This window comes from Nipponia nippon, unplaced genomic scaffold, assembly GCF_047370975.1.
Source record: "Nipponia nippon isolate SJK-2023a ecotype South Korea unplaced genomic scaffold, ASM4737097v1 scaffold_1, whole genome shotgun sequence".
In the NCBI taxonomy this organism is placed as follows: domain Eukaryota; kingdom Metazoa; phylum Chordata; class Aves; order Pelecaniformes; family Threskiornithidae; genus Nipponia; species Nipponia nippon.
The window spans coordinates 120,273,339-120,492,950 of NW_028262290.1; the positions used below are offsets into that span (position 1 = coordinate 120,273,339).

At 39.5% G+C, this 219,612-nt stretch overlaps 3 protein-coding genes and 1 long non-coding RNA gene across 16 annotated transcripts; 1 reads left to right on the plus strand and 3 right to left on the minus strand.

The window, feature by feature from the left end:
- Positions 1-1,428: 1,428 nt before the first annotated feature.
- Positions 1,429-70,343, minus strand: ATP2C1 (ATPase secretory pathway Ca2+ transporting 1). Of its 13 annotated transcripts, none has more exons than XM_087769982.1 (28): positions 52,779-52,916; positions 51,614-51,764; positions 35,768-35,878; positions 34,725-34,841; positions 33,060-33,149; positions 30,178-30,213; positions 29,204-29,265; positions 28,722-28,830; positions 25,640-25,795; positions 24,913-24,981; positions 23,041-23,116; positions 22,454-22,520; positions 21,231-21,355; positions 19,868-19,965; positions 18,268-18,363; positions 18,072-18,161; positions 16,500-16,604; positions 14,668-14,824; positions 13,064-13,234; positions 12,031-12,128; positions 10,329-10,379; positions 9,347-9,513; positions 7,477-7,545; positions 5,702-5,818; positions 4,878-5,025; positions 4,159-4,254; positions 3,168-3,309; positions 1,429-2,269 (listed from the first exon to the last, which is right to left on the minus strand). In XM_087769982.1, the coding sequence occupies exons 2-28, from the start codon at positions 51,617-51,619 to the stop codon at positions 2,133-2,135; spliced, it is 2,766 nt and encodes a 921-aa protein (XP_087626108.1). In that variant the 5' UTR covers positions 51,620-51,764; positions 52,779-52,916; the 3' UTR covers positions 1,429-2,132. The 13 variants fall into 13 exon arrangements, with proteins under 13 accessions (XP_087626108.1, XP_087626088.1, XP_087626122.1 ...); XM_087769962.1 differs by lacking the exon at positions 52,779-52,916 and adding an exon at positions 52,347-52,430; XM_087769996.1 differs by lacking the exon at positions 52,779-52,916 and adding an exon at positions 52,220-52,422 and having other exon boundaries at positions 51,614-51,688.
- Positions 70,344-83,899: 13,556 nt separating this feature from the next.
- On the minus strand, positions 83,900-101,621 carry LOC148057592 (uncharacterized). The gene is made up of 6 exons (XR_015699240.1): positions 101,528-101,621; positions 100,963-101,145; positions 99,489-99,641; positions 99,200-99,235; positions 87,014-87,194; positions 83,900-83,938 (listed from the first exon to the last, which is right to left on the minus strand). It is a non-coding gene; the product is annotated as an uncharacterized LOC148057592 (long non-coding RNA).
- A 2,065-nt stretch (positions 101,622-103,686) lies between these two features.
- Positions 103,687-131,549, plus strand: PIK3R4 (phosphoinositide-3-kinase regulatory subunit 4). The gene is made up of 20 exons (XM_087770068.1): positions 103,687-103,799; positions 104,031-104,813; positions 106,117-106,250; positions 106,418-107,000; positions 109,310-109,444; positions 111,363-111,584; positions 114,021-114,194; positions 115,359-115,504; positions 117,251-117,454; positions 118,309-118,510; positions 120,070-120,269; positions 121,250-121,460; positions 123,448-123,613; positions 124,302-124,466; positions 126,192-126,403; positions 126,688-126,819; positions 128,178-128,278; positions 129,344-129,432; positions 129,868-129,976; positions 130,921-131,549. The coding sequence occupies exons 2-20, from the start codon at positions 104,084-104,086 to the stop codon at positions 131,089-131,091; spliced, it is 4,086 nt and encodes a 1,361-aa protein (XP_087626194.1). The 5' UTR covers positions 103,687-103,799; positions 104,031-104,083; the 3' UTR covers positions 131,092-131,549.
- A 16,058-nt stretch (positions 131,550-147,607) lies between these two features.
- COL6A6 (collagen type VI alpha 6 chain) lies at positions 147,608-204,676 on the minus strand. Its single transcript, XM_087750124.1, is given in 36 exon segments — positions 147,608-149,944; positions 151,499-151,571; positions 152,942-153,613; positions 155,424-155,517; positions 159,721-160,214; positions 162,850-162,886; positions 162,987-163,022; positions 164,082-164,144; positions 165,051-165,113; positions 167,507-167,542; positions 168,906-168,956; positions 169,881-169,943; positions 171,525-171,587; positions 176,201-176,263; positions 176,412-176,474; positions 177,188-177,223; positions 177,603-177,656; positions 178,619-178,684; positions 179,078-179,140; positions 180,558-180,611; positions 180,698-180,742; positions 181,108-181,134; positions 181,239-181,310; positions 182,216-182,269; positions 184,999-185,091; positions 185,328-185,473; positions 187,720-187,798; positions 187,911-188,257; positions 190,000-190,566; positions 191,388-191,960; positions 194,148-194,711; positions 195,968-196,528; positions 197,527-198,141; positions 198,484-198,558; positions 198,561-199,043; positions 204,613-204,676. Coding segments are annotated over 36 exon segments (6,516 nt in total). The 3' UTR covers positions 147,608-149,937.
- Between the last annotated feature and the right edge of the window lie 14,936 nt (positions 204,677-219,612).

A 219,612-nucleotide genomic window follows, 5' to 3' on the forward strand; every position in this document is an offset into this window, starting at 1 on the left:
GTTGCTGTACTTTCTCAAAACCTAAGTTCATTCAAGAGATTCTTCATCAGCATGCATTGTCAATTTTTACTACCTGTCTTCACTGAAGAATACTAAGGATTTTATTAATAGAAGTATTCTGAAATTGTATTGAAATACTGAACACACTACAACAATACTGACCAGCTACAGCCCCACTTGCCAAAGATGGTAATAGTTCAACCAGAAGGACCACTGACAAATCTGTTCAACTTCCAAAAGGCAGAACTACTGGAAATAAGAAACTTGCTTGAAGAAGAGAGCATGTCTTCAAGAAGTCATCTTGTTCAGGCCCTACCATCTCAGTGGTTCACATAACATCCTGCAGGAAGAGATGAGGGCTGCATGCTGCAGTCTTTGCCTTTACACAATGACATCTCCAGGACATTGGCAGTCCAGGTACTACGTGCATATTGAGCAGGCCCAGGGTCAGCCAGAGCAATGGATGAATTGCACGTGTAAAGCAGACTCAATGGTGCACTCATGTCCCACCTGCAGCCCCACTTCCTGACTAAGTCTGGGAGTCTCCAGAAGGAAAAAAGAAGAGAACAACTAAAATTACCTCTTAGCAGAGAAATTCATACAGCGCTTTCCAAAATGCCTTGAACTCCCCAGATTCTGAGCATGGCATGTGGAGCAAGCCACAAGGGAAGTGCAGAAATATCCCAGTGCCTGTTTACAACAATTCCTCATTAACCGACAGGACGACCACCGCGACAGCATGGCCCAGAGCCAACGCCAATGCTACACTTTCAGGGTAGAGTGAAAAGATGTGTATCCACGTGCTTTCAAGCAAAAGAGACACCGTTATGCCTCCCACTCCCCCTAGAGATCTTAGACATCCTCTTTTCAAGATTCCCTAGGTGATTGTTCCTTGCATTTCCTCAAGGGATGATGAATCCTACTCTGATGAGAAGACACTGATGACAACAGCTGCAAGTCTATTTTGAGGAAGAACACTGTTTCCAATGAGTGAATATTCAGAGTATTCAGACATTATCATATATTAAAAATACTTTTAGCAGATCAATACACGGATCTATTATAATGCTTTTCTAGCCACAAAAAGTAATTCTGTAGGTTAAAATTCTAAGTTACACTACCAGTAAAAAGTTTATTTTTATGATCAGGGTGGAAGAAGGAAGAGGAAAGAAAACCAAGCTTCTTTGAAAGAGGGGTGTGGTTTTTTGCCATTAGAGTGAGTATTAGTGCATTCATTTTCTAATTCAACACACTACAAATCATTTCAGTAACAGTACTGTCTTGTAATCACTCAAGTGATCTAACAGTCATAAGCTAAACTAAATATGGAACAAGGCATGAAACAAAGCTTATATCTAAATTATATCAAAACAAGCATACTAATCTGGTGTAAATGCCGGTTTCTTTTAAAACAAAGAGACAACACACTTAAGAAAAGCAAACATTTACTTCAAATTGCAGTATAGGCTTTTCAATCACAGAAAAAGAAGAGAAAAACAGTGATCCAACAGCGGTCACATCCTGTGCAAAAAAAAAAAAACAAACCAAAAAAAACCTCGGGATACAAAAAACCTGTAGCACAAGGTACTTGAGCCGCTTACACATTGCAGGATAAAGTAAATAAATACAGCAGCTAGAATATGGCACTCTTGTGACAGACTCTAAACCCAGTGGAATGCCTCCGAAATATTTTTTTATCCTTGTATTAGTAGCAAAGTCCCACCACCATAAAAGTAAAATAGTACAATGTTTTAAATAAAAACAAACTAAAATATTTATATCTAAGAGAAGGATTTTACACAGTTATATCTTTTTAAGTGCAGAAAATGGGACTTGGGCTTAGATCTTTCTTTAAATTAACCCCCCCCACACACAAAATCCCATTCAATCTCAAAAGTAAATTTATGTTTGAGGAAAAATGTTACCAAAGTTGCATAATTTCATTTGTTACTTCCACAGCTGGAAGTTAAATTCTAAACAGTCTTGAAACATGAATGTTCATCATTAGACAGTGAAACAAAGGACTTGTCAAAAGCCCTCAGGATTCCTTTATCCTCCAAATATTGTTTTGCTTTCTCTTACATCTTTAGACAGCAATCCCTAAGTTTGCAAACAAAAGAATGCAATATGCATCATACATCAAGAAAAGACGAAGTTGACGAAGAAGAACTTCCACGTTTCTGGATCTTTTCCTTGCTTCTTTCAAACTTCTTTATGATCTCAGTCACTATGCACACAGAGGAAGTGAGTCCCAGAAGAAACAGTAAATCTGGAAAGAGATAATTAGCCTTTTTTAAATGTGCTATTTAGGGCTGAGGGCAGACTTACGCAAGAACAAGACTTAACAAGACTTTAAAATTGTCTCCCAGTCACTGGGTAAGTTCAGGAGAAATGAAGCAAGAATCAATTTTTGCAGGACCAGAAGGTTAACATGCATAGTTTATGCACAAGTCATAAGTACAGGCATGATATTTCAAACTTTTAAAGTATTTCAGGCATGATATTTCAAACTTTTAAAGTATTTCATAGCCCTATTTTTAACAATGCCTATGAAAACAAAAACCACTAAGCAACATAATTAACTTCATACTGAAAAAATAATTAGTATAATCAGAAATGTCACTACAATAAAAAGAATTATGTAAAAACATGTATTTCATGACAATCATTTATCTTGAACTCCAGAGAACCGCAGAAGTAATAAATGTAAGTCTTAATGAGGCCAACAGCATTATGTACCTATAGCTTCTTAAAGTCCTTATGCCTATTTATCCTACGACAATGCAGTTGATTTAATAAAGGATCAAGATTTCTAAAGAAAGTGTTTATAGAGAGAAAACTTGCTAAATAGCAAGATGAACAGTGCTTAAAAAACTTCAGTAAACTCTATGCTTCATTTTTGCCTGCATCAAAATTTATGTTAAGTAATCTAATATACATAAGCACCTAAGAAATTTAAGAATGCACTGATCAGTTGTGTACCATATGTATTTAAATAATAGTTCCCAAACAAAACATCGAAAAGGATTTAAAAAAAAAAAAAAAAAAAAAGGTCAGCAGGCTTTGTATTCTGCAAACAACCAGAAAGTGCTCTTACAGAACCATCAGCTAAAGCATTTACAAATTAATCCTTAATGTATGATTTTGAAAAGGGAACTGTTCCTTACCCAGGACACTCAGGCTCTCTGTTTGGAAAACCTTCTGAAGTGGAGGAAAGTAAATGACCAATAACTGCCCCATTATAGATCCAAGGACGGCATAGCAGAACATTTTGTTACTGCAAAGTCCAATCTCAAACACAGATTTTGCCTGTAAAATAAATAACACATCACACTGTACATGTGATCTTAATTATCTAGACAAGAAAGTAATTCGTAACTACAATTTCTTTTCATCCAGACGTTTAGAAAAAAATGTAAAAAATTATTGTTGACCTTTTACATAATCCAGAACAAGTTCTTGAACAGGCTAATTGCATTTTCTCTCTGGTAAACAGAGTACAAATCTTGTCTTCATAGTCAACGACTTGTATATTAAGCTCACTTTTCCGCAAGTACAGTGCATTAGAAGGTGCCCTCTACACTAGAAGGAAGTGTTTGTGGACCCTGACAATTCACATCAGAAAACAGACTGCAAATTAGAGTAAATGTAGTAATGTATACTAGCAATGTACTTCTCTCCAACTAGCACAAAATTTCAGACTTGTTTCCTTAAAACAAAAACATAGACAGAAAGTTTAAGAAGTTTTTCTTGGATTATGGGTTTAGGGTTACAAAATAAAGAAGTGAAGGTCTTCAAGAAATTTCAGGTTCTGGCAAGGACACTGAACTGACAGAATTTTCAGGGGAAAAAAAAAAAAAACAGCGAAGTGTACACAGCAATAAAAAGGACCATCACACTTCAGCTTTTAATAAAAATTTCCTTGCACCGGTCAGGACAGAAGCATTACTACCAGCTCTACATCACGTAAACAAATGAAGGAAGCTAATACTTCTCTGTAATTTAAGAAATCCTACCTAGTGAAACTCTGAAGCTTATTAGCAGATGTGAAGTAAATCTGCAGGAAAACCTTTGAAACAAACACAGCAAGATCCTTCCTCAAAGAAAATTCTGCTTATTGTGTAAATACTGTGTAAATGGACAATATGAATCACTTACCTGAGATCTAGAACTCAAAGCATTGAACATATCAAAAAATACAAAACAGGTGAAAGTCATGGTTGTATCTCGAGGCGTTATTACATTGTCTCTTAACTGCCAACAAAAGAAAATGAAATGGCTTTAGCATGCTTTAAACCCTCCACAACTAAACAAAGTTATTGCAATAATTCAAGCTCTACTAGCTAATAAATGAAAGCAAAAGCAACTTGTTTGCCCCAAGCTGATTTAGTAAATCATACAGCAAAAATTATGCACCTGTAACTTAGGACAATTTGTAATTCCAAGCTGTGATTAAATGAAGCCTCTTGACAAACATTTATGCAAGCACATGGAATACCAAGAATTCTATGATGCACTACCAAAAGTTCAAACAACATTTTTGTCTACTGGGAAAAGAAAGTCAAATGGCTGTTTCGTAATAGTCTGGCTAGAAGATTTGTACAATTACTTTCTATGGGCCAAGGCTTCCCAAGTAGATTTGGGACCTGGAAAAGCCTGTGTTAAAATAGAGCTTGAGGAATAAAACTGTATTCCTCATTTCAACAACTACTTTGAAAATCTTCCTCTCTAATCTGCTAGCTGAATAGATTATTAAATAAGCATGGACAAAACTTGCAACTAAGTTCATACAAATTCTTAATTCCAACTGCTGGTATAAAACAAGACTTCTTTTAAATTAGTTTGTTACTGCTTTAAGTTTTTTACTTTTGTCATACCTCTCTCCAGAAGACAAACAGTGTTCCACACACGATAATTATTGATGAAACCAGTATTTTAACAATCAGGTTTTTGGTCAGAATGCTGTCCTTCAAATTTCTTGGAGGCTTCTGAATAACATCTTTATCCACAGGCTCCACCCCAAGACTTATAATTAAAAGAACATCTTAGATTTTTCTCATCATAAAAATAATTCACTGCTGCTAACTTCAGGACTAGATTTTCTGAGTTGAAAGAAAGATTTTAATCTTCTCTCTACAGCCTAAGAATCATCTCACTCAAATAAGCACATGGTATTTTCACTTTCAGAAAACTGAGAGTTATATGTATTAGTAACAGGCAATATTCTAACACTGCAGTTTAAGAGTCCATAAATACAAGATATCAGACAGTATTAAAATTACTAGATGTTAATTTTAAAGGAGGCTGCAATATTAATTATTTCTGTTACCGTGATCAACCCAGCTAAGGAATTTACTGGTAGTTCCTTTCCACCTCTCCCTCCACCACCTATCTGCAGTGAAGAGGGTCAGAAGAAGAACCCAGAGGGAAGCCAGGATCCTGCATGCAAGTTTCATGGGTATATCCATGGATCTTTAGGTATCCACGTTGCCCCCATAATTATTGTTAGATACCAAAGCAAACCAAAAGGAATGAACATAGAACTATATGGCAAACACTGTAATTCAAAGAAAAGGTTTGTTCTTTCAGAAACATTTTACTGAAGTTTAACACTTCACAGAGTTTCCTTTATGGGTAACCATTTTCCTTGCTGAAATAAAAGGACTACAGACCTCTAACGGAATTTAAAGTAATTACTTACCTTTGAGCTGGAGGTCCATCCATAATAATATTGATCCATAATATCTGCATGGCATTGAGAGGATTAGGAAAGTTCATTAATGTAGCCAACGAGATTAAAGTCAATGCTGCTATACTCCTGTTGAAAGAATTCATTTTTATAACTGTCAGCATGGAACATTTCTGAAGATCCACTGATAACTGCTTTGTAATCAACACTTAACTGTTTAAGAGTACATACAGATTTTGACAATGTGAATCATGACTGACATAAGCCTAACGTTAAAGGTAGAGCATGAATTCATTTAGAATACTCATCTTGACACAGTCCGTATTTAAAACAGCATTGTTTTAGCAATAAAAAGACGGCAAGTTTGCGTCTTAAAAACCTCCCAAACTTCAAGATAACGTTTCAGTCATCACTCACCTTTACCTAATTGATTTTTTACTGGGGAATTGGGTCCTATACTTTTATTGTGCCAGAAGTGGAACTTCTAAACGTGGTTTTGAAAAACAAACTGCTTTTACACTTTTGATGTAAACACAACTGCTCTGCGTACCTGTCACTAGTTTGACTAATCCGTCAAGGCAAGGTACTATCCAAGCTCCCTAAAAATACCTACACCACCCCTCATTATTAGCATGATGAGAAGGCTAAGCAAAAGACTGAAACAGATTAACTGGTTGCAAGCTTGGCATTAGAAACCTCTCTAAGCAAGTATGCACTAATTGCTTTCAGTGCAAGATTAAGTGGTTTCATAACCAACGAGAAGAGAGCAAGGCTTATAATAATTCCGAATTTAGCACTCTACTGAACCCTATTATGCTCTCCCTGCAAAGAGGTGGGGGGGGGGGGGGGGGCGGGGAAAGGGTAACTCATTCATCAAAAACCTGAGGCTACCATCATTCCCAAGGCTAACAGGCAAGCACTTTCCTAGAATAGCTATGCTTAGTTATTTTTCAGAAGCAGATTTCTAGTCTTCTACTAATGCAGGACACTAGTCAAGACCGAAAGTATATGACACTTCCTACGATTTTTACGCAAGTTTTAAGAGGTTCGTGTTTTCTGGGTTTTGTTGTGTTGGGGGTTTTTGGTGGGTATTTTTTTTTGCCTTTTGGGGTTTTTGGGGGGTATTTGGCATTTGTGGGTTTTTTTTGCAATTTCTGCAACTTTATTCAGCCACTCTCAAATGCCACGAAGGCTTCAAAAATGTACATGAACAACATGGCGAAGAGGAAAACCATGCTCCTGAATCCAGATTCAAGAAGATAAACTCACAAAATTTTTGAAACTAAGGCTTAATGAACTCTTGTCTTATGTACACATGATACAGTCAGCACAGGGATCCCTATATGCAAGAAAAGGAAGTCAGCTTCACAGAGCTAACTCATTCCACAAACCAGTGTATGGATTACAGAGAAACTAACCTCCCGTTTCCCTCCATTTGATATACATGTTCTGGTTAAGGAGGGAATGACTACTAACTTCTCCTTTAAACAAGGACCCAAAGGTAGCTATGCTGTTTCTCTCCATCCTCTCAGTTATCGACTTTTCACATCTTAACAGGAAGAACTGTGACAAAGTTAGATGTCTGTTTATTGCACTGTTTTCTGGTTCTTTAAAAATGAAACAAGCCACCAAATACAAAATACTGAAAGTTCAAAACCATAGCATATCAGCATCCTATGTGAAATGTACAATGTTTACATGAATTTATGCAGCATCTGCTTCATGGTGCTTTAATTCAATCACAATGTAGTTAGAACCTTCTAATATTGTCAGCTTTTCAAACTTACGTGCTCAGCTGAAATCTAACAAAATTTTTTATGTTATTATAAATTCCTTTACCCTCTTCAATTGCAGACCTGCAATTAAAAACAAATATAACATCACTAGACAAATGAGACTACTGCCAAAAAAGCTTGAAACAAACCAAAACCACTATGACTTTAAGCAGCAATGCAAATGTCAAGAAACAAATGGAGCTGAGGTTCTTACAACTCTGGCAGTCATTGTTTTTCAACTTGACTATGAGATTAATCACAACAGTTATTTTTCCAGCTGCTTAACTTTCATAATGAAATGTCAATATTAAAATCCCCTCCTTGTTCAAGATTCACCATCATCCTTGATGAGACCTTCCAATTCAAGTTAGATAATTAAAAAAAAAATAATCCCAAAACCAAAACACACGCACTTTTACAAAACCACAGAAATGTAGCATGACTTTAGAAGACCAAGTATTCTTACTGCACCAGAATGAAATACGTATACACCATCTTCTCAACCTCTAGCACGTCACAGCTTGCCTATCACATTAACGCAATTACAGCGGTGTTTTCTAATGCCTAAATCAAGTCTACTCTGCTGCAAATAAAACCGATTTCTTTCTTCTATTCCCCCAGTAGCCAAGAACAACAATTAATCAGCATTCTTTTTGTAATTTTTAAGAAAAAAGGATTAAAGGGATTGGGGGAAGGATGTAAAACTATGGAAAGCTCACACATTTTTTTTTCCCCTTAGCGTTCACCACTCTTTTCACTCTCCTATCGAGAACTTTCCTGATGAAGTGAGCAAAACTGGGTAAAGCATTCCAGCAAAAGCCTCATCAAGCCCAAGTAAAGTTAAGCACTTACCACAGATGTCCTTCTTATGTACTCTTCTGAGTATTTTAAAATTATTCCCTCCTCTCTTTTGTTTTTGCACAACAGCACATTGCTGTTGGCTGAATTAGTAGGGAAACCTTTTAACTCTCATATCATCCTCTGACATACTGCCACCTAGGTAGATTGTCTTATATTGTACTTTACATTTCACTTCTTCCCAAGGGTTAAGCATCATACTTTCAGACAAACTGAAGTGTTCTGAGATTGAGGCATAATTTCAAAATGAAGGCTATCTCACTAGACAGCAGTCCAGCTCTGCCAACAACCACTACCTTCAAAAGTCAGATTAAATTCAAAATAAGGTAAGTTTAGCTATGCTTTCTTTGCAGTACACCAAAGAAGAAAATGAACAAGTAACAAATAGCTGGTTACCAGAAGTTGGTAACTTACTTTCTCCTGTGGTACTTAAATAACTTATATTCCTTTCCTTTTTTGAAATACCACATTTAAAGCGTTGAAATTTTACACATAGCACTGTGTAAAATTTTTAAATTGAGAGGAATGCTCTTCCTCATTTTTACATAAGATTTATGCTTCTGAAATAAGAAATTAAATGAAGATAAATCCTATTGACAGCTAACTGACTCAGAATTTCACCTGTTATGTTTCCAAATATACTACTACCATAATTCTACCTGGAGAAGCAGAAATACAGGTTCGTTTTTATAGTACATACATGCATAACGCCCTTTGTTACTTACATCTGACCTATGTACAATACCAAAGTAGCAAAAGTCTAAATATGTAAATACATTCTTATGTTATTATTAACACACATAAAAAGACAGAAATGCTTAGTTGCCCCTTGTACTACTATCTTCCCAACTCTTTTAAAAGAGTATAATACAGGTAACCACCATAAAGATGATTCTCCTGTCTTAGCTGAGAACTCGTCAACAGCTGCTACACTTACAAGTTCAGGGAATTTCTTTTGTTTTTAACCCAGGCAACATCTCATTAAAACCATATAGCACAAGGTATGTACATAAATGCCACCTACATTATTGTCTGAAAATCATCATCCACGAGGATCATATCTGCTGCCTCTTTACAAACATCTGTTCCAGTTTGTCCCATTGCTACACCAATATCTGCAGCCTTCAGAGCAACAGCGTCATTCACTCCATCTCCTGTCATAGCTACGACTGCACCATTATTTTGCAGGGACTAAAGAAAAGAAAGGGAAAAGAGCTTAAATCAGGGATTGAAATATCCCGTCCTATAAAATTATACCAGATACAAGGTTGGTGTTATCACCCTGCCCCAACACCCCCCCCCCCCAATTTCTTCTAATTCCACTGTAAAATCCTAAAAAGAAAAATGCAGCTGTCTGTATTTTAATGTATTTTTATACAAGATTTTAGGTTAAACTTCAGTTCATATATTCAGACAGCCTAAATTTTAAAGCTAGGGTATATAAAATCTGCCTTTAAGAGAAAGTAAAAAACTCTAGAGAAAGAAAGATACTTTATTTACATTTTAAGATTATCACCCTCTTATAATTCTCAATATATTCCAACTGTCTCAATGTTTTACTTCCTTTTACTTATTGTTGCTGTTCTGATTATTCCAGTTGTTACATTGAGTATGTCCCTCTTTGCTGCCTTCTTTTGTTAACTTCTGAATGGAGGCATTACCTCAGACACGGCTTGATATTCATGCCCTTTTATCCTGTTCTGAGAAGTATCAGAAATACGGCTCTTCCAATTTCCTAGTCAATTCAACTGCAACGTGACACACAATCTCAATCAACCCCCAGCTCCCTACATAGAAGAAAGCATGATGTTGCCTACCAGCAGCTGCCTATCCCTTGTGGGCACTATGCATTTTCCTAGGTAATATTTTCAAATATACTTCACTTCCAAACCAAATGCATTTCTGGTTTCATCTTGACACACTGTAGCACTTTATAATTTAAGTAAAAGCATCACAAATGGTACCCATAGCAACAGTCCAGCATTCGAGCCTCTAGTAAGACATACCTTTATAATTTTCAATTTATGTCGGGGACTGGCTCTGTAAAATACTGCAACCTGTTAAAAGCACAATGAAGATGTAGTGAAAATTTGAGAAATGTAAAGAATTGCACTGGATTCTATAAAATGAGAGGGTAAAAAATATTATCTAAGGCCAACTGTACTCTTGTTAGCTATAAAGTTGAAGCACCAGTGAGCTGTGTTTTTAATAGAGTGAAACCATTAATTCTAGCGAAGATGCAAAGTATGTTCTGGTAAACAAAGTTGGTGCTACTTATTTCAAGATAGAATGTGCTATTTAAAAACCCTCTGAAGTTCGGAAGCAACTGAGTTATAATGGCTTGCTAATAGCCTTTCTGACTAAATTCATGCAGGCGATTGCCATGCTGACTCTATAAATAATGTCCTTTTCCCTTGTCAGCAGTAGCTACTCAGGACATTTCAATTTTACTAGGTTTGTGTAGCATATTAGTAACAGATGGAAGTTTTAAAGCTTATTAATAAAGATTCCAGCTAGGAAGGAATTATTATTTTTCAGCATTTTTTTGCCTCTGGTCGTCTCTGTGAATTGAAATTTGAGCACGTGGAATTTAGTTTTCCATAAACTCCACACTGTTAGCATTCACATCTATTTTTCCTTCTTAAGAAGCTGGATAAGAAGTTCTCAACAGCCACTTTAGACTGTACACAGATATCAATCTTATTGGTTGATTTTAATTAATTCCTAATAAGATTTTAAATAAACACCTAGAAAACTAATTGGGTCTCAGGTCAAACATGCACAAAGTAAATTTGTAACTATTTCAGTTATTTAAGGTGGATAGCACTTAAGAACAAGTATTACCAAATAAACCAAAAATTACTATTTGCCACACAATTCTTTTTTTCTAAGTTTGTTTTTGTGAGTCACCAAGGAAAGACACAAAGCTGACATGCACATTTCTTGATTGTAAATATTGGCTTTTGGCTTGCTTACATCAGACTCAAGCATGCTGCAGTCTAATTTTGCAGTCTTTTGCAAACAGAGCAGCATTTTGATGCATAAATTTTGCAACATAGCCAAGCCTGAACCTCAATTGCATTTGATTATGCCTTCACATTTACAACTTTGACATTGGCTAATACATTTAGTTATTTAATAACTAAAAAGTATTAAGCAGTAACTTAATAAGTAGACCGTTTCAAAATTCTCAACCGGTGACCTCAGATCGATTAAAAATCATTAAACATACAGACAGCTCCGCTTATGAATTACAGAAGGATGGACTGTCTGAATGCACAAACTGTAAGGTTATATACATGACCTGAGCTACTCAAATAAATAAAATGGTCTTACAAATACAAAAAGGTGATGATGCTCACTGAAAGTGAGAGGTGGCAAAATCAAAGTTCCAATATAGGCATTGAAAGGTAAAAAACAAATTGAATCGTTAAAAGAGACAAAAGTAATCAACTCACTAAAAAGACAACCGTCCCAAGTTGAAAGAAAAATTTTCATACGGTCATACATCAAACCGAAAGATACTTGTTTGATCTGGGACAGCTTCTGTATTTCTGTACTAAAAGCCTCTGGTAATTTGCTGTATCACCTACATGTTATTTGTATCTCAGAAATTACATTTTAGCTTTCCACAGGAAAAAAAAGGCATTTCTCAATATAAAAATATATCCTTTACTGCTTTTCAGTAAGTAGTATATAAAACCAAACCTTTGGTGTTATTTGAGAAAGCTGCTGAATATCCAAATCGTCTATTTCTTCTCCAGAGATTGCCTGTGAATTTTTGGAATACAATCCTAGTCGACTAGCTGGAGGTAAATAATAAAAAAGGTATTATAATAATTTACCCTTTTAAAACATTAAGTACTCAGTTTTATTATTTTTTAAACTTATTTTCTGCAGCATTTCAGATTTGAAACTCTTCAGATCTGAAGTCGAGTAACAAACACATGCTACAAAGTTTATTCTAATCAGATGTTTATTTCTTTAGACTTTTTAGGTCTAAAGGTCTGTACCTCATTGTGTCAGGTGCCATATAAACACAAAAGCTTAGTCCTCTCTAAAGAATTCACAGTTCAAAAATAACAAGACAGACAATGAAAAATGACATGGGGGAGACAAGGAAAAAAGCTCTCTGAGAAAGTACTGCTAGTTTTATGTGCACATTCAACTTTTTCTTCACCATTCTGTATGTAAAAAATTCAATATCTGGCTAAAGAACCTGTACTTTAATGTATTATATTGTAAAATACAAAGTTCAGTAATTTGTTTAAATATTTATTAATAGTACTCAAACTGCAAATTTAGTTATATGGACAGAACTGTATTGGCTAGTATTAAAGAGCCATATCGATCCTAAATACTCATTGTCACCAGCTATTTTAGTTTCCTCCCTGTTGCTATAAGACAGGCATCCAAAGCTGAGGATAGTGAGAGTGGTGTTGGGGGTATAAGAATCAGAAATCAAGCATATCTTATAATAAAATACAGTAAGAAAATACATAGTCTCAAACAGCAAAAGTCACACATTAACCAAATTCGAAAAACTACAGTTTAAGCTAAAACCAAAGTATCACTTCAGGCTAGGGTTGTTGGGTTTTTTTTTCCCTAATTCCACTGTGCCATATCCAACATACAGAAGTCACAAGTGTTAAAGACTTAATACCCACACTTCATAACAATTAGCTAGGCATTGCCGAAAGAGAAGACAAGTGAAAAATGAAAGGAAGTGGACTATTCATACCAATGGCCACTGCAGTCTCCTGTGAATCTCCAGTAATCATTTTTATTGCAACTCCTGATGTGATAAGTGTAGTGACAGCTTCTTTTACACCAGTCCGTGGAGGATCGATTATTCCCACAAGCCCCAAAAAAGTCAGTTGTCCTAACTCAGGACCAGAAGCTAAAGCTAGAACTTTTAGAAGACAAAAAAATAAGATTTGAAATTAACATTTACATCAGCATTTAAAACAAGTGCTAATACTTTTTTGTGAAAATGAAAACTAATGGCATACAACTATATGTCTGCACATTGACCAAAGGCCTCAGTGCTGAAAACATTTTGAGTAGCTTCATTCATCTGAGTATTCCACTTGAAATTAACTTATCCCAAGATGATGTTCAGAAATGAGACCTAACTGAACTAGTAGGCCAGCATAAAGCAAAGGGCGGGAACTGCAATTTTTTTTTTTTTTTTTTAAGCCACGGTAGCAGTGTCTTATCTTGAGTATTCCGAATAGCCTACTTATGTATATTCCTGTCTTCCAAAGAGTAGTCTTTTTACCAAATATATGTATTCCACATTTTAAAGATAACTTTCCTATTGTTCTCAGATTAAAGTGTTTATACTTTCACTGTGTGGAAAGAGAATGGCATCTAGCTCTGTGCTTTCTCTGTACATGCATCATCTTTTATACAAGAGGATGAAAGGGAGGATCAGTTAATGTATTTTTATTTTCTGCTTTTTTTTTTTTCTTTTAGAGAGGCAAATTTTATTGAGTACATGCTGAATATTTTCTGGAATGTCTTTTACAGTAGAAATCGTAATTCAAATATATTTAAATGACATTAGAGTTGTAAGAGAAAAGCAAATTTACTTTTTTCAAAACACTACCCTGGATGTTTTTTGTTTGACAGTGGTCTGAAGCAGACAAAGAATGACTGTCTAAACAAAACAAGCACAAAGGGATGCTACTCCTGGCAAATCCTCTCAGTTTCTAGTAATTTGGATCTTGGGAATTTCCTGAGCCACACAGTACCCATACCTTCACACTGAAAAGCTGTGGATGGACTTAGCAGTCTAGAGGTCTCCTTACAGAGGCCAAAGAAAGCCAGCCATGTACAATGCTTGCCCACAATCACCTCCTATCAATCATCTTGTGAAAAATACTTTCAGATGTATTTAAAAAAAAATCTACACACCTTGTTAAAATAAAACGTAACCCTAATGGCATCTTCTGACCTGCAGTCAGTTGTGCTAGTCTAACTCACAAAGGTGCCAGGACCCAAGGTAACAGAAAAATAAACACATTCACATTTAAAAAAATGCACAAATTCTATAATGAGATATAGAAGCTATTAGGTATCAATGTACTGTTCAGTTATGGTCAAATGCAAGCAATGTCAGGAACCAGCAGTGCCTTTTCTCCCCCTTTGCAATTTAATCATGTTATTATACAGGCCTTAGGCAACAGCACCTGTTTTTCCACTCCTCCGTTTTGAAGAAAAACTAAACAACCCAGTGGCACTTACTGAACAAAAAAAGTCTCAGTGCTTCTTTTTTTTTTATAAGAAGTGCCATTTACAAAAAAAAAATATGGTTATTTTGAGACACTGAAACTGTCTTACCCCTAAGTCCTGCAGAGCCCATAGATGTCTTCTCTTGCTGGTATTGCTCTCGCTGTTGCTGAACAAGAGGTAGCGTCTGCCCCTTACAGTTATATGATGTACAGTACCTAATGACTTGTTCATAAGCACCTTTCATAAAACAAACTTCAGGTTTGTCCTAAAAGGAAAAATAATTGTTGTGTGCACATGTGTATGTATATATAAGTATATACACACGCAAGTACATGCACATGTAAGAATGGCATGTCTTTACTTCTCTAAAGAGTCTTCAGAACATAACGCAAATCAAAGTTACATTTCTAAACCTAAAAATCTGTTCTTTTTAGTATTTCTATACAGTGTGTGTTCAAGAGTGGTAATGTCAAAAGAGCTAAGCTAATAATCAATATCTCATTTCAGTAGACATCATACACATCAGACACTCTGGGTCACAGTTTATAGACTAAAAGAGGCCATGCAAAGGACAGAAATGAAACCTACACAGAACATTAGACCTGAAAAACCTTTGGCTCATCATCTGACCAGCTGTGCAGGTCATTAAACATCACCTGCACCCTTGTACCATGCCTAACAACTCTAATATTTTCCAGATAGCTAGCTAGCCTTGATGATAGCAAGGGACGAGAATCCACCACCTACCTTGAACGCAACTCCAATGCTAAATCAACTGATCCTTTCCCTTTTCCCCTTTTCCATTAAGCATTGCTGCCTCAGCTCAATTTCCAATCACTGATTCTCATCTTTTCTTCCCTGTTGGGCTAAAAAGCTCTCTTTTAATGTATCTGTTTTCTCCCTCTGAAGGTATTTTATGCACAGTAGTCAAGTTACCTCAATCTTTCTGATAGGCTTAACTGATAGAGCTCTAAGTTTCTAATCCCACTGCATTTTCTTAGCCTTCAAGTAATTTATGCTCCCTTTAAAAACTGTTACCCATTTTTCAACAATCTTCTAAAAATGCTGATAGCAAAACACAGACACAGTAAATCCTGACATGGATGAAAATCATATAGCAATTCTTGCTCACTACTCTCTATACAGACAAGGGTAACACAACCATATTATCCGTACAGAGAAAAACAGTCAAATGCTTTGTTTCCAAAGCAAAGATTTTACTGTGATACTTGAACACTGTCAGCAAGTACTAGGAAGTTTTCCATAAATCCAAGATAAGGTCTGTTGTTGCACATATTATGTAGAAGGTTCCAGTTATCAGACTGGCAGTGACCATGTCAACATTTGTAACAAAAACATTCAGATTGGTCTAAACAAAATATGAATGCAAATATGTATGTGAAAGCACCAGAAGATAGAAAAAGAGGTTAAAGAATGGTTTGTATTGATAATCCAGGACACTGCTGACATCAATAAAATCTGTCAACACTGGGGAACGCGCTGTCTGCATCAAAACTAGAAAACCTGTGTTTTCAAACACAAGAAATTTTACTATTGAACATCAATGCATCTTCTGGCTCCTAATTCATTATGTAACTACGTAGCACTGAAACAGCAGAAGACTGGCAGAACTGCTTTACGTGTTTGAGGAGGTAGGAGAAGGAAGAAAAAAAAACAGCCAGGTATACATTCAAAGTCTCAGATATCAAAATACTTAAAATAATTTCCCAGTATGCCTCTTATGGAAAGAATTTCTTGTGATTCTTAATCTCCACTTCAGAGCTTGAAACTAAAACTGTGTCTATTATCAAACCATATTCCCAGGACTGTGCACTACTTCCAGCCTGCCATAACTTCTGAAGTGAAAAATGAGGCTATTAAACAAGGTAGACAACCATTCTACAGAGCCAGTGCACAAGGAAACAGTGATTGAAGTTCACCTGCTGTGTTCTGTGAACACATTTAACAGCCATCCATTTTTGTTCTGAGCTGAAGGGATATTCAGCCTTCCTTATGTAGTCTTCCTGGACTCCATCTAAACCCATCTGTATAAAACAGAAGTGCCACCACAATGTCAGGACCTTTTCTTTTCAAACAGCTATGCAATTTGTTGACTTGTTGGGACATCTTAGTTAACAATCATTATTTAGTTAAAAACCAGTTTCATCTCCAAAGTTGCTTTTGAGCACACTGTTACAAGTTTAGAAAAACGTCTGACAAACTAGCACTGAAAGAACCGAGAAGCTTCTCTCAGGCTTCAACGTAAGTCAGACCATTTACCACTATATACTATCTTTGATCCAAGGATCTTGAAATACTTCGTAGATTACGACCATCCAAGAACACAAGTCTTGCAATGGCTAGCAATGCAGCTTTTGGTTTGACAAAATACATTTATTACCCCAATGCATATTTTTTTATCATCTTCTATGTAATTTCTCTGTTAGGAGGGCATACAAAATTGTAACACAAGACTGTGGCAAAGTCTGGAGAAGGCAAGTCACTGATTTTAAGTTTGAATAACCCAACCTGAAATGACTTCTTTTTTCCGTGAACAGAATCATCCAAACATTTAATCTGAAACTAACCATGAAGACTCCAGACAAAATGCATTTCATTTCAAATGCTGTTCTCCCCACCCTTGATGCAACTCACAGCATTCCATGCTCTACTCTTAACCAAGTCCAAGAGAAAGTGCCAATTAAAGAAGATGCAGAAACAGCAGCCTGCCATAAGCTATTCTTAGTACTTACAGAGCTTCACAACTCCTTCACTACTTCCCTTTCCAGCAACAGAAGTGAAAGACTCCTGTTCTTCTCAGTTTCTATGGGCTCTTGCCAAAATAACATCACTCCGGTCCTTTCCAGTCAAAGACTGGGGACTTGGAATGAGTCTCAGCAAGAAGACAGATACATCTCAGGCCTCAGTTACACAGGGAGAGAAAGACTGTAAAGCATTCATCTTTCAATGTTTTTAAGTTTATTTACCATTACAGGAAAAAAAAAAAAAATCAAGTGCTAAGATGCCTCGCCACATTTCTCAGTAGCTGTAATGGGTGTGTCACAGCATTATAAAAAAATCCAAAACATTTAATCACAATGTCCACAATTTGAACTACCTGTGCCCCGCACTTAAAGGGCACTATAAATGCTGCAGTCACCAATACATCAGTTATCACCTTACTGCTTCTGATGAGAACTGGGAAAGAAACAGCACAATCAATATTCAACAGGCAAATTAGCTTGTGGCAGGTAAAAAGACAGTACTAAATGCAAAAAGATGAAAATAAATATTTTACTACAGTTCTAAACAATTCTCTCATCTTTCAGAATACCCAAAGATTTCCAACAGATAAGAAACATAGGAGATGAGCAGTTGCAATACAAATCTAGGAGCCCCAAATGAGAAGAAAATGAGGAAAAAAAAAAAACACACAAAAACAACAAAACCACAACTTATTTCTACACACTTCCCACCTGTCATGAATCCAAAAAGCACCATCAAGTACGCACCTTCATAGCAAGCGCGATTAAAGCCCCTTCTGTTGGCTTCCCCATTAATGTGTTGTTTCTAATCAAAGCATCATTGCACACACAACCGGCCTAAAAGATGAGGAAGGAAAGGGGAGAAAACAGAACACAAAGTAAATGCCATATGAAGTTCTTGTGCTACATCATCAATTAAAACCTCTCTGTGCCAAGATCTTACCTCAACAATTTTGCTAATGGATGGGTTGTTATAACCATGAATAACTTCACCATCGAGCATCACTTCTCCAAACCTATTATAACCTACTCCAGTAACCTGCAAGACAGCCAAAGGCAGTATGCAATGTCATGTTCACCACGTTCATAAACTGTTTTAATCTCAGCTTTTAACTATGAACTACAGAAAATCTTAAAAAGGCCATTCAATAATGCCTCATTTTACTTAATGTGAATGGATTCTCCTACTCAGCTTCTAATGTAGGAGGTACTAGATTAAGGAATAAAAACTCTGATGGCAAGTGAGTTCAGTGAAATATATTAGAGACTAATTTTTAAAAAAGGTAGCAATTTTATTCCTTAGCATAAATAAATGCAATGCATGTTGTTTCCTTACAGTATTAGGCATGCTTTCTTTTTTCTTCTTTCTTTTGCTTTCTAATTTTTTCCTCCTATTTGTCTTTATCCTGGTTAATAATGCATACCCCCTGCAGGGGAATGGAAGTACAGAGCAGAGTCCTACTTTCATCCAGTAAGAAGAAAGAAAGAAAAAAATCATAGTTGAACAGCCTCTCAGCTGAGACCTCAGAGAAGTGTTAAAAATAGTAAAATTGTATTTTTAGTGCATAAAAACCAGGCATCCCACTATGATCCTAAAAAAAGTCTTCAGCATTAACAGCCAATATATTTTACAGCCATTTCAAGTTCTCTTTCAATTAGGAAAAAGGAGCTGATTTGACCCAGATGTAAACAAATTGTGTTAGTAGTAAAGAAAAAGCAATTACAGTATTCCTACAGAATTCTAAGAGTAGAAAAATAAATACCAGGACATACAAGTAAACGTAGGTAAATAACAGGAAAGAATAAGAAAAAATGCTAGTATTTATGCTTACAAAAGTCAATGACAAGACCCTCTGTTAACTGTAATGTGGAAGAAAAACCCTGATCAAAAAGAGTTCGAGAATTTAAGAACTTGTTTAAAACACTCCCATGAAACCACATCTAGTTCCACACCTTGCTGCTTTTCCATTCCTGCTGCTTTTGCTTCTCTTTTGTGCATTTACTTCAGTCTTTGCAGCAACTCCCCAATCTCAACCACCACTGTTTCATGTCTTGCTCCTACTTCCAACTCCAACCATCACGAACAAGCACGAATAACATAATCAGTATGAAGGGTTCATAGAATAAATTGTCTTTTAGCCAAAAGCTGGATATCCCTGTTTTTAAGTGTAACATGCAAATTTTATTTTTATGCACCTGCAACTTTCTGTACTGAAGAAAAACATAATCTCTCAACTGGTCTTTGTACTGTATCTCAGCATCTGTCTTTTATCGGGACCTACAGCCATCAAGAGATTTAAGAACTTAACATACTATACAAAAAATTCTTCTGTAAGCAGAGAAGGCTTGGATAACACAGCTCAAAAGTTGCAATATTAGATGAACTGAACAGAATTAGCTGGAAGTTGAGGAACAGGAGTTTGGTGCAACAAATTTACACTTTCTTAACTGATGCTTTACCTGCGGTATACTCAAGCATGTTTCAGCTGATACACACAACAAAGTAAAAAGGAAAATTAAAGTCTAACAGTCTCACTACGTACCTCAGCACGCTGCCCGTCTGAAGTAAAAATATGAGTAACAGTCATTTCATTCTTTGTCAGAGTTCCAGTTTTGTCTGAACAAATTACGTTGCAACAACCTGAAATAACCAGTTAACATTTATAAAACAATGCTTGTTCAGAACAATGTAACTAACAAGCAAAAGTATTCAAGACAAGCCAATTTCTAGAAATACTGCAGCTGTCCTTGTGAAAAAACAAAATGTGATTTAACAAAGACAGCCAATTTTGAACTACTAATGAATAGCCGTACCGGGTTTTTCACAAGTTTGTCCAATAAATAAAAAAAACTAATTAAAATCCCAAATTCACAACTCATCTGCAATGCTTCCGTTCACTACCTTTCCTTCATTGTATTCCACTGTATCTCAAACTACATTACTGAAATCTCAATTGTTACTCCTGGTGAGGAGGAAAGCTACGAGCCTGCTTTACAGCAGTCATTCTTCTTTATCAAAAAGTGCAACATCTGCCTAACACTAGCCACAACACTTTTGTCACACAAGTGTGACCTACTACTAAACCTGCAAATTTTAATAAGATCGAAAAGATTACAGAAACATGAAATTTGTATATGCCTTTTTAGCTCAGGAAAAGAGTATTTTGAAAGAGCATTGCAGTGTCTCGACATTTTTGGACATGACAGCAGGAATTACAAAAGCAACAAAAAACCTTGCAACACTCTGCTAGAGGCATTGGAAAAAATATTTCCAATCTTCAAATGCAAAAAGAAATTCAAATGCAGCAGAATTATTTAACTTAGTATTTTTATTTCTTTTCTATGTCCTGTGCTTTACATGTTTCATGACGGAAACAGTGTACAGAATGTTTTTAAGCTTTAATGTTTTTAAATGATTTTAAGTTTTAATATGAGCAGCATAACATCCTGAAGGTGCACTATGATTACAAAGCTGTTTCTAATATTCAAATTTGGATTTGTTTCCAACAGTCAATATCATTCCTAAATTTACACCAAAAATCTAGTTTAAAAAACATTTTACAGGTCTTATTTAACAAGAAAATCTTACGGCAAACAAGTATAAAGAGTACTCCACACATTCAACCACTCACACAGTCTAGAGTATTGCTAGTGTAGCATACTATTAAATGACAGACTGCTTATTTCAGTTAAATATATAAAAAAAAGTAGTTAGAGGGCCCACAAAAACATATACCTGAATTCTAACTGTGTAAAATGCATTCAATTTAGAAATGTTTTAAAGATACCACCACATTGCTAGCAAAATAAGAATACCTGCTTTATTTTAACCATTAGTCATCAATAGTTGTGTTGATTTCCTAACATTTGTATCAAAATACTATCTCTAAGTTAGTCTAGTCATACCTAAAGTTTCAACAATAGGCAGTTTTTTTACAATAGCCCGTTTCTTCACCATTCTCATCACACCAAGGGCCAGTGTCACTGTTACCACAATTGGGAGTCCTTCAGGGATTGCAGCTACAGCCAAACTGTAATGAAAGTAAATATACAAATCTTGTCTTAGAACGTCATACATGAATACGCAGTAATGATGCATTTACACTTCAGAACATCCTATTGGTTCACTGACGTTAAAAGTGAAAGGAAACAGCTGCCATGTGATTCTAGTTGCATACCATTCATTATAAGAGACACACTGAAGACTGTAACAAAATGCAATAACTTAGACATTTCTACTCATTACTTATGAAAAAGTAAGACGACAAGTTGGGGGGAGGGAGAAATCAATGTACATCTGTTTTGCCTACACAAAACACTAACCAGGACTGTGTGAAGCAGCCCAGATTGTGAAGAGTAAGTGCAGTCAGCACTAAACAGAACTGGGAAATGCCACCACTTCAAGGGACCACTGATCCACAACTGTTACTTCCAGGTCAGGATGTGGCAGCAAGCTAAGTGCCGGAATGGAACAGAAGGTCGTTTGAGGAAAAACAAACCAAACCAAAACAAAACCAAACCACCAAAACCAAACCAAAAAACCCCTTATAACAGTGTAAACAAGATCACAATAACTCAAAAGATGCAGGTCCTGCTGCTTTTTTCCCCACCCCCGCCTCCCCAAAAGGGTAAATCTCCAGAGTCTGATTCTGTCATTTAAAGAAACACTTCTGCCTTATGCACTGTCCACATAATTAGCAACACAGCAATTTTTCTAAGAGTGCATAGTTAGATCATCTAAATTCAGTGTTATTCTCAGCACACAACACCCTGGAATTAAGTTTCCATAATATGCTAGAAAATGAGCTAATGAACTATGTGACACAAGGCTCGTAGTAACTTAGTCTTACCTGATGCCACTTATAAAATTACATTTTCTTTATTTACTCAGTGACAGAAATTCAGACTGTATAACTCTATCGTCTGTTTGCAGATGTTCTACAAGACACTCAGAAATCACCATACAAATGCACAGTTTAAGAGACTGACAAGAACATACTGTATCATTGAGTATGAATTTTCTTTTTTTACAGCACAAACTCTATTTTCATTTTGAATTACTTATGTGAACTTAAAAGCAGAGTCTGTGTGTAATGCACAGTCTACACTATTTAAAACAAAAATCTTACCTCACACCAATTGTGAACATATCAAGTATATGCTTTCCTTGCAACCAGCCAACCAGCATAATAACTCCTATAAAGAAAATAGTCGTCAGGATAAATATAAAACCAACATGTACGTAGCCTCATGGGGAAAAGAAAAAGAACTCAAATAGCCAAAACCAAGCTTATCATTGTGCTGCCTATAAAAATCTATTACTTCTTTCACTGTCAAAGCGTGATTCCATTAGTATGGCAAAGGTGAAGAAAGCTTCTGCCAGTCAAGTTGCCTAATCACACCGGCAGTGAGGTACTCACTTATGCACACCTTGAATCAGAATACAAGACATTGCAATTCAAAAGGAAGCATCTAGAGGACAAAAACTAAGTCAGAAAAGTATGTTTGCAGGAAGAAGCAAGTAAACACCCTTATGATGAAAGTTATGTTGCATTAGTAATCTTCAGATGATTAGTGGCATGAACTCAACATTACCAATACAATGAAGAGTCAAAATATTTAAAAAGAGGGAGATAAAGCCCTTCTGTTTCCCCAAGCCTACATGTTAGTTTCAGTTACATAATAATTTGTAATTCGTTTACATAAATTCTCTTACCTATTATACCAAAGGAATACAAGGAAAGCTGTTTTCCCAAGAGATCCATGCTCTTCTGCAGAGGTGTCTTTGGAGCCTTGATGAACAGTAAACAAGCAGCAGTTAAGCACAGGTTAAAAAGCATGAACTGTAGCACATATCACTTCAGATACGCAAATTTCAAGACACTGTCAGTGAGCAAGATGCAGTTATACCCTATGTTTCCGTATGTTTACTTTGTTAAAACTGACTACTCTGTTCCATTCTTGGGTAGAATTCAAGAAGATTCAAGAACACTTCAATGAAATGAAAAATTTATTAGAAATATTATTCCAGAGCTTTGTGATGTCCACAGCATATCTAATAGAAAAGGTTGTATCAGAGATTTTATTTTTTTAAAAAAAAAAAAGAAGAAAAAAATCATGCTGACTAAAAGCCACTGCACTTCTTCCAAGACCAAAAAGTTCTTAATAAGAATAAAACTGACTTTTCAAGACAGAGGCATTAGAGCCCTGGAAGGCCAGTTATATCAAGACAAATTTGTTAATCATCTGCAGAAAATTCAGTTTAGCCAAATAGAAAACTATGGAAATATTTAGACAATCTAGTACCAAAAAAGGTATAGAAAGGAGGAGGGGACACGAAGCAAAAATTTTAATTTAAAAAAAAAAAAAAAAGTGGATTTTTACATTGGATGCCAGTAAATTTGGGGTTTTTAATAGTAAAATACGGTGGACTGCAGTATAGAAAGCATGGCAAAAAAGGAAGATCGGGTCATTGTAAAATCAACTTGGTTCAACAAGTTATGAAAAAAGTGTGTAGATTCCATATGAGAAAGCTGGTATCATGTTTGATTCACTCTTACCTTCAAAATTTACTTTTAAAATGGGATTACTGTAATATAAACATCAAAAATAGCCCTACAATACTCTGGTATTTCAGAATGTTGTTGGTGTAGAATGCTCACATAGGGGGTTTTTTGTTTTGTTTTGTTTTTTTCATTAATACTTACACTTGTTACAATACAAACTAAGTACTATTGAACAAATTATCGTATTTTCCTCACATGTGTATTAAAGTGGATTCCACTTTGGTGACTGGACAGCAGTATTCCCTTAAAAGGTATAGTAAGGCACTGCAGCTAAAAACATGAGGTTGGTGATGCACTCCTGGCTGATGCATTTAATACCCTTACTTGCTCTGTTTTGGCAGATTTCAGAAATGTATATATCTGGAAAAAAAGTGCTGCCTATACTATGCCTGATCATGTCCTCACAGCTGGAGACAGACTGTCTCCTTATGATCCTACATTGGTCAGGCAGCCAGAGAAGAAGCTAGAAGGCCCTAGATACACAAAGCACTCAAGAGTCTGAATTCCCATGGGAATCAGTGTACTGCAATAAGAAAAATCACTGTGGGACTTTGGTATACGAGAGTCAAAGGGATTTATAAAAGGCTAAGATGGAGATCATGAAGCAGCAGGAGACACGTGCATAACCGAGAAGTACGCTGCTAATCAAGGCAAAACATAGTCCTGTCAATGCAGCACACAAATCTGTCATACAAATCCCTTTTGCCCAAACGTAGTTCCACTTGATAAAAAAAAAAAAATACACTTCCACAAATTGCAACGAGATTTGTTCCACTGAACAGGTTCAGAATATTATTTTCACAGTTAACATTTTTAGGTCAGCTATGGATATTTTGTTGCACTGAATTCAATTACTACTTTCACGTTCAAGAGCTAAGATTTGTTTCACTAGAGGAAAGAAAAATATTAAAAGCGATGTAATTAAGTTTAACTAAGGTTCCTATAGAATAAATTCAAAGTTTTAATGAATGAAATATATACTTACAAAATATACGTCTTTGCTTCTAAATATTCACTCTTACCTCTTCTGCTTGCATCATTTTGAAAACCTCCCCAAATTCAGAGTTTTCTCCTGTTCCAATAACTATCCCCTAAAAAAACAAAAATAAAGCCAATTCAGATCTGAAGTTTAATTTTAATGTTAGTGATTGCTCTTGACAGCTTCGACTCAAATAGTGGGCAAATGCCATTTAGCCTGCTACGATTCTATTAGCTTTGTTTATAAAATTAATTCTTGGCACAAGTAGGAAATATTTTTGCTAAAAAACATTTTGCCCCTGTGAAACAAACTGCTATTCTGTGCACTGCTAAAGTATTCAGTAACTACCAGTAACAAAACTCAAATAGGGTAACATCTATGTAACACTAGCCAAAACTGTATTTTCAGTTACAGATTTTTCGAATGCGTGGATGTAGTTCTAGAAGCAAAATACCACATCCTAGACAGAAGAGTTTCACATCGTCTGCTACCTATAAATTTGAGCTCTCCTGGCCCTAGATTAGTTTTCTTTTTAAACCGGTGTTCAAAAAAGCACCAATCAGAAAAGCTCTGCAGGGGATTACATTAAAGTCTTCTGTATTTCCAGTAAAAATTTCTATTTCTATTCCATTTCTATTGTTTCAGAAAACTCAAAATATATGTAGTCTTTAAAGTACATTTCTCAATTGATAGGTGAACTTTAAAAATAAGAGCTGCCTTCAAATAGCTGAAACACTGAAAATATTCTTCCCTATCAACGATGATTTTACCTTCGCTTTTCCACATCTGACCAATGTCCCCATGAAAGCAATATTGCTCCTAGAAGTAAGGTCTCCATTGGTTGCTGCTGGCTGAGGAGCTGTAGATTTAGAGCAAGGAGCCGTCTCACCCGTGAGACTGGATTCATCAATAGAAAGGTCCACAGCCTTTGAAAACAAAAAGCATGGACTAGGTAAAAAGCATGACAATCTTTTGTAAGTAGTTGGAAGCTTTATTAGACATTTCCCAATTTTCACCATTAAAAATACATCCAATTTATTCATATGGTAAGAAGCCATGTCAATATCAACCATATTTTAAGGATCAACAAAGCAACAAGCACTCCTACAGAGTATTGCAGCAATGCAACAAGCTCTCACTTTGAAGAGTCAAAGTTTACTCATAAATTTATGTTCATGATTGGTTTTCTATAAAACAGTCAAGAGGTTGCAACTGTGATGCATTCTGTCACCAAACACAATAATTAACTGGGAATGCAAGTGCACATACATATTATCCTCTCAACTCCTCCTCCTCTGTCCACTTCCTCCTATCATGGTCCATTAAGAACTCACTAACAAAAAGCATATTTCACAGTGTTTTTTGTTCAGAAAGTCTCTATAGGGAAAATGCTATTCAGGCAACAGTCAAGGAGACTAGAGGAACAGAAGATGCCCTCTTTTGCTTTAGGTTTTACTTTTGTGGGTTTTTTTGGTAGCATGTGGAGGCAGGTAGAGAAGGAAAAGGTAAAAATGAATTATTCTGAATTAATCAGCTGACAGATAAAGAAAATAAGATTTGTGTTTTATAAATATAATCCAAACCAAAAAAAATGACTTATCAAAATATAAATTGAAATGTCTTTCCTCAACTGACATCAATTCTTACATATTAATCTACTGACTTAAGTCTCAAACAGAGTCAAAGCACGAGTCATTAAATTTAAGTAAAATAATTTTGCAATATTAAAAAGTATAAAACCACTATTGGTGACCATACCACTAAATTTCAAGATAACCTTCTCAAGAAAAACAGTATTAAAGAATGCATAATAAAACTCAACTGCCAAAACTCTTTGAAAGGATATCACTTACAAAGAGTAAATAACAATCAGTTACATTGCACGTGGTACCACCACACTATAGCAGATCGCTCCAGGGTTCAAGTTAGGGTTTTTCTGGCATTTTGTTTTGGGTTTTTTTAAGTGGCACGGTAACTGTGATGCTCTCCAGTGCTAGCTGGACAACAAAATGAACACAGGCTACTAGATCAAAAATAATTTAGTCAATGTTAAAAGAGGATAGTACCTTTACTAAAGTGCTTTCTGATCAGTCAAATCCCTCTAATTCCTGCTATTCTCTCAAATAGTTACCAGTGCAGTACCCATTTTTAAAAGATGGATGCTGTATCAATAAAGGAAAAGGGACACTTGTCAAAAACTGCAATGAATCTTTCAATCAAAGCCATGAAGAATTAACTCCAGAAAGTTCTATAGTGATTTTGTATTTGTGATGTGTTCCTCAGACTCCAGGCTGAAACAGGATGAAGATGCCACTTTGCTACTACTGTTCAGATTTAGCCATGAGCTCTGAAACATTTATCATCACTACCAAAAGGAATTGTGTTCAAAGCCTACACTGTTAGAGGTACGTTAGTTCTTGATGTAATATTCTGGCTTTAGAGAAAGTACCATAAAACTTGATGGACTGCTCATTAACATACAGAAAACTAGGGCCAGAAAAGGTCTTCAAATACGTTTCAGAAAACGAGATTGCCCCCATAAGATTAGATCAGCGAAGAAACTTCTTCTCATGTATATGAAAGGCTTCAGAAAGTCAACGGTGCCTAATTACCATTTCTACAATTTTCTAGGACAGCATCCATCAGAATATGCTGAAGAGATCTAGTTCTTTATCCGAAAAGATGATCTCCATTTAATTTGTTTTAAAATCCGCCACCCCATAACAATGCCCAGTAGAGACAAGATGAAAACAAGATTACATGGTCTTATTTTCAAATGATCTGCAAGAGTAGTTGAGATAAAGATAGCACAAATTTTCACCTGGTGTAGGGCTACAGACAGCTGAGAAACTTCTAATTCCCTTTGTAAGAGGACATAGCATGCTATAAGCTTATGAGCAAGAAAGATGCAGAGATCATACAATTGCTGAGGGAAGGAAAAAGTGTTTGCAGTCACAAAAAACAAACCCACTCAAGTACTAACTACACTACAGGGGCTAACAACAGATGATCCAGACAAATTTCTCAAGAGCACCACAAATTTGTCTCAGAAACTAGCTCGTTCAGGCTTTGACTATAAAATGAACACTGATTAATCCAGTATCAACCATGGATATACTGGATATACAGCTCACCATATCCAGAAATTACTTTAACATGATAGATAGCCCAGATATCAGGCAACATGAGGATGCCCAATCTGACAGAAAAATACCATGACACTATTGAGCCAAAACAATCAAAAGCAAGATGAATATATATACACCCCAATTCATTTTTAGAGAATCTGTAAGTACCATTATTGTGCTATTGCTTCAACTCAAGCACTTCCAGCAGTGCTAATACCATGAATCAAATATTTAGTAACCTAGAAGATATAATGACACACACTGATAAAAGTGTCAGAGAGAAAATATTACCCTGGCACAATTTCACCATTTCGTTTTAATATTCCATTATCAGAGAACACTGAACCTATACCCTAAAGCTTAATGCAAATAAAGACTTGAAATCACCTGCACCAGCTGCCAAAATATCTTATAATTCAGATTGAAAACAATGATTTTACAACTTGTTTCTGAGAAAAGTACTCAACTAAAATTTTCAAGAATGCACTACTACATAAAATCAGAAAATTCTTTCCTTGTAGGTCCTGTAATCAGAAACTACATATATTGTTAAGAATGCACAATTACATTTCGGAACTGAATTATTTCAAAATTTCTCTATATATAGTTGTGAATTCCAAACAATAACACTTATTGCACTTCAGTGTTCAGTGGCTATCTTGTCTTCCCCTCTGTTCCACAAAAAAAAAAGTTATTAAATATTAAAGCAATATCAGGTATATACCTCAAATAATCGTAGATCAGCTGGGACTCTGTCTCCAACTGACAGGCAGACTGTATCACCTGGGACTAAATCTCTTGCAAGTGTATGTTCCACTCTACCTTCTCGTACACTGTAGGTAAGAACATGAAGAGCATAAGAACATCTTTTCTGGCATTTTGTCAAATAAAAGCATTCATACTGTTGACTATACATTGCAGTGTTACTGGTTTCAGCAAAATACTGTTTCTATTTTGCTGCTTGTTTCTTAGAAGTTACACATCAGTCATATCATTTGAAGCGATCAGAGGGGCAACAACGTGGAGTAATTTTTTAGGCCCATACAACAGTCTTTAAAATGAGCAAAAACAAAGCACATTCTGTATCAGCATAACAGCTTTGTATAAAAGGCAGTAAGTTCAGTAAAACCTTTTTTTTTTTTTACTCATTTCAGATTGGATTTAATATGACTTAATTTAGAACCCAAAGGACAAACAACTCCATACCAATGGCATTCTGGAGGCACAAGTTTACTAAGCTCTTCAAGAGATTTTTCTGATCTGTACTCCTGCAGAGACAATAAAAAAAAAAGCAGATAATATTTTTAAAACAGGCAAAAGTTAAACAACAATAAGATATATCTACATGTACTGAAATTTATCTTATTAGTAAAGTTGTATTAAAGTAATATTCTAAACAATTAGATAAAAGATGCCCTTCAACAATTCTATATTACATACTTTAAAAAGCAAATATGGTCCAAACATTGAAAAATTTACAGATTTAAGAATTTGTCTACATGCATTTCTTCTGAAAGAATAGCAGGGGTCCTTTGCATTTTCCTTCAGCATCTCCAGGGCTTTGTAATACTTGCAGTAATACTTCTAAACTCAGGAATCAGACACGTGATTAAGTTCTACAGTTTAACAAGTTAGTATCAAAAATGCTGTGTTCATGCTCTTAGCCCCCAGAGAACTGAAGTACCACAACTCATCTCTAACTCAATAAACAGATTTACAGACTTAAGGTAAACAAAGATATAGAGGACAAACACAAAGCAATTTTGGTTTAGGCACACACTGAGTAAAGCCGGGTATTTAGAGAATGAAAATTTTTTTATAACTTAGAAAATTACTTAAAGATAACTATTATTTTTTGTAATATTTCTGTACAAAATTGAAGCCAGAGATACATTTTCAAAATCTATTTTAATGAAGTTAAATATTTAAAAGTTCTTCAACACTGTTTATTCTGAGTGCTTCTTTATAAGTACTGTTTTATGGCTGAGTATAATACCCATATAGATGCATAAATCTCAAAGCAGGACAAATCACACACTTTAGAAAAGGCAAAAGCCTTGGATGAAAGCACAGAGGTCTTAACCATTCACAGCACAATGCATCAAGACAACTACTTCAGTCTTATAAATAGAAGAGTTTACATAAAAGCAATAATCTTATTTGGACAACAGCTGTCTTACCTGAACGAAGGCAACTGTAACAACAATGAGTATTGCCTGCAAGAAAACAAAAGCGAGTAAGATAGAAGAATTCCATATGGCCATGAAACTAAGTGATGATATTTGGTTTTGCTCAGCCATAGTTGTTACTACATATTAACAACATGATTTGGCAACAAACTTTCTCATGCTCAAAATCACTCAGTATCCCTTGGATCTGTTATAAAAGTGATGCCATTATCTATTTACATCTACTCTAGTAATGACCAAGAACAAAATAACCCGATTTTACTAAAAATAAGATTAATAACTAGACAGTGATTTTGAAGAAAAACTTCCTCTGCTCCATGTTTCTGAAGAGTGAGCAAAAGACAGCAGTGGACAGAGATCCATGACACAAATAGAAAAACTGGTCTGAATGAAGTATGAATGGTGTTCTCTGTGAACAGAACAAAGCTTGAAGGAATGACGTGTTAACTGCTACAGAGCATCACAGACATAGTTTCATTCAAATAACCAGATAACAAAAAGACTAAAAACAAACTGAAGACTAGAGATAAGGTAGCAAGCTGAAGAACAGGTCTGGAGCCATAAAATACCCCAGCAAGGAGAATAAGAGGAGGATGAGACTCAAGAACCCTGCCCAAGACTCCCAAGGAGTGAGACAGGACACCAAGTACACCCCAAACAGACAAGATCCCAGAGATCGCAAACAAAAAAAGCTAAAAAAATTGCTCATTAGGAATAACCCAAGATAAGTACTAAGGCCTCAATAGCAAGCCCTCATAGTCCGCCATATGACACGCAATTCTAGTCACAACACTTCACCATAAACATCACGGGGCTGGTAAGCATGTGATGTGAAAGTGAGTGAATGAATGAAATCTATTACAGGAAGTAACAAAGATCAATTTTGTGCCAAATAAATATCATCTTCCCCTTTGATACACTCTCAGATTGAGTTTTGCTACAATAACTAAATTTGTTAGTCAAATTGAGTTGTTACACTTTCTTACAGAACCATAAAACAACATTCATTAATTAAGCCTTTAAAGTACATACTGTAACTACTAGAAAATAGCCAAGATATTCCCCTTCTGTAAGAGAAAAACTTTCTTGAAGAACTCTTAACTAAATCAAGGATAAATCCAGTAAATCTGCCTTATTTGTGATACTAACATTAGCCTCACCAACTGAACCATATATATATATATATATATACACCATCTTTCCACGGACTATTTCCACCACAGCTACACGTTTCTTTTGGAGGCAGTATTATCTTCTACAGTTCTTGCTACCTGACACAGCTTTGCATTCCTAGCCTCATGTCAGTGTGTCAGCTTGTTTCTACGTGTAATGGCTTGCATGAAGAAGCCAGTATCTTCCAAATGGGAAAAGGTATGTAATTTTTAAATTTTTTTTTTTAATCTTCATCAGTTCCGAGTCCAGATCAAAAGGCTTTACATTAGTATCAGCAGAGCTAAAAAGATGGCAACAGCTGCTCAAGCCAGCATTGCCACCAAAAGAAATATGTCATTGATATATAAAGATAAAGCAGCAAATTAGTTTTGTTGCTAAGGCTCCGAGCACAAATATGCAGTCACAGAAAAATTGCACTATCATCTGAAAATGAAGCAAAACGAATATTCACTAGGTGAAAAAGTAGGCATTAACAACAAGACTAAATGGTAGGTTACTTATACAAAAAACACAACTGATGAACTTTAACTCAACCACACTTTTTCTCCATATTTTAAGACACCTCTACCAGTGTCCCCTAGGCTGTTAAAGATACCTTCCCAGGCTGTAGCACAGAATGCAGAAATTAGTACTCCCTTACACTAACTGCCCTGTTCTTTTCTCATGGCCTTGCTCAAGAGGGTTAAGAAATAGACTTGAGGGCGCTAACCAAAGAAAAAAAACATGAAATAATTCAACTTTCAGCCACAACAATTAAATACATTTCCTAATACAATAATTTACCTAACCTCAACTTACGAACACAACAGACCATTCCAAACTACCACTATACTCAAATTCAGAATTGCATGGTTTTTCTTAAAGAAGCCATGTAGTTTGTCTTCCAAGGAAAACTATTCCTTCTACAGAATTAGAGGGGTTAGGAGCAAACCTCCAGTTACCTTGAGTTAATTACAAAAGTAAAACTTAACATAGAGAGTGCAGAGGTCAGACAAGACAAAAAACAGCTAGAACTTGCCTCTGATCATACAGAAATCCCAATTTTCCATTATCACCTATCACCCCAAAAAGGTCAAAGGGATTATAATTTTCTCCTCTGTGTCAGTTGCAATGACAAATGTTTAGCAGTACTGTATTTGGTCACTAGTTTAGCAGTATTGTATTTGGTCACTAGTTTAGCACCCTATTTAACTGCAAACTTCTACAGAAATCCATTATTTCAGCTTCTATCTTCTGCTATTTCTAGAAAGTTCAGGTTACATTTCTTTTTTGTGTTTTAAAAGACTACATCTTTCAAGTAAATTCACAGAAGGCTTATGCTGGTTACAATTTGAAATTAAAGCATAATTTAAGATAAAAATTACATAGAAGACATCAAATATTGCTCCTCTGAACAAATGCCTAAAGACAGGCATTTCAACCAATTAAAAAATAAAGATGCATAATTATTCGTTGATGTATTTTGCTATGTACTACTGCTATCAGTCAATGGAGAAAAAAAAAAAAACAACAACAAAAAAACCACACACACCACAAAATCCAGTCACAAACTCAAGAGATTTTATGAGAGCATACAGATCAAACTCATTAATTAGAATCAAGTGATCCCATCCCACACTGGCATTCATGTGATGTTGAAAGTACACGTGGTCACACATTCTGAAGTACTCTCAAAGAAGACAAAAATCTTAGTTCCTTACCACAGTGATACTGACAGCATCATCAAACTGATGCATTAAAACACTGATGACTGCAGATGCCAGGAGAAGCATAATAAGGGGATTTTTAAACTGAAATGAAACAGAACAGTAATTCAGCAATACTCTTGACAGAAAGACCATTTTATCTATCCCTCAAAGCACATCTGATCTATTTTTGAAACATATTATTCTATAATTAAAATATTTCTGACCTACCAGTGCAAACAAAATCTGACTCTCTACAGTTCAGATCTTACTTGAGGTTTTGGGGTTTTTTTAAATATCAAAAGACCTTGAATGAAGTGTATTCAATACATAACAGGCGAAAACTTTTTCTTACATTTCTTGATTCACATTTTTAAGACAAAAAGAATAATCTCCTGTATTTGTTTAAACACACAAAAAGAAGCCTGAAATATATTTAAAATGTCTTTGAGGTAACAGGCTGATCCTATTCCCAGCAACTGATCACTATCAAGGCAACAATATATTTCCTAATATCAATTTATTGATTTCTTGTTTTACAAGATGCAAGTTTTCCTTTCAGATCATACGCTGTCTTCAGATTTCTAAGGCTTAAATAATAAAGGATCTTACTTCTACATGACAGCTGGTCACTAAAATGTTCATTTTTTTGAGAAATGTTACAAAAAAGAACATTCCTACAATTAAAGTGAAGAACATTCTAAAAGCACACATGATAAGCTCGTTCAAAGCAAATATCTTAATAAATCCTACCTAAAATAGACCCGGTTAACATGCTTTAGAAGCATTCTGATGCATCTGAATAATTTGACACTACACATGGGAAAAAGCATTAATGCCAGAGGACAGCTAGCATGTGATGATGTTTCCACTGCTATCATCAACAGAGCGCTGAGTATCTTTGTAGTCACTCCCAAGTAAAACAGTTTATCTAGAATTAACCGTCTATTACTTCAGGGTTTACTCTAGAACTTAACTGCACTGCTGCTCAGACAAGGTGCAGGAAACATTGACCAAAATGTTTAACGTTACAAATTCATTAGAAAAATCTTCGGTGTGAAAAGTTGCTGTAAATAGCTTGCGTAGCCGGCTGGTGGGGGAGGGTAGGAGGAAGTAGGGACACTTCAAGAAGCCGCACAGGCTCACATATATACATAATAAATCACACTGATAGGAAAAAATTCACGCTTGACTTCTGCCAGTTCTGCTTAACACCAGAATCAAGGCTGGCCCCACCCTCACCCTCAGTTCAAAGGCAGCGGTTTTCCTTTTTAAGATTTCCTTTGTCTATCAAGTTATTCATACTCCATGCTCCATTTAAATGTTTACCGGTCATACGCATTTGTGTCCGACCTTAGTGCGATTCATGCTCAAGTCTTTGCCTATAGGGAACTTTGTTCTGCTTCTCCAGCCCTCAGGCTAGTTATGAATGGTACCCTTTGGCTAGTCATGAACACACATTCAAGAACAAATCATGTAATTAGAACACTGGCATGTACCTAAATAAAAGCTTTTTCAATAGGTAAATTAGATATAAATTATAGAAGTTGCAATTTCCTATTCTTCTACAGTTTCCCCACTTTTATAAGAATACGTTCATGCACACAAAAGCTATGTAACAAAGAGCAAAACTGCTGACAAGTACTAAAACCAAAAAGCAGAAAGGACAAAAATCTTAACCTGAGAAATATATTTTTTCCACAGTGGTTCATCTTCACTAATATCAAATTCATTCCATCCATGGAATGCCCGTCTATGACAAACTTCACAGTTTTTTAAGCCATTCTGAAGATTAGCCTATAGAAATATACAAAGAATAACACAGCAATTACACTGATAAGCTAGACTTCAAAATAAATTCCAACACCAAAATATATAGCCTTATATTATAAAAATTTGGCCAAGATCAGAAAGACAAGCTTGGTACTAATATTTGTATGACAATAAAAGCTAACTAACCACTATTTTAAAACTCAATTTGGCAGTACTTAAAGAGTACTTCAACAAAAAATTCACAGAAGAACTACAGAAGCAGATGCTGTTTCACATCTCTAAATGATTGTTGATCTTCCCCGCAGAAAACTCTTCAGCAAGCCAAACTGTGGGCATAGTTCAGACTCTTGAGGATTATTTCAGTTCAGTTACTCAGCCAAATGACACAGCAATAGCTTCAAAGTCTTGAGTTGTCAGTGACCAACATTTTCTGTGGTGTACTCCTCAGGCAGTCAAGCATACAGAAAATGAAAAAAAGACCATCTATCACAAAAATTAACCTAGATTCAGTGGTTCATAAATCTGTCAATGGGTAGCTTTCTCAATCCTGTTCCTCCACTTGAAATGGAGGCTACAAAATAAATTAAGGACATTAGGGATTCCTTAGAGAAATGGAAGCAATAGCTATGAAAAACAGAACAGTATTTTACAGGAAGATTGAGTCTAGGAGTTTTATTAACAGAAAGCAATCTTCAAAGCATACAGAAATCTGATCATTTTCAAGTTGAATCTTATCCCCCCTCCAATAACCCGATTTTTTTTTTAATGTTAGAGATCAGAGCATTTCAAGTAACAATTTAAAGATCAACATGCTTTTAGAAGTAGACAATAGTTAATATCAAATTGCATGATAATGCACAGACTTTCAATGACAAGATCTGTCCTTAAGAAATATCAAACTTATTGTTTGGAAACATCAGTGCGTTCTTAAGAGATGCAAAATCACCTACTTGCAGAATGCTTGCAACTTCATCAACTGGCAATTCACTTGCTTTTTTTGAAGACAGTACAGGAATCATTGTCTCATTGTCACCATCAGGGATTTTTTGAAGACGTGCAACCTGAGAAACAAAACGGAAGCCTGAAGTAAAGGGGAGCATTAACATTTCACTTCAAACAACATATACCAGAGCAATGCCATATTAATACCACTAAAAGGTAGTTTTTGATAACCATTTGCACTTTAAAAAGAAAAAAAAATCTACAATTCAGCTTATTTTCATGCAGTACCATCTGGAATAATAAAAGAAAACACTGGGCATGCAACTGAGAAGATTAATTTCTGTAACAATGTGTTAAGTGATGACAAAGATTCTAACAGTTAAATATATTCATAATCCTTTAGCTCACTATCATCAATACCTGGTGAGAAAGTAATCACTCCAGATAAATTTCACTCCCTGCCCCTACTTTCTACTCATTAATGAAGGTGGTCTAAGCAGGCCTATTTACATTTTCTTGTGCACAAAGAAAGAAGAAACAACATTAAGAAAACCTCAAGCAAGAGCACAGATGCAAGTGAAGTCATAAAACTTGACTACAGTACAAATGCTTCAAGTCAATGCTATAAAAAGTAATGTTTTCCTGTAATTTTAGGAAGCTAAAATTTTGTGATCTGCAGAACAGAGCAAGAGCAACATTGATCGCGCAGCTCAGCACTGCTTTGATATTTAATGAAGCTTTAGCATTTCCAAATTCTTGCTTATTAAATGAGAAGCTGGAGTGATACTCTTTCTTCCTCCTCACTATCTTACTGCACCCACACAATTAATATGTCATCCATCTTGCCACACACATATCCCCCCACCATTAACTGGAAGACACCTGACATGCAAACATGCTTACCACAGAAATGGTTTTCCCATTATACCTCCACAGAATTTGAATAGGTAGTTTTATGCTTTTATACAAGACAATAAGTATTTTTTAGTCTCCTCTATGCATGCTGAGACTTAAAATATAAGATAAAGTACTTCAAGATGACAATACATTAAAAGATTACAACATTTTTATGCCCTAAAAAAAGGTATGACAATCTTCATTTTCTATACTGCATGCTGTTTGCCATCATGCTGGTTTTGGCTGGGAGAGAGTTAATTTTCTTCATAGTAGCTAGTACAGGGCTACGTTTTGGAGTTGTGCTGAAAACAGTGTCAATAATACAGAGACGTTTTCGCTACTGCTGAGCAGTGCTTACACAGAGTCAAGGCCTTTTCTGCTTCTCACCCCACCAGCGAGGAGGCTGGGGGTGCACAAGAAGCTGGGAGGGGACACAGCTGGGACAGCTGACCCCAGCTGACCAAAGGGATATTCCATACCATATGATGTCATGCTCAGTGTATAAAGCTGGGGGAAGAAGAAGGAAGGGGGAGACGTTTGGAGTGATGGCGTTTGTCTTTCGAAGTAACCGTTACGCGTGATAGAGCCCTGCTTTCCTGGAGATGGCTGAACACCTGCCTGCCGATGGGAAGTAGTGAATGAATTCCTTGCTTTGCTTTGCTTGCGCACGCGGCTTTTGCCTTACCTATGAAACTGCCTTTATCTCAACCCATGAGTTTTCTCACTTTTACTCTTCTGATTCTCTCCCCCATCCCACCGGGGGGGAGCGAGCGACTGGCTGTGTGGTGCTTAGTTGCCGGTTGGGGTTAAACCACAACAGCCATGTATTCAAATACAATAGCTGAGATAAACCAACTCAATATTTGTTCTTCTAGCTGCTTACCTAAACGGACTCAACGACTTCATCCCAGGGACCCAAGGGAACAGTGAACAAAGGTGAAAGTGCTACAGTTGGAACTCACATGCTTTCGCTTTCAAGAGAAACCCTTGGAAACTCTCTACGCCTGCCATGTAGTTCCTAGTGAAACAGTAAATCAACAAGACTTGCTCCTTCACTGTAATTATAAGAAAGCAGGTCTAGAGACAGAGTTGAGAAACAGGGTGATACGGGGCATGGGTTTGAGCTCTTGGGTGGGGGGGGGTGGCAGACGAAAGAACTGTACCTTAACAATGTGCTTACTGGCCTCAAAAGAGGGGGAACCCCCTGGACCCCACTCAGCTTGCTGTAGCCTGAAGCCAGTGGGACTGAGCAGCTGGGCTGCTGGAGTGCAGCTCAGCTACACTCTGCCACACCTCCACTCCAGTTGCCGTATTTCATTCCACTGAAAGAGCTTTGGTTTGTTCTTTACTATCCTTTTAATGATGCATTTATGCCAAGACCAGAATTGCAAAGTCTGTGGCCAAATTTTTAGAGTATTACAAAACATGTGACTTAAATACACTTTAGCATTTGTTAGGTACTTATTGAAACCTTAAGTATATACACTGATGTAAGTCTTCTTTAAAAATGATGGCGAATACACATTATTATACACTATATACATTTACAAAAATTATCCAGCAAGTTATCATTTCTAAATACCTTTACATGTTTCAAATTGGACAAGAAATTGAGTCAAAAAATATTTCATCCGTGGTTCAACAAAGTAACAGTTTTTTCTCTCTCAACATATGTATATTTAAAATATTTAGAAGAACTATTACTTTCAACACCAGAAGAAAAACAAAATCATGAGTATAATTACATTCCTAACAAGGGGTCTTTTTACAAAACCACAAGCCCTTACACCAACAAGGCTACACTACTCTGGACCGGAGGGACAAACATTTGCTCCACAGTTTAAGGCTTGTCGCAGAACACAGCATCATAAGACTCCCTCTACAAAACAAAATGATTATTAAAGCAACTTAAGCTGACCACAATAGCAGCAGAATGGCAGGTATTTCAGTTAGGAAGAATACATTGTGATTCTAAGCCTTACAAAATACTCTTTGGTATATACAAGTTAATTTCCCTAAAACTTCATCATGGGAAGTGATGCATCATCATATCCACTCAGTCTTCCATGCAGACAGACAGCCTTTGGTTAAGTGTACCACCACTTTTACCAGCATCCATGAAGCACTTGATGCTCACAAGAGTCAGTCCCTAGGAAGGAATATTTCATTCAAATTCACCTATTCTGCAATTAAGAACACACCCAGTTACAGCTGCTGTTAAGCCTACACATACAAACCAGTACTAAGTTAAATCACTTCAATTCTCAGGAAATTGCCATTGGAGATGATGACTTTTCATACTTGAAATGGTTATATTTAATTTTCTTTGGTTTTTAACCTGACTTCTGTTTCAGTTTTCTTAGACCATACACTTTTCTAAACCAAACGTTCACGCAGAATTTTGCCACAATCTCCCCTCTTTGATAAAACACCCTACCAAATTACTAACTCATGTTCTTTTCTTTAACGTTTCCCATCGTAAGTACCAGCTTTTGATTTTTATTGAAAATAGATACCACATTCATGGTATTAGCTACCAAACACCAGTTTAGGGCTGAAAACTGTTAAGCCTAAGTGCTGTTTCAAAACAAACCCACAAATATACGACTTTGACCAAGATGACTCCACATTCTCAACAAAAATGCTGAGCAACCAAGCTTTCCCAGTAAGAGCAGGCAGAAATGAACTGACAGCCATTATAGATTTCAGTGCTGAGAAAAATCTTTTTCCCTATACCAACAAGGCTGCTAAAGACAAATAACAATTCCAAAAAAGGATACATAACTGATCATTTCCCTAATATTATCAGTGAGGGCTTCAGAAAGTAAAATAACCTTAAAAAGCTTGTTATTAGAAGTTAAATATCCTTAAACAGAAATGTTAAAGCACTCTCAGGGATCAGGCTTTTCCAAATAAATCTTCATTAGCGCAGAAGAATTGTGCTAAAAAGTCTATTTCGACAACCTTTTTGTGACAGACACAAGAAGGCATTGATTTTGAATGTGTTTCATTCATATAATCTTCCACTTTTACAAAGAATACTGTACTGTATGCAGTGAAAAAAAAACCTACAGAGAAAATCTGGTATAGGATTAGAGAAATAAAGGCTCAGAAGGTCCTTCTGCAGCCAGCTCCTTTCTCTAGAGCGAAATTACATATGGTAAGACAATTCTGGATGGATCTTCATTTAATTTCTCAAAAACTTCTACAATCTGTGCAGGTTAAACTACACTTGTAGTTCAGAAAAGAACAGTTTCAAATATCTAACACTTTGCCAACAATTAAATTCAATTGCTTAGCCAATAAGAAACTGATCACTGTTCCCTTCATTGCTACCTTCCAAAATATAAAGTGGGTTACACTAACAGATTTAGATCCAAAAAAATAGTTGGAAAAAGTGCTTACTATCTCCTGGAACACAATAACTAGATTCAAGCAAATAATTTTGCCTTTACTATGCATTACTTCCACAAAGCAAGGGAAAGATTACTTATTCAATACTGTGAGCAGTGCTTTACAGTCCATTGCACTGCCGCCCAGATCTGCACGCTGGCAATCTGGGCTTGTGCAACACCTTTCAGCGTATCCAACAGAAGCCACCCCCAAAACCACAGTTTTCTATATTAAAGGAGTCAACTCACATATAGTAAGATGTCTTCCCATCCTATGCTGCAACTCATTTTCAAGCATCTATCAGCTGATACCTTAAAACACTTCAGTACTTCGTTGCAGGCCAAGTTTTTATATGGATAATTGGGCTAAGAAACGATACTGGCCTATGCTGCAGTATCAGATAGGCAGCATATACATGACCACTGAAGCTTTTGGAGCTATGACTGCAACTTTGCATTCCCCACTTGCAGCTAACTCTACCAAGGAACAAAGAAGCAGGATGCTAACTAACAAAAATAAATAGCTGCCTCAGGAAGGACTTTTCTTGGACCACTTCCAATGTACACACCACCATTTCTAGACCAAGAAACATGCATCAATCACATGACCACGGAACTGCAACCAAAGTATGTTTATCAAAATTAATACAAATTAGTCTGGAAGGCTTACACTACCATAAATTCAGACTTCCCTTCTGTTTTCTCTAAAGAAAAATCTAGTCAACAGTAATGTGTTACTGTTTCTTCTTCCTCATACACTACAAAATTCTGCCTACCCTTGTTCGATTGTGACCAATATCAAGTACCAACAACCTACCTCTATCATTCTGTTTCTCAGCTTAGCAGCAACAGTCCATTATCAATCAGCAGGGCTCACTGACATTGAGATACTTTTACAATTTTTTTTAAGGGGAAATTTTAGCTCTCCTTCCTTCCTCAGAGAATGCAATGGCAGGACCTACATTCACTGAGAGCAGTCTAAAAATTTAGAACATTCTCATACCAAAATCTATTTTTAGACAAGCTTGTGATCAAAACATTTTAGCTAATTAGCTAATATAAAGTCCTGTAAATATTACATGCAGTTACTGAACTGACCTATGAGCGCAAAATACAAAGGTGGTGTAAAAAAAAAACTACCGCGGTGGGGGGGGGGGGGGGGAGAGGTTTGAAAAACAATGACATTAATATTGAGGTAGTTAAAGAGAAATGCTGATTCTTTCTTTGAGAAGTTCCTTCAGAAACCCAAGGGAAAAGAATGCATCTGGGTTTGGGTACTCTACTTTCAGAAAAAACTGTTAACCCTACCAACAAGAAGACTCACTGACAAACTGCAGGCTAGTAGAGCCAGTTCTTGGGAAACACTGCAGCACAACTGGAAATGTAAAAAGATGACTGGAAGCGTTGACTCTACATGCTTTCCAATATTTGCCTCTTAACCATACCTATCACTTTCTTCTGAGTCTTCCCCTCCATCTGAACAGCTGATTTGGTCAGTCTGAATCTACCTCACCAGTCCCTGTAAAACCAAATCCCTTTCAAGCCAACTCAAGTACTACAAAGGCCTTTTGACTTGTTTGTAGTGATCAGTCTGTAAGACTATTATTGTACGAGCAGTTAGTGACCCACATCCAGGTAGATGCCTCTGTATCGCGGATACCGTGCGACTGCTACCGAATCACACTGTGTCTAATCAATAGTAAAATTAATGAATGTACATGTAATCGATGTGTAATTAATCAATGTGCATTTAATCTTAAGTATATGTACTGTACATTGTCTTTTCCACTTGAAATATCAAATGCACCTGCTCAGGAACTGCAGCTTTATTAATGAAATAAGGATATTAGAGCATGTTGTCCAAGGGACACTTCAAAGCCCACATTCCAGACCCAAATGCTATCTGTGATTGATGAACCTGTACTGTGAGCAAAACCCCATAAGAGTACTTGCAAACTCAGAGTGGACAAGATCTACAGTGTGTCATGCCCTGACCAGAAATCCATCCAAAGCCCTATCATCTCAGGGTTCCCAACATCAGAAAGGACATACGATTTTATACCTTGCTGTCACCTTTTCTGAGTTATTAATAGTGATCTGCCTTGCAAGTGTTTGTGCCTTTCTTATTGGGATTCCGAAAGAATCAACACTTCCTTACCCACCACAAGAATTAGCTTCCATTTTTTAATCTATCTTCCCCGCACTGTAAAGAATTATAGTCTTCAACAACCTAATAAAAAGGTGTTTCACTGAATACAACACAGATTGAAACTTACAAGCTTCTCGCTTCCTGAATTTTCTGTATGATCAAACTATATGTGATGTATACTAAAAGGTTTAGAAAGCTCAGATCCTACTAAGCATGTTCTTCTCCAGTTCTGTACAATTCGGAGCTGGGATGGCAGGTGTGGAGGGGTAGATCAACTACTGTAGACATCATTGCACACAGTAACAAAATGCCGAGCACTTACCTCTTCTGCACTGTCTGGCATCCTGAAAGTACACAGGGTTAGAGATCAACTAGATGTCAACAGGCATAGAGGCCTGAGTCTCTGTGTGTGTGCACGTGGACTCTGGAAACAGTTCCTGCTAGGCTAAGATTCTTGGCTGTGAAAGATATCTTTAAGGAAAATAGCCAGAAGGAAGTAATCCTCTTTTCTGTCAGTTCTGTCAGATATGAAGCATTAGGCACGCTCAATAGCTACAGTAAGTCCTAGACCAACTGCACACCCAGAAGCAAACCCTGGATACACAGCAGGATTCCAGAAGTGGAGGCAGGGCAGAGAAGAGCACACAAAGAACCCTCAGACCATTCTGGAACAAGCGATACCCAACCTGGTTGTGACTTTGATCCAACTTCCTCCATGAAATTCTGCCAGGTCTTAACAGGAATTAAATCTCCAAAGAAATTCACCAGTTATGCTAACAAAAGAAGCAGGTAGAAGTAGCTGAGTGTGGTGGATACAGATTTAATAAAATAAATAAAAATCAGTGCAACCAAGTTCACAAACTATAAGTGCAGACAAGCTACAAACTTACCTTGATTAAGTAAATTCCATTATTTAATGGCTTTTGAACTTATTTTTTAATGATGTGCAGAAAATTGGAAGTTATATTCAGGAAGGCTTCATCTATACAGACTGCACTGACAGAGTTGTTTGTACCTCATATGTGATTAAATCACCAAGACCAATTACTTCCTGTATTCTCAACTAGCAATTTCTCTAATGAGTCTCAAAACCCTGTAAATTTAGATATGAAAAATACTCAAATACCGTGACTGACCAATAAACGCTTATAACAGAAGGCTCAGAGGAGGCGGGCAAGGGCAATGCACCCATGAAGCTCAGGAAATAATGTAGGGTGTGACTAACCACAACTGTTGCAGAGAGGCTAACTTTACCTCAACACGATGGGGACCAGAGGGTGGCCTTTGCTTTGGATAAACAATTACGTCAGTTGAATGGATCAACTAGTGGTGTAAATGCTTCTCCCCTCTCCTGTTTCATCAAAAGAATGTGAATATCTGCGTTAGCCCGACCAGCATGGGGGGGGATATGTATGTGGCTCAGCCCAACACTTGCACTGAACAACCAACAATATTTCAAAGACAGCAACAGGCTTGAACTAGTTTCAACCCGCATATTCCTTCCCGGTGACCAGGGATGCCCAGCATCATGACGGTGAGCATATTATAGAGACTGGTAATGGGAATCACATTGGTATTGCAACTGAACTGTGTATTGCAATTTCTGTATTTTGCTAAGTGTAGCTTACAAAATATACTTAAAATATAGTACAAATGCATCATTCTGCTAAATCAGAAATCCCACATAACACCAAATACCTTCAAATACACCCACTTGATATTACATATTACACCCTCCACACATGGATTATCCAAAAGAACCTGCTCGGAGAGTATTATACTCTGACAAATACCTTTATGGGAAATAATGCTGCTTTCTTAGATCAACAAGTACAGTGCCAACACTCATTCAACACAAACATCCACGACCAATTTGCAAGAAGAGTATTTTACTTGCCACTGCAAAGAGCTGTCCCTTCCCACCCCCAAAAAGTTGAAGTCTGCAGACTAATGAGCCACTTGTTTTCTACCAGGCACTGTTTGCTCAGGAGAAGAAATACTTTTTTGAAAGCTTTGAAGTTACTGTCTACTGTCTTCATTTGAATGGACTCCTTTGGAAAAGTGTGATGATTTTTCATTTCTGGGGAAACAGCTGCAGCAGCCCTGTATTCTAATATTCAAAGAAATTTGCTCCTATTCAACGGTATTTTAGTTTAACCATTTTACCAGGAGTCCCCACATCAAAGGAAGCGCACACAGAAAAGTTCTGTCTCTAAAAAAGCCAGAAGGAAAGAAAAACACTAATTTCCATTAATGAGTTCTCCTTGCAGAGTAATTTCTATCCTGGGAGGTCACATAGTTTCAGCCCCTTGCTATTGTGCGTTATTTCCTAAGACTTTACAGAAAAGGGGCGACAGCCAACCTGGCAGAGACACCATCCATTAGCCAAAGAAATATAAATACCCAAATTATGAGAACAACCTGCTAAGCTGCCCCGTGAGCCTGAAAACAACTGCCTTGTATTTGAGTACTATTTCAGCAGTGCTTAAGACTTTCACTATGGCCAACCACCAGCCATAATGCAGAACCGTACTCCTTGGTACACAACACTTCTGTATTTCTGACCAACTAAGAAAGAGAAATCTGAATACTGGCACCAACCATCTTGAATCTCAAGGTTTGCCCAATCTTAAAAGTTGTAAAATATTTAAGAAAGAGACCTATCCCCAACCCCATCTACTTCAGGCAATGTAATAAAGTCTACAATACTCCATTTAACATCCAACTTACTAACTCTACAGTAGTCTATAAAACTCAAGAACTATTTTCAAATACTAAAAATACTTAAGTACTAAAAATATCTTCTCAAAACCACTTCTCTGGGAAACACGTCTCCACAACCTGAAACGCGTCTTACTCTTTCAGGATGTTTCACCATGTCTTCTTTAATTTAAAAAAATAGAAAGGAAAGTAGGACATCTAGTTCAACTGAGGCCACCAGCACAAAGTAAAGCTGAGCAATTTTCTGTAATCGTAGTATATTCCATGTGGTTATCTTGCAAGCCTTGTGAATGACAACTGCCCATTTTCTAGCTAGAGAAAATACTGCACAAAAATAATGATACCTTAACCTGACTGCAGTGCTGTAGACTGTAGGAGTAATCGCAACAAAAATTCAGACTAAACCCCCAACACCATGTCTGTCCAAACCACTTTATTTTCCTTTAGCCCATTTATGTAGCATACAGTTGAAACTTAAGAACACCAAACATTCAAACTTTGTATTCAATCGCTACAAAAGATTTACCATTTAGAGCATTTCTGCATACTCTGGAGGATGTACTATGATGAATTTAAAGCCTGGTTGCTGAAAGCCTTGAGGTAGCATCAGAGTTACCAAGAATGCATTGACAAACACACCAGACCAATCTGTATTTTATTGGCCAAAATATTCAGCTTTGATTCTTCCTGTTCAAAAAAACTCCTTGAACACTGGAAAAGTCTACTTGAACGTTTCATACATTTTTCATTACTTATTAATCAGAAGAACAAAAAGATACAGAATCCTAAGCACACACTAAAATGATCAAATCAATGCTAATGCCTTGATGAAAGCAAAGTTTATGTATAATAGCACTGGGTCAGTTCAGAAACTCATCACCCAAGGAAGAGAGCACCAATGGCCAGATCTCACTTGACTCCAAATAGCATACGCCCCTGCTTAAATCCTGATTCATATGAAGCCTTTTAGAAGTTGAAGGCCAAAAGACTTTAGGTCTAAATATCCGTCATGTATCTTGCCAGGGAGTTGCTAACTTTCTAGAAGAGAACACTTAAGCTTAGAAATAAGATCATATGGCTCGTCTCCAATAGTCTACTTCCATCTCATAACACTTTGAAGTGCTGAGATTCTCAAAATGAAGCAACCACTAATAAAGAATTTTACCACCCTGTGATATACTACTAATGTGTCCACGACATGTGCAGACTTCAGTTGCCATATAATTGTATTAAGCAAACACACCAATAGAAATATTTGCTCAGTATTTATTTGTCTAAAATAATGAATGAAGCTCCAAGACCCAATCATTGATTATATCCTTGACAGCTATGCAGTTACGTCACAACGTGACAAAATAAAATTCTAATTAAAAAAATCCTGAACTTACTGTTTGTAACAGTTCTCAGGACCAAGCTAGCGTCAGTGCCAATTTAAATGCAAACATAACTCACTGCATAATTATTCTACTTATGGTAATAAGCTTTCTTATAATTAGTATCAGGAAAGCAGCAACATTGTATTCACCACGCTTTTTTTTGTGAATTATGTATGCAGAAAAAAGTGCTGCAGAAAATTTATGACTTAAAAATATTTTAAAAGCCTTTGTAAAAGATTCTGTAGCCTGCATCTGCTAACCCATTATCCATTTTATCCCTTCTAATTGTTTAGAGTAGAACGCTTAAAAAATAAATAACTAGAAGCAGATGCTTGTCCCGAATTCATACCTTGATTATTTTATTTTCCTTCTCTTCTCTACATTGTAACTTTATCATTCCTTCTAGCTTCTACAAACCACATTGTAAATGCCAATTTTATCACCCAGTGTCAATTAGGTATCACCTGAACTCTTTCACCAATTCAAATGCAGGTCTCGCAACTAAAATCTAGTTATTAACTTATGCAAAAACTCATGCAAAATTCCACCATGACCTATGGGTGAATTTATATTGAACTGAAGCTATGACTACCTAAGGAAGTGAGTCAAGCTAATGGTCTGCTTATGCTAAAAGGAAGAGGTCCCACTGCTTTGTCCCTCACTGTTCTTGACATTAACTAGATACTTCATGAGCCCATTCAACTTACTAATTCAACAGAAAGCTGTCCAACAGGGGGTAAGGGGAAAGAAGGGCTGGGCTAACCTTCTGCCAAGCTAGCAAGCCAGACAAACTCAACGACCATGACAGCCTGCACAACACATAGCAGGAACACAGCTAAGAGCAGGATCTTCTTTCAGTAGTAATGAGACCATTTTGTTCAGTCCTATAGAAGAACATCCGAAGATCACCGCACACTTGTCAAACTCTTCACCGAAAAAGCAAATGAAAATGTTTGTTTCCTCTTTTGTTAAATTAACTACCCTGAGAATTGGCTGCATTTTCCTTACATCACTGTTTTTCCTGACTCACTAAGAAAAGATGCCATAGAGTCCCCCATGTAAAGGAGTTACAAAGCTAGCAAAATAATAAACGTACATTCTGCAATGCCTGAACTCAAGCAGATTCCATCTTAAACCACTTCTAGATTATTATAGATTAACATTTCTGATTTATCTGCATGGGAAAAAAAGGGGGAAGGAAAGACTAAAACTATCTAATGCTCCATCAACCAGTCAACAACAGATTAAAAGATGACACTGACTGTTCAATTAAAAAGGAAATCTATGTTTCTAATGCAAGACAAATGCTATGTTAACTTAGCAGTCAAGTTACCAAAGCATTATTAAAAGATAGGAAGGTATCTACTAGAACTGGTCTTTTCAAAAAAAGTAAAAAAAAAAAAAAAAAAAAAAATCTCTTCTCACCTGATCCTCCAAGTTAAACAGAAAAGATGTGACTTTTTTTGCCAACAGAAGTGTAAAGTATGGGGTTCTACTTTTCTGCAAGCTGCAGGTGGTAAGAAACAGTAATCAATGAATACTAAAATTCTTGTTTCACCTATTAGTTTATTAAGAAATCATCTACATGTCAGAAGGAATGTGAACTGCTGTGATAACACCACGTCCATTTCAGAATTTCTAACATTTTCCATCACAAATTTCATTCTTATTATTTTGGATATTACTTTCATGAAACAATTGATTATGCCACTCTGGAAGAATTTAAATTGTTTTCAAGTCACTGCTGCAGCAGGCATCCCTTCCCCCTCTGTTTTCAGTTGCAGGTACACACACTCCACCCCTTCATCAGTACTTACAGCTGCCTAATCCATGATGAGCTAGTCCAGGGTCCTAACTCACTGCCCCCCAAACCCATTCACTGATCTTCAATCTGTTAGTTCGGCAACTAAGTCCATTTTCACCATTTAAGAAAAACACCCATGAAACTCATTAGGAAATTAAACTGCACTTCAAGCACATGACAAGCAAAAACAATTCATTTGTCATCTCAGGATTATGTGAAGAACTAAAGCATCTTTTTCAAAGAAAAAAAAATTTTTTGAGTTATATCTCACTATTCATCCAATTATCAAAATTATCCTGAAATTACTACTGACAGACTATAGACTGAAATTAACAGTCATCTTTGAAGATTAGCTGCACTTAACCAGGACTCAAAACAATGAAGATTAAGGAGGATTTCAGAATCACCACATGATGTTCTTATTACTTACAGTAAGTCTGGTCTGAGTTTTTCTACCAACCTTCTACATGATTTTGGGAAAGTCTTTTTTGTTTACAGGTGGGAAAAACATTACTCTGACTTCTTCTGTTACGACACTTAACGATGTGAGAACAAATGTTATAGAAGGCCTTGGTAACAAAACAGTACTCATATTTAACAACTTGTATTTGTAATCATAGCCTGACCTCAGAGCACACAAGCTTAAAGTTGATGTAAGCTAAACTGTATTCTTTATTTTTCTACTAAAAGGCAGTCTTCTACAAGACAATCTTCAGTAGAACAAAGAACCTGTCACAATCTAAAAGATGGTGATAAAAGAAAGAAAAAAAAAATTTAGACTACAATTATAGGAAATTACTCAAAACGTCCCAAAGGCATCAATGGAGAGATCCAAAAATTACAAAGCCTAGTTTGCCCTCAGAGTTATGTTTTGTCTAAACAGCTGCAAGTTCTCTAGACTGCCTACAGTTTAAGAAAAAGTTCCGCTTATGGAAAGAAGTCGCAAAATTCCATCTTTCCAAACAGAAATACAAACATCATTCCTCTAAGCCACAGTTCTATTGAACTAAGCAGAAGTCTTTCTATGATGGGAATTTGCCTCTTCCCCATTACCATGAGATGCATGAATTTTGTGGAAGTTTAGTCATCCCAACACAAGAGACAGGAACCACAGAGCCTTGGGACAAAACATTAACTAGCTTTGAGTAAACATAAAATACTGCTTATGACAACTGAATTAACACAGGAAAACATCAGTTTTCCAAACCATCTTATCACTTCCCAATCTTGAATTTGAATATTCATCCAAATACGGGGGGGGGGGGGGGGGGGGGAATCTGCCATCTCTTACTCAATATCCAAACTAGAGACCTTTCAAACACAAACTTGGAAACCAAAAAAATAAAAAAGCTTAAAGGTATTCTAACGGTAATCTTTGTTCTACAAGATTACAAAGATTCTTCAACTGTCTCCAGGAGAAAATACATTAAGGATCCTGTCAAGAGTGCTGAAAAGTTCCAATATGAAAGCTCCCAGTGTCTAGCTGTCTCAAAATGTCCAATGGATAGAAAAAGAAGAGCTCAGAAATACCAAAAACACCAAAACGGACAGTAGACAGTTGCAAATATATGTGCCTGTCTGGAGACAGAATTAGGGGGAGGAAGAATAGAAAGAATGGAGAGGAAGTAATTCAAAGGTTAAGAGAACCAACTCAGTCTTTTATACTGAAGTTTAGCTTTCCTCCTACCCCCAGAAGCCTATTCCATTTTGAAAGCCCTCAACAAACCATAGCATTTATTTCTGCCTTTGAAATACACATCTGTTAATCTTTTATTTTTTCCCCCTAGATAAAGCTTTTTTTTTTAAAGTTAATTCTGTCATACAAATATTACTGATTTTTAAACACAATTTATGTATTCCATAAGAAACTTAAGTGCCATCTTTGTGCTACCAGCATTCAGAAGAATTAGAATAGGCCATACTACCATACACAACTTGATTATAAACTACATCTATGATACACTATTTATTTGTTAATAGAACTAAAAGGCATTAAAAGTCTTCCTGCCATTTTGGTTTTGGCACACAAATGTCAGACAGCTACTTCCCCACCCCCCCCCCCCAGCGTATTTCTATTCAGTGGCATTATACCTGCTTTGCTTCCCCTGCCCCCAGTGCTGCCCCATTCAAAAATCTTTTATTTGCCACAGTGACTGAAATGCAAAGGCACTGACACTACTTCTGTCAGCTACCTAGCCTCCCAAAACAAAGATCAATCTTCTAGAGACGCTCCCCCACACTCCAAAATTCCTTCTACCTGACAAATTCCATGCTCTTTATTACAAATATTCAGTTGGAAGACATGATCAATAGAATTAAGAAAATTCTAACATTATTTTGAAGTTAGAAAAGAATTTTGAAATGTCAGATTATAATAGCCTACATAGTTTTCAACATAGGTTGGACTTCACAATTACGACAACTTTCCAGTCATGGAAGACAACCGTATTTCAAAACACAACAATATCCAACCATAGAAAATAATTTAATTGGTCTACACCACAAACTCAATCTAGTTCTTCATTCAAGTCAAACTATTAAGAAACCACCTCTCTTTTCAGAATGGGCTGGGAGGAAAAGGAGCTCAGATGTCCCACATAACAACCTATAGCAAAGGAAATCCAGTAGCCACCTAAAAAAAAAAAAATCCATCTAATACCTTCAAAGAATATTGATGACATAAGGGGGGTGGGTGGGGGAAAACAACAGTTCTTTTCTTAAATATATAATAATAAAAATAATACATTTCAGAGATTTTCAACACCCAGAGTCAAATAGGAAAAAAATCAGTGAAGCTCACAGTGAGTATCACCAATGCAAAGGGGCTTTCAAGGTTCCCAGAGCATAAACTGAAGCCCAACATGGAAAAACTGAAATAACTCCCTGGATTAAGTTATTTCCAAACTAGACAAGAAGGAGAAACCATAATAGAGCAACTTCTATTTGCACACAGAGTTTACAAATTTATACTAAATCTTTCAAGTGGTAGAACTCAAAACTTCAGTGCCACTTTTTAATTAAATACCGTCCAAGAGAGCAAAATTAAGTAATTTTTAAGAACACAGAATACGCACAAAAATATTTCAACCAAAATGCAACTAATGCTTTGCAATTTCACCCTGAAAGATAAAATTTAACAAAAGCATATAATCTAAGCAAATACCAAGCAACTAATGCTCAGAAGCCCCTATCTAAATAAAACAAGAGATTTCTATTCCAAACACATGGAGCACTAAAACACTCAACAGAAGCTTTGAGTATCTGTCAAGAGAGAATAAAATCTGTCTGATTAGTTCAACAAGCAGCAGTACAAATAAAGAAAAACGATGGTCCTACAATTCTTAGAACTACAAAATACAGATCAAAATTCCTACCACAAGATTAACACACGAGAGCAACCCTGCAAACCCCTGGAATGGTAAAACATACACACGCACCAGTAGGAGTTGTCACCAAATTGCATGCAAAAATCCTCTTAGCTCCAATGAAGTCAGTGACTCTGATGAGACCTTTACCTTCATTTTCCATCGAAATTGTACTTGAGTCAATAGTTACAAAAGTCTTTAGCAACAGCGGCACTGGAGCGGGAGCTGAAAGGTGAAGAGAGAGATGCCCCAAGATCCCACGCAATCACACTGCTCCCTCTGCCCCCACCTGCAGCAACATCTGCAAGAGAAACCAGCGCTAGAAGAGGAAAAATAATATAAAAAATAATAAAACACACAGCCGAACCCTATAGGTCTCCACCGCCTTCCACTCACGCCAGCGCGGAGCGGACACAGGCACAGAGGGGGCCCGCAGAGCTGTCAGAGGCCACCGAGGATCAGGATTAGTTGCCCAGCAGCTACAGCAACAGAGAGCAGCGCCGCCGCTTCCCCCCCGCCACCAGCGCCGCCAACAGCCGCGTCCCGCCCGGGGAGGGGCTCCGCACGAAATGAACGCCCCGCACCTAAAAATAAACCCTCACCCCAACTAACCCGCCGCCGCCGCCCTGCCCGCGCCCCGTCTCCTCAGCGCCAGGCGGAAGGGGAGCTGGCCGAGGGGAGGAAAGCGGCGGCTCCCTGAAGCGCGGCGACCCCCGCCCCGGCTCCCCCTTAGCCGCCCCGGCCCCGCCCGCTCACCCTGTAGCGCAGGCCGCCGCGGGAAGTAGGGGGGCGGTGGTGCTGTGGGGGGGGGGGGGGGAAGAGAGGCGCAAGCGGCAGCTCCCTCACCGCCGCCTCCTCCCTGCCGCCTCCCCGCGCCTCTCACCTCCGCGGCTCGGGGCAGCAGCAGCAGCGGCGGCAGCACGGCCGCATCCCCGCTCCGCTCACTTCCGCGGGCGGCGGACGGGGCGGGGCGCAACAGCGGAAGGGCGGGCGAACCCCCCCCCCCCTCACGGGCGCCTGCGCCCCGAGAAGGGGGCGCCCGCTGCCGGCTGACAGCGGAGGGAGGGCGGCAGCCCGCCGGGGCGGCGGTTGTGTCCTGCCGCCGGGCGCTGACCCGCCACAGCGCAGGGCGGGAGGGCGCCGGCGCGGCCGTTGTGTCCTGCCGCCGGGCGCTGCCCGCCACAGCGCGGCGAGCCACGGAAATAAAAGCGTTTAAACGCCCCGGCCACTGCTGGGAGCTCTGGAGGTGCCCCCGGCGCCCGCCTCCGCGGCGAGGTCTCCTCACCTCCCTGCCCGCGCAGAAAAAGGACGTTACCATGAGGAAGATGGAGCCGTGAGCAGCGTTAAGCGGCCTGAAGAGCGACCGGCGCGGGCAGCCGGGGAGCTGGCCCGGGCTCTGCGTGAGGGCCCGCCGTTGCCGAGCGGAGGAGCCCGGGCCGTGCCCTCGGCCCCGCCCGCCTCTGTGCCAGGACTTGGGCGCCAAGCCCGGCCCTCCGGGCCCGGGCCCTGGGCTGGTCCTGGGAGAAAACAATCCCGTAACACCCCCTCGCTTCAGTTTTTCCTAGCCACCCTCCATGCTATGTGCCTCCAAAGCAGTGCTTGCACGAAAGCAAGCATCACACACATGGAGTACCTGCTGGTTTTAGGGGTACAGTATACCCAGGCTAGACTGGTAGGCAGTTAGTTTCAAATCACCAGACAAATTATCATGTTCTTTCAAATGTTAAGGGGAATGGGGGGGGAAGACTCAATACAAAATCTTAAAACACTTGGGGTGACTACTTTTAAAACCTGGTTTTAGCTACCAATTGTGTAACCACCAACCCTTATTGCTAATTAAGCACTGTGGAAAAAATGAAATGCGTCACCAATTCAACTATGCTTACCTAGACGCCAAAGGGATATTATTTGACACTACGGTTCCAATGCTGAGCTCCAAGGCTGGGGAAGTTTTTAAATAAAAGTCATTTCCACTGAGATAATAAATTTTATATTTAAGGTATGATGCGCAGCACTAGTAAGAACAAAATGCCTTTTGACTTTCAAGGTCAAAATCTAATCGAGACACGCTAATTGTAGGCTTTACACCCCGTCTCTAAAGGAGCATGACAACATGGTCGGAGAAATACAATTGCATTGACATCTCATGATTAACGACCTGTCACCTCGGCTTTGTTTTTCTTAAGCAGCAGCAGAAGCCAAAATCAGTCTTTGTCAGTTCATAAGAAGCATTTAAACACAACTAAATTTTAAACATTTTAATTAAATCTCCAAGCCCATAATAGCATGCCTCTTGAATTCCTCAGCTAAACAAAGTGAAGTTAAAGAACATACTTTCCTCTTTTGAGGCTCTTGAAGATAAATTTGTTTGAGTGCTAAAACAATATAAATTTGTCAATATATTGTGAGGTAAAGAAGAGTTACAAGTGCTGATTTAAAGTATGGGCCCTAGATATTTGCATTCGGGAAAATAAGATGACAACAAGCAGGTTAATTGTTTGAGAATACCTAATGCATAATTTCAGATCCATGTAGTTGCCATGTTACTTGAATATCTCTGTGGTTACTCCATGAAGTATCCCACTACAAGTTGGTAGCACTGTCATTGTAGCAGTGACTCTTCTCCAAGATACTGCTTCTGTTAACTTGTTTGTAAGGCAAGCGAAGAACCATGTTGAGCTACTTGTGACACTGGTTATGATGCCTCAATTTCAACACAAAACCGATGCTCAGTGACTCGTTAGGAAAAATGTTTAATTACTTTGTTAAAACAGGTGGCTCTCTATAAGATGTTACCATTAAATATGAAAAACTTACGTAAATATTTTCATGAAGGAAAAATCCCAAAGCCTGTAGGTCTGGATACTGTTTACATCCACAACATATTTGGACTACTGTACACTATGCCAGGAGAAGTTTTGGGGAGAAGATGGGAAGGGAATTCGTGAACGTTACTGAGTTTGTTCGCAACTGGAGCTATTGAGATCTAAACATCAGTGGCAAAGTCTGCCTACTAAGAAACATTCTTTGTTCGTGTGTCTTAAAAAAGGAGAAGAAAGTCAAAAGCAAGCCCTACTGTATTGTGAGAACTAAAAAAAGCTTCATCTCCGGGGCTTAATCTCTTTCACGTTCACATACATCTGCCAATCATACATGCCCGTGATGCTGCCAGGCAACTGGGAAGCGCCTCTTCTGCATTGTACCGGGACTATATCCGTCCTTGAAAGTTATATTACTGTTTCCGCCATACTTCTACACCTACAAACAGTGGCTGTTTAACAAACAATGCTCAAAAGTGTTTTATCTCCATCTGCTGCTGGATATTGTTTCTGAAAAAAATCCTGACCTTAATATGAGCTTGATACAGAAGAGTATTAGGACAGCCCTGATATCTTCAGGAAGCCTCATGAAAGTACATGGCAAAGGCATTATTTGGCAAACCAGAGCAACATTATGAAAATGTGATTGTGGAGATAGTCTGGAGTTAAAAAAGGGCTTTGCTTACAGTAACCAGTTGTACTCACAAATTACAATAAATTTGTTTTACCTTTTTTAATCTTGCAAAAGAAATTTGGAATAAAATGCTCATCTGAATATCCAATGAGTAAATGTGTCTAGCCACAACTGAATAATTCCAGTGAAAATACATATACAAATTAGAAGAACAATTACAAAGTCAAATATGAAGGGCCAATCTCCAAACTTCACAGTTAGCATTTTTTTTTTTTTTTTTAAATAATACTTGAAAGGATACGCAATACTGATAGGCTTTGGGGGAAAAAAAGACTGAACGTCCTAGTGGTTGTTAGATCACTATTTTTCTCTTTCTAGTTCGCAGACCTGAAAATACTTCCTAAAAAGAAGTGACCCTGCTGATAAGAGGCTTGCGTTTAGGAGAGCAGAGTTTCATGAGCGTTCAGTGTCAACTTAAGCAGCCCCCAGCCCCAGGCGTTCTCCTTCCCTCGCTGTGTTGCCAGGTTTACATGCCACAGCGCACCGCTTAAGTGTTCTGTAGTGCCAAAAAAAGAGGTCCTGTCATCCTGTCACCACTCCCCACCCCATTCCCTCCCCATCCTTTTCCCCACAGAATTCTCCTAATTTACCTCCTGTTGATGCCCAAGTCAGACTGTTCCTTCTGCAGGTGGCCTTCAGCAGCAGGGAACCACTAGATTATCTCAGAACCACAACCTCAGACTGACCAACACCTAAGTTTATGTGGTAACTGATTCGCATCCAGAATAACCCACCAGAACGCTAAATACAGACTTCTCAGACTGAATCAGAAGTGGTTATTCTGGCACAGCCAAGAGGGCAGAACAGGTATGGGGAGCATAAATAGGTACTGCAGCTTTCAGTACTTTCTGTGCTCCCCTAAGCCTTCAGCGCTGAAAACTACTGGTTTGATAAAATGGTTTGGTTGGTTGGGTTTTGTTTGTTTGTTTTTAATAGTCAGCTGTAAAAAAAACATCCTTAGCTTCTATATAAATCTAAAAGCAACCCAAAAGGTTGCTTTTAGTTGCCTTTCTACATCTGCAGAAGAATTAAGAGCCTCTGGAAGGCTTAGAAAAATTAAAAGGTAATAAATGTGACATTACAGATAGTACCATCGATCAGATGGAAAGAAAGGAGAATCCGGTCTGATGGCATTACGCAGATAGGCCTTAACCTGCAGCAAGTTTATATGCAAGCTTAACTTCAAGTTTGGTTTAGTCTTCAGGATAACAATCAGTCCAACTTCATCTCAACTACTCCCTTGTGCTACAGCACTACCAGAAGTAGTAAAAAAAAACCAAAACAAAATACACACACCAAACCACACAAAGATACCTATAACTGCATTGTTCACAGACTGGAAATCTATTATACAGATTTCTGTTGAAGTCACTTTTCAGACCATAAGAGCACTTATACTTGTTGCTCTAAAGTGAGCTTCCAGATCCTTTTAAAGGATCGTGTTAAAGATACATTTGCTTAAATTCTGTCACTGTTGAGTAACGCTAATGAAATCTACTACAAATTCTGTTAATTTCATGAGAAGTTTATTTACAAAATATAATAAGAGAAACATTTTTCTGAATCATAACTTCAATAGTATTTTAATATGGACAGAGCTTTCTGTAGCACTTCAGTTTGGGGCAGAACAGGTTAATATGCGATCTTCTGTCAAAACGGGCTTCTCAACTATTTGCTTACTTTGTTTTAGGTATAATTCAAACCACCCTCAATAGATTGAGCACAAATTAGCTTTTCTGGAAGAAAAAATTACTTTCTGTTAAGATGGACTTTCGTTTGATTTAATTTCATTATTTGTTGTCTTTCATCTTGATGTCAAAAATTCACCAGTGCTTTTACAGTCCTCTACAGTGTACTCGTATGACTGGAGTCAGGAAAGGGGAGGGATGATACTGGAGCTTCTCGTTTATGCACTTTAGATGGCACGTATCATTTGTAAAGCCTGTATTGCATATTTCCTCCCCACATCCTTTCCATCCATGCTGTTCAACTGATAGCTGATAGAAGAAATCACCTCATCTCTGATTAGAATTCTCCAGAGGAAAATCCATGGTAATTCTGCATAAAGTTTGAATGGTTTTATATATGTGTGTGTATACATACATACACATACACACACACACACAAAATCAGTTCACCAAGTTTAAAAGAAGGTAAATGATACAGTTTTCTCAGAGGAAACAAGTACTCATTTCATTTTATAAATCTGAGCATGTTAAGATGTAAGAAACATAGCTACATTTTCAAATTACCTTAGCTCAGCCCTGTCCTGACACCATGCAATTATGCAAATTAAGGAACTCTGGTTTATGGCAGTCTTAAATTAGATTTCACTGATTTTTAAAACACCATTAAATTTAACCCTCTCATCCCATCCCTAAATAGCATCCCTAATAATGTTCTACGTTAGAGAGGGCATGCAGCACCACAGCAGTTTAAGTTGACATAAAATCAGGCTTTTGTGATTCTCCTTTTGCTGATGCTCAGTTCTGCGCTTCCTCTGTGCTGGCCCTGGCACTGTCATCTCTTGGCGACCCAACTCAGGGGGACTAATCCAGCCAAGAAGAAAGCCTACCTCAAAAAAGGCATTACTGCTGAACTCCCAGAACCGGTGCAGGAAGGCAGTGTGGGGCAGCGGCAGGACTATGGGAGCTCCAACCTTAAATCAGCTTGACCTGTTGTGAACATACACTCTCACAGGGTTCAAGAAAATCTGGTTTAATCTGTCCTTCAGGGAAAGACTAGATGAATTCCTTTTCTGACCATAGCACTTAACTGTTGTCTCAAAGCTGTATTTCATCTTCTATGCTTTTCTTCTCGATACCTTCCATCTCTCCCACACAGTCCATGCTCACCTGCCATTCTCTTCCTTCAGCTGCATGATTTTGAAAGAGGTAAAAAAATACTAATTGCATATTTTCCATAGAGGTTTCCCCTCCCTTCATTTAGGGTGTACAGAGCTCTTCAGCTGTTTCTGTTTTACCCTCAGTGATAAAGTTGACTACTCCAGTAAAAGCTTCACTACTAAAGTGGAAGCTCTCAGAAGTGCCTCTACCCTATCTACTGAGGCTTCACATTTCCAGAGACGATCCTACTCATTTTGTGAAGTAAAGAGCTAGTTTCCCCGTTGCCTGTAAAAGACAGCCAAGAGACAAATCCAGGGAGATTGTGGTCTATAATTGGAATATGCTGTGAAGCAAGTTACTATTGGAAGCCTTTGCTGAGGCAGGCAACATGCCTTCTTAGGCTGTCTTCTACCAAAGGCACCACTCCTCTGCACCATCAGCTGCAGCTACGGTCTTGTTATGGCCTGAGTATAGCAGAAGGCGGAAAACTGCTTCTAGTAAAGGCTTACGTCTTGATGAAGGATTGCTGCAATTCGTTAAATGGGAAAGAAGAGCACCCCATTTACTTTTAAAATACTTTAGTTACATGATAGTAAGATGTCTGTGGTGGAGAATAAAGACATTTCAACAATGAAACTGTAAACAGTGAGAAAAACCACCAGTAGTGAAGTACTTTAGTTTGAACTGATTCAGGGCTAATGTGCCAAGAATTTCAGGAATGCTGTATATATTACAGACAAGTAATCTTGCCAAGTCTCTTGGCACTGGTGGGGGTAAAATGGGGTGAAGGTAATACTCAGTAAGGAGCTGGCAGTTAGTAAACAGATGTTTACGTAGTTATAAGACTTCAACTCCTGGCAAGGATAAGATAATTTGTTTGATAAAACACTTAGGCATAATGTGTTGGACTGTGTAATTTTATTCAGACTCAGAGCCAAAAATTTTATCAAGTAAAAGCATGCGGTAGCTTTTCAGGTTGGGAGAAATTCATTATACACTTTTGTTTTACAGGAGAGCTCACATTCCGCTTTCCTTTTTATTTTCAGAACTACTACTATAGGTGTGTAAATGGAAGTCAAGTATTCAGAGGATTTTTCCCTCCCTTATGTCTTAACAAAGGTGGTCTGAGGTCACATTTTTAAAGCTGGTAGAGGTTACTGATAAAAGCAATTAATGTAGTATGCTTCTATTGCAACTACGTGCTCTAGAGTAAAAGACCCCTAACCTTAAGGTAACCCCACGTGGTGAGTTGAAAGACTAAATCTGTATTCAGATGCATTTTTAATCGACCCCAACAATGAGGCTGCAAGGGGAGGACTAAAAACTGTACACACAGGTTATGTAACACTTAGAAACTTAGTGAAGTACACTTAGTCAAAATACCCAAATTTAACAAGGTTGTTCTGACCTGGTTCCCTAGCCAGCTACACAAGCTTGTGCTAGGACAAAACAGAGGTGGGAGCAAATGCTCAGAAGTGTTCCCATACCACTGCTGATGAATATCAAACTTCAGCACAAGGGAATTAAAAAAAACAAACAGCCATTTCAGGGCAGCACAAAAAGGCTCCTGTCTGCCTTGGAAATAGGTGCTAGAATATTTTCCAGCAACTTCACCATCTTTAGCCTAACTCTTACATTAAATAATAGATCGCATACTCAAGTCCATACATCACCAAGGGTTGGATACACCCCCAACTGAAATTGGCAGGAGTGGATGTGGGAGGGACAAACCCCATGGCTATATCATATGAATTGGGAGGGTATATTCCACCAGCCTGTTGCAATGGGAGCATTAAAAAAGCCCTGAGGTGCCCCTCTCTTACCCTTCCAGTAAATCAGTGACTAACGTCAGCTGCATTCGGTGCATCTGCAACAAGCCAAGAAGCGCCAGAGGGGGATTTAATTTAAAAAGAGTTGAAACTGGTACCGTATGCCCTCCTCCCCACCATCTGGCTCGTGGGGACATTCTGTACAAATTCAGCATGCCAACTGCCTATTCAGAAGAAAAAAAAAGAAGTTTCTCTTTTAGTAAAAATATTAGGCAGTTCCCATTCCATCTTTAAGGGCCTCCAACGTAATCCACATCCATTGAGGAGTTCTGAGGATACAACCCTATTTATAGACTACAGAAACTGGTAGTGACAGATCAGTGAAAAGCTTGTTTCCTATTTGAAGTTCAGCTTAGAGTAAATTATAACTCTAAAGATTCTAGCTACTATTTGAAAACTGCCCAGAATCTGTTTATATCTAACCAGAAACGTGATTTCTATCGTACATCTTACATATTTCATATATTTAAGGTCAGAAGATTAGAATATTATAAAAGATGATAAGATGTATTGAGATATTATTGTTATGACATCATATTTATCATTTCACAAATATACCTTGCATTGTATATTTCTACGATTCCTATCATATCCATGATTTACTTAATCATAAATCTATATGTTTAGTTTATCTATCATTAGGTTATATCTAATCATATATCTATCCAGCCATATATCTATGGCTTATTTAATATGCCGAACTAGAAAGATATCATGCTGTAAACATTTCTGATTCATCACTCATTGACCTGTGGAAAATCATCCATCCAGGGGGGGAAAAAAACCAAAACAAACCAAAACTATCATTGGAAGCCTCTGACATTGTAGGAGCAACATGGATTACTTAGAAGTTACTTATGTGTGTATGCAGTAGGAACCAAAATCTTGATTTTGCTACTCTTGAAGTTGCAGAACAGGACTCCTAGAGAACTTTCTTCAGTGGATATAAATTCCAGTAAACCAGGTGCTTTTAAGAATTTCTCTTTTATATCTCCCATAATTTTCACTCCAAATTGTTTTCCCTTTTTGAGAAGTTGATCTTTAGTTGTTTACAGCCTCACATCTTCAACGTGGGTACACAGTCTGAAGCTGGTTTTCCGCTTTCTGGGACAGATTACAAAGGATTTTAAATAGGCTAACCTTAGCGTTTCGGGTTTTCCTGTTGATAAAGTCTGCTATATCCTAAGCCATAGTCTCACTGGAATATCTGAAGAGAGCGCTAGGTTTGAAGAAATTAAGCTTCGCAGCAATTAAGCTATTACATCCTATGGAGTCTAATCAAGATCCTACTTCTAGGGTCGAAGCGTAAAGAATGCAAAACTCTAACAGACAAACTGAAAATCACTGAGAAAAAAAAATGAGGACCATTTTTAGATTTGCCCAAACCTTTACAATCACATTTTCTTGTGCAGTTTGTGACAAACTGAAAACCATCATTTTCCCCTCCCCCAAGTCCTAGGCCACTTGTAGACATTTTGGAGAAAAAAAACAAGTGACTTCATACATTTCTGCAGCCCTTCACGCAATGGCTTCCGATACCAACAGGAACTTTTTAGCAAATATTTTCTAATGAGTTCCAGGTTTACTGCAGGTATACAAGCTTCACAAGCACTTATCTTTAAGCAGTACTCTGTTAAGTTTACATGATTTCGAACCAGCCTAGTCGTTTGTGACAGTAATTCCATTCAACCTTTTAAAATAGCTGTGGCATGACATCCTGTCCTTCCGTGTGAAATTAGCCCTGCTCAAACACGGTGCTTCTTGGAGCACTGTAATTGAAGGAGCAGCTACGTGAAATTTGTTCAGGTTTAAAAGTTTCTAACAGCAATGCCAGCACTTCTGAGCCCTACATATAGGAAGGTTGCAAGTTGGTTTTTTTTTATGTTAGCCCTCATTGAAAATACCACACATTACTATGAAAGACAACCACTATTAAGAGATTGGTATCACTAATTCAGTCCTTAGGACAAAGGAAGGAACCTGAGGCTGTGGTAGCCTATGACAAACTTCCTGCAGATGCAAAGCAAATACCATAAAGAAAGAGGCATGGCATGGCTTGAACATCAGAGAAAGGCTACAACCAAAAGCCCGATTCCTGTAATACTGCTGTGTTAATAGCATTTGCAGTTCCTGGGCTTTAATATCATATTCTTTGATATCACATGCTGGTTCCTGGAACCGTGCAATAATATCAAAGATGTTTGCTATGCTGAAAAAAGTTTCTAATCCTTTCTGTCGCACAGAAAAGCTTGAAAGCATGAACCTCAAAACTTGAGTAGAAAGTCCAAATGAAATTTCTCTGAAAGGAAATCAGAATTTGAAAGGCTAAGTCATTTTTGTAGTTGTTGCGACTGACAGTCCTGGAATTTCTAGCATTCAGAAGCATTTTCAAATAGCCTTTTCTAATGCCTCTTGAGCATTTTTCTGCTCTAATTCATTTAAAAATATCATAAAAAAATAGGGCTGTTATATTTCTGTCTAATCTCCTGGGGAGAAATGTGAATATATATACATGTGTTACTGAGTGCACATGAGCCCAGTACCTCTTAATTGTAACACATGTTCAGTACATCTGATGGTGTGATAAGCTAGTTTGACAGGGCACAGCTGAAGAAATTCAATTAAGAAAACAGGAATCACAAGCATCTGTTTTGTTTAACTGTCCCAGACCTTTAAATGCTACTTAAATTTTGGTGGGTTTCTTGTCTTTCAGTGGCATTAGAAACGCTAACATGAAGGCCCCGTAAATTAAATCTAATCCATCTGTATCTGGCAGACTTACTCACAGTTTTATAAGGGAGGAAACAGTAGGATAGGACAGAGAGAATTTTTTAATTAAAAATAATGTTTCATTTGTACACAAATAAAGCTACAGTAATGGAATATATCTTAGTTTTGAACTCTTCTCTTGGCCTTCAGTCCTTGACATACTTGTGCTTGCATACACTGCTCTACCAGTTATTCAAATAATGCTGTAAAAGTTCAGCATAGTCTCTCTTTAATCTTTAAGCTTTCTACTGCACTGCCTATTCTGTTAAGGTTTTTCATTTTATTAGATTTCGGAGTAGCAGCCAGCCCGCTCCACTCCTTCTCCCTCCCCAAGCAACAGTTGTCATCAGCAGCCATTCAGTCATGACACTGGCCTAAGTGAAGAACCTGACCGTATCTGATTGACGTGGCATCAGTGTCACTAACAGTGCCTAAATGAAAAATAATATTTCAGGAAATGTAATATAATCCTATTTTAAATGTCAACAATGTAAAAATTCTTCAGCAGACCATCTCATAAACTTAGACTCCAAAAAAATCAATAATCATTGGCCATTTAGATTAATAAGTTTTCAGCTTCTTAAAATAAGAATCTGAATAGCATAAACCATTAGTCAAGAGCTGCCACAGTCCATAAGCAGCTAGATAAGTTCTTCAAGATGCTAAGGGACCACAGCTCCTCTTTGCTTTTGTCAAAAAGGCAGAAGGTCAACACCTTGTTTAGCGTAGTGCTTCCTCCAAGTGGTTTGTATTAGTTGCTGTTTTCTTATGACAATACCAAAACCTGCTCATCTTAAAATGTGTGTATATAGATAGACATAGTGTGTACTTGAAAAATTGACCAGTCGTGTCTGACAAAGCAGTAGAGATGCAGCTTATATTTCAACCATAAGATGGTAATTCAAAGATGCTTATCTGAAGGGGCAAAACATCCAAGCTTCAATACCGATGATCATAATTCAAGAAGAAAATCTACTTGAGGGGGAAAAAAGAAGAATCTGCACATCCCTGGAAAACTTCATACAATCCGTACATACAGGAATTTCTGTGTGACAACAGTAGAAAGACTAGCATAAAGCCAAACCAGAGCAAACATGGACTACTTCTGGTGCAGTCTCTCAATTATTGATCCCAATGAGCTTAGAAGAAGCTAATGTGACAAAGAGGATACCTGAGCTACCCAACTCTATTAGAAGAGAGAGTTTTCCAAATGAATTTGTGAACTGCAAGGAACTGTTAGGACACAAGAATCATTTTGACATGATAGTGTTAAGCATAAAATATTAAACAACATAACACCCATCAGCCCCAGAGAATCACAAAGTATTTCAGATTCGGGACATGCCACCCCAGGGATATGCAGCAATCAGTTGGCGGGTTTTATGCTTCAGAACAATGAAGAACAGAAGTTAGGGAAAATGGTTCATTAAAGAAATGAGTCAAGCCTCTGTTTAACCACAAAAATCATAGCACCTTAGTCATTCAAAGCAAGCAGCACTTTTAACGCGTCATCTCAAATTTAACATATGCATAGTTTTTACATACCAAAAAGTATACCACTATTATTAAACTTAACTTCACATGTCTAAAGCCATTATAATGAAGTTTTCATTAATAGCTATATAGATTTCTTAGTTGTCTTAGTAGAGAAGTACTATGTAATTTGTAATATCTGCATATTTCATAGAGCGCTTATACTGGAAACTTGAGGCAGCTACACCAAATGTATCTCTAGATACAGAAATCTTTAGAAAAGCAAAACAAAGCCAGACTACAGGTGCCCCCTCTTTTTTTTTTTTTTTTTAACACAATAGTAGCACTTGGACTACCACAGCCATAATACAAGCATTGTCACTGTTACAACACTGGCAATAATAGATCTCATCTCTCCTATACACACTAAGGGACAGCATCATTTCCAGCTAGAGATTAACTTGCGTGTGATGGGAGGTACTGTTAACCTCAGAGCAGAGATCAAGTGCCAGCTATTTCGGCAAAAGCTGCTAGATCTTTTATGGGTGATGTGTCCCGTTCAGACCCTTTAGCTGCATCCTCAGTATCTCATCTCCAGGCTGAGTAAGATGTCTGAAATCATTCCCACTTGGAAGAGCTGATTCTTGCAAAAGTCTTAGATTGTCACTTGAGGACATGAAATGTGTCCTTTAAAATGCCTGTAGTCCTATAATTTCAGGAACTGCGTGTCAAAGATATGTCAGATTCAGTGATACTAATGTTGCTCGGCCTATAACGACTACATTTACAGACAAAGTTCAACAGTGCCATTTTGAGTCAACTAATGTAGATTTTAAAGCTATGAGGAATTATTTCTGTAATCCAGGCTGACTGTGTATATAACAGAGAACTTCTGTCTGTAAACTGTGCACAAAGACTATAACCTCTATTTCATCTATATAAAATCTTTTATAAGCACATTTAACCAAAATTTCAGAGTATGGGATGACAACAGATAAATTATTCCAAAGGTTAAATAGTGATTGAAGGGTGTACCTTATTTCCTATTTGCATGCATCCTGCAAGCTTTTTCTTCCTTGATTAAAGACCTATCCTTTGTGAGCGCTGTCTTCTTCAGTTACTTTTCAAGGCCAGGTTGGATGGGGCTTTGAGCAACCTGGTCTAGTGGAAGGTGTCTCTGCCCATGGCGGGGGGGTGGAAACAGATCATCTTTAAGGTCCCTTCCAACCCAAACCATTCTAGGATTCTGTGAGATAAGACTTTGTTAAACTGGGCAGAGTTGCCATTTTTGAGGAAAACAAGGTAAGGCAAAAGAACAACGCACAACAAGTGAATATCTAGTAAGCTCCGTTACGAGAACATCCTCACAAGAGGAACTGTACTCTCTTCCTACTCAGACCTTAGAGCGACTTACAAATCCTGTCCAGTCACAGTTAGCATAGTGATTTGAAGGAAAGACAGCTTGGTGCAACTCAGCTTAGATGCTATTATCCAACTCTAATCAAATTAATTTAGAAAGCAGTGATTGAACTGTGAACTCAAGAAAGAAAAGTATGTTTTCATTGCAGGGAATAGCCCTCCCATGACAGTTAGGGGAATATCCTGTCTGGTCTTCAGCAGTCTGGTGTCCTCTGGTTGACTGGCTTGTTAACTGACTAAGCTGCAGCAGGGAATCAACCACTACCAGGTATCCGAGTCAAGGATTTTCTCAGATATGTTCTCCAGGGTAGGGTTTGGGTTTAATACCCGAGAGGTGACAACACCGACTGGAGCTTTTCCAGTGTATGAAGTACTCATGATTTTTCTCCCCTGCATGATCTCTTTGATGAAATGCTGCTCTTAAAGGCAGATTTAACAGGATGCCTCCCCTCTTACCAGTCGTATTTTCATTAAGCGTGTGGGCGTTTCACATCTTTGAGTTCCACAGTTACTGGGGGAGACGGACAGATACAGCTCACTTCCTTCAGAAAAGAGGCTAAAAAGGGTTCTGCCAAAGCAGCTGTGTTACTTGCTAAGGACATACATACTCTCAATGCCAAGCACAACGTACAAATCATTCTGTGCTGTCTCAGTTCTGGACTCCCAGAGCTCACTTGGTGGTTTCCCTAAAAGATCAAACACCATGCTCACGTATAGAAGCTCATTGATGGTATCACTCTTATGTGCGAACTGTTAGCTAGAGAAATTATTTTCGCGTTCATCTTGTGGCTGGTGCATAGCTCAAAAATAATTTGAAAGAAGTATTGGCTGGAGAAGCTGTAAGAAACTATTTACTGCTAGGATTCAGAAGAAAAGCTGGAGGTTTCCCAGCACAAAACGATGGTTCTTTCATTTTCTTTAACATTGTTCAGATGTCCTTTGGAAGCTGATTGTAAAGGAAAAAAGCATCCTGTGGTTTCTTTCAGGAAAAAGTTTCAACTGGGTCCAACTGGCATTTTCAACAGGCAGTCTAAGTTTTACGGCCATGTTTTGGAAAGAGGTAACCTTACAATACTCTTGAAAAGTAATTTCCTCAAATGCTAATTCAGGTACGCTCAAACTAGCAACAAAGGCAAAATTTATTTCTTGCTTTGCCAAATGAATTGAAAAATTACTTCAAGGAAGGGAGATATCCATCCCAGCATATACACCAGTAAACGAGCCACATATACATGCTTTCTGTTGTATTTTATCTAAGCAGAGAGGCCTCTTAAACACCTTGAAATAATAGGCCGCTTATCTCTGACAGGAAAATAACTGGCATGTTTATATCTATACTACAGCATTATCAGCAGGAGCAAAGTTTTCTGATTTATATACTCAGAAATGGGTTTGACTGAGATTAGTCAGCCATGTCATTAAAACCACAAACCCACTGCATAGTCACCAAGGAAAACTTATTTCCAGGGCTACTCAGCTGCTGTTTCAGGATTGCTTGCAGTCAATTCCAAGGCTAAAATTCACAGCGCTTTGGATTTTCCAGCCCCCCAAAAGAAGCAGTAACCATATCAAAACATAAATTATATTTTCACCTTCTGTCTGGTGTCCTCCTTTCTATATCTTCTAAGTTCCTTCACCATAATTTTTATTTGGAGCTTATTTTTTAAGTTATAAGAAAAAATTCTACCTCATCTGTCAATGACAATTCCACATCCTAGGACACTGTTTCATTCATTTCCTTACTCAGGCTGAACTAATATTAGATGCCTCACCCCTTCTAAGAACTTAATCATAATACTTTTTACGGAAAAATTCAATGTATAGAATTAGATAAGAATTACTCTTAAAAACCCACATATTCCCATTATAAATAGCTATACAGGTCTACATAAAAGCTTCATTTAACTAGAATTACATCCTAAACTCAACTATGCTGTTAAAACATCACTTACTCTCAAAGAAACTCTACCATATAGCCATAAAACACATTTTCATACTACTGGTATAAAGCTTGTCAAGAAGCTTTCAGATTTTCGTGCTTTAAAACATTCAAGATTGGGTTAAAAATAGGAGATAAAAATCTCAAAGATCATAAATAATTCCATTATTGGATCATACCGATACTCCATGAAGTCTATGCTCCTGGGCCTGGTATATTCAGATATGGAATGATTTCAGAAGGTGATCCAAGAAAGGAAACATTGAATACACTGCCAGTATGGAAACAGTCTTCCTAAACTATGCTGTATACCTGAAGCAAGCAAGTTTATCCTTCTTAGTATAAGTCTGGATGTTCTTATCTATACACGTCCTTCTTATAATCTGTTTATCTCTTCGCCTTCATAAGATTCTGTGGTAATTTGCAGAATCTATCATTTCTGAACAATATGCATTTATTTCGCAGCTTTAGTTTTTAGTGAAATATTTGATGTCTAATGCTTTTACTGATGATGAGTTTCTGTAAAGTTTCTAAGCAACCAGTAAGCAAGATTTCTAGTTGTCTAGTTTCCAGAATAAAATGCAACTCATTAAAGTGAGCATGCAAAGCTGAGGTCAGATTGAAATCATTACACTTAATGTTGCATTTCATTTAAAATGTTTGATCACTGAACAAGTCTCCTAGGATGCGTATCTTTTCTGGAACATCGCAGTGAACAGCAGTTCTTCAACAAGCGTCATTACATTCACTGCATAGTATCAGGCAATGTAAAGAGAATGAATAATAGCATCGCATTCAGTTCATTTTATATTGATAAGGCTTTGTGTCTTGGGACTAACATACTAATAACCACATGAATACTTGTTTTGATTAAGTGGATTTCTTCCAGCAGTTTGGAGCAGCAGTGCCAGAAGTATATTGCACTGAAGATACTCACATCCTTACACACACAGAATGGTTTAATTTAGCATCAAGTTACAGGTTGCTCTCTAAACCATTCAATCTCACCAATTAATGTTCAAGTTATAACTGATGTATGCATCCTCTGAAGTTCAGCTGTCAGGACAAACCTGGACCAGCTCAAAGTTATTAGCCAACTAGCCCTGCATACATCCTCTGCTTGCGATTTTTGCTTCTGTGACTGTACAAGCAGCACTATGAGCATCAGAGAAAAACTGCCTGAACGGAACGTGGCAATAGCACTGTTAGCATGGATCCATCAGCCCTCCTGAGCTTTAATTTAATACCTGTCCAGATCAGTAAGGGTGAATATTGAGAAAACAACGACAAAAAAAACCTCAAAGAAAAAGCAGTTAGTCATCTACTGATAATATTTATTAAAAGGCATTGAGACAGTATTACGCAAACAATCCCAAGGACTTACCCTGCTAGATAAAATAATGTGATCCTCAGAAATAAAAAGCTTATTCTCAACACCATGCAGGGCAACCTGCTGAGCTCAACTGCACTTCCCACCCCTGTAAGTGTTTGTAGAGTCAAAGAAGCCAATGTTAGTATTTGGTGAATATCAGCCCTGCTGATCAGACAAACCCACGGAGAATGAATACGATGTTTCTTTAAGCATGTAGTGCTTGAGCTGTTAGCCATTGTAAAAACATTAGGAGTAAGAAAGAAAATAATGAACATTACTGTACCAAAACAGGAAAAGCAGATTTTTCCCCCACACCGGTTATAGCCCTGGTACATTTTTTTCCAAAATATATCATGTCAAAGGAATGTGCCTTTCTTTTCCTGCTGACCTCTCATTTACAGAAGTATGCTATTCACCATCATTTAGTGCACAAAGAGCAAAGAAGTTTAACTGTTTCAAAGGAATGCAGAATTTCAGCTCTTGTTATAGGCTGCTTCTGAACGCTCATCACATAGCTTAATAGTGAGCAGATATTGGATGAAGAAGAACAGTAACTCAGAGATGGCCCCATTCCAGAGTCACTCCTTCTCCCCCGCCATGCGAAATAGCTTCCATTTCCTTGTGAAACGGCAACAACTTCAAATAACAATTCAGTTCTCCTAAGGATATTCATGTTGCATTTAAGTCAAGAAATCATGATCTACCAAAACATTTAAGAAACTAAGTTACAAGCCCTACTGCTAAGAATTCAACCTTTTACTTAACACAGATTTACATGACAAGGAGCCCAAATACTGACCGGTCCCTACACCTGATCTCAGACTAATTAACATCCCTTAGTAAAGACAAAGCCCTTACAGCACAGAGAACAGCAGAGCATCATGCTTATGGCTAACAGCAGAGTTGAGAGGGGAAGTCTGGTTTAATTTATATACATATTTAGGAATTAATTTTCTCAAATATACCTCCCCTTAGTGTAACAAGGAGATTCAAGACTATCAAAAGTAAAAGTAAGTTTAACAATTTCTTCAGCCAGCTAGGATGGAGACGAGTGATTCAAGATGAACTGGAATTACACTGAAAACGGCTCATGACAGCAGCGAAATACGGATTTTTGTGATCTTCAACAGACAGGTAATGACTACTTAAAGCTTCCTGGTCTCAGACCCCAGTTGCTTTAAGTTTCCAGTAATTTCCTCAGAGTCAAAAATTATTTGTTCTCAGGGCCAATTTTCTCAAAGTCACAAAGCTCTTATAAAAACTTAAACATAGCCATTACCCCCAGATATTGATATTTAGCAAACAGTGCAGCTAAACTTCTGATCCTCTCCCTTTAAGATATAGCTAGGTCACCCACAGGGTTACAACTGAAAGTTGTTTTTTTTTTTTTAAATTTGTTTTTACCTTTTGTTGAATCCTCTTGTCTTTCACTGTTGATACAAGTTTCCAAATTGCATGGATAGGAAGCTTTATGAAATAGAAGACAGACTTATGCAGCAGATTATCCATAATTTAGGCAATTTCTGTTACTGCACAATTAAAGAGGCTTCCCCGTCTGGAGTTTGAGATCTGAATGCATGTTTTCTGCCTCTTCCCAAAGATCGGTAGTCCTCGACTGTTGCACAATCCTTTTCTGCAGAGCAACTGGTGAAAATCAAAACATCAAATGCAGAGTGTCCAACAAATGAGCAGTGTTAAAGTGCCACAAGGGCAGCAGGCGCTGAAAGAACTGAGAGGCAGTTCTACCAAATGCAAATCATTTCCCTGACAGCACGCTCTAACAGGCCTACTTCTGGCAAGAATATTCTGCTGCAAAAATCAAAGAATAGTAACTAGGTCCTGATTTTTCCTACCCCTCTCGCTACAAAGACTAAATCCTAATGCCTCTTAAAGTATGTTCAGCTGCAGTAAAGAGGTTAGAAAACTGCTGTTCCTAGCATATTCCCCCCTCCTCCTCAAGCTGTATTTCACCGACTGCACTGTGTGATTTCACTTTTGTTCCGCACACAATCTTGTTATGTGGATTTCAGCCAGATTAATGCTTTCTTTCATTCTCCGCTTTCTAAACTGGAACGGCAAGGCACCAGTTACAGGGCATAACAATGTAAGCTCAGATAAAGCTTAGCTTGCAATTGGAGTCTTTGCCTTCAGTCTTACCTGCAAACTCATTTCCTTTCAAGTCATTACATTTCTCTTTCTGTGATCCCTTCTCTACTTTGCACCTTTGATCAGCAGACAAGTAATAAGTGTTTGCCTGGCTTTTGTAGTGGATGGAAAAGCAACAAAGCACATTTCCATCAATTATCATCATAAATTCTTGAGTTTTAGAGTTATGAAAGTTTGGGTTGTTCTCTCTCTCCCCCCCCCCCCTTTGTTGTTGTTGATCTAGTAAGCAGAAAAGTCCCAGAGAGGAGCTGAGTTCTTATTACAGTGAGGCAATTCAATCCTCACTACAACTCCACAGCCATTGGAGATTAACTCAGTCTTTTAAGTCTTTACTAAGGTGTATTTCTGTCTATAATAAATTGTTTAGAGCTTGGCTAGTACTACAGAATTTGTCCTGAAGCTATTAAATACAGCTGCCAAAGACTAACCAGCCAGAGCAATGTTACGGGCCTCCTGCACATCCATATCTGTGGGAGGCAAAAGAAATGATTTCTTTACCTTGTCAGCACAGTTTGGGGGAAGTGATCCATGTGGTAGGGAAATAATACTGCTTTGCAGGACTCTTCTCCCACTCATCCCTCCTAGGTCTCATAGCGACAAAAAAAAAAAAATAAAAAATCTTTCAATGGATCCAGGAAAGGATCCAAGACAGATTTTCATGTTTGTTTTCAGCGCTAGCTCATCCCACACTACTTGCACATACCCTTCCCTTCAGGTTTGGAGGCTCGACACAGGCAACCATTCTGACATTTCATGCCTGGAAACCTGCCTTCAACAAATCCATTTTGTGTTCCTAAATGACTCTTTGGCTGCTTATACCTCAGCCCATCTGTTTGGATGGCACCAGGCCTGCTTACAAGGTGATCTTCCAGTTTCACTTCACTTCCCACCCAGAGGCGCCAGCCAATTTTGGGCACTCAGCACAATACCTCTCCTGCCCTCGCCTTGGTACAAAGCCCTGCTGAGTCAGAAACACTGCTTTTGTGCTTTATCGAATTTGTTGGCACTTGTGTGGCTCTGACCACCTGAGCAGCAGAGGAAGAAAACTGGAGTTTGTCAGCACTAGAAATTGCCAAGTACACTTGTTGCTGTGAAGCCAGGGGAATGTTATGAAGATCAGTGACACATCACAGCACGAGAATTTTAATTGCAAACACTCTGCAAAGCCAGGATTGCCATAAGCAGAAGGACAAGGATATTAAAACCGAAGACACAAGCCACAGACAGAAGATTCAAGCAGGTGAAAGCATTGAGCTCCACTTTGCTGTAATGGTTCCTTTAAAATAGACAAATACTAGGACATATTTGTTTTGTATAACCTCTAACTTTTATCTAAGATCACAGTGTTATGGTTTATGCCATTCACTGAAAAAAAAAAACCATACCAGGCTCAAGATGCTTCTTTGCAAAGTTCTGAAGTGCATGACCAAGCTCTTCCAGAGGAACGGACCACTTGTCAGTACGCTTGTTTCAGGCTGGCCTAACATCAGTGCTTCAGCAGCCACGTGTACACCCACCTCTTGTATGCTGCGTATTGGTACTTACTGAGCACAAAGGGAAACATCTGCAGTAATCCAGATGGCTGGAGCTTCGAAAGTGTAGGAGGACATCATCTCGTTGCTACATAACTTGGCCTTGGCCAATATCAGAATTCTACATTTTCTTTAATAGCCCCTTAAATTCCTTATTGAAACAGATGAAATAGTGAAGTATTAACTGGGCTTTCTTAGCTAGAAAAATTTGCACTAACAAGAGTAAGTCAGCGGTACATATCACTAATGTTCTCCCCCCCTCCGCCCCCCTTTAAGAAAGGCAGTAACAAGCCAAGGAAAGCAAAGACAAGCTTTCAACACACCATATCAGCTGTCAGAATGTTTTAGTTTAAGAGTTTTAGTGAAAAATTCCTCTTTTCTCTGGTTTAAAATAAAGTGACAAAAATTTCCAAACAGGCATTCTGACACCTGAAAGAACAGTTTCTTCTTGTTGTGCCCTGCGTTTTTATTAAAGAAATCCCCTGGCTTCTTATGCTACAACATAATTAAAAGGAAAAGAAAGAAATTTAAACACTTTAGCTTTACCTAGGAATGAACCCGATTTATACTAACGTAACGATTCATTACGTGTTCAGAAAACAGCAAACAACAGAGACTAAACCTCTAGCTCTGGCATGGCAACTAACCAGTATCAACTAACCAGTATCAACAAGAATAGCATTAACCTATTTGTTCAACTAATGCATGTGGTATCAGTCAAGGTGAATTTAGCACCTCCCACACAGTACTCAGACAACCCCTGCCCCGTATTATAAAAATCTTTAATTATAGCAATAAAATATATCACTAGCAGCCAAAATCCACAAACAGCATCCAGATCCTGTTGTAGAAGAGGTAAATAATTCTCTTTTCATTGAGTGAAAAAGTAGAGTGAAATATATGCATCTATATAGGTATATGTGTATAGCTATATATATGCATATATGCATATATAGACAACACCCCCACCCTGAAAACACATATAATAAGGTGCTGATAAACAAATACAGACTTTGTCCTACTACTCCCTGCAAGCTGCTAGTAACTGGACAGGTAGCAAGATGTAACCCTTGTTCATCATGAGCCGTTTTGTCATCTTCTCCTATCATCCTGGTGTCTCAGCCAGAGACATTCATCTTCCAAAACCTGTCATTTCAAAGTTCCTTGGGCCAAGACTTCTTTATCCCAATGAAGCCATGGCTGTTGGATCCTTTAAGCATATCCTATATGCATAAAGCAAGTATTGGGTTTTGGGTTTGTGTACTGTCACAATAAGAATTTGCTTCTTCCTCCGTCTCCCCCCACCTTATTGCTTTAATAAATAACAATAATTCCAGCATAGCTGTTAGTATAAGATTTCCAACTAATCCTGTTCTTGTGAGCAGGATTAGTTCAATTCTAGTTAAAACTTGATCCAGTTCCTTTTTTATTTTGAATCATGCAAACTCTATCTTCAATATGCATCACTGATTTAGATTTTCTAAGATTTTAATGAAACAGCGTATTTTTAGTTCCATGTCCAGTTACGGGCTTGCCAGTGCAAGAAAGACATGGGTATACTGGAGCAAGTCCAGCAAAGAGCCATGAAGATGATTAAGGGACTGGAGCATCAATCACGGGAGGAGAGACAGAGAGCTGGGACTGTTCAGCCTGGAGAAGAGAAGGCTCAGGGGACCTTCTTAATGTGCATGAATACCTGAGGGGGGGGGAAATGAAGAAGAAGGAGCCAGATTTCTCAGCAGTGCCCTGTGAAAGGATAGGAAGCAATAGGCACAAACTGAAATACAGGAAGTTCCATCTAAATATAATTATTTATTATTAAACCACTGCAATAGTGATGAAGCACTGGAACCTGCTCCTCAGAAAGGTTGTAGAATCTTCAACCTCAGAGATATTCAAAATGTTACAACCAGTCCTGAGCAGTCTGCTCTTTCTGAGTCTGCTTTGAGCAAGGGTATTGTACTAGATGATTTCCAGGAGTCCCTTCCAACCTCAGCTATTCCACAATTCTGGGAAATTACAAGCTATTGCTAGAAAAAAAGTCCTCAGCATATGCAAACGGTATCATTGATTCCACGTAAGAATAAGTGCTTTTTAAAGAAAGAAAATACAGTTAAAAAAATGTCACCGGTAAACTGATTCCCAAATGTATAGATTCATTGTTGGTGCAGTGCCAAAATATAATATTTAATTTTACTGCAAGAAAGAATTTATCTGAGTTTTCATAATGCTTCTCAAACATAATACAGTAGTCTTGTGTCAAGGCATTCACACAGACACACAAATAACTATATATATTATAAGTTTTGTTTATGAATAGTTTACTTGGAACTGTTTGACCAGATAACTGGTATATAACTCCTCCTAGACACCAAAGTATTTTGAGATTTTTTTTTTCTACCTCTCCCACACATGCATGAAGCAGTTTGCTTCCTCCTTTTCTTCCTAGAGACATCTCATTTCCCAAGAATACCAAGTCATGAGAAGCAACTGCCTGCGATGGTACCTCTGCTTTGCCAGGGCCTCAGTCTAGATGAAGTCACTCTTCGAAAAGAAAGACCACAGCTCTAAAAAAAGGTTCAAAAGCAGCACCCATTTCTCAGAACTTCGTTCCTTGGTTACATTATTCATGTTCACCAGCCTTCCCTACCGATCAGAAGATACTGTTAATTCAGTTTTGTAGCTGATAGGAACAGGTTGATAAGGTGGTAGACAGAGGCTGAAACTTCTACACTTACGTCCTGCTACCTTTTCCATGACCAAAGCAGCTCCCTCCCATTGCATTTTGCCAAGTGCAGGAATGCACCAGAAGTTAGCATCAAGGGATCATACACCGGGTGCCTGATTAGGTGCCACATGGCTGAGAGGTGGACTGTCAGTGGAGCACACTGTGCTCATGTGCCTCTCAGAGGCTGTGTACACATATCAGCTCTGCATTGCTTTCAGAAACTTTATTCCTTTACCATTCAACCTTGAGGCCACAATTAAAGAGTTCATTTCACACTGATAACAGGTTGAAGCTTTACACTTGCATTGCCACACTAGAAACACAGAACAGATATCCTTATGGCCACTGTCCTACAAATGACCTCCCTTTTACTCTCTGTACAGTCAGGAAAGCTATTTGTCTTTTTAAAGCTCCATGGTATTGGGATTTGTGCCCCATTTGTTACCCACTCTCCTAAGTTCTTCTCTGCGTTACTGATCTCTAATCAGCAGCCTTCCATTTTATAAAGTGTCACCCTCTAGGGCATTGTTTAACATTTATCTAAATTAAAATCTCACCCTATTTAAAATTTGCCTCTTACTCTTGATCAGTCATTCTGTAGCTACAGCCTGGCCTCTACAAATTTGATCAATGCGTGCTCCATTTTATCTTCCAGATTGTTTAATAGAAACCTTAATTAGTGTTTTCATTAATTAATACTAGACCCAATACTGATCCACAGATATCCCATTTGATAGCTCCCTTGCCACTGGTGTTTCATTGTTAATTATTCTCACATTGTAGCCCAGGCAATTCGGTATTCATATTACAGGATTATGAAGAGAAAGGCTTTTTTCCTACCGAATTCTTCCTGAAGGGGCTTCCCACACATAGCAACAAGAAGCCATGGTAGAGTTAGAGAACAGAAATCCACCGTGTTTTATTTGTCCACTAAACACATAATACACCGCAGACTATTAACTTTGTCAAAATAGAAAAGATCAACTAATTACTCACATATGTCTCAAAGGAGCATGAAGACGTCTTCCTCACTGTACTGATGGACTGTGGGTTAGTTTTAGGGTGCTTGACAGAGCAGTAGGGCTAGAAAGGCCAGGCTGAAGCCTGCTGCTTGTGAACCTGGCAGCCAGCTGAGCTTCTTCTCATCTCTAACTCTCTCTCATCCAAGGTCCAACCTGTTAGATACCCACAGTCCTGTCTGCCTAACACAGTTAATCTTCCTATAGAGTTGTTACGCAGTAACTATCCTCAGATTTGCCTTCAAACATGGGAAATGGGGTAGCCTATCCAAAAACCCACTAAGCTCCTAGCCAGCAGAAAATGCTTGGGGGGGGGGGGGGGGGGGGGGGGGGAGGGAGAAGTATTGCGATGAAGGGAGCCTTTTCTCAGGCACACAAGTCTCCCAGCTCCAAAGAGGACTCATGTGAATGTTTTCCATCTCTTACTCAGAAGAGTCCTATGCAAAGGCACTTTCACAGGAGGTTTTCCTCAAGTGGAGAACACTGACAGTACAGTCCTGGTCTTTAATGGTCCCACTTATTTAAGACATAATCAGAGACCTACAAGGTCAGATTATCGAGAAAAACCTCTCTTATTTAAGTACAAGCTTTAAGAAATTGCATACTGGACATCAAGGACTAGATCTGCAGATGCACTTAGGGATAAGAGATTCATTCTTGCTAGGAGCCCCGTAAGAGGCTTTAGAAATCTAATTTTATTTTTTTTTTTTTTTAAATCTTATCAGAAGAGTTATATTAAGAGCCAGAAGTGCTGCTTGCTTTCAAGATACCTTCCTCTTCTTCACACCTAAACAAGAGGAAGATCTTTCTCAAACTAAGTCTGATTCCAGGAATTCACCCTTAAACACTTGGCAGTAGCTTTTCAAAATATTTCTCACGTAAGACTAGGGAAAGATAACAGGGAAATTCAACATGCATTCTGCCAGATTTGACATACAAATTTCTCCTTGAAATTAAGGAGATACTTCACTAAAGTGGAAGTAGCACCTTCTAGCAACTCAACTTTGCTCCTCAAACTTGTTGCACGATATACTCTGCTATATTTCCTTATGGCTTTATACCTATGTAAAACTTTTTTCTTTCTAAACATAGCTACCATTCTCAAGATAATTAAACAGCTGAGAACCAAAAATGACTAACCTTTTTTCCCACCTTCTCATGGTCTGTAATTCTTCTTTTCCTTTTCCGAAGCCCTTCCAAATGTTCCCCTAGGAACATATCCCTTGATAAGACTGCTATTCGCCACAGAAGGAAGGAAGGGCATTGCAATACTGGCTTTATGAGGGCTCACCTTGGGGCCCCTTCCTCTCACTTAAAGAGACCTAGCCTAGCCTATGGTTTAAGGAGAGTACTGCTAGGTAATTCCAGATCTTTTCCTCTTGTCTTTGCGAAGATCTCAAATTTGAGGCTGGTGAAGTAAGCAAGCAAGGAGAGAAGATACTTTGAGTGCATGAAATGTGACTTATCCTAGAGTGGAGAATGCGAATCCTGCCAGTGACAGGGTATAAAGGATCTAATTGAAAGCGTATATGTAATTTGAAAGCTGGTGGAGAGTAAGGACCAAGTGCTGAGCACCTGAGACTCCAGGTGCAATTAATAGTTCAGCTGCTTAGCATCTACTGAAAAAACCATACCCTACTTTATAAGAGACTCCATTTTTAAAAGGTCTGCCTCCCAGGCCAGTTCATTTCTCTATTGATCAGATAAAAAGAAGAATGTGTTAGAAACCTACATACAACTAAAAGGAAGAATCAGCATGATAGTTTAGAATAAAAGCTTGGCCAACAGGCTCTGAATTTCATTTAATAAATTGGCAAACACCTGATTGAAGAATGGTATTTGAAAGTAAAAAGACACTCAGAAAATGGATTCTGGAAAATTATGTCTGGTTTAGACTTTATCTGTTGGTATATCAAAGGACAGTCTTCCTAGTAGCTGCATGTCAATCTGTTCTTTCTGCTTTGTACACACTCTAAAAATTATTTTAGGATTGAATTAGCTGTCAGTTTTAGATAGCCTGGATCTCTAGTTTAGAGGATATACAGCCACTTTAAAGACATCAAGCAGAAGGTATTGCTCACATTATGAACGGATGATCAAAAAAGTATGCCTAGAGAATGAGATGAGGCAGTATTATTTTCTATTTTAGAAACTAGGGATGTGTCTAACTGGGAGCACCCACAGCCAGACATATCATCATCTCACAAAAAACAGCTGTAGAAATGCAAAGCATGAGACAGACAACGGTCATGAATAGTCATACAAAAGCTTTTACATGAAGAAGGACTGAAACGATGCAAACTGTTCAGAGCAGCCAGGAGACAGACAGAGAGAGAAACAAAAGACAGTACAGAAGAACAAGGCACAGCAAAGAAGGGCTGAGCTCTTATTTGCTTTTACCCTACACAGGGGAAGAACCAAGCCACAGCACATCTGAAATGCAGGAAAGAAGTCGTCTTTTTTTTTTAGATTTTCTTTTGAATAAAATAGGAAGTGATAAAAATGTGGAATTTTTTTGCTGCAGGTCATCTCAGAGGTCAAGTGTTACTCAGATTCAAAAGAAGATTGAACAAGTAAGCATATAATGGGAACATTCAGTAGAAAGGGTACAGGCTGGGACATCAAACTGTATGCTTCAGGGCATAAGTCCCTCATCAACTCTAAGGAATTGGAAACCAGACTTTTATAAGCGGTTATCCTGGCAGACGGGGAAAGAATTGTTAATTTATTTATAATGCTTTTGACCCAAAACACAAGCGGAGGATATAGGCGCAAAAGGAAATAGAATTAGCAAAAATACAAATGAATCAAGCTGTGATGGCTTATGAGGAAAAGCCCCAACTTACTCTATAGAAAAAGGAAAGGGGTGAAACATCAATTAATCAGCCAGGGAGAAACAGAGCGACATTGTGAGGTTAGGCCCAGTAAGGTGGAAATATGAGCAGACAGGAAAAGTGCTCCAAATTTTTGAGTGGAAGAGGAAAATGCATCACAGTTATAAAGAGGGTGAAACAGAACTGCGGCATATGGAAGAGATGAATAAATGGATTTTTTATTAAAACAAAAATTACGGTGAACTAAATTACAGAGCAGATGCAATATTAAACATTTAAAAGTTTTGTTAATATAAGTTGATGCTTTACTGAGGGAAGCAATTTGTCTAAATGATTTGCTCTATGTACTTTCTCATCCTGAGCCTGGACATGGTTCAATTCTAGCAGAGGTGGAAGGTAACATAGAAATGATCCTTCCGCAGCAGCACTGAAACTTGCTGACAGGAAAGGGTGATGAAACTTGAATTGTGTGTTTTGTGCACAGAAATGATCATTCGTCAGGGCTGTTTGTTTGACACTAGCTTCCTTTGACGCTGAATTCTCAAGGAAGGAAGGCAGGAAGATAAAACCTGCCACTGATTTTCTGTCTCAGGCAAATTAGATGAACAGATTCCGATTGCAGAGTATGCTGTGTTATTAACTTCTCTCAACGCTGAACACTGCATATGTTGATAGATAACCTGTTGGTAGCTTGAATGATCTTCTTCATTATCCTAGCTTATGGCTGCAAGTGTGCCATAAGCCATGTTTCAGTCCAGGCCATTTTATTATCTTCTCCTGTTTGAAGTCAAAAGAACCTCCTGGCAAACTTCTTCTACAGACCCCAGGCAAGACATGTCTTAGTCACTTTACCATCGTTGCTGGAGTTCATTGAGCAGCCATGTCCATACATACCCCTAACCTTTGTGTTTGGCATGGTAACCTTCAACCATATAAATTCTTGTCAGAGAATCTCTGTGAAGGTGTAACTGAATTTAAGATCCGTGGTGCTGCGTGATCAAGCATAATATTACTGTCAGACCTATCACTTTTTCTCCCAGTGTGTGGGACCACATGTGCTAGATTCACATGGCAAAGAGGCAAGCAGGCAATGTGATGAGGGGGTGACAGCTGGGGTGCGTGCCTGTGCCCCACAGCTAAAGGTGCACGAAAGACATAGGTGCACAAAACAGCAACCTTTCATCACCTACTCCATGTTCAATGGTCAATGGATCACAGATCGGGTCAACAACCTGGTCATGACATATCAGACCTCAGAGTGGGCTACGGATTTTGGTGCGGCACAGCAAAGGAGTGAGATATAAAGCTAAGAGATAGGTAGCTGTGAGCCATGGAGGATCTGCGGGCCGGGAAGGCATGGCCTCACCAGCCAGGGCCCATCCCACTGCCCTCAGGGAGGGAGCAGGGCAGGCTGGAAGGGGGCAGCCAGGCACAGCCTGGAGCCCTGGTCATCAGGCAAGTTCATGGGTGATAAGGCAGGTCCGGGGTCAGGCTGGGAAGCTAGTTCATGGGTCATGGTCAGTGTGTGCATCAGCACGGTCCACAGCCAAGCATGGGCTTGGCTGTGATGCGGCTGCAACGTAGATTGGTTAGGACCCAAGTAGCCAGAGCCTGAGCTTAAAACCAGATCCTGGGTGAACAGGAGGTGGGGAGGGACCTCACTGAGTCCTCCCAGTTCTCCCCCTAAGACCACCAGCTGCACCACAGGGCACCAGACCAACCCTGAGCCCAGGCAGCCAAGCCCCTAGAAGGGGTGGGGGGTGCCCTCAGGGCCCTGACATGAGGAGAGACTGTCCTCACCCATTTCTGCCAAACAAAAGGAGTATTGTCGTGTTCTTGTATCACAAGTTACAGTTCTGGGGGTTCTCTTTGTGGGTCCCACCATTTGCCTTAAGCAATTCATAAGAGCAGCCGTACCCAGTCAGAGTACGTGTCCATTGATACCTGCTTCCTGCGATGGCTTGTAGCAGATGCACAAAGAACTGACTAAGAGCAGAGCAGAGCAGGCACATAGCATCACTTCCCTGGGGTACTTTCATCAGCTTCCAGCAATCTGCAGGTCAAGGATTTGCTGCACCAGAAGTGGCGTCTTTAGGTGTAACAGCTCACATGATTTTTTCGCACATGAATTTGTCTAATTCCTCTAAGAGCCCATATAAACTGCTGGAGCCCACAGCATCCTGTCGCAATGAGCTCCCCTTCTTAGCTTTCCTCCATCTGTCAAATTCCTTTATGAATCGCTCTAAAAAGCAAAAAACGATATATATGTGTAGCTAAATTACTGCTGAATTCTTAGGGGTAACTGAGAACAGACCTTGATCTGGTATAGCTATAGAAGTATCAGTTGCTTTGAATGGTTTGATACTACTGTGTTCACATGCAAATATAAAATTTCAGGCTTAGAGATACTAGTAAAAGGACTCTTGGGAAGAAATGATACAATGTGTTTGGTTTTTGTAAAATCTGGCAACCAAAATGTTGAACAGATTAAAAGGGAAAATAACAGGCATGTTAATAAAAATTTTATTGCACAGAGATACCTCCAGAGACTAAACGAGCAGAGCAATCACAGTGTCAGTGCCATTTATCACCAGGAGAAGACTTGGCGTTCCCACTGTAACCTTGCGTTTCTATGGAGAAGGCCTTCTCTTGGCTTTCTCCCCGTTATGATCAATATGATACACCGAATATGCAGAAATGCTGTTTCCAGGCGCAATCAAGTTTTCATGATAGAGAAACAGTACACGATTTGTCAGTCAGAAAAGAAAATTACCGTGCAAATACTGTATTTGGGTTATTCAGTGCAGCATATAACTGGGAAATGCACGGTAACACTATGGATTATAGAAAAAATTTGAGAAGTAACGTTGCAGAACTGGGACAGATCTGGGACATCAGCACAATGATATAATCCACTGCTGGCATCAAACGCAGGGACTTTTCCCCATGTCTCTGCAATGGCAACGTGCACACCAGGGATTAGGATACTGCACTGTTATACCTTTGTCGCATTGCCTTTTGAAGTGCAGGAAAATTTGCTCCATCCCTGAATATTTTTTCTTGGCATTACATGCATTCGATTGAAGGAGTGGTTTTCAAACAGCGCTCTTGAGAGCTCGTTGCCAAAGCTAGCTGGGTGTACATACCGTAGGGCCCAGCTTAAGGCGTCACATACAGTGCACTTCCAGCCTATCTCGAGTTGCTCCAAACAACTTCAGGCTGTTGCTGCTCTCCAACAGCAACTTATCCTGTACGAGAGGATACCCACTTCCCCATCTGATGCAGAAAGCTGATGCCAGTGGTGCTCTGCTGGCTTTAAAACAGTGATGAAAAAGGAAGCCTCCATTTTCCTCATGCCTCCATTTCAGGGTTTTCCTTGCAAGAGTCACCTCAAGGGCTTCCCGCACACAGGACAATCAACTTATTGAATGCTCTTGAGCTGCTATGATTTTGGCGTGCAAGAATAAAGAGTTACGTTTCATGCTCTCAGGAGATCATTTCAAGACAGGGTTTCTAGTGGAGTTAGTGGTGTCACTACTGGAGTTAACAGGGCATCTCACCCCTTTCTTCCCCCCATTTTTCTTTTTAAAGCTCATCTGCAGCACACAGGGCACTCAATCACCCTGTAGATGCTTACAGTGCATGTGTAAGACATAACACTATTCTCCTTCCATTTGTTTTTCCAGGGCATTCCATGAAATAACATGATGCCATTACCCCATGATTTACTACTGTTCCCTTTTGCTTCTCATATCTCTCCATTCCAGAGCACAGGAAGCTAACCTCCTGCTCTGTTGTCTCAATGCAATTTCCCTTATCACCTCATGGGAGCAAAGTCCCTATCTTCTTCGTAAGTCTTTGATTCTGCTTTAAATAACAATCTTCAGACTGACTTTACAAAAAGTGCCCTGTACTCCCTGCTGTCAATACAATGATAGATTCTGTAAATAAATGTATTATGATACACTTAACAAAAAATTATTAACAATGCAAGAACATAACATTTGCTTAAACTGTCAGTTAACCACCTGGGAAGCCTGCATATAGGAAACATCTGCATTTATTTTTACTGTATCAGAATTTGATTCAACAGTACTGGGTTATTTCATTCCCTTGATTAAATGGGTGCACAGAGTGCCCATTAATGGAAATAAAATAAATGTACTGCGTGAGATAGGAGAAGGCTGTGGGGATAGAAACAAGCACTTTTGGAGAAAAGGAAAGCAGTCTTTATATCAATTTTTGTGTGTCAGGTAGAGTATGTGTGCATAATTTACCTGATGCATTTCTAAGTTAAGTCCTCTTCTCACAAAACATGAAGCTCAGGCAGCTGGAAATACAGGCCAAATCTCACCCAAAGGTAAGAGGCTCTTCAAGTCCCAGTACCCAGTCAGTCTCACTGTGGCCACTACGATGAAGTGAACATTGGTATTCTATAAAGTGGATTTTGCCACCACGGATTCATTGCATATTGATGATAGAATAGCCATATATAAAAACATTTTCTGACCACTGGCCTAGATTCTAACTCTTAACTATTAAAGGTTTGGTAACTGAGCTATTTGAGCATTTCCAACATACGGTGTAGGACACAGACAGAAGGTCTGACAGACCTGCTACCTGGAGTCATTCTTCTGGTTGCCTCCCCATCTTCCCGGTAAATAACCACTCAGTAACCACAAAATGGTTACGCTGACTAGCTGGCATATTAAACCTGCAGTGCTCTAAGGATCTAATAAGTAGTTGCAAGTTACATCTGTTATTAAACATTTAAAACAAATCATTCCAAATGTCTAGTATTAAATTACAGGATGTGCTTGCTTCCATCTTTCAGCCACTTGCAGTAGTGGATACACTGCAAAATTACCTCATGTATTTTGTCCAGTGATAAGCACGTACATACAGGTAGCATAGATGAAGCACAGTTGTAAGAGGAGTGTTTACCACATGCATTTTCTGCAAAAATCATGAAAACCAAGCCTTACTTCCATCCTTAGATTCAGCTGTGATCCTCTCTACCAAAAGCTGAAGGGACACTAGAAGGCAAAACAGACATTTTACAAGAGCACTGCACATGTTACATCTTGGCTGCAAATAAAAGGCTTTAGCTTCTACAGCCAACATTAAAACCCCTTTGTATAACTACCATATTGAATTATAAAATAACATGAAAGTTTGAACTGGAGGTATCAGAGGACACTTCCCAGTGAATTTGCTGTGATGTGAATCCAGAGCACCTCCAATAACGTCATGTCGGGCTTCTAAGGGTTTACACTGGGATACTATGGGATGCCATTTATGAACATGGCCATAAATTCACTTGTCACTCTTGTAATATCATTTTCAAGGTCACAAAACACCGATACAAAAGTTCACTTACAATACTATCCTTTTTTCACTCAAAAGCATATGTATTTTCAGAACTGAAGCACTCCCTCGGTACCTTTTAAGTTCTAAAATGGCCACAATGAACAACAATCAGCAACGCTCACATTCTCTTCCAGCCAAAGGACAATTCAAACATTTTACCCTAAATATCATTTACACAATGGCACAATTGTCCCACTGAGTCACGTCTGTCAGGTAAACACAGCAAACAAAGACTATCCTGTAGAACAACGTGTCATGAATAAATGTTGTCAACATACACAGAGTCATTTTGACTGAAATGAAAACCAGAAATTTCCAGGCACTAGAAAAATCACTTTCTAAGTAAATCATGGGCATATGGTCTCTACTGTCAGGGAAATCACTCTGAAATTACATTCCTCCCTCTTCAGCATGAAATTCTGATTGTACTGAAAATAATGGAAATGCCCTTATCGATATTACTGAGAGAAGGTTTTCAGCCCAGTCTTTTTAAAGCATAAGTCCAGAATAGCATTTACCAGGTTACTCTGCTTACAGCCTCCCTTAGGAGCTTGCAGATGGGTGGGAAGTGCTTTGCCCTCACTTGACCTGCAGCCCTCCAGGTTGTGAGTTGGAGTTTCCATCTGGAGCAGCTGAGCTATTGATATAAATTAGCAAATCACAAAATTCAGCCCAGCATTAAAAAAGTGCTCTTGCTTCCAGTGAAATGAGTTGTCTTGTCATTTCACATGAGATGGTGGGCTAAGCTCAGACCTCTTACCACCTGTGTAATCACTCCTGAATTTTTCCAAGTCTTCTCAAACTCTCTGACCAATTTAAAGCATTAACCTTCCACTAGGCAACAGAAGGGTCAGGCTAGACAAACCAATTTCAGTATGCATCATGGCAAGTTCCCCTGAGAGCTTTATCAGCTGTTTATTAATGGTTGAGGAGAAGGTTGATAAAAACAGCTGTGCAGAAAGATTAAATGTATTTCCCATGCTGATATTCGTACTGACTCGGAGTTCACAAAAACCTCATAAAACATTAGCTGTAAAGCAGTATCTATCTAGGCTGGTCTTTAAACAGATTACACTTCATTTTGTCAATCAGAGCCTTTCATCAGAAATAAAACAGGTAGAAGTAAATGAGAATTTATAGACAAATCCCTTGCCTCAAAATTTGCTGCTTTTACAAACATTAACATTACACACAGCTGCTACAAGAAAGGTCATGGAAAGAATGAAATTTGGATGAATGGACTGCAGGCAGCAGCAGTAAACATTTCTGTTTGCCCTGGTAGCTTAACAGTGTGTGTAAAAGGACCAGAGGAATGCAGGGGAAGATCTCACATCCTCACTCTTACTACTCTGGAGTGAATGCTGCAAGTTGGGTGCCAGGGAACACCTACTTGCAAACACCTATGCATCAAAGAGTTGTAAAGCAAATGGATAGAAAGGACCTGTAGAAGTTACCTAGTGGAATGCTTCTCAATGGTTTTTCACCACTGGCTCATCAGATCTTAGATGGCACATTAACCAAGCAATTTAAAACCCAATAGTGTTAGCAAAATATACAGCCAAATATAAGCTAACAAATGAATAAAAATGACAGTAAAAAAAACAAAGCATGAATGATTTCAGCCCACATGTTGTTTACTTACACAAGAAAATAATTACGACAAACCCAAATACGATATATCTTTCTTTGCGTAAAGTTTGACTTGTTCTTCAAGTAAAAAAGGCTGAGAAACATTGACATAGACTATTGCTCTGTCCTAAATTTTGTGTATGTTATTCCTCACAGCATTTGTTTGCTCTGTAACCAAAGACTTTCAGGGATGGAAATTACACAGCTTCCATGAGTGACACATGGACCAATCTAGTGGTTGGTTGAATTGACTGAGTAATCTGTTGGTCAAAATGTGGCCCCTGTGATTTGTTCATCCAGCAATTTCTTAAGAAAATTAAAATAAGAATATAAAAACCACGCATAACCCATGTTCTTTCATTCTTTGCTGGAAAAGAGCACTCATTTTCAGAGAGAATTAAACAAGGAGTAATTAAAAACTAAACATAAAAGAACAAAATATCGAAAATCATTAGCTTCTGAGACAATTTTAATGACCTTACTCAAAACTGCCCTGAAAGTCTATAGAAATGTTGTAGTACTAGGATGTTAAATCAAATACCCAGGAACTAGCATTATATGATACTATGGCATTTGAGGATATTATGATACTAGCTTTTCACATTTGCGGATCCTTTTTTACTCACAAGATCTGAAAGGCAGTTTCACAGTATTATTCTAGTCCCTGTTTATAGGTATCAGAGAAAAATGACTGTTGCAGTTGCAAAGCTGGCCGAGCCTGTTCAGAAAAGGCTTGGCATGGGAGTAGGAGTGATGCTGTACCTCAGGAATTAGGGATCACGTGCTCCTGTTACTAGCACATGAAAATGTGCAGCAAAATGTTACTAAACCTGCCTTCTAGTCTTAAGCCCAAGCCAAGGCGTCCCATCTGGTATGCCAGGCCAACATAGGGATCTGCGTGCTGCTGTACAAGAGTTGCCAAGAAGTGCAAATGAAGGTGTGGTACGTAGGAGGTAGGTGCTGCTGGTGAAAAAGCAATTTGCTGTATGGTAATATTATTCCTGTAACAATGCAGTAAAAATAGCATAAATGGTCACCTCTGGGAGGCAATATTGTGCTATAGAACCAAATCCTTTACTCTCCAGAGAATACAGCTCATCTTGCCTGGTTACCTGAGAAAGTCCATCACTCTTTTTGCTTCATTGTCAAAATCAGATGTGAAGGTTTTGGTTGCAGGTATCTGGGTTTGAATGTCTAGAGGCTGGGAAAAGGCATGATCAGGGGAGATTCCTCCTTCTGGAATTCATTCTTCCTTCCCATCTAATACAGTCCTGGTGCTTTGACTGAAGCAGGCTGTGAAAGATAGATTATATCAGTATAGTTTCAAAACATATGTTTGTTTGTTGTGTGCACATGAATATGAATTAATAATACTTTAATATGATTCAGCACTACTGGAAGCAGAGATTTGTTACTCAAAGATTCTCTGTATGTAGGTAAGGACCAACTCTTACTCTTCCTTTTATATAAAAAAGGAAGATAATTTTCTGTCAGTTTAGCTTACTGGACGTGAGATGAAAGATAATCAAATGGCTAGTGATTAAGGATGGTTAAGAAGCAAATTATTAGAAAACATTTTTTCAAATAATCCTCTGAAACACCCTTCAGTGCAAGGCCTCAAGGCTGAACTAAAGGTTGCTCTGCATTCTATGTAACCTTGGTTTCTGAACCTCAATTAACCAAAAATCCTTCTTAAGCAAACAAGTTAATGTCCCCAGATGATGATTAATTATATTGAAAATTCCCTCAAGCATCAAATCACTTCGTTGTCTGAAATTGTACTTCGGCCACTTTCTGCATACAGGTAATCAAGCATATGATACAGTACCGATGTCAGCTTGTTATTTTACCTAGTAACGCCAGAAATGAGCACTAAATTGGAAGGAAAACTGTAGCACAATTATCTAAAATTATAAAGTGAAAAGAATTTATATTTTCAAGACCATGCAGCTCCTAATGACCATTTTAAATTATTCCTTACTCCTCATGAGAAATGTCTGGCCTACAGAATTACCATGTTAGCCTTGACACCACGGGCTAATTAGATGTTAAGCATAACAGCTCAAAAAGGAAAAAGCCCTCTTCCAACATTAATTCTTAAGAGGATCGTTTGAAGAATTTGTACGGCAAACTGTTCTTGTGCACAGTGCTCGGAGGAAGCCAGAGAAACAGCAGCGTTGCAGATAATTTCCACTCGGCAAGAGAGCTGAGCATTCTGAAAATCAGGATTCTGCCAAACCTCGGTCTGCAATGGTCATGCATCTCTTTTAGAGAAACACCTGTATCAAATAGCAATGCCCAGGGACAATGGCCATTTTGCTGACTTAGCTGAGAAAAGCAATCTTCCCTGCCCCAGGAGATGCTGGTGTGGAGACACTTCCCTGCCTGCTGTTCTGATGAGCAACTACAAATTCCTTCTCTTAGCTATTGCTCAAGGTTTTTTTCTGTCAGGATTATGTTATTTGTATACAATGGTGGTATAGTAAAAACCTTTTAACCAGGACATCTCCATGGATCCTAATTTAGCACAATTATACTTAATGACAGTGAAACTGCTTAACAGGGATATATTCATTCAGTGACACAGGGAGTTAAGTATTAGCAAGCCCTTAAATCAGTGTGAAATGCCAAACTTCACTTCCATCACAAACAGAGATTCCAGTAATTACAAGGAAATAAATGCCAAAGAAAAATGAAATGCTGTGAATAATCTCCCTGTTGCTGTAGTTTTACTTTGGTGGATACTTTATGCCATGGCAAACCTTTCCAGAAGCAATTTTGTCTCACCTTATCAGGATAGCTGTTTAATTGAGTTGGTGGTCTACTAGTTCAGAGGATTCTACTGAATTAGCAGTCAGATTTGTTTAGCTTTAGTTAATCAAGTGTGCAGGTGTGGTGCACATCTTTCAGTTAGAAAAACAAAGCTTATATGTTGAAGAGTATAGGTTAGAGCAATGAAGAAGAAAGGTTGCAGATACTACACATTCTTTAGTATACCAGACTGCTTTTCTTCCTTTTAAATTTTATATCACTGTTACAAATCACTATTGGAATAAATCTATGTTTTGTTTACATTAAATGATGATATATGTATAAACCAGGTGTTTAGATTAAGAAAAAGAAAATAAGAAACTAAGAAAAGAAGTCCACAATAAATAAGGGAAAAATGTCTAAATCATCGTTAAAATTGCCTGGCAGCTAGGATGGCTGTTTTTTCCAGCGATACACCACCAATCCAAATCACTCTAGAAATAAGGGCACAAACTCAATTTCCATTTTCCCCTGCAGGTTATCTTTGTGCCACAAAAACAGAGGAAGAGATGTCTACTGGAGAAAGAAAAAAAAAAAAAAAAAAGAAGAAGAATAGATTACTTCTAGAAAGGAATTAATGAACAATTAATGAATAGCTTTACTTTCAGCAGCCCACATGTAATTTCAAGACCTAAAGCCAAAGCTGGCTGCTCCTGTGGAGATTTTTAGGGTGTGCAAGAACAGGATGGTCCTCATCTTTCTTGAAACACCTACGTCTGCCCCAGGGTGCTCAGGACCCTGGCTCTTGTACTGAAAGCTTGAGGCACGAGGGTTTCTACTGCTACGGCCAAAGATGAAGTGGACATAGTGCAGTAAAACCCTGCCTGTGTCATTGTCCCCCACTTCCATGCCCACCCTCCCCATGCTCACTGCAGCTCCAAGACAAAGGCATGAGGTCTGTGCCTGAACACAAACCCTTTCCTGCCGAGTGTTCTCCCTGCCTCAGCAATCCTCTGTATTCCCCCCTTCTCCGTTCTCAAAGCAGGGGGCTGTGCTGCACGCTCTGCCCTGCATGCTCTTGACCAGCCCAGGACAACAAGTAACAAAATAGAACCTGTTACTAGGGTTTTTATGCAAAAAAAAAAAAAGTAATTACTAGCAAAGTTTCTAATTTGTGATGATACATTTCAGAAAATGAAAAGGACTGGGAGAAAGGGGTACATCATCAAGACTTTGTTTTGTGCTTCCTGAACCTCAGAGTTCTTTTCTTCTTTCATGGTACCTTTTTTGTTTTCCTCTTTTTGGCCACTAAACTCTTCCAGTGAGGATATGGAATTTCCTTCCTACACAGGGCCATTCTGTCTTTTGTCATTTGTTGGAGTAAACGTGCAGGCCCAGCTCTGCATCACTCTGCAAGGCTCTTAAGGTACCACTGCCTTCATCAGATAATGGCCTGTTATTGTTGCCTACATCATAGAAATATTTTTTTGAAGCATGTCAAGGCTAGAAAGTAACCAGCTTTAGCTACAAAGACAGATTTCTGTGTGTTACTGTCTTCAGAGGAGGAATAGGATTATTTTGTACTCAAGCTCTCCAGTCGCTTAGGAGTCGGCTGTATGCTCTTCGCACCTGAGCCTTTCGTTTTTCTTCCCTTGTTTTGCCATGGCTTCTTTTAGGACTCGTGTTGAGCCAGACCGCTCCTGAGAAGAAATTCACACCTTGGCACATCAGCTCCAGAAGCTGTAAAAGTGTAACAGCACAGATGGAAATTTCTTACTTTCTAAAGTACACAGCAAAATGTATGCATTACTTGAGTAAAAAAAAAAAAAATCAGCCTTCCTATAGTGATAGAACAAGGGGCAATGGTTTTAAACTGAAAGAGGAAAGACTTAGATTGGATATAAGGAAGACATTTTTTATGATGAGGGTGGTGAGACACTGGAACAGGTTGCCTGGAGAAGCTGTGGATGCCCCATCCTTGGAAGTGCTCAAGGTCGGGTTCGATGGAGCTTTGAGCAATCTGATCTAGTGGAAGATGTCTGTGCCCGTGGCAGAGGGCTGGACTAGATGATCTTTAAAGGTCCCTTCCAACCCAAACCATTCTATGATTCCATGATTCATGTTACTCAAATCATATTTCAGAATAGTTACAGTATGGAGATGCCCCAAAGAAGTATAAAAGCATGACTTTCCTGTCTAATACAAAATTATGGAAACTTTCTAGTAAAATAGGAAGGCATACGTACAAAAGATCAGCATGGAATCTTAATATAAACTATATAGGATCTCCTGAATATGTTCTTCAGCTGAGTTTCTGAACTCCCTGCCAAGCTGTTAATAATGTAAAGAATCTCAAACGATAAACATGGTTCATGTTGTTAGCAGAAAGAAAAGGTGATTTATTATTTACAAGAAGATCTAGCAAATAAGTACTAGATGTCAGCTCATGGGTAGTTTTGTCCATACTGACAGGCTGCTGAGGGTATATACACCAGTTTTGTTCTTCAGTTTATTCTGGTTTGATTTCATTCATAATTGACAACTGCATTTGCCTTTTTATATTTGCAATAAAATACCATGCAAACAAAATTTAGGAGTATGCGTGCAACAAATCTTGTATCAACAGTGACTGGCTGTCAGATGTGGAATTGATTCACTGATTAGTTTGAGAGTGATTCATGTGAGTGCTTAATTTAAATCCCTGATTAAAAAACATTCGTGGAAAGAGAACTGACAGCATAAATAGCACTTCAAAGTGCTACAACTGTTCCTTCCATGGACTCTGCTTTTGTGAAGTGTGTGGGTAAGTTTTTGCTCAGGTACAACATGCCATAAGGTGATGATGTTCAGATGCCAAATATTTCAGACCTTCTTGCAATAAGAAATGATAATTGTTAACAGGTTTTCTGAGGAAAAAGTGGAAGAAAACCCACTTTTTTTCAACAGAGAGGAGCACCAAGAGATGGCTGAATAGGGTACAACGGTTAAATTTTTTATATACCCACACTTGGAACTTCAGCGTGCTGTATGTACACTACTTCAAGTCAGGACGTGACAAGTAAAATTGCATTTTGGGTTCAGATAATAAAAGAAGTCCCTGCAGAGAGTCCAATGGTTTGCTGGTACAAGTGTTAACTAGACTGGAAGCTTCTCCCGGCACTGTCATGTCAGACCTGGCGCTTTCCCTCTCTGTACACCTCTGCCCAATACGCATGGGAAACCTGTAGTCCAGGTCCAGCCATGGCCTTCCAGGCTGGTCTGCTGTCCTGACTGCTTTACAGTTCCCCAGGAGCAGTGCAGGAGGGAGTCTATGTAATGAACACACTAATAGCCAAATGTCAGGGCTAATACTGGAAAAGAAGGGGTTCTTGACACTGGGCCTTGTTTTCAAAGACATTATGTAAAAAAGAAGTCACAGCATTAAAAAAATGCTCTCTTGCATAGATTATGAAGGAAACAACCCTAGGAGATCAAAGAAATTCAATTGTTTCTTTTTATTAGGACACAGCTGCATGCTCCCCCTTGAACAGATTCAATACATATCCTCTTGCATCTTTGAACTCATCCAATTTTGTTGTTTGCCATGGGATACTGTCTTCTGATCCTTCTAAGGCACTTCCTTTCTCAAAGCCAAAATCACAGCAGCATTTTAATAGATAAAATAAATTACTGGAAGCTCTCATGTCTTAATTTATGTACATATACAATCATTGTTCAGTTGACCCTTTTATCTGTTTAAATCTGCCTGGACATGCTGGAAGCAGCGTTTTTAATGGAAAATGACAAATGCCCAGCTGCATTATAGTTTTTTTCCATTCTCCAGCTCCTTTGGGAAAGATTTGTAAGTTAAATCCAACATGCATGTAACACTGTCCACTAAGATTCAACATACTGTGTTGTCCAGGCAGATTTCCCAGATATTTGGAAGGTACACAGTTCAGAACTGGTGTTCTCTTTGCTGAATTTATTTTTGTGAAGTACTTTTGCAGCCCATAGCAAATTCCATTCTATTTCTTATGGGCATATGCAACATGAATAACAGTACAAATTTGTTGTGCTGCTCTGCCTATACCTTTTTAGGTAAGAAAAGAAAATTGCCTCTTTTTCCTATTCAGTACTTCAGGCTGCCCATAAAAGTGAAAAGTTGCAGTAACCACCCATCATGATTTAGAAGAGATTTTCATTGTTTTACAGAAGTCAGGCAACCCAGAGCTGACCTAAAGTGGTCCACGTTGACCTGGATTATATTCAAATTAACAACTAAAGGGAGAAATCCTCCAGTCCTCATCATTAGTCCCCTCCAAAGCAGCTCCACCTTGGTTTTGAGAGAATTGAACCCTATGGAGTTGGTATGTAGAATCAGGGAGAATGACTTCTGGCCCTTTATTGCCTTCTGCCAAGGGAAAAAATTGAGTTAATACTTGACTAGTGGGCACATACAATAGTGTAATTTTGCTGGGCTTATTCACTGTTTTTCAAAACCACAAAAAGCACAGGTTCTTGTTCCTTAAAAAAAAAGAAAAAAAAAAAATTGCTCTGCAAAAACTTTTTCTTCATCTTTTGAAATAAGCTCATGGCAATCTGTCTTCATTTAAACTGTAAGGGATCTGGCTTGGGTCCTGGAATAGACTCTGGTTCCTTTTAAAATAGGGAAATGGCTCCTAAATACATTGAGCTGCTTTTTGGAATTTATGAAGCAGAACACAAATCTAAGAGCTGGCAACATTTAATGGTAATGAGGCAATTCTTACATGAGAGAGTTCATTACAGGATCAGCTCATGATGTTTTCCAGCAGCTGGAAAATGGAATCTTTTGCAGGCTGGGAATGAAAAATCTTTGTTTAAAATTATCTTGTGTATACCCCAATACACAATTAGTTTAAAATGGAAGCATAGCAGAACTCATCCTGCTGCTTCTAATGCAATGGGCTTTTTACTGAAGGAAGAAATTATGTTTTCCTCATGCAGTGCTGCTGTGCCAGCTGAGCTGCAGCACATGGAGGAGAGTGGGCCCTGCCTGTGCTTTGCTCCTCTGCAAATAGAGACGGCCAACCCTGCTCTTGTACGAGGCAGAAGCTCTCCTTGTATTCAGAAAGCACAAGTAAAAGATTACGCCTGGCTCCATGGTGCAAAGAAGAGGCATTTCCTTACAAAGGCAGGTTTCATAATTACCTGCCATAACTCCCCAAGTGGTCCTTCCTACTGTATTTTTGCCATCAGTTCACTTCGCAGCAAAAGTATGCCCCAAGAGGAGCCTGAAGTCTCTTTCCAGTCTCATAGCTGGAGCGAGTTTGACAGCACTGAGCCATGGAGACGCGATGCCTACCCCCCAGCTCACTCTCACTATTCTTTCACTACTCAGATTTTGACCAGGATGAGTTGCGATATGCTGTTTTTCAAAGTGACTGTATTGGTCGGCCAGCGGATGCTACTACAGCAGAAAATCCAGTTGTTTAGCTTCCCATTTTGCATTTTTTTTTCTGGTGGTCTGCAGCACACATGCTGAGAGATTCTCTAAACGATCCAGGGCTGCAAACACAATCACCCCAAAACGTGCAAGTCCCACGGGAAATATTTTCCCTCTAGGTTGCTCTCTGCTGCTCTTCGAAGTATTATTTTCCAAAGATGCTAAGAGGAATATTTCACTTCACTTGGTAGGCAAACACTGTCCCCAAGTTTAAAAGAGACATAAATTAGTTAAAAGCAACAAAAGGACCACAAAACATCCCACTCAGCCTTTTTAAAGACTGCAGAAGCCTAGAGGACACCTAGAATTGAACCTCTCTGGAGGCACCCAGTCACTCCAAGTCAGCTGCAGTTTCTCACCAGTTACTGAGATGGTTCCCACAGTCGATGCTGGTGTAGAAGGGGATGGTGGAGACCAAGGACAAAAGCTGATTCCCTCTCTTAAGTCGAGCACTCAGTTCCCCAGCTGGCTGAGGGAGCTGGCCGTCATCACTATTTCCCTCCTCCCCAGTTAGGCTTTATGCAAGGCTCAAATATGCCTTAGGAGTGAGGCCACAGAAAGAGAGGTGTGGGGAGAGAAGGGAGATGAACTGTAACTCACAGGGATTTTTAAAAGAAGGGCCTCTATAAGAAGGAGCTGTGCATACTTTCCTGCGGCAGCTTGCAAAGCTTACATTAGCAGCCTTACTGAAGTCAACAGATAGGCAGGCTGGGCGCAAACAGCAATGTGAGTCAATGCCAGCAGTTATCACCATACTCTTATTTGGTGCCTCAGGAAAATGAATTATAGAGAACTACATAAGTTAGGTAAGAAGCAATATTTTTTTAAAACGGGTGGATTGCAGGGCAGAAGTCAAAGAAGCTTGAAAACTCTTGACTGGAAAGAGTGTTGAGGAATCACGAAGTAAGATGTTAGACTGCTGAACCAAGATATTTTTTTGCTTCAGACAGAAGACGTAAAAGAAAAAAAAAACGCACAAAAAAAAAAGCTGGCAGGAAAAGAAACAGGTATCCCAGCTGCAAAGAAGGCCAACCCATGAGCTAGAAACAGATTGCTGAAGGAAGATACCCAAGTGAGTCACCCAAGTATTTATTCTGATTTATACCAATGTTTGGCCCAAAGCCCCGAACACTTTAAAATATACTAGACAAACAGTAAAAGTATGAATGAAAATGCAACTTCAGCTTCAGATTAATTTTATAGCAACTTAAAATTATTGTTGTCCTTTAAGGAGCAACCACTAATGGTTTGAATTTCAGAGACAAGTGAAGTAAGGAATAGTAAGCTCTGAATGGGACATGAGAGAGAGACAGAGAGAAAATATCCTCCAATAAACCAATACCAGTAGCTTTCCTGGTAAGTGGGTTTTTTTTGTTATTGAGACAAAGAGGCTGCAATTCTTGGCCTACAGCTCAACCAGGACGTACAGGTTTGCAGCAAGTTTCTGGCTGAGTTTTTGCCTCTCTCTACAAGAATTCAAACTCACTGGTAGCAGCAATTTCTGTCCTGAAATCCGATCTATAGCTCTAAGAGACAATCATGTTGTCATGGCTCAGTGAGACCAAAAAAGAATTTCACTGGTGTTTGCAAATAGAGTGATATGGCTGAAAGCCTGGGTATGCTCTTCTATGCTGAAGATATAATTTAACACTCTTGGACACAATTTTACCCTCATTATAGGCAACTGAGAACTTCCCAGTGAAGTCGGTGGGCAGAAATCAGACCTCATACTGTGAGCTTACAGACAAATAATAATCTGCTACACAGGAGAATGTGATTTACCCTGCATATTAAAAAAGTGATTTTTTAATAGCTCTGTAATGTCAGGGATTCTTTAAAAATATAGGACCAGCGTATTAAGATGCATAAATGACAATGCATCAATATGAAAAAAGCCAAGACCTCAGAAAAGTTGCAAAATCTTTTGGTGAACACCCTCCCACTCCTGGATGCATTAGAGGTCCTTTTCTTGAAGCAGTGGAGAGAACAGAGCGAAGGAGAAAAGCCTGAAAATGGGGGAAAGGAAGAAGGAGAAGGAAGTTCTGCAAAGATGGATCTGCTACTATCTTTAAGACCCCTTTGTTATCGCCAGCTTAATTATAAGTGGATTTGCTAGAGAGGATTCTGTTGTGCGTTGTAGCACTCAGCCTTGCTTTTTCTTTCTCTCTTGCTGTACCCAGAAATGGCAGCGATGTTGCAATCCTTGAAGTATGTGCTCATAAAAGCAAAACCCACAGGGAAGCCCGGTGAGTTTCTTTCCACGCGCTTTGTCTGCACGGAGTGAAACCGTGGTTAATTACCTGCCTCCAGCCACTCCCTAAAAGCTGAAGGGCTTTTCTTTGTATTTGTATGGCTACAGTAGCCATGGCAGCTGTTCATTTATTAGTTGCAGCATACATTAAAGCAGGCCGGGTAACTAAACTGTGTGGAAGGTGAAGATGCGTGCAAATTTCTATTAAAAAAAAAAAAAGCCAACAATCTGTTTACTGAGAGCAGGTAATGGAGATGTTAATCAAAAACAGAAACTGCCTTGTATTTTGCCATAAAGCAAGAATGACTAACAACCTAATATTGCACTGATGTATGCAATTATGCATCTGATATGTCTAACTATCCCAGGCATGTGATAATAGATCATTCATTAACGACAGGCCTGAATCAACCATTTTCCTATCAAATTTGAATAACCAAAATCTTTGACAATATTAGATGTTGTATTCAGACTGGGATTTAGAGCTAAACATAATCGCTGACTCCAGCAAGGCAGAAGACTCCAGGAGTGGATTTCCCTGATATTTTAGTGCTTCAGTGAGGAAGGGTAAGAGTGGAGGAGAAAGAGCACCATTTGGTGTCACAGTATAAACATCACTGCTGCCGTCTCTGCCAGGAAGTTGTCATTGGAAGAACAAGATGCAGCTGTTTTTAATACTGTATGTCCACATGAGGAGATCACGAAGAGCAGCGAGCCTGTTCTCGCTCTTTTCTCATGGGGACAAACCCAGTATCACAGTGGTTGCTGTCACGCATGGGTCTGGAGGGCAATTGTCATACTCGGTTATGGGACTGGCCATAACTATTTCACTGCCCTCTTCCCTGACATTCCCATAACTAACACCACGGGCCAACCAGATGTTCCCAGCCCTGCGTCACCTCCACAGATGTTGCCATTTCAATTCTCCTGCCAGTTGTGTGCCGGGCGAGCTGAGTCTGCTTACAACTGAGTTATCGCAGTAGGCTTTCTCCAAACTGTACCTGTTCTCAAAGAGCTCACACTTGTATCGTCACCTCCCTTGCAAGGAAGGAACCACTTTTAATTTGGAACCACTTTTAATTTCATCCAGATTCCACAGCAACCAGGACCTGCTTGCTGTTCTTTGCTTGGAAATTTTATGTTCAACCCCAGTTACGTGCTATCTTTTGCCTCTAAAAGTCCAGCAAAGGATAGTTTAACAAGCACATGCATTTACAACATAATACTCAGCCTTTTGTCAGTAGATGCTTGAACAGTCCCCTCTGTCTCTTGGTAAAATTATTTCCTGCTGAGACAGGAACAAGTGGGGCATGAGAAGCCAAAGCCCTGGAAATGGTGAGTTACAATTGCTTTAGGAAGGTCTCCACTTTCCATAAAATCTGCCTATAGAAACAGACTTCCAAAATGTGCCGGCTGCTCTGTTAGTCCTTCCCAAATTCTAATCATCATACAAAATACGATTCCAGCAGATCTGCTTGCTTGGAAATACTTAACATTTCAGAGAGGTCAGAGCTCGAGGGGAGCCCCTGGGCCCTGGGGTGCTGTGAAGCACCGGCGCGCCCAGGGAGAGCAGGGCGGAGGGGGAGCGCTGCCACCCAGCGGCAGCCTGGGCCGGGCTTAGCGCCTGGGCTCGGCTCTCTCCGAGGCTCAACCTCCAGGGTCAGGTCTTGCTAAGATCAGCTCGTTTAGCAGAGTGTTTGCATTTTTATGGAAGCACACGTTAAATACGTATTCAGGGAGGCGCTGCCTAAAAGCACCGTTTTGGTTTTGTACCCAGGATTTCTAAGGAAGACTAAAGAGTCATAGTCTTAAAAAAAAAAAAAAAAAAAAAAAAGAAAGAGCATGAGGTGTTTGGTGGGCATTGGAGCTGACTTAGGCCAAGAAAAGTGGGCCGCTACCTGACTTGTGGCTAATACAGAAGAGCCATTCCTGAGTCTCAGGCAGAGGAATCAAACGTAGGAAGGGGGAAAATTCCATAGGTTAGTCCTTGAGGTTAAAGAGTTACCAAACTTTCACTTGAAGCTCAAAATGGGATGAAATTTCTCCCCCGTGAATTTCCACATTTCTGTAAAACAAAAAGCAAAACATTCTTCCTGCTCTACTCTTGCTGCAAGGGGGTGGTTGGTAAGCACCATCAACAGCTTACAAGTATGTTTAAGGTATAATTAAGCTTGGCTTTACAATTTCCTGCTTTCCTTTTTTAATCCCCAAAGATAAAAGTAGCCGCAGATGCAGAAGAAAATTGCACTATTATAACCTAACAGCGGGAAGGTATGCTAGTACAATTTAACTTATTATGTGTCTTGTAGAGATTTATATCAGAAATATTAAACTTGGCCTGAATGAAACATTAGCAGAAAAGTGCGTATGAAAGTATCACACACGTCTTGGTGCTTTCGAGTACATGGTGTGGGAGTGCGAGGGAGTGACATCTATAACACAATGTGTTAGTGACTGAAATCAATTTTGTTTAAAATAAATATCACTTTCCCCTTCCATATGGTCTCTTGTTGAGTTTTGTGAAATTAATTTTGTACATGCTGCTTTGGTAGAAGCATCCAGGAGCAAGTGATTCTCATTCCAAAACAATTAGCAGACAACTAGGGAACAAATCTGTCAGTATGTCAGTCTGGAGACTAAACTTCGGGCAATTCTCCTGCTCTAGGTGCTTTTAAAGAAAGTATTCTATAAACCGTTTCTCTCACCCATTTAAGTCCCTGGGATCACTGCCATATCACATGCGATGAAGCCGTGCTAAATCAGCAGGATAGACTGTCAGAAGCTTTAACGGAGCAGGATGGTGCTGCAGAAGGTTTTACACGTACTAACCTGGAGTGAGATGCACCAATCTTGAATCTTGAATCCCTTTACAAATTAGTAACAGAAAAAGTGTCATTCAGATAAAGTCAACTGATAAACCTTTCTAAAAACAAAAAATTATCCAAAACACCGCCATAAAGAATCATTTAAATGAAAACCTCCCAAGCCCTTTTCAGTAAAACATAGGAATTTGAGAGTTTCAAAAGCTTTGTTCTTATTCTAAGATGCTTTAGAATGGACATTCATTAAATCTATTTTTTTCTTCCAAAGCAGTTTTGGTTTCAGACAACATGAATACCTGGAATTAGTGAAATGGGGTTTCCTACAGAGTTGTCTCTCCTCGTTGATCAACTCTGGTGTCCAACAAGAGCTCATGCTGCCTTGAAGTTCTTCCCACAGCTGAGACATGGAAAAGATCCATCTGCCCTGGGGATTCTCTGTCAGCGAAAACCTGGGAAGTCAGAGCAAGTGCCCAGCCAGGACACCAACAGAGGGGTTTTTTTTGCTTTCCTCCCCCATTTTAAGAAATTTGATTTTTAGAAACTGCATGTCTCTCAACTTTGGCAGAAATCAGCTAGGAGGTTGAAGAGTTGGAAGGGACACATACACAAACACCCCAAAGCACAAACAGTCTGGCTGAGAGTGATTCATTTGAGCCTTCTATCTATAGGAGAGTAGGTTAATAAGCATTGCATTAGGCATTCTTGGTCAGTTCTATGCTCCACAATGATGAAGATGTTAAGCTTGTCAAACAACAGCCCCACTGTTTTTTACAGTATCTTTTCCTTCATGGCCTAATCTTGCACTAGCACTTTTTCTGGTTCACAGACATAATTCTTCCTGATGTTACAGACAACTCACTATTTTTAAAGAATGTGCATATTGACCGCTTCCCACTCACTTTTACATATGGGGTGAATTCTTGGTACTGGGGCAGGAGGTCCATAGGACACAGCACTGAGCACAGTGAGTTTCCAGGATCTTTCCAATCCCCATCCATGATTTAAATGAGATTACTGGTACCATAATGTTTTTGCTTTTCTGTATCTAAGCTCAGCTCTGTAGAAGCAGCAGAGTTCTGACATTTTCAAGACACAATGAAAGGCAAAACAGTTTGCATAGGTACCCATGGATGTTTGCTTTAGAAGGGAATTAGATTTGGGCAACAGGGAAAAAAGATGGCAATGTATTTGGCAGCTTATTTAATTTTCATGAACTTCAGCATGGTCAACAGCTACCGCTAAGTGTCTCTTTTGACTTCTTGTATACATCTGAACAAATGCAGACCAAAGATGCAACTGAAATGATAGGGTTTCCCTTCTATTAGTTGTTGATTTGGAGGAGCAGCTGAACAGTATGTAACTTAGGAAGGGGAAGAATGGTAGGAAGAGACCATACACACAAGTCGCTCTTTTTTCTATTTTATTGCTATGAAGCCCTAAACGCATCCTCTCCATTTGTTGTGGCCAGTTTTGCTTAACTAGAATAAACTCCAATTACAGTGCATGAAACTGTGGCACTATTTTTGTCTCAGCACCTCTCCCCACTCATGCTCTATGCCTGGCAGTTCTGCAGGGGCTCTCACCGTAAGTGGTTGAAAAACTGGCTTGAACTGTGACTCTAGCCCAGCATGACTGTGTGCAGAGACAATGTGTCTTAGCTAGGAGACAGTAACTAATGGTTTAGCTGGGAGCAAAGTCTGCCTACAGGAGTTACAAAAAGCCCTCAGTATTAAAAAGCCTTACCCTCTTACCTTTGAAAATGGAACTTACCTCCTATGAGCAAAGGGAGGAGAGCACAGCTAAGCCGCAGGGGCTGAGAGATGCTCCTCTCCAGCCGAGTCTGGAGCTTAGTAGGCCGTCTCTGGCGTCTGTCAGTCACAGGGGAAGCGTAAGCACTCGTGCACCCTGTTTTGGGAGGTGTGGGCTCTCACGTTATTGGCCGTAATGTGTTTCCTGTTGAAAGAGCACAGGAGGCACATCACCAGGGTGGGCTGGCCGCCTTCTCACCAAACCCTGACAGTTTCAAAACCTTAACTAGGAGCTGCTGTAACTCCAGTCATAGTTCAATACTTTGAGCAGGAAGTAAGTTGCAGCACGAACACAGGTTCTGTTCTTCATTGAACATACAGCCAGAGCATAATTAAAGTCACTTTCATAGGATTTATGCTTACTAAACAGCCTCAGATACTTTCTTCTGAACTTGTACTCCATGCGTCTGATTCAACTGAGAAAATCTTTCTGCTTTAAAGCCATTAACTTTTTCGATTAGAGAGCGCAACCCCTATATAATTGTTTTGCAGACAAGCCAGTGGAGATTTTCTGATTACCCACTTACTGACTTAACAAGACAATCAATGTCCAACTTAGCCATAGACTTTCAGCAGCCACTCCGTTTCCTCCTCACACAGCCGTCTCCACCCATGTTATGCCCTAGGAGAGGATGAAGTTTTAGGTGATTAGGAGTGATCAGAACATGGTACCATTAGCTTACTGTCTGTTTCAAAGTCAAAAAGGGCGTGCAGGAGTCACGACTCCACATTCCCTTCTCTACCCACTATGACAGGAGCTAAACAGTGGGGGTCAAGAGCATCAGTGTGTCGTGGTTTAACCCCAGCCAGCAACTAAGCACCACACAGCCGCTCGCTCACTCCCCCCCGGTGGGATGGGGGAGAGAATCAGAAGAGTAAAAGTGAGAAAACTCATGGGTTGAGATAAAGACAGTTTAATGGGTAAAGCAAAAGCCGCGCGCACAAGCAAAGCAAAGCAAGGAATTCATTCACTACTTCCCATGGGCAGGCAGGTGCTCAGCCATCCTCAGGAAAGCAGGGCTCCATCACGCGTAACGGTTACTTGGGAAGACAAATGCCATCACGCCCAATGTCCTCTCCTTCCTTCTTCTTCACCCAGCTTTATACACTGAGCATGATGTCATATGGTATGGCATAGCCCTTTGGCCAGTCTGGGTCAGCTGTCCTAGCTATGCTCCCTCCCAGCTTCTTATGCACCTGGCAGAGCACAAGAAGCTGAAAAGTCCTTGACTGGTGTAAACTCTGCTCAGCAAGAACCAAAACATCAGTGCGTTATCAACATTATTCTCATCCTAAATCCAAAACACGGCGCTCTACCGGCTACTAAGCAGAAAACTAACTCTATCCCAGCTGAAACAGTGTTACAGCATGAAGCCGACCTGCCAAGCCACAAGCATAGCAGAATATTTACTGTATTTTCCTTCACTTCCAGATACCCTTTGGCAGCACTTGATGCATACCCTGCCTGCCATCCAGGTAAAGGTCTTGTGAGTGGAACAGCTATGTCCAGATCATGGCATCCCAAGGGCAAAAAAAGGGCACAACAGCAAGCTACGACTCTAGAAGGAACCGTGCCTAGGCACCAATCTAATGCCTACAGGTTTCCTACTTCTCACTCTCCTCACCCTAGTCCTAGCCCTAACTGTAACCCTAGGCCTGGGCTAAGATTTCTGCCCTGGGACATGCTGAACCTCCCTGTGTCGATTGCTGGTGAGAGCATCTTGCCGGCAGGAATCCCTCGCTAGCCCAACCCGAACCACTTTGGAGACAATGTGATTAAGCAACCTCATGCATAGCTGGTGGAAATCATACATTTGGGTAAGTTTCGATCGTACAGGCACTGGTTCTTTAATAATGTGTTACAGGTAGCAAAAGAAACAACATGGCAAAGGCAAAAAGCAAAGAGAAGGATGAGCAAACTCTGCCCTGGGCTTCTCCTTGCTCTCAAGCACTTTCAGAGCAAACAATAAGAAAGGCCCCCTTTTTGTTTCACTCCGAGTTTGCTATGAAAAGCCTTTTTCTCTTATTTCAGATACATGAAACCCTGTCAGGACAGGCCTAGAAGTCATCTAAAAAAACCTTCTCCCCATAGGCATCTAATGCTAAGCATCAGGAGCAGGCAGTCTGGCAGCTCTTCTTGCCTAGAAAGGCTGGACCAGCTGATCCTTGAGGTCCCTTCCAACCTGGCATTCTATGGTTCTGTCCCGTTTGCTCGGCCGAGAGGAGGCCCTGACGGATGCACCTGCGGCCCGTCCTGCCAACACAGCCGGCCTCCTGCCCGCGCTGTCGGATCCGCGCGGCTGGCGCTGCCGCAGTACCAGGCTCCCAGCAGCAGGTACGCTGTACCCCCCTCAGCTCTTGCCGGACACGGCTAAACAGAGAGACGGAAGCAGCGTAAAAACTGCCTGAACACAGCGCTGTTACTGCTGCCGCCCCACGACAAAGCACAAAACAAGAAGAAACCCTTCCAGGGAATATAACCAGCAAAAAAAAAATAAAGTTCATCAGAAGATGAACCAGCCCGGACGACAGCAAAAGCCGAAATTATGGCACTGAGGCAGGTATTAGCCCAAACAACTCTTCTTATCGCAAGCCGCGGGGGGCAGCCCGGCAGGCCACCCCGCGGGCCGGTCCCCGGGCGCCCGGGCGGGCCGGCGGCGCAGGATGTGAGCTCACGGCGCCGCCCCTTCCCCCGCCCGCCTCATGGTGCCGGTTCCGCCGCCCTGAGTCCCGCCGGGCTCCATCCCGCCGCCGGGGCTGGGGCGTCCCGGCTCTGCCTGGGTCGGGCGGGCCGCGCCGGTGAGTGCCGCGGAGGGGGAGCCGCCACCGCGGCGCCCGGCTCCTCTGGGCTCGGCGCCGCGCAGCGCTGCCCCGGCGGCGGGGCCTGGGGAAGGGCGGGAGCCGCGGCGGCAGGGCCCGCTCGGGGCGGGGGGCCGGGGGAGCGGGGGCTGCGCCGCGGCGGGGCTGAGGGGGAGCGGAGCGAACCCGTGGCTGCGGGCGGTGTGAAATAGGCGCTGTGTGTTTCCCCAGGCTGACGGGGGAGAGCCGCGGTGCGGTGCCTGCGCCCGGGAGGAGGTGCCGCCATGGGGAACCAGCTGGCTGGCATCGCCCCCTCGCAGATCCTCTCGGTGGACAGCTACTTCTCGGACATCCACGACTTCGAATACGACAAGAGCCTGGGGAGCACCCGCTTCTTCAAGGTCGCCCGAGCCAAGCACCGGGAGGGGCTGGTGGTCGTGAAGGTGTTTGCCATCCAGGATCCGACCTTACCCCTGACGAGCTACAAGCAAGAGCTGGAGGAGCTGAAGATAAGGTTACACTCGGCACAGAACTGCCTGCCCTTCCAGAAGGCGACCCTGTCCGAGAAGGCCGCGATGCTTTTCAGGCAGTACGTACGGGACAATCTTTATGATCGAATTAGCACCAGGCCGTTCCTGAACAACATTGAAAAAAGGTGGATCGCTTTCCAGATCCTTACTGCGGTGGACCAGGCGCACAAATCTGGAGTCCGCCACGGGGACATTAAAACAGAGAACATCATGGTGACCAGCTGGAACTGGGTTCTTCTAACTGACTTTGCCAGTTTTAAACCAACTTATCTTCCTGAAGACAATCCCGCTGACTTCAATTATTTCTTTGACACGTCACGGAGGAGAACGTGTTACATCGCTCCTGAGCGCTTTGTCGATGGCAGTATGTTTGCTACGGAGTTGGAAAACATGCGGGACCCTTCAACTCCTTTGGTAGACTTGGCAAATAGCAATCAGCGAACAAGAGGGGAGTTAAAACGTGCAATGGATATCTTTTCCGCAGGTACTTGGAGCCATCAGGAGAGACCAATGCGTTGTTTATGATTGCGTGTCAGGGTGCAGAAAAGCTTATTTGGGTTTTTTTTTTTTTTACAGTGCGCTTAGAGAACAGCATGTGGAAAAACTTGCTTATTTTAGGCGTAAGACCCAAACCTTTCATTCACAGAAAAAGTACAGACACAATACAGTAAACTACGTAACTTAAGGGCATCACCATGTTATCTGAGGAGGGAATCACAGACTGTTGTGTTGTGGCTCAACTCTGCCCTGGGAAAGAGATGTTTCCGCAAGCCACAGACCCTCATCTTCTCGTGGCTGAGGTTCAGGGGATGCATAGCATATGCCTCATGGGACCCAAGAGGAGGAACCAGTCAGTGGTTCACCTAAGGTCCAGCTGCCTGGGGACTGAGCCAGCTTTCAGGCAATTTGGCAATTTGGCTTTAAAAGCCCCTTCTCATTTCATTTTCCCCACAGGCAGGAAGCTGGATAACTAAGTAAGCTCCTGTCATAGTCCCACTCACAAATACTTGATAGAGTCCGACTGGGGGAGCCTGTCTTGAGTCTTGGGCTTGTCTTGGGCAGTTTAAAAGCCATAAGTTTGGACGGGTTTTTTTTGGTTTTTTTTTTTCCTTAAAGTGGTTGAAAATCTGAATTTAAAGGTGATGGTTACTTCATTTTACAAGCTATTCTTACAACCAAACTTCCAGGACACTCCACTGATAAAGCAAGATGCTGACCATTGGGAGCAAACTGCAGGAGTGGGACTTTTGAAGAGAATGTGTGTCATGTATACAACAGGGGGGGCTGTGTTTGGCAATCGTTGTTTCTCACTGTGCTTATGAGCTTGTGTGAGTGAATATATGCTGTCTCCCAGCCTCACTGTGGAAGCAGAGGTTACTTCTTTACCTTCTGCAAAAGGGCTGCTTAGTTTTGACCTACTGCCCGATCCGTGCTGACTTACTAGCACCCTTCTTCCACGTGATAGTGATGTGGGTTTCCTTTCTGGTGATGTATTTTCCAGCTGGCAGGTGGCTGAAGTCACTGCCTCATGTTTCCTAATTGCAAACTCCTCTGCTGCTGGCATGTTTGAAATAAAATACTTGGGAGATATTTCAGGGATCAAGTGTAAAAGCCAGTTTTTGGAGCTTGAGATGCTGTCTCCTGTCTGCAAGTTAATTTGGCAACTCATTTGCCTTATTTTTAATTGAGCTAAGTCTCGCATAGGGTTTGTTCTAGTCTGCATATAGAAAGCAAAGTTAAAGTGTGTTATAATCCTCTGACATCTTTGACTTGTTGTTGTTCCCCAGGCTGTGTAATAGCAGAGCTCTTCACAGAAGGTGTACCCTTGTTTGATTTATCCCAGCTTTTGGCTTACAGAAATGGCCTCTTTTCCCCTGATCAAGTCCTAAACAAAATTGAAGACTGCAGTATCAGAGAACTGGTAAGGATGGACTACAGCATTAGAACCATTTGTGTGGTCTGTTTGTAGTTTATTTTACCTGCTTTGGTGACAAATTGCTTATTGTTTGGGGTTTTTTTTTTTTAATTACAAATGTCTAAACCTTTAATCTTTCTCTCCCACTCCCTCCTACTTCTGCCTTTCTCAAGGTCACTCAGATGGTCCATCGCGAGCCAGATAAACGCTTAGCAGCTGAAGATTATTTGAAACAGCAACGTAACAATGCATTTCCTGAAATATTTTACACTTTCCTTCAGCCTTACATGGCCCAGTTTGCCAAGGAAACGTTTGTATCGGCAGATGAGCGTATATTGGTCATACGTAAAGATCTGGACAACATCATTCACAATCTCTGTGGGCATGATCGCACAGAGAAAGCCGAGGGAGAGACAAAAGAGAATGGGCTGGTTATTCTAGTGTCTGTGATAACCTCCTGTTTACAGACTCTCAAATACTGTGATTCAAAACTGGCTGCTTTGGAACTGATTCTTCATTTAGCACCAAGATTAAGCGTAGAGATTCTTCTGGATCGTATTACTCCTTATCTGTTACATTTCAGCAACGACTCTGTGCCCAGGGTGAGGGCAGAATCTGTGAGGACACTAACTAAAGTTCTTGCTCTCGTCAAAGAGGTGCCACGCAATGATATTAACATTTACCCAGAATATATTCTGCCAGGCATTGCACACTTGGCCCAGGATGAAGCCACCATCGTCAGACTTGCATATGCTGGTAAGAGGAAATCCAATCAAAAACTCTAAATCTTGGGCTTTTCTGTATTTCCTTAACTGTTTTCTCCTCTGCTCAAAATCATCACATAGCTTGCTGTTTCTATTTCAGTAAATCTCCCCAGAAGTCTCAGAAATGACTGCAGGTAAAGACACCTGTATTCACTTAAGCTAACTGGTGCAGGTGGTGGCAGCAACTTAATAATTAATGAGTTGACTTATACTAACAGATGAGTTTCCAGTGTAGATCTGTACCCAAAGTAAATAATTACATTTTAAATAGTTGACAAAACGTGTTTGCTCTCTGCTAGATGAATTAACTTTTTAAAAAAAAAAAAATTAACATTTATTCTTCTCTGTAGTTCTGCATGTAAAAGCAACTTGCAGAATGTGTACATGTGCTTTGGGCTAGGACCTGGATGTAGCACACAGCAGCTCTGCCCGCAGCTAACGTAAGGGGTCAGAGTTCAGAGCCTTATGCTCAGGGAAGCAGCCCTGGTTTTATTCCCTGGATAAGCAAGAGCGTAACAAAGAAAAGTACTTGTCCAACTGCTCTTTGTGTAGCTAAGTATGTGAATAGGGCTTTCTGAGCTTGCCCACCCTTTGCTGCTTTTATTAATTTATCTTAATTGACATTTCATTAGCTCAGATTGTTTGCTTAGAGTGGCCTGATTGAACTGAATAAATATGAAACTAACTTAAAGCATCAGTGTGTTGCTATGCTTCAAAGTTATTTTCCCACAAAATGAAATTTGATATTCAGGGGCTGAAATTACGTTATTTGCTATGTAATAGACTGGCTTATACCATAGCAGATGTTTTCTTTGTACGTTATTCAGATATACGAGTTCTGCCTGGTTCAGGAAGAAGCTTTGTAGTCGTGCCCATATTTGCTGTTTACCATGTTCCCTTATTTGTGATGACCCGCATATTTTTAGGTGTGTTGCGTGGGGTTTTGTTTTTGTTTTTTTAAGTTATAAATGCAGAATTCAGTTGAAAATGTCCCAAGTGATGTTTTTCTTTCACATACTAAGTAAGCTGATAAAACTAATTATTGAAGACAATGTGTAGTTAATTAATAGAACCGGTTGCTTTTCGTCACCTTGATCTTCCACATTTAGGGCCTTACGAAAGAACCATTTTTTCATGCCTCACTTTTATTTGTAGCTTAGAAAAAAATACCCAAGTCTTGTAAAATTATAGTCTATTCATAATTAGTTTTTAAATAAACTAATATAAAGCCGAACTTGTTAAATAAGCTGAAATGGAGGAAACAAAATGCAGTCTCTTTTTGTGCAAGTGCAGAAAGGCTACAGGTCTCGGTACCCATAGACTCTGGTTGAATTTGCTTACACAGAGGTTCTCTCTGTGTCCAGTGGTTTGTCTTTATTTTCAAACTGAGTACAGCTAGAATATTTTCGGAATTTGAAAAGGTTCTTTGAACTGTAGGTGGTTAAGTCTGATTAAGTTGCCTTAATTTCAAATAGCTTTTCTTTTAAGAAAGCAATTTAAATTTCAAATAAATTATATATATATATATATATATATTTTAAAGGTAGTCTAATACCTGAGTTAGCTTGTGTTGCTATAGCATGCTTTTTGGAAGCGGTCAGACTGGTGACTTAGAGGATTTGATCGGGGCTGTGGACAGGCTCCATTGGCATGCTGCTGTTTTCTTGGACAGCACTCAGAATGGCTGCTTAAGTGGGGCTTCTGCCTCGATGGGATTATTCCTGTGCCAGCAGTGGCCTGACCCATATAATATAGCCTGAGTCGCTTCAGCAGCTTCCAAACAGTGCAGAACGGTGCCAAATTGTGTGGATAGATATGGGGACAAACGTTCTAAAAGTGGAATCCAGCCCTCAAGGGTAACCCTGTTGTTATTCCCTAGGATACATATCCTGGCGTGGTGGTTTGTCGTCGTTGTTTTGTTGCAGTCTACCACGTGGGCATGTTAGTTAATTCAGGTTAACTGGCCTTTAAGTTCTATCAAGTTAGTCATTAGCCTGAGATTAGGTGGCATTTAGGGCTAGTTGTAGAAGACTGAAACTAGTCCTTCTTACACTTGATATCCTTACAATTTTTCCACTTGTTTACATGACAAAAGTACCACGTGATTTGATGTACTTGGTAGCTTCGCTGGGGTCAGGGTCAACAGAAGTGGGTTGACCAGAGCATGTTGTGTAATTTCAATCCTATTTGCCCATCCTGACTGGTATTGTCAGTGGTTATGATCTGTCATCAGGGGGATCATCAGACTGATGTAAACTGGCAAAGTAGGACAATTCTTAACCAAAACGTTTTCCTTTGCAGAAAACATAGCATTGTTGGCAGAAACAGCTCTGAGATTTCTGGAGTTAGTACAGCTGAAAAATCTCAATATGGAAAATGAACCAAATGGTGAAGAAATGGATGAAACATCTCACCCTAGTGATAACTATGACACAGGTAATGTTACTTCTACTTACTTTGCCTGCTTATAACAGCAAATCATGGGCCAAAGCTCTTAGTTAACACTGATCTTCCTCATCTCTTAAAGCTTAGCCTTCCTATTAAATGGGAAGAATACCTCAATCACTATCAAAGCATGTGTGTTACAGCTTCACACAGAAACAGACATCTCTGTTCTGAACATTATGAAAGACAAAAAAGTATATAAACGAGCACACTTTTCTTCTCCAAAAGGTCTCAAGGTATTTGACTGTGATGCTAGCTGCCTGGTTGCACATCCAGCTTCACTCACAGTTCTGTAAACAAGTCAGCTGCGAAAACATGGCTGTATTCCAAGTACCGCTTCCATTGAAGTGGCAAGTAGCGTTAGCTTTGAAAACCCTGTCAAATTCTAGCATAGTCATAGAACTGTATTTTTCAGTCGTTCTTCCTTTTCTGTTCCTATGCCTGGCAATTCTTGTCTGTCTTTTTGCCTGAAGGTGCTGAATGTATGGGTGCCATTGGGCAGTAACACTGCTCTCTGTGCTATTTTAACTGTAGCACAGAGAATGAGTTAAAATCCTAAGGACGGCTTTTCTTTTTCTTTCCCTTGGGAAGGAGGGTGGTGATAAGTGACCTGTGTGCCAGCTCCAGTGCTTTTTAGTGACGCATAGATTTCCAGAACACGCCGGGCAAGTCCTCTAAACTGGGAAGGGTTCGTGGTTAAAAACTGTCATTTCTGGGCTAAGTAGATCAATCTGTGACTAATCATAACTGGTAAACATCCCACACGTACTCCATTTGGTAGGGAAAAAGGCATGTTTCAATTATCTCTTAACTAGTTGCAAGATGATACTTGAAAAAAAAAATCTACCAAAACCAAACATAAAAAAATCCCCTTCAAGTTCCTTCACATAAAGCATGAGGAGCTCAGAAATGCTAAGAAGTGAGAGAGGAAGCTCCATCGTACAGGCTGTATCTCTGAGAAATACTGTCCCCTATCCCTCAAAATAGCTTGGAGCTGAAAGAAGTAATGCAAGGAAGAAAGAAGTTTGAATAGTTCTATTCTTTTTACCCTTTTAGAAACCAAGCATGAGAAATTTGAACCCAGAAGGCAACTTTTTCATGTGACTGAAAGACAGAGTCACAATAGAAAGCAAATTAGCTGGTCTTCTGACTGCAGGCAAATGGTAATCACCCCTGCAAAGCTGGGACAGCAATAGCTGAAATTTTTGTGCTGCTTGTTTGAGAACCTCCCCCATACAGCTTTCAATAATAGCAAGTGCATTAACAATTCTGTTATTTCCATTTAATAGAAATACTTTTTTAGTTGCATCATGGAGTAGAAGCCATGGGCAAGGTCATCTTTAAATTTTTCATTAGTGTCGTTAGGGTAACTGCTGATGTTTAATGAAATTGGAAGTACTCACTTTTTCAAGTATCGTTTATTCCTCTCTGTATCCTTAGTGAAGCCAATCTATCTACCTAACTAAAAATATACTCCTGATCTGTTGTCAGTTCACAAATTTTGAAACTGATAGTCAAATAAACATATCAAACCAGAATTGCCTTGAAGAATTTTGTTTACTATTGTAACTTTGCTGCTGACTCATTCTGATGCTTCTTCACATCTGCATTTCACCTATATGTATAATGAGCTGGATCATCTTAGTTGAAGTTATGACAAGTTTAGAATATATTGATCTGGTAAGAATGTCTTGCATTTCTATACTCTTTGGCTTTACCACCACCTCGTGCTTAGTCTGAAGTCTTTGGTAAGGCAGTCGTTGGAATTGTTGAGGTTCTGTCGCGTTGCCCGCCTTACTGAGTCGGGTGTCCTTCAGGATGACCTGTCAGTGTAACTCCTTCAGCAGCAGGTAGTACACATGCACATATTGTTTCTCGCCAACCCAAATGTTCATCCTGTCTCTTGCAGAGTTGCAAGCCTTGCATGAAATGGTCCAGCAGAAAGTTGTGACTTTGCTAAGTGACCCAGAGAATATTGTGAAACAAACACTGATGGAGAATGGGATAACACGTCTCTGTGTCTTTTTTGGACGTCAGAAAGCCAATGATGTTCTTCTGTCTCATATGATCACTTTCTTAAATGATAAGAATGACTGGCATCTTCGAGGAGCTTTCTTTGACAGCATTGTTGGTAAGTGTTTGGTTTCAGCCAAACAGACCAGAGAGACAATAATGTAAATAAATTAATTTTTGCATATCCTGGAAACTGTTAACAGTCATGTAAAAGTCCTTTCTCATAAAGATTCCTATAATTTATAGGAAAGGACTTTGCTGAATTATTTGGTGTAAATGTTTCTTTAGGGAGTGAAGATGAAACAACGTAAATACAAACATATTTTTCTTTTAGTCCAAATATTTAATAAAATGAGACTGAGGCATTTAAGTGTATGTTAGATTAACATAAAAAATAAACTCCAAATGCTTTTTTTTTTTTTTTGGGTCTTTGCTAAAGCCACTAACTCAAAAAGCTAAATTATGACAGGTAAATACTAAGATTTCTGCAAGCTGTCTGGTAGCTGCCTCACTTCACATCTATGCATAGTCCCATTAACTTCAGTAGACCGGTTCATATAATGAAAATTATGCATAGGTATAGGCTAAAATTATAATTTGAAAATTTTTTTTTAGTGCCTTAAAATCTCACTTAGATTCCTGTCAGCTCAGAAAACTTAATAACAATTTTAAAAAATCTTACCAGTGACAACTTCAGCTGTTAAGTATATCTGATGTTCCATGTATGTTGGAAATTATTCCATATGAGTGTTGCTGAGAGTCAGTGCTCAGGATTTGTGAGTCAAGAAAACTTTCCCATTGCAGTACCTGGGGGGGAAAAATGGTACTTCAGGTGCACGGCAAGAAAAACGAGCCTGATCAAACTTCCAGCAGGGCCATTGTGGTAGGCACATGTTCCATTATGACTGGAAGCCACAAAATGCTGTGCTGGCAAACCCTGTTGAGATGTGGTGCTGATAACTTGTCAGAATTTGTTTAGAAGGAGCAATGGGGCAGCCAAAGCACAGATCACAGTGCCCCGGCTTCTTGCAAAAGACATGTAGAGAGATGTGAGGCAATTAAGCGTAAAAGTCAAGACATGTAACCTATGTTTTTAACTCCTCCTCCTCCTCTCCCAGCATCTGTTCAAAACCTCCACAGAAGAATTCAAAATTTATATTTTTGTTTAACACTGTTTTACTTAAAGCTTTTGCACATCTTTAAAACTGAGCTCTCTAACTTGTGTTTAAGTATGTGCAGGCACTGCTGCCTGCGGCTGTGGGCAGATGCCCTCCTGTAACAGTGGCACTGAGGAGATTTCGCTTACCTGTGCTATTTCTCCCTTCTTCCTCTCTTCTTTTTAGCGACTGATGGCAAAGCCCAGCATTAATACATGAGCAAGTATATTGATTATTCCCTTATTAGAGTGAAAGTGATATTTTATGTTTCATCTCAGTTCTGATGGGAAGACATTGAATTTTCTGGTATTTATCCGTCCCAAATAACTGGGTTAGAAGCAGAGGCAGGTATGGTCTATGCGGTGTACCACATATGACAATAGCAACAATAAGCCTGAGCTATTCAATGAAAAACTAATTTTTTTCTCTTGAGAACAATCAGAGGACTTGCCCAGTTGTTTTTGGGAAACAATGTTAGCTTGATGGATGTAAAGCTAAGGAAAGATCAGAAATCCAACAAGGTCCATCTCCCTGACTGTTGCCAGAGATTAATTATTGTAGATGGGTTATCTAATCCAAACAAGCAATTCCAGATGATGGTTTCCTGTAGCTAGTGGCTGGTTTTCACGTAGGAAAGGAAGAAGAATAGGAATTACTGCGATGCAGTTGATATATTTTTGTCCAGCAGCTTCAAAGGAATTACTTTCATTTTGCTTTTGATCTTGGCTTCTTTCTAAGATTTTGAAATATATTTTTAAATTGGATTAATTTTTGAAACTAGGGTCAAGGTGGCCTCATGATGGCAAATAATTTGAGACTAGTTAACTAAACAGCAAGTCTTGCGGCCATTTCAGGCTGGAAGAGTTTTAGAAGATTGTTCTAAAAGTTCCTTTTTGACTCTTAATGATTCTTTTGTGGCTAAGTGAATGTATATTATAGATTTTCCTTGCTGATAATTAGTCCAGTATCCAGTTCAGTCTTTTCAGGAGTCTGAATGATACTCAAATTACAATCACTGCTAAGTTACAAGGCAAAATCCTGCTAACAGAACCTTTCATTGTTGCTCACGTGTCCTTCCCAGGTACAAATACAGGCACTGCATCCCCACCCCTTAGGAGCACTGCTGGTTTTGCCTTGCTGTTTCAGACTTCTGCTGGCCAGCTCTGTGTTGACATCTGTGCCTGGCATCTGGAAGGACCTCTGCAGGCACGGGGATTTGCTTCTATCAAACAGTTTTCAGAATATTGGTCTAACTTTGAATGGAAAGCAGCTTCCTTTTTTTCTAATGACTAATAATCTGTTTTGAGATGTCTCTGCGACATAGCAATTTTAAACTTCGGTGAGGAAAGGCAAGGAAGTGCTGCTTTGGATTTTTATGTGTTCTTTTTATGTTTCAGGTGTTGCTGCTTACGTTGGCTGGCAAAGCTCATCAATACTGAAACCTCTACTTCAGCAAGGTCTCAGTGATGCTGAAGAATTTGTCATTTATAAAGCCCTCAATGCTCTTACTTGTATGTGCCAGTTGGGGCTATTGCAAAAGCCCCATATTTATGAGTTTGCTTGTGATATCGGTAAGTTGGAATACTGGAGAATACCTTGTTTTCTAGTTAAAGAAAGAAATCTTAGTACTACACAAAGCTTCATCGTCAGCTTAGCTGTCCAATATGCAAACCTATAATACTGTTTTGGAATCTACACAAAATTGTGTTAATGAACTGTTGCTAGTTGGACCATGTTAGTGGTCAGAACTCTAAAAAAATAATTTTGGTGGAACAAATTGGAAGCATCTTCTCTGATTTTATATAGAACAGCAGCAAATGAACAATTAGTCAAAAAACTTTCTGCTTTAAGATCTTTCCTTGTTCTTTATGCCAACCTCCTACAAAGAAAAATTCCTGGTTACTTCTGGAAGTTGATCAGGCACATAACTTGCAAACTTTTACCCATCAGCCTGTGAAGAAGGGGAGAATCCAGTCCTTCAGACAATACATGATCCTTTCTCGTCCTGTTTCTAACACCGTAAAACCCCGTTTAACTCAATAGAACCTTGAATACAGAGTTGGTCTCTCCTTCCTCATCAGGCTTAGCAGTTTAATTTAGACAGGCCCAAGATTTACCAGCTATTTATGGAAAACAAAATACCAACTGATGTTTTGAGATGTAGTCTGCTTCTTCCTAATGTTATGGCTTTTCAAATGCATTCAGAATTTAAGGCAGGTGATCTGTGATTATATCTCATGATTAGATACGGTCCCTTGATTACAACTTGTTAAAACCCACATAATTGAGACGGACTTCCGAGTCTGATAATCTTACAATATAAGTAGTGAGTATTCAAGGAAGAGAGGGGAAGAAGGAAGGAACAAAGTATTTACTTAAAAAGAAAAAAATAAATCACTGGTATTAGGATTCTCTATAATTGTCCAGGATAAGGTTGAGATTTATTTTTGGATTAGTCTCCTTTGCAAATCTAGAGTTGACAATTCGGGATTGAAATGAAGAAACAGGAAAACTGCTTTTTGGCAACAGCAAGGAAGCTGAGTAGCACAGGCACAGTGAAATCCATGAAATAATTTTCTCAGTATGAGTGTTTTAACCTTGGTGCTCTGCAGGAGGGAAGGCTCAGTTTGGAGGTAATTCTAGGGGAAGGAAATGACATCACAGGCTGCCATATACAGGATGATCCCCTCTCTTTAATATGAATGATATATTTTAACAGCCTAATTTTCTTTCAGCACCTTTCCTGTGTCATCCTAATCTTTGGATACGTTACGGTGCAGTCGGATTTATCACTGTGGTAGCACAGTATTTGAATATTGCTGACGTCTACTGCAAGCTAATGCCATACCTCCATCCTTTTATCACACAACCAATAATACAGGTAATACTAAAAATAATATTAATGTGAATATATCTTGACTAGTGGTAATTCTCAAATCTGTCTTGGCTATGGTCCTGGCTATAAGAATATTAGATTTTTTTTTTTTTTTTTTCAATTAAGGTTAGAGGCGATGTAGTTTTTTGATCTCTGCTGTCTGACATGGACAGAATGGCCATTGCCTTCCATGTTTGAAAGACTGTTCTCTCAAATTTGTTGCATATTGCAGAACACTTTACAAAGCCTAAAATTAACAGGTATGTCTTCGGTTCAAGCCCTTTTTTGTCTTGTTTACAATCAAACTCTTGCAATATTGTGCTAGTTTATAGGAGTCTAAAAGGCGTGGTAAGTTGGCTGCGAAACAAGTGTTTCTGTGTTCTGTGCTTTCATCTACAAGACCGAGTATTCCAGCCCTGCCAACCCATTTGACTGTGGGCCTGACCCTCTGAAAACATGAGCAGTCTGTTAGGTAGCGACTGCCATGCTTGGGATTTCAGCAGTGCTACTCCTGTGTTTGTGCTTTGCGAAGGGTAAGGGCAGAGTGCTCAGTATGGATGAGTTAAGTCATTTCATAAGAGCACATGTCTAGGAATGACCTGCATGATGCTGGTAATATGATCATATAGGCATCTTTGCATATAACTTTAGGACCTGTAGAATGTATCTCTCAGGTATTTAAATAGATAAGAAACAGCTGCAGTACTTACATCTCCCATTAATTATTTTGAGTATTCTAACTTTTATACAAGCATTTATGTCATAATTTTGGGCCGAATTAGGTTTGGCTGTTTAACTGTGGGACTGCAACTGGGGGCCTATTTCATGAATATGGCTTGCCCTCACCCCTGCCGTCTTAAGTCTTACTCTTGAAACAGCAAATATCAAGTACTAAAATAAAAGTATAAACTGAAAGACATGTTGGGGCTGCAAGTCATCTGGATTGCATACAAGACTTTTTGTTCAGACACATTCTCTGGACACTAACAGACACTGAATTGCCACCTGGGAGAACAGAAATTTGTTTGTTTTTTTTCTGTTTTAATAGTAATGAACAATCTGTATAAGGACTGCCCCAGTTAATGATTCTAAATTATGCCTTAACTCATCAGTTTCTTCTGACTGTTTACTAATATCCTAATATGCCTTTAAATATTAGTTAATTACATGCTTGTGCATGCTTATTCCCTTGTATACGTAGGAGGAAACTTGGTAATCTGACTGACACGGGGAAGAGCCCGTCTAGTTGATATTTTTACAGGGTATACGTAGGACAAAGATACAATGATATTTCAAACTTCATCCATTCGTAGTAGAATTTTTAATCCCATCTAGCACTGCCAAGTTAACATACTGAGACTGCTGGGAGAACAGGGGTAGAGAACGGAGAAAATCTGATAGGACCAACACAGGGAAAGATATTATTTTCATGAAAGCAGAGAAGTTGAATCTAGATTATTGGCACAATCATGTGCAATAATTTTTAAGTCCTACATGATTTTTTGTTATTGTAAGTTTGAAAGCATCTCGTCAGGACTGAGCTGGAAACTGGTTTTTAGAACATGCCTTCAGAGGAAGAGATTGATTTTTATATTAATATTTGCAGTTGTCCAGTTACTGACTTCGAGGCTAGGAAAAAAAAAAGCGCAAACATTGTAGACGTGAGATGACAGCATTTATTGCTAGATTTCCCCATGTTTATATGGATATCATCCTCCTCTGTGTTGACTGGTCTCTCTTTTTGAATTGCAGATAGATAAAGAAATAGTCCTGCTAAGTGTACTTAAAGAGCCTGTCAGCCGTTCCATATTTGATTATGTCTTGAGATCAAAGGATATCACAAGCCTCTTCCGACACCTTCAGATGCGTCAGAAGAAGAGGAATGGTGTTCTCCCTGACTGCCCGCCCCCAGAGGACCCTGCTATTGCGCAGCTGTTGAAGAAGCTACTTTCACAAGTGATTGGTTTTTATTTCTACTTTGAAATTCAGGCTTGAGATTCTTGGGCTCTGTATGTCTCCACAGACCCTAACCTTGCAGTTGCTGCTCTGAGGGACTCCCAGCCTGAGGTTCTGATCCTGCAAACCATTGACTTCATTGATTTCACTATATGCTTGTAGGACAAAGGGTTCAGAAGTTAAGGAAGATTCTGAAAAGATCTGCCAGAAATAGGGCAACCTTGCGTTTGGATTTCCCAAATACATCCTCTTTTTAAAGACTTCAGTTGTATGTCTCAGATTTCTGACACATCGGTGATGGTATCAGTGTTACAGAATATGTGCTGTGTATTGTGTTGGAGAGGAGTATGCATTTGTTGAAGAGACAGACATGCAAGTAACAGTGCAAAAGCCAAAGGGAGCTGGAAAGAGGTTTATAGGTGAAGAGGGGAACGCTAAGAATCACCCCCACAAAGTAGTGAGAACTGGGAAGAGGAAGAACTGCAGCTGAGTGTGTGTGTGATTTTAGGGGTTGGGGTTTTTTTTTCTCCTTTTTTTATCCTATGGCTTATGGGCTGTAAGCATGGCCTAGGTGGCAACGGAGCAGATCGCACCAGACAGCGATCCAATATTAAATGCTATTCTGCCCTTTCACTATTCCTAGTCCTGTTCCTGAGGAGGAAAGATATTCTCATACAACAGCAGCTTCCCCAAAATCTTGTATGAGTGATAGACTGATGTCTTGAATTCTGGGGATGTGCTCTCTCCTTCCACTTCTGAGCCAGTCATTAATCTTACTGCTTCTTACATCTTCATGCCTTGATGCATGTTCTTGTTCAAAAGTAAATAATAATATCTTTTCTTTTATTCTGTAGGGGATGACTGAGGAGGAAGAAGACAAACTGTTAGCACTGAAAGACTTTATGTTAAAATCAAATAAAGCTAAAGCCAATATAGTGGATCAGAGCCACCTGCATGACAGCAGCCAGAAAGGGGTGATTGACTTGTCAGCTCTGGGAATAACTGGGAGACAAGTGGATCTTATTAAAACAAAGCAGGAGCCCGATGACAAACGTGGTTGGTATAGTTTGTGGTCTGTATAGATAAAGTACAGCCTTTCTTTCAGGGTCAGAGAATTAAGTCTTCAATTTACTCAGCAAGTGTTCTCAGTAATTCAGCCTACATAACTATCACCATCCTCACTGAGTCTGTAATAAGAAAATCACTGGTGCTCTTTGAAATGTGAGGTGCTGGAATGCTCTCTGGATCAGTGAAAGATGGGAATATTTTGCCCCTGAGAGTATTTAAATTAGCTTGACTGCATTTGCAGTAGTAATATGCACAGGTTGTTTAGCTGATTGTGACAAACAGGACTCTAGTGACCCATGGTAACACTGTAAATTATGAAGGCTACATTTCTGCTATCTCTGTTTCCTCTCAAGAAGTGATGAGCTCTTTAACTGTGAAAATCCAGGATGAATTCTTGAGGTAGCCTGGAGGAAACTGGGGCCTAGGTGTGATGCTGAAACATGCTGGCACTGGGGAATGCCAACTGTTGCTCACCCACCAAGTATGTGCTTTTTGACCTTAGGGTTCTTCAGCTGCTCATCCACCCCCATTTTACTTTGTTTCCTGCTCCTCTTTCAGCTTGAAAAACCTCTTGTATTTCCTTGGTCAGCTTTGAAATCCATTTGCTGCTAACTCTATTCCAGCTCTCTGTAGCCTCAAAATTCTTCTCTTCTAGACAATGAGCTTCCTCTTTGCTCTGTCAAGCTTGTAAGGCCGCCCTCTGTACACCACTGATAGCTTCTGTTTTCAGATGTAAAAATGCAGAAATCTGCAAACTAGGTAGCTATTGCCATCTTATTTACAGAATTAAGATGCTAGTATGCAAATGTTTTGCATATCATTTTAAAGGAAAGTACGTAAGTACAGGATTTTTCATTTTTTTTGCATCCTGTGGAGTCAAGAGTGAATAGGATTTAAAAGTTAGTGTGTGAAGTCTGTATTTGAACTGATTGACTTCACCCAAAACTGTCACCTGCAATGTCTTCACACCTTTAACTTCTTCACTGACTTTGTCCAAATTGGATTTGTCCCATGTTTTCATTTCGCTTTCTATATTTTACAGTTTTAAGTGACTCCAGAGGAATGCTGAAAATAAATAAATTTCCTATTTACAGATAACATTCTTGAATCTACAGGTGATGTTGCGATTGTGATGGAAAACTGATCATATTTGACACTGACAGTGATTTGCATACTGGGCTATTGGAAGTTTATCCCTGTCTTATGCCAGTAATGGGGTAACTGTCATAAGAAAAAATGATCACGTGGAGTCTAATCCTGCGGCCTTCTAGACACAGAATTTCCCTATACTGGAATGATTTATTGCATGAGTCAGATGTAGGATTAAGAAGATTTAAAAAGAGCAGTTGCTACGTGTGTTCTGTTTGCCTCATAAATCCCTGTCAGCTGGCTTAAACAACCTAGCAGTACCTTTTTCTCTATTAACTATATAAATAATGAATTGGCATGTAAACATTGGACTCACATGTGGTCTGAAAGTAATGACCAGCCTGAGTGAATGTTGTCATGATTCCATTTTTTTTTTCTCTCTCCCTCTTGGCTTATAGCCAGAAAACATATAAAGCAGGATTCAAATGTAAATGAAGAATGGAAAAGCATGTTTGGGTCCCTGGAACCAACTAACATCTCCCAGCCAATACCCAAAGGACATGGGCAAACTACTGATCCTGAAGCCATCCAGGCTGGGAAACCACTTCGTTCGGAGTCCTCAGCTGGCATTTGTGCCACTTTGTCATCCTCCCCACAGGTATTGCTGGAAAATACTATCTTTGCATCTTAAACTGAAATAATTCAGTTGTTTTAAAGCCAAGTGGGACTATAGGGATGTGGCATTCTTGTTTTCTTTGGAGGTTATTTTACACTGGTGCTATTCCCTGGCATCTCCTCCAGCAGAGTAGCTGACTTTCAAGTTCTTATTTTTAAAATAGGGATTGAGAGAGGATGGAAGTAAGTTTAGTCACTTGAACAGAAGAGCTTCACTAGCAAATAGATGCTTTGTGTGAAGAGATGGGGCTTTGTGGATTAGCCAATTATTAGGTAAGCTGTTCTGGCAGGGAAGACTTTTCCTCAAATTGCATGCCCTGATATGTGTTGTGAGGAAGAGAAGAGATGTCATGATTTTAACTCGGAACTGGTGTATCACATCATAGCTGCATTTAGACATCCCATACCTGTCATACTTAGTACTGGCTACAGAAGGATAGGCTGGGAGCCCTGCAGGCTGTGGAGGCATCTCTTGACATTGAACACTTCTTTCTGTTCTGTTTCTAGTTGGGGATTAACTTCTGCTAGCTTTAAATGAGTGTCTACTCTGAACTAAGAGGGAAACACTTCACACTTTTATTTTTAAAGCCCAATATAAACAAATAATCATTTGAGAGCTAACCTGTAATTCTGTCAGTCTTGAGATCAACAACTGCTTCTGTAATAATCACATTAAGAGGTGTGCACGGCACATTACAGTTTCTACAAATAGAATACAGAACAGACTAGGCAAACAGGGTAGAATAAGTGAATGGGTAAGCTTTTCTATAAATAATAATTTTCACTATTTTTAATTGCTTTCATGCAAGCATGAAGTTTTTTTTTTAATGTTAATTCCTTGCTAATTGATTCAATAAAAAAGATTTTTCCACTTTCCTTCAATGTGACCCAGTAATCTTAAGAGCAGGATTTATCTGTGTGTAGAATGTAAGGCATATATTTTTAAGTGCTTATCTCTTACAGGCATCTGATGGAACAGTTGTTCAACCCAGGAAACCAACCATACAGTTACTGAGCAGTACAGCGTCCCCATCCACACACCAGTTGCGCATCACCACTTGCAAAACTGAACTTCAGCAGCTGATCCAGCAGAAGCGAGAACAGTGTAATGCAGAGAGGCTTGCCAAACAGATGATGGAGAATGCTGAGTGGGAGAGCAAGCCCCCACCTCCAGGTAAATCACAGCCCACTGAGGTTATTATACAAATATATATATATATATATATATATATATATATATATACATATATATGTATATATATATCTAATTTGAATGAAAACATCATCATCTCAAGGAAAAAATGCAGAAGATGGGGAAAAGAGGAAATTATTAGTTTAGGAAATGTGCCTATTTGGCAAAATACACGCGTGACCTATGAAAGAGGGTCTGGAACCTAGATCTTTGCCTTTGCAGTAATGGACCCAAACTGCTGGTCTGAAGCCCAGGTTGTGCGCTCCGTTCCAGTGAGTTTTCTGAAGCGAGTTGTTTGTAACCAGGTATACGGAAGATAACTTGCCATCCTGCAACAGCTTGTAGCTTGGTTTGGGCAAGGGGAGAAACGCTGCGCTGGGAGGCGAGAAATGTATTTTTTGCCTGGGGTGGCTCCAGACTTTCAGCCATCCTTTGAGTGTTATAACCTCTTGGCCAGGTTTTCTTACCCAGTGGCATGCATACTGCGGGCGGCTGTTTGAACTGCCCTTGTTTACAAAGGAGCCTGTCCCCATCAGCAGTGGTGACAGTGACCAGTGCCCAGCCACAAAGAGAAGACGTGTATACTGCATTGTTGCTTTTGGAGGGAGAGACATTTTTACCTCTTGTTCCTTCTTGTTCCTCCCTGGTTGCGACACCCAGGTTTTGCCGATTAGGGCTCTGGCAGCCACTCTGGGACAAAACATGCAATTTTAAATCACAGCCATCTTCCTATGGCCACATCTTAAATTCTGAAGCTCCAAATTGAGATTCGGATTTACTCAGATTAGTCCTCAGCATTTTCTGCTGGTGTTCTCCACTCAATGTGCTTGTTGCTGGGTATCCCATATAGAGATTTCTGACTGGCCTCTACTAATGGGAATTCATGTGCTTAACCTCTAGGTGTTGAGAGCAGAGTCTGTACCAGCTAGGCTTGCAGTAATCAACACAGTGATGCTAAAGTCTTTTGGTAAATCTAGCATTAAATGTACACACCTGGGCATATACAGCTACCACGTCAATTTAAGGGAAGTAGTAGAAAATCATCAGGAAAATGATCCAACCAGAAAGTGTTTGAACATAGCTAACCTTGACTGAGCTTGGCTAAGCCATGCATTTGTCTTCTGAAGAGAGTTTTACAACCCATGAAATAACACGTCCCAATACAAGCAGCTGACCTGCTCTGCCACATGAGCGAGTGCCAGAAAAATGTTCATATTTAAAGTTTATGTCTTATCTGAAATCTGCTGTGGTCTGTCCTTCATCACCATCATCTGCTGTTAATCCTTCTCTAAAGTAGATGCCTGTTAGTGCAGACAGGTACTTCTGTGTTGCTTATTTCAGAGGAGGAAACATCACACAAATGTTGGCAATTTCTTGGCAAGAGTTATTTCGTGGCAGCTCAACTCAATTCCTTTTTGAAGGACTGGAGTAAATTTTCTATGGGATTTAGAAGAGCTGTTATTTCATTTTACTAGGTACATAAGGCTGACAATGTAGCATGTTGTGCAACGCTGAGCCTGTGAGTTCAAGCCCTCTACAGACAATCCAGGAACTTAAGTCTGTTCACATGTGTTGCTCATTATGTGCATTTTGGGCATTTATGGGATTGCTATTTGCAGCACAGCAATCTGCATGCTGATAGCAGGAGGACTGTGCACTAGTATCTCTACAAAGTCTACGAAGAAGGGCTCTGGCCCTTTGTAATTTCACTGAACGTACATGGAACCTGTCTAAAAGAAAACTCTCACCCAGATCTGCCAATAAGGTTTAGTTTAGAACTGAGCAAATAGGCTTTTGCCTTTAATATTTAAAATGCCTTAGCTGCGTGTTTTGAGTGCCTTCTGTGTTTTTCAGCTGTAATGACTATATCCCGATATAGCTGTTGGTGGATGGGATCAGGGAGATTTTCATGTTCCTAATTAGGTTATGAAATCACCAACAAACTTTATGGTTTTGTTTTTCCCTGTAGGATGGCGTCCCAAAGGATTGTTAGTAGCTCACCTTCATGAACACAAGTCTGCTGTGAACCGCATTCGTGTCTCTGATGAACACTCTATTTTTGCCACTTGCTCAAATGATGGCACAGTGAAAATCTGGAACAGCCAAAAAATGGAAGGAAAAACCACTACAACCAGGTAGCTTTAAAACTCATGGGATTTTGGGGCTGCTGGAGTGCAAAATAAAGTAGGGCAGGGAGCAAAATATGAGTCGTGTGGGTGTGCTGGAGATATCAATAATGAAATATACTGGTGTTCCTCTTGGCATGCAGCTATAAAATAGTAGGTTGCTGTTTCAGTTAGTTAATAAAAGAAAAAAAAAAATCACTAGCAAAGGGACTGCTTCGCAGTTGTAGTAATTACAGGCTTTTTGATTTCATTTCTAGACGTGCATAAATATATTACAGTGCTGCTGTTTTAAAGCCATCTGAGTTTTTTGGAACAAATTAGCTTTATGCTTAATTATCTCATCCACTGATATTAGATGCAGGAAAGCTGTATTGCTGGTTGAAACACAGGTGGTACGGTATGCTACTTTGATACAGATCTAGGTTAGACTTTTATTTTACTGGTAGACAGATGTCTGCTTCTGCAGTTAGAGACTGTCATAGCCTAGAGGCCCAAAGGTGGAGAGTTAAGCTTGCAGAGGCAACACAGGCTTTGTTGCTTTCTGATTTTGGAACATTTAGAAAATGTTATTTTCAGAGTTCTCTCTCTCTTGAGCCATTGGTTTTAAGTGGGTGTTTGAGAGAAGTAATACTTTTTTTTTAAGTGCCACAAAAAAATTTCCTCTCTTTTTCTCTCCTTCTTTCTCTCTACTGTTTAGATCCATTTTGACATACTCTCGGATTGGAGGACATGTAAAGACACTTACGTTCTGCCAAGGCTCGCATTATTTGGCTATAGCTTCAGATAATGGTGCCATCCAGCTTCTTGGTATTGAAGCTTCAAAACTCCCTAAATCTCCTAAAATCCATCCAATACAAAGCAGGTATGTACTTAGAGCAGTTAATTCTCACCACAGAGCTCAAGCTGTTAGCATATTCCTTGATTAGATCCCTTGATTTGCTCTAGGCTTCCTGCTGGCTGAGCCCAGGCTGTACTTGGAAGGCTGTAATCCATGATCTTATCCCGCTTCATAAAGAAGGGTTGAAAGACAACCATGCAGGGCTGAGAATTCATAGCTCTAGGTTATTGGTGCCTCCTGTATCACTGAACTCGTTATGAGCTTGAAACAGTCCAGCTGAATAGTTCTCAATTCTTTTATTTATGCACTGGGATTGGTAGTTTCTTACCTCCCCTGTTACGATGTTAACACTTATAAAGTAATTTTGGAAATTCTTTTACATGTCATTAGATAAATGTTTACACTGGTGAGGCCGCACCTCGAGTACTGTGTTCAGTTTTGGGCCTCTCACCTACAAGAAGGACGTCGAGGTGCAGGAGCATGTCCAAAGAAGGGCAACAAAGTTGGTGAGGGGTCTAGAGCACAAGTCTTATGAGGAGCGGCTGAGGGAGCTGGGGTTGTTTAGTCTGGAGAAGAGGAGGCTGAGGGGAGACCTTATCGCTCTCCACAACTACCTGAAGGGAGGTTGTAGCGAGGTGGGGGTCGGTCTCTGCTCCCTAGTAACAAGCGATAGGATGAGAGGAAACGGCCTCAAGCTGCGCCAGGGGAAGTTTAGGTTGGATATTAGGAAAAACTTCTTCACCGAAAGGGTGGTCAGGCACTGGAACAGGCTGCCCAGGGAAGTGGTTGAGTCTCCGTCCCTGGAGGTATTTAAAAGAAGGGTAGACGTGGTGCTTGAGGACATGGTTTAGTGGTGGACTTGGCAGTGCTAGGTTAACAGTTGGACTCGATGATCTTAAAGGTCTTTCCCAACCTTAACAATTCTATGATTCTGTGAAATGTACAGCATGTGGTTTGGCCTCAGGCCTGCCATTTTTTTCTCCCAGGCTTTTAATGTGAGTAAGGTGGCAAAGATAGGGGGGATGGCATACTATTTAGGGGAGTCTTTGGGGATCGTTTAGCTCTTTCTTACCTCTCTCCATATAAGCAGTTTTTGAACATTTGGCATTCAACAGCTTAATCTTCCAGCTTGAGCGAGGGACATATCCAGGCCCCAGCAAATCCAGCAACCATCTCAAAGACCTGTTTTCTGTCCAAAGTAAAAGTAAGGTATCTGTCTCAAATGTCCTCTCTTATTTGGGATTAAGTTCAGAAATTAAGTAAACCAAATCTAATGGAGATGGAAACTACAAACCAGATTTTCCCTTTTGGTATACGCTGCGTTTGTGCATGAAGAAGATGTCAATTTGCACACACAGAAGGTGACTGATGACAGTGCTGGCAGTATAACATGGAGAGGGGTGTTCCTGCCTGTAAACTCTGGGTAGATGAATATCTGATAAATGTGGAGCATGAATGGGAGAGAACTATCAAACACACTGAGAGGCCCAGAGCACAGAGCTATGTTTATGTTTGCAAAGAGCTGCTGACAGCATTTTACTAGCCTGCAGAAGGCTTGCAGGTCCTATCGGCAGAGAGATTTGAGAGAACATAAGCATCCATTGTACTAAAATTGGAAAGTTGTTTCTGGCAGATGCCTTGAGAAGTGACATGAAGAGGAAAATGCTGCTCAGCATTACCTGTTGGAAGGAGTCTTAAACTTGAAGGGAGTCATATCTGTTTCTAAATGCGTTTATTCTTTTAACCCAGGTCCTTAGATCTGAAGGATGATGGCTGTGTGGTGGATATGCATCACTTCAATTCAGGAGCTCAGTCAGTACTGGCTTATGGTACGGTTAATGGATCTCTGGTTGGATGGGATTTGCGGTCTAGCAGCAACGCTTGGACACTGAAACATGATTTGAAGTTAGGCCTCATAACTTCATTTGCTGTGGACATACACCAATGCTGGCTGTGTATTGGTAAGCCTGTATTTCTTGCTGCCCTCTCTCTCTCTCCGCCCCCCTCCACCCCTTCTGGTTTTCTTTTACAATAACTACAGCTCAAGCTTTTGCTTGATCTGATTTGACCAGAATATGCTTTTCTCCAACCAGAGGAGAGAAATACCTCCTGATCTATTTGTGGGAAGTATTCTGCCCTCTAAGTACTTGAGGCTGAAGGCCATCTCCCTAGGAGCAGAGCACAAGGATATGGGCAAAACCCAGTATATTTATCCATCTGACTATGGGGAGCTTTCTCTCACCAGGAACCAGCAATGGTACCATGGCATGCTGGGACATGAGGTTTCAGTTACCTATCTCCAGCCATTCTCACCCTTCTAAGGCCCGAATCAGACGCCTGCTCATGCATCCTGTCTATCAGTCCTGGGTAATTGCAGGTAAAAGATGTCTTAAACTTGCCTCACAGTTGCCAGAGGTTGCGATTAAAGCAGCTTCTGTTTCAGCTTCTGCTTCAAGCCCTGGGGGGAGTTGTTTTGTTTTGTTTTGTTTTCTTCCTTGTAGTTTTTCTTGTGCTTTGCTTGGGGAGAGGAAAAAAAGAAGGTTCATACTTGTGTTCTGCCACTGTGCTCTTCCTGGCTTTTTGAAATTAAAAAAGAGAGAGATGGTGAGGGAAGTAGTGTTAAGCCATTATGAAAATGACAGACGGCCTTTACAATTCTCATCTTCTGAGCATTACAGCTCTCATGAGGGACCCTCCCTGTGTGCTGTCTGCCATATCACTTTTCAAGGACAAAATGGTATAAAAGACAAAACCCAAAATTGTGACATACATTGAAGTTGATGGGAATTCTGCCACTGCCTTCAGTGCCTCTGTAGAGCAGAGACTGAAAGGTTATTCCATTCCAATTCCCACTTGAATCTAACCCAGCTGTATCATGGCTTAGAGTTTTCGAAAATCTCCCAAGATTCCTCATCTGGTATGCTCACAGCTGCTTCATCCTCACTGCGTGTAGCACTGTCATATTTACATTAAGTGTTTGTGTCAGGAACACATTCTGAAATGGACAAGTAGCTTAAACTAATCCTACAATAACAAAATTGATAAAGTTGCTGTAAAATGAGAGTAATTTGAGTTTCATATTTTACTTCCTTCTTAGGCTTCACTTCCTATTTTAGTTATTAACCACCCTGGGAAATAAAATAAATTTCTTGAAAAAACATATGAATAAAACAAGCTTCTCTGTGCTTTCTAGTTTGTTTCCTCCCTGCTAAAAAATAAAGGGGTGACAAAGTTCATCACTTTAGAGTATTATTAAAAAGGCCTTGCCTGCTAGGTTGCTGCCAGGCATGTAACCGATCCCTTGAACAGAATTCTTTGCCTGTCCGCACTAAACACGGGTGTGGAACATCACTGTAGCTTCTGAACTCTATAACTTTGGGTTGGTGTCTTACCTGTCCAGGAGTCGTCTCCGAAGTCCCTTCTCTTCTCAAAGAAGAATGAGAAGTTACCTAGGGAGGAAACTGAGGTTCTAATACCTTTTAAAAAGGGTCGGAGATTAAAGCAGGTTTCATTTAAACTCTCTCAAATGAGGCACTTTAGTGAAGCTTCTACTAAGCGGTAAAACCAACAGAACACATGCATGGCTTTACTGCTAAAGCAAGACTAAGAAAAATGCTGCAGAGAGCAAGCGGAGAGTGTCTGTGTCCTGCCCTCTGTATCATGTCAGCAGAACACAGGTACGAGAGCCAACCGACCTGTTTTATGGTTTTTGCATTGGCACTATCTTTCCTGTAGCTGTTCAAGGCAATAATGAAGTCTCCATGTGGGATATGGAAACTGGCGATCGACGCTTCACTTTGTGGGCCAGCAGCGCACCTCCTCTTTCGGAACTGCAGGTCTGGTCTTTTTCTTTCCCTGTTTCTGTTCTGTAGCTGGGGCTAGAACAACCTCAGACTCGATGCTGTGCATCAGTACAGTTACCTCTCTCCGTGGCTTTGCCAGTTTGGCACCAGGAACTTGCCCTGGGATTTATTTTGGCACCATGATTGTTTTGCTGTCAAAACTAAATCCCCCTTTGTAAAACAGCAGTGTAACCTGAATCTTCATTGGTCTCTTCCGCTATCCGTGGAATGTAGTTGTAACACTCGCTATATCCAGTCACGTTCTTAGAAAACCCATGAGCCGGTCAAGCCTGTAAAGATTATGGCAAAGCCAAAATTCATGGGGTGGCATCTTGTACTTATTTTGACTTGCTGTTTCTGGGACTGTGCATATTTCTGTAAGCATCTGCTCTTTTGCACATTCTTTCTGTAATATAATGCCACTACTACACTTAACTGCTAGTTTAAAGCATGAAGTTGCTCTTCTCCAAGGAGTTAATTGGGGAAGGAGCAATCTGGGATATCTTTCCTAAAACACAAGTACATACATAAAAATAACCACAGCTGCTTCTATAAATGTTGTAAATGCAGATCTGGAATCTACCTAAACTTGAAGTTGTACGTGCTACAAAGATTGCAGGTTGAGTTCATTACTCAATGCATTTTGCACACAGGGAACTTGTGATTCAAGCTAGTTTTCTGTTACATGTCTGTCCCTTAATGCCTTCATAGCATAAAAATTTGAGCATCCGTGTGCTTTTCAGCATGATTCACCTGCCTGATTCTGTTAGAAACAATCTTTCTCATTTGCCATCATTGAAAATGTAATTTCCAAGATTCCATAAAAGCATTATGCAGAATTAAATCTGTTGCATTGCCCTGTGAAACATAAGGAATAAAAGGAAGCAATTTACCTTAATATATTAAGATGTGGCCTGTTAACAAAGTAACTCGACATTTCTGAGAAACGTTTGGAAATTGGATGGATGGATGAATGTGGTGAAAAATGCATTCCCTTTGTCGAGCATGGCAACAGCTATTGGCGATAACTTATTTTTATATGTCCATTTTCCCTACTAGCCTTCTCCTTACAGCATCCATGGAATATACTGTAGTCCAGCATCCGGTAATCCCATATTACTGACAGCAGGCTCAGACATGAAAATAAGGTAAAAAAACCAACAACATTTTTGTTTGATACCTTCCCCTCCACCCCTGCCGGTGTACTAAATTTTGCCAAGCCTTGCATACACATAAGCTCCAAGAAGTCAAAACAATAATGCTGAAGATGTGTTCATTGGTAAGCATCAGTGAGCTGAGAGAATTGTTCTCAGCAGAAGTAGTGCAAAACTCGGTGCTTCTCTGAAAGACAATGTGTACCCTTCTGTAACATTCTTGATAGGCTGCGAGGAACAAAACAGTAACTCACGTGTAAGCTTGATATGAATGTTGATTTCTCTGCATCGCTGTCTTCCACTAAGTGTTGAAAGCCTATAGCATTTGCGCCCACTCATTTTCATAGTAAAAGCAAGACAGCTTTTAAACAGCTGTATTAAGCTGATAAAATTTAACATCTCAACTTGATTTTGTTTCTTTGCGTTTAGGTTTTGGGATCTAGCCTACCCTGAGAGATCATATGTTGTTGCCGGAAGTTCTAATTGCCCATCTGTTTCCTACTACAGGAAGATAATTGAGGGCACAGAGGTGGTTCAGGTATTTTGCTTTGTTTGATAGATACCTATTCTGCTTGCCTTTTGGATGGCGTTGTGGGTTATATTAATTGCATGATGGGTTTAATTATAACTGTCTCACTCTTCCCTTTTATGGATGGTGTCAGCGTTGCATTTTCAGGCAGTTAGGAAGAAGTTATTTTAAAAGAAAAAAAATCGGTTGTTTTTGACAGAATTAGACTGACCAAATAATACTTACATGCAGAAGCCAGAGTCATGTTTCTTTTGGGATATTGAAATCTAGTGTCTTAACACTTTTGATTTTGATCAGTCTTTGGAACATCTTTGGTGTAGGATGTTAGCAGGGCATTGTGAGATGTACTGGGACCAAAATAATATGGTAGCAGAACTCTGCATTTTTTATTACATCTTTCAGAGTGACTTTTGGAACGGGCAATGGCACTAGTTGTTGAATAGCACAATGTTTTGTTTCAGTGCAATTGAATGAATGCTACTTCAAAGGTGACTGTTAAAAAAAAAAAAGTGCAAGTCAGTGAGGGTCTACCTATGCACTTCGATTTTTGAGTGTTTCATGTGAAGTTCTAAATTATATTCATGCTATTGAACCAGTTTTTATAAAACCCTTGGGAAGCTAAGATGTATGTGTCGCTGTAGCTTTTTCCTGCCCCCCCCAGACTGTCAGATCTTGTAGTTAGTGTCATTGAAATAAATATGAGAAAAAAAACATTCTTTCCCTAATCAGAGAGCTGTCATGTCAGTGCAGATTAAGACTTAGGTTGTGTGTGAGGAAAGGAAATGAACCAAGGAGTAATCCTAAGTAAGCCGTCAAAGGGTTGGAGATTTTGGGGGTTTTTGTTCATTTAAAGAGGTTTTTTTGGTCTTTTTATAACCTAATATGTGTGATAATTCCCTTTTGCAAGTGCTTACCTTCCTGTAAATAGCATTTTTTACTTTGTTTTTGTACAGGAAATTCAAAACAAGCAAAAACTGGGTCCCACTGATGAGACCCCTCGGAAGAGTCCGGAGTCTCTCCCCGTCGGACATCATGATATTATCACGGATATTGCAACTTTCCAGACAACGCAAGGATTTATAGTAACTGCATCAAGGGATGGAATTGTTAAAGTGTGGAAATAAATCTTGTACTAATATATAATATGTAAATATTTGTAATAAAGAAATAGTGTTATAATGAAGTTTTCAAGGACTGTTTCCAGATCATGGAATAGAATGGACTTTAAAGACTGTAAAGGCAGTGATAAAATCGGTTATCTGTATCCTACCACCCTGTTAGCACCTCTTAATCACTTCCTTTATTAAAGATATTTGGTATCTATAGTATTTCCTTGAAATACCAAGCAGTCTATGAAGAAATTGTTTAGCCTGGTTTTGACTACATTGTTCTTCAAGGATATTTCAGAAAATGATTTAAAGACGTCCCACATTACACATTCTAAATGTGCAAAAAGCAAAGAGCTGGTACAAGTACTTCAGCGTCTGACTGCTCCTACGTTGAATTTGAGAAACGAAATAAGAACCAGTGCACTAATGTCCCTGTACATTCTAATAACTACAATAAAGTCCACTTGAGCTTCCCTGTTTGGTCCTTGGGTCTCTCTATATCCTTTGCTCCTCTGCAGTGATTCTGTAGTTTCAGCTGCCAGAGCCATTGGGCTGTTGATGGTAGTTTGAGATCAGCTTACCCTTGTGAACTGTACTTTGTGCCTTGCATCCAGCTTGCTCTTGAGTCTAATGCTAAGCTCTGCTGTCCTGGGAACCTAGAACAGCACCGCCAGGATAGTGTTCTCTGTCGTTCAGTATGGATATCAGAAATAGCCAAAATACAAGGTTTCAGCAGGAAGCATTTTTTTCATCATGCAATGTTCATGTGAGAGGCAGTTCTGGAGGTCGGACGGGCAGTAAACTTTCTCACCTCTCTTCCAGTGTCTGACCCAGATTTTCAGACTTCCATATCCTTTTCAATCTCCCCATCTTAAGCTTTATCCTGTGAAGTAACTCATTCTTTACCTGCATTTCCAGGTTCTGCTTTACAGGGACAGAAGGTTATTTACCCCTAAAACAGGTGGTTCGCCCCTTCTCCATGGATGGACTCAGAAGGTCACTGACAACAAACAGCACTAATTTGACATGTGTTTTTTGAGCATGGCTGGAAAAAAATGGAAGCCTACCGCTGGGCAGAGTGTCTGCTGGAAGCAGGGAATGCTCTTAACTTGTGCATTGGGTTCTCTGAAAACGCAGTGCAAGAAATATGTGACTTCTTTAAAAAGAGTCTCGGAATTCACTGGAAAAAGCAGCTTGACTAAGGATAACTGCTTTTAGAGTCTCTACCTGCTTTTCATTAGAGACTGCATTACTTGGATAATTTAGTGCAGCACGTAGACGTTGCCCTAAGTTTAATGTCCAAAAGAAGAAGTGAGCTCAAGAACAGCACGACGTTTCTATGCAGATCTTCTCATGATTTCTGCTTTCTGTTGTGCTACACAGTTTTTCCTTTGCTTGTATAGAGGACCTGATACGGCATATGAGATTAAATATTTTGCCTCTTTGTGTTGTATGAACTCAGGAACAAGGTAGGTTTTCTCAGTCCACTTGTATTGCAGCGTAGCAAGGAAAAGGGTGGTAAGTCAAGTTTGTGGTACTGTATCCATTTGGCATGTATAGCCATTGGCTATAGCATAAAATGAATTTGCATTATAATCTTACCTCTACCATGTTAAAATATTTTCTGGAGATCATTAAAAAGTTATATAACTGGGGCAAGCAATGAAGCTTCGTAACCAGTAAACTGTATGTCTGAGTGTGGCTTTTGCCTGTATATACTAATGTTGTGGAACGAAAAAATCATTATGTCCATTCTCGTAAGAAATCCTGTTGGACTTCAATGGCACCAGTTGTAGGGAAATGAGCTTTGGCCGAGCCTTTGGAAATGTCAGTATCGTCAGGCAGCGAAATGGTTACAGTTTCAGTAGTTTCTGAGATGCTATAACATCTTTTGTAGATTTTTGATTTTTCCTTTTTACTTTTATTTTGTTTAAGAGATGGCAGGCTGTTGATAATACCTAGATCAAATATGAAGGGTTTTTTTTATATTTTCGGTGAATGTAGACATTGTTGATTTGAATATCTGATGTTAGGCATGCTATGCCATCATGAGCTAGCCTGTTGGCTCCAGTAAACCAATTCACAACATTACAGCCAGTCGCAAGTATTTGGAAAACTGGGTCAATGCACTTAAAGCCTGTGTCTTATGAAGGTGATAGTTTTTATCCCTTGTGATTTTGTGGTAATCTTTCAATGCTTTCTGTGTAGAGCACAAATACACATAAGGAAAGAAATTCTATCTCTTGGAAAGCACAGTCAAGAAACTTTTGGTGACTTCATCAACTATGCAATGAAGTGAGAAAGGAATTTTGATTATTTCCTATCCATTTGCAGTATCTTGTCTTGTTCAGTTCAGCAAACTGCTATATAGAAATATTTTTGTCTTCCCTTTTTTGGTAGGTTTACCAAAATATATTGCATAATTTTTTAACCACTTGAACTCAGAGTCTTTGTCTTACTAGAGAGGGGGGGGTGTTCACTAAAACACTTAAATTCACTTAAATTCACTAAGCTATTTCAATAAAAGACTACGTACAAAAATCCAACTAAATAGAAGCCCCATAGCAGCTCCCAAGAGGTTATGTAGATCAAAACTCCCATGATGTTTTAAGACTATCAAACTATGTTTCAAGAACAAAAACTCATACATGTTTGACACTGTAAATTACCGAGTGCTTTCCTCATCCACTGACATCAAAAGAGCTTACTTATGGCTACATCTAGGTGTATATATTTAAAATCGCAACTTAGTGTATTCACTGTATTCTACCAAACAGAGAAGAAGGAAAGGAAAGCTCACACCCACAGTACTTTCCTTTTGTTGACTGTGCAAGCAGTGTGCCACCTTAAGCCATTACTGCCCACTTTGCCCACAGTCTTAATGGGGCTTTAGGTTTCCTGTTCCATTTTCTACCATCCAAAGTAAACGCAGCTCACCATAAAAGGCCCCAGTGTAAAAGGAACAACACCAATATGAAAGATAAAGTGTGTCTGTACACACACAAGTACACACGTGCTAGTGCACATGCACATGAGCAACCCACACTGATGCTTGCAGCATCAAAATTTTCTTGGAAGCAAGCAGTCTGGTGCACCATCTCCACTCTGCCTGCTTATGTCAAATCAAAGAGATGAATGCCTGGACTCACAAAAGCCTTGGGTCTGTTGGCTAGAGGTCATTTCGCTGGAGGCTGTGTCCCCTGTGCCTCTGATGAAGATTTTTCTGGTTGGTGACTGTTGAAAGAGCCTGTCAAGGAAGTAGAACAAAGAAATCAAGTTTACCATCAAATGTATCATCAGAATTTGAACTCACTTTCAAAGGTTTTGATTTTCTACTGTTCATAACTTTGATACACTTAAGCTTGAGCAATAACAAGCGTGCGTTTCTCCACTATTTGTTATTACATTGCCCATATTGCTCTCTTTCTCAAAGTTATCTTCCTGATGATAGATTTAAAAGCATCTTTTTTATCTGCATACACAGCATTCCTAAAACAAATCATTTATACCCGTGGGAAGCAATGGTTAGCAGAGCTGCAGTTAAATTTCTAATGTTTGCCTAGAGATTAAAACTTTTTTTTTTTTAAATCAAAAAATTTTCTTTTCGATATCCATTTGCTGGCCATAGTGGAAAGCCAAGGTGTCGGGACAGTTACAGTACGTTATTTCCTCTGAACTTATTTTATCAAAAATCTCCTGAGCAGTTAAAGACTAAAGAAAAGAGTCTGTCTGGCTCCCATTTATACACCCTTCACATCTCTTTGTGGCTCATGCCATGAGAAGCCTTTGCTGGGATCTTTTTATGGGCACATTACAGGGTCAGCAGTTTCTGTTCATTAATTAAAAACAAATACAGAAGCAAAATATGAACAGATGCCCCAGGAAAATGGCAATGTAAAAAAAATTGCACTGTTAACTGGATTTCACTGGATTTTCCAGCAGATAAAACAATGATGACCTTGGGGGTTCCCTGACTGGTAGCTTTTGGGAAAATACTCGTAATTGTCCGTTTTATGGCAAAGCCAACAGCAGCCTCTCCATTCAGCTGTTGAAGGGATGCTGTAACATGCACTCTCATTAATTCTTTAGCATTGTAGCTTACAAGATCAAATTTCTAATTCCACTTGGTTTCTCTTTGCTCCTGGAAGACCATGATGGCTCACCATAGCTACTCTATCTCCACTATGCTGACGGGAGATCACCATAGCATCAAGTGTTTTGTTCAGGAGGTCTCTAACTTTTTGGAGTTCATTGCTGATAATTTTCCATGAACTACCCAAGATGACAGCAGCATTCACATATTCCTGGGGTGGACAACACCTGTGATGTTTACAAGGCTCGAGACCAGGGCTGCACTTGTCTGTAAAAGAACATGAATTAATTAGCACTTCTCTGTATAACAAAAGTTAAAGTACATTAAAATAAAACAATGAATAATATGCATCTTGCACATGCTTAGGTTCTGACAAGGTTTCATGACATTCAGATCCACCCCTGCACCTTAGCTACATTCTGGGCTACACCTCCCTTAATGCTGACTGAGGGCCAGAAGCTACATCCACTGAAATTAATGTAGAAAACTCTGAGGTAGGGAACACTGGATGGGCAGTTAAACAGTAAGGCATTGCCATTAATAGAAGTACGACATGGTGCTCTAATGGCTACCCTTACTGCAGCACAGAGAATCATCTCAGGAATGGCTCAGAATCCACTGTAATCAGAATGGCTCAGAATCCACCTACTGCAGTTTTGGAATCAGTTGTGTTCACAGGCTTGTTAGCTGGGAAATGGCATATTTAGCAGCACGAAGTAGCACTGAGGACTGAATAGGTCTCATCTTTCAACTTCAGCAACACAAAAGTTATGGGTCTAGGCTGAGAGTCTGTAGTTAATGGAGGGTTCTTGAGTCAGTGATAAATCTGTGCTGGCTATAGATGGAGAGTATATAAGTATATACTTCATGTTTAGACAGGTAGGAGAAGACAAGATCGAGTCCTGATCTATGCTGAGCTCTTTTTTTGCTCCCCACAGAGATATTGTCTGAAGTTTCTACTTGCAAAGGAAATGCTCAGCCAAAATCTCCACAAAAATGAATGCTCTTTACAAAGTGATGGGGCCCATTAATTTGATGTCTCCTTGCATGGAAACCACATCAGCTTCACTAAAAGTTGAGCATGTGCAGTGGTTGTGGAATGAGCCAGATGTGCTGATATGAGCAGTCTGGTATGATAGGTATCTTACATCTCTAAAATTATCCTTGCTCTGTCAGTGCATTTAACACCTTCAGATAATCACTTCTGTGTAATCACATCATACTGCTGACACTGAAGCAAACACTTTATCACCTTTCCTTTAGGTGCAGATGCTGATACTAAAATTCCCTGTCAATAAACTTGTTTTGGCTTTCACAGCTAGGAGTAAATCAGCACTGAAGTGATGGATGAAGTCTTCGTTAATCTATACTCAGATGATTGAGAAATAATTAAGAAGTAATTGAAGTGAGATTAAGAAGTAATTGAATTTCTGTAACTGAGTGAGCTAATAGAGCTGCCACAGAAGATAGCATCTTGAAACAGTTCGGTTTTTCTGGAGAAAGATCTACTATTTCTGCATGTCTTTACAGGAAAATGCTGTGTGCAATACATATTCTAATACAGTATTCTGTTCAGCTTCAACCTAACTTGGCAATCTCTATGAGTCATGTATTTGTTTTTCTATTGTATACAATTTTTTACCTAACAAATTCTGATCCAAAACCCACACACTATGCACCCATTTCATCTTTAAGTAAACCCTTTGTTACACCAGTCACACCTAGGATGAATATGGTCCAGAAAGTTTATAAGTGAAGATTTTAAAATGAAGCATTCTCACCAGATATTAGTCAGCCTTTCACAGGAGTTTACATTGATAGCAAAAATGGAAAAGAAAGCAGTAATGTGGAATTACTCCATGGGGGAAGAGCTCAAGGTTGAAAGTGAAACAAATGTAGGAAAAGTCAGAAATACACTCACCTGGTGAGCAGCCATGAATCCCTGCAGCACTCAGCACAGCCACCAATTCAAGGGACTAATCTGAGTTATGAGACGACGTCAGAGGACACAGGGGTTTACACGACCCTGTAAGAATTGGCAGGAAGTTGTTAAAGGCATGGCTTGCAAAAAACCTTATAAATACTCTTGTTAACCCATTAAAACACACCAGAATTGATTAGGTGTGGAGAGAGAGAGGAAGGCAGGCAAGCATGAAAGGAAGTAGTGGGAAAACCATGATTTTTTTTTTTGTTACAATTAAAAGCTTTGTTATGGATTTATGCTCTCAACTAACCATAAGGAGGCAGCCAGATTCAGACTGTTCTTTACCAGACTCATTATGTGCCTTAAGTTTTCTTAATTACCGATTTCCAGATTCGAGAGTTTTGATTCTTGTGATGCGATGAAACCAATTCTGAACAGAAACCTGCAGTCCTGCTTGTAATCTCTCCCTTCTCCCTTCCACATTGCCTTGCTAAACTGTCAAGCTGTCCTCTTCTACATCTTTCTTAGCCTGTGTAGGTCTTTTTATTGACTGAAAAAAAAAATAGCAAATTTATTACCTCAAACACTTTCTCATTGCTGGGGATATCGTTAAAAGCAAAAACAACAGGAAAAATATCCAATTCACTCTACTTCAGGACTGCAGTGTTTAATAGAAGACATATTTGTGGTGGGATCTGGCTGAAATATGCAGCTCTTTCTTCTGTTAGGACCTTGGATAATTCACTTGAAAAGGTTTCTGGCAGCAACCTCAGTGCATTGCCAATATTACATCCACTTGAGGATCTCTGATAGTTCAGATTTTTACTACCTCTGAGGTGTTTATTCTTGTTGCAGGACTCTGAGAAGCAGACCAGGTTGTGGACAGCCAAGGTGTAGGAGACAACAGTGACCCTGGCTCCTGCAGAGAAGTCATTGTCTCTGATTTTGGTGACATTGACCATTACAGTTATAATTTCTCTCATTCTTTCAAATATTTGAGGTATAACTTCTGTGCGAAAGTCTGAGGCAAACACCAAGTCAGGTGGAGGCACAGGGCATGCTGGCATACCTGAAATGCAAGAACAGAGAGACAAATCACAAGGATTAATAAAAGTAGGCATTGCTCTCACATGTTTAATACCATTTTGCTCCACAGACCCAGAATAAACTGCAGTGAGGACTCCTCACATGGAAAATGTTGCTGCGTGCTGGGCCACACTTCAGGAAGACAGTGGGGTCTTCTCCACTGTTGCCTAGGTTTACTTGTAGTCCTGAACTTTTAAAATCAGAGCTGGCTTATTTGAGCTCAGGAACGCCTTCAGATCAGGGTAAGGAAAAGACAACCACGCTGTACTGCTGCGCTGTAGACAGGTGCAAGGGGAAAAGGCTGCAGCACTTCATTTCTGAGGGTTCAGGGAAGGACAATTTTCTGGAGACACAATATCTTCTTAAATGGTAACATTCTTCACTGCTTATCAGCTTGTAACACTTGCACGGTTCCTAGCAAAGAAGCTTTCAAGGTGTATAGCTCATTTACTTGCCCAAATCCATGTCAGTGTTTTCAATGACTGCAGTTACAGCATCCTCCAAGAAAGAACTGGGATAGCACTAATGACTGGCTAATTTAGTAGGAAAGACAGGACAGTCAGAAGCAGGGAATAAGGCAGCTTAAGTAAATACAGGGAGATCAGGAATTGTTAAAGAAAAAAGGAAGGAAAGAGCTCATCCAGTGAGTCCCTTTGCCGGAAGCAGGATCAGTATACCTATACTGTCCCTGAGAGACATTCGTATAGTATGTTCTTATGAGCCCGCCAGAAAAGGAAAGCCCACAGCCTCCCCAGCAAGCATTGATTTGCTCTACTCTTGATGACTCTTGACTCTTGCCACTTCCCTTTCATATCTGATTTACATCTTCTGCTGTAAATTATGCAGATTTCTTCTTGCTTTGCGCTTCACTTTTCTACTTCAAGATACCACTAAGACTGTTATCATGCCCGCTGCTATTCCTTCCTATATCTCCTTTATCTTTAGGCTCGCTAAGTGAACTCAAATTATTCAGCCCCTCCTTATGTCACTTTTGTTGCTCTTCCCTGGGCTCAGTGCTGTCTGTCTACATTTTCCATGGTGTGTGGCACCTAACAAGCTGCTGCTGTGCTCCAGCTACACAAACCTCGTTCATTTCTGTGTTTAATATAGAACAGTTTGGTCCATGCACTGCAGGGAGAGTTCTGGGGCTTTCATCATATTGCGCTGTTGAGACAGATTTGCTTCCTGATGGCTGAAGCAGCCAATTCCTTCTATATTGTTGCTGCTGCTATTCATCTTCATTCACGCAATTCCTCCCTGTTAAGAGTGGTGCCTTGTGTTTGTCTCCTTTACATTTCATTTTGTTAATGTCAGGTCATGATGAAGGCTGAGAGGAAGACGGGGTCAGAGGGTGGAAGAAAACAAATCGTTCATCTGCATTTGCCTAAGCAGCCTGGATGCAAAAGATGACAGAAGCAGACAATGTATGTATTTAAAAGAAGACCTCATTAACAGAAGTAAATCAAGGCCAATGGCCACATTAAAATTTACAGTAGCAACAAAGAAAGCTCACAGAGAGGCCATGAAACAGGAAACACAGGAAAAGTTTCTAGCTCTTAGAGAAAATCTTTAATAAATTAACAAATGGTGAGATGACAGACAAGGAGAATGATGACCGATCCCCCTACACAACCGCTGCTATTGAGCTCTGCCTCCCGCAGACTAGCTGTAGTGGAGCTGTCAGCAGCTGGTGAAACCCAGGTGCCAGTTTAGACAAAAGTGCGATTTAGATAGTGGGATTTAGCATGTTTAGCTCTGCTTAAAACATGTTACAATGTGAATAAATCAACTTTAAACTGTCATAAGTGATACTCAGTTTTCCAACAAGCTAACCAAAAAAAGGAAAACAAAATGGTGTTACTCAATAATATTTATCAAAACTCTTATCTCTTTAAAGAATAGTACTCTGTTAATAAGATAGATTTTCCGCCTACTAACTCATAGTGTTCCCTGTAACAGGAAGGCTTCTGGCTAAACTGGAAGTGCTGATTTACCCATATAATTCAGGATCTGTCTCTAACTTTAATCTGTGTTCTCACAGTAGCAACATTGATTCAGTCCCTATTCTCCTTTCCAAGCCTAGAGAAACAGCAGATATAACTCAGCGGATTTCATCAATATTTCATCAAAAGCTTCTTAGAGCCCAGGAACTTGGTGTTTCACTCACAGTTCAAAACACATCTACACATTTGAAGCAGCTGGCTAAACTAATCCCAAACCCTGAAGTACAAAACTGGCTTAGGAATTTTGCACAAAGATATAGGACATTGTGACAGCCAATTAATCATCCTTAATTAAATGGAAGCACTAACGAGTAATCAAGGAAAGCAGCCTTGTTAGGTCAGCTTTGGCATAAAAGTCCTGCCACATATTTAAATGTGTGAGCCAGAAAATTCCCATGGTTCAGGTACGGCATACAGTGAGCCAACAAGTAAAGAGCAGTTTAGCTGCAGGGGCAAGAAGCTGGCATTCTCTCCATCCTTAAAAGCAGACTTAAGTCAAAACAAGAGAAGTCAGACAGGCCTGGGCAGCAAAACCAAACAAAACCAAATGAAGCAGTGTGGGACAGGGACCCCAGCTGACAGCATTTGGTAGGTGATAGCCAGGTTTGTAATGTCAAAGCAGACTGAAGGATGGCTTGTCTGGTCACTGTGCAAACATAATACAAGGTGTCCAAATGGACTCTTAGGAAAGCTGGAGAGGGATCAGTGGTTGAATCATTGTGTTGACAGCTATGACAGATTAAACAATAGCAAACATGTTCTGGAGTCAAAATTTGGACTTCTTTTCCAGAATCATGCATACTGCCAGAAAGAGATGATGTATTGATGGGAAAATGGTGTAAGGAGGAAGAACTGAGATTCAGTGAGTACTGGGGGAAACTTTTGTAGCTTTTTCAGGAAAGACGGTGTTCATTTAAACTAAAATGATAGCACATTGCTGACAGTAAAAATTAAACAGGTTTTGGCAGATTGTTTAAAGGAAAGACTAGGGGACTGGAGAATGGATGTGAAAGAGTATGATATTTGCAGTGATGTTTCCTCTGGGTTGATGTCAATAAAAGCTTTGTATCCTCAGATTAAGCCTGGGGCAGAAGTTGGCAAAACTCAAAAGGGAGGCTGAAGAGACAGAATCCCATCAAAAGAGAGCACAGACTACCTTACCAGAATGGTGATGCCATCTGCAGTGTGTTAAAGGAAATTACAGAGGCTGCAAAGGTGGAAAGCCCAACAATGAAAGACTCCATTTAACTGCCATGATGAGGACATCCTACTGCCGTGTGACATTTAAACAAAGATAACATTTTTAGATAACACATTCACACCAGCATAAGAAAGGCTACTGTGAGATAAAATAAACCTTTCAAAAGACATAAATTACAGTAAAATGGAAAACAGAGAAAAAGAAGCTTTGGAAACCATGTGCAAAAATACAATAAAGCAAGGCAAAATATATTCTCAGGGAAAAAAGTCTGTAAGAAAGACATAAAAACAAATAATAAACCCATTTTCAAATATAACAGGAATGAGAATCTGACAGAGTCTGTATGGCCAATAATTGATGAAGGTATAAAAGAAGATTTCAAGCAAGGCCATGGCAGATAATTAAATGGGTACTTTGCATCTAGGTTCACCATGAAGGAGTTCAAGGAGGTTCCTGTGCTAGACTCCTGTCCCTTTTCTGCACGTGTAGGTGATGTGCCAGAGGATCTGCCTGCCTGAAACATCTGCCAAGCTGGTAGGAGAGGTTTCAAGCAGTAGTAAATTGCCAAGAGCAGAAAATACTCATCTAAAGGGTGAGATGTTTTAAAGGGCATCAGGAATGAAACAGTTGAACTGCTAACTATGGTTTGCAGCCTCTTGCTTAAAACTGCTCTAGTACCAGAAGGATGAAAATTGGCAGAATCAGGTCTTACAGAAAAGTTCTGGGGAGTTTATAGACCAGCATAATGTATGCAGTAGGCAAACTAGTATGACTTATAAAAAGGAGCAGAGTTGGTAGAGACATTGATAAATGTGCTCTATCGAGAAGAGTCAACATGTAAGGTGAAGTCTTTTATTATAAATGTATCTTTGAAAGAATCACTAGCCACGTTAACAATACAGGTCTGCCTGATTGCCCTGGATTTCCATAAGGATTTTGACAAGTTCCCCAATGAAAGCCTTCCAAAAATAATTAACATTGTCACCTGATATAAAATCTCACAGATCAACATTGTTAAATACAGTAGTAGTTAAAATACAGTAAGGGAGATTAGGAATAGATCCATTTTCCAAGTGGAGGAAAGCTGTCAGTAGAGACACATGTGGATTTGTGGTTAGACCTCTGTTGTTCATAATGTTTATCAGTGACTTAGAAAAAAGAAAGGAACAGTGGCATGCCCAAAGTGGCTGAAGACAGTAAGTTACTTGGGACAGTAGGAATTAAAACTGACTGCAAAAAGGTTACAGAAGGATTTCATGATAGTGGATGACTGAATGATCCCATGTCAAATGAAATTTTTTGCAGGTAAAAGTGGTGCACATTGATCCACAAGTTAAAATGAATGTTAGGAATTATCAGGGAAAGAATAGGACAATACACCAATGAACAAATCCATGGTGCCCTCTTACTGTGAATAATGTGTGCAGTACTTTCCCTAATAATGAAAATATATATAACACAACTATGGGAAGCACAGAGAAAGTCTCTTACGGGTAAAGAATGGTTTCCATATAAAGAATAATTAACTAGACTAGGGGTCTGCATCTGGACAATAGAAGCCTGAAGAAAGAGATGAGAGAGATCTGTAAATAAGCAATGACACAGGGAAAACAGAATAGGCAATAACTATTTGCTCGCTCTCATAATGTGAGAACTATAGAGTATCAAATAAACGATGAGATAAACACATACAAAAGAAGGTACTATTTCATAAAGCACGTAATTAAGCGATGAAGCTCATTGCTTTGGGCTGCTGTGAACACCAAAGGTTTGCCTGTATTCAGATAATACTTAAATAAATTCAGAGCAAAAAAAAAGAATCGATTAAGGGCTATTAATCACAAAACTGGTATATACAAAAATGGCATGTTGAAAATTAAAGACGTGATTTTGAAATAACTCTAGCATGAATTTTCTGACAGGGATGGCCTGTGAAAAAAAAATAATTTTATTTGTGTGCACAGGTTTCTGTACAATGGAAGAGAAAATTACAGTTTTATTTAAACAGCTTCCTGAATGGAATTCAGTCTTCCATCAAAACAGAAGTGTTTCAATGTTAACAGGACTGTTATGAATTACCTAACTATTCTGCCATTTTAAAAAATCCAGCCATGATCACAAACCCCCTTGGCTTCCAACTTTAAACTCTCATGGGAGAGTATATCCTGACCATAGAGAAAGCAAAGAGGTAGCTTTGCTCAGGTAATTTACTTCTTGTCAAAATTAGACCAGCTGCCATAAGGCAGCCAGGTGCCATCGATTCTGGAAGAGGAGGAAAACCATTAGCACTGCAAGTAAAGTAAAGCTGGCAACAGCTCTGAAAGCACAAGCAAAAGTTCTGTTTCTACCTGTGGAAATAATGGTCAAGATGTTCTTCTCCACCAAGAAGAGGGAAAAATAAAGTGTTAAAAATCACTGGTTTTCATCCTCCACTCTGATGAGGTTGTGCTGTGCTGGCTGAAGTCTCCAAGAGACTCTTCTATTCCAGCTGACACCATTTTGGCAGTCATGCTCTAGATTGCAGGGTAGGGGTAACAACTGCAATGAAACCTGTTTTCTCACCTTATGATTTCCATTGATCATTGATTTCTTCAAAGAGTCAGCTTCAAAGGAGATAATTACGCATAAAACCATCATCTACATACATACATTTGTAAAAACTGGGGTTTGAAGGACAGAATCAGAGACTAGAAGAAATTGAAATGGAATATTATTGCAATATATTCCATGGGTATTACCTAGAAACGATTTGGTAAGAGAGACGAAGTATGGTCTCTTGGGAGGAGACTGTAACACAAGAGACTTTGCTAGCATAATTAAGAAGAAAGAAGTCAATATTCTTAGGTACACAGAAAAGAAAGGGACTGCTAAAGAAAGCAGTCTTTCAAGGATTTATGGAAAGAAAGAAGAGGACAAGAAGAGTATGGCTAAAAATCACAGGGGAGACAAAGAACTGAGAATTATGCAAGCAAGCTGAGTTACATACATAACTTTGCTCTCAAACCCCAAATCAAGGATGGTTGATGTTACTGTTGCAGATGATCATGAGGAGAATATTCCATCTTTGAAGGCAACTGAGTCAGATGGGCTAAACTGCAAACGAAATGAACCTCATCCATGCACACACAGTGTGAAAAGGTGGCATTGCAAGAACAAACACATTTAGTTATTTACTTCATTAAAATACTGACCATTGAATCTGAAATGAATTCATAAAGACACAGATCAACATGAGTTACAGTAAATTGTAGAACTTACCGTATCCAGGAGTGGTGATGGCAAGGATCCAATTGTCTTCTATTATTTTCAGAATATCAAAGTTTTTTATTAAAAATATAAGCTTGGGCTTCCCACTAATCTCTTCAAGATGAGAGTTACCTTGGCAGTTCTGTGTAAACTTCAGATCTGCCAGCGAGATGCAGTATAGAGCGTCCGTTTCTGGCATGGTTTATATGATTGCAGTGAAAGCTGTGCTTGTGCCAAAGAGGGCAGAATGCTTAGAAAAAGGTTGGAAATGGAAGTCAGGCCCTAACCATTTGGTTTATTGCCAGCAGCAGCTGCCAGAATGCAGTTCAGTCTTCTCTTCTTCACTCCCTTGAGTTTATTACTAACCAGGTTTGGACATCATACCCATTTTTATTACTACTTCTGGCAATTTTGGGGTACATGAGCAAAAAGACATCTATTTCAAACAACATTTTAAAATCCTTCTTTTTGATATCCTGTTTGTGCATGGTTTTAAAAGAATGACTTCTCATCCAAAAATTGCAAGAGTGCCTTAGTATCTGAAAATTAAATAAAACCAAGAAAAAAAAGAGTAGCAGAAGTGAAAACAGAAATAAAGATAATGCGTAAATTGAGAAAACTCTCCTGGATGGTTTGTAAAAGTAAATTTTGAAAAGAATCTATTTCTACATGTCAGCTGAGTGAAATATACAGGGCAGAATGAAAAGGGGATTGCCTAGGGAGACAGAACACTTGACTTTTAAAACTCGTAAACTGTTATTTTACAATAAAAAGGTAAGTGCATAAATGTATAGCTTTGTATTAACTAGCACAAGCCAAAATTTTAATCTAAGATTGAAGCAGGAAAAGGCCATTATGTCTTAAGCCATAAAAAGACTGATTGAAAGAAAAAAACCCTGGCATTCAATGACCCTTTTCCATCACACGCAAGTCCACTTCACTCCTCATACTGAAAAGTAACATGTGCCACAAGACTCCATGGATATCAGTATATCACAGTACAAGAAAGACTATGCTGGGAGACCTATTGGTTTTTCTAAATCATTTGGAGAAAATGAGAATTTTATGCTGTATTGTGTTTTATGAATGCGTTCTCAAAAATTATGCTAGAGTGAGTTAGTCAGTACAAACCAGCCGCAGGAAATCACATAATCACAAGGAGTGCTGTGGTTACCTTCACAGCAAGCACGAAGGACTCGGGAAATTCAGAGCTTAAAGCATGAACAGTATTAGATATATGTACAACCCACAGATGTAATGATGTCTTGTGAGCTGGTCAGAAAGACAATGACTTTTTTTTTTTTTTTTTTGCATTAAAATGGTGTGCTACATTGTTCTTTTATCTGCATTAATGTCTTCCCAGGCTTCTTATCACAAATTCTTTTTCTGCTAAAGTAATGAGGTAACCAACACAGAAGACAGCACTGGGCTGCTTGACGCTGCTCCCACCGGAGAAGTGCGGCAAAGATCCAGAACCACAAGTTTAGTAATGTATGACATAAATTGTGAAATAAATTTCTGAGCCAGGTTTTATTGGACAGTTTAGTCAGAGAAAATTAGCTGGAAATCCCTTTCCTGCTTCAATCCAGGTTTCATTTTTAGTTTAAAAATATGACATCCTGTAAAATTCTTCAGAATCTGGGTTAGTTTTAAAAAGAAAGTTTTCCATATGTACAATGAAAATGTGGCCATTTTGAGAAGGGAGGGTGGAGTGCACTGATCCTGTTTTTCTACGGTTCTTTTTAACCTTCTTTCCAATGAAAATAAGGTTAATATTGTTACAGTGTCTGTCTGTCTATCTTGGCACAGTAGAATTGTGAACATGTTGGCCAATTTCACCTAAATGTGACAGACAGGTAGAGGTCTCAAAGCTGTCAAGTTCCTGCAGACTTTACAAAGATGACCAGCAGTACAGAGGCTAGAGACAAATTTAATGCCCCATTGAGAGGAAGAGTGGGGTGTGAGACACATCACATACACCCAGCCATGGCAATGGACAATTACATGCACCCATTTTATTTTAGAGATTCCTTAGGTTTTACAGTGCAATTATTGCCAAGAAAGTCCAAGTGCTTCTATGCTAGGCATGTTAAGACATGTGAAGCAAGAATCAATGGGGAGCTTCACAAAGATAGGAGCAGCCGGATCAAACAACTTAACTTCAGTTGTGGCACAGAATTAGTAAGTCTCGAAGTATTTTGTTGAGTTTTTCTTTGGTTGGTTTTAGGTTTTGTGAAATAGTTAAAATAGATGTAAATTTCTTATTATAAATGTTCAGTCATTTTTTGAATTATTTTCTTTGACCGTGGTACAGCAAAGAGAAAGGTTTGAAAGAACAAGAACTGGTAGAACTATAAATTAAATGGATTTCTGTATTCAACTGTGCTGTGAAAGAGTGAGGAGCAAGAAGAGGAAAGGATGCCGGGAACACACTTATGGGCAGAAGCAGAACAGCTGGGGTGATGGCAGAGAGCAGAATGGGAGAACCCCACTTTCCAGCCTTTTCCTCCTTACCCTCCCAGCCTGGCCAAGGATGCAACTGTTTTCAATTAGAATATTAATTCTTTTTTTTTTTTTTTTTTTTTTTCATTTAAATGAACAAAGAACAAAACCAAGGAACTTTGCACAGGAGAAAGCATTTTTTCAAATGTTGTGGTGTTCCTTCTCTATCCCATCTTCTTTAGAAAAGACCTCTTGAGCAGTAGAACGGATAGTGTACTGTTTCCTCATTCCTTAATAAACAGTAACCAGTCCTTTATGAATACCCAGATCCAATTCTTCTTCTACAGAAATACCATGAAAAATAATATCCTCTATAAAATTAATGTTAGACTCCTTTTGTAAAATAGGTCCAGTAATTTATTTTTAAGAGAAGTTTAGAACAGCAAGAAACCCATTATTATAGACACATGACATATCTAAGGTATTTCTACTGGCAATTCTGATATAGTTAAAATATATTTTGTTCTGGAGCACAATTTTAAAACCATTCTTCCACGCCATGTTGGGTACAGCACAATTCCAAATTAAAGAATGTAATGTGTGAAGTAGTTGTTAATTTTAATGACATCAGAATGGACTCCATATTTTCCTGAGAGTTTTAGCTGATAAAGAAGCAGCTGATATTCTGTGTTGGACATATTATAATTAAGAAGCTATAAAGAGCTATGGCACATGCTCATTTCTAGCTGTTAATATATTAAAAACATCATCTGAAGCTTCATGGAATGTGCAGCCTTTGAGCAGTTATCAGGTTTTTCATTTTTATGATGACTTGAAATTACATAACTGAAATGCAACAAATGTGTTCTCTCTTTACAAATCTCTTCTGGTTTTCTGTATCAGAACTCCATTATGGCACAGCTCCTCGCAAGGATGCTTGGAAGATAAAGAAAACTTTTTTCTTGCGCTCTAATCTCATTTAATAAGGAAGTGTATACATGTTATAGCAGAGCAATCAAGATAAATGGAAATCCCACAATGTAGCTTAATAACAGCAACAGAAAAAATAAAACACAAAGTTTATGGCAGCTTGCAAATCAGTTAGCACCAGTAAAGAGCCCAGATGAACCCAACACTCATCAGTGCAGTACACAGGCTGCATATTAACATCAGACCTCAAGTACATTTTCAGGTTTCCGAAAGCAATGGAGATTTGTTAATTCTGAGGCATGAGAGACAGGTACTGTAATTTCAAAACAAGTATCTTTCTAGTGATCTTGTTCTCTGAAACACTGAAGAGAAACAAGCATCTCTGGAATGCAGTGTACTTCCAAAGTAGAATCATGAACTGCTTCTGTCTGTCTTCAGGTTACTGTGTGCCTTTTAAGGAGAGCACATTCTTTTTCCCCTTTTCAAACATCTGAGAAGCAAAGCAAACTAAAACATCTCCTTATAAATACAGAAATTTATTTCTTCAGTTATTTCTCCCCACCTTCTGCATGTTCTTTGTGTTTAAGATAGCGAGTATTTCATTGAGGAAATCTCTTCCCAACTCATATGCTTGATTGAGCCCAAAGATTTAATGAGTGCTCCTGTAGGACCCTGTGATGGAAATAGATGGGAATAAAACATCTCTCATCACTGCAGTGTGTTGTAGTCCCTAACAATGAAACACAACCCACTTTCCTCTCTTAAGGATGCAGGAGAAAAGGAAAAATGAAAACGCTAAGGATACGGACAGTGGAGAATCCATGAACTCCATCTGCAGTTAATCTGATATAGTCTGGTATACTCTCTCTACATCTCTCTCTGAAGGACCTGAAATCCCTGCCTCCCACTGACCAAGTGTCTCTCTGCATTCATCATCATCATTTTTTGTGGCAGATACTGCTAAAAATAACTTCTCATCTACCAGCTTTCAAAAGAGCGATCATCAGATCATGATTTCAGCAAACATTGCTAATGCATTCTTAAAGGACAATGAATAGCAGAAAATTGCATGGGAAAGCCATTTCGTCTCTTCATGGTACCAACGATTTTCTTCTTACAACATGGTATCTGTGGTTGGTATTCATAACTCAGGAAGGGCATGAAAGCTAGAAACAATTCAGGAAAAAGTTATGAAACATGATTTAACATCTGATTGCAAAAACTCAAAACACATTCTCAGGAAACTCAATTCAAGAAAAAGTTAAGAATGATTTGCAGGACTTTTTCCAGAACAAGGTCTGCTCCTTTTAGCTAAGCACTTACTGACTATTCTGATACCCGCTCTGCAGTTCAGTTTGCATTCACTTAAATCTTGGAAACAGCATGGAGCTGAAAGAAACCAAAACACAAATCTGTGCTTTAAAAGGCTAGCTGGGAAGAGACAGCAGGTGAATAGAGAAAGCATCAGGCTTTCCATCCCCCTTAGAGAGGGTTCTGTCAGAAAATAGACAGAGTTTTGCGTGAATCATTCACTTGCAAATAGAGAAGGAGAAAAGTAATGAAAAGATCAGCTTGAAGCAGGGGCAAGGTTGGAGAAGAGATCCCCTCCTTCCATTTGGTATCGTAAGGATGCATTAGGATCCATCTAGGGCTAGTTGGTGTAATGATGTTACTATTTTCCCTTCTTGCTTGTTTCTTTCAAACACAGATTCTACTTTCACCCACAGCCCCCACTGTCTTCAGCTGGGCTGAAGGGCTTCACGTTTCTGAAAATTGTGCCTTAGATTTCTAGTTATTCCAGTTTTGTTTCTCCTTGGTGAAAACTTGTTCTTAAAGGAGTATGTTTTCTATCAGCCTGCAACAATCCTCTTGAGTACCAGGAAGGAGCGAATGAAGTAGCCTCTACAGTGACATGGTCTGCAGCCATCTCTTCTGTTTAAAAGCTAAAGATAAACACAGGACACAATCAGGATGTGTGGCGATAAAACATTCACAGGTAGCTCCTTCTAAATCACAAGGGAAGCGAAATCCTAGACAAAATTGCTCAAGCCTGTTGACAGAATTGAATGCCTAATTATAACATAAATACAAAGAAGCTGAAATTACAATTTAATAGGCTGAAAAAAAGAATAAATTTTCAGCTGGTGTGGTGTTCTTCCTGCCCCCCCCCCCCCCCCCAAAGATGCCATTTAGGAGAACTGCAACCTCTTTATACACAGAACAAGAAAATACGTATTTTCTCTTGGTATCAACAAACTGTTCTCTTTCCTGACTGTTTGCAGTCACTTCCCTTGAAAAACTAAGTCTTAAAAACTGATCTATATATAGTGAAAAAAAATGTGAGTGAAGGTTAGAAATGCTTTTGCACTGTGCACAGAAGTGCAGCAGAATGTATACATAGCTCTCAAGAAAACATAGACTTTAGTGAGAATAAGAAACAAAGTTGACTGATTGTTACAAGTCAATGATACTGCTGTTATCAGCCATGATCCAAAGTAATGTATATGTGAACTTCTGCTAGAGAAAACTCAGAACAGGGTGACTGCAAATAAGAGATGGTGTTTCTAAACGTAAGAAAACAGAAACAAGAACTCTCAACCAGCTGCTCTAGCTATTTTCCTCCAAGAGTAGGAAGAAAGGATTTCAAAAGCTTTGATTTTGCTCATTATTATCACCATTTTTTTCTAATCCAAGAATTCAGGTTCTTCCCCAGGCTCATGCTAGAGCTGCCCTAACAAGTAGATATAAGCTGACAATGTGCCTGCCTACATAACAGAGATTCTTATGGTCTATACAGTAGTGACGTAAATCAGGAAAATTTCACATTGTTCTTAGTTGTGCTTCAGGGGAGTAACCCTGAAGACAATGGCTTGGAGTCTTCGTGTTTCATATTGACTTCACGTTTCCTTTGCTGACCTCAACGCTGGCCTCGCAGCCTTTTTGCAGCACTTTTCCGATGTGTGTCCTACTGGGCAGCTCCCTAGGGAATCTCTGCATTGAAAGTGAGCCCTCTGCACTTTGATTCAGTTTCAGAACCCACCAATGCCTTTGGCAGGAGGAATCACAAAACTGGCTGCCATCAGTGACTGATTTCCTCATTTTGATTTCTCTTTTCTCATTATATTTAAGCCTTCATATAACAAAAAAGTAGCATTTTAATATTAAAATATATTATGGCACTTGGAAATTTTCAGAAGGGCACGATGTATAGTTTTGGGTGACTACAAAGGTAGGTTTAAAACACAAAAATAATACAAGGGATATCATTAATTTTGTACAACAATTTTAGACTTGTTTTAAAACATAACATGGTATGCTGACAATTTCTAATGTGTTTATTACAGTCCAGTTCCACTCTTTAGCTTTGCTAATCAAGCAGACTTTTAGCCAATCAAACAAAAAACTTGTTGAAAACACCCAGTAAGAAGAGTGCTCCGAAAGTAAATCTTATTCACCATTAACCTCCCAATATTCAAATAATTATATAATGGACTTACACAGGTCTTTGGCTCTGAAAGCGGAGTGTGCTACACTTTGGCTTGAGCTCTTCTGGTGGGTAGTTGTACTCATCTGTTCAGAAGACAGTAACAAAATTCATTAGTTTTGTGGGATTCAGAAGATTTTGGCAAAACTTAGCCTTTTATCCAAGAATAGCTGCAAATCAAGTGACTTCATTAATTTTATACACATATCACAAACACTATACAGAGACAGATGAATGCTATGGTGGCCTGATTCTGCACCCATCAATAGGAAAAAGTGCAATTAACTTGAATGAAAAAATGAAGGACCTAAATAAACTTTAGATGAACCTGAGGATTACATTTATACTATTTTATTTATTTATTTATTTATTTGGTAAGTTGTTCTGACTTTTTAGCTAAAAGCCACGAACAAAGTCTATGAATAACATAACGTCTGATGTCTTTTTATGTGGTCTATATTCACAATTTAACACACTCTGTAGAGGATACAGGCAATCATTAGTTTGTTCTCATTTTCATTTGACAGACAGATTTTATATTTTTACAGTAGCAGAAAAGTTAGGTCTTGGACTTCCAAAGCTGACTGATGAGGCAGAAGTACCTAGATCACACTGAAGGTCAGCTGGCATTGATCTTTAACGGGAGCAGGACACTTGTCAATATTTTATGCCAATATAGACCATTTAGCCCCACAGTCAATTTTTTCTTCCAACTCCCAGCAGTGTAGCAGGATTTCCATATACACATTATAAAATGAATTCTGAACTCAGTTCCCATTTGCATTCTCCATTGACCTGTATTTAAACAACCCTGATGATGGCCAATTTTCTTCTCTAGCTACACATTTGCCTTGCTGAATATACAATATATGATCAGGACAAAGTCGCTCAAAGAACTGCACTGAGGAGTTTCTATCCTATTAGAAGCCACAGGTCTCAGTGATGTTAGAATCTAAAGGTAATGGAAAACCTTAACTATCTGATGGTGAGGGTGCTCTGCATGAGAAAGTTGGTGGTGTTTGTGCTTTTGAAAGGAACGTTTTTATAACCAAATATTTATTTCTCAAAATCAGTGATATTTCTAGGCAGAGAAAAGGCAGCTGTGCTCCATAGCAATGGCAATCTTAGCAGTGCTTCTTTCAGCATCAAAGCCATATCCATTCCATCAGTTGTTCCTGGCTAAACTCTTTGTGAAACTGTTGGCAAGTAACAGGCCCTATAGATGTCAGTCACCAAAATAAAGACTTCTGGAATGAAGGAGGATGGATATAATCCCTGATTTTACCCAAAGAACGAGGTTGAGGACCTCTGTGAAGGAAGACTGAATATAACCTGCCCAGCAATGCACATCCATGAATACACCCCAATCTTATCCATTCAGTGCTTTCGCAGAACACTGAAAATTCACAGGGAAATAAAAAAAAAAAAAACCACCACCTCTGATGTGATAACTTACTCCTGAGGAAACGTATGAATGGCTTCAGAAACCTCACTACATAGTCAAGTTCAGACTTGTGGATTCTGCCAAGCTGAACCAAATGCTGTTCCAGAGGAGTGCTTGCGAGCTCTTCCAGTTCATTTCTGTCATAGGACTTTCCTAGTGAAATCACAAGCAGTGCATAGCCTTGGCACTTAGCCTGCAGGGAAATTCTTTTTAATATTCCTTTGTCCCATTGACTCGTTTTTCCAGCAGATATAATGATGATAACTTTGAGTGGCCTTGGATTGGGAGCCTCTGAGAAAATGTTAGCAATTGTCCATTGTATGGCATAGCCAACAGCAGCCTCTCCATTCAGCTGTTGAAGAGATTCTTTAATATATATTCTTATTCGGTCTTTAGTGCCGTAGGTAACAAAGTCAAATTCTTTCTTTACTGGCCTCTTCCCTGTGCCAGCTTTGAAATCTGACAGGGCATGGCTCACCACAGCTATTCTATCCCCTACAACAGATGTTTTTGGAGCCGAGGAAATGTTGAATGCAGTGACTGCTTTGCTCATGAAGTCTTTCACTTGCTCAAATTCAGCACCACTCATCTTCTGTGAACTATCCAGAATGAATGCAGCATCCACATATGCCCTCGGTAAACGGGGCCTGGGACGTTCACAAAAAGCATCTGGTTTACATTTGTCTGCAAAAGAATGTAAAATTAATTAGCATTTTTTTAGATAAATCAAAAAGCAAATATGTAACAATGAATGTGATCACAGATCTAAAGTGTCAGAGTGGCCAATTTTAAAAAAAAAAAGGGAAAAAAAAGAACAAAACCACTATAAAGACCTCAATGCATATTAGGAAAATAAAGGCTGACTCAAAACTCATAATTATGCACCAGGTTCTGCAAGACAATTGGTGCTCTATTTCCCATTGAAACACAAAAAGATCATAAGAATAGAGTTAATTATATTATAATTGTTTATTTTTGTATAGGTTTAAAAAAAACCAAACAAGATTTTGAAAATTTAGAAAAATCCCATTAAAATCAAGAAAAACTAAAAACTCTCCTGTTTACTTCAGTATGTATTTCATAAGGTATTTAATTTTTTTGTGATGACAGGGATCACTACACACACCAACTGTCGCAACTTTTTATCATTTGTACAACATGTCAGAATGTATTTATGAGGCTATTTAGATAGAAGTTTTATTCCTAACTAATACAACTGCTGTAAGCTTTTTGAGGAAACCCAAAATATTACAGCATTAAGAGGAGAAATCAATGCTTTTTGAAAAGGAATTTTGGGTCAAGAAAAGAAAATGGCATTTTCAGAACTGCAATTTTTCCCAGTACTGCAGACAAGGGTCAATCTTCACAATGATGTTCTTCACAGAAGAGAGTCTTTGTGATATTGGTGACATTCACCAAATTGTTGAGGACTCTGATCAGGAGTCAAAGTTGATCAATGTTCCAAAAATTGCAAAATGACTACAGTCAAGACTTTTAAAACATTTGCTAATCTTTCAAACTACTTTCTATGAAACATAAATCCAACTCAGACTCAGAACATACAAGTAGATTGTCCAGATTCCAGCAGAATAACAAGTCTTTCTCCCAAGCTGTTAGGTGTGCTAATAGCTGCTGCACTGCACAGAATCATCATAAAGAAGTCAGGGGACCTCACATGCCATTAATGTCAGACCATCAGCTGAGTCACAAAATGAGATATTCCTTGTTAATACTTCATCTGTCTTTCTGACCACTGTGTGTCCCAGTAGGAATACATAGGGGTACTCTCCAGCTTTACATAGTGATGGAAAGACCAGAAACAATCTTCTGAAGAATCAGGAGAAGGAAGGAGAAAAGGATGTAGGCTCTAGCCCTATTACCTGTCTTCACCCATCTGGGAAGATACCGGTTTCACAGAAGGCAGCATTGATTATCACTGCTACAGCTTTTTAAAGGTTAGTAAACTTTGTCATGCAGGGTTTTAAAGCTGAAGGACACTGGTAGCCTTGCTCCGTTACATTTAATTAACACTTGCTTTTAGGATGCAATTCAAGTAAATGCATTCTTTTCAACCAGGCATTCTGGTCAGACAAGGATTCAAATACTCTGAAAGAAAAGCGTGTGCTTATCCTAGGTAGAAGGTCCCAGAAAGACAGGAATAAGGAAAAGGCTCTAGATGTTTAACACCACATTTGATGAAGCTTAAGGGGGACAAACATGTTCTTCCAATTTAAGTATTTTCCTTTGAAATGGATTTAGCAGTCATGACAATGCAGGTGATAGGTTGCCAGTAAATAACGTTCACTGGAAACAGATTCTACTTTAGGAATTCAACACATCAATAAGAAACACAGCCAAATAATTTTGCTAGGATTATGTAAGGCCAGAGGAATGCCTCAGCCCTTTTGCTTATCTCACTGCTTTTCACTAGGCAACTCTACATAATACTGTATTTCTCTTTCAATGACAATTCAAAATACTCTATTGGTCTTACCATAGCACAAAGTGCAGAGCAGAAATCTTTTTAACGTTTCATTATATTGTCCACCACGAACATTTAGCACCTGAAACAATCCAGAATCATCCATCTAGAAACAAAAAATAAAGACAGCACGTAAGTACTGCTGAGTAAGTGCTCTATGATTTCTTGTTGTTGATGAAGTATAAATTTAGTGCACAAACTTGGCCCAGAAGACCCATTGGGGAGTGGAGGGGGGGCGAAGGGGAGGGATGCACTGCAGACAATTAGTGCACATATCCCAGTTGTGGTAATCTCATATAGACTTCTTCCTAATTAAGGCCTAAAATGAGACAAAACCATTTTTCTAGCACTACTGTGAAACAAGCAAAAGACTTCGTATCTATCTGTGTCTATGATAGATCCTCAGTTGACAGATCCCAGTGGAAATTCTGCATTCTCAGAGTGTGATAAAATGCATGACATAAATATTTTACATTTGAAAATCTTTGTAACATGACCAAAATGTCTGGCAAAAGCTTCAGGTAGAAAAATTATCTACAGAAAAAGCAAACTAAGCAATCTGAGTTGATGGCTGTGCCTCAGACATGCACCGATACCTTGAGAAGTTGGGACCTATCTAAAACACCACCCAAGCGTTTCTGATACCAGATTTCCTGTCCTCTTTAAAATATTACTTCAACACTTGGATTTGAATATAGCTGTTTCTTTTTAAAATATTTTTAAAAGCTACAGATGGACACAAAGGGAAATAAAATCATATTATTGACAAAAATCTTACACATATCATAAACATCCATACACCTGTTTAGATACATATATTTATACATATGTATTGTTTCCATACATTATTATATATTACTAAACTGTGAATAAACTGTCATAAAGTCTGCCAGTGAAGTCTGGCATACACATGAAACTGCACAGAGCTTTGACATCCTCCTAAAAAGAAGTTTCTTATCTTACAGACACCCTGGTTCTGCTAGACATCAATATTTATGCACCTTATGGGAAAGAGACCAGAATGTTTTTTATAGCACTATTTGTCTGAATCCACAAAAACTCCACGCTTTCTTGTGTCCTTGTGCCAAGGCACAAACCCCTCAATGGGTATGTCTGCCTGGGTTCTCTCACAGCTTAAAGGGAAGGACAGTGATAACGAACAGTTAGCTTTATCCACACCAATAAGACTTTCAAGAGCTGTGGTTACTTTGGGGAAGCAACTAATCTCCTTCCTTCCTTCCCCAGTATCCGCCATTACAGTTCACCTTCCAGGAGTTTCTCCAACAAGTCCTCTCTTCAGACTAAACAAAGGGAGGATTTTTGAGTTCATTATCATAAATATAGGGAATGTAAGGACACAATTCCATCTATCTGGGCCAAAACTCCTGGGAGACTTCCAGGTCATTGGGTACCAGCTTTTAGGATCACTTCCATCCTCACGTGTCAACTTTGTCTCTGGACAACTGTTGTTTTTCCTTACAGAAAGATCTGAAACAGCAAAACTAATTCTTTGTTTTTGCCTGTGCCCTACCTGTGTCTGCCCTCTCACACCACTCACTCTACTCTAAAAAATGCAACTTGATATGAACTTCCTCACATTTACAGCAGGAAGAAAGACAGTAAACTTCTTATCTGCCTAGGATGTGACTCTTCTCACACAGAGGAAGCTGCAGCAGTGATCACCGGCACCTTGCGGTGATTTTGCAAGGTGAATAAAGTTTAAATCTGTGCTGAATCCCGGAGTACATATACTTAACCACACTACATAATCTTTTATAGTGGCATTTTAAAGTTAATTTTTTAATTTGTTGGTTTTAGAAAGAAGTGACACCTTTCTGGATGAAAACAATTAATGCTTTAGGAAATAAGTAAAATCTAGTGAATCTGAAATAAGTGGCAGGTCAGATTCTGCTGGGCTTACTCTCATGACGAGGCCTGAGGCATATGCACAAGAACAGAGATATTCAATAAGCTTCAGTTTCTCATCTAGACTTTCATTCAGACTAGATATAAGAAAGAAATTTTTTACAGTGAGGGTGGTGAAACACTGGGACAGGTTGCCCAGAGAGGTAGTAGATGCCCCATCCCCAGAAACATTCAAGGTCAGGTTGGATGGGGCTCTGAGCAACCTGACCTAGTTGAAGATGTCCCTGCCAATTGCAGGGGGGATGGACTAGATGACCTCTAAAGGTCCCTTCCAACCCAAACCATTCTATGATTCTATGAGCTGTAAACCTCTAAGGTGAGCATGACACTTGAGGAAAAGAAAGGGGTTTCCATTTCAAATAACTCATCTGCAATAGAAACCACAGGAATGGGACTAAATAATTCAGTCTTAATGAGAAACACAGTCCGCCTTCGTCGTTTTCCACACAAGTCCCACTGTACCTAATACAGTCTCTTAATAGACTATGCATGATGTGGAAGTCCTTTCCCCAGATAACATTATTAATTATGCAAGTCAGAATAAAAAGCCAATAGGCTAAAATATTCTTGGACATTGCTCCATGAGTTTCAACTGCATGTTAGAGAAACATGACCTAATCAATTTTAGAACAACAGTTTTACTTTATAAAATAGAGAAGAAAGGAAGAAATGCATCCTTTAAATTCATAAAATCCTTCCTATATAGCAGTATTATAATGTCTGCAAGGTCATGCATTACTTTTGGTGAACATTAACACAGTCTAAATCAATAGCTCCATTTTCTTAATGTAAAAATCTTCCATGTCTTGTTCACAATTCTTTCGTCATATATCCTTTCTCTCATTCCTCATCAGACAGAAAAATAATCTCTCAACACAAAATTTATAGTTATTGCACAATTTTTTTACATTATTCCATAGAAATACACCCTCACTCCACAACATAGACTTTAATGCTAAGTTTATGTTATTGAATTTGGACCTTTCTGTCTAAAATGAAATTACGTGCTTTCCTAGGACATTTATAATACAGAAATCACATTTCCCTGTAGGACGACTTGGCAGTATTAAATGAAGTGCTACAGTTATGAAATTGTTTCTAACATTTTTTTCTTTACAGCAAGTGACCAGAGTGTAACATCCTTTCAGAAACTAAAGAGCAGAATAATACAAATTAATCCATACTTTAGTGAACTTGCAGTATATAGCAATTTATTTTAGAGGATAAAGTCTACCTGCAGTACTTGTACAAAATGCCCTATTAAGAGCAACGTGACTACTAATAATTTTGAGCTTTATTACTTAAAATATAAGAAAAAGGCAGAAACTACCTTAGAATAGGTTTTGAATTTTCATTAGCTGCCCTATGGGCACCATTGATTCACCTCATACTTTGCAAGAGAAACAATTTGTTGGATTGAGGATTTTGAAGTCATCAGTGATAAGGGCATTCTACCTTAATAACATAACTCTAATAATTGATTTTGCAACAATGGATGGGAGAGGTTCACAATGTGGGCCACAACATCCAATTAAACAGCCAGGCTGCTCAGCTGAACTATGTCTTCCAGCTCCAAAGACTTCCCGCGCTTAATCTGTTTCACAATTTCTCCTTTGTGAAAATGGTGCACGAATTGTGTCAGATGCACTGCCTCACAATATGCCTTTTCCCAGTGTCCCTTCCCTGCACTGTGTTCCTAAGGCCAGGTGGCAGAAGCCTAGTTATCGGCCTTTCATCCGTTTTCTTTAGAAAAGTGTCAGAGAAAGGGCAGTAAGATCACAAGAGGAAAGCACATCAGGTGGCAAAGTGCTACTCACATTCCTGAGAACTTATCTGGTAAAGTGAACGTGCATTCACATATAGGTAAAAGTAGGACAGACACATCTACTTATGAGAAGATTGCTCTGCATCAGAACAGGCCATCAGAGGCATTTTACAGTTTTTCCCTTCACTATTTTACAGTGAACCATCTAGGGAGCTGAGAACCTGCTGTTCCATGATCTGCTTCATAGGATTATAAGCAGATGGGAATAGTTCCAAAGTGTGAGAGTTGTAAGAGATGCTTTAATCAGGAAGTTATTGACCACAAAATCTCTCCTCTATAAAGTTACCCATGTATTTTATGGTCTGCACACATTATCTTTGTTGTGGTCTGCTAAGGTATTTTTATAAAATCTCCAGGATTCCCACACCTTTCATTAGCATCACTAAAGATTAACTGCCAGCTACTGGTGTGCAGAATTTGGATCAAAGTTTGACACAGGTGAGTCGCTATGCTCAAGAGCATTACATGTGGGATAAGCATGACCTAATACATTTAAAGTTTCTTGTTTTAAGCTAACATTATTGAGCATAAAGAAGAAAAGTTTAGTAAATTTCTTACCAGGAAAGCTTGGGAGATATGGGGTGTGTTTTCAAAAGCAATAACTACTGGAATGACTTCTACTGCACTCATCTCCAGGACGGCTTGTTTAACAGAAGATGCATTTGTGGCTGGTCCATGGCTGAAAACCACAGCTATTTTTCTCACGTTAGGACCTTGTAGAGTTCTCTTGAAAACGTTCCTGGCAATGAATCTCATCGCACTTCCAGTGTCCCGTTCACTGGAGGATCTCTGATAAGAAATATTTCTTAGTGCGTTAAGTAGCTTGTTCTTGTTGTGAAACTCTGAGAAGTGGATCAGGTAGTGGGTAACTGAGTTGTAGGAAACAACAGCAACTCTGGTTCCCACTGGGCAGTTGCTGTCTCTGATTATGGCATCATTCACTATCGCTATCATAATCTCTCTCATTAGTTCAAAAGTCTCAGGAGTGAGTGTCCTAGAGATGTCCAAGGCAAACACCAGTTCTGTTGGATATACTGGGCATTTCAGTTTTCCTAGGGAAAAAAAAAAAACAAAAACACCCCAAATTATTTTGTTCCCTTGCATCTTGGACATGAAGAGTAATGCACTTAAAAGTCATACATAAAATGATATAATGCTAAACTACATCCTGCATGTGATACATGCACAAAGAAAAAGAGGGAGCCAGACAAAGATCTGCCCAACTTACACTGAAGTGAGGCATAGAAGAGTGCAAATTGCTCATTCTTATGAAGAGGTTTTACAAAGATATTTGACAAATAGTGCTAAATTGTATTAGCACTGTCTTACAGATGGAGAAGCTGCAGCACAGAGAGTAGAAGTGGCTTCTCCAGCATCACCAAGCAGGACAACAACAGGGCCCGGAGTAGAAATGATCTTGGGTTTTGTCCAAATTCTGACAGGCTCCACATTCCCCTGCACTCTGCACCAGTGGGATGCAACTCTGCTGCAGTCTGTGCCCCCCTTGCTGGGTGTGCCTGCAGAGGCAGAACCGACGCTACCGACCTCCGAGCCAGCTTGCACCAGTCTGCATTGGGTTGCATAGAAGTATCCTGTATTTCCAGCACACAGTGTTCCCTTTTAAAGCTCCTCTTGGGCACAGTGTGGGCCTACACTAGCTCAGGTACTGCCGTGCGGCTCAGATACTGATTTGATGCTATTATTACTACGTCATTCTCAGGAGGACTGTTAAGATGGGATAATGCACGGTGAGACTTCTGGAGGAAGACAGCATTTCATCTTGTAATTACTCCAGCCACGATATTACATCTAAAAGCAGAAATTGTGTTGAAGAAAATAATCTGCTGCAGCAAGAAGAAAAATGTAATTTAAAAACCACAGGCTATAGCAGGTAGCATAACTACAGAAATAAGAAGATCGTTTACCTAGCACTCATGAAGGGAGAAGATTACCGACTCTCTATTCCAGCCAAATTCAGCATAGGACAAAAATTCCATTATCAGTTCCTATACAGAACTGGTATCAGAAACATTTGGGCATGGAACACACCAAGTACTGAGGGACGTTGAGCCGTAGTGGGAAGAGGATAGAGAGGAAGAATAAAACCAAAGCAAAACAAAGGAGAGCGGTATTGAAATCAGAATAAAGAAAGAGGAGAAAGTTTTAAATTAGTAGGTGTGATGAAATTATTTGGCAGCTCAGTGCAAAGCAGTGGAGGAACTGGTGGGAGTGAAGTTAGGAAGAGAAAAGAAGGTCAGAGAAGGGACAAGGAAGAAAATTAATCTGCAGTGCTGAAGCTGCAAGATAATTAGAATTATGAAGGGTGAGAGAAGGATAACACTAGCGCTCGCTCTCTCAGATCGGTTCTAGGACTTCAGAGACTTTAACTCTCTGCTCTCCACAGGCTTCCTAGGCTTAGCATTTCTATGCCATGCTGCTCCACCTGCAGAACGGGAGGAGAACTTAGGTAGGTGGCAAGAACACGTATGCATCGTAGGAGAAATGTCTGTGTTACAGGGTGCATACCTTGGAGCGTACAGAAACTAGGGAGCCCTAGTTTGCTTAGGCTCAGTATGGCCGATCACAGAGATGTGATAGTTGAAACTGAGCTCGTGATGGCCAAAAAATATCTGATGGTTTTAATTAAGAACATCTGCCACAGCTATGAATGGCGACATGTTTAGTCGCAGAGTCATTAGTGGAGAGAAACAAACTGCAGAAGCAGCATCTGGTCAGTAATCAGTTGCACTTTAGATAGCTAAATTAAAAAGGGGACCTAGCCCATCCCGCCCATGCAATAACAAACTAAAGCTCCAGTTCAGTAAACATCTGACTCTCGAGGTAGGATTTAACCCCTGTGAAGGGAACACGCAGCTCGGAATGGTTGGTTGAGTGGAGCCTAACAGTACAAAGGCAAAGTAGTTCACAGGTTATGAGATCTCTGCTAGGTCAGTTGGACAAATGACCACCGCCATTCTGCCTGTCTAGTAACAGTAGCATAGGAGTAGGCAGTACTCACCATCCCAGCAAGCTAAAGAAAGAGAAAAAGAAAGTTCAATTGAAAAATTTTGCATCAGAAGAGTTTTAAAAATAAAAGCTGAAATCACTGGTGGAACATACGCTGAATTTAGTTTCCATAGTTCTACAGGTTTTAAGACTTTCAGTGACTTATGATGCATGCATTATTGTCTTCCACTGCTCTGTCTGGTTGCAAAACTCTCCTTGGTTTTACTGGAGAATGGAGTAAAAGGACAAGCAGGACGTGGCCCTGCTCTAGGCCAAATATTTTCCTCAAGGGGTTTCCACCAGAGTTTAGAGACAGAAATATACCATTAGTTGTAGAAACTCCCACTCTTTGGCAGGGTCACTTTCTCAGGAATTAGGATAGATAGCAGAGGAAAAAAATAATGCAAACTTACTGCATGGTAACTGGAACCACTGGATACCAAGACGTGTAACATTTCTAAGAAATTACATTACAGTAACTTTGGCAATAGAAATTATTCTAAGCAACCAAAAAAAAGTTTTGCATTCTGAGCCCTAACTTCGTTTTTCAAGCACCTGCCTGCTAAGTCCATAAATTCACAGGCACGCTGAACACCGAACTGATGTGGTATTAACAAGACAGGGAAGAAAGCAAGTGGCGATACTCGGGCTTACAATATCAAAACAAGCTTGAATGCTTACGGCTGTGTTTGCGGACGTAGTCAATGAGTTCACATGGCTGCGGACAAGAACAAAAAAGACATGCATGAGCACATGACTACCCAATGAGATGGTGCACTGTGTGTGTTTGTAACATGGAGTGTGCTAGAGCTACGTACAGAAAATAAGGCTTGTCCGTTCAGTCCTTTACGCCCCTAAAAAAAAAAAGAGAGAGAAGAAAAAAGATTACAGTAATGATATCTTCATCTCATGTAATTGCTCAGATATTTCACTAATCAGCCAAGGGTTGATTGCATTACACATTTTTTTATATTTTATTTAATGTCTACCAGGATTTGGGGATATTGAAAGTCTACAGTAGAACTGAAAGTTTCTACTACCTGTTCCCTGCGTACATTTTTATTGCAGTAAGGGTGAGGAAAGATCAGTATTTTTGTTTGCAAGGACAGACCTTTAGTACTTTGAGGAATTTTTGTACATGGCTGTTGCAACTAATTTCAGCTATGGTCCTCTTTTGAAGCTTGAAGAAATTCACAGTATATCATTTCATATCTGACAAAGATGTGCAGAGAAACTATCCGCTTAACATGAGCTGCAGACTTCTCCGCAGCAGTAACAATTAATGAGAGAAAAATGAAGCCAATCTCTCTTTTTTACCGTATTGAATTTGCAAAGCCTAAAGGCGAAGAGGAAATAAATATTTCTAAAGTGAGCCTCTTTCCTTTGAGACTTAAGATACACACCACTGAACTCCCACAATGGTACTTCTAATGGGTCTGTTAGAAATACATCATTGCAAAATTTACTGTGCTAGTGACAACCCAAAAAATACAGCAAGCATTGTCCTTTGCATTAGTTAAAAGGAGAGGCTCAAAGTACAAGTCAGGTACACTTTTCAAACATGCACAAGTTAGGCCTTTAGATTGTGACTTATGAAAATTTCATTTATAGGTATACAATTAGCCATTTGCATTCAGAAGTACCTGATGCGTGCTTACATACAGATGAAATCACAATCTTTTTTATTTAATAAAATATTGAATTTCACAGTGTAATACAATCATGCAATTTACAATATATGCACAACACATCAATGGCAGTCATCAGAACCATCAGAACATTGCACATATTAGCACTCCAGACCACCATAAGAGGAAGAAAATGTTTTGTTTCATTCCTTAGTTTCCCTTCAAAATTAAAAAGAACAAATGCATTTTCCAGTACCAGCAAAATATATGGAGTCTAAGTCTTACCCTGCGTCCTGGAGATCCCCGGTCTCCTGGACTGCCTTTCAGACCAGCAGGTCCTTGAATACCCTATGAACAGAAGCATGTACATATGTGGTATTTGAAGAACATACACAGGTGACAAAAAACTTACATTTTCTATTGAAAATCAACAGGTTTCCTTCCTTCTTCCTTTGTTTGCTACATGCTTAAGTTCCACTGACTTAAGCGTAAACAAGGAGTAAGAAAGAAGAGCATCAGGTCTGACATAATTTTCACTTTTACGAGATAAACAACCTGGATAGCATCAAAGCACCAATTTTCTTCTAGTGGTTGAGCTCATTTTTGTTAAGTGTATTATTCATCCAATATGTTCAAAGCCCATTTAGAAATAAAATCTTCAAAATAAAATTAGCACATGCACATCTTTGCTTTTGGTGGCAAGAGCCTTGTTTAATTCCTAGCCTTTTTTGGAAAAGCAGTGCTGAGTAAAAAACAGTTCAGCGGGACTGAACTCCTCCTTGTTTGTTACCACCTGCAGCTCCCAGCTCTCCTTTCTCTTGGGAGCAGCCAGCCCTCCTCACCCTCTGTCACAGCAGAGGAGATCTGAAGTTAATATTCATCCGTGGAAAAGCTTGGGGGAAAAAGGGAGAAAGAAACACACAAGAATCCAGAAAAATCAGGACAAAGAAGTTAATGGGGAATAAATGGGATCATCACACTGCTCTTAAACCAGCAAATTTCTTCTACAGCATTATTTTATCTAAAAGGCATAAAAGGAAAGTGAACTGGAACAGCAGGTAGGACATTCAGAAATGCTCATTGCTTCTGTTTAGTGTAACGCACACAGGAACAGAGCATGGCCAGCATTAGCAGCCTTTGAAAATTACAGACATAACATCTAAAAATTAATACAAGTGTGCTATCAGCACATCAAGGAGAAGCCTATTTAAAAAAAAAAAAAACATTAAAGAACAACAAGGATAAGGTACTTGCCATTCTGCCTCTATATCCTTTTAGTCCAGGTTCCCCTGCAATTCCCTTGTCCCCGGCTTCACCCTAGTTAATTGGAAAAAAATGTAAGTAGAATGTGGAAACAGGCTCTCCTGATAAAAATGCAAACTTCTCAAGAAATTATGACATCATTTTCCCACTGAAAAACAGGGATATGAAAGATTGCACACAAAAAATCAGTCATGGATTCATGTAAAAAAACCAAACCAAACCTACACAATGACCAGCCAATGACTTTTTACCAGGGAAAAAGAAAATGAGATGCAGCTGTTACTTTAATGAAGTATCCTATGATAACAAAAGATATGCAACATCTTATTTCACACAACTGAAAGCACTTCTCCCTCTAATCTGTCAAAACCATACTGTTGACTGCAGTGTATTCTCTCCAAATAATACCTTCTATGGCAGAAGTGTGCTGCTTCCAAAATGTGATTTATCTACTTGTTTATTAAAGCACACACAGATTTCCCATGAGAACAGTGAAGAGCTGGCAGTTCAATTTATTTAACAAGAGGCCTAATCGCTCCCTAATTACTATGCAAGTAAAAATATTGGAGAAAATATTAGCGAGCAATTTCTGTGCACAGAACATTGAAAATGTCCAGTGATATCAACAAGAACAAGCCGCTGTCAGATTTTCTACATCTATGGGGGAATGTAAATCAGTCACCAAACTGTCAGAACATGATGCAGTCCTTACTCTTCTTTACTCCATACACAAATGGCCATTTACCAGGAAGGTTTGGGTCAGAGATCTGGCACACAACTTGCCCACATTGTCCCCAGGCCATGATGTTCAGCAGAATGACTGCTTTTGCTGTGGCCATAGCTCTGCATCCACAGAGAGTACAGATGTTAAACAGCCTTATTAGCTGAACTGTGTAATACCAGCTTCACAGCTCAGTCTTGTTTATGCAATCTGATCAGCCAGTGTTTTCATTGTTTTTAGAACTGGTTGAGGCTCTAGACTTCACATTCAGCTTGAAAAAAAGGTTTCAATCTTTCTGGAAAGTCTGATTTTTAAATTTGTGATCCTAAGTTGGGAAAAAAAAAAAAAGGAAAAAAGAAGCATTGCGTTTGTTTACTCAGTTGTCATTATTGTATTACTTAATAAATTAACTGAAGGAAATCCTCCACTTGTAATTTTTTGAGCAATCATGGATTTTCTATTAGGAAAAGAGGTCCTATCAAAAACTTCTATAAACACCACTTTTGCTTTGCAAAACAGTGGAGGGACAAAAGATTTTTTTTCCCCAGCTAAATGTATTTTGGCATTTCAATACAAGAAACCTAAAATTCATAACAAGCCCATAGGGATATTAATGGTTGGCATATATCAAACACAAGCTTATTAAATAAAGACTGCCAGAGTGAATTAGAAATGCACAACAAGCTAGCTTGTTATCTTACTTCATAAATTACCAACTATTTTTTTATGTTCAGAAAGTTATTGTTTCTGTAGTTTAGATCTCTTTTTTAAACTCTTGCCATATAAACCATGATGTCAACAGACTGTTGGACTTGCAAAATTAGGCACTTGAAAGTAAAGGAAGGTCAGGACTTCTGCTGATAAATTTCCAATTTATTTCTCTCCAAAATTCCTTTTCTCCTTTGTCCATATATTAGTACAACAGAGCTAGCCTGAATAAATTCACTCTGACATGGTTAAACAATGCAGCAGAGCAAGACCTCCTATGTCCATCTACTTTTACTGTCTATAAGTAAGTTGGTCTGAAGCTTCAGGAGTAGGAAAAACCACCACTAGTCCCACTTGTGTGGATCCTTGGAGGTCAGAAGAAACCTCTGCCTACAAACACTATCTTTGCTTAAACAATTAAAGTGATGCAATAAAATCAAACCTTGCTGAAAAGACTGCACACGGAGCAACTTTACTGAGTAAACTATAAGAGGGACAAAGGCAACACAATAGGTGGGCTTTCCAAAAACAATTTCAATATAGGCTGTTTCCCTCAAAGCTAGGGCTCATTCAGGACACTTGGGCCTTCCCTTTCCATGTCTTCATGAAAGTTACTTCATTTTACAGCAGCCAGCATCAGTTTGTTCTTCCTAGCAAAACACCTGCTCCATTTTTATTTAGTGCTCACTGGCTGGAGGGGGGAGAATGGTAGATGAAAGCTTTTGGTCTTTTTCCACTTATACAGGTTACCCCTCCTGCTCCTTTAACAAAACCGAATCCTACTTCTTTTCACAAAATGCCAGGAAAATTCACTCAGTGTACAGAAAGTTATCTACAAAAACTATTCTCATTTTTAAAAAGAAATATTGGCAATAGTATCTGCCATTTTTAGAACAACGTAATTCTATGAGCTACATCTGAATTACACACATATAACCACAATGAAGTAAAGAACAGATAATTTAAGCTAACACACATGAAAGCCAGAGAACTGTTGAGGTAAAAAACAAACATGTACCTTTGGTCCAAAATCTCCAGGAATTCCTCTATTTCCCTATAACATAGAGTAGAGATAATGAAATTCACAGTGTCATCCCAGTTTTGTTTTTTAACTGGTGTTTGAAAGTAATATGCTGTTTTTTATGTATATGTATGAATACTTACATTATATGTATAATATATACACTGCATATGTAAAATACATGGAAAGATACACACACACATATATATATATAAAAAATACTGCCAATGTGGATATACTTATAGCTTTAACTTGTCCCAGTCGTGAATAAAGACTGAAATTGTCATTACACTAGCAGCTGAAGCGGACCAATCTTAGTACACAAAAATTCTTGAGGTATGTTTCTAGTAAATCAGATGTAGGGCAGAGGTTGGTATTTGTTGGTGGTGATATGCCAAGCTGTATTTTTCATTTCCAAAAAACATACTAGCAATAGCTTGGGGTTGGCCAGGAGACATTGTCTTGTAGGGACACAACGTGCCATACAAGCAATATTTAAGGATGATAAAAACCTCTTTTTTGAATTCAAGGGACAGGCTCATGGCTCAGTTAGCCATTGCTGGATGCAAAATCTCTCTCTAGTATTTCAGGACCAAGCCAATAATACTTCTGTCAGTGTGTGGGATGAGCATCTCCAGCTTGTCTTCTCCATCCTGCACATTCCTTGCTCACAACTTCACTAACAATTGCCACAGTCTCTGGCTCTTTCCAAGGAAACCGCCAAGGCCACATTGCTCACTTCTCACCAGGACCTTGCTAATGACTTTCTGAATAGCATTACTTGCGTTTCAGTTGTTTGCATAAAGGAGCTTAATGGCTCCTTTAGACATATTCTGGATAAAAGACATTTTTGCAGCCACCAGCTCTTATACATTGTAGGCATGTAAAACTATAAGGAAACTTGCTATGTGATTTGCATGGTGTTTCTGCCAAAACATCATATAATCCTGCTTCTGATAGCATCAAGATTTATCTAAAAATCTACTGAAGCCTCCTGCATCCTACAACCACTACCAGAAATACATTCCAGAATCACAATATGAACTAGCTTCATCGACATGACAGATGATGGCACTTGGCCACAGGGACCTTACAGTCCAAGGTTAAGGGTGCAGAACCCACTGTCAACCACACTGATTTTAGCAACTGATTGTTTAGTCTTAGGTATGTGCTCACATGGAACAGCTAGTGAATTAATCATAGTGAGTGATAATTAGAAATAAAATCAGTAGTTGTGTAGGTTAGAGTTCTATCCCATATGCCTTGGGATGAAATTCAAATAGCTATAAATGGTGCCTGTTGTTTGCATTTCCCCTAGCTTTCCCTCTAACTGTAAATTACTTCTAAAATAATGGAGAAAATAATAATGTCCTTATGATTCCTTGTTCAGTTTTACCTTTACTCCTTTTTCTCCAAGTAGGCCATATCCAAAAGCACCATCTTCCCCCTATAAACAGACCATTTTTATTTATACTAGCAATAGTATAAATAAATAAATAAATAAATAAATAAACAAACCACTCCATTTCACCTCATACATATGCACACTGTGCCCCTGAACCAGTTCAAAGAGAAGCAAAATCTCTGCAGTCCATGGGAAGTAAAATCTTAAAAGCGAACACAAAGGTGGAAGTTGGTCCTGGCTTGACCCGCAAAGACAGGAGGGATGGCGGGAATACGTACAACATTGTCTCCAAAGCTGACCCAGTCTAACAGAAGGGAAGGTATTCCATATAGAGGAGAAAGCCAAGTGCACACACAAAAAAAAAAATCCTCCTGCAGTCATCGATTACTCTGAAAATACTACTGCATTGTCTCTAACTGCACCTCAAAGCAAATCTTTAGAAAATCTAGCCCCAAAAGAAACTGCATTTTTATACTACTACTAGAAACCGATCACTCTTGTTTATGCTCTCTTCACAACCTGCACAATTAGAACCATATTCCAAAATATCAGGGACAGAAAGTTTCAAACTAAAAACCTAAAGCACCTGGTCATTCTCTATTTACTAACTCAAATGATATTTCTTCCCAATACTATTAATAGAAATATTGTAATATTACAGTAGAATGTACCAAAGGTTTGGGGTCACGTCTGCTCTTGCAATTCACACCTGTATTCATTCAGAATAATATAACTGTTAGGAGACTCAGAGCAAAAAGTAGTTTAAAATTTATATTCTCTCAGTTAGTCTGAAATAAAAAAAAAAAAATCTATATTCTCTCTGTTATTACACTTAACATCAGGTCTTAACTGACCAAACTGAAATTCTTCTTGAGTTATATGTCTTTTAGGACAGCACAGGCCTCCTGCTTTAGGTCTGGTGTAGACAAAAAAAAGCAGCATAGGGATAAAAATAAAAGTACAAACCTGCCTTCCACGCATACCATATGGACCTCTTTTTCCTTTCGGTCCTAGATCACCAGGTTGTCCCTATTAAAAAAAACAATTAAGTAAACCATTCCCATATTCATTTGAGTCATGCTTGGTTAAAGGGATACTGTGAATTTCAAAATGAGGTTCTGCAAAGGAAATCCGAAATATTGTATTGAAGGTCCTTCTTCAGCTCTCTCAATACAGACTGAAAGGAAGATTTTCATAATATGAGCAGACTAGCTTTTTCAAAGAATATATGATTTCCAAATCAAAGAAGAAAACATTTCTAGTGTCAGGTCAAATAGCCTCTATTAAAGGATGAGAAATTATGAGTATTAAAGGGCTAAAACCACTGGTTCCAGAAAGTCATCTTAGTCTCCCAGTCCAGTTTCAAAAGGCATGGGAGAATTTCCTTCATCCTGTGGAATAACTATCTGACTATACCAGCTGACAAACCTCACACACTCATCCACAAATGCAAAGGAATTCGACTAATCTGAAAGAAGATACAAAAACACTATTACCTTCAAGCTACTTTCTTACAATTTATAAAATCAGATAAGCAGCCTCAGGATTTCAGGCAAAAAAGTACCTTAAACCCAACTTTTATGTTAAAAGCCACTTTGCATTTCTCCTTTATTTAGATGTGCAAATGCTAGACTGAGTGATCTTACCCAAAAGAAGTTATGTATATCCTGAGACACCTGAATTTATGCCTATGAAAATTATGATTAATTACTTTTGAGATATCCTACACATCCTAAAATGCGTAAATAAAGCATTTCAAATATCTTACACGTTCACCATTAAGATTGTTACTCTTCATTTTGTCAGGCATTTCTCTTCTGGATTCTCAGCTTGTCATGATTCTGAAAGTTTGAGTTAAAAGGGAACACTGAAACTCTATTATAATACTTTTACTGGAATCACTTCTTCTGACCTCTGATTATGTGAATCTTTCCCCCATCCCCTTTAATAGCTATTTTAGACTAGCACAGAGCTTACAATTTCTTCTGGGAAGAGTAAATCAAATAAACATGAACTGTTAGGTCTTAATGGAAGAACTGCAAAACACAACATGGTTTATCATGCAAATGATACCAGTCTTATAAAGTGCTTACGAACAGGTTATCAATTTACAGAATTAACAAATTATCCAGAGGGTAAAATTTATATCTAAAGGTTTAATAGATGAAACAGAATTAATTTAAAACTCTGCTTCCCTGAACTTTCTGGTCCACACTTTGGCAGAAAGAGGTTTTTCAAATAAGAGAAAGTCCAGATCTAAAAAGCTTATACTCTTGAAAAGCTCTGTGCAGCTGTGGCCAGAGCCGTTACTAACATGCATACTGTGCTGGCTGTGCTTGCTTGGTTTTTTTCCAAAAGATTTTAAGTACCATACAAACTGCAACCTAAAAAGAAACATGATAAACCTTATTTAAACTTCAACACACAATTGCTACTCAGATCAAGAGACTGATCCTGCAAACATCCCCTGGACCTTTGCCTGGGAAATAGTTCCAGATGTGGATTCCAAGAACAGAATAGGCAAGCCATTTTTAAACATTGTTAAACAACATTAAGGAAGGGAATTAAACAAACAAAATTAATACAGCAATTTAACTAAGGGAACCTTACTTTAATTCCTGTTTTCCCAGGAGCTCCGGGAGACCCTGCCAGACCTACAGGTCCTGGTTCATTCTGAAATAAGCAAAAAGAGACAAATACTATGATGTAAAATAAGAAAACAGAGAAAACAAACAGACTCTTTCTCAGGTCGGACTTACATTTTATAAAAATTGACTAATGCCATAACATTTGTAGGCTACGTAACCACTATCTACGCCTCCTTAAAGCCCTGCCCTAGAAAGGAGCCCTCAAGGATCCAGGAAAAGGGTTGATCTTCCAGACAACACACAAGACGACGTATCAATAAGATCAGCTTCTAGCTCCACTTCAAGCTTCCTGTTTGATTCTGGGACTCATCTGCAATCCACAGTTGGACAGAACAACTAAGAAGGAGGAAACTAAATGGAAGAAAACTGTAGGTGCTGTTCTGTTACTTGTAAGTTAAAATTAAGGATATTGATAGAATTTGTCTTGAAAGTGGGTCAGAGAACATGATCCTATTTTCTCCAGGACTTTAATCCAATGTACGTATTTTTGATATAAGAAGAGTTTGGCTTAACCAAACTTTGCCACATCTTTTAGTATCCTCTCTCTGAAATATCTGGCTGCAGAATGACAATAACCAACTCATATAGTACCAACTAAATGCTCTCCTCCAGGCATTTGGCAGGGATTAGTCAGCCAATGTAAATAAAAGTTAGCTTGAGCAAGCCAGGTTAGCGTATTGGCCTCAAATTTGTAGCCAAAGAGCAGCTGCAACACTATCCTTAAGAAAGCCACACTATTCCAAATATTTTTCTGAAGAAGATCAACAGATGCAGGGATTTGGATGATACATCAAAGCAAAGGCAGATCTACCCTCCCAGCCCTTCACAGCTGGCTTCCAGAAGCTGTGATTAATGGCTTCTGTTACTGAATGTGACCACGGGCCTTTGTATGTAACAGATCTCAAAGACCAAAACTAATGTGTTCCTAAAGAAGCACATGCATTTTTTCTTTTTTTTTGAACAGGTGTAGAAAATGCACAGACAGGAAGACAGAGCCCTCTCCATTTCTTTAACATCTTTATAAATGAACAAGTCTCATTATAGGGTAATGAAGAGGAAAAGTACTTTTCTGGGTTCTCTTTACAATGGATGCAAGTGACAAGCACATTTTTCTTTATACAGGACAGACACACGGAGATTTCTATCTGGTGTGAATTAAATATTCATATTCTAAAACACTGAGTAGAAATATTAAAAATTCTCTATATCTTGCAGATCACTGAGTTGTTAGGGGAAGGGACATTAGAAAGGACAATGCTTTCTCCAGTGCCCAGACCAGTGTATCACATAAGATGTGATACAGAAATGAAAACTGGAACAGTTAACTTGAGTGAAAAGATTAAATGACCACAGACTAGAATAATTCCAGATAATAATACCATGAAAATAGAAGAATAAAATGTCTTTCTCTAGTACAGGATTATGTTTTCAACTGAAATGCTTCAAATGACAGTGTACCTAGCATGGACTATTTTAGAGTATAAGGAAATTGAATAGCTTATTTCCAAACAAAAGTAAGTTGAGATGGTCAGATAACAAAAGTATTATTGACAACAAAGAGCTTTGTAGATATAAGGAACTGTGTAACCACGTGGCATTCATTCCTGGGGAAAAATGATATTACCAGAACAAGAGGCAGTTTCCTTGTGGTGAACTACAGCAGGAAAGAAAGTGGGACAAAACAAAGTCTAATGGATTAAGCAATTTGACCTTTGCTCTTAAAGTGGTTCTGTGACCTGCTCTGTGTTCCTGGGAAAGTCTACCCCTAGCTCTCTGCTTCTGCCTCTCCTTCCTCCACTGCCAATCAGCCCAGGACTAACTATTTGGATCTCTGATGTTTTTTCTAACAGGGTGCGACTCCACTTCCTAGAATAATGGCACTTCTGCTAGGGGGAACAGAGGAGTCGCTAGGGTCATTATTAAGAACACAATAGCAGTCCTGGGTGTCATATGCCAACACACAATGTATTGTATAAAAATATTCTGATACAAGATTTCTTTAAGAAAAGGTTCTCAAATACTGGGCAAGGAAAAAAAAATGGTCAGACATGATTCCTAGTCACTAGTTGGTGGCTATGACCCACCTCACACAGCATGACAATTTGAATGCTAACTGGAAGACAGGAAATCAATTCCCGTTTTGGTCACCGAACACCACACTTGCAAATAAACACAACATTAACATCCACACAGCATGTTCAATCAAAATGCCTAGGACGTGTGGCAAAACACTGAAGACACTGAGAAAACTGGACACCTTTTGGACAGAACTGACAAAAATGAGTGAAATTCAATCAAGAGACATGCTTCATACATCAAACTGAAGCCTCCTCAGCTCATTATTGGCAGAGGAAGATAAAGATAAGCAGTTGGTTCCCACGGGAAATTGTTTGCTGGGAAATGTATCTTTAAATAAGACTTCATATAGAAAATTAATTAGCTGCCACATCAAGGAAGCATTCAAGATGTCTTTCCAAAATAACAGCAAGCATTCCATGCCTGCAGAAAATATTGCTTTAAGAATCTTGTTCTCAAGACAAAAAGATAGCATTTTTATGGCTAAGCGCACAACAGAAAAAATATTATCTAGACTTGCATGTTGAGTGGCCTCCGAAAAAAACAAGTGAAAACAGTTTTGCTTTTCCCTAACAATCTTGGAATTTGGGACCAGAATAGCAAAAAGGACATATGTGAGTGATCTACAGGACACTTACAGTTCAAAAATAGTCTGTTGCAAAGTTGGTGGTGACATCAGAAGCAGGGTGGGTCATGATAGTCTCAGTGTATTAAATTTGATTCTAAAAAAGGTTTACAGAGATCGTGACTTTGCAGCACCAAGGTTGTCCCCAGCTAAAATGTAGCTTCAAATTCTACAGAGTGAGCTTCTAAAAAAATCAGGTGTTAATTTTATAGAAAGCACAGAGATATTAGAGAGAGACCAGCCTTCTGCTCTCATCAATACAACCCCTCCCTTTCATATATGTAATTATGTTTTCGACACCAAAGTCTCAGGGAACAATGTTACAATGAAAACAAGACTCATCTCCTATAAGCCACTAATCAACTGGCATTCCAACAAATTGGAGCCACATAAGCAATTTAGCTTGTACTGCCTCATACAGAGCAACTAGTATTTTCACTTTTTTACTGAGAAGCAACAATTTGCTTGAATCCTGCCAGTATTTACTTTCAAAAGGACAACAGGAAATAGCAAAGTGAGGGACAGAGGGAGATCTGGGAAGGCTGCCACAGGTAGGACCTCATCATCGTCTTCTTAGTGTACCAGACAGCTACTGATGAGGAAAAGGGAAAATTTCTGTGGGCGGGGGATACACTGTACAAATGAGCTGGGTGAAAAAATGCCTGCAGAGAGTAACATCCTTCACCTCTCCCCTGCTTTCCACCCAGTAGCCCTGCCGGTGAGTTCAGAGCAAGGGCAGTCAGACCAGAAAGCAGGAGGTCGAGCTGGTTTCATGACCATTGATCTGCTCAGTACAAAAGGCAGCAGCTATACTTCTCTTCCTCCATATCCCCCTAAAAATGTCCAAAGTACAAGGGAAGGGAGCTCATTAAAACACACAGCTGTGTGGGAGGTGGGAAATGTTTGGCAGCTGACAGAAGAGAGAATGGTAGTTTCAGAGAAAGAAGCAAGTGAGCGAGGGACCCTCCTGGGATTTGCGTGTTACTGGGAAGCCTATCACCAGGAAGCCAGTGAGAGGGCTTACGGGAACACACACTTGAGAGGTATGAGTTCGTACATATCACTTAATGTGTTTAACCACCAACTTTTAGCCTGTCTGGGCAAATTATTCCACTGGATTGTGAAAATCAGTCTGTTTACTTTGCTTTTGGATTAAAGTATTCAACTACAATTATACAGATTGGTTGGCAATGCACAGGAGGTTGTAGGAAGTCGGAGCATGGACAGCAAAAAGGTTAATACACTCATAACGAAACATCCATACCATCACTGCTCTTGAAAGCAAGCCCTTACAAAAAACCAAACAAACAAAAAAAACCAAAACACCAAAACCAACTGTGCTGCAGCACTTGGAACAAGATTTACACCCAGAAAGGAGAGCAAGGAGCAAAGGCAGAAAACCTAACACAGATTTTTGCTAATGAAAGAACTAGAATTCGTATGAACTAAAATTATGATAATTGTTAGATTAAGCACATTAATTCATACTTTATAGTTTCTGCATGACCAAATCTGTGACCTTTCCTCTCTTTTTCTGTCTTAGCTCACTATAATAAAACTGTAAAGTCCTTTGTTAATAGCTTGTTGTAGATAACTACAAAAACGTATTAAGTATAATTGCAGAATTTATCACAGCTTGGAAAAAATATTGATGCAAGAGAAGTGCCTTACACTATCACTTTTTTCTCTGTTATTGCTAGGAAGGTGGCATTATTAGAAAGCTAGTATTTTATCAGTAATAATTAAGTTTTATGGAATTTTTTTATTGCTTTTGTCTATTACCAATATCTATCTCCTTTTCTGGTCAATACCATGTACTGAAAAGAAACCTGAAAAATCAATGTAATGAAAAAACATTCAGATCATAATCCTCATTTGGTGATACACCCAGTACCTTACAATTAAACAACATGGCATGCTTTCAGTATATTACTTACTGGAGGACCCTTAGGTCCTGGTCTCCCTTTCTGTCCTTTTTGACCGTTACTGCCTTTTTGTCCCTAAAAACCAAAGTGCACAAAAGAGTTCATTAGTGTTGGGTTTTTTCCTTTTGTAAATAATATACATACATACATAATGTATGTAAATAATGTAAAAAACCCACCCATTAGTGTTGGGTTTTTTCCTTTTGTAAATAATAATGTTTACCTGAGGTCCTTTGTATCCTTGTTTTCCTTGCAAGCCATACTGACCAGGCTGTCCACGATTACCCTGTTTTTAAATGAGAACAAATTGTTGTTTTGTTAAGGTTTTCTCATGTGATCTAATGGACAGTAACATGTTGGGATGTATTGTATTAAAAAGGTCTTTTTTTTCTTTACATCTTCCTGCTATGGATAACGTATTTTCTTGCATTTGCAGATGTCAAGAAAAATTCCAGAGGACCTATCTAACCAGTCTGACTTCAACATGTTGAACACTGCAGACCCAGAATAAACTAGTAATCAACACAGCAAAAACAATCCGAAGACAGCACTCCTGAAACCACACAGTGATAATGTTCTTGAAATAATATCTTGTGTGTGGACAATATGCAAGGCACTAAAAATCATTTAATACTGCAGCCACCAGGAAAGACTTGCTGAGTGCTAAAAGCAGCAGCTTCTGCTTTCAAGGGCCTAATGTTGAAAATTGATACAAACAAAGGAGAAAAGACGTTTTATGCATCTAACTATACTTACATGCAAGCTATAAATACCTAAAATTTGCAGTTTTATCTGTGCAATATTTGGAACATACTCCTGCAAGTGTTTTAGTGTAATAGCATGAAGCATACACGTAAAAGTCCAGATGAGGTTCCCAATCAATTACAAAAAATGTTTCTCAAACATACCTATTGCAACTACTTTGAATTCTTTTTTTCAAAATTCTTGATTAAGCTCCTCTGTGGAAAAGGGCAGATATAAGAAAAGAATAGTTCTTACCTCTGGTCCCTGTTGTCCCCTTTGCCCTGGTATTCCCTAAGACAAGGTAAAAAAAAAAAGGCTGTGAGGCCAATATCACCTGAATGCTTTTAAAAGTGGCTAACTTGTTGCAATTAGTTCATTAAAACTTCAGCTGAAAGATAAACAAATGCAAAATTTATGCTTTTTAAAAAAAAAAATACTTAGAAAAACAGTAGTCCAGGTTTGGCCTCCAGTGCCATTCTGAATGTTGCTTAGGAAAATGTATTTTTATTTAACAATAAGGTTATTGCTACTCACCAAATTAAATATTGTTATCAGAAGTGCACGCAAGGCAGAGGCTAAAAAGCATTCTCCCACTAAATCAAGCCCAAGCAAGTTAAGAACTATTTTTCATTTTCACTGTGTACACGCTTCCTCTGTTAAAGGAACTTACCGGGTTGCCTACGCCTCCTGATGAGCCACGAGAGCCTTTTTGTCCTCTCTCACCCTGTACACGGAGAATTTAATTTCTTTAGCATCATTGCAATTTCTCATTTCTTCTTTTGTCTATTTTTGCATGCCAAATTTTTAAGACTGTCAAAAACTCTCTTGTGGGACTTCCCCACAACGACATTCTCTGTCAAAGTCTTTCAGTAAATAGCACTGACCACCAAAAACAACCAGTCACACATCTCTGAATGGGCCTGGCTTGTAGCACTATCTAAGAACTAGCAAATACCATTACAGCTCTTCTCAGAAAGATTCCTGCAGGCCCTTGTTAAGAGCACAGGGTTGGGGGTTAGAGAGTTGGCAGATCCCTGGCTCTGCTTCTAGCCTGCTCTTTGCTATTGGGCAAGTTACTTCCTCATTCTGTGCCTCACTTTCCTTTGTTGCGCTGAGGATAATGACACAGACCACTTGGGAGGGCATACTCCAGCAGTGTTCTGTCCGTGGTAGTCTGTGTGTCTGACAGCACTGGTGACCTCTGTGTGTGTATATATCTCTCTGGAATACAGGCTGAACCCTCACTACTGGCCAAACCTGCAAACAGGAGCAGCAGCAGCGGCATCCATTGGACTGGGACAGAAAGACCTCCTAGGTCTTAATGTGCACTTGACTGGGCTTCAGTGGTTGGGAAGGAGGAGTTCCCAGGTCCCGGAGTCCATGGGATGCAGTGGCCATCATAACATCTTCTCTTAAAATTTGAAGATTTAAATTATTTGCACATTGGAATCATATCAGGTGTTTGCCATTGCCTTGCGGGTTTGATGCTGACAGTGGTACTCATTCCTCTTCAGTGGTATTTCTGATCAAAGACCTTTCAGACCTTTGTTAGCATCACATTTGATAAGTGATGAGTTCCCATATCCTTAGCAAAGATACATTTCAAATAGTGCAGATAGGAGGAGGAAACTGTGTAACTGCTAAGCAGATATCTTACAGAAATTCCACATATTTCTAAACAATTACCTCTTCCCCCTCTTCTCCTGCAAAGCCTCTTTTTCCTACTATTGCACTGTTCAGTCCAGGGTTACCCTGAAAAAAAGAAACACCTCCCAGTAAGAATGCTTATTTTTACAAAATCTGAGATGTTAAATAAACAAGTCAGTCCTTAGTCAATGCATATGATTACTGTCAACATTAGAAGGAGTTCTGTTTAGAGAGAACAGATCAAGGATTTGGTAGTACTAACTACTTAAAAATTGTAAACGTTCATCTTTAGCAAAACAATAGAGAGATTTACCTATATGAAGGGTTAATAAAAAGCCTATGTATTAGACATGCTGCAGTCATTGCAATATCATGTGAACACACTGGAAGAACATCTTGGTTTTGCCCTGGTGCACAGGAGACTATGTAAAGCCTTATGAGTACATACACAAAGACAGTCTGCATCTAGAAAATAATGATGCACTTGAAAAAACATACAGGATCTCCTCGAAAGCCCTTCTGGCCACGATCACCAGGGGGTCCTCTTGGTCCTGGACTTCCCTGAAAGCAGAACATATCTCAGTAAGAACCTGAAGCACTACTTTCATGCAGGAATTGCCAAGAGAGAGGTCCAAGTTCCATCCTTTCAACCTTCATTTTTAAATAGTCTCACCCACAGTTTCTTCCCCAATTCCACTCCCAAAAAACCAGAAAACTGGGGATTCTTGGACAGGAAGCAATATAGAAACAGGCACTGTGCTCTACATTTTGTTTCATTGGGTTTTTTGGGGTTTTTGTAACTAAAGAATAAATTCAAAATTCTTATTGCAACAAAACAGAAATTATTCCAAATATCAAAGAACTTTATTTGTAGACTACAACTTTGAAAGGCATATGCTAACGTACATTTCATGTTTTGAATGTAATGGTGCTCATCTGTGAATAACCAGAGTCCTCGAGCAATCAGCCCTGTGCCTCCTTGGGCACATGTATAAGGGCAAAAAGGGCAAAGGGTAAGACAGTTTCTTCTGGAAGTAAGATACCAAGCAGTTATTTGAAAGTATTGTTTTCCACACGTGAAACAGGTATCCAGTTGCTGCTCCTGCAAGTTCAAGTTGTTCATGCACAGATCTGCATGGTGGCCACCCACCAGCCTGCCATCCCTAATAGCAGGCATTGAATTGTGGAGGCTAAACTGCAACCAATGACCTGAATTATCACCTTGGTTCCCATTGAGGATCATTTTTACTACATGGACCAAGCCAAAATGTTCAGTGTCTACCAGGCTGGGTTTTTTGCTTCAGTTAGCCATTCTACAAATGGGGTCTCATCAGCGAAAAGACAAATGGTCAATTCTCCAACTGTCTACTGAAGCTGCCACAAGGCATTATCTCTTCTTGCCATTTGGAGTCGTAAGTCACACCTTGTTTCAGACTGCAAGGTACCTGGAAAGGCAACAAGGCTGCTCCATGCTTCATGAAAAAGAAGCTATCTAACATTGGCAAACACAGATAATAAAAAAACCTCGTCTCGTGTATGTAAATCTGCCAAGGTACTACAGAGGTAGGAGGCCTCTGTATTACAAATTAGTCATATGCAGAAATTATTTGATCCCTTAAAAAATATGAGAAAATGCCCACCTAGAAGACTGTAAGGTACAGATCTAATTATTCTTCAAATTCTCTTTCAAATAGAAACATCCTACAGAGCAATTATTTTCTGGGTATATACCCTATTTACAAAAATACCGGCTGGCTATTCATCAGTAGTTTGCTCTTCTTCAGATGCTGGAAGTCCTATAATAACTCTCCTGATAGGAGTTCAAACAAAAAATGCGCAAATAACTTTGTGGTACAATGTCTACTCCTTGTGCTTGAGGGTTTATTAAAGATATTTCTCACAGGGATAGTTTCATGAAATAGCCATACTATTGTTCTTAAATCCAAACCCTGAACAATAAAAGATAACAAAATGTTACCGGATATCCAATGTCACCCTTTTCTCCTTTCTTTCCAGGAACCCCAGGAGATCCCTTAAAGACAAAATATGGCATATTAATTCATTTTTATCATTCAGTAACTCTGAGGTCAAGAAAGCAAAAGAAAGAAAATAATGTACCTCTTCTCCTCTAATTCCATCACTCCCATCTTCCCCATTGTCACCCTGAAATAATACAAATGTGCATGAATTTTTCACATAAACAACCAGTGCACATGTACAAACTCCAGCAAGAACAGGGTGACATAGACCAAGATTTAAGGAAAAAACAAAAAAACAAACAAACAAAAAACAGAAGAAAAACTAAACACAGGAATTAATGCTTGAAGTTTCATATCTTGTATGTTCCCGAGGCACAACCATATACTGAGCATTGCAGCAGACATCTGCAAAGCAGCCTAAAAAAAAGTAACATTGACTTAACACTCACTGACATCTCTGCAAAACTTTCAAAATCTTCACTTAGTGCACGACAAAGCCCTAAAGAATACTGCATTCACAAACTCAGACTGTCTAGAGTCATACTGTACCTTTTTTCCAGAAAATCCTCGAAACCCCTGAAAAGAAAAAAGATGGCAAAAGTTAGAATAACATGTAATAAAAACATTCAAGGATTATTCTAAATCACAATGAAACGGTATTTTCAGAATTGTTGTTTAACCTTTAAACCTCTTTTGCCTGGACACCCCATGTTGCCTTTTCTTCCTCCTGGTCCAGGTGGTCCTCTTGGGCCCTGAAAGAGAGAGGAAGAATCCAATTGTTTAAATTTATGTGAGGTTTACACAAGCTGGCAGCTAAATCTGTTAGAGGTATCTGGTCCTGTAGTCCTGGAAAGCCATAGTTGTTTTTAGTTTCCACTGATGGGTCTTTGCTCATTTAGTAGGTTGTTTTTTGTTTGTTTGTTTGTTTTAATTTGGAACAAAAGCTATATAGATGAAAACTGTTTGCTCTTTTGGGAGCAAACAAACATATCCACCAAGAGGTGGTCTTGCAGTACACCTCCCAGGCTCTTTCCCTTTCATGTTTTTGGTTTCAGCAACCTACCAGCATCAAAAAATATGACACTTGAGTCAAATCAAGAAGATATGGTTTGGATGGTTTTCAAAAAACACATCTAATTTGGATACAACCAAAAATACCTAAAAATGGATGCCTAGATCTTGACCCAAATGGATGCCTGGGTCTTGACTGGCCCAAACTGGCCAGTTTCTTCTGCAGAAAATGACTGGGTTTGTCTCCATTTGTTTACTTTTAGTTTCCCCATACAAAACTTTTTGATTTTTCAATAATAACTTAGGAAAACGTGAAAAAAAAAAGAGGAAAACAAAAAACTACTTTTTGTAGAAGTCTTCTACGGGAATAAAAATAAATTCCCAAATAGTTTTGCTAAGTAGGCACCCACCCATACATGAGCTAATCAGGTTGTTGTAATGTATGTTCTTTATATCCCAAGAAATGTTACTCAATTTTTTATGATCTTGTCTCTGTTTTATTCAAATGATGTGAGGGAGTTCTCATCTTGGAAAGATAATAGAGCTTAGTAAATTCACTATCCAGCTAGTTTAGATGTTCTTTTTTTTTCCATGCTCAAAAGTTTTGGTTTTCACAAACACAGGTTTTTAAAGTGTTATAACTTACCGGTTCTCCTTCATCGCCAAGATATCCCAGGTTGCCTTTAACACCATTGGGTCCCTGAAGTTAAAAGATGAGAGATAATATTATAATACTTGGTTGACCTTCAGAAACTATTGGGGAACTCTGGAAAAACTCAATGGGCCATTATACTGTTCTTTGCCTATTTTGTCCCTCTGCTTACTCTGGGCTTCAAACACTGTTGAAAACTTGAATAACAAACAACTTCTTTCCTGATCATTTTTCTCCTAATGTGTCCCCTAATGTTACTAACAGTTTAATTCATCACTAATGCATTATTTGTCCCACATTTAAATTTGAAGATGGCCCAATGTTTTTATTAGATGCTCCAGGGAGAAACAATTTTCTTTCACTGCAGGCACCAGCAAAAGCTCTTTCAAAGTTTTAAAGTGTCTCCAGCAACTAATTATACATTTCAAGACAACATTGAGATACACCTTTATTACTGAATTTTTAAAAGCTGATTGATAGGGGAAAAAAAGAAAATCTTGCACAAGATTCATAATCTGTCATACATAAATGCTTATTTTGCATTTTTATGAAAAATGTTTCATTGGTTTGGATAGAAAACCAGTGTCATTGGCTACTTCTGCTTCAAATAGTTTCTTCTTGAATGTCTTTTGTATCAATAGTAGTCAATCAATTGCTCTTCTGTCTTTGCTGGTGAGAGGGGTTGGACTAGATGATCTTCAAAGGTCCCTTCCAAGCCAAACCATTCTATGATTGTATGACTGGAGCTTCTTCATACTAGCATGAGACTGCTTTAATGGCTCCACATTTGTCAGTCTGGATGAGCAAGAAAGTATGTTGAGGATGACCAAAAAGCAATTGCCACCCATAGGATAAAACATGCCTTCTCCAAGTGATTACTTTTGACATAAGCCACGCTAAGGATTTGACCTGAGACAGTCTGGTACCTGTCCTTCTAAGAAAGGAGTGTGCTTTAAAAAATAAGTCCCAAATAGATGTTAGCCAAGAAATACTTCTGAACAGATATGGCAAAGATTTTAGAGCTTCTGTGCAGAGTCCTTCCTTGTGTAGTCCAATCAGATTTTTAGAAATCAATCTCTTTTCAGACTATATTCTTTATAACACAAAATGTACAAAAATTCTTGATGTTTCTGATTTAACATTGTTCTTTCATATTATTTTTTATTCTAGTCCAATAATTTTTGAAGAAGTTCATGTAACATATCTTTACATAAGAGTTGAGAGTGCACTGTTCCCCTGGTTAGGAGCCCAGGAGGAAAGAGGGATACTAGTAAATAAATAAGTTGTGGAGATAGTATCTTAAAATGTGTATGATTGATGAGAACTGTTTTAGGAGAGATCTAATCAGCAAAACAGGGGCAATTGGGACTGTATAGAAAGTAACATTTCATTTATACAGGGGACATTCTTCTACCATATTTGCACTCATGATGTTTTGAAAAAGTGTATTCTTCAAATACCCAGATGATAGAGCATGTTTTTATTTAGAATTAATGCATACATTTGACAGAACTCTCAATTATTATGGAAGCTGTCAAAATAAGTTACTTAAAATTTAATGGAATTAAATGTTACACTACTGAACTACAGTACAGAATTTTCCACTATTTCTTAACTACATCAAAGGAAAAGAATACAAGAAAAGTCACAAATGTCTGAGGTTTAGGAGGGGTCTGTTGCATTCCTTAACTGGACATCTAGTTAGTAAAAAAAAAAAATCAAAAGACAAATAATTTTGTTTAACGTATTTTTTACTTGTTTGTATGGGTTAACTTTTAATTCCCTAGCCTGTAGCATTTCACTGGCATTTTTCCATTGACTTCAATGGAAACTTTACTATTGAAATGAAATGCAATGTCCTCATGAGATTTTGATTCTTTTTGGGACTTCTGCAGAAACAACCAATTCCTACCATAACTTGTTCCAAGACTGTTAAAAAATGCGGTCATTAGGAACACAAGCAGTCATTAGGAACTTCTGGCTCTGAATAGAGATCTCTGAACGACACGCATTCTAGGGAAAAGCAGGCAAATTGCTAACCAAAACCAGTATTAGAATCTTTAGATGAGCTCATCAGTTATGCAGTGTTCCCCAACCTCCATACTACTCATAACTGATGACTGATTCCTCCTCCTGCATTGTTAGACAGAGGGTATATTGTGATTTTGGAAGATATACAAAAATCATGCCATAAAACATAGGTAGATAAACATCTTCATCCTCTTGCCTTTTTCCAAAGCAGTCAATAGAAGACAGCTAACAATGAAAAAATCAACAGGTTTAGATTTTAAAATTAGCAACACAAGTAAAGGAGCTAGATGTTTTGGTTTTAAGACAAGATTTTTCCTTTGCATTTATCATTTTCTTTTATCTCAGTGACCAGTAGCCTCAAAAAGACAGTTTAGTTCTCACCTAAATCACTCAGTCCAGCTCAAGAGGACTGTTGGAAATCTATTTGCAGCGTAAGAGAAGCTCACAAAAGAAAAACCTGCTTTAATTACCCACAGCTCCTCTTGCTGACCTGCAAGGTAATAGCATCAGGCTGGACAAGAGGCCTTCCCAGAGGTAAAAGACATCACTGAATACTGATTACATTCACCAGCAGCATTGCATTCAGTTGCAGAATAATTTTTGTGCATCACACTCATCAGTAGCTGTGGCAAAGGCAGTAAGTACCACCTGCAGGTGGGGACCCCAAGGTGTGATTTTTTTCCACATGCAGCCCATCATTACTTACAACTCAAACTTAGCAATACAAAGCTAGAATGTATTCTTACCTTTATCCCTCGTCTTCCCATAGCTCCCATTTCACCTTCTTCCCCAGTACATTTGCAAGACAAACAGCAGCAGGTCCTCTCAGCAATATTGTTCTTAAAAAGAAGAAGTTACTGCAGATGAAAATGTATTTTCCAAAAATTTCCTCATGGCTCTGCTCCTGCTCTTACCGGAAGCACTCACCGTAAGAATACAACTGGATTTTATGCTCTATTAATAGCATGACTCCTTTATTACTCATATTTACCAGACTTAATACTTATGGTCTGATTGTGCACGTTTTTTACCCAAGATCTTACTGTGTACGTTGGTTCTTTACCAAATAACTTACCAAGAACTTGGATAGCCTGCTAGCGATATCTGTCATGCCAATATCTAAGTGAGTTCCGTATTCAAATCCTTTTCCAAACTCAATGGATCGGAGGTTTTGAAAATCGGAGGCTCCTTCCAGAGCAACAGTTATAAGACCAGCCAAACCTAATTATAATAAATATAAATATAAATATAAATATAAATATAAATATAAATATAAATATAAATATAAATATAAATATAAATATAAATATAAATATAGGTTCCACTGAAAAACAGTTTCTGTACCTTGTATATACACGCATCATTAAGAAGGTGAATGATATCTGTTAGAAATGCCAGCTGTAAAAGCCATACTTTTGATGGTATACAATTCTGTAAGTGATTCAAATGAGGTGCTAGTGACAATGAAGAGCCAATAAAAGGCTCAAGATAAAAATATTCTTATTTGAATAATGATTAATGATTCAAGACCATATGGTTGATTTGGGTGTCAACATAAATATTCACTTAATCATTTAGCTCTTAGGAAAAACAGAAGCTGTGGGCTGCACTTCTTTTTACATTAAAATAATAATAAATATTGGTGGCTCCAAGTCATCGTTCCATCTGCTACAACAGCAGATCTAAAGCTGAGGTAGACATCAGAGAAATTACAGATCTGAATTCTCTGTTTCTCCAACCAAGTTTTGCTGTAAGAATGCATGTCTTTACATTGATCTAGAATGACACCCGGGTAAAATTAGAGTAAGCCTGTAGCCACAAGACACTTCCTTAGGTTGCAACGCAAGAGGCAAAGAGATATGCTGTGCAGTAATGTCCTGAAGTACTCCCCTTGAACTCAGATTATTCCGAGAAACAACAGGGAAAAGTCTATTTCCTTGTACAAGGGAAAAAAGCACAGTGAAGCAACAATTAAGTTGAAAATGCAGTTATATTGGGATTCCAGGGTGAGACTTAGGGAAGGAGCCAAATGCACAGAGGAGTATGCTGGTCACAGCAACAGCAACAAGCAGTACTTCTCCAGGTTTCTGGCTTGGTCCTGAGTCCCTTTTATACAGTTGTACAATGCAGCTGGCAATATCAGCAGATTCAAACCCAAACAAACTGAGTTTACTCTGATTTAAGTTCCCTGAATCTAGCAGACTCCTGACTCACTTGAACAGAGATGAGAGCAGTCTCTAGCTGGATGATGCTGCACAGCCCCAGGAAATGAAAATAAAAACCAACAGAAACAAACAAAAAACATCCAAACTTAAGACCAAAGCTATTTTAAAATTTATTTTAAAATGTATTTTAAAACTCAATCCCAAATCACACTTCTACACCTAATCTGCTTATTGATGCAGGACAACTGACCAACAATACACAACACGCCAAGGAAAACAGTCCTTGGTACAGCTGAGTGAGCTGTTAGGCATATCTGTCTGTCTTCTCATCTTTCCTATGTGGCTGCCATAGTGTCAAAATAAGCCTCATGATCTCCCCATTATTACTGCTCTGCAGTTAACAGCATCTTTGCTAAAAGGACTGTTATGCTTCATTTTCCTGGCTGCTCTTGTCACCCTTGTACTCCACTATAGCTCTTCTTGCCACTTCCCTGCTGTTCAGAACAGGGAATTCTTTGCAAGGTTGTTGTTGGGAAAAGAGAGAGAGACAATAGACATGAGACAAGAGATGTCTGTGTGGGATGAGGGAGGGACAAGCACACACCAAAGGGACTGGTACCAATTGAGAAGCCCCTTGCATCTCCCTTTAGCAAATCTAGCCCTTTCATCTCCAGTTCTGTTTTTCATTGTTTCTTGCATGACAGTCTCCTGCACACATCAGAAAGGCTTAGCCTGTGGCAGCTTCTCCATGCCTCCTGCCCTACCTCTCTGACCCTGGGCTCTGAAATCAGGTGCTGATGCAGATACTGAAGCCTACAGGGCAGGGGAGAAGATAACTACTCAGACTAACTTCTCCCCACTCTGCTAGGTTTCTGGGTGATAACAGACAGTGAAGACAAGGCAGATTGATTGGTGAAACGTAACAGACGTGTGGTTGTAGGAAAGTTAATTAAACATTGTAAGAAAGATTGATTCAGATCATAAAATCTCTAAATGGGGAAGTCATCCCAAAGAAGCATTACTGTTTACTTAGCCCTGTTACTAGGTGTTTTCTGAAACATCTGCTACTGGCCACAGACAAAGATAAGAGCCAAGCTAGGAAGACAGTCTTATCTGGCATTGTCAATCTCACTTCAATAGAGCTATTCTGATTTACATCGACTGGGGCTCTGAGACTATAACTCCTTTTATTTGCTGCTAATCTCCCTCTGCTCTTTCTGCAGAAAAAATTCAATACCTCTTCTCACCCCATTGCTAGGCCACCTAAGAAATTAAACAGTCTGACTTTTCTAAAATAGATACCTTTCTTTTTAAGTTCTTCAGATTTTTGTTCGAGGGCTTCTAAGTCATCATCCATACCATCTGAAAACACAAGTAATACCTACAAAGACATCAAAGAGAGAATTTAAATCACACAGAAGCAAAGAACAATTGTATTTCAATCTTTCTTATGCAATTTTGATGAAAGGCTTTTGCCTAAGTCATCACGTTACCTTTTGCCGGGTCTCATCCTTGTTCTGAAATGTTTCCCAGAGTGACTGCAAGAATTCAACGTTAAGTTGGGATGGTCTCTTGATCACAGCATCTGACAGGTTACGCAGGACAGAATCCTTGTCGATGTAGAACTTTGTGGATATTGGAGTAACAGTATTCTTCACTTGAACAGCCACACTGCTCTGTGCCTTGGACCCAAGATTGCAGCTCACGTCCCTCAGAGACAGGAGGGCTTGCAAAATGTCAGGGAAATGCTTTTCCAGTTTGGTCTGTCCATGAAATAAGCGGTGGCCTTCCCTCTGTGATGAGATGTCAAATCCCACAGTGATATCCACAAAGCAAGCTACTGTTGGGCAAATCATAAATAAATGCATCAAACAATTTTCATTTCAGGTAAAGAAAAACAGAAGAGAAAAAAACACAACAAAGGGAGACAAATGCACATCAGCTACGTAGGCAGGAGCCTCTGGAATGTGTCATCTCCAAGCCTCAGGTAGGTTATCTAAAATGAATCTTTAGGTCTCTAATTCATTTAGAGACATGCTCATCTTAAACTTACTAAGATTAATTTTTAATTTCTAGAGAAAAATTGTGGAAATGAAAAGCATATTGGACAGATAAAGCTGTCAAATGCCTTTAACTGAAAATGTGTTCTGTAATTATCCTTATATAACAAATCTGAGAGCCCATCCTTCTTAATAGCAACGCCAGTATCAGCTTCAGAAATTATTTCACTGGAGATACTTCTCAGTTCAGTAGATTTTGTCCCTTTTTTCCCCTTATTTCCCAGCTACAGGCAATTGAGCAGGTATAATTTAGAAGATCAGAGGGCTGTTTGTTTTTAACATGTTGTGCTGGAGATTTAACACAGAACTGCTCTAGTATTCTCATTACTTTAAAAGTAATGCTATGCCTAATGTTTAAGGTTTGGGTTCCCTTCTTTGCTCCTCATCATGCTTTTTACCTGTGCTTGCACATTCATTGTGGCATGCACAGCTCTGCAGTTAACAGACAGAGCAGGTGGCCCCAACTCTCAATATGCATTTTAGCATCATTTCTCACTGCATGTGAGGTGATGGGAAAACCAGAAGTGAAATGAAAGCATATGCCACAAAATCATAGAATCATAGAATTGTTTAGGCTGGAAAAGACCTTTAAGATCAAGTCCAACCGTTAACAAGAAGTACTGCCACCATGTCGCTTGTTTAATTAGATGTAAGGTCACTCTAATCTGTAGTATGACTGAGTCACTGCATGGGTATTCTATGAGATTAATGTCTTTCTCATATTATTTCTGTCTGCAACTCAGGAGAGGAGAAAATACAGATTTTTAAGAATTACACCTATTGCTAGTAGTAGTTTATTTCTGCTCTGCAATGGTTGTAACCGCTTCTAACTTTCTCAAATTAGTGTTTGGATGATATGGCATGACAGTTGCTGTTCACCCAGAAGCAAAACCTATTTGAAAGTGCTAAAGCTGTACTTTGAGTAAGGAAATGGATGAAAATTATACACTTTAAAGCTCAGACAGATGTTTAAACAATTAAAACTAAAATCTTCAAGCCTGGGTTGTGTGATCTCAATCAATCAGTTCAAATTTGCAGAAATGAGAACATAAGTACATGGATAAGTTAATGAGGTGTACACCAGGGTGTGAACTTGCAGAAAACTTACTAAATTCACTGTAACTGTTCACGTGTGTCTTTTTACCCTTCCTGAAGGGGAGAAAATGGGAACTAACTTATGTACGAGGGAAGGAAAGTATCTGAATCGGCAGCAAGTGAGAAGCTAACACAATGCAAACTGACATGAGTGGTTATTTGTTTGTCAGCTCATATCCTTTTTTCTAGGGAGGGAGCAAAGAGAAAACATCTGGGTCATTTTTTTCGGCAATTTTAGAGAGACTGGATGTAGCTAATTTATTCCACGCAGATCATTATCTTCACGTGAGTGAGAAGAATTTTTCTATTCTGTTTTCAGAGTATGGCAGAAGATCAACCAAATGTATTCGAAGAACCACTCTAACTGGGAAGCACACTTAAAGCAGCACATGGAGATCTTAGAACAGTTTGGTTCAGGGATGTTTACCTTTTCTATTGTCATCCTCACAAATAACATCAACCAGTCTTTTTTTTATGGTCTTCAAGTTAGAAAAGTCATCAACGGCATATTTCCTACTTGATGATCCAGTTATCTGTGTTAGCTGGGACTGATCAACATTTCCCACGCCTATGGCATATATATCAACACCTTTCTTCCTCAGGCTTTCTGCTGCTCTTACAGCTCTAGTGGTTGTTCGTCCAGCAATGATTACCAGTAAAATCTGTTGAGTATTTTCATGTATTCTGCTACCCTTTTCTGGTTGGAAGCTGAGTTTCACTTTCTCAAGTGCATTTTCAATATTACTTTGCTGTCCTTCAATTTGTTTGATGTTTCGAATTCGAAATTCTAGTTCTGATCTGTTCGGAAAAATGCCTAGGTTGAACTCTTCTTTATAGACACTACCGTACAGTGCAAAGCCGATTTTGGTATTTTGAGCAATAACAGCTGGATTGATTACACTTGTCACAAAGTCCATCATTATCCTGAAGTTTTCTTCATCTATGTTTCTGGAACCGTCCACTAGGAAAATAACATCTGCTTTCTTTGGACAGTCTGCAGAAGATAAAGGAAAATATATTATTAATAAAGTACACAATTCTATGTATATCATTAGTAGTCCTGTCTCTACCTCCCACATCCTACTACTCATATTGACAAAAAAACCCTCAACAAATAGGACTACAAAAAGAAAGTTAAGCACATAAAACGTAATGTACATGGAAATTCAGACATCTAGTCCCAGAACACAAAACATACTCCTGTAAGCACATATGTTGCAGAGCAACCATAGGTACATTTCCCTCTTACCTACTGAGCAAACAAAGTTACATTGGCCTAACCAAATGTCCATGGGGCAAGGGCACATTTCATCTCAGCCTCATGCAAATGCCTAAAGAGGTCAGGTGACTCACACACCAAAAATGCCTATTTCTCTCCATGCTGTTTAGAATGGGAAACTACAGTGACTAGACATGACAGCTGTAGACAGCTAAAGATAAATCCCATCCTATGTGTATATACAAAACTGAGACTCTTCAGGATTCATAGATGAGATGTCCCCCCTGTTCAAGAACCAAATTGCTCTCAGCATGCTTACCATAGCCCAAAAGGACCAACTTCCAAATAAAGCACAGGAGCCATAGCTACTTCCATTCAGAAAGATGGCAGAAGGAGAAGGTAGGAAAGAGTAGCCACTACAAGAGCCGAACCAAACAAGCAGGCAACAGAGATGACTGCAATTTAAATCACGTTAATCAGAACAGATGATGTTATCTGTACCGATCTTACAGATGCCTTTGCAAGACTGTCCTTCAACCACAGTGGTAGGGGAAGAGGAAGCTGATCACAAAAGCCAATAGTGAGTATACACTTACCTGGTACTGAAATATTACATATATTATTTGTTATATTTGCAGTTAAGTTCTCAAGTCCTTCAAAGGTATCCACATAGAAACATTTGTTCTCTGACCCAGCCATTGTCAGAAGCTCATTTCGATTTGCTCCTCTTACTCCAATTGCGTAGATGGTAATTCCTTTGTCCCTTAATCTCTGGGACACATCATCCAGCATGGCTTTATCATGGGATTCCCCATCAGTTATCACTATCAGCACTTGGGGAACTCCTTTGCTCTTGCGGCTGCCATGGTGTTCAGTGAACAACATTTCTGAACGGCCCAGTGCCTTTGCTGTGTAAGTTGCTTCTCCTAGAAGTTCATCTCTCTGGATAGCCTCAGTAATCTCTAGTTTTGTAGTATAGTCATTGAGGTAGAAGAGCAGTACTGGTTCATCAGAATATTTTAGTGCTCCAAACTGAACTCCATCTGGGCCGACATCAGATTGTTTCACCAGGGCAATCATGAAGTCTTTCATGGCCTGGTACTGTAAGCCTATGCTTCCAGAGCTGTCTATAACAAACACAATGTCTAAACGCTCCACTCTTCTGCATTCTGTAAACACAAATTGAGAAAAGTGAAGATTTCATGTGTAAAATTATGCAGAATCTTACTGATTATAATAACTCAAGTCCATTTCTCAGAGTTCTATGAAATGTCTGTATAACTTTGCTAACTGAATGGTGTTTGCACAGATAACTGTCTTGCTACTATCCTTAAGCTGCACATACGACAGATTCTTGTGCTTCTGAGACTGTTCAGGGTGAACTTCATGATTCCAGTAGTCAGAGCAGAGTTAGACTAAACAATGTTGTCTCAGTTATCAAAAATGCTATCCTTTTGCTCTGGACACCACAGTACAAGGTTTATAGAGCAAACAGAAATTGTCATATTTCAGTTGATATTGTGGAAATATTTCTATTAGCTTACAATATCTAAAGCTATCCTTCCACAGGATATGAATATTAACTGAAACTTTCCACCCCCTTTCATACAGCACATTTTGTCACTTCATACTTAACATCTAGCAGAAAAAATCCAAGTTTATTTCATAGCTGAATTAAACATAGCAGTGGGTTTGCCTCCTACAGTCTCTGTCTTGTAAATTAGTGCTTTGAGGAGGTGGGCTAACACCCTTCCTCCAGCTTACTCCCTGGTGGGAGAACGGCCTGGTCCCTCTGAAGGGCAGTGTTCTCCCAGTTGCAGACATACAGAGCAGCACAGATGATAGCTGGTGACTCATTATATTACAAGCTTCCCTGTTTACACCTGATCTTTCTCACTGCATAAGCTACCGATGCCTTTTCCAAAACTGCTGAGAAGAAAAAATGATGCTTAGCATCTTGGCTAATTGCAGTAGTACTTAAAAACTCTCCTTAGTTACAAGTTCTGTATTGCAGTAGCACAAAGACTAGCCACATGTCTGAACATCGACTGTTTGGACCTCTTAGGACTTTGAATACATCACCCTTGCATGCCTTATGCTTTGCTCTTGTCCCCACTCTCCCCTCAGCCTCCACTGCCTCACCCCTAGGTGAAGAAAGGGAGTTTTGAAAGCTCAGAAACTGAATGCTGGGCAGGCTCAGTACTGAACTCAACAGTTAACCCCACCTCTTTTAAGTAAGTGCAATTTCCATGACTGAAGCAGCAACTTTGAATCTGAGTTTTAGCAAGCTACTCTATGTTCTATGTTTATACAGCAGAGAGAGATCAAACAGTACACACCCTTTAAGGTCTTTTGCGCTGTCACAACAATACAGTACGCCTTAGTGCAACTGAGTCAGACAATGCACAGCTGCTACTCAACTGTTTTTTAAAATCCTATCTCATGTTTGCAAGCATGGCTGACATCCATGAGAGCCCACAGCAGCAGGACACCCCATCTGCTTCTTTTTGCAGCCTAACTGCTTTCCCCATTGACACCCCCACTTAAAGGTATCGTCCCAAGAAAAACAACAATCCAGTGCACTTAGTTGGCCAGGTCTATAAAGATTACAAATACTGTATGCAAGCTTGCCAGCCAGTGTGGTTTAATATGACTACATTTATTTAATCTGCATAGGGGAAAAAAAAAATGAAGAAGACAATGGTTTGAATTCTTAATTGGTTTTGTCTAGAAAGGGCAACATCTGGGAACATAGAAGAATAAGAAATTTCAAGTGGGATTACAAATGTACTCTTGCCAAAGACACTGATTGAACTCTAGTTGCCTCTGGCCCCAGAGAACTGCATTCAGTGACAGTGTGGGTGCTTCCAACACTGCTAGTCAGAAAAAAACTGAATCAGCAGAAGCTCCCTTTCTTGCCCCTGTGTGGAGTCCACAGAAATAGCAGCTGAAAGGCAGGCATAATGAGATGGCAGTTAGACTTCAAAGGAAGACATGAGTGAAGCCTTTTCTCTGTAAGCTTTATTCACGCTATGTAAAGACTCATACTTTTCCACACAGGTGTCTAATCTCACACACCCAAGGGAAAGAATCAGAGGCACCCGTGCTCAGCTAGACCTCCAGGGTGTGAACAGAGTGGTCAAGAGCCCTGTGACCCAGCGTGGTACCCTAGGAGACCTGTGAAGTGCCCCTCTCGGAGACAGAGCAGTGAGAAGCAGAGTTTGCATGGAACAAACTAACACTAGGACAGAGAGGCAGCCAGCTCTGTGACTGTGACACTTCATCGTAGCAAGTTCAGAACAAAAACCCCATGATTGCTCATGCATTAATAAATCACTGAAAGTTACCATACTTACGATCATCAGGAGGACTACTGCAAATGTAAAAAATGAGGTCCCTTTTTAACTTGCTTAGAGCATCAAAATTTTCAACATAGAATACCATCTCACTCTTCCCACTAATCTCTTCAAGCTGAGTTTTGTTTGCGTTAAAAACTCCAACAGAGTAGATGATAATGCCTTTATCTCGGAGTAGTGTGGCAGGGGCTTTAACTTCATCTTGTGATTCCGCATCTGTGATCAGGATGAGAACTTTTTTAACTGTGTGACGTGAACCACTACTGGCTTGAAAGTATTTAAGCATGAACTTCAGTGCTTCTCCTGTCAGTGTGGTGGATTGAAGGGGAGATATCCTATCAATAGCACTGAAGATATCTCTTTTGGTGGCGTAGGTGTTGAGCTTGAACTCTTCCTTTGGTCTGTTGCTGAATTGGACAACACCAACCTGCACTCTGTCTGCACCAACATCTGTTATGTTCACCAGCTCTATCATGAAGTTCTTAATTTTCCGAAAATTCTCATCTCCAATATTTTCAGAACTTTCCACTAGAAACATGATATCAGCTTTCATTTCTTTGCAGACTGTCAAGGAAAAAAAAGATTTTTAAGCTTAGGGTTATTTAAATTTTTTTGAGAAAAAACATAAACAGGTTAAACAGAATAACCTCAGAAACAGAAAAGAAAGAAAAAAATTCAGCATAAGCCTTTTCAAACTCTAGATTTTATTAGTTCATTGATAAGCTATGACTGCGACTAAAATACTTTACCCCTCAGATCTGAACAAGGGCATTATTAACTTCATCAGCTGCAATTCGATCAGTCAGCATTAAATCACAGCCAAGCAACTGAAGCAGCGTCTTAAAGATCAGCAAGGAAATTCTAAAATTAAAATCTAAAGCGTGTTGCTAGTCAAGTTTTGGAGCCTGAGAAACCTGAAAATTTTCTCTTCATTTCAGTGAGGTAGGAAACAGCAACTTGTTTTACAGAAAGAGGTGCATCAAATGATAGATAGGTACAATTGGACAGCCTGCACACTGGTGGGTCACATTTAAGCACATTTTTTCATTAATGTTTTATAGTGTTGTAAGAAATAAACCAGGGATGGAGGCCTTAGCGCAACACAACCTTTGTTTGTTTCCTGGTGAATGCTGGCCAAAAAGCTACTGTTTAGGGAATACTTATTTCTACATCGTTACTTTAAATTGTAAAACTGGCTTATTTTGATGGCCGCACATCTCAATTCTGGAATCCTATTTAAGGGATATGCTGTGCCTATCTACACCTGATAAAAGAGACTGGCTTTTTTGAGATAAGGAAAACTTAATAGCAAGCTTTAAGGAAGATACATTCAAAATTAGATACATTCACAGACCTAGTTGTTCTACAGTGATATGTGATTTTGGGTGCCTTTGACACCGGTAGCTCAATTCCATAGAATCATGGAATCATAGAATGGTTTGGGTTGGAAGGGACCTCTAAAGATCCTCTAGTCCAAACCCCTGCCATGGGCAGGGACATCTTTCACTACATCAGGTTGCTCAAAGTCCCAAGCAACCTGACCTTGAACGCTTCCAAAGATCAGGCATCCGCAACTTTTCTGGGCGACCAGGGATAAAGTCTGTAATATACAGGCAAGAGATGCTTGGTGTTTTTCGGAAATAAGACCTTTTCATGATATTGGTCAACATTTAAGCTACACAAAAATCACCATCACCCTCTGAAAACTTCAACTGACCAACAGCGAAATTGTTCAAGCTAGAAAAAAGGTATCTTACATTATTCATGAAATAATTTCTCTATCAAATCAAAACCAGAACAAAGTGAAAGCATGGTCTTACCTTCTGTGGTACAGATCTCTCGGACAACTTCATTTTTAATGTCTTTCAGCAAGTCAAAATCATGTACAAAGTGTACTCTGTTTTCCACTCCTGCAATCTCATAAAGCTGAGTTTCATTAGCTTCCCTCACACCAATGGCATAAATGTTAACCTGGTCTTCCCTGAGTTTCATGGCTGGTTCCTTCACACTGTCCTGTGACTCTCCGTCTGTGAGAACAACTAGATGGCAAGGCACTGTAACTCCTCGCTGCCTCCTGGCCTCTTCAAACAATGGCTTCATGTAAGCTAGAGCTCCCCCTGTACTGGTATTTCCACCTATTTGCCGAACATTTTCAATCCCTTTTATCAAATCACTTGCTGAAGTGTACTTATTAAGTTCAAACTCCAGTTCATTGAAATGTGAGAACTGCACGAGTCCAAATCGAACTTTATTCGTTCCTATGTAAAACAGCCTGATCATTTCCTTCAAAAAATTCTTCATATCCACAAAATCAGAGTAGTCAAGACTTGATGAACCATCAATGAGGAAATAAATATCAGCTTCTTCTGTGTCCTGGCATCCTATGTGGAATGATAAAGTCTGCGTTACATCACTGTTGTGCGCATAGACAGATTACCTACCTCCACTCCTTTTGTAATACATAATAAACTAACACATGGATAAACTCTCTATCTGGTAACAAAAAAGTTGGCAAACTTAACCTGCTAGTTGTGGCAGCAAGAAACAAAACACTATTTATCCATGGCTATATGACCGCTTTCCCCACAGAAAACAAAACTGATAGCTTGGAGTTTTCAAACACATTTGAAATGCTTTTAAGCAACTACCTCGAGAAATTCCCAGACTTCTGAGTACAACTTATATCAACCATCCGAATTCATCATGCAGCATTACAGAGCCATGTTAAACATTTAACCAGTATAACTGGTTTTACTGTTGAATAAGGTTCCACGGACCAGCAGCAGTCCACTTAATGTTCTGATAGTCTACAGCAGGAAACCACTAGCTTTTAGTGGTCTTAGGCATAAATCCACTGGTAATTTTTAATAAAATATTTAAGGCTACTCTATTGTTATTACTACTTCCAGACCAGTCTGAAAACCTCAGCCACTTCATTTTGCCGGGACATACACCCTGATGGCTTAAGATCTGCCAAAACAAACTATGACATACACATTCTCGTCTATTTTCTAGTTTTGATCAAAATAAAGGGTAGACTGATTGGAAGGTTAACATTTCTCGGGAAATCTCATTCAGACGCAGCATCTTCCAACAGATCAAGCTCTAATGGTGCTTTGGTAGGTTTTTAACGTACTCTCTAACAGTTGATGTTTCTGCCAGTATTAGATCTTCCTATTAAATAATGGTACAAATAAACAGGCTTTTAATACTACTGAACTTTAGCAGTATGCTAATGAGTAAAATATGAATCCATGTTCAATTTTAAATATAAATTCCTCTCCTCAAAGGTTCTCAAAAACCTCAATCACAGTTCAGGACAGTCTTCAGTTAAAACCCCTTAACCTGGAATGAACCAAAGTTATTTGGAAAGCTTTACCTGTCTTGAGAATCTCTTTTCTTTCAGAGTGGACATAGAGCTTGTTTTGTACTTGATTCAAGAGCTTCTTTCGAAAAATCGTATTTTCCCTTTGCAGATCAGAAAATACCTTGACTTTGGTAACATACTGCGCTTGAGGATAAGAGGCTATCTGGACCAGCTGTTGATCAGAAGCATCTTCAACACCTATGGCAAACACTGTCACACCACTTCTCCGCAGAAGAGTAGCAACATCACTCACATTGTCTTGAGAAAGTCTGTGGGTAACCAGAACAGCTATTTGCTCTACCCCTTGCTTCTTTCTGCTCCCAGCACTTTCACTAAAGAGCTTTAGCCTTGTGACATTAATAGCTGCACCAGTGTTGGCTTTTCCTGACCCAGCAGAAAGGTTCTGTATTACCTGCAGAATTTCAGCTTTGTTTGTGTCTGTGTTCAGATGAGACATCACTTCTTGTCCATCAGTGTACATCACCAGGCCAATTCTTATGCATTTCTCCTTCACATCCAATGAGGATGTTAGGCTTTGCAGGAATTTTTTTAATTCTTCGAAGTTTGACTTTGAAGTACCACGATCAGCTATAAACACAATGTCAGCAACTGAGTCTCCATCACATACTGCAGAGGAAAAAGGATGAGAATAAAGCAATGTTAGTGGCCATCTTCCATGCTATTTCTATCACTAATTAACTATGGACTGTTGGTTTTTTTTTTTCCTAAGACAAGGTTTTCTGCTTTATTTTAAAGTAAAACAAGTTTGTAAAAATGGTTTTTAGCCAAAGATGACAAGCTACTGAAAGACAAACTGATAAAACCTCATTGTAAGTTAAAATAAATGACCAAAAGATCAGAAAAGCTAGGAGATACAACAGCAGAAGTGTTTATGGTTTTTATATGAAGCATATTCTTGTAACTTCAACTCCTGCCTATATTTTCTAGTGTAGTGATCCTACATATAGCATTCTTTAATGCTATCCATTTGGAACTCTGCAATAATATTGGAGACATTTTAAGAAAACATAGGGAGGTCCCTTTTCTTAGGAAAATAAAGAATGACTGCATAGCCATCAAGCTCAGCTGTTGCACCACAGATTCATGTATCCCAAGGGCTATCACTTTTATTCCATTGTCTTGTAACATTTTCGCTGACACTTCCACGTCATCTTCAGAAGGCAAAGAAGACAGGACCACTAAAACCTGATTTCTATCATCTGCTCCATTAACCAGTTCTTCGAAATATCTTTCATAAATATAACAGAGTGCATTGCCAGTTTTTAGCGGCCCACCTTGCAATGCTTGCATGTCTTGCACCTGCATCAACATCTCCTGCTTTGTTTTACATGTGTCCAGTTCATACTCTTCACGAACATCATCATTGTACTGGGCAAGTGCAAGACGGTATTGGTCAGATTCCAGTGGCAGATTGTATATCAATTTGCTAACAAAGTCTTTCATGTAAGGAAATGTGTAATTTCCCGTGTCCTGTTGGCCAGAAAGCAACAGGACAATATCTGTACTATCTGCAGAGGCCACACAAAAACATAGCATTAACAATTTTTAACTAAGACTCCAGGCACAGAGAACACAATGTTGAGGCAATAAAGTGACATAGTGCTCACTCAGCAATAGTCCAGGAACAGAAATAGAAAAGCTTAAACAGTTTCTATACCTAGAAGCTGTTCTACATAGTTTTTACTTTTTTAAAAGCTGTTACAACATTTAACTAACAGAGTTCTAGACAAATGCTGACTTGCCCAACATCTGAAATTCTTGCTAACTTTAACAGAGGCTGCCACATCTGTGAATCCTCAAGATCAGACTGCAACTTCATTTTGAGACAATGCTGAGATCTTACATTTCTTATTAAGGAAATTAATTCTTTACATTACTCCTAGTAAAGAAAATGCTTTCAAGTACTCAATTTCTTTCAGAATTTGAATTCTTGAAAGCAATTTCTTTCCTGTGCCTTCTTTCTGTTACAAATATCAAAGGCCTGGATTCAGTTCATATTTCGAAATATTTCACATTTTGAAATATTTCATATGATGAAACCCAGCACAGGAGTTCTGCTCCAACTAACTAATTCTTCACAGACCCTTTAATACCAGTTGTTATGGAAACGGAGACATATTTTTCAAAGAATGAAATAAAACACAAAACAAAGCTGCAAAATCCATCATTTGGAAGTTGGCGGGTTCAGAACTGCTTACCAGCACCAGTTTTGCCATCTGTACACTCTGTTTCTGCATGACAGAGAGTTCCCACGGGGAAAATTAGAAAGTCATTAAAGACACATCTGTAGTTAACATGCAAGAGGAAGTACTATTTAACATTGCTCAGGAAACTTTCAGTTTATGCTTTCCTACCTTTGCAGTGATTGTTTTGGTAACATTAACTTTCTCTCTGTGTGTATGTTTGTGTAACACAGGAGAATTCATAGTTTCACTAATTATGTTTAGAGTTATTTGAGACCTTCTGCTGAAAAAGTTTACTGATTTTTTTTAAAGGAAACCCTACACATCCTTTGTCTACCGTAGCCCTTTCAGACAAGGTGGGAAGACAGCTTTATCCCACAAGTTTTATCCAGATTTAGGAAATTTGCATACAGCTAAAAATTAATGTTTCTTTTACTTTGCAGCTCTTACCAAGGAGTGTTTAGGCAGCTGGATGAAACAACTGCCAGCCAGAAATGCAGTAAAAGTCGCACTGCCCCCAAGCAGCACAACCGCACAGAGGTTGCCTGAAACGGGACATAAGATCACTTGGCGTGATCACTCTCTCTCTCCTGTAACAAATCATAACTCTTCCCCTCCTTCCCTTCCTAATGTCCCTCTGGATGACAGAAAAACTCCAGGAAAATAATACTTATTCCATGCAAGTAATGCATGGTTTAGGACAACCTATCTGACAAATATTTTAAAAGTAATAAAAAGATGCCCTAATCTCAGAGTAATCATAGAATCATAGAATACCAGGTTGGAAGGGACCTCAAGGATCATCTGGTCCAACCCTTCTAGCACAATCTAGACGAGATGGCCCAGCACCATGTCCAGCTGAGTCTTAAACATGTTCAGCATAGCAGAGTCAACCACTTCCCTGGGGAGATAATTCCAATGATAATATTTTTCTATTTTTTTCATTAGAATACTGAATAATGATAATTATTAATGGTAATATTTTATATTAATGATATAAAAATAATTATCATTAGATTACTGAAAATGATCATTACTCTTTATGGGACTGACATGAAATAGCACAGCTTACCTTCTTGCACATCTATGTTACTGTAATCAGGTATACCTATTAAGTTGGTGATGTTTACTTGGAAAATATCATCAATGATCTGTGGCATATATTCTGAGAATTTAGGCAGCTCCTCTGTCACTAGATTTTTGTAATGAAATGGTGGGGTGGCCATCACAAAAAAGTTTGTCATATGGAGCTTCTTTTGTCCCTATAGCTATTATCTTTATTCCAAGACTCTGCAAGCTTCTGGCAGCTTCTCCAACATAATCTTCGGAGGGTACTGATGTCAAAATCACAATGATTTGTTGCTTTTCTTTTTAATTTGCTGACTTTTGGAAACAGGTTTCATAAGCCGCATTGAGGGCATTTCCAATTTGCACTGAGCTCCCACCATTAAGCGTGAAGTCATTCCTGATATGATTCACCATAGGACCCTTTCTTCTGTAAGTATCCAGCATAAATTCAGTGGACAAATCATCCCTGTACTGAGCAAGTGCCAGCTGAAACTGGTTAGGTCCTATTGGTAGGCTGTCAATCATACGGATCAAAATATTTTTCACATAGGGGAGAGATGAAGGTTCCACAGGAAACATGGTGGGATGACTCTCACAACTGGAGTGCTGCAATGGATGGCTATAAACTCTTTAGAAGGGATAGGCAAGGAAGGAGAGGCAGTGGGGTAGCCTTGTACATTAGGGAATGTTTTGATTGTCTAGAGCTTAATGATGGTGATGATAGGGTTGAGTGTTTATGGGTAACAATCAGGGGAAAGGCCAACAAGGCAGATATCATGGTGGGAGTCTGTTACAGACCCCTCAAACAGGATGAAGAGGTGGACAAAATATTCTATAGCAGCTGGGAGAAGTTTCACAATCGCTAGCCCTTGTTCTTGTAGGGGACATAAATTTACCAGATGCCTGCTGGAAATACAACACAGCAGAGAGGAAACAGTCCAGGAGGCTCCTGGAGAGTGTGGAAGATAACTTCCTGACGCAGCTGGTGAGGGAGCCAACCAGGGGAGGTGCCCCACTGGACCTGCTGTTTGTGAACAGAGAAGGCCTCGTGGGTGTTGTGGTGGTTGGAGGCCGTCTAGGGCATAGCCGTTATGAAATGAGTTTTCGATTCTGGGAGAAGTAAGGAGGGGGGTCAGAGAACTGCTACCTTGGACTTTCATAGAGCAGACTTTGACCTGTTCAGGAGCCTGGTTGACAGAGTCCCTTGGGAGGCAGTCCTGAAGGGCAAAGGAGTCCAGGAAGGCTGGACATTCTTCAAGAAGGAAATCTTAAAGGTGCAGGTGCAGGTGCAGGCCATGTGCTGAAAGATGAGCTGGCAGGGGAGAAGACCGGCCTGGCGCAACAGAAAGCTTTGGCTGGAACTCAGGAAAAAAAGGAGAGTTTATGACCTTTGGAAGAAGGGGCAGGCAACTCAGGAGGACTACAAGGATGTCGTGAGGCTATGCAGGGAGAGGATTAGAAGGACCAAAGCCCAGATGGAATTTAAACTGGCTGCTGCTGTAAAAGACAATAAAAAATGTTTCTACAAATACATTAGCAACAAAAGGAGGGCTAAGGACAATCTCCCTCCTTTATTGGATGCAGAGGGAAACATAGTGACAGAGGACGAGGAAAAGGCTGAGGTACTTAATGCCTTCTTTGCCTCAGTCTTTAACAGTCAGACCAGTTGTTCTCGGGGTACCCAGCCCCCTGAGCTGGAAGACAGGGATGGGGAGCAGAATGAAGCCCCCATAATCCAAGGGGAAATGGTTAGCGACCTGCTACACCGCTTAGATAAACACAGGTCTATGGGGCCTGATGGGCTCCACCCAAGGGTACTGAGGGAGCCGGCAGAGGTGCTCGCCATGCCACTTTCCATCATCTATCAGCAGTCCTGGCTAACCAGGGAGGTCCCAGTTGGCTAGAGGTTAGCAAATGTGATGGCCATCTACAAGAAGGGCCAGAAGGAGGATCTTGGGACCTACAGGCCTGTCAGCCTGACCTCGGTGCTGGGGAAGGTCATGGAGCAGATCATCCTGAGTGCCATCACATAGAACATATGGGACAACCAGGGGATCAGGCCCAGCCAACATGGGTTTAAGAAAGGCAGGTCCTGCTTGACCAACCTGATCTCCTTCTATGACAAGGTGACCTGCTTAGTGGATGAGGGAAAGGCTGTGGATGTTGTCTACCTGGACTTTAGCGAGGCCTTTGACAAGGTTTTCCACAGCATTCGCCCAGAGAAACTGGCAGCCCATGGCTTGGATGAATATATTCTTTGCTGGGTAAAAAACTGGCTGGATGGCCCAGCCCAAGGAGTGGTGGTGAATGGAATTAAATCCAGTTGGTGGCTGGTGGCAAGTGGTGTTCCCCAGGGCTCAGTACTGGGGCCAGTTCTGCTTAATATCTTTACCAACGAACTGGGTGAGGGGGTCAACTGCACCCTCAGTAAGTTTGCAGACAACACCAAGTTGGGCAGCAGTGTTGATCTGCTGGAGGGTAGGAAGGCTCTGCAGAGGGACCTGGACAGGTTGGATCGATAGGCCGGGGCCAACTGTATGAGGTTCAACAAGGCTCAGTGCCGGGTCCCACACCTGGGTCACAACAACCCCATGCAACACTACAGGCTTGGGGAAGAGTGGCTGGAGAGCTGCCTGGCAGAAAAGGACCTGGGGGTGTTGGTCGACAGCTGGCTGAACATGAGCCAGCAGTGTGCCCAGGTGGCCAAGAAGGCCAATGGCATCCTGGCTTGTATCAGGAACAGTGTGGCCAGCAGCACTATGGAAGTGATCGTCCCCTCGTATTCAGAACTGGTGAGGCCGCACCTTGAATACTGTGTTCAGTTTTGGCCCCTCACTACAAGAAGGACATTGAGGTGCAGAAGTGCATCCAAAGAGCAACAAAGCTGGTGAAGGGTCTGGAGAACAAGTCTTATGAGGAGCGGCTGAGGGAGCTGGGGTTCTTTAGTTTGAAGAAGTGGAGGCTGAGGGGAGACCTTATCGCTCCCTACAACTACCTGAAAGGAGGTTGTAGCAAGGTGGGGGTCGGTCTCTCCTCCCTAGTAACAAGCAATAGGACAAGAGGAAATGGCCTCAAGTTGCACCAGGGCAGGTTTAGGTTGGATATTAGGAAAAACTTCTTCACCAAAAGGGTAGTCAGGCACTGGAACAGGCTGCCCAGGGAAGTGGTTGAGTCCCCATCCCTGGAGGTATTTAAAAGACGGGTAGACGTGGTGCTCGAGGACAAGGTTTAGTGGTGGACTTGGCAGCGCTAGGTTAACGGTTGGACCTGATGATCTTAAAGGTCTTTTCCAACCTAAGTTGGAAAAGTGTAGTTTCCAACTACACCTCAGTTAAGTGTGCTAGTGACCACATAGAAAAATGCATGCCTGCAGACAGGAAAATCTCTAGTCAACTCCACTATGACAAAATTAGCCAGATATTCCATCAAGTGTAGTTTCACTTAGCAACCCAACAACATACAAATGAAGGAGAGCAGGACTAAGATACTTTGCCTGCTTACACCTAAGGCAGTCTTGGGTGGTTTCTCTTGCACACAAAATGATAACTCACCCTTCAAACCTCACCTCACCCCTCAAATCTTGCCTTACATCTCACTCCTCACCTCAAACTTCATCTCACCTCAAACCTCACCTCACACCTCGTTACCTCACACATCATATCTTACACCTCAAACTTCACCTGTTGTCATCTAAACTCAGCTTCAGCTACTGTGCACGGAAGTTTCTTTAACCTCTCAAGCTTCTGGTCAGCATTTAGTGCAAAAATAGCAAGCAAAGATTTTTTTTTCCATTAAGAATTGCTTTAAAAAAAGAGATAATAAATACCAGTGTTTTGGGGAACAGACATGTGGATGAAAAGGATGAAGAAAAAAGCCAGCAGCATCTTCATCTCGAGGCAGAGTCCTCTGAGCATCCTGTCTGAGAGAGGTGAAAAGAACGGCCACAGTCAGAAAGTTGAAGAAACTGGTCTTTTAACTATGCATGTGGGTCAGGAAAAGCCAGCTCTATTGAGGTCCAGATGCATCCTGCTTTGTAATTTTTTTAAATTTGGGGGAAAGTCGAAAGCACTTAACTAGCCACCTGTTAATCAAATGGTAATTATTATTACAAAAATTACTACAAAAAAGTGTCTTTTGAACAGCTATGAATGAATGGCCATGTTTGTGACTTCAGGAAGGCTGGGTATCTTATATTGAAATACTACTATTTTCCATGAAAGGTTTTCATTTTCTTTTTTTTAAAGTAAGAAGTGAGTGAGAAGCTTTTTATACAATATTGACAGATGATCCAACTTCTGCTGATTTTAGTGGGAGCAAGACTGCACTCTGAAGCTCGATTTGTGTGAGCTTATTTTAGCTGATATTCAGCATCCATCGGGTGACAGCATTCAGATGCTGAAAGTTTATGGAAATAGTACTAACAACCAAAGGAGCCATTGCTCTCCTGACTGTTGCTCCTGCTCTTGATAGCCAGCATGAAAGGAGAAGGAAAAGTCCCATTTCACAGTGAGCTTTTCTATTTGCACTACACTGAATTTGAAGAGCTGCAGGAGTAAACCTGTGCCCGATAAAGGATATTTCAGTTTGGGCTGTGTTGTGTTTCCAGCCCTGCATGGAAAATGGCACTTTAAACATCTCTGTGAGTTATCAGTCACTCCTGACCCTCCCTATAAGGTGAAGCCCTCTGCATGCCAGTTCGGTTGCCAGCTGGCAGGCTTTTAAAAGCAAAAATAATTCACAGAAATAATTTCCAGTCTTTCACAGGTAAGTTATCCTGTAAGTATACCCCCAACCTCAGGCTATGATTTGTCCATACCTGTAAACACCCTGCCCTATGGAAATACTGCACCCACAGCTGCCTGCACTCAGAGCCAGAGCTGGTGCCAGCAGCTCTGTAGGCTGGGTCAGGCTCCTGGAAAAACCACTCACCTGCGAGGAAAAGCTGAGTAAGAAAGGTCCTGGAGAAGCCCCACGTCGGTCCTCTGCCCTTTGCCTCTGGGCGTTGCACTGCAGGTTGGTCCCTCACCCTCAGTCCATCCCTGTACTATGCTGCAGGCATGCAACAGCCCGGCTGCTTCCTCACCCGGACCCCAGCCCAGGACACGACTGCCCAGCTCAGCCTTGGATTAGCTTCATCACCAGGGACTTGTGGTGCTGCTCTAAGTAATTTGATACTTTCCCCTAAACTTCCCTGGAAAGCCACATTTCCTCCTTTTTCTGACAGCATTGATAAAGCACAGTCTCTTGCAGGACAGTATAGGAGAGCTAGCTCTCAATTCCTGTCTTCTAAGAAGAACCACTGAAAAACCTGACGCGGACAAATCTCTAACATCAGTGGGAGAAATCCTTGCCCAGTACCAAAGGAAAATGGGCATCTTCGGGTGCCAGGTGCTGAAAGTTTTGGCAAGTGGCTCTGCAGGAAATCTTTGCTGTCACTTCAGAGAGCTGAAACGGGATATTGTGTTTGTATAACTTGTTATTCTTGCCTTTTACTGCTATTTCATATATGCGGCAAAATTCTAGTGATTCTCCATCATCCTCCATAGATCTGCTCTTGATTTACAGTATAACTGAGAATATTGTTTGGCACATGCTTGCTCTAAGAATGTTTTAGAATCAATGAAATCTGAAGTAATAGCTGAAATAATGAGCATAAACTGTGCTTGTTTTCATTTGTTTTCATTTTATCTGAGTTATAAATGCTCCATCTATTTCATAAAAAATAATAAGCTTACTTATTAAATATCTGAATTGAAATTCTGCTCTCAAGCATAGCAGAGCAAATGCAGGATTATTAGAAATACCTTCAATTTTTTTATCCTCTGTGAACTAAGGTAATGATCAAAGTACTCAATAAATGATGCCACTGTAAAACTTCAAAATAATTGTGCATAAATGGCTAAAAAGTGTAATTAATTTAGGGATGCCTGTCTCTCTGAATGGACACAGAAATAGTGTTAATTCTGCTGTTCTTTTAAAAGCTTCTCAAAGAAGAAATTTCATATTACTGAGCAATGATTTTAGGTATAAAGCAAACCTGCATGAAGAAAGGGAGGTTTGTTTCTTAAGGGTTACTCTTAAGAAGAGTAAGCCCAAAGAAAGAGAAGGGTGAAGGCACACACATGCTCCCAAGGTTTAGAAATTGTGAGGTTCAGACTTGGAAGTGCACTTGGACGTGGTATTTTTTCCAGATTCTCCCTATATAATAGAACAAGACTTGTGAGTTTAAGGTTTGTTGTTCATTGCTGCATTTACATTTGTTCTTTTCTATTTTTTCAAGTGTCCTGGAAAGTGATACTCACTACTGATTTCTGTGATTGTCATTACATAGACTATTCCTTGTTCCTCCCATTGTCGTGATTTAACCCCAGCTGGCAACTAAGCACCACACAGCTGCTTGCTCACTCCCCCCGCAGTGGGATGGGGGAGAAAATCAGAAGAGTAAAAGTGAGAAAACTTACGGGTTGAGATAACAGTTTAAGAATTAAAATATAATAATAATAATAATAATAATAATAATAATAATAATAATAATAATAATAATAATAATAATAATAATAATAATAATAATATTGTAGTGAAAAGGAAAATAACAACAACAAAGAGAGGAACAAAACCCAGGAAAACCAAGTGATGCAACTGCTCACCACCTGCCAACCGACGCCCAGCCCGTCCCCGAGCAGCAGTCCCCCCCGCTCCCAGCCAACTCCCCCAAGTTTATATACTGGGCATGATGTCATACGGTATGGCATAGCCCTTCGGCCACTCTGAGTCAGCTGCCCTGGCTGTGCCCCCTCCCAGCTTCTCATGCACCTGGCAGGGCAGGGGAAGCTGAAAAGTCCTTGACTGGTGTAAGCACCGCTCAGCAACAACTATAACATCAGTGGGTTATCAACATTATTCTCATACTAAACCTAAAACATACTACACCAGCTACTAGGAAGAAAATTAACTCTATCCCAGCTGAAACCAGGACATCCACTCACAGAATTATATATTTTCTATTTATCAAATCCCATTGAATTAGCTGTCAGTTACATTTTAAATATTTAAATTTTCAAGAAAAGGATCACCCAGCATTGTCCTCATGGCTAGGCCATTACAGAAAACATGATTAATACCAGTGGATATCATTCATCTCCTATAATAACACTGCTTTTATTAAGTGTTGGAGCTCTGTAAGATTTTATCTTCACACATAACTACATTAGTGTGTATAATAGATATAATCTGAAAAACTTAATTTACTTTCCTTAAGTCACCACCCTTTCAAAATCCTGAGTGCATAGTGTTAGCCTGCATGTGTATGTGTTCACAATTAAACATGAATATATATGCATAGTGCAGCAGGAGAAAGAGAGGAAAAAAAACCCAAAACCAAACCAACAAGTCCAATACCTTTTAGGGAAAATCAGTAGCATTTCAGAAACTCAAATCAAAGCTTTTGCAGAGTCACATATTAGCAAATGAATACAAAAAGACAAATTTCTCACCAGGAGAAATTTTTTGTTGTTGCTGTTTTTTTAAAGAAAACCTTTTCTAATGAGCAGAAGAGACAGTTTATTACACTTACCTTAAAGGGAAAGGTGTCTGAATGGAACATTTCAGACTATCAGGATCCCTAAATGGCTTATGGAGACTGATACCCTTTTATAGTGTTTCAATTAATTGGCCATGGAAAATCCTCCCACAATGGTATTAGATACATTCTGGTGGTTTGGAAGCCTCTAAAAAATACATATTTTTTGTCTTCCCCTCCTATTCTTTCCCTGTTCCCTTCTTCACTTCCCACTCTTTTTTCTCAGGACCAAGGGCCAAGCTGACCTCCAGGGCTGAGCTGCTTCAGACATCAGGAGCAGCAGTTCTGGAATTCACATCTGGCTCCTCCACGACATCCCTCTTCTGGGATTTTGGCAGTGCAGTCACCCATGGCATCTCTCAGCCCTCTACATCCATAGCAGTGAGCCAGCAGCTCCTTCAGGGTCTTCAAGGTTGCTAGTGCTCTCTTCCCTAGTTGGGACTAACATCTTGACACTCCCAGTCACCATTTTTCAAGTCTTGACCAAACTGGTTGGGGATGGGGCATTGGCACAGTCTCATTGGAATTTATCAGGGAAAATAAATGAGCTGCTACAGAGATTCACTGGCTCTGAATGTCTCATTAACACCATAGTATTTCTGGCCTTGCTATCCTGCACTCTTGGACTGCACTTCCATTGATTCACTTGTCAAAATTCAATACATCTGTAATATCACAGTGACTTCTTAGAATTTAAAAAAGAGATTTCATGTGTAGATGATGAACAGTTAGCCAAAAGCTGCAGTTGCGCTGTGTCTATGTAACATACAGAAACCTGTTGATTTTAAGCCTAAAATTAGGTGATGTAAGAAGAAAATCTATATAAAGCCTTATAAATCTATCTAGAGCCTTTGCGGCTATCCAAAAATATTTGTAGAGTTGTAGAGTACTGGTAGGCAATTGGAATTTTTTTTTATTGCAATTTGTTGTTCTCACATTTATTTCCACTTCAGGTTGTTGGTGGATGATATGGTAGGACATAGGAAATCTTTTTTAAGATAATCCCAGAGTGATGCGCCTGACAGCATTACTTATTTATCTCCACTGATTTCAAAGGAAATTTCATCATGATAAGAATTTAATAGTAGATTAAAGCCTTGATTTACCAAAATCCTGAAATGCCTTCCTGATCCAGGGGCAGCCAGGGTACAAGTAAACAAGCTGCATCATGTTCACCCACAGAACTCACCTCACAAAGGGAAAAGCATGGAAATATTCTCCAAGATACTTATGGAGGAGATGTATGTTCTCCCATAGCTCTGTTTCACCTTCCCTGGGCCTACTCCAGCTCCCTTCAAAATCATAGGAGTATTTTGGACTTTTTTTTTTTTTTTGGTGAGGGATAGCTATACCAGTCTCATGAGATGCAAAGAAAGTTGTCTCTGTTCCACCTCTGCTGAATGAGCGAGCCTGACACAGACTAGAGTCTCTGGGACTCAGCGATGAGCTGCTACACATTTCTGACTCCCTACAGAAGTACCACTGTGGGAGTTCAGTGGTGTGTATCTTAAGTCTCAAAGGAAAGAGGCTCACTTTAGAAATATTTATTTCCTCTTCGCCTTTAGGCTTTGCAAATTCAATACGGTAAAAAAGAGAGATTGGCTTCATTTTTCTCTCATTAATTGTTACTGCTGCGGAGAAGTCTGCAGCTCATGTTAAGCGGATAGTTTCTCTGTACATCTTTGTCAGATATGAAATGATATACTGTGAATTTCTTCAAGCTTCAAAAGAGGACCATAGCTGAAATTAGTTGCAACAGCCATGTACAAAAATTCCTCAAAGTACTAAAGGTCTGTCCTTGCAAACAAAAATACTGATCTTTCCTCACCCTTACTGCAATAAAAATGTACGCAGGGAACAGGTAGTAGAAACTTTCAGTTCTACTGTAGACTTTCAATATCCCCAAATCCTGGTAGACATTAAATAAAATATAAAAAAATGTGTAATGCAATCAACCCTTGGCTGATTAGTGAAATATCTGAGCAATTACATGAGATGAAGATATCATTACTGTAATCTTTTTTCTTCTCTCTCTTTTTTTTTTTAGGGGCATAAAGGACTGAACGGACAAGCCTTATTTTCTGTATGTAGCTCTAGCACACTCCATGTTACAAACACACACAGTGCACCATCTCATTGGGTAGTCACGTGCTCATGCATGTCTTTTTTGTTCTTGTCCGCAGCCATGTGAACTCATTGACTACGTCCGCAAACACAGCCGTAAGCATTCAAGCTTGTTTTGATATTGTAAGCCCGAGTATCGCCACTTGCTTTCTTCCCTGTCTTGTTAATACCACATCAGTTCGGTGTTCAGCGTGCCTGTGAATTTATGGACTTAGCAGGCAGGTGCTTGAAAAACGAAGTTAGGGCTCAGAATGCAAAACTTTTTTTTGGTTGCTTAGAATAATTTCTATTGCCAAAGTTACTGTAATGTAATTTCTTAGAAATGTTACACGTCTTGGTATCCAGTGGTTCCAGTTACCATGCAGTAAGTTTGCATTATTTTTTTCCTCTGCTATCTATCCTAATTCCTGAGAAAGTGACCCTGCCAAAGAGTGGGAGTTTCTACAACTAATGGTATATTTCTGTCTCTAAACTCTGGTGGAAACCCCTTGAGGAAAATATTTGGCCTAGAGCAGGGCCACGTCCTGCTTGTCCTTTTACTCCATTCTCCAGTAAAACCAAGGAGAGTTTTGCAACCAGACAGAGCAGTGGAAGACAATAATGCATGCATCATAAGTCACTGAAAGTCTTAAAACCTGTAGAACTATGGAAACTAAATTCAGCGTATGTTCCACCAGTGATTTCAGCTTTTATTTTTAAAACTCTTCTGATGCAAAATTTTTCAATTGAACTTTCTTTTTCTCTTTCTTTAGCTTGCTGGGATGGTGAGTACTGCCTACTCCTATGCTACTGTTACTAGACAGGCAGAATGGCGGTGGTCATTTGTCCAACTGACCTAGCAGAGATCTCATAACCTGTGAACTACTTTGCCTTTGTACTGTTAGGCTCCACTCAACCAACCATTCCGAGCTGCGTGTTCCCTTCACAGGGGTTAAATCCTACCTCGAGAGTCAGATGTTTACTGAACTGGAGCTTTAGTTTGTTATTGCATGGGCGGGATGGGCTAGGTCCCCTTTTTAATTTAGCTATCTAAAGTGCAACTGATTACTGACCAGATGCTGCTTCTGCAGTTTGTTTCTCTCCACTAATGACTCTGCGACTAAACATGTCGCCATTCATAGCTGTGGCAGATGTTCTTAATTAAAACCATCAGATATTTTTTGGCCATCACGAGCTCAGTTTCAACTATCACATCTCTGTGATCGGCCATACTGAGCCTAAGCAAACTAGGGCTCCCTAGTTTCTGTACGCTCCAAGGTATGCACCCTGTAACACAGCCATTTCTCCTACGATGCATACGTGTTCTTGCCACCTACCTAAGTTCTCCTCCCGTTCTGCAGGTGGAGCAGCATGGCATAGAAATGCTAAGCCTAGGAAGCCTGTGGAGAGCAGAGAGTTAAAGTCTCTGAAGTCCTAGAACCGATCTGAGAGAGCGAGCGCTAGTGTTATCCTTCTCTCACCCTTCATAATTCTAATTATCTTGCAGCTTCAGCACTGCAGATTAATTTTCTTCCTTGTCCCTTCTCTGACCTTCTTTTCTCTTCCTAACTTCACTCCCACCAGTTCCTCCACTGCTTTGCACTGAGCTGCCAAATAATTTCATCACACCTACTAATTTAAAACTTTCTCCTCTTTCTTTATTCTGATTTCAATACCGCTCTCCTTTGTTTTGCTTTGGTTTTATTCTTCCTCTCTATCCTCTTCCCACTACGGCTCAACGTCCCTCAGTACTTGGTGTGTTCCATGCCCAAATGTTTCTGATACCAGTTCTGTATAGGAACTGATAATGGAATTTTTGTCCTATGCTGAATTTGGCTGGAATAGAGAGTCGGTAATCTTCTCCCTTCATGAGTGCTAGGTAAACGATCTTCTTATTTCTGTAGTTATGCTACCTGCTATAGCCTGTGGTTTTTAAATTACATTTTTCTTCTTGCTGCAGCAGATTATTTTCTTCAACACAATTTCTGCTTTTAGATGTAATATCGTGGCTGGAGTAATTACAAGATGAAATGCTGTCTTCCTCCAGAAGTCTCACCGTGCATTATCCCATCTTAACAGTCCTCCTGAGAATGACGTAGTAATAATAGCATCAAATCAGTATCTGAGCCGCACGGCAGTACCTGAGCTAGTGTAGGCCCACGCTGTGCCCAAGAGGAGCTTTAAAAGGGAACACTGTGTGCTGGAAATACAGGATACTTCTATGCAACCCAATGCAGACTGGTGCAAGCTGGCTCGGAGGTCGGTAGCGTCGGTTCTGCCTCTGCAGGCACACCCGGCAAGGGGGGCACAGACTGCAGCAGAGTTGCATCCCACTGGTGCAGAGTGCAGGGGAATGTGGAGCCTGTCAGAATTTGGACAAAACCCAAGATCATTTCTACTCCGGGCCCTGTTGTTGTCCTGCTTGGTGATGCTGGAGAAGCCACTTCTACTCTCTGTGCTGCAGCTTCTCCATCTGTAAGACAGTGCTAATACAATTTAGCACTATTTGTCAAATATCTTTGTAAAACCTCTTCATAAGAATGAGCAATTTGCACTCTTCTATGCCTCACTTCAGTGTAAGTTGGTCAGATGTAATACATAGCTTCTACCTAACTGATATTTTAATTTGATAAAGACATCAAACAGTCCCTGGTTTTCACAATCAAACACTGTATTTTTCAAATGAAATGGAGATGATCTTCCATAGAATCATAGAATCATTAAGGTTGGAAAAGACCCTTAAGATCATCGAGTCCAACCGTTAACCCATCACTGCTAAGTCCACCACTAAACCATGTCCTCGAGCACCATGTCTAACCGTCTTTTAAATACCTCCACGGATGGGGACTCAACCACTTCCCTGGGCAGCCTGTTCCAGTGCCTGACTGCCCTTTCAGTGAAGAAGTTTTTTTGTAGTATCCAACCTAAACTTCCCCTGGCGCAGCTTGAGGCCATTTCCTCTCATCCCATCACTTGTTACTAGGGAGAAGAGACCGACCCCCACCTCATTACAACCTCCTTTCAGGTAGTTGTAGAGAGCAATAAGGTCTCCCATTAGACATTAGAGCTCGCAATAAGATTTTATTTTTTTTCCCCCCCAAAAAGGGGGGATGGGATTTGGAAGTAAGTAATCCTCCATTTTTCCTAAGGTCTTGAAAACTGGTGACAGACATCCCTGGAGCGTGAAACATGCATTCACCCAGAAAGGAAGTAGTCTGGGAAGAAATGGGTCATACAAGATGCTTCACAATACTAATTGACTCCAGAAAACAGTGGATGTACATGGCAAAGGCATTTATTGTCCAGCAGGTGCATTCAGATTTGATGTGAGTTGGACTTATGCCAGCTGCCTCTAAAGTCATTGGGATCTTTCCTTTGGCTTCAAGTGAGAGAGACAGTGATGTACACCTGCTAAAAGACTGACCTGCAGAGTTGTTGGAAAGGAGCACTGCTATGGGGCTGCCAAGAAACTTGCTACAGAGGTTCGGAGACTGTCTGGACACTTCCTTCTCTCTTCTTTCATTTCATGAGAAAGAGCAGGTTCCAAGAGCAGAACGCATACCACATAGGAAAGGGCACAAAGATCAGTCTGGGAAGACAAAACAGACAGTTAGCTGACATTGACCTTGCACAAACAGAAGTGATACCAATGAGCAGAAGGTGGCACCTGGATGGATTTGCATCTGTAGAGAAACCTTCTTTGACTAAAGACCCCATCATGGTGTTACTCTGTCAAATCAGCTTCTCAGTTCATGAAAACTCCTGGATTTGTCATTGATGGACAGCCTGATACATTAGCACCATCTCCAGGGGCTGGGACAGTGCCTTCACCTGACAGACCTGAAGAAAATGTGGACTATGACAATATCTAAGCATGAAATTATGAGCCTTTACAAAACTCTATTATAGCCTGCTATGAGTAGCACAGTAACACAGGCTTTGCTCTGAGATTTGATTTTGCCTAGCTGAGGGGCAGAGGAGAGACAGGAAAGAATGGCTGATGACCACTATAACATACTCCCTCTCCAGAAGTGCAGTTTTATGGGAGGCTATAAAAAGGGCACAGAGAATCTCTGGTCTAGAAACAGCAAAGAAAATCTAATTTCTTAGTTACAAAATATTTGAATTAAAACTTGCTAGGAAGGGCTTGCTACTGTGCGGATGTTCCTTTGAACAGAGCAAAGCCTATATTTTTAAAGGGAAATTTTAAATTTTATTTTAAGGAGACATGACACATTGTTCTGTATTCAATGGCAGCCATCTTCGTGTATAGAATATATGTCATTATTTCACTTTATTTCTTCAGTAAGAAACATTTTGTGTATAATTTTTACAGCTCTTCTTCCAGTTTAATCTTTTTTTTCCCCCAAGGAAGCATAAAGAAAGCTGCTGCTAGATCTATTCTTGTAATTTCTAGTAAATCTATGAGGTTACGCCTACTGCTAATCCTTCTGGCATTACACTTCGAAAGCAAGTTTTCCCAAGAAGAGTGCTTTCATTCCTGAAAATAAAACAAATTTAGACCAAATGTGTTCTTAAATTACTTTTTGGAGATGCCTATTATTAGTTTGTTCTTATTTCTTCTCCTTTTTTTCTCAGTGGCGTACCACTTGGTATAACACTGCTCTACTGTGCCAGATTATCAGGTTTATCAGCACGTGGTTATGAAAATGGAATCAGCCTCAGTGCAAGTTAAATACTCATCACTTCTGCCACTGCCACCACACAGCTAATAACCCACTACATTCCCAAGGGATTCTTGCTGCCTTAAGGGAAAGCTAAGGTTTACTATGGTGCTAGTGGCATTCCCTCAAAAAATACAGACTGCAAAGACTGCACTGCTAAAGTCACAAAGACTTTCTTTTGGCCACCAACAAACTATAGGAAGAGATCAGCCTCTGCATCTCCCTTCCACTCCAGAGAAGTGTCTCACCCCACAGATCTGCCAGCTAAACTTACAGGAAAGTTCCCAGATCCTATCAGGTAAAATGTTTAGGCTTAGCCCTGAGACTTGCAAAACTTTTGTTTTTCCCCAGGATTATTTTGTCAGAAGTGGGTTAGGGAGCCTTAACACCAGCAGATCTGAGAGGGTGAAAAGATAGGAAAGGAGATGTAGTGACCTCCTAGTTAGTACTGCTACCCACAGGTGTGCAAATGGCAGGCCCTCAGCAATACAAAGGTTAAGGGACCTCAGGCACTATGCAACGATTTATTCGTAGTAAAGGAAGCTTTACTCTTGCCATTGCAAAGGTGGAAGCAGGCAGTGGGGTTGGCCCAGGGCACCACAGCCCTTCCACTGCAAGACAAAGCTACTAAGCACAGAGATGAATCATGGGGAAATCTGCCTTCTTTGCAGGAGTTCTCAGTATGGAATCAGTCATATCCCTCCACTGGACTCTCTGAGTTTGGCTTGTCATGCATCAATAAAGCATGATGTGTCCAGCTGTGCCCTATTCAGAGCTACAGAAAAACCTGTTAAAACTGGTTGCTTTTGGCAAGATATGCAGAGCACTTCTTGAGTGCAGAGGAAGGAAGTAATGTGTTTTGCTGGTTGTAATTGAAAGTTTTTATTTAATAAGAAACTTCTATGTATCTTTTATGGCAGTGTCTGGGTACCAGAACACGTGATTGCTGCTCAAAGCACGTTTTCCAGCTGGATTCATTCAAGCAACCCAACTGCAGGCAGCAGAGTTATTGTGGAGCAACCAAGAGCAGGGTTCGCTAGGAAAGTCAATATTCAGAGTTACATACATTTGTACAAGTATAATATGTATGTATATGACCTATTAAAAAGCATGGGTGGATGGTTGTGTTGCACATCCTACTTAGCACAACAAAGTAACAATAATTTTGAAAGCAAACACAGCTCCCTCCAAGCCCTCAGTTTGCTTTAGAGGTCTAAGCAGTTCATTCCAAGCAGCCTTCAGCCGACACTACCTTGTTCAGCCATGATTCCATGTACTTGCAAATGTTATGGAAGAATTTTACCTGAATGATCCAAAATGACATATGAGGCTATTTTGCTCCATTGTGGACATGTGGAGTTAGTCATTAAGTAAAACATATTAGCTTAAGCTTCAGTGAAAGAGGTAGCAACAGGAACGGCTAGTGGGGTAAGGGAACAGAAAAACAAGACATAAGCAGGAGAAAATATTAAGACCCCTTGTGGTAAAGAGAAAAGGGCTTCCTGACTGCCATGAACTGGTAAAGGCTCTATGTTCAATTAACTGCACAAAACCCTGCTAATGGTTTTGCGCAATTTTTCGTGCAAATGTTTCTAATCACAATAGCTGGTTTGCTCTCGTGGAAAATGGTTTCACCCTGTCTCAACAAAAGAGAAGCTGCTGCATATTTTGGCGGTTAGCAGAGCTCCCACAGAAGCAGTAGCTACAGGGCCACAGAACCACAGCATCACAGCATGGGCTGAGGGTGAAAGGGACCTCCAGAGGTCATCTGGTCCAACCCACCTGCTCAACTAGGGCCACCTGGAGCCAGCTGCCCAGGACTGTGTCCAAATGACTTCTGAATATCTCCAGGGAGGGAGATTCCACAACCTCTCTGGGCAGCCTGTGCCAGTGATCAGGCACCCTCATAGTGAAAAAAGTGTTTCCTGATGTTCAGAGGGGACCTCCTGTGTTTCAGTTGGTGCCCACTGCCTCTGGTCCTGTCACCGGGCACCTCTGAAAAGAGCTTGGCTCTGTCTTCTTTGCACCCTCCCTTCAGATATTTATATATATTGATAAGATCCACCCCTGAGCCTTCTCTTCTTCAGGCTGAACAGTGCCAGCTCTCTCAGCCTTTCCTCATATGTGAGATGCTCCAGTCCCCTCATGATCCTTGTGGCCCTTTGCTGGACTCTCTCCAGTATGTCCATGTTGCTCTTCTACTGAGGAGCCCAGAAGTGGACACAGTACTCCAGGTGTGGCCTCACCAGTGCTGAGTAGAAGGGAAAGATCACCCCTCTCCATCTGCTGGCAATACTTTAACAAATGCAGCCCACGATACAATTAGCCTTTGCAGCAGAGACATATTGCTGGCTCAGGTTGAACTCTGTGTCCACTAGGACCCCCAGGTCCTGAAAAAAAAGCAAAGCTGCTTTCTGGCTGGGTGGCAACCAGCATATATTGGTGCAGCGGAGTTATTACTCCCCAGGTGTAGGCCTTTGCACTTCCCTTTGTTGATCTAATGTTGAATGAAAAATGAGAAAGGAGTTCCTCAAGCTGCACTTCTTGTTGAATTTCACAAGGTTCCTGTCAGCCCATTTCTCCAACCTGTCCAGGTCCCTCTGGATGGCAGCGCAACCTCTTGGCATATCAGCCACTTCTTCCAGTTTTGTGTCATCTACAGACTTGCTGAGGGTACACTCTGCCCCATCATGCAGATCATTAATGAAGATCTTAAACTGGTCTGGACCCAGTATTGACCCCTGTGGTACACTGCTAGTTACTGGCCTCCAACTAGACTTTGCACCACTGATTACCATCCTCTGGACCCAGCCATTCAGTCAGTTTTCAATCCACGTCACTGCTCATCCAGCCCACACATCAATAGCTTGTCTATGAGGATCTTATGGGAGACAGCACCAAAGGCCTTACTGAAGTCAGGTAGATGATATCCAGTGCTCTCTCCTCATCTACCAGGCCAGTCATTTCATCGTAGAAGTTTGTCAAGTTGGTCAAGCATGACTTCCCCCTTCATTAACCCATGCTGATTACTCCTTCTTGTCTTTCATGTGCCTGGAGTGGTTTCCAGGATTAGCTGCTATGTCACCTTCCCAGGGATCAAGGTGAGGCTGACTGGCCTGTAGTTCCCTGGGTCCTCCTTCTTGCCCTTCTTGAAGACAGGAGTGACAGCTACCTTCCTCCAGCCTTTGGGTACTTCTCCCAAACGCCATGATTGATCAAAGATTATCAAGAGTGGTCTCGCAATTAAATCCTTCAACTGCCTCATGGGTGCATCCCATCAGGGCCCATGGACTTAGGTATGTCCGGTTTGCTTAAGCATTCCCTGACCTGATCCTCTTCCACCAAAGGTAGTTCCTCCTTGCTCCAGATTATCCCCCTGGTCTCCAGGACTTGGGATTCTTGAAGGCCTGTCACATACTAGGAAACAGCACCAGGCCACTACTGGCAGCCCTCCAAGCACCAAGGCTCTATAGCTCAGTGAAAAGAGCAACACTGACTTCTTACGCATTGATAACTGCCAATCCCGTTCAAATTCTGCACACGCATTGCACCTTGCCAAGATGCGATGGCATTCACCTCATATCTCAAGGAAGAACATAAGACTTACATTCCATTCACTCCGGGTTCAAATTATGGCCAGGACATGTACCAGCCTTGTTAAAAAAGGGAAAATTTACCCCTTACATGTTTTAGGATGAGCTGGGCTCCTTTCTTATTAGAAAAGCTGGTCAATTCACCTGTCAGATATGCAGCCAAATTCTGCAATAGGAGCTACAAAACAACACAAAGCCAGAAAGCCGGATGTTTTCCCTCAAATGTGCTTCAGATTTTTTCTCTCTCACAGGCAATCTGGCCACATTAAATTAAGATATGTATCACTAGGTCTAATTAATATAAGACGCAATCTGAAACCTTTTACAAATTAATACTAGATGATGACCATTTTCATATCATTAGAACGCTTATAACAAAAAATAACCAAATAAGCAAGGGCATTAAATTTACTCACTTTCATTCAGCAGAACTCACAGGCAGTGTTTTGGTCCCAGGGACATCTGTTCTCTGTTGATCACCTTCCTTTTCAGAGGATTGGGCGTCACAATTCAGCTACTCTGGATTACAAAACTTGAGAGAATATGTGCATTTGGGTTGACATATGACAGTAGTAGTATTAGGTTTAGTAGATCTACCTTCTTGTACTTTTTAAACTACAGATTATCTTAACTAAGGCCCTTACCAGCATAAACATCACACACAGGTTTATTGTGGCAAAACTAAACTGCTTCCTAAACAGATTTATAAGCATGTGGCTTGACTCTCTAAACACAGCCTCTGACAACATCCACGAAGAAGCCACTTCCTTGTTACTTCTGAGAGTTTCATGTTTCTTTTATAGTTTGGGAGGAATTTGGGATCGAGCAGGGAGAGGTTGCTCTTAATCTACTCAACTGAGCAGCGA

Excerpts from the sequence above, each read along its gene's own strand:
- PIK3R4 (XM_087770068.1), top strand. The coding sequence starts at position 104,084 with ATGGGGAACCAGCTGGCTGGCATCGCCCCCTCGCAGATCCTCTCGGTG. Across the intron at positions 114,195-115,358 it reads TGAGTTTGCTTGTGATATCG|CACCTTTCCTGTGTCATCCT; the intron begins GTAAGTTGGAAT and ends ATTTTCTTTCAG. Across the intron at positions 128,279-129,343 it reads CTCCTCTTTCGGAACTGCAG|CCTTCTCCTTACAGCATCCA; the intron begins GTCTGGTCTTTT and ends TTTCCCTACTAG.
- ATP2C1 (XM_087769940.1), bottom strand. The coding sequence starts at position 70,132 with ATGGATAATCTGCTGCATAAGTCTGTCTTCTATTTCATAAAGCTTCCT. Across the intron at positions 22,521-23,040 it reads GTATTCCTTTGGTATAATAG|GAGTTATTATGCTGGTTGGC; the intron begins GTAAGAGAATTT and ends TTTTCTTTATAG. Across the intron at positions 5,026-5,701 it reads GATGGACCTCCAGCTCAAAG|TCTTGGGGTGGAGCCTGTGG; the intron begins GTAAGTAATTAC and ends TTTAATTATAAG.